The following is a 226,094-nucleotide window of genomic DNA, read 5'->3' as shown; positions in this document are numbered from 1 at the left end:
GGTCAGCTCCCTGCCCCACTCCCTCTCTCTCTCCGCTGGCCACCCCACCCCTCTTTGGCCTGCCCAGCCTCCTGGAGTTTCTTCTTTGGCTGCCCCAGCCCTGGATTCGGCAGCACCCCCCACCCCCCGCCACAGCACACACACATGTCTCCATGGAGTTCAGTGTGACCAAGATCCCGCCCAAGACATTTTTAATACGCCTGAGCCTCTGCAATGGGCAGTGCCAATTGTCCTACCCCTAAGAGCCAGTGACCCGCCCGTCTTCACCTCCTTAAGCTTTCTTCTATCTACGTCCACGTCTTAACCACCACAGCCTCCACTAGACTTCAGACAACTCCTCTCTCCTTCCTGGACTGTTGTGAGGGTGTCTTTTTCTTTTTGACTTTTTTGGCATGCGGGATCTTAGTTCCACACCCAGGGATTAAACCCGCACCCCTTGCACTGGAAAGCAGTCTCAACCACTGGACCACCAGGGAAGTCCTGTGAGGTTGCCTTTAGGGGGCCTCTCTGCTTCCTCTCTTGGCAGACAGAGGGATGCTTAAGTCATCCATCACAGTTGCTTCCATTCTCCTCACCTGCAAAGACCTTGAATGCTTCCCATCTTGCTTAGGGTCTTGGTATAGAGTAAAAACAGCCCCTTGCTACCCTTTCCTCTGTCTCTCCTACCTGTAGAGCTGATTATCTCCTTCATGCTGCTTCTTGCAAAGAGATCTTTGTAAATGCTGACCCCTCTGCCTGGAATCATATAACAAGGAAGAGAAATGTTACCTGATTAACTCCTCTTTATTCTTCTGTGATCATAACCACATTGTCACTGTCTCAAAGGAGACTTCCAGACCTTCCCAGCTAGGTAAGAGTCATTGAGTCATTTATTTCTTCATTCCACACCAGTGCTAGAAACCCAAGAGGCAGGGAAACCCCAGGTTTGTTTGAGGGGGCAGGGTGGGTGGATGAACACTAAAGGTGTCCAGAGAACCCTGAGTAAGATGATTCCTGGTAATAAGTGAGTGGCTGGTTCAAAGAGCAGCCAAGCAGCCTGTGTGGAAGAAAGGACTGAGCTAAGAGCTAATCAGACAAGAGGAGGAGCCAGACTGTAGAAGACCAGGCCTTGGGGTTTAGATTTTACTCCAAATTCTCTGGGAGGTGGTCAGGAGAAGATTAGAATAGAGGATGACCCGGTTCTGATCTGTGTTAATTAAACACTATTCAACACTAACTCAGTAAGAAGAAGACAATCCAATTTAAAGAATGGGCCAAAGATTTGAACAGACAATTCAACAAAGATATATGAACATCCAAGAAGCACATGAAAAGATGTTCAATATCATTAGACATCTTGGAATGTGAATTAAAGCCACAATGAGATCACATTTATTATACTCCTATCAAAATGGCTTTGTAAAAGGGGATGCTGCTATTTAAGTGCTGGTGAGGATGGGGACCAACTGGAACTGTCAGACACAGATAAGGGTGGAAATTGCTACCCCCACTTTGGAAGACAGCTTGACAGTTTCTTAAAAAGTTAAACAGAGGAATGGATACAGAAGATGTGGTACATATATAGAGTGGAATACTACTCAGCCATAAAAAGAATGAAATAATGCCATTTGTAGCAACATGAATGGACCCATAAATTATCATACTGAACAAAGTAAGAAAGACAAATATGATAATCACTTATATGTAGAGTCTAAAATATGGCAGAAATGAACTTATTTATGAAACACAAAAGACTCAGACATAGAGAACAAGCTGGTGGTTGCCAAGGGGATGGAGGAGAGATGGATTGGGAGGTTGGGATTAGCAGATGCAAACTATTATATATAGAATAAATAAACAAGAAGGTCCAACTGTATAGCACAGAGAATTATATTCAATAATAAAGTATAATGGAAACCAATATGGAAAAAAAATATGTGTGTGTATAACTGAATCACTTTCCTGTACAGCAGAAAAACATTGTAAATTAACTTTTTTCAATTAAATAAAAAACTTAAAAAAAAAAATTAAACAGAGAGCTACCATATGACCCAGCCATTTTATTCCTAGGTATTTACCCAAGAGAAATGAAAGCACACGTCGCTACAAAGGCTTGTAGACGGATGTTTATAGTAGGGCTATTTTTAGTAGCTCCCACTGGAAATCGCCCATGGTCCATCAGCAGGTAAAGGAATAAACTAACCATGGGATGTTTATGCAGTGGCATACTTCTCAGCAATAAAAAGAAATAAATGATTGACACACACAACATGGATGCATTTTGCAAATATTGTGTTGAATTAAGAAAATCAGACTTGAAGGGATGATACTTTTGAATCCATTTTGGTGAAATTTTAGTACAGGTGAAACGAACCTATGGTGACAAAAGTCAGATCTGTGGTTACCTGGGGGCATGAGGAAGCTTTCTGGGGTGCTGGAAATGTTCTTTATTTTGACGGGGGTGATGGTTTTACAGGAACTTACATTTGTCAAAACACACCAAACTGTACACTTAAAATGGGCACATAGGATTTCATGTAATTTATATCTCTTATACTGAAGGGGTTCTGAGGAAAAAGAAAATATAGGGACTGAGTAGCATGGCTGAGACGGCCCAGGAGAGGGCAAGCAGAGACAGTTGGGTGCCCCTGCGTGAGGTGACCTGTGACCGCTGTGCACCGCCCGGCAGGCTCTGAGCTCCCCGGGGGGCCTGTCCTCTCGGCCCGCCCCATCCCAGAACCCGTCACACAAGATGCACTAAGAAATGTCAGCTGTAGAATGAAGTGGGGTGGCCCTTTTCCATTTATATTCTTTATGTAAGGAACATTTTCTCGTTCCCTTATTTATCTTAACTTATTCTTCGGGTTATAATGAAATACTATCATGCTTAATTTTGTTGGTTACATAGTTCCATCCTTGGTCATCAGGACCTACCTCCTTCAGGTGGGAGCCTCTATATCTAACTATTTTCCCCCCTACTTCCTCTTTTTTTTTTTTTTGGCCATGTTGAGAAGCATGTGGATCTTAGTTGCCCCACCAGGGATCTAACCTGTGCCCCCTGCAGTGAAAGTGTGAAGTCCTAAGCACTGGACTGTCTGGGAAGTCCCATCCATGTTCTTATTTCCTGACACTATAAGATGCTTCAGTTTCATTTTATAGTCTCCCCATCCCAACCCTAGGGTCAACTGTTCTTCTAAGAAGCTAAAAGTGATTTTTAGTGGAGAATGGTGTTTAGCAACCGAGATCTCTCGGGACAGTCTTAATTTGCATTTCTCTAGTTATGAGTGGACCAAACTTGAGTTTTTTACATGTTGTAAGAGCCACTTGCATTTCCTTTTCTGAGAACCAACTTTTCACATCCTTTGCATATTTTTCTATTAATTACTGGTTTAAAAAACTGATATCTAAGAGTGTATATATTCAGGAAATTAATATTGAATATTAGTTATGAGTATCTTTCATGGTTTGTCAATTGTCTTTTACTTGGCTTTTTTGCCACACAGATTTTTTTCCTTTAGAACCTGTTTTTCTCCCTGAATCTATAAATGTAGTGAGTGACAGTAGCAGGCTCCCTGATGCTCACCATCTTTACATCTGTGCCTTTCTTAGTCATGGTGTTTTTGCCCTTTTGATAAGCTGCTGGATTCACTTTATTAGTACTTTACTTGGGATTTTGGCCTATTTTTCATAAATAGAATTGACCTCTAATTTTTGTTTCATTTTATTTTTTGTGTTATCCTTCATTTTGCTTGATGAAGAGATTTAAAGCCATAATTTTTTTTCTCTGAGAATAACTTCAGATACATCCCCAGTATATTGCTCTAGTTTTCAATCCATTTCCAGCTAGCTGGTTGTTTCAATTTCAAGTTCTTCTTCAATCCAAGAATAACTTTTAAAAGGTATTTTTAATTAGATAAATTTTGGACTGTACTTTGTGGTTAGTTTCTATTTTTATTTGTTTTATTCAGAGAATAGTTCTATATGTTCTGGTTTTTTGAATTTGTTAGTATTTGTGTCCTAATAGTCAATTTTTGTAAATGTTCCATGAGTATTTAAAAAGACTGAATATTGAATACAGACACAGATGCAGAGAATGGACTTGTGGACACGACCAGCGGCAGGGAGGGAGGAAAAGGTGGGACGATTTGAGAGAGTAGCACTGATGTGTATACACTACTATGTGTAAAACAGAGCTAGTGTGAAGCTGCTATACAACACAAGGAGCTCAGCTCGGTGCTCTGTGAGGAGCTGGATGAGCTAGGATGGTGAGACAAGATGGGATGGCGGTGAAGGTGGGAGGGAAGCCCAAGAGGGAGGGGATATATGTATACATACACACACATAGTTGAAGCTCACACGCCTTGAAAGTGACGGCTCAGTGGTTGTGGTGCACAGGCTTAGTTGCTCTGCAGCAGATGGAGTCTTCCCAGACCAAGGATGGAACCTGTGCCCCCTGCATTGGCAGGCAGATTCTTATCCACTGCACCAATGGGAAAGTCCAGTTTTACTCTTTTTGAGAATCTTTATTTTGCCTTCCTTGATGAAAGATAATTTCACTGGATATAGTATTCTGGATTGACAGTTAATTTCTTTCAGCACTTGAAAAATGTTCCACTTCCTTCTGGGTTCCATGGTCTTTGATGAGAAATCCTCAATCATTCAAATTCTTGTTTTCCTAAAAGTAATACATCATTTCCCTCTGGCTGCTTTCAAGATTTTTTTTTCTTTATTTTTAGTTTTAAAAAAGTTATGATGTATCTGGGCATGGATTTTAAAATTTTATTCTATTTGGAATGTATTGAACATGAAATTGTAAATTTATGTCTTTTGCCAATCTGGGGAAGTTGTCAGCCATCACTTTTTCAATTTTTTCCGCCACACTTTCTCTTCAGTTTAGTTAAGTTCAGTCACTCAGTCATGTCTGACTCTTTGTGACCCCGTGGACTGCAGCACACCAGGCCTCCCTATCTATCACCAATTACCGGAACTTGCTCAAACCCATGTCCATCAAGTCGGTGACACCATCCAACCAGCTCATCCTCTGTCATCCCCTTCTCCTGCTGGTCTTTTCCAATGAGTCAGTTCTTCACATCAGGTGGCCACAATATCAGAGCTTCAAGCTTCTGCATCAGTCCTTCCAATGAATATTCAGGACTGATTTCCTTTAGGATTGACTGGTTTGATCTCCTTGCTTTCCAAGGGACTCTCAAGAGTCTTCTCCAACACCATAGTTCAAAACCATCAATTCTTTGGTGCTCAGCTTTCTTTATGGTGCAACTTTCACATCCATACATGACTACTGGAAAAACCATAGCTGACTGCATAGACCTTTGTTGGCAAAGTAATGTCTCTGCTTTTTAATATGCTGTCTAGTTGGAAGGACTGATGCTGAAATTGAAACTCCAATACTTTGGCCACCTCATGCGAAGAGTTGACTCATTGGAAAAGACCCTGATGCTGGGAGGGATTGGGAGCAGGAGGAGAAGGGGATGACAGAGGATGAGATGGCTGGATGGTATCACCGACATGATGGACATGAGTTTGAGTGAACTCTGGGAGTTGGTGATGGACAGGGAGGCCTGGTGTACTGTGATTCATGGGGTTGCAAAGAGTCGGACACAACTGAGCGACTGAACTGAACTGAACTGAACTGAGTTGATCATAGCTTTTTTTCCAAGGAGTAAGCGTCTTTTAATTTCATGGCTGCAATCACCATCTGCAGTGATTTTGGAGCCCAAGAAAATAAAGTCTGTCACATGAATTCTGTTCATGTCTGTTTGTCATGAAATGATGGGACTGGATGCTATGATCTTGGTATTTTGAATGTTGGGTTTTAAGCCAGCCTTTTCACTCTCCTCTTTCACTTTCATCAAGAGGCTCTTCACTTTCTCTTCTCCTATTTATACAAATGTTAGACCTTTTGGAATTATCTCTAAAATCCCTGAGACACTCTTCTTTTTATTTTTTTACTCCCTTTTGTGAGACACAATTATTTCTACTGAACTTTTTTCAAGTTCACTGACTCTTCTGTCATCTCCTCCAATCTTCTATTAAGCCCATTCAGTGAGTTACATAGTTTGATTATTGTTATAAGTTTTAGAATTTCCTCTTGATTCTTTTTTAAAAAAATCTTCTATTTCTTCTCTAAGACTTTCCATTTATTTCATGTATTATTATAGCACGGTTACGTTCTCTCTAAAATCTCCGTCTAATCCTCCTAACATTTGTGTTATTCTTAGAATTATTATCTGTTGATTGCCTTTTCCTTCATGCAACATTGTCCGGTTCTTCATACATCAAGTATGTGAATGTAACAAATGCCACTGAATTGTTCACTTTAGAATGGTTAATTTTATATGATATAAACTTAACCTCAATAAAAATTTTAAAATATTCCTTTTTAAAAAGGAAACAGTACTGATACATACTATGCATTGACAAAAGTTGAAAACATGCTAAGTGAGAGAAGCCAGACACAAAAGGTCACATATTGTACGACTCCATTTACGTGAAATACCCAAAGTAGTCAAATCCATAAAAACAGAAAGGAAGTTACTGGTTGCCATGGGTTGGGAAGAGGAAAGAATGGGGAATGATGCCTTAATGGGTATAGGGCTTCTTTTTGGAGTGATGAAATCATTCTGCAACTAGATCTGTGTTGATGGTTGCAGAACACTGTGAATATACTAGATGTCACTAATGGTAAATTTTATGTGTATTTTACCATAGATTTTAAGTTGATATGTCTAAGACTGAGGTGCAGTTCTTTTTTCATTTTCTTCTTTTGCTTTTTTTAATAAGCAAATAAAGGATTAGACAAAAGACATTTCTCTTAGAATTAAAGAAAACTTTTTTGTTGCATTATCCTTTTTATTTTTTAAAAATTTATTTATTTTTGGCTGCTCATCGCTGTGCATGGGCTTTCTCTAGTTGCAGCGACCGGGGGCCACACTTCGGTTGTTGCGCAGGCCTCTCGTTAGGTGGCTTCTCTTGTTGCAGAGCATGGGCTTCAAGGCTCATGGGCTCCAAGGCTCATGGGCTCGGTAGTTGTGGTGCATGGGCTTAGCATGTGCACAGCATGTGGAATCCACAGCATGTGGACTCTTTCTGGACCAGGGATGGAATCTGTGTCCCCTGTATCAGTTGGATTCCCAACCACTGGACCACCAGGCAAGTCCTATGTTTTAATTAATCAATTAATTTTTTAGCAAATGTTTGTCAGTGGTAATCTTAGAGTCATTACCTGGGGTGAAGGGGATGGAGATTTTTATTTGCTTTCTCAATTGCTGCTGCTGCTGCTGCTAAGTCACTTCAGTCGTGTCCGACTGAAGTGTGCGACCCCACTGTGCAACCCCATAGACGGCAGCCCACCAGGCTCCCCCGTCCCTGGGGTTCTCCGGGCAAGAACACTGGAGTGGGTTGCCATTTCCTTCTCCAATGCATGAAAGTGGAAAGTGAAAGTGAAGTCGCTCAGTCGTATCCGACTCCCAGCGACCCCATGGACTGCAGCCTACCAGGTTCCTCCATCCATGGGGTTTTCCAGGCATGAGTACTAATTCCCTCCAATTTTGAAGCTACTGCTTCATTGTTTTCTAATATTCAGGGTGACCTTTGATATTTCCTATTTTCCTCTTGTCAGTAACAGGAGACTTACTGTTTCTCTCGCTCAAAACTCGAAGCATTTTCTTTATCTTTCAGTCAGTTCAGTTCAGTCGCTCAGTCATGTCCAACTCTTTGCAACCCCATGGACTGTAGCACACCAGGCTTCCCTGTCCAGCACCAACTCCCAGAGCTTGTTCAAACTCATGTCCATTGAATTGATGATGCCATCCAACCATCTCATCCTCTGTCATCCCCTTCTCCTCCTGCCTTCAATCTTTCCTAGCATCAGGGTTTTTTCCAATAGTTAATTCTTTGCATCAGGTGGCCAGCATCTTTATCTTTAGAGTTCCCATATTTCACCAAGAAATGTGATGTGAGGATCCTTCTCCAGTAAACTTGCTCACCACCAGGTGGCCCCTTTACATCAGAAGACTAGCTTTTTTATTGCTATAACAATGTTTCCTATTGTTTCTTTGTTTTCTCCTCCCCCACCTTTTTTTTTTCCTGTTCACGCCTTCTGGTATCTCTTTTAGATGACTGATGAACCTCTTGAATCTATCCTCCCTGTCTCTCTTAAAAATAATCTCTTTGGCTTTTTTGCTTTACTTTCTGGGGAATTTCCTGGACTTAATTTTTCCAGAGCACTGATCTTCCATTGTATCCAACCCTTGTGTTTAATTTAAAAATGTTTCTCCCACCCCCCAGAAAAACTACTGTTAGCTTGTTGCCCTTTTTACACTCTTTTTATTAAAAATTGAATTCCATCAAGTTATTGAATTTTATGTTACTACAATTATGCAGTATGTACTTTTTTGTATCTCGCAACTTTTGTCCAACATTTCGTGAGATTCATCATTACTGCTTGCAGCTATTGATGCTTTATGGCAATCATCGTGTGACTAGACCACAGATTACTCACTCTAATGTTACTAGTGTTTTGGCTAGTCTCTTGTTTGGGGCTATTATGAATTGTGTTATTAGGCTAGTCAATGCCTTTTTGGTAAATAAATATTTTCTGTTGAACATATGCTTAGGAGGGGAATTGCTGAAGTTTTTTGGGGGGAGTATGAAAAGTGAAGGGAGAAGGCAATGGCACCCCACTCCAGTACTGTTGCCCGGAAAATCCCATGGATGGAGGAGCCTGGTGGGCCACAGTCCATGGGGTCGCTAAGAGTCAGACACGACTGAGTGACTTCACTTTCACTTTCCACTTTCATGCATTGGAGAAGGAAATGGCAACCCACTCCAATGTTCTTGCCTGGAGAATCCCATGGACAGAGAAGCCTGGTAGAAGAAGCACAGAGTCGGACACGACTGAAGCGACTTAGCAGCAGCAGCAGCAGCATGAAAAGTGGAAGTGTTAGTCACTCAGTTGTGTCTGTTGCTTTTCATTCCCATGGACTGTAGCCCACCAGGCTCCTCTGTCCATGGAATTCTCCAGGCAGGAATACAGGAGCGGGTACCCATTCCCTTCTCTGTGTATATAAATACTCAATAAACATTAACATGCTTTGGAAAATGTACAAAAAATTAATACTCTATCAACTGAGATATTTGGTGGAAAAAACAGATTTTCATACCCATTACAATTTTTGTTTTATGGACACAGCATCCATCTTTCTTTTTTTTTTTTTAAATATTTGGCAGCGCTAGATCTTAGTTGAGGCATGCAAGATCTTTAGTTTCAGCATGCGAACTCTTAGTTGCAGAATATGGAATCTAGTTCCCTGACTAGGGATCGAATCCCAGCTCTCTGCATTGGGAGCTCCAAGTCTTAGCCACTGGCCCCCCAGGGAAGTCCCCATTTTTATTCTGAATGTACTCGTTAGGATTTTCCAGAATATACATTGCTACTAGTTCCATAGGTGATGTGCGCACTCCCAGGCTGTTCCTGGCAGACACCTGGTGTGGTTTTGCTCTGAAGGGGCATCTTCCTGCAATCTCTGGTGACCACATCCCTGACTTGGGGTCCTCTTTTCAGCATGACAAGTGGCTGCCAGTGTATTGCGCCTTCTCTGATTGGGTGTGGAAAAACTTGCTTCCTAGAGCCACTGCCAGGGGTTGAGAGGAGTGACTACACAGAGAAGTTTAGGAAGGTCCACCCTTTTCCATTGGATTATGAGCACATTCGTATTTATCTTATGCTTTTAAAATAATATTTACTTATTTAGCTGAGCTGGGTCTTGGTTGTGGCATGTGGGCTCTAGTTCCCTGACCAGGGATCAAACGCAGACGCCTTGCATTGGGAGTGTGGAATCTTAGCCTCAGGACCACCAGGGAAGTCCCTAGCTTATGCTTTTTGATAAAATTTACCCATGATGAAACACACAGATCTTGAGTATATAGTTGGATGTTTTGACAAATGTATACACCTGTGTAACCAGTTCCTCCAATTAAAAGATAAAGCTTTCTCATGCTCCGAAAAGCTCCTTCCAGCCCCTTCATAATCTATCTCCATTCTCCACCTCCTGAGGGAACTGTGGTTTCCATTTCTTTCACTATATTTTTCCTTATTCTTTTTTTTATTGAAGTCTATTTGACTTACAATATTATATTAGTTTCAGGTGTGTGTATTAAATGACTTTTTATAGATTATACTCCATTTAAAATTATTATAAAATATTGGCCGTATCCCTTTTGTTGTGAAATATATCCTTGTAGCTTATTTATTTTATAAGCTTAAATCCCCTACCTCTATCTTGCCCCTTGCCATGTCCCATACCCCAGTGGTAACCATTGTTTTCTCTATTGGGAGTCTGTTTTGTTACATTCATTCATTTTGAAATTTATTTTTTAATGTTTTAAATTAATTAATTGCTGTACTTTCAGCTGTGCTCAGTCTTCGTTGCTCTGCAGGCTTTCCCTAGTTGCAGACAGCGGGAGGTACGCTCTAGTTGAGGTGCACGAGCTTCTCGCAGTGGCTTTTCCTGTTTCGGAGCACAGGCTCCAAGGGCATGAACCTAGTAGCAGCCGCTTGCTGGCTCTAGCGAGGGCTGGCTAGTTGTGGCTTGAAGGCCTTGGAATGTGCAGGCTTCAGCAGTTGTGGTACACATGCTTAGTTGCTCCTCGGCATGGGGACTCTTCCTGGACTAGGGATCAAACCTGTGTCCCCTGAGTTGGCAGGTGGATTCTTATCCACTGTACCACCAGGGAAGTCCTGTTTACTTTTTCAATTACACTGATAAGTGATAACATGCAGTATTTGTCTTTCTCTGACTTATTTTACTAAGCACAATATCCACTGTGCTATGTGCTTATTCACTCAGTCCTGTCTGACGCTTTTGTTTTTTCTTTAACTTTTTTTATTGAAGGATAGCTGTCTCTTTGCAACCCCATGGACTGTAGCCTGCCAGGTTCTTCTGTCTGTGGGATTCTCCAGGCAAGAATACTGGAGTGGATTGCCATGCCCTCCTCCAGGGGATCTTCCCAACCCAGGGATCAAACACAGGTCTCCCACACTACAGCCAGATTCTTTACTGTCTGAGCCACCAAGGAAGCCCTGATATCCATTACGTTGTTGCAAATAGCAAAATTGCATTCTTTTTATAGCTGAGTAATATTCCATTGTGTATATATATATATGAGTGTGTGTGTCTGTGAGTGAGTGTGTATACATAAATGTCTATTTAGATCTTTTCAGTTGAGTCACACAGTTGTGTCCAACTCTTTGTGACCCCATTGACTGCAGCATGCCAGGCTTCCCTGTCTATCACCAACTCCTAGAGCTTACTCAAACTCATGTCCATTGAGTCGGTGGTACCGTCCAATCATCTCATCCTCTCTCGTCCCCTTCTCCTCCTGCTTTCAATCTTTCCCAGCATCAGGGTCTTTTCCAATGAGTCAATTCTTTCCATCAGGTGGCCAAAGTATTGGAACTTCAGCTTCAGCATCAGTCCTTCCAAAGAATATTCAGGACTGATTTCCTTTAGGATTGACTGGTTTGATCTCCTTGCTGTCCAAGAGACTCTCAAGAGTCTTCGCCAACACCATAGTTCAAAACCATCAGTTCTTTAGCACTCAGTTTTTTTTTTTATGGTCCAGCTTTCACATCCGTCCATGACTACTGGAAAAACCATAGCTTTGACTAGATGGACCTTTCTTGGCAAAGTAATGTCTCTGCTTTTTAATATGTTGTCTAGTTGGTCATAGCTTTTCTTCCAAGGAGCAAGCGTCTTTTAATTTCATGGCTGCAGTAATCATCTGCAGTGATTTTGGAGCACCCAAAAATAAAGTCTGCCACTGTTTACATTGTTTCTCCATCTATTTGCCATGGAGTGATGGGACAAGACGCCATGATTTTAGTTTTCTGAATGTTGAGTTTTAAGCCAGCTTTTTCACTCTCTTTCACTTTCATCAAGAGGCTCTTTAGTTCCTCTTCACTTTCTGCCATAAGGGTGGTGGTATCTGCATATTTGAAGTTATTGATATTTCTCCCGGCACTCTTGAGTCCAGCTTGTGCTTCATCCAGCCTGGCATTTCACATGAAGTACTCTGCATAGAAGTTAAATAAGCAGGGTGACAATATACAGCCTTGACGTGCTCCTTTCCCAATTTGGAACCAGTCCATTGTTACATGTCCGGTTCTAATTATTGCTTCCTGACCTGCATACAGATTTCTCAGGAGGCAGGTCAGGTGGCCTGATATTCCCATCTCTTGAAGAATTTTCCACAGTTTGTTGTGATCCACACAGTCAAAAGCTTTAGTGTAGTCAATGAAGCAGATGTTTTTCTGGAATTCTCTTGCTTTTTCTATGATCCAGCAGACGTTGGCAATTTGATCTCTGGTTCCTCTGCCTTTTCTAAGTCCAGCTTGAACGTCTGGAAGTTCCCTGTTCATGTACTGTTTGTTGAAACCTAGCTTGGAGAATTTCAAGCATTACTTTGCTAGCATGTGAGATGAGTGCAATTGTGCAGTAGTTTGAGCATTCTTTGGCATTGCCTTTCTTTGAGATTAAAATGAAAACTGACCTTTTCCAGTCCTGTAGCCACTGTTGAGTTTTCCATATTTACTGGCACATTGAGTGCAGCACTTTCACAGCACCATCTTTTAGGATTTGGAGTAGCTCAGCTGGAATTCCATCACCTCAGTTAGCTTTGTTAGTAGTGATGCTAACAAAGTAGTGATGCTTCCTAAGACCCACTTGATTTTGCACTTCAGGATGTCTAGTCTAGATGAGTGATCACACCATCGTGGTTATCTGGGTCATTAAGATCTTTTTTGTACAGTTCTTCTGTGTAGTCTTGCAACCTCTTCTTAATCTCTTCTGCTTCTGTTAGGTTCATAGCATTTCTGTCCTTTATTGTGCTCATCTTTGCATGAAATGTTTCCTTGGCATCTCTAGTTTTCTTAAAGAGATCTCTAGTCTTTCCCATTTTTAAATCAGGTTGTTTTTTTTGATAGTGAGTTGTATGAGCTGTTTCTATATCTTTAAATATTAACCCCTTATTGATCATATCATTTGCAAATATTTTCTCCCATTCAGTAAGTTGTTTTTTCATTTTGTTGATGGTTTCCTTTGTTGTGCAAAAGCTTTAGGTTCCAGTTACTTGGTTTTGCTTTTGTTTCCTTTGCCTTAGGCGACAGATCAAAAAAAAAAAAATTACGGCTATGATTTTTGTCAGAGTGTTCTGCACATGTTTTCTTCTAGTTTTATGGTTCCCAGTCTTACATTTAGGGCTGTAATCTATTTTGAGTTTATCTATTGTTTAAAATATTTATTTGCCTGTGTCTGGTCTTAGCTGTGGCAAGCAGCTCCTCATTGTATCATTCAGGATCTCTCCTTGCAGGCAGGCAGGCAGGCAGGCAGTTTGAGTGGTTGCAGTGCCTGGGCTTAGTTTCTTTGTGGCATGTGGGACCTTAGTTCTCCGACCAGGAACCAAACCCATGTCCTCTGCATTGCAAGGCAAATTCTTAACCACTGGGATACCAGATAAGTCCTCTTTGAGTTTACTTTTATATATGGTGCAAGAAGATGCTCTAATTTCAATTCTGAATGATATCTTGCTCAATAGAGAATCCTAAATTGTAGGTTTTTTTCCTTTTCAGCTCTTTAGATATGTCATGCCACTTCCCTTTTGAGCTGCAATATTTCTATAGAAAAATTAGCTGGTAGCCTTTTGAGTGGGTTTCTTTGTGTGTGCGTCTTTATTTTTCTCTTGCTGCCTTTAGAACTGTCTTTAACTTTTGCCATTTTAATTGTGACATATCTTGGTGTTGGTCTCTTTGGATTCATCTTGTTGGAACTCTGTGATTCCTGAACATGGATATCTGTTTCTTCAGGTTTGGAAAGTTTTTAGCCATAATTTCATCTTTTTTTTTTTTTTAACCCTTTTTTCTCTTCTCCTCCTGTGAATATTAGCATGCTTGATCTTATCCCAGAGGTCCCTTATTCTCATCTTTAAAAAAATTTTATTTTTGCTATTCTGGTTATTTCCATTTTTCTACCTTCCAGACCACGTATGTGTCCCTCTGTATCACCTACATGCTGTTAATTCCTTCTAGTGTGTTTTTCATTTCAGTTATTTTACTCTTCAGCTCTAACTGGTTCTTTATATTTTCTAGTTGCTTGTTAACAGTTCTGCATTCATATATTCTTTTCCCTGATTCAGATAGCACTCTTAATACAAATGCTTTGAAAAAACAAATGCATTGAACTCTTTAGGTGGTAAGTTATCCTTGTGTCATTAGTTTTTTTTTTTTTTTTAACTTTATGGGAGTATAGTTGATTGACAATGTGTTAGTTTCTGGTATACAGTAAAGTGAATCAGTTATACATATTCATATACCCACTTTTTTAAAGCTTCTTTTCCCATATAGATAGGCTATTACAGAGTATTGAGTAGACTTTCCTATGCTATTGTGCTATTACAGCAGAGTTTTTTTCCCCTTATTCACTTGAAACAAATCCCTCTGTCTCTCATTTGCTTAAGTTTCTCTGTCTCTATGAAATTAGGTGAAACAGTTACTCATTCTGATCTTGAAGGAGTGTCCTTGTGTAGGAGCATCCCTATGCAAACTCTGTGTGCCCAGTGGCTTTGACGGGAGAGCTGGGTTTGAAATGAGCACAGGGCCTGTCTTTCCCCAGGGTGTGCTGTCAGCTGTCATCCTGGTGGAAGATGAGGCTGGACATGCAGGGGCCAGAGCCAGAGCCCACTCTAAGCCAGTGCTTCTCTGCTCAGTGGCTGACACTGCCCTACTCGGGGGTCGGAGAGGGTCCCAAGGTACTAGAGCAGAAGCCCTGAAGTTCAGGTGCCCTCTAAGGGTACCGTCTCTCCCATCCCAGTATTGACACCTTCATCCCAGAGGGGAGGAGTGTTGAAGCAAGAGGGGCAGGAGTAGGGGCTCATCGTGGGTGGGGGCACACACAAGGATGGTTGTGGGGACCCAGCTAGAGCTCTGGGCAGTTTCAGTCTGCTTCCTTTGCCTTGCTCCTGGGAGTAAGCGAGCATGCGTGTGCTCTTCACCAGTGGGGTCTAGGTTCTCACGTGCGTGTGTGTGCTCAGTTACTTCAGTCGTGTGTGACTCTTTGTGGCCCCATGGACTGTAGCCCGCCAGGCTTCTCTGTCCATGGGATTCTCCAGGCAAGAGTATTGGAGTGGGTTGCCATGCCCTCCTCGAGGGGATCTTCCCAATTCAGGGATTTAGCCCAGGTATCCCGCATTGCAGGCAGATTCTTTACCACTGAGCCACCTGGGAAGCCCCTACTTAGTCTTTCTGTTAGTCTCAGTAGTTTTCAAACCTGCTATAGAGATTCCCAGTCAATCCTAAAGGAAATCAACCCTGAATACTCATTGGAAGGACTGATGCTGAAGCTGAAGTTCCCATACTTTGGCCACCTGATGTGAAGAGCCAATTCATTGGAAAAGACCCAATGCTGGGAAAGGTTGAGGGCAGGAGGAGAAGGGGGCAACAGAGGATGAGATGGTTGGATGGCATCACCAATTCAATGGACATACATTTGAGCAAACTCCAGGAGATGGTGAAAGATAGGGAAGCCTGGCATGCTGTGGTCCATGGAGTCACAAAGAGTCAAACACGACTGTGCAACTGAACAACAATAGAGACTCCTGGTATCAGACCCCAGGGTTGGGGTGCCCCCATATGTGGTTTGAACTGCTCATCCCTCAGAGAGAACCTCTGAGCCCATGTAACTCTCCTCCCTCTTCTGTGTCTCCTCCCAGGAGTATGGGTCCTGACCCCATTGCTTCTGTTCCCTTCTAGCCAACACTGTGTGGATCTATTCTACGGCTTTGGTTATAGAAGAATCTTTTTTGCCAGTCTCCAGCTTGTTTTCAGTGAGGACTGCTCCACCTATAGATGTGTGTTTGATATATTCTTAGTGGGAGATGAGCTCAGGGTCCTTCTCTGCCATTTTCATCTCCTTCCAGGCACTTGCGCTTTAGTTATAGTTTCAAGTCCTAAAAAATCAGGTTATTTTTATTTTGCCCTTGACAATCTTATTTTTCTTTTAGTCTGGATTTACTGATAATCTATTTTTAATTTGAGGATAGTTGCTTTACCATCTTGTGTTGCCTGATAATATTTTGACACAGGGAAAGCAAGAACCACCTCCAGAGGTTTTAACCACTTTCTGCCAATGCCTCTTGCTTTCTATTTCCTCTCTGGGCAGAGACCCTGCAGAGTTGATTCTGTTTTTCCCTGTTCCTGAAATGCATAGAAATGTGACATGAAAAGGTCACTGTGCACAAACTGCAGCCTTTTGTTTTCCAGTCTCTGCTTTTCTTTTGGCCACTCTGGCTGGCTGTGTGGACAGTGGGTGCCACCCACACTTCTGGTCCCCCAAATCCTTGGGCCCCCCTCCAGCCTTGCCCTCCATACCAAAACGTTTGGCTACTCCTGTTGAATGAATGTTGAACGGTTATGTAAATAACCATTACGTCAACTTTAAGGTTTTCAAAATCCATTTAAGAAGAGATTTCTTTTCCAATCAGAGATGGTGGTTGAAATGGATAAGAAGACCATTCTAGAGAGAAGACAGGCCAGACAATGGAAACATCTGTGGTGAGACGCCCAGCCACTTGTGACAACGTGTGCCTCCGCCTCACTTCTTGCCTCCCTTTGCCCCTGCTGCCCCCTTTGCCTTGGCTTCCTTTGGTTTTCCTGCCTCTTTTTTTTTCTCTGCATCCACTGGTTTTACTTCAGCCACTGGCTTTTCAGGCTCCTTTGGTGGTGGAGGAACCAGCACATTCCTTTTGATCTTCTTGCCTTTGAAGTGTTTCTTTTGAAGACAAACGTCGACTAAAGCAAAAAGGGCGGCCACACATAAAAAGACCTGGGAAACAAAAGAATCCTCGTTACTTGGGGGCTTTTCCTTCCAAATGTCAGAGTTCCTTCCTGGCTTCCATGATCAGTCGCTGAGGCTTAACCCTCCCCTCAACCCCTCACGCTGCCAGATCCCAGACAGACTTCCGGTTTGCCCCGCTATCCGTCACTCGCTGGCTTCAGCTTCCTCAGCTGAGCCCCATCCCTTCTGTCAGTCACCTCAGCGCATTTTCTTTTTCTCTGCAGACCCGGCCTGGGTGGGACCCTTTGCTCTGGGGTCCGCAGGCTGCTTTGAAGAGGAAACCATTAGCTAGGTGGGCTCCCTGGACATCATCTTTATTTAAATGGCTTTTCCACGAGAAACACCAACTTTACTTTCAGACTTTGCTTGGATGGCAAAATTTTGTGAAAACAGGGTCTTTTCCTTCGGGGAAAATAACTGTTCTCCCGAAGTGCTGATTTCTGAGCAAATAAACAGCCCAATGTGCAAGACTCACCACAGCGGCAAGGTAGTTCGTTGGCACTGTTTGCCGACTTCTGAGAGCAAAGACCGCGGCCCCCACGAGGAAACCACAGCAAAACAGGTCGTTGAGAAGATCCTGAAAGCATGGGAGAGATAAGTCAGCTCTCAACAGGGCTGAGGCCCCTTCAACACCTGCTGGTCTAGCTTCCGCCAAGGGGAATGGTTTTTAAAATGGCCGCGCTTCCGCCAAAGGGAATGGTTTCCAAACTTCTGCCACATCTAAAATGTGTGTGTGTTAGTCGCCCAGTGGTATCCGACTCTGAGACCCCATGGACTGTAGGCCACCAGGCTCCTCTGTCCATGGGATTTCCCAGGCAAGAGTACTACAGTGGATTGCCATGCCCTTCTCCAGGGGATCTTCCTGATTCAGGGATCGAACCCACATCATCCCCTGCATTGTAGATGGTCTCTTGCATTGCAGGCAGAGTCTTTACCACCTGAGCCACCAGGGTCAGATGATATAGGAAGGTATATAGGAAGATGAATGTATAGTGGGTTAGGGGGACATATCTGTAGTTCAACAGCTGGACTCTGAGTTGCTGGACTCTGAGTTGAGACACAAAGTCCAGGATGCTTAACTGCCATTATGAGCTGCCTTGGCTGCTATCCTGTGAAATCACACATTTGGTGGCTATGTTTTTAGCTATGCTTTTCCCCACTTCCAATGCTCACTTAAATAAATTTGCAACACACGACGTCTTTCTACTCTCCGGGCCAGTGCCTCTTTCTGAATAAAGGGTGGGCTGGGTTGCTCACAGGAGGTTCTGTTGGACTCTGATCCTGCGGCTGGAAGCCTGGCAGCGACGTCTTCACCCTCTGCCCACTCCTTCCCTGAGCCTTTGTAAGGCCAGATCACTTCCTCATCATCCACCCTCCTTCCCATCCCTTGTGGCTGCAGTCCTGCCCTTGCTCCATATCTGTTTCCATGACCCTATCCTGACAAGGTCCAGATGTTGCCAGATTGAGCAAAAGGGCTGCCTCCTATGCTGTCTTCCCCTCAAGTACCACCCACTGTGGCTCCCTGGCACAGCCAGATTTAACTCAGAGTTGGCCGAACCAGGGCCACAGCAAGTTGGCTTTCTCCCCCATCACTCCTGGGGCCCAGAGCTTGTGCGTCCTTTTAACCCTGTGGGCAGTGGCTGACCCTGCAGAGTTGGGCAGTGCCATCTTTCCCCTTGATTTCTCTGATGCCATTTTCTGTGGGTTGTCCTTCCCTGGCCACCTTGTCTCAGGCCTTTTTTTTTCCTCTTCAATGTTGTGGATTTTAATACATTGCAAACATACAGAAAATTATAGGACAGCCCAACCCTGCTCCCACCTCCACCGGCCATGATCCACTGAGATTAAACAGATGTTAATGTCTTGCAGTATTTGCCTCATGGCCCTCAAAACAAAAAGAAAAAAAACAAACCCTAAGCAAAAAAGCTTTGTGGGATGAGCCAGTCTCACCATTCCATACCTGTCCCTGCGTTTTGCATGACTTCCAAGTCTATGGGTAGTCTTCCCAGATGTATAGCAGTATTTTCCTCTCTATTCAGCTCAGTTCAGTTCAGTGACTGAGTCGTATAGCGACCCCATGGACTGCAGCATGCCAGGCCTCCCTGTCCATCACCAACTCATGGTGCTTACCCAGACTCATATCCATTGAGTCGGTGATGCCATCCAACCATCTCCTCCTCTGTTGCCCCCTTCTTCTGCCCCCAACCCTTCCCAGCATCAGGGTCTTTTCAAATGAGTCAGCTCTTTGCATCAGGTGGCCAAAGTTTTGGAGTTTCAGCTTCAACATCAGTCCTTCCAATGAACATTCAGGACTGATCTCCTTTAGGATGGACTGGTTGGATCTCCTTGCAGTCCAAGGGATTCTTAAGAGTCTTCTCCAACACCACTGTTCAAAAGCATCAACTCTTCAGCACTCAGCTTTCTTTATAGTCCAACTCTCACATCCATACATGACTACTGGAAAAACCATAGCCTTGACTAGATGGACCTTTGTTGACAAAGTAATGTCTCTGCTTTTTAAAATGCTGTCTAGGTTGGTCATAACTTTACTTCCAAGGAGTAAGCGTCTTTTAATTTCTTGGCTGCAGTCACCATCTGCAGTGATTTTGGAGCCCAGAAAAATAAAGTCTGACACTGTTTCCTCTGTTTCCCCATCTAGTTGCCATGAAGTAATGGGACCGATGCCATGATCTTAGTTTTCTGAATGTTGAGCTTTAAGCCAACTTTTTCACTCTCATCTTTGACTTTCATCAAGAGGCTCTTTGCTGCTGCCGCTAAGTCGCTTCAGTCGTGTCTGACTCTGTGCGACCCCATAGATGGCAGCCCACCACGCTCCCCCGTCCCTGGGATTCTCCAGACTCGAACACTGGAGTGGGTTGCCATTTCCTTCTCCAATACATGAAAGTGAAAAGTGAAAGTGAAAGTGAAGTCGTGTCCGACTCTTAGCGACCTCCATCCATGGGATTTTCCAGGCAAGAGTGCTGGAGTGGGGTGCCATTGCCTTCTCCGAAGAGGTTCTTTAGTTCTTCACTTTCTGCCATAAGGGTGGTGTCATCTGCATATCTGAGGTTATTGATATTTCTCCCGGCAATCTTGATTCCAGCTTGTGCTTCATCCAGCCCAGCGTTTCTCATGATGTACTCTGCATATAAGCTAAATAAGCAGGGTGACAATATACAGCCTTGACGTATTCATTTTCCTATTTGGAACCAGTCTGTTGTTCCATGTCCAGTTCTAACTGTTGCTTCCTGACCTGCATACAGATTTCTCAGGAAGCAGGTCAAGTGGTCTCGTATTCCCATCTCTTGAAGAATTTTCCACAGTTTGTTGTGATCCACACAGTCAAAGGCTTTGGCATAGTCAATAAAGCAGAAATAGATGTTTTTCTGGAACTCTCTTACTTTTTAGATGATCCAGCAGATGTTGGCAATTTGATCTCTGGTTCCTCTGCCTTTTCTAAATCCATCTTGAACATCTGGAAGTTCACAGTTCATGTATTGGTGAAACCTGGCTTGGAGAATTTTGAGCATTGCTTTACTAGCGTGTGAGATGAGTACAATTGTGCGGTAGTTTGAGCATTCTTTGGCATTGCCTTTCTTTGGGATTGGAATGAAAACTGACCTTTTCCAGTCCTGTGGCCACTGCTAAGGTTTCCAAATTTGCTGGCATATTGAGTGCAGCACTTTCATAGCATCATCTTTTAGGGTTTGAAATAGCTCAACTGGAACTCCATCATCTCCACTAGCTTTGTTCATAGTGATGCTTCCTAAGGCCCACTTGACTTCATATTCCAGGATGTCTGGCCCTAGGTGAGGGATCACACCATCGTGATTATCTGGGTCATGAAGATCTTTTTTGTACAGTTCTTCTGTGTATTCTCGCCACCTCTTCTTAATATCTTCTGCTTCTGTTAGATCCATACCATTTCTGTCCTTTATTGAGCCCATTTTGCATGAAATGTTCCCTTGGTATCTCTAATTTTCTTAAAGAGATCTCTAGTCTTTCCCATTCTATTGTTTTCCTCTATTTCTTTGCACTGATCACTGAGGAAGGCTTTCTTATCTCTCTTTGCTATTCTTTGGAACTCTACATTCAAATGGGTATATCTTTCCTTTTCTCCTTTGTTTTTCACTTCTCTTCTTTTCATAGCTATTTGTAAGGCCTCCTCAGACAGCCATTTTGCTTTTTTGCATTTCTTTTTCTTGGGGAGGGTCTTGATTCCTTGTCTCCTGTACAATGTCACCAACCTCTGTTCAGAGTTCATCACTCTGTCTATCAGATCTAGTCCCTTAAATCTATTTCCCACTTCCACTGTATAATCATAAGGGATTTGAATAGATCATACCTGAATGGTCTAGTGGTTTTCCCTTCTTTTTTCAATGTAAGTCTGCATTTGGCAATAAGGAGTTCATGATCTGAGCCACAGTCAGCTCCCAGCCTTGTTTTGCTGACTGTATAGAGCTTCTCCAACTTTGGCTGCAAAAAATATAGTCAATCTGATTTCAGTGTTGACCATCTGGCGCAGTCCATGTGTAGTCTTATCTTGTGTTTTTGGAAGAGGGTGTTTGCTATGACCAGCACGTTCTCTTGGCAAAACTCAATTACTTTGGCCCTGCTCATTCTGTACTCCAAGGCTAAATTTGCCTGTTACTCCAGGTGTTTCTTGACTTCCTACTTTTGCATTCCAGTCCCCTATAATGAAAAAGATATCTTTTTTGGGTGTTAGTTCTAAAAGGTCTTGTAGGTCTTCATATACCCATTCAACTTCAGCTTCTTCAGCATTACTGGTCGGGCATAGACTTGGATTACCATCATATTATATATTCATAAAAAATATATAGTATTTTGTGTTTCAAATGTCAATAAAAGATGTATCTTATAGCATGTCCTTTTTAAACTGAATTTTTGAGATTTACCCATCTTGAGAAATAGATGAGATTGAGATGAATGAGGCTGAATTCATTAATTTTAGCTAATGTATGAATAAACCAAACTAGAGACATTAGGGTACTTCTGCCTTTTGCTGCTGCTGCTTAGTTGCTTCAGTCGTGTCCAACTCTGTGCGACCCCATAGATGGAAGCCCACGAGGCTCCCCCATCCCTGGGATTCTCCAGGCAAGAACACTGGAGTGGGTTGCCATTTCCTTCTCCAATGCATGAAAGTGAAAAGTGAAAGTGAAGACGCTCAGTCGTATCCGACTCCCAGCGACCCCATGGATTGCAATCTACCAGGCTCCTCCATCCATGGGATTTTCCAGGCAAGAGTACTGGAGTGGGTTGCCATTGCCTTCATATGCCTGCAGTGAACACTTTTGTCTGTGCCTCTGATGAACATTTTTTCCTTGTTGAGGTGCTGTCAAGCTTTTCTCTAAAAGACCTGTGTCAGTGTTCACTTATGCCCACAAACATATAGGGGTTCCTGTTTCCCATGCCCTTGCCAAGGCCTAGGATTACCAGTCTTATTTTTCTTTGCCCATCTGATGAGTTGAAATGGTACCCTGTTGTTTTACCTTTCAGATCGCTGGTTACCAATGAAGTGTTTTTAAAAACTTGTTTTAGACATTGGAGTTTCCTGTCTATTCATATCCCTTGCCCCATTTTTCTATGGGCTTATTTTTAAATTTTTATGATGTCCTCTTTTGTAAAAGTTTTAATTTTAATGATATACATGTTTTTTCTCTTTTTCTCATGGTCCCAAGTGCGTGTGTGTTCAGTCGTGTTGTGTCCAACTCTTTGTGATCCCTTGGACTGCAGCCTGCCAGGCTCCTCTGTCCATGGGATTTCCCAGGCAAGAATGAACATTTATTAAATACTCCATTCAGCTGTGTTATGCCACCTGTGTCATATGCAAAGTTGCCATATGTATATAGGTATATTTCTGGGTTCTCTCTCTCTCTCTTTTTAATACCTGTATTAGTCTGCTTATGTTGCCATATAACAAAATGCCACAGACTGGGTGGCTTAAGCATCAGACATTTATTTTCCTACAGTTCCAGAGGCTAGAAGTCTATGATCAAAGTGCTAGCAAAGTCAGTTTCTGGTGAGGACTCTTCCTGGTTTGCAGATGGCTGCCTTTTCACCATTTTCTCAGGTGGCCTTTCTGTGGTGGGCAAGGTAGGGGTGGAGAGGAAGTGGGAAGAGGGCAGGGGAGAGGAAGGGAAAGAAACAAGGTCTTGGTTATCTTTTCTTATAGGGACACTAATCCTATCAGATCAGGATTCCATGCTTAGGATCTCATTTAACCTATTTTTTAAAAATAGTTTTATACTTTGCCAACAAAGGTCCGTCTAGTCAAGGCTATGGTTTTTCCAGTGGTCATGTATGGATGTGAGAGTTGGACTGTGAAGAAGGCTGAGCGCCGAAGAATTGATGCTTTTGAACTGTGGTGTTGGAGAATACTCTTGAGAGTCCCTTGGACTGCAAGGAGGTCCAACCAGTCCATCCTAAAGGAGATCAGTCCTGGGTGTTCATTGGAAGGACTGATGTTAAAGCTGAAACTCCAGTACTTTGGCCACCTCATGCGAAGAGTTGACTCATTTGAAAAGACCCTGATGCTGGGAAGGATTGGGGGCAGGAGGAGAAGGGGACGACAGAGGATGAGATGGCTGGATGGCATCACCGACTCGATGGATGTGAGTTTGAGTGAACTCCGGGAGTTGGTGATGGACAGGGAGGCCTGGCATGCTGTGATTCACGGGGTCACAAAGAGTCGGACATGACTGAGCGACTGAACTGACTGACATTTATTTTTGGCTCTGCTGAGTCTTCATTGCTGCGTGGGCTTTTCTCTAGTTGCAGTGAGTGGGGGCTACTCTCCCTAGTTGTGATGCGTGGGCTTTCATTGTGATGGCTTCTCTTGTTGTGGAGCTCTAGGGCACGTGGGCTTCAGTAGTTGCAGCACGTGGACTCAGTAATTGTGGCTCGTGGACTCTAGAGCACAGGATCAATAGTTCTTGTGCACAGGTTTATTTGCTCTGCAGCATATGGGATCTTCCCAGACCAGGGATCAAACCTGGGTCTCCTGTATTGGCAGGCAGATTCTTTACCACTGAACCACCAGGGAAGCCCCTCATTTAATCTTAATTACCACTCTGAAGGCCCCATCTGCAAGTATAGGCACATTGAGGATTAGGATTTTAGCATTAGAATTTTTGGGGTACACATACATTCAATCCATTACAATTTGGTTAGTCTTTTTGTCAACCCCTGAGCTAGTACCAAAGCTTTACTCCAATATCTCCTTGGGTGGGTCCATCCTTGTAATTCTCTTTATTCTTCCATAAGAATCATTTTGAAAAGTTCCACAAACAACCTCTGTTAGGTTGAAATTTCATTTAATGTGGACACTGCTTTGGAATGAAATTGACATCTTTATGAGAGTAACTCTTCACATCTGTGACTGTGGTATATTTCTTCTCTTACTTAGATTTTTTTTGTTATGTCCAGTAACAAAATGTTGTTATCTCCACATGAAGTTTTACAGTCTTTGAACGGGTTTATTATTCTCAGACACCCATAGTTTCTGTTACTGCTTTAAATGCTTTCTTTGAAAAACCACATTTTCTCATTATTTGTTGCTGGTATTCAGGAACACTATTTGTTTCTGATTACCTTGTGGAACTCAATCAGTTCTAGTAATTTGAGTCTCTTGGATTTTCAGTGTCTTCTTATTTAAGTCGCTTCAGTCCTGTCCGACTCTGTGTGACCCCATAGACGGCAGCCCACCAGGCTCCCCTGTCTCTGGGATTCTTCAGGCAAGAACACTGGAGTGGGTTGCCATTTCCTTCTCCAATGCATGAAAGTGAAAAGTGAAAGTCGCTTGGTCGTGCCAATTCTTAGCGACCCCATGGACTGCAGCCTTCCAGGCTCCTCCGTCCATGGGATTTTCCAAGCAAGAGTACTGGAATGGGGTGCCATTGCCTTCTCCTGGATTTTCAGTGTAGAGAATCATATTATCAGTGAGTAATGCTAGTTTTTTTCTCCTTCCCAATCCATATACCATTTGTTCTTCTTGTCATATTGTACTAAGATCTTCAGCACAATGTTGAATAGAAGTGGGGATAGTAGGCATCTCTAAGGAAATGCTTCTAAGGTTTCACCATGAAATACAACGTTCATTTTAGGCTTGGGTAGGTATTTATTATTAAGTTAAGGAAGTTCCCCTTTTTCCTGGTTTACTAAGTGGCTTTCAAAAAGTAGTGTTGAATATTACTCAATAATTTTTCTGCAGCTTATGAGATGATTAAATGGTTTTCTCCTTTAAATCAAAGATGGTGAATTATGTTAACAGAACTTTGAGATGAAACCACCTTTATATTCCTGGCAGACGCCCTGCTTGGTCATGATGTCATGGTGCACTACTTGCTTATGTATTGCTTGATTTAGTTTGCTAGTGTTTTATTGAGAATTTTTATTGCTATACTCAAATAATATATGCCTATAGTTTACTTTCTTTATCATGTCTGGTTTTAAGATCAAAGCCTTACCAGATGGTACAATATATTATAAACCCCCCCCCCCCCATTTTTTAAAGAGAAAAAAGGGACAGACCAGTGGAACTGAATATGAAGTCTAGAAATCAACTGCATATGGGATTAAAAAAATTTATTTTTGGCTACATGTGGCATACAGGATCTTAGTTCTCTGACAAGATCAAAACCATGCACCCTGCAGTGGAAGCATGGATTCTTAATCACTGGACCACCAAAGGAGTCCCTCATGTGGGATTTTAGCATTTAACAAAAATGCCATTTCAAATCAGCAGAGGGGCAAGTTGTACTGTTCAGTAAATGAATAAACTGAGTGACAGGGTGAAATAGTTGGCAAGCCATCAGGATACCAAGCTGGAGCCATGGTTCACACCATCTGCCAAACGATTCCACATAAATCAAAAGATTTAATAAGTGCCAGATGAAAACAGGGGTGAATTGCTTTATGACCTATTTTTCTATTTCTTCTTGAGTCAATTTTTGTACACTGTGGTGACCCAAGGACCAAAGAGCATCTGCTTGGTTTTATCTAAAACCAAGGAGGGTCTTGGAACGCAGGAACGGAAAAACCAGACTCTTATCGTCCTTCCCTCCCCCATGTTGTAACTATTAATGGATTTCAGGTCCTCCTGAGCAGTGTAACCTGTCTCCCCTCCTATCCCACACACGGAGAAGGTATTTACCTTACTCTTACTCCACCAGTATACGTGCCTCATCCAATCAGCAAATGACCCGCAAGACCCCTATCCCACTCCTGGTACCCTGGGTATAAAAGTGGACTAAGGATTCCTGTTCAATGTCGGTTCTCCCTTGAGCTGGTCCACTGTTCTAACAGCATCTCCCACTCTAATAAATTTTTTTTTAATCTTTTATTTTATTTATTTTTTAAATATAAATTTATTTACTTTAATTGGAGGCTAATTACTTTACAATATGGTATTGGTTTTGCCATACATCAACATGAATCCCCCACAGGTGTACACGTGATCTCCATCCTGAACCCCCCTCCCACCTCCCTCCCCATTCCCTCTCATTCTGTCTCATGTCTGGAAATTCTTTTCCAACCCGCACCTGGACCACGACATACATCATATATTTTCTGAGAAATTAACTCTATATTCCAATTTATTGGCATAAAGGTTCATATTTTCCCTATGATCTTTAAAACCTCTTCTTTATACTAATATTTTTCTTTGTCCTCTTTTTTTCTTGAGGTTTATGGTTTATCTCCTTTATTAGTCTTTTCAAAGAAATAGATTTTGGTTTTATTAGTCCTCACTAATAATAGGACCTTTGTTTCCTATTTCATTAATTTTAGCTCTTTGACACTGCCTTCATAATTCTTTTTTGGTTTGTCTTGTCACATATAGATATGTGAATTGTTAATTTTCATTGTTCTTTTCTCAGTATATAGACTTGAATTTGGATTGCTTAACTGCATTCTACAGATAGTATGTGCTAATACTACATGTAACTAAATCCCTATGTGTTTGGGGAAAACCATTAAATTTCCCCCAAATACATAAAGATTTAAATTTTACTGATTTATTTCTAATTATATTGCATTGAAGTTAGAGAATGTGGTCTATATCATATCAGTTCCTTGTTATTTGTTTATTTTTGCATTGTGGTGTCATTGAGGATAACTTTTGTGATTGTTCCAAGTACGCTTGAAAGAATGTATAGCCTGTTACTCTGGGGTGTAGGGTTCTATATGTCCTATTGATATATATAGCAGTGGATCAAGCTATCAATTACTGAAGGAGACATGTTAAAATCTCCCACTATGGTTATAATTAAGTTCATTTTTGTCTTTTATATTTAGGGAGCTATATTGTTAGGTATACGGGCTTTCCCAGTGGCTCAGTGCTAAAGACAGAAGACAACGTCTCAACGCAGAACACAGTGCAAAAGATGGTGTGGGTTTGATCCCTGGGTTGGAAAGATCCCTTGCAGGAGGAAATGGCAACCTCCTCCAGTATTCTTGCCAGAAAAATCCCATGGACAGAGGAGTCTGGTGGGCTTACAGTCCATAGGGTCACGGAGTCAGATATGACTGAGTGAGCACACAGGCATTGTTAGGTACATACAAGTTCAGAATTGCTATATGTAGTGATCCTCTTGACATACTTAGTTTTTAAAACATAAAATTTGTTTACTACAATGGTAAAGTTACATTAGCTTTTTTTTAGTTAGTATTTTCCTCTAATTTTTTTCTATCTCTTACAACCTTTCTCCACATGCCTTGTACATTGTTGGATGTAAAAAATCTATTCTTAGGGTCCTTTCTCTTTTAAATGAATGATATAGTCCATTTATATTTGCCATAATTTATGATATATTTGGATGCACGTCCACCATTTTATTTTTTTCTATTTAACATATAATACACATTCCAAATTCACTGCAGATGGTGACTGCAGCCATGAAATTAAAAGACGCTTACTCCTTGGAAGGAAAGTTATGACCAACCTAGATAGCATATTCAAAAGCAGAGACATTACTTTGCCAACAAAGGTCCGTCTAGCAAAGGCTATGGTTTTTCCAGTGGTCATGTATGGATGTGAGAGCTGGACTGTGAAGAAAGCTGAGCGCCGAAGAATTGATGCTTTTGAACTGTGGTGTTGGAGAACTCTTAAGAGTCCCTTGGACTGCAAGGAGATCCAACCAGTCCATTCTAAAGGAGATCAGCCCTGGGATTTCTTTGGAAGGAATAATGCTAAAGCTGAAACTCCAGTACTTTGGCCACCTCATGCAAAGTGCTGACTCACTGGAAAAGACCCTGATGCTAGGAGGGATCGGGGGCAGGAGGAGAAGGAGATGACAGAGGATGAAATGGCTAGATGGCATCACCGACTTGATGGACATGAGTTTGAGTGAACTCTGGGAGTTGATGATGGACAGGGAGGCCTGGCGTGCTGTGGTTAATGAGGTTGCAAAGAGTCAGACACGACTGAGCAACTGAACTGAACTGAACACATTCCTTTTTATTTTCCCCTTTTTACCTTCTATTGAGTCATGTCCCTCGATTCTCTTTTTACCCTTTCGTTTCAACAGGTTGGATGTTATATATCCCGGGATTCTGCAGCTTCCCTGGTGGCTCAAATGGTAAAGAATCTGACCTGCAATGTAGGAGACCCAGGTTCTCTCCCTGAGTCAGGGAAAATCCCCTGGAGAAGGGAATGGCTATCTACTCCAGTATTCTTGCCTGGGAAATCCCATAGACAGAGGAACCTGGAAGGCTACAGTCCATGGGGTTGCAAAGAGTTGGACACTACTGAAGCGACTTAACACACACATACACATATATCCTGGAATTCTATTCTTTAGCAAAATAATATTATGTTTTAATATGTTAATGGAGAAGGCAATGGCACCCCACTCCAGTACTCTGGCCTGGAAAATCCCATGGACAGAGGAGCCTGGTAGGCTGCAGTCCATGGGGTCGCTAGGAGTCGGACATGACTGAGCAACTTCACTTCACTTTCCACTTTCATGCACTGGAGAGGGAAATGGCAGCCTACTCCAGTGTTCTTGCCTGGAGAATCCCAGGGACGGGGAGCCTGGTGGGCTGCCGTCTATGGGGTCACACAGAGTCGGACACGACTGAAGTGACTTAGCATAGCAATATGTTAATATTAATATTATTACCAAGTCTACCGCTACTCCCAATAAAGGACTTTCGTTTATCATCTGCCACCACTATAGACTTACATGTTATTGTGTTGCTGCTACTTTAGATCCACCTTGGTTTAGTGTTCTCTCTGATAAAGCTATTAATAAGTTCTTAAAAACCAAGCAACCTTGGTCAAAATGTTTAAAGTCAATCCACAAGCTTACTAGGTTATTTGTTTACTGTTCCTTTTTTACACTGCAAACATTTCTTTTGGGTGTAATTTCATTCTTCCTGAAGTTTTTTACCAGATCCTTCAGTGAGGGTCAATGAAAGGGAAACATTTTTTCCTCATTCTAATTGTGTCTTTTACTCTTTTCACCTCAGTCTCTTAAAGAAATTATTCCATTGCTTTTTGGCCACTTTTGTTGCTGTTGAAAAATATGAAGTTAGTCTAATAGTTTGAGCTGTCTTTTTTTAAGGTAAATTGTCTTTTCTGTTGGTTTGATTTGTTTTTTTCTTTGCCTCTGATGATCAGCTGTGCCTCTATGACATGTCTAGGTATGGCTTTATTTTTATTTATTCTTCTTGGTCCCTCTTTGAGAATTCATGTCTCTCATTAAATCTAATATTAATATGCCACTCAGTTTTTTTTTTGGTTATTCTTTTCATAGAGTATCTTTTTCCATTTTCACTTTCAACCTATTTGTATATTTGGATTTAAAGGAATTCTCCTGTGATCCTCATATAGTAGAATTACATTGTTTTTAATATAATCTATTCTGATAATCTTTACTTTTCAACTGAAGAGTTTAATCTATGAACACTTAAAGTAATTCAGTTCAGTTCAGTTGCTCAGTCATGTTTGACTCTTTGTGACCCCATGAATCACAGCACGCCAGGCCTCCCTGTCCATCACCAACTCCCGGAGTTCACCCAGACTCACGTCCATCAAGTCAGTGATGCCATCCAGCCATCTCATCCTTTGTTGTCCCCTTCTCCTCCTGCCCCCAATCCTTCCCAGCATCAGGGTCTTTTCCAATGAGTCAACTCTTCGCATGAGGTGGCCAAAGTATTGGAGTTTCAGCCTCAGCATCAGTCCTTCCAATGAACACCCAGGACTGGTCTCCTTTAGGATGGACTGGTTGGATCTCCTTGCAGTCCAAGGGACTCTCAAGAGTTACTGATGACTTATTTCTGTAATTTTGCTATTTATTCTCTATATTTCATATTTCTTTGTTCCTCAGTGTCTCCATTATTGCTTTATTTTGTATTTACTTTTTTGAAATGTGCCAATTTTAATCTCTTATTTCCTTTATGTCTATATATTTTAGTTAATTCCTTAGTGGTCACCTTGGGATTATTATTGGTATCTTAAATTTATAACAGTCTCATTTGCATTGATACCAGCTGAGCTTCAGTAGTACACAGAAACTCATTATTATTGTCACAAATTGTACCTTTATACATTGTGGTCCATTAACATAGATTTAAATGGCTTTATGCATTTGTCTTTCAAATCATATCAGAAAAGAAAGAAGAGTTACAAACCCAAAATACAAGAATACTGGCTTTTATATTTCCTATGTAGTTACCTTTACTGGTGTTATTTTATGGCTTCAAATTATTGTCTGGTGTCCTTTCATTTTGGCCTGAAGCATTTCTTGTAGAGCAGGTATATCAGCAACAAATTCCATCAATTTTTGTTTACATGGGAATATCATCATTTCTCCTTCATTTTTATTTATTTTTAAAGGTTCTCCTTCATTTCTGAATGGTAATTTTTGAAGGGCAATTTCAAATTTGAAGGTTATTGTATTCATTTCTTGAGGTTGCAAAAACAGAGGTACTACTACCTACATGGGTTAGAACAACATAAATTTAATGTTTCAGCTGTGGAAGCCAGAAATCTGAAATAGACAGGTATGCAGGGCCCTGCTTCCTCTAAAGATGCTTGAGTAATTATCTGTTTTGGGCTTCTCCTCCAGCTTCTTGTAGCTTGAGGCATTCCTTATCTTGTCTTGTCTTCCTATCTTCTTCCTGTGTCTCTTCACATTGTCTTCTTTCTGTTTATATCTGTATCTGTGTCCAAGTTCCTCCCTTTTACAAAGACACTAGTCATATTGGATTAGGTCCACTCTGATAACCTCATCTTTATTTGACCATCGGCAAGGACCTTATTTGGAAATAATGTTTGGAAATAATGAAATCATGTTCACAGGAACCGGGAGTTAAGACATCACCATATTTGGGGGGTACGTAATTCAACCCATAACAGACAGCACATTTAAAAGATGGAATTTTTGGTGGATAGTTTTTTTTTTTTCTTCCCCCCTTTAAGGACTGTAAATACATCATTCCACTCCCTCAGGTCTCCATGGTGTCTGATGAGAAATTAGTTGTTAATCTTATTAAGGGTCCCTTGTACAAGATGAGTTACTTCTCTCATAACTTTCAAGACTTTCTCCTGTCTTCATCTTTAGACAGTTTGATTATAATGTGTCTCAGAGTGGATCACTTTGAGTTTATCCTACTTGGCTCCTTTTGGATGCATAGATTCCTATCTTTTACCAAATTTGGAAAGATTTTGGCATTATTTCTTTGAATATTCTTTCTGTCCCTTTCTCTCGTTTTTCCCCTTTTGGGACTCTGCCTATGTTAGTATGCTTGATGGTGTCCCATGGGTCTGTTAAACTCTGTTCATTTTTTCTTCATTCTTTTTTCTGTTTCTCAAACTGAATGGTCTCAATTGACCTGTCTTCAGGCTCACTGATTCATTCTTCTGCCTGTTCAAATCTGCTGTTTAAAAAGCTCTAGTGAATTTTTCACTTCAGTTATATTAGTTTTCAGCTCCAGAATTTCTATCTGGTTTCTTTTTAAACTTCTCTTTACTGACATTATATATTTGGTCCATGATTGTTCTCTTGGTTTCCTTTAGTTCCTTGAGCATTTTAAAGACATTTAAAGTCTTTGTCTAGTAAGACCAATATCTAGGTTTCTTCAACAGCAGTCTCTATTAATATATATATATATTTTCTGTGAATGGGCCAAACTTTTTTTGCATGCCTTATAATTCTTTGAAAACTGTGCATTTTGAATATAATAATATAGTTACTCTGGAAACCATATTGCCTCTAGAGTTTGTTGCTGCTGTTTGTTGTGAGTTAAAAGTCATTTGTATGTTTAATGTTTTTTCCTAAACTATGTTTTAAAAGATTGTATTCTTTCTCTTGTGTGGCCACCGATGTCTTTGTCTTTCATCAGCTTAATAATCAGGAGATTATTTGATGGGTATTTCCTTAAATATTGGAAACAAACAAGTCTTTGCAAATTGGCTTTATATTAGGGCACTCCTTTAATATCTCTCCAAGCTGTTTAGATCTCTTAGTTTTTACTTGCCGCTTGTGTAGAGCCTAAAGGTCAGGCAAAGACGAAAGCTTAGTTCTTTTTTTTTTTTTTTCTGGGCATGTGCTGTCCTAGATTACCTGGTAGAGGTGGAGGCTTTTCAAAGCTCTTATTTCTCCCATGCATCTCCTTCCCAAACTTCTGATCTGTCTACTTCTTGGAAAACCTTGCCCCAGGTTTATATTAGTACATATGCCTTTAAATGCTATTAACAAATGTTATCTAGGAGGCTGCTTCAGCCTTGAGAAAACTCTGAGGCAGGTGACACAAAGGCAAATCCCTGGCCAGTCCTTCAGAGAGCCACCAGATAGGTCAAGCACACAACTTAATTCTTTGGGAACAAGATTTGTATTGTTCCCTCTGCCACCAGCAAGGAATATGGTCAGGAATGTGGGCTATCTTCATGTCCACTGACAAGCTGGGGATTGAGGGATGGCAGGCAGGTTAAGTTATAAGGCTACAAAATTCTCTTACCCAAATTCAATAACTTCTTTCTCCATTAAGCATTTTGTTTTTAATTAGATTTCAGAGCTCTGAAAAAGTTGGTTCTGACAGTTTTTGAAAGCCTAATCATTGCTGTAGTGGAAGGACAGAGATTTGGAATTCCCTACTCTGTCCTTTTGTGTTTTTTTGGCTGCACAGCATGTGGGATCTCAGGGGATTGAACCTGCACCCCCTGCATTGGAAGTGCAAAGTCAATCACTGGACTTCCAGGGAAAGTCCTACTCTGCCAATTTTAGTGATGTCACTCATTAAATCTGGAGGGGTCTCAGTTACTATCATTTTGAATATTCTCTATTCTCTTGTGTGTCTCCTTCTGGAATTCCTATTAGGTTTATGATGGACTTTCTCATTCCATATTCTATGTTTCAACTTCTCTCTTCATATTTTCCTCTCTTTATCCATCAGTAATATATTCTGGGTAATTTTCCCACATTCTTAGGCTCATTGCTTCCCCAGCTTTTGTCTTATTTTTTAACCAATTTATTGACATTTTTATTTCTATAACCATATGTTCAGGTTCTAGACATTATATCTTGTAATTTTTAAAAAATCTGTCTATTCTGACCTCTTAATATCTTATTCTTTTCTTCAGGCTTTTATTTATGTATTTATAATTTACTGCTGCTAAGTCGCTTCAGTCGTGTCCGACTCTGTGCAACCCCATAGACGGCAGCCCACCAGGCCCCGCCGTCCCTGGGATTCTCTAGGCAAGAACACTGGAGTGGGTTGCCATTTCCTCCTCCAATGCATGAAAGTGAAAAGTGAAAGTGAAGTCGCTCAGTCAGGTTCCGACTCTTAGCGACCCCATGGACTGCAGCCTACCAGGCTCCTCTGTCCATGGGATTTTCCAGGCAAGAGTACCGGAGTGGGGTGCCATTGCCTTCTATTTATAATTTAAATGTATTATAAATTATTTTCAGACAGTTCTTTTATTATCTCATATTCTAAGGGTTCCAATCCTCCCATTTGTTATTTTTGCTGGTTCTTGATTCTTAGTCATGAGTTTTGTAGTTTTGAACTGTGAATTCATTTTTGATTGCCCCCCCACACACCCTTTTCATTATAGGGGACTGGAATGCAAAAGTAGGAAATAAAGAAACACCTGGAGTAATAGGCAAATTTGGCCTTGGAGTACAGAATGAAGCAGGGCAAAGGTAATAGAGTTTTGCCAAGAGAAGGCACTGGTCATAGCAAACACCTTCTTCCAACAACACAAGATAAGACTCTACACATAGACATCACCAGATGGCCAACACTGAAATCGGACTGATTATATTCTTTGCAGCCAAAGATGGAGAAGCTCTATACAGTCAGCAAAACAAGGCTGGGAGCTGACTGTGGCTCAGATCATGAACTCCTTATTGCCAAATGCAGACTGACATTGAAGAAAGTAGGGAAAACCACTAGACCATTCAGGTATGACCTAAATCAAATCCCTTATGGTTATACAGTAGAAGTGAGAAATCGATTTAAAGGACTAGACCTGATAGACAGAGTGCCTGATGAACTATGGACGGAGGTTCATGACATTGTACAGGAAACAGGGATCAAGACCATCCCCAAGAAAAGAAATGCAAAAAAGCAAAATGGCTGTCTGAGGAGGCCTTACAAATAGCTGTGAAAAGAAGAGAAGCGAAAAACAAAGGAGAAAAGGAAAGATATACCTATTTGAATGCAGAGTTCCAAAGAATAGCAAGGAGAGATAAGAAAGGCTTCCTCAGTGATCAGTACAAAGAAATAGAGGAAAACAATAGAATAGGAAAGACTAGAGATCTCTTTAAGAAAATTAGAGATACAATGGGAACATTTCATGCAAAATGGGCTCAATAAAGGACAGAAATGGTATGGACCTAACAGAAGATATTAAGAAGAGATGGCAAGAATACACAGAAGAACTGTACAAAAAAGATCTTCATGACCCAGATAATCACGATGGTGTGATCCCTTACCTAGAGCCAGACATCCTGGAATATGAAGTCAAGTGGGCCTTAGGAAGCATCACTATGAACAAAGCTAGTGGAGATGATGGAGTTCCAGTTGAGCTATTTCAAACCCTAAAAGATGATGCTGTGAAAGTGCTGCACTCAATATGCCAGCAAATTTGGAAACCTCAGCAGTGGCCACAGGACTGGAAAAGGTCAGTTTTCATTCCAATCCCAAAGAAAGGCAATGCCAAAGAATGCTCAAACTACCGCACAATTGTACTCATCTCACACGCTAGTGAAGTAATGCTCAAAATTCTCCAAGCCAGGTTTCACCAATACATGAACTGTGAACTTCCAGATGTTCAAGATGGATTTAGAAAAGGCAGAGGAACCTGAGATCAAATTGCCAACATCTGCTGGATCATCTAAAAAGTAAGAGAGTTCCAGAAAAACATCTATTTCTGTTTTATTGACTATGCCAAAGCCTTTGACTGTGTGGATCACAACAAACTGTGGAAAATTCTTCAAGAGATGGGAATACGAGACCACTTGACCTGCCTCCTGAGAAATCTGTATGCAGGTCAGGAAGCAACAGTTAGAACTGGACAGGGAACAACAGACTGGTTCCAAATAGGAAAAGGAGTACGTCAAAGCTGTATATTGTCACCCTGCTTACTTAGCTTATATGCAGAGTACATCATGAGAAATGCTGGGCTGGATGAAGCACAAGCTGGACTCAAGATTGCTGGGAGAAATATCAAGCTCAGATATGCAGATGACACCACCCTTATGGCAGAAAGTGAAGAAGAACTAAAGAGCCTCTTGATGAGAGTGAAAGAGGACAGAGAAAAAGTTGGCTTAAAGCTCAACATTCAGAAAACGAAGATCATGGCATCCGGTCCCATCACTTCATGGCAACTAAATGGGGAAACAGAGGAAACAGTGGCTGACTTTATTTTCTTGGGCTCCAAAATCACTGCAGATGGTGATTGCAGCCAAGAAATTAAAAGATGCTTACTCCTTGGAAGGAAAGTTATGACCAACCTAGAGAACATTTTAAAAAGCAGAGACATTACTTTGCCAACAAAGGTCCATCTAGTCAAGGCTATGGTTTTTCCAGTGGTCATGTATGGATGTGAGAGTTGGACTATAAAGAAAGCTGAGCACTGAAGAATTGATGCTTTTGAACTGTGGTGTTGAAGAATACTCTTGAGAGTCCCTTGGACTGCAAGGAGATCCAACCAGTTCATCCTAAAGGAGATCAGTCCTGAATGTTCATTGGAAGGACTGATGTTGAAGCTGAAACTCCAATACTTTGGCCACCTGATGCAAAGAGCTGACTCATTTGAAAAGTCCCTGATGCTAGGAAAGATTGAAGGTGGGAGGAGAAGGGGATGACAGAGGATGAGATGGTTGGATGGCTTCACTGACTCAATGGACATGAGTTTAGGTAAGCTCCAGGAGTTGGTGATGGACAGGGAGGCCTGGCGTGTTGCAGTCCATGGAGTTACAAAGAGTCAGACATGACTGGGCGACTGAACTGAATGTAACCTGTCTTGTGAGATCTGTTTATGCTTTGATTATGATTTTGCACTTGTTTGTCAGGAATCCCATGGATTTCTTTAGAATACTATCAAATTGGGATTGATTTTTATGCCAGTTCCCAGGCACTGTGTTTTCTAAACTTCATGAAGGTTTCCAGGCTGAAGGCAGGAAAAACTTAAACCAAATGTATACAAAGGGCTTCCCAGGTGGTGCTAGTGGTAAAGAACTCACCTGCCAATGCCGGTGACATAAGAGACGAGGGTTCAATCCCTGGATCAGGAAGATCCCCTGGAGGGGGACATGGCAACTCACTCCAGTATTCTTGCCTGGAGAATCGCATAAACAAAGGAGCCTGGCAGGCTACAGTCCATAGGGTCACACAGAATCAGACACGACTGAAGTGCCTTAGCAGGTACACACACATACAAAGTGTAGGCTCAAGGTTCATATTTCTCAAGGTCTTTTTTGGTTTCTCCTCACTGAAAACTTAGGTAGAGATGAGTATGCTTTCTTGTTCCTCTGTATAAGGAAACGGTGTCTCCTCTGTCTTTTCCCTCAGGGTACAATCTTTGCAGGATACTGGCCTTATGTGGGATTCTTGGTTCTAAATCTCCACTTTGCCTAGGACCAAGGCCGCATCTCTTAACTTGAGAATATGTGAGAATCCATGTTCAGAGCTCCTGGGCTAACACTTCATGGGCCATCTCCACCCACACTGAAGCAGCTGATTAGATCCCTGCTCCTGTTTCCCATTTCTGGCATCTGTGTGTTTCCCCCTTTTTTTCCTTTTGCCAACTCAGCCATTCAGTTAAATCAATAGTGTTTACATTTCCCCCCTAATAGTTTTATGTAAGTACAGCAGGAGGATTTTCAGGGTTCAGTGATTTTTCATCTTGTGGGAACTACCAGTATCTTCTCAAGGACTTTGGCTGGAAATGTGTCCTCTGCTTATCCCTTTCCCAAGAGCCTTATATGGCCCTCTTTTCCTTTCTCCAGACCTGTGGGTCCCTGGACTCTAAAAACTTTTAATAAGTAGGCAGGACAGATTGCAGTTAGGGACTCGGACTCCACTGATAAAGCTGGGTTTGAATCCTTTTTCTGCCACTTACTACCTGAATTACCTGGGGGCAAGTTGCTTGGCCATTCTGAACCCATTTCGTGTATAAAGTGAGTGAAAACAGTGAGCATAGGACTCTAGAGACATGCTGTGATCAAGCAATGAACAAGGGATCTTGGGTTAGTTGGAAGTTAGGTAGGTAAGTTTTGCGATTACCCAATGGGCAAAGGTTCAACTCCGTGAGTCTTCGCATCAGGCACTTTATTTTTCCTCTCTAGGAACAATCTAATACAAGATTATTACTGTCTTCATGTTACAGATGAAGAAACAGAGTCTGGGAGTGGTAACTTGCCCAGCTCAGTCCCATTCCAGTGAATGATTGCTTTGGGCTGAACATATTTCTGGGCTTAACATCCCTTTACAAGGATAGTCACTGGAGATCTGGTGGTACTTTAGAAGTGATTTTTCTTTTTAATTCTCATTTTATATGATTGATTTCTTTCTTGGATTTCAGGCGACAGGGTACCTTTGAAGTGATCTTTTCAGTCAAGTGTGCTGGCATAGGGGTTGGCAGGAAACACTGGTTGCTACACCCCCCTTGCTGCCAAGAAGAGCAAAACTTCAGGAAAGCAGACTTCTTCCTTTGACCACCAGGTAGGGAAGGGGCCCTCCACCCTTAAGCTGAGCTTTTTGGAAGCCTTTTCTACCTAACTTCAGCTGCCCCTGCTCTGGCCCTGCCTGAAGGTGCTAAGCCCATGCCTGGAACACAATAAGAGAGATGAGGTGTATCTCTTTGTTCAGTCACTTTTCAAGTGCCAAGATACATGCGTGGATGTCACACCAGGCTCAGCCACTCCCCACCACCCCTCACTTACAGAAATGGGCCACAGGATGAAGGGCAGGTATCTCTGGATGGCGAAGGTGTAGATAATGAAGAAGAAGATGAAGATGGATATCTCCATGGTGATGATGAGTGTCAGGAGGGGGTGTACAGTGCTCCCCGTGAACATTACCAGCGAACCTATTAGGCAGGCCTGCCGGGAGACATGCCCTTTGAGCCATGGCAAAGGGCTCAGGCCACAGGAGCCCCAGGGAGCCAACTCCTTCTCCTTCCTCCCATCTTTGGACATCCCGCTCCCACCCAGGGATACAGGCCCAACTTACCAAGCTAATGAGCTTGACCTCAGCGTGCCCCACACTCCAGAACTCTTTATTGCTGTCCTTGAATTCCCACTTGTAACGGCGACACCCCTTCCTCGTTCCCACTTCATCCTTGGGCTGCTCTGACTTTTTCTTGGGCTCCTCTGGGTCTTTCTCGCCCTTCTGCGGCGGTGGCGCTTCAGCTGCCGGTTCCCCGGGTTTGCCCTTTTTATCAGCCATCTGACCGTGAAGTTCTCAGGTTCTCACGGCCTGCCCAACTTCTCCTGCCGTCCCTGGCCAGGCTCGGCCTTTGCGCGAGCCAGATGCCCACCGACCTACTTAGAGGCCGCGCTCAGCCAACTGCCAGGGAGGAGGAGCGAAAAGCCAACGCCTGGCACCCTCCTGGCACGCGCCTGGTCTCGCCACGCGAGTCCCCTCCACCCGCCCCTGGCCCCCGGCCCCCGGCCCCCGCCCTCCGGCGGGCGGGACCCGCCAGGAGCACCGCGCGCATCTCCGGGCACCGCTAGCATCTCCATCTCCCGGCCGCCCACCCCTTGCGAGGAAGCCGCCGCCCCAACTCCGGCTCAGGTGGTGGTGGTGGTTCAGCTGCCGCGCTGAACTCCCCTCGCAACTTCGACCTCGCGAGGCCTCTGGAGGCGGCCCAGGGCTGTAAGTTTACGCCGGCAAACGTAACGCGACTTTTACGCAAGGCGGCATGAACAAGCAGAAATATTACAGGTTTAGCAGTCCCGATTTTATGATCACATGTGGGCCGAAATGGGTGACAGCGTGAGAGCTCAGCGGCGAGAGCCGCCGGAGGAAGGAGTTGGCCGGGTTTTTTTTCATAGGCGTCCACCAGGGTTCCTCTGCGAGGTTGCTTTCGAGGATGGCTGCCACTGGCTGCGTTGCTTCACAGTTGCCCTTGTAGGTGCGTTTGGGCCTCCCCTTGTGGGTGTCCTTGTGGGTGGGGTGGGTTCCGGGGCCAAGGGTCCACTGGTTATCATTTTGATTCCCAGGGCTTTTTTCAAGTTATTCCTCATCGTCTTGGTGACCAGAGTTGCATCGATGACACACACGGTTGCTGCTGTGAGACATAGGGCCTGGCAGACACAAGACCAGATGCAGGAAGGAAAGATGGGGTTATTTTGCAGCTCCGCAGCAACCTGTGTTCCTTATCCTGGCGTGTGGGAGAGTGTGGGGAGGGGCCTGTGGGTGGCCCCTTGTCCCCCACTGACCCTCCACTATCTCCTTGGTGTCTGCCCACTTGGCTGCTGCAAGCCCATTGGGGCATTCCCAGAAAAAGGGTTTTTGGACATGGGCTTTACCACCAGGGATGACCTTGTCTAAGGCCTGAGGCCCTAGGAGGAGAAAAGGGCACTGATCCTAAGGGGCTCCTGGTGGCGGTGGAGTCCTGAGAAGGCCCCTGGATGGAAAGGACTCTTGGGCTATATTTGAAAGGGCAGATAGTTGTTTCCAAAGAGACAAACTGGGAGGAAGAGAATTCCAGGTACCCAAATGGGGTCTCCATCTGGTGTGGCTGAGACCTGTGGAGCTGGTGAGGGAGGGGGCAGAGTTGAGGCTGGGGAGGTGCAGGATCTGGGACTTCATCAAGAGGGGAGGGGAGGTTCCAGATTCAGGAAGCCCATTTGTTCCAAGATGAATGGAGAGTGAACAGGGCTTGAGGCAGGGAGACCAGTGTCTGTGTTGAGGGGCTTGGGGTAGGGGTGGGGTTGTTCCGACCCTCCAGGTAAGTATTGATGGAGACCTGGGGGTGGGAACTCCTGAGAAGGCGTGATGGCTGAGTTAACAGATACGGATCATGGCCTATAACACCCAAGATTCCAAGTACTCCTCAGTTCCTGTCTGCCTTGTATGTTTCTCTTTCTGTGTGTGGGTTGCTAAGTCGATTCAGTCCTGTCCAATTCTGTGCAACCCCATGGACTGTAGCCCACCAGGCTCCTCAGTCCATGAGATTCTCCAGGGAAGAATATTGGAGTGGGTTGCCAGCGCTCCTTAAGGGGATCTTCCTGACCCAGGGGTGGAACCCTCATCTCTTACATCTCCTGCATTGGCAGGCAGGTTCTTTACCACATGCACCACTTGGGAAGCGCATGTTTCTCTTTGTTGAGCAGTGGATAAATCGTGTCTAATTCTGTGACCCCACGGACTGTAGCTTGCCAGTTTCTCTTTGTGGTCACTTAATCCCTGGCTACTTTCATGAACTTTTCCTAGGTAGGTCTTGTTGTAACTAATCTTGAGCTCCCTAAGTGGGAAAGGACTCAATCCCCAACACTGAGCTCAGGCCTGGCACAGTCCAATGGGATTGACAAATATTCACAGATCATAGGATGAATTTGAAGAACTTACAGTTTTTTTGGTTTTTGTTTTCTGGATTAAATTCTATTCCCATCACTTAACTTCTTGAGTCAAAGTCTCACCACCCTATTCCCCATCTATCTTCTAAGCATTTAATCTGCCATTTCTTGTGCTCTTCATACAATGAGGATTTGTCCCAGCCTTGAGACCCAGGGTAAGGTATTTAACCTCCATTCCCTTATCTGTAAAAATGAGAGTTGTAAATTTTAAGACAGAAGATGCCTAGCCTAGTGTGGGAATGTCTTCCTTGCTCACTTTGGCAATGCACTTTTTTTCCTCTACAATCATTTTTTTGGAATACGTTTTGGCAACATTTAAAAAAGTAGTGTGTATGATTTTCAGAAAAGTTTCCATAGACTTGTTTTTGTACTTATTTGGAGAATGAGTATTAGAATGAAGATTTTCATGAGCTTAGAGCTTGTGCAACTTCAAGTCTCTGAAGAAATCAGCACAAGAAAGAGCAGGGGTGGTTGGTGGGGGGTGTTCTATAAATGAAATAATGATGGTCTGCTAGTTTCCCTTTTCAAAGAATCTTGAAATACTGATCTTAAATGGAGTCGTGAAGGCTTCAACTTACCCCTCCAATATAGAACAAATGCCTTCTTTCCTTTTCTTGTATTGCCAAGATGGCAACTATTAAAAGGAACACCGCAGTAATGAAACTGTTGATAAGATCCTGCGACACAGAATTGAAAATTGTTAAGTTTACATGAAAATGTCATTTCATAAAGTCTTTAAATTAGTCAGTTACGTATCTAAGGATGAATGCCTTTTAAAAACTTTCCCTTTGGTTAATATTAACAGGAACGAACCCTCAGCAGCATAATTCTTATATCTTCCAGAGATGTGAGTTTATGTGATTATAAGGTCCTGGATAGGACTGTCAACAGAAAGGGGTTTAAATTCTTCATTAAAGAATACTCTTTTTATAACATTTTTTCCATCAGGCTTTTTAAAGTGCATAGGAAAATGGGCAAGAAAAAAACCCCAGGGGTCTGAGGGCCTGACCCAGACTGACCTGCCATAAATACAATCTTATTGAAGTTTTGTATTTTAACTTAATGTAAATTCTGCATTCTATTCCATAATACGTTTGTTTTAATATAAAAATAAAAATTTAAATTAACATTTGACTGATTTAATTCCACTCCCAAATCTGCAGATCACTAGAACTGAAATTTTGGAAGTTGGATTGTATTTATTCTGTAGGATCACACATCCCAAGACAGGAACCCATCTGAGGAGCTGACCTGGTATTCTGGAGTGAAATTGACTTTCTCTCTTTCCTAAAACGTGGCCAGAATTGATTTGTCCTGACATCTATAGGCTATTTTTGTCCTTCTTTTTGGATGTCAGTACTGGAGCCCTGCCGTCTAATCATATTGGGTCTAAGTGGAGCTCCATGGTGTGCTGAGCATCTTCCTGTCATTATCTCATTTAACCCTCACCCTCCACAAAGCCAGTACTGTTAGAATCCTCATTTTAAGAGGATGTAACAGAGGCTTAGAGAAGATCATTAAATTGCCGATGATTGACTATCTGCCAAGGAGTCGAATCAGAACTCAACTCACTATTGCCCTTCATCAGGGACACCCAAATGAGGAGGAAATGACCTGTCCCCCTAGGTTGGAAGTGCAGCACCTGTCTTTGGCATTTTCTGTGGAATGAGTAATGGAGGGTCAAAGTGCCATGGGGCAAGCAAGGTGAGGGTGTTTTTTTGTTGATCAACTCTTTTGGCCTACCAAGTACAGGATGTATGACCTGGGGCATGTTTTATTGCCCCTCTGTGCCAACAGGCTAATTTTTTTTTCAGCTATGCTGCATGTGGGATCTTAGTTCCCCGACTAGTGATCCAACCCATGCCCCCAGCAAAGGAAGTACGGAGTCTTAAACACTGAGCCGCCAGGGAAGTCTCCCAACAGGCTCATGGTGAATATGGGGATAATGATTGGGATTCATTGACTTCATCTGAGGATTAAATGGCATAATGAATCTGAAAGCATCAGATGAGGTACCTGGCATCTAGTTGATAGTGGGAGTGCATCAAAGTGCAGATTCCTGATAATCTGCCCTCAAAATGTGCACAGAGAGTAAACATTCCGTGAACTCCAGGTGTTCTTCCTGTTGAGATTGGTGAGCAAAGAGCCCTATTGTGGAATGGGACTTGCTTCTTAGAAAGGCACTAATGTTTGCTATTTGGGCACATGAGAGGTAACACTGGTGGGGGCACACTGGTGCAGGGCTGGTGAGGGCTGGACGTCAGTTCCACTTGAGTTCTGTAGGCTGAGTGAGAGGTCTGCCCACAGTTGGGCAGGTACAATGGTTTGCAACTTTGCAGGAAGCATACGTAGCACCTGAGGATTGTATAAACCAAGATATTCAAAGATGTGAACAGGGACATTGAAGCAGAGTGTGAACTTTTAAAAATAATAATTAACTGTTGTCTCCATCATTGAGAATTTGGATGAAGGCACATTAATAATAATAATAATAAATGCAGACTTGATCTCCCTAGTCAATCATTGACTGCCTCATCAGAATTCCATCTCCTCATTGGACTTTTGGACTCTTGCCAGGAAGTGCTGTCCCGAACTGTCTCTTGGTGGTAGTGCTTGCTTTGTGTGGAACATTTCTATCATAGCTCACATCTCGTGAGCACTTGCTATGTGTTGCATACTGTGCCAGGGTGTTCATATGTGATCTCATTTGATTCTCACAGTAGACTCTTATCATCCCCAGTTTACTGATGGGTAAGCGACTTGCCTGGGGTTGCTCAGCCAGTAAGTGGCTATGGTCCTCCTCACTCCAAGGGCCTTCTCCTGACTAACCCCACTCCCTTTTGCCTTAGACACAGACCCTCTAAGTTGGCCTCGTGTTTGACAGAGAGAAAAGTATGTCTTCTCAGATGGAGTAAAACTTCAGCTGAATCTTACCACGTGCAAAAGCACTTCTAGTTTCCCCATAAATACCATCCTTACTCATCATCTTTCTCTTTCTCTCTTTGACTAAATTACCTTATTGACTCAAAGAGTTGCCTCTGATGAAATGATAGGTTTGTGACTTGACTATTATTTTTCCATAAAGTGCCCAAACTGTTCCCAGAGATAACAAAATTGTGTCAAATTAAAATTGGGAAAAAAGATGCTTTGATGGTGAACGGTTATTTTTTTTTTTAATCACTGAATATTAGGAAGGAGTCAAACATCTTACAATTTGTTTCACGAAATGTGGTATTTGTTAACAAGAATGTATATGCAATAAACAGTACATGGTATTTGACTAACAACAACTTTCATTGGTTCCGTTTGTGCCTTGGAGCTCTCCAGACACATGGCAGAACCTAATCAGACATCACCACAATTGTTTTTCATTAATTTGAAGGGGACATTCTTTTACTTATAAAGATATTGCTGAGAGTTTTGGAATCATCCCTTTGATAGAGTTTTAAGTAAATATGTTTTATTATGTTTTTTTCTAAATTGTTTTCTATTGGAAAAAAAAAACCCAACTTGACCAGAATTCAGTTTCTCTGACTGTGTCAGGAAATATATATATTTTTTACAATGTAGAAGTGTTAGTTCGATTCAGTTCAGTTCATTCGCTCAGTCGTGTCCGACTCTTTTCGACCCCATGAACCGTAGCATGCCAGGCCTCCCTGTCCATCACCAACTCCCAGAGTTCACCCAAACCCATGTCCATCGAGTCGGTGATGCCATCCAGCCATCTCATCCTCTGTTGTCCCCTTCTCCTCCTGCCCTCAATCTTTCCCAGCATCAGGGTCTTTTCAAATGAGTCAGCTCTTCATATCAGGTAGCCAAAGTACTGGAGTTTCAGCTTCAACATCAGTCCTTCCAATGAACACACAGGGCTGATCTCCTTTACGATGGATTGGTTGGATCTCCTTGCAGTCCAAGGGACTCTCAAGAGTCTTCTCTAACACCACAGTTCAAAAGCATCAATTCTTCAGTGCTCAGCTTTCTTCACAGTCCAACTCTCACATCCATACATGACGACTGGAAAAACCATAGCCTTGACTAGATGGACCTTTGTTGACAATATAATGTCTCTGCTTTTTAATATGCTGTCTAGGTTGGTCATAACTTTCCTTCTAAGGAGTAAGCATCTTTTAATTTCATGGCTGCAATCACCATCTACAGTGATTTTGGAGCCCAGAAAAATAAAGTCAGCCACTGTTTCCCTATCTAGTTGCCATGAAGTGATGGGATTGGATGCCATGATCTTCGTTTTCTGAATGTTGAGCTTTAAGCCAACTTTTTCTCTGTCCTCTTTCACTCTCATTAAGAGGCTCTTTAGTTCTTCTTCACTTTCTGCCATAAGGGTGGTGTCATTTGCATATCTGAGCTTATTGATATTTTACCTGGCAATCTTGATTCCAGCTTGTGCTTCATCCAGCCCAGCATTTCTCATGATGTACTCTGCAAATAAGCTAAATAAGCAGGGTGACAATATACAGCCTTGACGTACTCATTTTCCTATTTGGAACCAGTCTGTAGTTCCATGTCCAGTTCTAACTGTTGTTTCAAGAGGCAGGTGAGGTGGTTTGGTATTCCCATCTTTTTCAGAATTTTCCACAGTTTATTGTGATCCACACAGTCAAAAGCTTTGGCATAGTCAATAAAGCAGAAATAGAAGTGTTAAAATATGGGCTATTTAGAAGACAGTGATTATAATTCATACTTTTCTTGGGTTTACTGATAGATGACACTGGACAAGGGTGGGTAAAGTTGATAATGAAATCTAACAGAGAAGATAGTGACTCCAACACAGGTAGGTTGAGGAAAGCTGGGCCTGGCCCACCCCCTGGGGGCTCTGCATCACACTCTGGGGTCCCATAGCTATCCAAAGAAAAGAGAAAGTTCTCCTCTAAGGAGTGAAGTAGCAAAAGGGGGCCGGCTTTACCAGGGTTGACTGAAGGCCTGCAACCCTACACAGGCTGGCCTGAGCTGCCCACAACTGTGGAAACAGCTCCTCTCATGAGACCTTCCTTTCCGTGCTGAGGAGACCCTGCTCCTGCCTCTCCCTGAGACTCTTCCTGGACACCCGCCTTGGACCCCCCAGGAAAGCACAGGGCCTTGGGGCTCTCTTCAGCATTATGGCTGTAGACCTTTTTCTAAGAGGCCTCTAGTCCTCCTTGACCACAGCTGCTGACCTCGGTGCTGTGGAGCCCTCATTTGCCGACCCCCCAAAATGTGTACCCTGCCCTCCACCCCAGAATAACCAGTTCATAGTTTGCTCCACATCTTAAGGAACCATGAGAGAACTGGGTTCTTTCTATCTTCAGAGAAGATAAAATTTAGAAAATGTGAGGAGGGCGAAGACATAGGAAAAAGGTTTGAGAGAAAACAGCACAAGGCAATAAGGGTATAAAGCCTGGAAAGAGTCTGGGCTTTAGAGTCAGACAGACCTGGGCTCAAATCTGAGTTTCCATGTGCCTACGTATGACCATGGGCAATGATCATATTAATGGTCTCTTTAATCTAATTTTCTCATCCGTTAAGCGGGCAGTGGAGGTGGTGGTGGGGGGCGGGGCGGTGATCACAACCTCACCGGATTGTTGTGAGGATGAAATAAGGCAATCTGTATGAAGAAGTACCTGGTACGTGGGATCTACTCAAAAACCATGACTTTACCTTCCGTTCTTGAAAATTCCATGGACAGAGATATTCGTTTCCCCTCAGAAACCTCTCCATGGTTATAGCTCTCCATAACTGAGAGGCTTTTCCACGTGTCCAATTAAAACTGCTTACAGTTTGCTTGTTCTGCTTCCTGCTGCTCAGCACTCTGTTGGACAGAGAGAGCTCAGCGGCCTTTTTAGAAAATCCCTCAGATACTCGAAGAAAGTACTTTGAGTTTCAATTCAATAGCAACCATCAGCTACAAATTGGCACTTGCCGTCTGCCTCTACAAGGATTAAATCATGCAGCTGCTGATTTTCAACACCTCCTGGAAGGAGTTCAGGGTGGAGAGCAGAAATGAGGCCCTCTGTACTCAGGGAAAAACTGGCAGGACAGGTCCTCAGATAGATATTTTCAGGAGCTGATTATATGAATCCAATTCTTGTTCCTCTTCATATCTGGAAAAGCACTGAAATCCTTCACAGTGACGACTCTTCCTCGTGACTAGCAAAAGCGTCATGAGACTAATAGAAACTGTCTGGAAAAATATGTGCTTGATGGCATGTACTTCCCCTTCACCAGAGTCACATGACCTTCCCCCCTGCCTCTTTGGAGTAGTTTCTCAGAGCTACCTGAGATGCTGTCTCCCAAGCTGCAGCCCTTATTTGGCCCCAAATAAAATTTAACTCACAACTCACACGTTGTGCAATTTTTTTAAGTCGACACAACCAATCCTACTTTATGGTTAGAAAAAGGCACCATAACGAAGTGGAATGTGGAAGAGGTGTGAGCTCGTTCTGAGTTAGGATGGTTCAAGGTGCAGAGGATAAAAGGGTAAAAGCCACCCAACTGCCTCCTGGGGTCCATGGACGCTTTGTAGTGAATGTTTGGTTTTGTGGCAAGCCTTTTGTGATCTTTGCTTTAACCACCTTTAAACTTACAGGAACCCTATTAGACAGTTTCTATCATCATCATTCTATCATCATCTTTCCCTTCCTTGAATTTCCTAGATGGGGAAACTTGAGGCTAAAGTTTTCACAGCTAGGAATGTGGCAGCGCCAGGAACTGGGTCTGTGTCTGTATTTGGACCAAAACCATGCTACGTCTCTAGTCTGTGAGGATGCACAGCCTCAGGCTCTGAAATAAATACTATTTTTCTGAGACCTCAGGAATTATCTTCGGGAATTTCTCAGCTGGTAAAAATGATGAGATTTGGGGGAAAAAACTACTGAAGAAGGCTATGCAATGTCTCTTCCTGAATTCCCCACTATATGGCACTCCTTTGGGAAGAGGGACCCTTAGCACACATGAAAAAGTTGACTCTTGCAATCTTTCAGAGCACACATGACAGTTTCCTAAACTTTGCCATGTTGTAGAAACACGCTTTTAAGAGGGATGTTTGTAATTTGTTAGAGAGGGCACTGTTTGAAAAGAAGGACAAGCATGTGCTATTTCATAAAGCAATATATTACTGAATATGGGCTTCCCAGGTGGCACAGTGGTCAAGAATGAGATTGCCAATGCAAGAGACACGCGGGTTCAATCCCTGGGTCGGGAAGATCCCCTGGAGGAGGAAATGGCTACTCACTCCAGTATTCTTGCTGGAGGAGCCTGGTGGGCTATAGTCATGGGGGTTGCAAAGAGTCTGACATGACTGAGCATGCACGGAGAGGAGAAAGGGATATTACTGAATATACTAAGTAAAATTTTCTTTAGGACCAGCTGAAAAGTACCACATATTCACGGCCATAATCAGATGGAAGCAGGTGTGTGTATTGGTTGTACTATAGACAGAGGGGTTCCAGGAATCTTTCTGGACTTAGGCTAGCTTCTTCTCTGGGATTAGGGCAACACTGTCACAGCTCAGTTTTGTCCTCGTCCAAGAGAGATCCCTCTATTGTGCTCAGTGGAGGACAGCCTTTACCCTGGGGCTGAGGGCAAAGTTTATATGCAAATTATGAAAAGGAACACTTACAAGTAAGGGCCAATGTAAATAAGTCATCAAGTGGTGAAGGGTTAGCATATATATTAGAATGAAAAAAACAACGATGCAGGTTTCCAGAATGGTGATTGCTATGTAGGACTCTGGGGCTTCGGCAATGATGAAAAAAATGAATGCCCCTATGAGAAGGCCCTGCGGTAAACAAACAAACAGGATTTGTTTTAATGCAAATGTGCTATTAAAAAAAAACAAACAAAAAACAGAGCAAAACCATAAATGGTCAGAACGCAAATCTGATTATATTGCAACGGCCTGTATTGTTTGGCACATACATGTTAGTTTTAAAATTCCTTATGTTTTTAAAGAAATGAAATAATACACACAAATAAAAAATGCACACAGTACAGAAGCTTCTTTCTCCTCCCTTGTCCCAACCCTAGTGTATCTCCTTAAAAGTAATCACTGTTAACTGTGTATATTTCATGCCAGAAAGAACTGTGTATATACAGGCCTGCTGCTGGTGCTGCTAAGTCGCATCAGTCGTGTCCGACTCTGTGTGACCCCATAGACGGCAGCCCACCAGGCTCCGCCGTCCCTGGGATTCTCCAGGCAAGAACACTGGAGTGGGTTGCCATTTCCTTCTCCAATGCATGAAAGTGAAAAGTGAAAGTGAAGTCACTCAGTCGTGTCCGACTCTTAGCGACCCCATGGACTGCAGCCTACCAGGCTCCTCTGTCCATGGGATTTTCCAGGCAAGAGTACTGGAGTGGGGTGCCATTGCCTTCTCCTATATACAGGCCAAGTGAAGTAAATACATATTGATTTTGATAGAAAGAGTGAGATTAAAGTCCCACTTTTCTTTTTTTCCGAACCCTTGCTGATTATCCCAACACCATTTGTTGGGAAACACCACTGATCTGAAATCCAACTTTATCATATACTAAATTCTCATATGTATTTGATTTTGAACCTCTTTTCCTCTATTGAGTTGCTGACTTCTTTTCTAGTACTTTTGAAATTACAAGCAACTTATTTCATGTATTTTTGTCTGACTTGGACCCCCTTTCAGTACTCATTCTCAGGTTGTTTATGTTTCTTATTTTTATCTTGATCAAGTTCCCCAAACTAAGCCTGTTGGTATTTTAATTGGAATTTCCTTTAACTTATAATATGGAAAGATTACAAAATTTAGTCTGACCCTTCAAGAACAAAGTATGTCTTTCCAGTTATTTTAGTGGCTTTTAAAATATCTCTCAATAGAGTTTTAGTTTTCTTTGTATAGGTCTTTCAAATTTATTTCATTTAATCTTAGATATTTTACCATCTTGATTGTTGTTGTAAAGAGAAATATTTTCTTCTAAGTGCTTGTTTGCTCATTTCTACTGAGTTAGTAGAAATTATTGTGTTCTAGAGTGTTTCCCAGTCGATTTTATTTTTAGATCTTTGATCAGATCAGCTGTAAGAAATGATGTATTTTGCCTTTTCAAATAGTCTTACTTATTCCTTTTTCCTGTCTGATTGTGACGACTAGTGTTTCCAGCAAAACACTGAATAACAGCATTGGTAGTGGGCATCCTCTTTGTTTTTAATGGGAATACTTCTTGCATTTTAATGGGAATACTTCTGAAGTTTAATATATATGATACTGATTTTGAGGTTTATTCTCTCTTCTTCCCTTGCTCACTTTTTTTGCAATCAGAGATGAATGTTGAATTTGGTCAAATGTGTTCTATACCCTCTTTGATAGAGTGTCTTAATTTTTTCTCCTTTTACTTATGGTGGATTTGTCTAACAGAGTCCTAATATTGAATTATCCATATGTTTCTTCTTCATGATGTGTTTTTTAGAAGTACTAATGAATGTTTTCTGTTAACATGCTAATATTGTTGCTTTGATACTAGTAAGATTTCTGCTGAATATTTACTTTTCTGTTTCTGATTGGTCAGGTTTGAGATCAATGTTACACTGACTTTATAAAAACAGTTTAGAAGTGTTTCTTTTTTCTCTATTCCTTGAAAACGTTTGAATAATATCAGAATTGCATCCTATGAAGGTTTGAAAGGGTTAACCTGCGAAAAAGTCTAGGCCTGATAGTTGTTGTTATTCAGTTGCTAAGTCCTGTCTGACTCTGCATCCCATGAAGTGCAGCACACCAGGCTTCTCTGTACTTCACTATCTCCCGGAGGAGTTTGCTCAAACTCATGTCCATTGAGTTGGTGATGCCATCCAACCAGCTCATCCTCTGTCACCCTCTTCTCTTGCCCTCAATCTTCTGGGCCTGATACATTTTTGAAAGATACACTCATTTTCCTCCCTGTGTTTATATTGGTCTGTTTTGATTTTTCTCTATTCTGGGATCAGTTTTGGTAACTTATATTTTCCTAGAAAATCAACTCTTTGACCCAATTATTCATATTTGTTTTGCAAAGTAACTCTTGTGAATCCTTTCAGTTTACAGCATCCTGTAAATCCTTCCCCTTTTACAGTATTTTCCCTTTCTGGTTTCTAACTTTAAATACATGTCCTCCCCCACCCCACCCCCCTTTTTCCTGTTATATGGACCAGTGGTTTATCCGTTTTATTGGTCAATTCTATTATTTTTGTTTGCTAACTTACACTTTCCTGCTGTTATCTTCATTGCTTCCCTAATTCCCTTTGTGAGGGAAAACCTGAGAAATATAAAAGTGAGGGATTGGGGGTGGGTGGGTAGCGTGCCAAATTTAGTAGCAAGGGTTGAGTGCGTGGGAGGAGTCAGGGGAGAGGGGGAAGAAAGGTAAAGACTGGCAGAGGGAATTAGGGCCGCTTCCCCCAGGTGGCGCACCCCTGGGAATCACTCACTCCCAGAGGCCAAAGTCGGCCTGCCTCCACCCTCGCATCCGCCCAGCCGGTCACCAGCGCTCTCTGCTCACCAGCCTAATGATCTTCAAGGCTCCTGTGGGCGAGAAGAAAAAACGCTTGATGCTGTCCCTGAATTTGGGCGGGACTTTGGCCCGGCCCTCAGCACGCTTTTGGATGGCCTCCTTCTCTTCTTGGCTGAGGGTCGCGGGGGTTGAAGGCTGCTTGAGTATGTATGCTGAGGGCGCCGCGCTGACGCGGTGCTCGGGGAGTGTGGATCCACTCGAGCGCTCGGGATGCGGCCCCTCTGCGATGCGTACAGAGCGCGCGGGAGGCCTCCCGGATTTCGAGGCCCTCGAAGGTGGGTTGTCCTTTTCAGCATCCATGGTGGACCCCTGGGCCTGGTGGTGTCCGACGGGCCCTGTGGCTCTGAACCTTGCACGGCGGCGGCCAGCCCTTCCCTGGGAACCAGCGCCTCGCCCCAACGGCTGCGCACCGCCTCTCCCTCGCGGGCGCACGCAGCTGTGGCTCCCCGCGGATAAACCCAGCCCCCCAGGCACCCTCGTAGCCACCAGGATGTGACGCCGGGGAACTCGAGATCCCCGCAATGCTGCCACCTCCGTCTTGCCAGCCAGCCGAGGGGAGTGGGCTCTGGGGACCATTTCGGGCCGTCCGGGCGCTTTCTCCTTCTGCCTCCCCACCCCCCAACCCCTTGGGCCCAGGAGTAGGAAAAGGGATCCGATCCGATTCAGGCCGGATTCCCAGCGCTTCCTTGGAAGTTACAGTGCCAGTGAGCGCTGGGCGCACAGTTCCTAAATCTCTTCTTCCAGCTCCCATATTGAGATGAAAATGAGAACTGCAGAAAGTGTGTGTTAGAAAAAGAGATATGTTTAATACTTTAGCATCGACTAAAAATATAAATTTATAAAACTCATAGTTTGTCATGAGCATCAGTTTTCTGATAAGGACCACCTGGATTAAACAGCAGCTTCCGGTAAATAAGTGCCCCATCGGCAATACAGAACACCGAGGCCGCGAGTCCAAACACCTGAAACAGAGACGCATTGTCACTGCTTGTGGCCACGGTCACACAGGTTTTAAGTGGTCTGCCTGCTAGCTTCCTCTCCTGTTAGGGTTCCCTATGCTGTCATCTAATACTAGAATGGGAAGAGATTTCAGAGATCATTTTATTTGCATTCTCAAGTTTCCCCAGTACCTTCCTAGAGAAAGGGAAAGATCATTTAAGTGAGCAGAAACCAATACTGAAGTGGTGTGGGCTCTGAAGCAAATACTTGTCTGGATCTCTTGCTCCCCGATATTACTGTTTAAAGCCCTACTGATAATATTTAGTTACTAATCAACATTTCTATACCCAGTGTTCAACTGTTCCATTTTTCTATTGCAAACTGTACCAGAGAAAAAGTCAGGGTTACCATCAGCTCAAGATTTAAGCTGTGATAAGAACTTTGGAGAACTGGAGTGATGAGATGATCCAAAGTGACCTCTCCAAGGCTGGGCCACATCCGTATAGGGGGTGAGATTCTAAATAAGCCTCAGGAAAAACTGAGTAAAGGGAATTAACTGGAACATGGTCTTTAGGTTCTCTGATGGCTATCTGAGAACTGGCACCCGGGCTGGAGAAAGGGCTGTCAGTGCTATCACCGGCTCCATCCAACTGCCCAGGAGGTCTGGCTTCAGACTCTGTCCCTTTCCCATCCTGAATCTCAAACACAGCTTCCTAGGTTCTGACCATGCTAAGTATTTGGTTGCCCAAAAAAGTCATTTGGGTTCTTCCATAAGATGTCACAGGAAAATCTGAACCAACCGATTGGCCAACCCAACACTTACTATAGATGCTTTCATGACTCTGCTACAGCATGCTGCTGGTTCCGCCACCAGTAAGCATCTGCCTCTCTTCCCCTTTATTCCTGGCAAACTGTGATTCCAGAGAGAGGCCCCACTGCTGTTGCTTAGTTGCTGTGTCATGTCTGACTTTTGTGACCCCATGGACTGTAACCCACTGGGCTCTTCTGTCTATGGAATTTTCCAGGGAAAAATAATGGAATGAGTTGCCATTTCCTTCTCCAGGGGATCTTCCTGACCCAAGGATGGAACTCGAGTCTCCTACATTGGCAGGTGTATTCTTTATCACTGAGCTACCTGGGAAGCCTGCCAGAGAGAGGTAGTTGCTTCCTTTTTCTTGTGTCCATAGTATTCCACCAACAACTTAAATACAGCTGTTTGCACTTTTGTCTCCTGTATTAGGCTTTAAGCAACTTGAGGTTAGGGGTCACATTTAAGTCCAGAGACATCCAAAAGAAATACGAGTTACCAATGTAAACCACATAATTGATCTAAAAATTTATAATTTCCACATTAAAAAGTAAAGAAAAAACAAGTGAAATTAATTTTAATAATATACTTTATTTAGCCTGATATAGGAGAAGGAAATGGCAACCTACTCCAGTATTCTTGCCTGGAGAATCCCAGGGACAGAGGAGCCTGGTGGGCTGTCGTCTATGGGGTCGCACAGAGTCAGACACAACTGATGTGACTTAGCAGCAGCAGCAGCAGCCTGATATATCCAAAATAATATAATTTCAACATATCCATATTATAATAAAATTATAAGTGAAATATTTGACATTCTCTGGGGGGAGTAGTAAGTCTTTGAAATCCAATGTGTATTTTACATGTGCAGCTCATCTCAGTTCAGATCAGCCACATTTCCAGTGCTCAGCCACTTGTGGCTTATGGCTCTATACTTTGTCAGCACCTACCAAAGTGCACTTAAAGAATGAATCAATGAATTAATGAGGAAATGAAAGTAAATTCTGTGCCTCCTCCTTCTTTCTCCCAAGTTGAGGGATAAAACAATCTTTAAAGATAGCTAGGAGAAATTGCTCAGAGAAGGCGATGGCACCCCACTCCAGTACTTTTGCCTGGAAAATCTCATGGGCAGAGGAGCCTGGTAGGCTGCAGTCCATGGGGTCGCTAAGAGTCGGACACGACTGAGCGACTTCACTTTCACTTTTCACTTTCATGCATTGGAGAAGGAAATGGCAACCCACTCCAGTGTTCTTGCCTGGAGAATCCCAGGGATGGTGGAGCCTGATGGGCTGCTGTCTCAGGTCGCACAGAGTCTGACACGACTGAAGCAACTTAGCAGCAGCAGCAGGAGAAATTGCTGTTACAGCACTATCTCATTTCTAGGGTAATTCTCATCCCTTATCAAATTGCTTTTGGCCTAGTGAAGTGGAAAAGCCTTTGTTGTTGTTCAGTCATTAAGTCGTGTCTGACTCTTTGGAATGCCATGGACTGCAACACGCCAGGCTTCCCTGTCCTTCACCATCTCCTGGAGTTTGCTCAAACTCATGTCCATTGAGTCGGTGATGCCATCCAACCATCTTATCCTTTGTCATCACCTTCTACTCCTGCCTTCAATCTTTCCCAAGATCAGGGTCTTTTCTAGTGAGACGGCTCTTCACATCAGGTGGCCAAAATATTGGAGATTCAGCTTCAGCATCAGTCCTTCCAATGAGTATTCAAGGTTGATTTCCTTTAGGATTGACTGGTTTGATCTCCTTGCAGTCTAAGGGATTTTCAAGAGTCTTCTCCAGCACCACAGTTTGAAAGCATCAGTTCTTTGGCACTCAGCCTTCTTAATGATCCAATTCTCACATCTATGCATGACTACTGAAAAAGCATAGCTTTGACTACATGGACTGGATTCTGACATATGTGGCCACTTCTCCCAAGTGGCCCATACTAAGAAAAGATAAGGAAGTTGGAGGGAGATTTATTTAAGAAGAACTTTCTAATTCACTTGTCTAAATTGGAACCTAGAAAAGTCATGATTTTGAACCCCCTCTAAGAAATCTCAGAAGAATATCAGATGAAACTGTAACTAAATTACTTGACTCTCCTTGCCTTCCAAATTAAACTGATTAGCTTTTCTTCAAGCAGTGTTCAAGATAATCCTTTTGTTACAAGTCTTCCTACCACCCATTCCCTTACATGACACATGTTTATTCCATCTGTAGCAGGATCTGGACAAGAAATAACTGAGCTCAGAACTGTGTGTCTTTCCTTAACAAGCAGGATGTATCATTTTCTTGAAAGGGGATAGCTATGAAATTCATCCACCATTTGTTATTTTTGCTTGATATCAGGTTTCTGAGAGCTTAGTATTGTAACTTATTCCTAAACTGTAGGTTCTCCATTTAGTCTAACCCTGTATATCTGTGAGAAATACAGAGTAACCTCTTTATTTGGTTAACTTCAAATTTAGTGTGAAATCATATTCCTTGACATTAATCAGGGCATGTGTTCATGCACAAAAATATTAAGCCACGAAGTACTGTGTACTGGGATAGGAGCCTCAAGGATGAAAATGATCTAGTTTTCTGTTCCTCTATCTATTTTTCAAGTAAATTTGAATTCTGATCGAACCTGAAGGGAGAAACTGGAAAGAACCTCCACTTACCCCTCCAAGGACTGTATATGTTGTGGTTTCTGGGATCAGTGCCAACACAGATACAACTATCATGAATACTGCTGCTACCACTGAGTTGATAATATCCTGAAAACACAGAATAGAAAGATCAGCATTGCATGAAGATCACCAACAGAATGAATCTGCTCCCTAAAGATTTTGAAAATTCCGTTTTTTAAAACAAATTTATTTAGTTTAAATAAATTAGTTTTAGGAAGTCAAACTGCTATTGTAAAATGACACGTATATTGTGTTTGGTCTACAATTATGTCTAATGGGTATCTTAATGTATGACACACTAATCATTAATTCCTTATTAGGGCTTACTTGTTTTTTGTTGAAAGGTAGTTGGAGAGAGAACTCATCTGGTTAGGACTGGGTATGTCTTATGTGGAAGGTTTAAAGTAGAAGTCAGAATGCTTAGTTTTAATAAGTGTGGAGTGGTCTACACCATAAAACAACTTTATAATGTTACTCCAAATGCAATTAATAACACTTGGAGCAGGATAAACTTAATTTTCAGGGAAAAAAAAAAAACTCCCACACATCTGTATGCAACAGCTGGCCAACTTATGCAATCATTTCTGATGATGTAGCTCATTCATGTAATAATTTCTTGAAATGAAGCATTTCTGAACTGTGGCTTTAAGAGGTGCAACTTACATTTGGAATGGATGTATACTGTGGAAAAGGTAAGTCATCTTTATTCTGGAATATTTAACACAGAAATCTTCCAAACCCTGGTAACTTAGAAAAGTAGTTATTACAAGGAAAACAGGAAGAGATTCAACGGGGACAGGGCAAGAGTAGATGATACACTTAGGCAGAAAAAGAGTCCTCGTCTGCAGGAGATATTGAGACTAGCTGTCCTAGGTTAATGCTCCTCTCTGCTGGGTATTTAGCTGTTTCAGGGCAACAGACCACACCTCTGCTCCAGACAGATAGCCGGCCTCCTGGTAGTAATTTGAGTAAGTGTATATAAATGGCTTCAGATAAAAAATGATGTTCTAGGAAGGGCAGAGAATAATGGCTGGGGATGGGGTAGTGGGGAGGGAAGGATGCTTCTGCCCCAGAATATCAGTGATCCTTAATAGTGGTTTCAAGCCTTGTTTTTCTATTAAAAACCGAACATCAGTATGCCATGGAGTAGACTATAAATTTAATTACAAAAATGGAGGTTTCATAGAAATTTTGAGCCTGTTCTTACATATCACCACAAAAACCTGGGTTGCCTCACTGTGTGTGTCCTGTCACTGGAGCACTTGAGGGGACCAGTCAGAGGACACCTGCTCTATGGACTGTGTTAGGTACTACACCTCTGGGACAGTGACATGCATCACAGACCTGTTGTGCAGGTGACCAAGCCCTTTCCTAATCAGTGAAGACAGTGGCCATTGATAGAAGTATTGACAGGTTGCCTTCCCCCTTCCTTCACCCCCCGTAGATTAACTGGAATCTTCTGCCGTCTTGGTGTCCTTCACTTATGTTACAGGCATTATTCCCAGCTGTGCTCCGGCCTCGCTCCTGTCGGCCACTCTGCAGGGACCTCGCTCTGTTCGTTACCCTCCTTGGTCCCTGGCCAGGTTTCTTCAACTCAGTGCTGACCCTCTGCCCACAGCCGTCTCCTTCCCTGCTCAGTCTAACTATTCCCACCACTTTACTGTCACTGGTCCACACTGGGGGCCTCTATTAATACAGTGAATATATATATATATAAATTTTTTCTGGGCTTTCTCACCTTACTTGTAACATTAGTCACCTCTCCTTTCTTCTCGAAATGCTCTCCTCTCTTGACTTCTGGGACACGGGTCTCGATTGGGTCCTCTCCTGTCCTTCTCTGCCTATTCGCTCCTTCCTTTCACACCAGACATTGATATTTCCCAGTCTTGCCTTCATCTTGCTCCACTCTCCCTAGGAGCCATTTTCCCATCACGAGGTGATAACTCCCCCAAAGTTGCAGCTCTAACTTCTCTCCTAAGCCTCAGACCTGAACATTTCCATCTGAATGTCCCATAAGGCACTAAAACCTTCTATTTCTCAAGCTAAACTCATTATCCACCTCTCCCCTCAAATAAACCTATTCTTCCTCCTAAACTTCCTGTCTTGTTACCCTCTTAAGATGGTTCTTTAAATGGCAGCTCTCCTTGATTTTTTTCTGTTACCCAATCCTATCAGTTTTCATCAACACTCTTTCTCTCCAGGTACAGTTTTAACCTTGATTTAGGCCTTTCTCATTTTCATGTCTGGATTATGATAACAGACTTTTAAGGGGTCTATGAGACTCACCTCTGGTTTTGTCCCTCTTCAGGCCATTATTGACATTGCTACCAGCGATCTCCTCAAATATAAGCTAATTGTGTCACTCTACTTAAAAATCTCCCAAAGCTTCCAATGGCTTTTGGGTTAAAACCCAGGGCACTCGAATTCTTGCATGCTCTGACCTCCTGCTGCTGCTGCTGCTAAGTTGCTTCAGTCATGTCCGACTCTGTGCGACCCCATAGACGGCAGCCCATTCTCAAGCCTCTACTCTTGCCCCCTCTCTGCTTTGTGGCCACTCAGAACTCCTGCAGGTCCTTGAGGGCCCAGCTTTTTCTCCACCTAGAACCTCACAGACACATTGTTCCCTGTACTGGGAGAACGCTCAGCCCTGTTATCAGTCAGCTGACTACTTTTCATCCTCCAGGCCTCAACTCAGGTGTAGTTTTCCTCAGGCAAGCCTATTATGATTTGGTTTCCTTCTCCTCCTGGGAACCTCCACACCATCCAGGGAGCACCTATTAATATTATACTGAATTGCTCATCGGTCTTTCTTCCTGGCTATATGGAAAGTCTGTTGGGTGCAAGATTTGTGTTTTGTTTTCTCAAAGAGCCTAGTATGGAACCTGGGATTAGCAGATACTTAATATTTGCTGAATAAATGATTTCATGGGCTCAAGAGCAGAGAGGAGTCTGGGTTTCATGATGGAGTGATAACTGAGTTGGCCAGATAGCATCGTTTCTCAGAGTACAGAATCAGCCCAGGCTGAGTCTCAGAGATTTGGAGACTACTTTTCAGTATGCTGCACATAGTCCACGCTCCCTCTCTGTGTATTCTGTGAAATTTATTTTCCAAGTTTATTACTGGGACATGTAAGAAGCTCCTGAGGATTATTACAGTTTGGGGAAAAAAATAAATGCTAAAATGTGCTAGTTTTATTAACCTTGGAAAAGCAGAGTGTGAAGAGCACTATATAACTTTTAGGGTGTAAGATGAACAGGATGTGACCATGTTCATCATCTCTTTGGGATAATTTAGCTGAGTCCTTTCTGCCACTAAATGATGTTACAGGACCACCTAAGGAAGGCTTTGTCATCTCCTGTCCAGACCTTACTGCAGTCAGGTCCAGCTCCACAGTGGAGAGATGCCTCAGAGATCCTATCCTTCCCCCAGCTCTCCACTTTGGGGACTTTCTCAGCTTGTGATTAGCCTGAAATGCTTATCATTGGCTTTCAAAAGTGGTTCCAGAAGGTGCCACCCTAAGGCATGTTTATGGTTTGAGAATAGCTCTAAAGTCCTCTCTTCCTTAATACGGGTTGAAGTGAAGTGTTAGTTGCTCAGTGTCCAGTTCCCGGCGACCCCATGGACTATAGCCCACCAGGCTCCTCTGTCCATGGGGTTTTCCAGGCAAGCATACTGGAGTGGGTTGCCATTTCCTACTCCAGGGGATCTTCCTCTGACCCAGGGATTGAAGCCGAGGCTCTTGGGTCACCTGCATTGCAGGAGGATTCTTTACCTGCTGAGCCACCAGGCAAGTCCCCTAATACAGGGTTATCAGCTTGGATACGAGTGCTCTGGAACTCAAAAGGATGAGACCAGTGCAGCTACCTGTCTGGCCAAAGGGTGGAAAGCCAGCACGGGTCTCAGAAAGGAGACCTAAGGACACAAGATTCTGGGGCTAAGACTTGAAAGAGGAGTGTGAAGTTGCTCCGGTTTTCCTAGAACCAGCTTATGGTCCAGGCTGACAGGCCAAGAATCTTAGCTAATATCTTCAATTGCCTATTTCAAGAGTTTCTGGACCATTTGGGCACTCCACTGGGCAGCTGTTCCTAAAGCTGTGAGTATGACAGGTAAAGTCCCTATGCTACTGAATAAGGTTCTACAAGATGAGTTAAAAATTATTTATCATCAATAATGACAGACATTTTAAAGTAAGATAACATTGTGCTTTATTCAGCCTCTAAATTATTTTGATTTTCCATTTAGTGATCAGGGATATGTAAGATGTAGATACTTGTGTATCTGGCTCCGTCTCTGTTCCCTAATTTTGAGGTCATATCAACATGAACTTCAAAGGGAGGTAAAGATTAAGAATGCGCTATGATTTTATTTGACCATGATCTTAAATTTAAATTTATTTTGATGATCTACCCCTAAGTGAATTTCCCTAACAGAAACATCAGCCGTTATCTACCGAAAGATGGAGCTCCGAAGAGAATCCATGCTCAGCGGTTGCTCTGGCTCGCTGAGGATCTCCCCAGAGCACATTAGCAGTGGATAGAGATCCTCCTTCCTAAGCCTGTTAGAGATTCCTTAAAGGTTTACGAAAAACAACAGAGTTTATTAAAATGTCTCTCTATGGCAGGAAAAAGTAGTTAACAACGAAACTGAACACTTACAAGTAAAGGCCAAAATAAACAGCTAATTAATCGATCAAGTCTGAGTATATATAAAAGTATGAAAAAGAAAGTAGAAGCGACTTCAAATCCAGTGACGACAATGTACGGCTCTGGTGCTTGTGCTAGGATGAAAAGGGTCATAGATGTCGCAGCTAGTGCCTAGAGGGGAAAAAAACACGACCTCTTCAGTGATGATTGAACAAGTTTAAGCTGTAAAAATGATCGATTCTAAAATGTCAAAATAAACGGGTTTCTTCTTTATACATACACATCTAAACGAGGCAGACTGAAATGTACGGGTGTCGACTTCTCTTCTCATTTTAAGAGAACTAGGTATCCCTTCCTGTTTTGTTTAATTAATTTCTCCACTTGTATGCCTAATGCCATCACTTCCCACAGCCATGCCCTTGATCTTTTCCCACTAAGTAGCTCGGTTTCCCTCTCACACCTTCACTCTCTCCTCCTGCCCTAGCTCCTTTCCTCATCATCTTATCAACATATCTAAGTTATCTTCTCTCTCTCTTTTTAAACAACATTTATTTATTTATTTGGCTGTGCTGAGTCTTACTCGCTGCATGTGGGATCTAGTTCCCTGCCCAGGGAATGAAACCGGGTCACCTGCATTAGGAGCATGGAGCCTTAGCCACTGGACTGCCAGGGAAGTCTCTAAGTTATCTTCTCTTAAAACATACACACCCCTTCCTTTCATCTGCTCCCCACAGAAATTCCCATTTTTCTACTTCTCCCTATAATGCTTCTCAAAAAAAGCCTGTGTACTGGCTGTTATAATTCCTTATCCTCTTCATCACTCCTTAACTTGTAACAAAAATCTGGACTCTACCGTCAAATTTAAACTTAGAATGTTGCTATGAAAAACACTGGGGGTGCTTCTCTGGTGGCTAAGTGGTGAAGAATCCATCTACCAATGCAGAAGATACAGGTTTGATCCTGGTCTGGGAGGATCCCACATACTACGGAGCAAGTAAGCCTGAGCACCACAACTATTGAGCCTGTGCTCTAGAGCCCGGGAGCCACAGCTGCTGAGCCCACGTGCTATAACTTCTGAAGCCCACGAGCTCTAGAGCCCGTGCCCTGCAACAGGAGAAGCCGCCACAGTGAGAAGCCTGTGCACTGCACCTAGAGAGTAGTCCCTGCTTGCCGAAACTAGAGAAAAGCTCATGTGGCGACGAACACCCAGCACAGTCAAAAATAAAAATGATTTTTTTTTAAAGAAAAATACTGGGAAGGAAAGTTTAAAACAAAGTGTCAGAGAAAAACAATTCTCTGAAGAATCCTTTGGAGAAGAAAAGGGGAAAAAAAATCTGATACATCACTTTTTAACATATTTTCTCTTATCTAAACATAATGCAATCAGAATGAACAAAAACGTAAGTGAAAAAAACCCAAGATAATTAATCTAATTTCCTCATTTCCAAATGAAGATATAGAAAAGAGAAATGATAAGTGACTTAAAGGAAAAAATAAGCTGGTCAGTCCCTGAGAGTCTGTTGATGTTGTGATGTTCTTACAGGACATACAGCTTTATCCGAAGTCTCGGTGTACTTGGAAAATGATTTTGGCAGGAGTCTTTGCTGACTAGACTTTTATGATCAATCTGTCAGCATCCACATTCTCTTTTTAACCTTGGATCTGTGTAGGCTACTTATTCATAATTCTATCAGTTACTTTGTTAGTGTAAAAGTAGCTTACTTTGAAACTTCTAAATTGGTCAGTTTTTTTTACAGTAAATGTAACTAGTTACTAAATAATGTGTTCTTTATAATTAATATAATTACTATCAGCAACATATCTCAAATCACTTCATTTACTCTACTGAACCAAATAAGGTCTTGAGTTCATGGGTTATGAAATCAAGGGTCACTTTTTCAGTCCCCATCATCTGTAACCTCAGAATTGGGCACATTTCCCATGATTTCAATCACCCTGGGTTCTCCCCCAATTCATACTTACAGCTCTTATAATTTTCCTGTCTCCTGGCCTTCGTTTTCAGTTAATTTTTCAACATTTCACTAATATCTCAAGCATTTCATCTCTCTATGTAGACTGCTTTTGCCAAGATCATCAATGATTTCAAAATTACTAAATTTAACAAACATTTTTCAATCCTTATGTTACTGGACCCCCATGACTTACTTGCTATTGGCTTTTTCCTACTTTTCTACTCCTTGACTCCCATGTCACCTCTTTGAGTTCTTATTCCTCTGAAACTATTCAGCCTTGGTGGGCTTTCCTTTTATGCATCACTTTAAAATCCTGACATTTGTTTAGATTCTATCCACAACCCACTCAACAAATCTGAGTCTCTATCCCAGGTGTATCTTCAACATCTCACACATAAACAGCCATTTAGAACATCTGAATAACCTACAGGAATCTTCAGTTCCCCGTGGGCAAAACTGATGTCACCTTGTCCCTTGCTCCTGTATTCACTATCTTAATTGGTGATGCGACCAGCTATCTTTTCACCTGCCCTGGAAACCTAAGATCACTGCTCCAACTCACTGCCCACAACAGACCAGTCATCAGGTCCTGCTGACTTAATGCCTAAACATTTTGGGAATCTACTTAGTCACTCCAATTACTGCTCTTCAGTATCTTTTCCTTGAACTAACCTGACAAAGGTACTACAGTGAAATTTCTAAAATGAAGATCTGTGCAACGCTCCACCTGTTTAAAACCCTTCCGTGGCTCCCCATGGTTTTCAGAATAGAGCCTCCCTTCACCATGGGGTCCAAATCTTCCATGACTCAGCTCCTGTCTACTTTAGCAAAGAGCTGTTAACAATTTATCTACAGGATAATTCCAGTGTTCAATTCTCAGTCCTCATCTTGTTTGAACTGTCATCAGTATTTGTCACAGTTGATCATTTTCTTGAGAATTTTCTTCATTTGGCTTCTAGGACACCGTACTCTTGGTTCCTCTCACTTCCCTAATTGCTCTCTCTCTCATTCTTCTTTGGTTTTCTCTGGTGGCTCAGATAGTAAAGAATCTGTCTGCAATGCAGGAGACCTGGGTTTGAGCCCCAGGTTGGGAAAATCCCCTGGGAAGGGAATGGCTTCCCACTCCAGTATTCTGGTCTGGAGAGTTCTATGGACAGAGGAGCCTGGCAGGCTACAGTCCATGGGGTCACAAAGAATCGGACATGATTCAGCAACTTTCACTTTCATTCTTCTTTGCTGGTTCTTCCTTCTCTCCCCAACCTCTTAATGTTAAAGTGTTCCAGGGCTCATCAATCCATGGTCCTCTTCTCCACTCTATGTACAATTACCTCCTGATGATCTCATCAATCTTGTGATTTTAAATACCTCTATTTCTGCAGTGGCTTCCTGGTGGCCCAGTGATAAAGAATATGCCTGCAATGCAGGAGTTGCAGGAGATTTGGGTTCAATCCCTGAGTCGGGAAGATCCCATGGAGGAAAACACGGCTACCCACTCTAATATTCGTGCCTGGAGAATCCCATGGACGGAGGAGCCTGGTGGGCTACAGTCCATAGGGTTGCACAGAGTCGGACATGACTGAAGGGACTTAGCACACATTTCTGCAGTGCCAATCTCTCCTACAATCCAAATGCCTATTCAGTATTTCCACTTGAATGTCTAATAGACATCTCTAACAGTGAAATCCAAAGTTGAGCTTCTGTTTTTCTGGCTACATCTGCTTTACAGACCACAGGCTTTCAGTGGATGGCAGTTCCATTCTTCCAGCTGCTTAGGCCAAAAACTTTGGCGGGATCTCGGACTCCTCTCTCTTTTTCATACCACACCTGGTTCATCAGCAAATCTTGTTGGGGCTACTTTCAACATATATCCCAAATGTGACCATTTCTTATAACCTAGTCTGCTAGAGGCCTGGTCTGAGCCACAGTCATCTCATGCCCAGATTACTGCAATAGCTCTAACTGATCATTTTTTTTTCTACCCTTGCCTCTGCAGGAATCCTCCCGTCCCCCAAACCCCCAGCCCCCAGTCTACTGTCACCATAGCAGCTGGTGCACTTTTTAAAATGTTAGTCAGATCATATAAAACTTTATTCAAAACCTTCATCTCCCACTGTCCCCATGTCACTCCACCCCCGCTCCACTGGTTTTCTCGCTTCTCCTTGAACACTTCAGGTACATTCCTGCCGTAGGGCCATTCTACTAGGCGTTCCTTTGCCTAAAACACGTCTTCTTTCATCTTGGGTTGGCCAAAAAGTTTGTTTGGGGTTTTCTGTAACATCTTATGGAAAAAAATAGCAATCTTTTTGGCTAACCCAATGTATTCATAGTTAACTCTCTCATCTCACTTAACGCTTCACTCAGAAGTCATCTCAACAGGGCCTAATCTGACCATTCTAGTCTTGCAACCTGCAACCGTCCTCTCCAACACTTCCTTCTCTTGCACTCTCTTACCTGGCTTTAGTTTTCCCTTGTTCCATAGCACCTACCCCCTTCTAGAATAGTACACCATTTATTTATTTTTTCTGTTTGTTGCTTTTTTCCCCTCCCTCCCACCCCAATACGTAAACTCCATGAGTACAAGGATCTTTGCTTTGTTCCCTGATACTTCCCAAGAGCCAGAAACAGTGCCTCGCACATGGCAGGCTTTCAATAAATATTGTTGAATGGAAAAAAATAAGGCAGCACTCAACTTGTTATGGATTCTTATAAATCATGCTTTTTTTTTTTTTTTTTGCCTCCAAGCCTTTACTCAGGTGACTGTCCCTTAAACCCTACCCATGTCCCCCTAGGAAGCTTCCTGATACCTCCTTGATTAAATGCCTCATTCTGTGCCCTAATTTCATCTTATCAAACCAAAACTATCTGCTTGTGTGTCTGACTCCGTCTAAACTGAAGGACCCCATGAGTCAGGGACTTTTGTCTTGGATGTCTGTTGTTTCAAGTCCTAACTCAGGGCTGAGAAGACAGGAAATATTCAAAATGTTTGTGGAGGAAATTCGTATGTCAAAAATCAAAACTTTCTCACAAAATTCTGTTTCTCCTCCAGTGTTCCAGAGCTTTCAGAACCCCAGACCTTCCAGTCACTTCTTTCCTGATTATTTACTCCCAACCCAAAGGAATTTCTCTGTTCTTTGAAGTGAAAGTGTGTTAGTCACCCAGTCATGTCTGACTCTTTTCAACCCTGTGGATTGTAGCCAGGTTCCTCTGTCTGTGGAATTCTCCAGGCAAGAATACTGGAGTAGGTTGCCATTTCCTTTACCAGGGGATCTTCCTTACCCAGGGATTGAACCCAGGTCTCCTGCACTGCAGGCGGATTCTTTTCGAGGGATTCTGAGCCACCAGGGAAGCCCTTTGAACTCGAGTAGTTTTCTAAACCTCCCTTGGGCCTTCTGACTTGCAGTATGTTATATTTTTCAGAATCACAGACTTTGGTGCAGAAGGGCTGTGCATGCAGTTTGTCCTGCCCACTCACCTGGAGTTTGAGCTGCCATTACAACAGGCTCACCAGGTACTTGCCTGCACCTGGTACCTCGTCTGTCTGGGAATGTACTGCCTTCCCAAGTGGCCACTTATTTTGGCAGTTTCCCAATAGAAAACTCTTTCTCTTATTAAGCGGGGCTGTTTCCTTGTAAGTTTTAACTTTCTATCCCCTCTTCTTATAGGTCACCTCTTTAAAATTTAAGAATTATTTTTTTTCCTTCCCCTTTTCTTAAAATTCTTCAACATACTCTCCTATGATAATTTCCACTTCTCTAACTAGCCAGGTCACCATCCTCCAAATAACAGTCCATTCTCTCCCAAACCTCTATCCATAACTGGCTGCAATCTCTTGGAAGGTCTGACACCCCGGAAATGCACAGTTCCACTGTCCTTGCTCTGGGCTCTATCAGCCTTGAGCTCACTCAGATCAAAACTTGTGAGTTATACTGTAAAAAACACAAGCACATGAAGATTAAACAACGTTTGTAAATAACCAACAGGTTACTGAAGAAATCAAAAGGGAAATAAAAAAACTGCTAGAAACAAATGATAATGAAAATACAACAACTCAAAGCCTATGGGATGCAGTAAAAGCAGTTCTAAGAGGTAAGTTTATACCAATACAATCCTACCTCAAGAAACAAGGAAAACATTGAATAGGCAACCTAACTTTACACCTAAATCAACTGGAAAAAGAACAACAAAAAACCCTCAAAATTATTAGAAGGGAAGAAATCATAAAGATCAGAGCAGAAGTAAATGAAAAAAATGAAAGAAACAATAATAAAGATTAATAAAGCTAAAAGCTGGTTCTTTGAGAAGATAAACAAAATTGACAAACCTTTGGCAGACCCATCAAGAAAAAAAGAGAGAAGAATCAAATCAACAGAATTAGAAATGAAAAAGGAGAGGTTACAATAGGCAATGCAGAAATACAAAGGATTATAAGAGACTATTATGAACAATTATATGGCAATAAAATGGATAACCTGGAAGAAATGGACAGATTCTTAGAAAAGTTCAATCTTCCAAGACTGAACCAGGAAGAGATAGAAGTTATGAACAATCCAATTACAAGCAATGAAATTGAAGCTGTGATCAAAAATCTCCCCCAAAACAAAAGCCCAGTCCAGATGGCTTCACAGGAGAATTCTATCAAACATTTAGAGAAGAGCTAATGCCTATCCTTCTAAAACTCTTTCAAAAAATTGCAGAGGAAGGAATACTTCCAAATTCATTCTATGAGGCCACTATCACTCTGATACCAAAACCAGACAAAGACAACACAAAAAAAGAAAACTATAGGCCAATATCACTGATGAACACAGATGCAAAAATCCTCAACAAAATTTTAGCAAACAGAATTCAGCAGCACATCAGAAGGCTCATACACCATGATCAAGTTGAGTTTATTCCAGGAATGTAAGGATTCTTCAATATACGCAAATCAATCAGTGTGATACACCATATTAACAAATTGAAAGAGAAAAACCACATGATAATCTCAATAGACGCAGAAAAAGCCTTTGACAAAATTCAGCACCCATTTATGATTAAAATTCTTCAAAAAATGGGCATAGAAGGAACCTGCCTCAACATAGTAAAGGCCATATATGATAAGCCTACAGCAAACATTATACTCAATGGTGAAAAACTTAAAGTATTCCCCCTAAGATCAGGAACAAGACAAGGGTGTCCACTTTCACCACTATTATTCAACATAGTTCTGGAAGTCCTAGCTACAGCAACCAGAGAAGAAAAAGAAATAAAAGGAATCCAGATCAGAAAAGAAGAAGTAAAGCTCTCACTATTTGCAGATGAACGATACTGTACATAGAAAACCCTAAAGATAGTATCAGAAAATTACTAGAGCTAATCAGTGAATTTAGCAAAGTTGCAGGATACAAAATCAATACATAGAAATCACTTGCATTTCTATATACTAACAATGAAAAATCTGAAAAAGAAATTAAAGAATCAATCCCATTCACCATTGCAACAAAAAGAATAAAATATCTAGGAATAAACTTACCTAAGGAGATTAAAGAACTCTGCACAGAAAATTATAAGACACTGATGAAAGAAATCAAAGATGACACAAACAGATGGAGAGATATTCCATGTTCCTGGGTAGGAGGAATCAGTATTGTGAAAATGACTATACTACCAAATGCAATCTACAGATTCAATGAGATCCCTATCAAATTACCAATGGCATTTTTCACAGATCTAGAACAAAAAATTTCACAATTCGTACGGAAACACAAAAGACCCCAAATAGCCAAAGCAGTCTTGAAAAAGAAGAATGGAGCTAGAGGAATCAACCTTCCTAACTTCAGATTATACTACAAAGCTACAGTCATCAAGACAGTATGGTACTGGCACAAAAACAGAAATATAGACCAATGGAACAAGATAGAAAGCCAAAAAATAAACCCATGCACCTATGAGTACCTTATTTTTGACAAAAGAGGCAAGAATATACAATGGGGCAAAGACAGCCTCTTCAATAAATGTTGCTGGGAAAACTGGACAACTACATGTAAAAGAATGAAATTAGAACACTTTCTCACACCATACACAAAGATAAACTCAAAATGGATTAAAGACCTAAATGTAAGACCAGAAACTATAAAACTCTTAGAGGAAAACATAGGCAGAACACTCGATGACATAAATCAAAGCAAGATCCTCTATGACCCACCTCCTAGGTTAATGGAAATAAAAACAAAAGCAAACAAGTGGGACCTGAATAAACTTAAAAGCTTTTATACAGCAAAGAAAACTATGAGAAAGGCGAAAAGACAATCCTCAGAATGGGAGAAAATAATAGCAAATGAAACAACTGACAAAGGATTAATTTCCAAAATATACAAGCAGCTCATACAACTCAATACCAGAAAAACAACCCAATCAAAAAGTGGGGAAAAGACCTAAACAGACATTTCTCCAAAGAAGACATACAGCTGTCTAACAAACACATGAAAAGATGCTCAATGTTGTGCATTATTAGAGAAATGCCAATCAAAACTACAATGAGATATCACCTCACACCAGTCAGAACTGCCATCATAAAAAAATCTACAAACAATAAATTCTGGAGAGGGTGTGGAGAAAAGGGAACACTTTTGCACTGTTGGTGGGAATTTAAATTGATACAGCCACTATGGAAGATGGTATGGAGATTCCTTAAAAAACTAGGAATAAAACCACCATATGGCCCAGCAATCCCAATCCTAGGCATATATCCTGAGGAAACCGAAATTGAAAAAGACACACGTATCCCATTGTTCATTGCAGCACTATTTACAATAGCTAGAACATGGAAGCAACCTAGATGTCTATCGACAGATGAATGGATAAAGAAGTTGTGGTACATATGCACAATGGAATATTACTCAACCATAAAAAGGAACACATTTGAGTCAGTTCTAATGAGGTGGATGAACCCAGAGCCTATTATACAGAGGTAAGTCAGAAAGAGAAAGGAAATATCGTATTCTGACACATATATACGGAATCTAGAAAAATGGTACTGAAGAATTTATTTACAGGGCAGCAGTGGAGAAACAGACATAGAGAATAGACTTACGGACATGGGGAGAGGGGAGGAGAGGGTGAGATGTATGGAAAGAGTAGCATGGAAACTTACATTATCATATGTAAAGTACATAGCCAATGGGAATTTGCTGTATGGCTCAGGAAACTCAAACAGGGGCTCTGTATCCGTTTTAGAGGGGTGAGATGGGGATGGAGATGAGAGGGAGGTTCAAAAGGGAGGAAGGATGTATGTATACAGGCAGAAAGTGAAGAGGAACTAAAAAGCCTCTTGATGAAAGTGAAAGAGTGAAAAAGTTGGCTTAAAGCTCAACATTCAGAAAACGAAGATCATGGCATCTAGTCCCATCACTTCATGGGAAATAGATGGGGAAACAGTAGAAACAGTGTCAGACTTTATTTTTTTGGGCTCCAAAATCACTGCAGATGGTGACTGCAGCCATGAAATTAAAAGATGCTTACTCCCTGGAAGGAAAGTTATGACCAACCTAGACAGCATATTCAAAAGCAGAGATATTACTTTGCCAACAAAGGTCCATCTAGTCAAGGCTATGGTTTTTCCAGTGGTCGTGTATGGATGTGAGAGTTGGACTGTGAAGAAAGCTGAGAGCGGAAGAATTGATGCTTTTGAACTGTGGTGTTGGAGAATACTCTTGAGAGTCCCTTGGACTGCAAGGAGATCTAACCAGTCCATTCTAAAGGAGATCAGTCCTGGGTGTTCATTGGAAGGACCGATGCTAAAGCTGAAACTCCAGTACTTTGGCCACCTCATGTGAAGAGTTGACTCATTGGAAAAGACCCTGATGCTGGGAGGGATTGGCGGCAGGAGGAGAAGGGGATGACGGAAGATGAGATGGCTGGAGGGCATCACCGACTCGATGAACATGAGTCATGAGTTTGAGTGAACTCTGGGAGTTGGTGATGGACAGGGAGGCCTGGCGTGCTGCAATTCATGGGGTCGCAGAGTCGGACACGACTGAGCGATTGAACTAAACTGATGACTGATTCATGTTGAGGTTTGACAGAAAACAACAAAATTCTGTAAAGCAATTATCCTTCAATTAAAAAATAAATTGATTAAAAAACACAGTGAGATATCACTACACACCTATGAGTGTACTAAAAACATTTAGTTGTACCCTTTAAATCAGTAAGTTTTATCATATATGAAATGTCTCAATAAAGCTTGGGAAAAACAAAAACAAAAAACTTGTGAGTTATAGTAAGTAAACACAGCGTTCTCCGAAACACCTCAGTGCATTTTTTTGTTTTTGGTTTTAATCTCATTGGCGTCTGAATGGTACAACTGCAGCAGCCTCACATGGTAACCTGGGTAACTGGTTTGGGGGTCCAAGTGTAGGCCATTCATGCAGGTGTGCAGAGCTTGCTTTATGAGTGGGTCTGTGAAGTGTCAGTCGCTTAGTTGTATTCAACTCTTTGAGACCCCATGGATTGTAGCCTGCCACAGTCCTCTGTCCATGGGATTCTCCAGGCAAGCATACTGGAGTGGGTAGTCCTGCCCTTCTCTAGGGGACCTTCCCGACCCAGGGATCGAGCCCGGGTCTTCTGCATTGCAGGCAGATCCTTTTCCGTCTGAGCTACCAGGAAAGATTCTCTGGAGAAGGGCATGGCAACCCACTTTCGGTATGCTTGCCTAGAGAATCCCATGGGCCGAGGAGCCTGGCGGGCTACAGTTCATGGGGTCTCAAAGAGTGGGACAGGACTGAGCGACTAACCCTTGCTACTACTACTGGGTACAGAAAGTCCCTGATGAAGACGACAGTTGTCCTATTTCTCTCCTCCTACCGTTCCCTTGTGGTTCAGCTGGTAAAGAATCCGCCTGCAATGTGGGAGACCTGGGTTCGATCCCTGGGTCGGAAAGATCCCCTGGAGAAGGGAAAGGCTACCCACTCCAGTATTCTGACCTGGAGAATTCCATGGACTATGCCGCCCATGGAGTCGCAAAGAGCAGGACACAACTGAGCGACTTTCACTTTCGCCCCCAGGGTGTAAGGCGAAATGCCTTCCCTTTAAGAAGGCCTTGATAGAAACAAAGTCGAGAGAGGAGAGAAGGGAGCAGAAGCTTCATACTCGGCAGCTTTATCTCCCAGCAGGGGAATGAGCTGGGACTCCGCCCCCCAGTCCTCCGGCCCAGCCCTCACCAATCGCAGCAGCTTCACGTGGCCTTTCACGCTTAAGCAGAAGGGGCGAGCCTTTGGTTTCGGTTTCAGGGTCTGCATTGCCCCTGCAGACCCAGCAGCAGCACTTTCCCGCGGGTCCCCCTATTCAGCGCACCTCTCTGCCAGGCCCTGCGCCAAGTCTGCAACGGCCACCCCGGCCACGTGCAGCGCTTCTAGGCTTCCCGCCCTGGCGCGTGCACGCACAAGTTACTGCAGCGACACTTGGGTGCACGCCAGGTCCCCCACTCCCTGCCACAGGCTCCCGTTCTGCGGAAAGCCGGAAAGCCGGGTTCAGTTCGCACTCTGCGTTTCCGCTAACCTACAGGGGAGCTACGAAGGCCAACTTCTCTCCACTCCCTACTTGTCTGTCCAGACGACCACATATTGATTGTACGTTTGATAAAAGATAAACAGCCAAATTAAAATTTTTAAGATTTTATTTGAACAACAACAAAAATGATTCAAATAGGGCGGCGATCCAGTCTAACAGAAAGGCGCTCTGAAGAGGTGTATAAAATCAAAGACTTAAAGGCAGAAGGGAGCGGCAACAAGGAAATTGGTTATTGCAAGATTACTTTCCTAGGGGATGGCAGGTGGTTTATTAGGTTACCTAACTCAGAGGTTCCCAGCCTCTGGGATCTAATGCCTGATGGTTTAATCTGAGGTGAGGCAGATGTCATAATAATACAAATAAAGTGCACAATATTACAATAATACAAATAAAGTAAAAAATAAGTGTAACGCACTTCAATTATCCCGAAACCGTCTCCTTCCCTTCCTCCCCCGGGGCGGGGTGGGGGGGAGGTCTTCAACAAAACCGGTCCCAGGTGCCAAAAAAGGATGGGGACCGCAGATTTAACTAGTGCTGATCAGATGATGCCTGATTGACTGGAGAGCCAAAACTATAATTAAGTCTTGGTTGGTGAGTGGGGCTTAGCATAAGCGAGTCCTTTGGGTCCTGTTGTCTAGTTTTTTAATAGCTTCCAGAAGGATCTAGCATATTACAGTCCGGATCCTGGAAATGTCAAAGTTCAGAGAAAACAGCGCTGGCTGTGAAGCAAGATAGATGGGCTTGAATTTCAGCTCCACCCCTTAATGAATGCTTCGGTTTACTTTTTAAAAGTTACCTGTTTCCAAGGATCAGCTCGGCTGGGAGAAAGGGAGTGACAGCACCCACCTATAGGCTTGTTGGGAAGAATAAATAACAGCGTGTGAGTTGTCACTGGTTCCTGGATACAACAGATGCTCAGTTAAGCAACCTCCAACAGTTAATTAGGGATTCCCTTGTGGCTCAGCTGTTAAGAATCCGCCTGCAATACGGGAGACCTGGGTTCGATTCCTGGGTTGGTAAGATCCCCTAAGAAGGGAAAAGCTACCCACTCATTATTCTGGCCTGGAGAATTTCATGTGTAGTCCATGGGTGGCAAAGAGTCGGACACGACTGAGCGACTTCTACTTTCAATAGTTAATTAACAAACCAGTCGCTGGTGTTATTGGCCACCCAAGCCCTGAATCTTGCCAAATCATGGGTTCATTCTGCCAGCCTCTGTTTGGCGGGGAGATTTCCAGGCTGCCAGGAGGGTGAAATGAGATGAGGTCTCTTTAAGAGTCGACGGGGCGGGGCGCGGCGGGGCAGGCTAGGGCTTCGGGCTGCGCGCGGAGCGGGCCCTGTCTCCCGGCTGCGCTCGCGCAGGCCCGCGCAGGAAGAATGGCTGGGCCTGTGGCATCCGGCAGCCGGGCTCTGCTGCTGCGGCCGCTGCGGAGCTGGGCTTTCCGGGTGCTGCGCCGCGATGGGCCCGGGAGCCCCGCTTCCTGCCCAGGGTCGCAAGGGGCGCAGCGTTGGGCGTGGCCTCGGGGTAACGCGTCGCTCAGTTTCCCTTGCAGGCATCCCGGATGCGGCTATCAGCCCCACTCCCCGCCCTTGGCTCGCGGAACCGGCGTGAACCCGAAACCCCTCCTTCCGGGCCCCGGGAGTTCCTTGGGCGGCCTGGGGAAGGGGCGGGGCGGTCGGTGGTAGGTGCCCCGGACCCTGGCCGGCAGTAGCGGGTGGGGCTTTGGGGCCCTGGGCCCTCCTGTTCGGAGCTGCGGAACCCTCTAAAGAGTGGAAAGAACCTCCTCCCCGAGGGTTTCCGGTGCCATTCCTGGGTCCATTCTTTTGGCCTTGGGGGAGGTGCCAGCAAGCGGGGGATGGGGGAGTCGGTTAGGTTCAATGCCCTCCCTTTTCCATTGGGACTGGAGACCCTGCCCTTCAGAAATGAGAGCCCCCGTTGTAGCCAAGTTCTGGAGTTCAGTGGCACCTCAGAACCCGCCGTGGGCTGGGTGGGTCGCGATGTCAGCCCCAGGGCCTGCAGGAGAAACTTGAGTCCTGTGCCGAAGTCCATACCACCGACCTCTCCTACCCGGGAGCTTCGAGTGGAGGCCACTCTGCGTTTTAACTGGCTGGACACCCATCAGTGAGGGTCATAAATATAAAATGTGTAGAAAATGGAAAGCATAATATACTCGGTGAACAAAGCTGAGCACATTGGTGGCCTAGACATGCCAACAGCATCCGGGCGGCAGTTTCGGTTTCAAGGCATAGACACCAGTCTGCCTCCCTCCACTGAGGGAGTGTCCCAGGTGTTACTGGAAAACATTTCTAGGCCAGGGAGCAAGCATAACAATGACCGAAGAGTGAGCTATTTAAAATCGCGTTTAAAAATTGGTTTCCTTTCTTTTCTAGATAAAGATAGAGAAAATGAAAAAGAGAAAAAATCAGTGGTAAGTCTCTCTCTAACGTGCGCTCTCTCCAGTGTAGGATTATATATGTGTAGTACACACACCGGAGAAGTCAATGGCACCCCACTCCAGTACTCTTGCCTGGAAAATCCCACAGACGGAGGAGCCTGGAAGGCTGCAGTCCATGGAGTCGCTGAGGGTCCGACACGACTGAGCGACTTCACTTTGAGTTTTCACTTTCCTGCATTGGAGAAGGAAATGGCAACCCACTCCAGTGTTCTTGCCTGGAGAATCCCAGGGACGGGGGAGCCTGGTGGGCTGCCGTCTATGGGGTCACACAGAGTCGGACACGACTTAAGTGACTTAGTAGTAGTAGTAGTAGTACACACACACACACACAAAATACATATTTTGAGGAGAAGCGTGAAGGAATATGTGCACATTAAAAAAAACCAAACAGCAAATACAAGGGCATCTCCAGGGATAAAGAGCTGTCCACTCCTGGGCCCCAGGCTCCCTCCCCAGAGACCACCTCTGTTAACAGTTTCTGGTGTGTCTTTGCTAAGAATCCGCACAGGTAGGAGAATACCTGTATTCATAGCCTCTGGGTGAATTTGGACTATTAACTTGAATAGATGAATGATTACAAAAGGATTTGTAAAGTGGAAGGTTAGTTTGACTGCTAGCAGCTGACAACCTGACCGTGAAGGCAGGTCTTCTGACTGCTGCCCCCAGACCACTGATGCTGAGAAGGGTAGGTGAGTGGGAGGAGATGAAGAATTCATGGGGGTCCACAGACATGGGTTCCGCCAGTGCAGTGACTTCGAGATGCCAGCTCTGGGGTGGGATTGTGCCTGGTATGAGGTTGAAGGTCAAAGGAGGGTCAAACTGGACATGCCCATGGTGTTTAAACCTTTAGCTGGTTGTGGTGGAGCAGTATTTTGGTCACCATTGGCCCAGAGGCTCAGGGAGCTGCAGATTGGTAGATAATGGATGGAGAGGGAGTTACTTGGTGGGTGTGGGCAGGAGTACCTTGGCTGGGGTCTGTAGAGGGTGGAAGGTGTGGGCAGGCCCCCTGGGGGTATTTGAGGTGATGGAGAGGGCCTGGGACGGAGAGCAGTCACATGGAGAGGGCTGGTGATGAAAATGCTTGAGATTTATGGAAGTTTGTTGAAACTAAACATGCGGTAGGGTATGGCGACAGGCACCACAGCTGGGGGAGGGGTTGGTAAGTCGAGCCAGGTGGGTATTGATGCTATTAATTATTGAGCTAGCATTTTTGTGAGCCAGGCCTATCCTTGGTGCTTTCTGGGTGTGGTCTGATATCCCCCAGACACACAGTAGGTGGTCCATAGGAAGTGGTGTGGAGCTTGCAGTCTGGTCCAGAGAGGCTCTTAATTATACAAATCCTCTGAGTTCCCGTGTGGACCTGGGACTCCAGCAGCCTGTGTTGTTGGTGAGCCTTTGGTCTGATGGGGGAGACAGTGTGAACAGGACAATGGTGGATCTAGAGCCGAAGGGAGTAGGGGCAGAGCTTCCCGAGGATGACTGAGGGTAGCCTTGGGGAGTTTCGAGGCCTCCTGGGAGAAGGAGGACAAGGCAAGGCTGGAGTGTTGGAGCAGCGAGAACTGCAGGGACGAGTCACAGAGGGATGAGAGCCTGAGGCTTGTGGTCGTCCCAGAGAGGTGGCTGGGGAGAGCCTTTGGTCCGGCACAGGGCCTGGAGGCAGATCCCAGCACCCGCAGCCACTGAAAGACTTTACTGGATGTGATCTGGTTTACCTCTCAGGAAGAGGTGGTGGACCATAGATAGGGAATAGGGGGCCTGGCTGGGCCGGACTGGAGGCAGAAAGGCCAGCAGGAAGGCTGCTCCCACAAGAAGGGTTGGAGAGGTGTTATGAGTTGATGGGTGAGGTAAGAAGGCCCTGAATGTCTGGGTAGATGGTGTAGCCTTTCCTGAAGACAGGAATGGAAACAGAAGCTGTAAATGGGTATTGGGGGAGTGATGAATTCAGGTGCCCATGGGACATCCCATGGGATTGAACTGCTGCTGCTGCTGCTGCTAAGTCATTTCAGTCATGTCCGACTCTGTGCAATCCCATAGACAGCAGCCCACTAGGCTCCTCTGTCCCTGGGATTCTCCAGGCAAGAACACTGGAGTGGGTTGCCATTTCCTTCTCCAACGCATGAAAGTGAAAAGTGAAAGTGAAGTCGCTCAGTTGTGTCCGACTCTTAGCGACCCCATGGACTACAGCCTACCAGGCTCCTCCACCCATGTTATTTTCCAGGCAAGAGTACTGGAGTGGGGTGCCATTGCCTTCTCCAATGGGATTGAACTAGACAGGGAACATCTGGGCTGAGCTACAGCTGGGGAGTGAGTCACTGCCCAGAATTGCAAAATAAATTCCAAAATTGAGTTAAAAAGAAGTGACTAACGTTTTCAAGTGAACAAAATATGAACGGACTTTTCCTGAGGGAATTTGTTAATAGCTAATAAACAGAAGAAAGTGCTCCACCTCCCTAACAGAAAAAAAATGCTTTTGGAAATGGAGTAAGGAAAGCGTGGATCAGACAATGTGGTTCAAACCCCAGTTATGCTCTTTAGTAGAGGTAGACAAGTCCTTAACCTCTCAGAGCCTGAGTTTCCCCATCTATGCAAATAATTCTTAGCTGTGACTGTTTCAGGGATCACTGTGACAGTGTTGGCAAAGTACAGAACCCACAGGGGCTAACACTGCCTGGTGACAGACATTATTATTCATAATGAATGAAGATTGAGGAGGGGATATGCCCAGTATTGGCACAGTATGGTAAAAGGCACATGCTCTTCCATCCATCTTTTTCATTTAGAAAAAAAGGGTGTGAATTGGGACAGCATTTTAGAGGGTAATTTGGCATCATCATCAACAGTCATAAAAACTCACGTATCCTTGGATGCATTGATTATACTCCTAAAAGTCTATTGAAGGGAAATAATTGGAGCCAGTGACAAGGATTTATGTACAAGAAGGATCACTACAGCACAGTTTATCGTATCAAAAATATCACAACACAATTTTATAATAAAAGCAACTGGAGAGAATGTAACATTCAACAGTAGGGATTTCAATAATTCATGGTATATCTTATGTGATGAAATATTATTCAGCCATCCAGAATCACATTTTTGAAAATACTTAACGACCTAGGAAAGTACTTACTTTGTAAGAGATAAAAAAGAAGAGGATAAAAATATATAAAGTATGATCCAAATGAAATAATATGTGAACTGTCTGGGGGTAAAGAAGGAAAGAAATTGTTAGTCTGGTTAAAGGAAAGTTGGGAAGTCGTAACAGTGGGTATGTATGAGGGAGAGGGAGAGAGAATTTGAGGGGTGAGAGTGAAAAGTCTTAATTTTTTGACTGTTAGATTAAAATTAAACTGTGTTCCTTTTTTTTTTTTTTTAAAGAATGGCTTTATTAAGTTATGTACATACCCCCAAATTGACTTGTTTTAAGTTTACAGCTTAATGATTTCTTAGTAAATTGATGGAGTTGTGCAACATCACAATCTAATTTTAGAACATTTCCATCACTCAGAAAAGAAACCTGTTGCCCATTTACAGTCACTCCCCCAGAGCCAGGCAACCACTACTCTGCTTCCTGTCTCTGAGGATTTGCTTTTTCAGGACATTTTCTATGAAATGGAATCGTACAGCATTTGGTCTCGTGACTAGCTGCTTTCATTTTTCGTATGTTTTGAGGTGCATCCACGTTATTGCGTTTGTCAGCACTTCATTTCTGTTTATTGCTGAATGGTGATATTGCTCCCTCAAGTGCATGGATCCCACTTGGTTGGACATTTGAGCAAGTTCCTTTCTTATGGCAGATTTCTCAGGGTCTTTAATAGGATAATATACATTTTGATTCTTCCGGTGGGGGCTTTGGGGCTCAAACTTGTTTGCCTCTGAAAAGTTTGATTCTGATTAAACATTTAAATAATGGTTATCTCTGGAATTAGGAGTGATTTTTTTTTTTTTTTGTCAGTGCCCTGTATTTCTTATTGTGAGAATGCTTAAAATCTGTTTTCAGAAAAGATGAAATGTTATTATTTAAAAATAAGGATAGGGAATCCCCTGGTGGTCCAGTGGTTAAAACTCTGTGCTTCCAACCCATGCAGGAGGCACAGGTTTAATCCCTGGTCAGGGAGGTAACATCCCACAAGCTGTGCAACATCCCCCCGCCCCCCCAATAAAAAATAAGGATAGATGGCACATCACAGCGTCAGTTACAATCATGGGAAGTTGGAATGAAGGCCTAACAGCAGAGGAAGCGGGAGGTAAACTTTGGCACATTCTCCAGAGCAGTGCTGGCTGGCCTTGTGCTCCCATGGCACTGTGAGCATCTTTTCTTGTAATTCCCTTTTACTTTCCTCCCCATCCTCACACCTATGAGCTCAGTGGGAGCTGGGACTGGCTCCTGAGTCCACAGTGCCTGGCCCATGGAAAGGCTTCAGGGAGCAGATGCAAGACCCCCAATCCCACCCCTCTAGGTCGTCACGGAGCATCAGGCTGAGCTCCCTGTGCTATGCAGCAGCTTCCTACTAGCTATCTGTTTTACAGACTGTAGGTTATATGTCAGTACCACTCTCTCAGTTCATCTCACCCATACCTGCCCCATCCTGTGTCCACACGTTTGTTCTGTACGTCTGCATTTCTGTTCCCGCCCTGCAAACAGACCCATCTGCGTCATCTTTCTAGATTCCATACATATGCATTAACATATGACATTTGTTTTTCTCTTTCTGACTTACTTAATGTGTATGTTAGACTCTAGGTCCATCCATAGCACTACAAATGACCCAGTTTCATTCTTTTTTTAATGGCTGAGTAATATCCCATTTGGCCTAAAATCTAAGAGTCTGAGGGATTGAGCTAGGGAAGGGCAGAGCTAGGGTGGCCGAGGACAAGTTGTGGGGTCTGTGGGTTGACGTAAGGGAGCATCTGTCCTGGAGGGTGGTGGCCTGGTGGGTCTGGAGCCTGCCAGTAGTGGGAAGAATTGAGTTGTTAATTGCTAATAACTGGACCTTGGGGTTTCCTGTGGAGGTTTTGTGTACACACTGGGGTCTTGGACTGAACAAGTTATGCTGTTCACCTGAGTGCTTCCCTAGAAACTCGTCCTGATACTCCCCCAGGCACTCACTTTCTGGTCCTAACATGCATTTGTCTTTTGCTAGGTCTGTGTGGAGGGCAACATTGCCAGTGGGAAGACAACATGCCTGGAGTTCTTCTCCAACTCAACAGACATCGAGGTACGGCTTCCATACTAGGTTTGAAGCGACCTGCAAAAGCCTGGTGGATTCATAAGGGGTGCAAACCAGCCCTACCCAGCAGAAATGCTGCTGGGGGAATTGAGAATATCCCGTGTGAGAGGAGGGAGGGGCCCCTTGGAAGCTTGGGCCTGGTTTCCTCAGACTTTGCTCCATACACCTTTTTCCTTGGCTGATTATACTTTGTAACCTCCCACTGTAGTTAGCTGTGAGTATGACTATATGCTGGATCCTATGAGTCCTCCTCATGAATCCTCAGACCCAGGGAGGTGGGGCTCTGGGGGGCTCCTGACACACCTGTCCTGAGCAATGTAACTCTCACTGGCACTCTATTTTTTTTTCAGCCCAGCCGAGTGGCATGTGGCAACTTAATTCCCTGACCAGGGATCGAACCCCTGCCTCTGTAGTGGAAGTGCAGAGTCTTAACCACTGGACCAGGGAAATTCCTGCCCCCTGCACCCTGGCTTTAGAAGCACTTTTATTCTCACTGAAGACCTTGGAGCCAATGAACACCACCACCATCAGCAGTGAGGGTTAACAGCTAATGAGGATGGTACTCTATGCCAGGCACTGTGTTGAGGCTTCATTATCATCTAATTGATTTCATCCTTCCAAGAGTAGTCCCTGTGATGCAGGTCCTACTATCGCTTCATTTGCAAAGAAGGAAACAGGCTCAGTGAGGTCACATGGCTCGGCCAGAGTCACCCGGCTAGTGCCTGTGGTGCTGTGTCCCAGCCCAGGCTGTCTGCTCCAGGGCCTGTGCCCTCGTTTGGCTCCACAGAATACAAAAATGTTTTGGCTTTAAGAAAACCACCCTTCAGATCTCAGCTCTGCTCTCTGACCTCCCCAGCTAGGTTACCCTCCCTGGTGTAGGTTCTTCTGGCCCCTCTGTATCCTTATGTTATACTACTTCTCAGGGTTTGAAAATATGTGCTAACTTTCTGTGATGATCTGATTAATGTTTGCTTCCCTAGCTGGTTTAAAGTTGTGTGAAGGCAGGGCTGGGGTGTTTTGCTCTTGCTGTATCCTTGGTACCTAGTGTGGTACTTGACACAGGAGATGCTCAGTGTGTGTTGAATGACTGTCCCACAGATGGGGTGCAAGTCAAGGCTGCCTCTGTCTCAGCCTCTGGTGAGCCTGAGTGGTACAGCATTTGCTCCTCACAGGATAGGAATGGAATGAAGACCCAGAAGAAGGAGAGGAAGGTTGGGAGGGGGCTGGGAATGATTCACAGAGGAAGGGATATAAGCTGGCTTTTGAAGGGTATGCATGAGCTTTCCACGTAATGAAAGTTGGGGTGAAATAAGTTGAGGCGGCATACTGGGCAGAACAGCAGCATGAGCGAAGGCACAAAGCGGGAAGGCGGGGGCTCCTCCTCAAGGGTCCCATGCGTTGCTTTCCTTTGCTCTCTTGTGACCTGTGGCACCTGCTCACATGCACTTGAAGATCCTCAAATATCCCCGTATATTCTAAAGTCTTGGCTCCAAGAACACCGTTTAAATCCTTTCCAGAACTCACCTGCACGGTTTAGGGAAGCTACTAAAAGAAACATGATCCTTTGCCCATCGGTGTGTCCAGTGCAGAGATCAGAGGGAGGAAATGGAGGCAGAGCTCACTGCCAGGGTCACGGCAGAGCCCCCGAACCAGAAGCTGGGCTCAAGCTGCATGAAGCAGCCTCCCTCCTGGCTTCTCTCACCTCCCTGCCTGCCCTCTGTGGTGGGCAGTAAAGAACAGGATGGAAAACAGGAGGGGTGATTGGGAGAACTCCCCTTGCCCCCAAGGAGCCCCCATGGCAGCAGAGGAGGGGATACGTGTGTATACTTGTATACAGGGTGGACAGGGTGGGTCTTAGATCCTTTCTGGAAGTCACACCAGGAGCCATGTCTAGATGGAGCTCTGACCTTGCAGGGAGGGTTGCTCCACTATTTTAGCCCAGCCTGGGTGCCCAGGTCTTGACTCTGTCCCCATCCCACCCCTAACACTCATCTGCCTTCATGGAGCTCAGAACTGAGGAGCAGCAGCTCTCTGACGTCTTCTCTCCTGGCAGGTGTTAACAGAGCCTGTGCCCAAGTGGAGAAATGTCCGAGGCCATAATCCGCTGGTGAGTGTGCGGTTTCCTGTGTGAACCACCAGCTTCTCAAGTGTACGGGAACGGCGGTGCTAGTGCACGAGGTGTGTCCCCGCCCTGCACCGGGCGAGGGGACAGAGGGAAAACGGTGGCAGGTTGGAGTTCTGAGGTCCAGGTTCTTTGAGGCCTGGCTGGGCGCGTAGGGAGCCTAGAGCCCTCCTGTCAGTGCTCCCAAACTCTCGCAAGTGCTTCGCCCAGCTCCGTGGGGTAGGGGTTGGGGAGTAGTCTCCAGCTGCTCATTCTACCCCGACCCCTCTCCTAGAAGAAACCCAGGTCTCCTTGCAGGTTCCCTGGTAAACCTCCAGTTGGGGTTTGCACTTGGCTATGCCCCAGGCTCCCTCTGAAGCTACCCCGTGCACTTTGCCAAGGATGGACCCAGCAAGCAGGGGCTATAATGTGCCTGTGCTCCTTCCACCTCCTTCCCGGCCAGAAGGCTCAGCTCTGGCTGCTAGAAAGGGATGGGTGGGGTCTGGGTCCACAGTCAGGGAGTCCTGCAGATACAGCACTGCATTCTCCCCCCAACCCCCACCACCCCGCAGGGTCTGATGTACCAGGATGCCTGTCGATGGGGCTTCACGCTGCAGACGTACGTGCAGCTCACCATGCTCGACCAGCACACTCGTCCGCAGGTACGTCTCAGATGCTTGGTTTCAATTTTCATCAGATGAGGGGCATTCGGTTGCCAGGAAGGGAAACCTTACAAGGAGCTGCTCAGCCTTCTCTGTCTCTGGAGTCCAGGTCTCTAGTCCCGCCGCTCTCTGAGGACCAGGCTCCAGGCCCCCCAGCCCCACCCTCAGCTAGCCAAGGACTTGCTACGATGCCACGTGAGCCCAAGTCTTCATGACCTGCTGGCTCCTGGGCTCAATGCCCTTTAACTCAGTTCTCAAAAGTGTGGTCCCCAGACTAGGAGCTGCAGCAGCACCTGGAGACTTGTTAGAAACGACATTTTCTGACCCCATCCTGGACCCGCTGAATCAGAAATTCTGGAGATGAGGTCCAGCAATCTGGGTTTTATCCTGCCCTCCAGGTGATTTTAACGCATGCCGTGTTTGTTTGCATGAGAACCGTGGACCTAACCTTCAGGAGGCCTGTTCACGTTCTTGGTTCAGATTCTTGAGAGAAAGAACCTGATTGGCTCAGCTTGGGTCAGGTGTCCAGCCCTGGGCCAATCAGGTATTGGGGAAGATCGCCTGGGCACAAAGATGGCTGCTTTGGCCCCTTTCATCAGCCGGAGGGTATGAACAGGGGCTCTGAGGAGATCCAGATTGGCACCTGGGGTTCAGAATGGCAGCCCAGCATGAGAGACTGGCTTTGGAGGCTCTCCTTACAGGAGACGGGACATCCACCGGCCAGTGTCTCTTGACATAGCCACTTGGTTTGATGCAGGGCTGGGCACTTGTAGCCATAGCTCTCATCCTTCTACAAATCTGTGTGTTTTTTAAAATGAAAAAAGATACAAGCAGAACTGTTTGAATTTCTATCTCCCCAAGTGAGTGAGTGAAAGTCGCTTAGTCATGTCCGTCTTTTTGCGACCCCATGAACTATACACAGTCCATGGAATTCTCCAGGCCAAGATACTGGAGTGGGTAGCCTTTCCCTTCTCCAGGGGATCTTCCCAACCCAGGGATCGAACCCAGGTCTCCCGCATTACAGGCGGATTCTTTACCAGCTGAGCTACAAGGGAAGCCCAAAGATCTGTCTAAAAGTTACATGTCAGAGGATCTGAGGCTGGCACTCACCTTACTTTTTCCTGAATGGGCACTCAGTTGCAAACAGAAATTGTGTCCAGTATATCTACATATAATGGGCCATATGTGTGTTCCTCTGTTTAATGAAATGTATCAGGAAGGAGGCAGAGAGAGAGAGAGATGGACAGACTAGGAAAGAGGATAAAAGAGGGATAAATGGGGAGCTACAAAAGATGGGTAGGAGAGAGTTGGAAGTAAGGAGAGGATGGAAGAATAGAAAGGAAGATGGATGGACAGATAGGAGAGAGAGGACATGGCTTTGACTCAGGTTGTGGCTTTGAATCGGCCTCTGATTTGTGGGTCCAGGTCCCAGTGGGTGCCATGGGCAGGCTGAGCGAGAGCAGTGTTTACCCATTCAAGTGTCTGGAGTCAGGGCACCTCGCCCTTCCCAATGGGGCACCGTGGACGAAGGGAAGGCCTCTGGAGGGTGTGAGCCTGCTGGCGGAGAGTGGCGCCGTCAGTGTTGTCCTCCCCCCGCTGTGGGGCGTGGTCTTTACAGTTAGGAAGGACTGCGTGATCCCCAGCAGCCCTGAGTGAAGGCAGGTGTTGGTGGGCCTGCTGCTGGGGTTGCAGAAAGCCACACCCTGTCCCCTCAAAGCTCTGCCTCTGCTTCAGTGGACGCACCTGCTGGGTCATTAATAGTTACAGCACTTCGCACTTGCCGCCACTTTCCCGGGCGTCACTTAGCAGTTTTTCTAGCACTCCCCAAACCCATAGTCCAGTGGAGCCGCACCCCTCCCGGGAAAGAGGCTGCAACCGACAGGCTCTCCGCCCTGCCTTGCTGCACTGACCACCGAGCCTCAGGGCGTAGGGAGGGTCCAGGGCCAAGGAGGCTGGACACATGGTTCTTTGTCTGCCCCCCCCCCACCCCTCCCCGGTGGCATCTCAGTTCTGTATTCAGCATAGACCAGAGGCAGGGGAGCAACAGTTATTGTTCCAGGCTTCCTGACCTTCCTGCCCGAGTTTAGTAAATAACATTTGTTTTCTTTTAGACGTTGCCTGTACGGTTGATGGAGCGGTCAATTTACAGTGCAAGATACGTTTTTGTAGAAAACTTGTACAGAAGGTATCGTAGTTTGCACAATCGATAATTTATTCAACCATTAAATTTTTAGAAATAAAATTGGAACTCATTTACTAGTTGACAGATACATGGTATAGCAACCAACCATATTGATGGCTCGACTGTCCAGGGTGGGCAGCCTGGCAGCTCTGCTGACCTTGGCTGGGCTTGATGACACATCCAGGTTTGGCAGGTCTGGGGTGGCCCGGGGAGGGTGACTGGGGTGACTCATCTCTCGTCTGCTTGCTGATCCTCTCCTGGGACTGGTGAGCTGGCCTGGGCGTTCACTTCCCGTGGCGGTGGCCAGAGGGCAGAAGTGCTAGTTTTTTCTCAGGTCTCGGCTTCATGTTGGCTGACCTCCATTGGCCAAAGCAGGTCACACCAGCTGACCCCAGTCTGAGAGGGGGCAGGGCCCTTGTGGGTTACGTGGCAGAGTGGGACAAGACGTGCAGCGAGGAGAGCCGTCAGTCCAGCACGGCGTGCATGGTGCTTGTTGCGATTTCACTCGAGGATGTCTTCTGTCCTCGTGGGAGCAGACTCCACCACACAGACATGGCTGGGCGCCCTCAGTGCTGCAGCCTCAGAGGTGTGGGGCCCTCCGCTCCTGTGCTCAGTTGTTTGCTGATGTTTGGGGGTCTTGGGGGAAATGGGCTGCAGGCTGGGGTCTGAAGTTTGAGCTTCTTCCCCGCCGTTCCCTTCCTGGTAGCTGTGTGCCTGCTCCCTTCTCCTTGCCATCTCCCCCACGTCACTGCCTCCTGCTGCCTTGAACTTCATCCCTCTCAGAGCTGGTCCCAGTATCTTGCTTCCACTCTGTACACCCCAGTTCCCTGGTTCTCCCATCTACAACTATGGTCCTACGTATCACCTCTCCCCAGCCGCCCCAACCCCCTTGTCTAGATGGGTTGAGTCTGTTACTCTTTTCTTTTTTTAAATTGATTAATTAATTGATGGCATGTAGAATCTTTGGTTGCAGCATATGGGATCTAGTTCCCTGACCAGGGATTGAACCCAGGCCCCCTGCATTGGGAGCATGGAGTCTTAGCCACTGGACCACCAGGGAAAATCACTTCTTTCTATTGGTTTCCTTCATAGTATTTAAGACAACTTCTGATTAGGTTGAACCATATGAAATTGTTAAAACTTGACCAATTGTGACCTCTGAAAATGGCAGTTTCATGCAGCTTAGCTTAAATACATGTACTTCTTGTCTGTCACATGCCCCACCAACTGGAGCGTAAGCTCCTTGAAGACAAGGAGCATGTCTGGTCTGCTGGCCTAGCTGGGACCCAGCACAGAGCTGGCACCTGGGTGACACTTGTTAACTCCTGCTGGGTGTCGGGGCCTGAGGCAGGTCTTTGCTCTCCAGCCAGACTTGTCCCCCAGCCGTTTCTCACCCCTTCCTCTGAGGGGTCCCTAAAGGCTTCTCCCTGGGTCCCGAGCTGCCAAGGATCCATCCCCTCCAGGCCTCCTCAGTGCTGTGGGGTCAGGGTGGGCAGCCAGGCCAAGTCCTGACTGGCTTTGTCCTTAGTCCTCCGAACTTTCTTGTGGGCTCTGCCCTCCCGGCAGGCGGCGTTTCTGATGCTGGAGCCCCGCGTGTGCCTTGGCTGCCTGGCTGTCCGTGGAGCAGGGGTGTCCACTGCTAGATTTACACAGCTCTCCGCTCTGTTCTGCGCCTGCTCATTAGTGCCTCTGCCACAGGGAGGATGGGCAGAGGAGAGGAGCGAGGAGGACGAGGGAGCCCCTCCAGTGGCCCCTTGTTGCGGTTTTACTCGTCTCCTGCCCTCACGAGAGCAGACTCCCTCACACAGATGTCGCTGGGGGCAGGGGAGCGTTTGGTGGTCCCTGGGAGTTTTGCCCCTGTGGCTTCCTCGGGGCCTCACCTGGACCTTTGGGGTGGTGAAAGCAAGAGCCCAGTCCTGTGAGCAGCTGTCTTTGGCGTGGGGGGAGGCGGCCTGCCAAGATCAAAGTTCTTCATGGGGCAGGGTTTCCTCATTTGCCTGCACCACCTGCGGTTTCTTCATTTCATGTTTGTGGCTTCAGATTTTGGTTGCTGGGGGTTTTGTTGTAGTCCCTTTGTGCTCAGGGTCTCTGGATGTCATCCGCGCTCAGGGTTTTCTTTCTGCAGGCTTGGTCAACAGTGTTCTGGCCAGAGCTAAAGAAGTGATGATAGGGAGGAAGGGTGGAAACCCAGTTACTCTCCGTGCATCGGGCCTTCCCAGTGAATTGGTACTGTGAGAGCAGACGTTTGGAGAGGTTTCGGCTCCTCGCAAATACAGACTGCTATCACCATGAGCCTAAATCAAGTGTCATCTAGGGCTGGGTTTGACTGGATCCTTTGCTTGTACCCAGAATAGGATGTTGCGGTTCCCCCCCGCCGGGGGAGTTCGACTGGGTGCTGGGAACCACAAGATGACTTGTGTGGGATGTTGGCTCCTACCTGGGAGCTTGTGTGGGGACGGCCCTTACTGCTGCCCCTTCAGCCTTGGGGTTGATCCCTTTCTTCAAAGCCCTGGCAGCCTTGGCTTGGAGTCTGGAGGGACTGGGATGGAAGGAAGTAGGACAGGCCTGGCCTTGCTGATTACAGTTGCAGGCCTGAGTGCCCAGAGAAGCCCACATACTGGAATTCTAACCCCTAAAGCAAAATGTCTGGAGGGCCTTTCTTAACTTTTGAGCCTGGGACAATTGAGGAGCTTCCCTGCGGAGAGACCCACCTCTTGGGCCCGCATCCCCATCCCAGCGGCTTTGGGGTGGGCAGAACGTGCAATTATGCCACCAGGGGTTAATTGGCAACGAGGAAGATTCTGGTTCCACAGTCTCCTTAAAAACTTAAAGGACCTAAAGAACTGAGGTGTGGGCAACTGTGCTGGAATGAACAGCTGAAGGTGGAGAGGAAGACTCGGAAGTTAAGGCGGCCACGCAGGCCGTTGTATGGCCCGGCCCCGTGGGCGGAATCATTGAGCACACAGGTTTTACAGGATTGCCTGGTTGGCGTTTTCTAAGAGTAGAAGGAGGGGGCCTGAGTGGGGCCCAGCTGGGGAGATGACACACTGGCTCACCTGGGGCTGGGGCCAGGGACATCCATTACGGCCCGGCGTTGGGAACAGCAGGCAGGTCGTCCCACCACCCCAGTGGGTCCTGGGCTTGGGCTCCTCCTTACTCAGTCCCGAGTGGGCACTCACTGCCTGAGTCACAGGCCTGAGAGCTGTGGCTTTCCTCAGGCCGGGGCCAGAGAGACTCTGGATATGCCCTGGGACATGGGAGATGGGGGCGAGTGATGCAACTGGGGACATATGGGTTTGGGGGCCATGGTGAGCCAGGCTTTCTCAGACAGAGTTAGGCCAGTCTTCTCTGGGCCTCAGTTATCCTCATCTATAAATTGGGGCGGACATTGACCGCACAAGGTCTTGTGAAGAAAGTAATGTGTACAGGAGGCTGGCATTTGAGTCTGTGATTTTTGATTTAACCTGTGCTGTGCAAACCAGGGGCTCTCTGGACCTCAGGGGGAAGGTGGCAACAAACTGTGCCAAACAGACCAGTCAGCAGGATTCCTGTGGACCCAGGACCTCAAATTTTACTCCTTGGGATCAGGGGAAGGCATGGTGAAACCCCTTCAGCTCACCAGTAGGTGGGTCTGCAGAGAGGTTTCCCCCTTCTGTGTGTTCTGTGGAAATAAAAGCAGTGCCTTGGGAGTGGTTCAGGGCACCCCATTCCTGAGGCAGACACAGGAGGAGCTGGGCAGAGTCCCAGGAGGAAAACTAGATACAGGTAAAACAATGCCTGCTGCCTGAAATCCCCCAGAATCATGGGAGCCAGCTCCCATTTCCTCACTCAGCTCAGCCAGCAGCCAGTGGTCCTGGAAGTGAAGTGAAGTGAAGTAGCTCAGTCATGTCCGACTCTTTGCGACCCCGTGGACTGTAGCCTACCAGGCTCTTCCCTCCATGGGATTCTCCAGGCAAGAGTACTGGAGTGGGTTGCCATTTCCTTCTCCAGGGGATCTTCCCAACGAGGGATCAAACCCAGGTCTCCCGCGTTGCAGGCAGACGCTTTAACCTCTGAGCCACCAGGCAAGCCACGAAGTCCTGGAGCCCTCAGCAAATGGCTCCTGGCAATCTTGGAAGAGTTTCCGGATCTTGCCCTCAGGGAGGCTGCCCTGGAACCACCTGCACGGAGGACCTCCAAGGAGAGTTTCCGGAAAGGAAGTCCTGCTTTCTCTGTCTGCCCTCAGCCCTGGGTTCTCCTGGGCAACCCAGGAAGTGTCCTGAGACCCCCTGGAGCAGCAGCTCTCAGGCCCCCTCAGGAATGAACCCCATCCCTGTATCTCCGTGTGCCTCGCTGCACACGTGACACTTCTGTGGTGTCGATCGGTTTGGTTTTAGTTAGCACTGTGCTACGTGTGTCCTGAATTGTGACTCAGTTTGGTGGTCACAGCTAAGGGGATCCTCCCAGCTGTGGGATTTGACAGAGCCTCGCAGACAGCGGTGACGTCCTCGGGCAGTCTGACACCACACTGTCCAGTGTCAGTAATGTGGAGACTGTGGGGCAGCCTTCCTCCATGCTGCCCACTGCCCCCACCCTTGAGTTGCCAGTCTGTGCTGTGTCCCCCAGGCCATGTGTTTGGTGGAGGGGGTGGAGCTGATCAGCAGCTTCCTTTTTGCAAATCCTCATGTGCTTGGAGTCAGCTTTGCTCCCAAGAAGGAAAACATGTCAAGAAGAGGGGTGTGGTGTTTTGAATATCAAATACTCTAAGCTGCAGCTAGCTGCAGCCCAGCTCGAGTAGCGTGAACATTGAGGTTGTTACCAGCTGTCTTAACATTAGACTTGGGGGTTGGTTTTATTCAGTGGCCCTCGTGCTGTTTCAGTTGGAAGCACAGATGCTAAAGCTGAATCTCCAATACTTTGGCCACCTGTTGCAAAGAGCTGACTCATTGGAAAAGACCCTGACGCTGGGAAAGACTGAAGGCAAAAGGAGAAGGGGGCAGCAGAGGATGAGATGGTTAGATAGTATCGCTGACTCAATGGACATGAATTTGAGCAAACTCCAGGAGATAGTAAAGGACAGAGGAGCCTGGCGTGCTGCAGTTCACGGGGTCACAAAGATTCAGGCACGACTTAGTGACTGAACAACAACAGCAAAGTGCTGTTCTCTGTTTCAGCACTCTCTATCTGGTTTGTGTCAATATGTGATTCCCTCTTGGTGACAAAATGGCTGTTGCGGAACCGGGCTTCTCATCTGCTGGCCACAGGGTGGGTATCTCGTCAGTGCTTTCCTCTAAGAGTGAGGAAGCCTGGTTATCATAAACCCCAGCAAACCCTCCTGTCTCACTGCTCAGGTTGGGCCCCTGTGACCTACATCCATCAGCTCACTTTGGCCAGGGGAGAGCATGTCTCTGAGACCAGTTGGTCTGCCCTGAAGGTAAACACTCAGGCCTGTGGGATGGACCCTGAATAGATCCTGGGCTACTTTTAAAGTGAAAAGTGAAGTCGCTCAGTCATGTCCGACTCTTTGTGACCCCATGGACTGTAGCCCACCCGGCTCCTCTGTCCATGGGATTCTCCAGGCAAGAATACTGGAGTGGGTTGCCATTTCCTTCTCTAGGGGATCTCTTCCTGACCCAGGGATCGAACCCAGATCTCCCGCATTGCAGGCAGACACTTAACCTCTGAGCCACCAGGGAAGCCCAAGGAGATAGGAAAAAAGAATTGGGGAATGGGCAACCATGCCAGCCTGGCAGTCTTGGAAGAGAGCCTGTGATCACAAAGTTGGTATCTTTACTACCTGACTTTTAGTCCCCTCTGCAGTGTCCCAGGACTTCCTCCTCCCCACTCCCCTTCGAAGCCTCCCCCACTCATTCAGAGTGGGGGTCCTCACATACTAGTCTGCTTGGTGCTGTGCTGTCCTCAGTCGCTCAGTTGTGTCCGAATTTGCCTCCCCATGGACTGTAGCCCGCCAGGCTCCTCTGTCCATGGGGATTCTCCAGGCAGGAATACTGGAGTGGGTTGCCATCTCTTCCTCAAGGGGATCTTCCCAGCCCAGGGATCAAACACAGGTCTCCCGCCTTGCAGGTGGATTCTTTGCCATCTGAGCCACCAGGGGAGCCCACTGGTACCCCACCCCCCACCCCCGGCAGTGCATATTTTTCTGCTGCTTGGCCAGGCACAGCTCTTTCACCCTGATGGCATCGGCTGGACTCGAGCACTAGAGGAGGAGTCCCTGCCCAGTCTCTGCTGTGCTCTGTCACTTGGGCCCCCGGGCAAGGCTGCTCAAGCCTGTCATCCCCAGAGTGCCTCTCTCCATGCCCACCCTGCCCCCCGCCCCAGGTGGGAGGCAGTTCCCAGCACCTGGCAGCAGGGCAGCGGGTGGGGAGTTGGGCAGGCTGCTGCAGACCACCCTCTCTCCCAGGCTCTTCTCCCACTTCCCCCAGCTACACACAGTGAGAAGCTCCCCCAGCTACACACAGCTCAGGCACCGCTACTCCCCCATAGCTGGCCTTGTCATCTCCAGTTTGGGTCCATTCAGGATGATATTCAAGACTGGTGGAGGATGTTGAAAGGCCGAATTCCTCTCTTGGTCTGTTTCCTCCAGCTGCTGCCCCTACCTCCACCTCTTCCATACTCATTTCCACCAGGGCAGAGGAGAGACGCTGGGTCTGTCTCTCTCTCAGGCATTCTTTCTTAGCATAGCATTTTATTTTTTTAATTATTACTATGACTTTTTAATTCTTTTGGTTGAATAGTGTGGCATGTGGGAACTTAGTTCCCTGACCAGGGATCAAACCCATGCCCCCTGCATTGAAAGCACAGAGCCTTAACCACTAGACCGCCTGGGAAGTCCCTTCCTTTCTTTCTTTTCCAGTTACCATATTAAATATGCAGTAATTCTTACCCCCATTCTGTTCCCTGATTTGAGAGCTGCCGCTGCTGCTGCTAAGTCGCTTCAGTCGTGTCCGACTCTGCACGACCCCACAGATGGCAGCCCGCCAGGCTCCCCCGTCCCTGGGATTCTCCAGGCAAGAACACTGGAGTGGGTTGCCATTTCCTTCTCCAATGCGTGAAAGTGAAAATGAAAGTGAAGTCGCGATTTGAGAGCTACTATGCTGTTAAGTTTTAGAAAACACAGAAAGGGATAAAGAAACGTTTCCAATAGTCCTACTGTTCAAAGAAAAGCTGTGTTAACGTTCTGGTGGTTTTCTTTCCCGCCTTCTTTCAGAATGTGTGGATGAATACCCTTGACAATATGGTTGGGTCAAGCCATATACAACAGTTTTATATCCTGCTGTTTTCACTGAATGATGAGCACTTGATTGTGAGCGTTTTCCGTGTCATAAAGTATTATTTTATAGCATCGTCTTTCAGTGACTGCATGGTTTTTCTGTTACATAGATGTACCATGATGTAGTTTTTCATTGTCTTTCAAAGAATGCTACAGTGGGCATCCACTATCATTTCCGTAAAATACATTTCTAAAGGTGAGACGGGTTTGCTACTCCACCTCCCAGCCTGGGCGCTGTCCCTGTGCTTTGGGGACAGGCTTTATAGCCCCTTCCTTGGCTTAGAGTTCAAAGCCTGAATTTCTCCCCTCAAGCAGTGCCATGACACTTGCTGCATTTTATTGAGTTGACCAGAAAGCTTGTTTGGGTTTTTCACGAGGTGTTATGGAAACAAACTTATTGGCCAGCCTGGTACCACAAACCGTCCCGGGGAGCGGGAGGTTGGAGGTGTTTAGGGTCCCTGTTGTCACTACCCGTCCAGTGTCCTGTGATCACACTCTGCTTTGGTGCCCCTGGCAGTGCCCTTTCAGCAGAAGCCATGCCCAGATGTTTTGGGGGGAGTGACGTAGTCCAGGAGCTATCTCGTAGGAGAATAAAACCCTCGCAACTCTCGTTACAGTGGGAAAATGCCCAAAGTGGACTATGTGGTCCTGTCGGAATGGTTTGACTGGATTGTGAGGAACATTGACGTGTCCATCGACTTGATAGGTGAGATGGCCCCTCCCCGGCCTCCCTCCCCTGGGCCCACTGAGGATATGCTTGGCTGGGCCCCCAACCAGCAGGGGTGGTGGGTGGGGCCCTCTCTATAGGTGATTCTTTCCTGTGTTAACTCAGCCTTCTCCCCAAGGGCACACAGAACCGGGCTTCTGGTTCCTCCTGGAGAAGCCTACGTTTCTCAAACTGCTTTCCCCTGGGTCCTCTGTGATGTGATGGGTTTTTCTTAGTTCACAAGAGAGGAGGGACGGAACCTGAACAGTTACTGAAACCAGCCAGGAGCCGGGCCCTGTGCTAAGCTCTTGTCTACACACAGGACTTGATTCAGCCTTACAGTGACCCTGTGGGGCTTGTGACACAGGAAGACAACGGAAGTCGCCTCGAGGGTCAGATGCCTGTCTGGCCGCACAGCTGCTCTGCATCCCCTGCTGAGCGCTGCGGGCAGATGCTTCTCTGCATGCACTGCCCCTGTGCCTTCCTTCCTCCCACCCTTCACTTTCACTTCCAAGCTTTGAATGGAGCAGTGAAAACCACATGTATATATATTTTTAAATCTCAGTTTATCTCCGGACCACTCCTGAGACCTGTTACCAGAGGCTGAAGATGAGATGCAGGGAGGAGGAGAAGGTCATCCCACTGGTGAGAGCCCCCTACCCTGGGAAAGGGGCTGCATCCCAGTCTGACCCCACCCTCTGCGAGGTCATCGTGCCCTCCTCTCAGGAAGAGAAACAGGAACTGAGCCTGTGGGAGGGTGAACTCTGACTTCCTCTGAGGCCGGAGACCCTGTGCATGTTCGAGTCCGCTTCACTTCTTGTGGCCCCGGACTCAGTGGTGGGCACCGCCACGCTCAGAGCTGTCCCTTCTCCAGTTCCTGCCTGGGTGTCCCCAGGGCTTTTCCAGTCCACTTCCTGAAGATGGCACGCCTTTGTGCCCTCTCACCCCCAGACCCGCCTGCTCACTTCTGCATCTCCAGGGCTTGTCACTGTGCCCGGCAAGGAGGTGGAACTCACTGGTATTTGTCCAGTGCCTTGCCCTTCCGGGTACTGGTTCAGGGCCACGTCAACTCTAGTCAGGCTGTCACAACCGGCTTGCACCGCTCTCCTGGCCTGGTCCCTCACTGTTCACATCTCCCAGAAATCCAGCCCCAGTACGGCTGCTCAGCGAGATGTCCAATACAGAACACCACGCATGCGGTTCCCTAACCCCACCCCCTCAGTGCCTCGCCACTCTCTAGGATACAGTCCTCACTTGTAGCGTGCCATCCCGATCCTGCGTGATTGGCTTCATCCCCTTCCACTCCCCGCCTTTTCATGCTCTGGCTGTAAAGAACTAGTTGTGGTTACACACACACACACACACACACACACACACACACACACTTTCCCTACTGCACACACACACACACACACACACACACACACTCTTTCCCTACTGCCTACCATGTGAAAGTGGCTCAGTTGTGTCTGACTCTTTACAACCCCATGGATTATACAGTCCGTGGAATTCTTCAGGCCAGAATACTAGAGTGGGTAGCTGTTCCCTTCTCCAGGGGATCTTCCCAACCCAGGGATCAAACTCAGGTCTCCTGCGTTGCAGGCAGAGTGTTTACCAGCTGAGCCACCAGGGAAGCCCCCTACTATGAGTTACACACACGTTTCTTTGCATAGCAGTTTCTTTTGCCTTCCAGGCTCAGCTCAGGTATCACCTCCTGCAGGAAGCCTTCCCTGACCTTCCCTTTGTTATGCTTCCCCAGCCTCTGTGCTTCATTATGGTCACAGCCCTTAGGACAGATACTCTCAAACTGTTTATGTGTTTGCTCCCCATCCCTTACAAAGCTGCCATGAACCTTTTCAGATTAGATCTTACCCCTTCTGTGTCCCTAGCATGTGTCCCAGAGCTTGGCACCTAGGGGTTGCTCAGTTAATATTGAACTGAATGTCCTGTGTGAATGCCACTGGAGGTGAACAGACAGGCTGGGCAAGCATTTCCTGGGATGATATGGGAGTCTGAGCTCAGGGTGAGCTAGACTGGGGTCTAGACAGCCAGTGCAGCTCCAGAGACCTGCCTGGGCACCAGGAGGGTAGATCCCAGCCATGAAGTCCCAAGCCTTGGTCTGAGCAGCTTCTCTGCAATCTGGAGACAGGAGTGCTAGAGGGAGGGTGTAACGTGGTGGGGCTGGACTGTGCCGGCCAGGGCATGGCAGCTCTGTGTGGTGACCCAGATGTTTGGAAGAAATGACAAGGCTGGAGTCCTTCCAAGTCATTATCCAGAACATTGTCTTAATGGTTTTGACAAGGCCTGTAGACATGTCTGTTGCTGCCAAGAGAGAACCCGTGAGTGGATAAAGAGGCAGCAGTGCATTTTACCTGAGAGCCTCGGGGCTGGGAGGAGGAGGTGTTTGCTGGCAACAAGCATGGGCTTCCAGAGAAGGCAATGGCAACCCATCCCAGGGACAGGGGAGCCTGGTGGGCTGCCGTCTGTGGGGTCGCACAGAGTCGGAAACGACTGAAGTGACTTAGCAGCAGCAGCAGCATGGGCTTCCCTGATAGCTCATTTGGTGAAGAATCCGCCTGCAGTGAAGGAGACCCCAATTCGGTTCCTGGGTCAGGAAGATCCACTGGAGAAGGGATAGGCTACCCACTCCAGTATTCTTGAGCTTCTCTTGTGGCTCAGCTGGTAAAGAATCCACCTGCAGGAGAGTGCGGGAGAACTGGTTTGATCCCTGGGTTGGGAAGATCCCCTGGAGAAGGGAAAGGCTCCCCACCCCAGTATGCTGGCCTGGAGAATTCCGTGGACATAGGCATGGTGACAGAGTCGGACACGACTGAGCGGTTTTCACTTTCGCTTTCAGTGTGCCACTCAGTCCTGCTGTGGTTGCCTTTGAGGCAGGGCTGGGCCTCTTTTCCCTTGGGTCTCACCTTGTCTGCCAGCTGAAGTTGGTCCTGATGGCTTCGAGGATCCATAGGTTACGAGTTGCCTGTTGGGATGGGAGCGGCCTAGCAGGGCTCCTGGGCCAGTGAGGGCCACTGCAGTCCTCTTGGTGGGATGGATGGAGGGAGGGTTCAGAGGCTTCCCAGGCCCCCATGAAGTCATGATGGCCCTGTTGACGGGGAAGTGGCAGAAAACAAGACCAGCTAGGTAGGAAGGTGTGTCTGAAGCGCCAGTGGAGCCGAGTATGCTGGAGGGTGGCATTTTTTTTCTTTTTAAATAGCTTCTTTTTTTTTAAATTAATTACTTATTTTTGGCTGTTCTGGGTCTCTGTGTTGCTGCGAGCAGGCTTTCTTTAGTGGCAGGGCGTGGGGGCTGCTCTCGAGTTGTGGTGTGTGGGCTTCTCCATACAGTGGCTGCTCTTGTTGGGAACATGGGTTCTAGGGCTCGTGGATTTCAGTAGTTGCAGCATGTGGGCTCCAGTAGTTGTAACATGTGAGCTCAGTAGCTGTGGCGCACGGGCTTAGTTGTCCTGCGGCATGTGGGATCTTCCCCCGACCAAGGATCAAACCGGTGTCCCCCGCATTGCAAGGCAGATTCTTAACCATTAGACCACCAGGGAAGCCCCTGGAGGGACACTGTGGACTTGTGCCGTCGGGGCTGGCCGGCGGGGAGCTTGGCTGCGATCATGCTGGCCCACCTGAGTCAGGCTGGCTGTCGCAGGCTCCTTTGTCCAGGCTGGTGCTCCGTGTTCACTGACCCTCCCTCACCTCCCTGAGCCCCAAAAGGGGAGAGGTTTGCCCCCTCCCTGCTCCTGACAGCTCTTGTGTTCCCCACCCCCCACAGGAGTACCTGGATGCTATTCACCACCTGTACGAGGAGTGGCTCATCAAAGGGAGCCTTTTCCCCGTGGCAGCCCCCGTTCTGGTAAGTTCCCCTGAGGGGGCAAAAAAATTCTCTAGAAGGAGAAATGACCCGTGGGCGTGCCGGCCAGTCTGCAGTCTGGGGAAGCAAGGACCAAGTCCCTCCGAGCTGGAGAATTTGAGAGAAGGAAGCAGGGAGGGTGGAAGGAACCCTGTCTCTCAGTTACCTTTCTGGATTGAGTCTCAGTGAGCTGAACACACCTGGGAGAAGGTGACGTGTCCCCGTGCCACCACACCCGTGACACAGTAGCGTCTCACTTATCCAGCATCGTCCCTGGAGGAATATTCCAGATGGCCGGAGCCCCTGGACCTGGGTTTTGGCCTTAACCGCTTGGGATGGTGGTCGTCCTGAAGCACCTGTCCGTCCCCCAGGGGGTGGCTGGCCCAGAACCTCATTGCACCTTTTCATGGTGACCCAGGGCATCCGAAGGAACGTCAGTTGCTGTTCTGGTCCGTCACACAGTGATGCCCTTAGGAGGTGCTGAGGTGTGTAGGACTGTGTGCCCCCGACTGCTAATGCCTTTGGGTCCCTGTGCTTTCCCCGTATGCACCTTCTCCTGCTGACACTCACCGTTTCTAACTGTTCGATGCTTCTGCCCAGTGTTTCCCTTCTTCCCTCTCCCTCATTTTCTGATTTGCTCCTGCTCAGAGTTTCTCCAGGCGGGCAGATGGGTCCCGTGAACTGTTAGGAGTGTGTGTGCAGCGTGGGAACTGAGGGGGGCCTGTGCACCAACTAGTGTGCCTGGCCTTGGGGATATCTGTCTGGGCTGCTCACACACTGCGCTCACGGCTCTTCCAGGCAGTGAGGTTGCTGGAAAGTGAGATCTTACTCTACTGGAGTTTTCTAGAGAGTTTATTTTTTCCCCTCTTTATAGAAAAGTAGGTGATAAAAAATGATGAGAAAAAAATGCATTCACAGACGACTGTCCTGGTTTCTTAAGTGAAAATACAGTTGAGAATGTGGATTGACCTAGAACTGGTTGTGGCTTGGCTCTGACCTCCCTGTCCTCCTGCCTGTGACCGTGGGCTTGCGCGCCCTTCCCTGCCTCGTCCTGCCTGCCTCTGTCTCTCTCCTGTGAAGGGAGGAGGACGCTGATGTCAGGTGCAGCCCTGTGACCCCTGTGTTTCATTTCCAGGTGATCGAGGCCGACCACAACATGCAGAAAATGTTAGAACTCTTTGAACAAAACCGGCACCGAATCCTAACTCTGGAGAATCGGAAGCTTGGTCCATAGGATAGGAAAGATCATTCCCGAGAAATGCCTGCTGCTGCCAAGCTAGCTTTTAGGAGCAGTTTGGAAAGCTCCACTCTCAGGAGGGCTTTGTGTCTGCCCACAGTTGTCTTCCTTCTGGCCTTCTCTCCTTTCCCAGTGTCTTCATCCTGGGATCCTGGGCCTCGTGGGTAAATGGGACCAGTGGGTTTGCCATGCCCTCTGGTGGCACAGCCTTGCATTCCCCTGATGCTTCTCCTGGTGGTTTCCCACCGCTGGGTCCTTCTAAGCTAGGGAAGTTCCACCTGACTTGTGCTGGGCTCATGGTCTCTAGCCCTTCAGGCCATCCAGGAGGGCGAGGTAATGGTCTTCCATCCCAGGGGAGGAAGTTGAAGCTCACACAGCCTAAGAGACTCCCTGGGGTCACACGGCCATGACAGTGGAGTCAGCACCATTCAGACTTCTGGGGACTCCCAGCCCATCTCTTGCCCCAGGCTGCCTCATCCCAGAGCCCGGCCTTGCCTTCTGGAGACCCTCAGACGTGCATGGGAAGGGCCAACTGTGTGTGCAGCTGGCATCATCACTTTCTCATGGTTTGAGCCGTCCTTGAGGGCAGTTGGCATTTGACTTTCACAAAATTGTGCCACGTTTGGCTTGAGCCCAGCGTTCATCCGTTCTCTAGCGTGAGGCTAATATGGTACTTAACACCTCATCAGGACTTCCCCGACTTAGGAGAGCTATGCACTGGCTCCTGAATGGTGCTCGGTCTCCTTGGTGACAGAGGTGATGCCTGAGCAGCTGCTGATGACCTGTCAGGGCAGTGGCTTGTGGCCCCCCAGGCTGGTGTGCCCAGTGCCATGCTAGGGCAAGGGGCTGCCAGCCTGGCTTCTGAGGCTCCCTCCCTCCTTAGTGGCTTGCATGATGAGCTTTATCCTTGGAGTTCCTCAGAGTTTGTGGCCCAGGGGAGAGACACCGGTGGCCTTAAGTCTTTTTGAAATGTTTTTCCATCCAAGGGGACACTGCGGGCCACAGAGCGTGAACCATCTTTATTAGCTCAGAGACTGTCTTAGCTGTGTTCAGCTGTAACAGTGCATCAAAGGCACAGCTGTCTCCTGAGTCAAGTAGCAGCAAGAGACAGGAAGAACATTCTCTCCGAGGACAATCTGGACAGGAAGGATGGGGCTTGCAAGCAAAGGCTCTTGGAGCACTGGAGCTCCTGAACTTCGGAGGTGGGTGGAGAGAGCTTCCAGAAGGCTGTGTGCGGACGTGGGGGTACGGATTGATTATGAACTTGGGGGAACAGGCCTCAGCCTCTCCCGAGTGGTGGTCGGTGTGCCTGAAGGTTGGAAGGCCTCGTCTCAGCCTCCGTTTGAGTGAGGCACCGGTGCACGCAACTTGCTGATGGAAATTGGTGACAGGTGGCCCCGGCCCAGAGGCAGCGCCCAGAGGGCAACCGGGCTCAGAGGCAGCGCCTGGAGGGCAACCGGGCCCAGAGGCAGCGCCTGGAGGGCAGCACTCTGGCTCCTGGCCCTTCCTGGAGGGACTGATCCTGGGCCAGTTGCACAGGCGGGGATGTGTCTCAGCCTAGACGCCAGTGATGGACCAGCAGGAAGCGCAACCGCTGCTACCAGGCACCTGGACATGCTGGGACCAGCTTTGGGACTTTGCAGACAAATGGTCCAGTTTTCCCCACAGCTCAATTTGAGAATCTGTACTGGGGGGAAATGTGATTAAAAAAACCCCAAAAAGATAGAAGTGTGTATCTCCTCACATAGAAGTGCAGCTGTGGGTGGTCCAGGGCTGGTGTGGTGGCTCAAGACCATCGGGTCCCAGCCTCTTTCTGCCTTTCTGTCCCCAGATTGACTTCCTGGTTTGAGGCTTTCTTCCTCCAAGGGCCTTACCGTCCAGATGGCTCTGGAGCTCCTGTTCTGTCTAGTGTTGGCATCAGGCACACTGCCCTGTCTCCCCCACCATTCACACCTAAATTCAGATGTGGATGGTGACTTTTGCACAACTAAGATAAGCTGGAATGTTCTAACTGGATTTTGCTAGAGACTTCGGAGGTGGGGGACAGGCAAGCGGGAAGGCTGGACACACAGCCTGGTTTCAGTTCCATGGTGCCTCTGGGCCCCTCCTCCCCTCCCTTCTGCTTTCACATCACCCAACCCTCACCACCTGGTGTTGTGATGTCCTCAGCACTGGCCAGTGGGCTCCCACAGTGGAGGTCTCAGGAGCCCCTTGCTAAATGTGGACTCTGGGAAATGATGTCACCCAGCCTGTTTTTCCCATTCCTGCCTCCTTTCCACCAGAACCTCTCACCTAGATGAGAAGTGCCCCCCTGCCTGGGGAGTGCATGGTCGAGACACTTCCTGGGATTCCTGCAGACTCCCAGCGTCCCACCTGGGGAAGGCAGGATTGAGGTATTTATTGCTCTGAGAGCAGGTAGAAGGTGTTTTCAAAACCTGTCTACCCTTGGGTGCTATCGAATCTGCATCACCCTTGTTTTCCTGGAGCCAGGTGGGGGAGCTCACGTCAAATGCTTATATTATCTGCGGAACGAGTAACACTTGTTCCCTTGGCCTCTGCACCCTGAAGAGTTAACAGTTATTAAAATAATGGACAAGCTCTTGGAAATGTCAGGCCTCCACCGTTAAGAATCTAACAACAATTATATTGCACCCAGTGGGCTTCGGCAGTGGACTACTCACTTACCAAAGGCCAGGGTCAATGAACACAATTTTTTTTCTTAATAACCCCAACCCCGTGGCCCCCCGGAGGCTGGGGTAAACTCTGTGTTCCTCTAGTTTCCATAAGATGGTGAACTTGGCCAAAGCTGTTGTTAAACAGAAGCTAGGAGAAAGCCAAGCTTGTGGGATCAGAATGGGTATTAGCACTTAATGCTGTCCTCTTGAATTTTTGCATCTTTTGGCTTTTTCTTCTCCAAGACAGGTTCACGGAACACATGTGTCTGGGGTCATAGTAATAGGTACTCTGGGAAAAGAGGGTTTTGTAGTCCAGCAAATTTGAGATTCACCATCTGGGTACTCTCTGAGCTGCCCAAAGTACGTTAGCCTAGGTAAAGTCAGGAAGTCTTGAAATAAAAATGCCTTCTGAAATTTGCTTTAGTCAGGGACTCTCAGACTCATTTGACAGTAGAACCCCTCGTTTAGGGGGTTATTAACTTCCAGGTGTGAGTGTCCCTTGGAACGCATGTCGGTAAGCGCTGTTTTAGGGTACCTGCAGCTGCTGATGACTCCCAGTTCTGGGCCCTTTGAGATGCTATAGCTCCTGGTTCTCTAGGCCGTCTGAATCCTCTGATGGGCATGTTAAGGCATGGTCTGCAGGGCCTGCCCCCAGAGTTTCTAATACAGCAGATGTGGGATGTGCCTGAGAATTTAATGGCTATCGAGGTGATGATGAGGCTGCTGGTCAGGAAGCACGCTTTGGGGACCACTTCTCGTAGCTTCAGGTTTTCTAGAAGTGGACCTCCAGGAATTCCCATGAAAACTTGACGTGTCACTGAATCTCTTGTGAGTGCTGGTTTATCTTATCTGTTAAATGGGAGCATTGCTCACTTCTAGTGTTGAGAGGATAACTGGCCTGATGTGTGGAAGGGGCCCAGAGCATGGGCAAGTGCTAAGTTTTAAATAAATCTTACCCTTGGGGATCTAGATGTTGAAACATACTATAAAACGTCTATAATTAAAACAGTGTGGTACTGGTGCATGAATAGACCTGTGGGATAGAATAGGAAGCCCAGAAGTAGATGTAAGTACGTGATACAGGTGGCATCTCAGTGATTATTGGGGGTAAAGATGGATTTTTAAATAAACGGTGCTGAGATGACTGAGTCATCATTTGTAAAAAGATGATTCATATGTTACACCATACCCAAGAATAAACTGCAAGTGGTTTAGGGCTCTACGTGTAAAAAAATGAAACCATGCACATACTATAAGAATGAATTCTTTGAAACCTCAAGGTAGGAGAACTTTGTAACTATGATTCCAAATCCAGCAATAATAAGATTGATAAATCTGGCTAAAAAATGTATATGACAAAAGCCATGAGAAAACAGTCAAAAGACATCTGACGACATGGGAGAAGATATTCAAAACATGTATCACAAAGGATTAATATTCTTGAAGAATTCTTAAAAATAGACAAAGAACCAAAACTCCAATAGAAAAATGAGAAAACTATCCAAACAGACAATTTACAAAAATATTAAAATGGCACTGAAAGGTAGGAAAAATACTCAAATTCACTCAGAGAAATATGGATGCTATGGTCTAAATATTCGTGTCTCCCCCAAATTCATATGTTGAAAACCTAATGTCTAAGGTGATGGTGTGAGGAAGAGGGACTTTAGGAGCAGGATGACTAGGTCATGAAGGTGGACCCCTCTCAGTTGGGATTAGTGCTCTGGTAAGAGACCCCCACAGAGGTCCCAAGCCCCTTCCACCATACGAGGGAACAGGGGGTCATAGGCAATCTGCAGTCCGGAAGAGGACCTTCACCAGAACCCAGCCATGCTGGCACCATGATCTTGGGCTTCCAGCCTCCCAGAACCCTGAGATTTAAATGTCTGTTGTTTCTAAGGCCCTCGGCCTTTGGTATTTTGTTATAGCAGCCTGAACAGACTAAGACAGCAATTAAAAGAATACCGAGATACTTACTAGACTGGCAGAAAAAAAAAAATACACATCTCAACACGTTCTGTTGTTGAGGCTGTGGGGAAACACTCATACATTACTGGTGAGTATGCAAGTTTGTACAACCCTTCTAGAGGGAAATTTTGACAACACCTGACAAACTACATATGTATCTACATCTTGATTGTGATCCAGCAACCCTACTTCTAGGACGTGAAAAAATATATGCTCAAGGTTATTTACTGCAACATTGTAAGTGCAGAATATTGAAGACAACCGAAAGACTCATATAGAAGAGAGTGGTTAAATAAAGCATGGTACATCCATACAGTGGAGCAGCATGCAGCTGTGAAGTAGAATGAGAAGGGTCTCTCTGAACAGATATGACACAGATTTCCAGGACATACTGTTCAGGGAAGAAAGTAGTGTCCAAATGAGTATCTAGAGTATGCTAGCCTAAGGAAAATACACAGATGTATAGGGCGGACAGGAAAGATAATCCAGAAAATAAGCAGATTAGTGGGAAAAGCCTGGAAGAAGGAAAATTGAATGGGTTCAGGGTTGCTTGGATGAGAGGGGAATGTACTCAGTGAATAAACCATTTTGGGTAACTCTGACTTGAGAACCATAGTAATGTCTCACATACCACCCCACCCCAAATAAACAGCTGACTAGGACATAGCGGGAATGGAAGGTGGAAAACACAGATCAAGCACAAGCGAGTGCTGACCACACTGAAGGTGCTGGGAAGAACTAGCTGAAGTAACTCTGGAAAACTGTATCTAGGTTGGACACAAAAGGAGTAAAGGTAAAAGTTACTTCACGTAAGTGCTGAAATACAGTTATTAGAAGTATTTCTCATAGGGATATATTTAGCAATTCTGAAACTATACTAGGATCAATTTAGTAGACTCGGTAGACTAAAACAAATAAGCTGTAGATTCTGAGAGCTGTGTTTCTCACTGTTAGAGAAAGATATGTCTATAAATAAGAGGAAGGGTAGAATAAACCCTGTGGTACTGGATTAGAATCAGAGGTCTCAGTGTGAACCCATGATTAAAATTATATATAGCTAGATATGGAAATATAGCTGTGTGTGCATATGCATGGGTTAGTATACATACGTGTGCTTCCTATCTCTGTCCCGTGAGTGGGCTTAGAGGCAGTGACACCCAGTAACAATGTGAAGACCGGGCACTTAGATCGTGGTCTGTGAACATCGTTCTCTAATATAAGGAACCAGAGATCCTAGTGGTTTATTCCAGGGATGAGCAGGTAAATATCTCCAGTAACAAGATCTACGGACATCATAGTCCTTTGATAAGATGCACGGAGGACACAGCATCCTTTTTTTTAATGGTGGTATTCCTGCCCAAATGTCTAACCTCACTCCAGCCACAAACACACCAGACAAACTGAGGGACATTCAACAAAATAACTGAATGGTATGCAGTTCTGATCAAAAGTGTAAGATCATCAAAGACAAGAAAAAGACTGAGCAACTATTACAGATTGGAGGGGATGAAAACTCACAAATGTCATGTGGGATCCTGGAGAGGATCCTGGAATAGAGAAGGATATTAATGGGAAAACTGGTGTAATTTAAATAGAGTTTGGCTCAGTGGTAAAGAATCCACCTGCCAGTGAAGGAGACACAAGCAGTACAGGCTGGATCTAAGTTGAGAAGATCCCCTGGAGAAGGAAATGGCAACTCACTCCAGTATTCTTGCCTAGAAAATTCCATGCACAGAGGAGCCTGGCTGTCTATAGTCCAGGGAGTCGCAAAAGAGTTGGACATGACTTAGTGACTAAACAACAACATAGTTTGATAATAATTGTATCAACATCAATTTCCTGTTCTTGAGGCTCATACTGTAGTTATGTACAATGACAGTTTCAGGGGGAGCCAGGTGAGGGAGAGAAGGAAATTCTTTGTGCTATTTTGCAACTTTTTTCTAAGTCTAAAATTACCTTAAAATGACTCCTTTCACGGGAAATGTAAACAGAACACTACTATAAACATTATAATCCCCCAGTTTTAATATACGCATGTGTAGAAAAACAGACTGAAAGGAAGTGCATCCACAGCGTGACATTGGGCATCTTCAAACGGTGGAGATTATGGTCATTTTTGCTTTTGTTTTCACATTCATCCGTCTTCTCTGTGTTTTCTACCCATTTGATGGTTTCATTTGTTGGAGACTTGGAAACACCGGTGAATGAGACAAGTGTCTCCCTCATGGAGTTTATATCCTACTGCATGAAAGGGAAAGTGAATAAATACACTAAAGATACCTTTGTGCAGAAAACTGAACTAAGCTGATGTGATTGGTGGCCAGGGAAGGCCTTCATGAGAAGGTGACGTATAAGGTGAGATGTGACCAACAAGAAAGAGAAGATGGGAAGCAGCGTGCAGTGGGGAGAGGGCAGAGGGAACAGTCTTCACAGAGGCTGTGAGGTAGGGGTGGGTTTAGCTTGTTCAAGAGCCCAGTAGAAGTCTGGGTAGCTCGGCTGCAGGGGGTTGTGAGGGGCATGAGAGGATGTCAGAAGGGTAGGACGTGCCCTGCCTATGGGGCTTGGTATGGCCTTGGGAGCCCCGGGAAGGAGTGGAACACCCGAGGGTCATGATGGAATCTAGGTTTTCGCAGAATCCTCAGCAGCTGGATGGAGCTGACTGCAGGGGATGAGGGTGGCAGCTGGGAGACCAGGGAGGGGACTGGTGTCCTCCAGGGATCTTAGTGGGAGGCCTTGGTAGCTCAGTCAGGGGATCAGCCTTCTGTGGAAGGAGGAGGGATGTGGTCAGATGTGGTTCTTGTTGTGACAGAACTATTGTTGGATGAAAGATGTGAGAAAGAGAGAAATCGAGAAGGATGTCTACCTTGGGCTTCAGCTTTCCAGTAAGTGGGGAATACTGGGGGCAGGAGCCTGTGGAGAGAGCAAAAGTTCTGCTGTGGTTTGGGACTGAGCCTATTTATTATGTTAATAATCAGAAAATAATGAAGAGAAAATGGACAGGGGCTGTGAATCAGACCCAGGACTGGGTGCCCTGGTGGCTGTGGTTCCCGGGTCCATCCCTGCTCCCGCCCCATCCCTTCTCCTGAGGTTCCTGATCCTCTTTGTGTCCAGCCCAGCCTGTTCCCAGCCTGGCCCTGATGTTCTTCTTCCCTAGGATGGAGGCTTATGGCTGGGGTCTGCTCCAAAACCACCAGTCTCACCTCCACTGGCTCCAGACACTGACAGCTCACCAGTTTGGGTGTTGACGGCTGGGTGCTATGCAGAGTAATTGGCATGAGTGGCGTGGAGGAAGGATGGATGGATGGATCCCTGACCAGTATGCCTCTTTTCCCCCAGTGCAGACTGCTTTCTGATTTGTCTCAAAGTCTGTGTAGGGCCTGACCAGCTATGGGGTTGGGAGGGAGCTGGGGCCAGTGTTCCTTAAATCCTTCCCTCCTGTGGTCCCCCTTGATTTGGGGACTGAAAATGGTAGAGTCATATGCTCGGCTCTGGGGACAACAAGGCAGGCACCAACATTTATTAAGCACCTGCTGTATACCCAGAAGGGGCCTTTGCATGTATGGTCAGTCACTTAGTTGTGTTCAACTCTACGTGATCCCCGTGGCCTGCAGCCCGCCAGGCTCCTCTGTCCATAAGATTCTCCAGGCAATAATACTGGAGTGGTTGGCATGCCCTCCTCCAGGGGATCTTCCTGACCCAGGGATTGAACTCACATTTCCTGCATTGGCAGGCAGATTCTTTACCACTGAGCCACTTGGGGAGCCCAGAAGGGGCCTTTAGCACCCCCTTTATTAGTAAACTTTCCTGTTCACCACCACTCTCAGGGGTAGGTGTCGTCCTCCCCGCTGGACAGAAGCAAAGCCAAGGGGCGGGTCCTGGGTGGGTGCCACCTGCCCCTCCATAGAGAGGCTCTCGGCTGGAGAGGGAGACCACTGTCTCTTGGGCCACCGTGAGGAATGCCCATGTGCATGTGTGGACACGTGCCTGGATGCACCCACTTGTGTGCATGTATGCATGCATATGTCAGGGCAGGAAAGGCTGGTGGAGGGGCACCCCCACTCCTCACAGCCTGGGTGATGGAGCCCCCAACCCTGGATGCACAGCAGGCCTGTGAGCTCATCCTGGGCTCCCAACTGTGGCCTTGCTCTCTGTCAACCAGAAGTTAGCTGAAGTTAGAGAAGAGGGTGGCTGACAGACGACACTGAACAGATGGAGGGTGGTTTACATGTCTGCTTGTCTACACAGCTGTCATATAATCTTCCCTGTGACAGGTGCCTGAAGGATGCCAAGGGAGGCTGCTGGTCAGAGATGAAGGGTGATGGTGCTCCCAAGGTCACATGCTGAGCTGGGATGTGAAGGGCACAGGAAGCGCCCCCACTTCTGAGGTCGGCAGTGTGCACACACCTCCTAACCCGTCTCAGCTCCCTGTGAGGCAGATCTGACCTCACCTCCACTTTGCAGACAAGGAAGCATGGCTCAGAGAGGTGGGGGGAGTGGCCCAGAGTCACATAGTCTGTAGGTGGCAGGGCTAGTACCTGAGGCCAGCTGGGATGAGCAGGCTGACATGTCCTCGTGGCTGACATGCTGGGGATTTAGCTGGTGTCCCCACTGTGGTTCCAGACCCATCATTTCTTCAAGTCGGAGTGACATGCTCAGCTATGGCTTGTGTAGGATCTCCGTGTGGGAACTGGCTCCTCCAGCCCCTTAAGGGGGACGTAGTAAGCACTGGGGGCTCTTGTCCATGAAGTGGAGGCCTGCGGAGACCTCCAGAGCAGAGCAACTTTACCGTCTGGGCTGCCGCCTTTGCTGGCTGGCTCTGGCCCCACGAGAGGCTCCGATTGTCCCTCCTCCTCAACCCTGGGACTAGGGATGTCCCTCAGATAGCCCGCTGGAGTTGAGGTTCTGAGGAGGTGGGTGAAGTGCTCACAGAGCTCTTCCATCTCCGAGGAAGTGCTTGGAGGCTCAGTGTCCATGCCAAGGGCAGCTGGATCTGGCAGAGCATCTGGCTTTGGGGCCAAGGAATTCTCTGACAGACAGGACCTGGGCCTCTGCCGGAGCTGGCTGGGGACGATGGCCCCTTTACACTCAGAAGCCCCGTCGGGGACCCAGGGCTGCTCACCACTGCTACCTGAGGCGGCGGCCACCTCCCCCGGCGCTGGGCTGGGCCCAGGGCCTGGGCCCTGGAGTTGCTTCCCTTCCAGGCTGCTCCAGGGCTGGTCCCAGGGGAGCAAGGGTGTCCGGTGCAGCGCGAGGTCGCTGTAGCAGGTCAGGAACTCCTCACTGTCGGAGCATGTGCTGGCATGGCGCAGGGAGCCCAAGGGGGCCAGGGGGCCAGTCAGGAGTCCATGGGGGGCTGTTGAGACCTCAGGCTGGTTCAAGGTCACAGGCAGAGAGCAGCGAGCATCAGGGTGTTCGGCCAGGGCGCTCTTGGCTCCCACCCCTGCTGAGGGATCCAGGCCAGGCTGGGCCTCCCACAGGGCCTCCTGCAGCCCCGTCTCTGAGCCAGGTCCATGGTGGGGCCCCGCCACTCTCTCTCTGCCTGGCCCGAGGAGCTGCCTGCCCGGGGTCCTGAGAACGGCCTCACATGCGACTCTTGTCAGGAAGATCTCAAACACCATCTGTTTGATGTCCTCCTCGCTGATAGCCTGGACCAGGGAAAACTCGACCTCGGAGGTGGCCATATAGCCTAGCCGGCCCAGGAGGGTGTGCAGGGTGTGTTCTGAAAGCACAGGCCGCACCCAGTAGGCAAAGCTCCCCGTGTATGTCTGGAACAAACAGGGGTGCTCGTTAGGGTGGCACACTCAAGAGCAGAGTGGCTGTGAGGGGAAGGACCAAAGACTGGCACGGAGGCTCCTGAGAAGCAGGAGGGCCAGGGCATGGGGCCATAAGGAAACCTGGCCCACAGGCATGCTACCCCGGTCCCATTTTACAGAAGGACACACCGAGGCCCAGAGGCAGGACTTTTGTCTCAAGCCACTCAGCAGAAGAAGGAGCCAGCCGGTGCCCTGGCCTGGAGCCAGAAGCGACCAAAGCTTTCCAGTGGCTTTCCACAGCACAGGTCTTTGCCTGGCTTCCTGTGGCCTCCTTGTTGCCTGTTCTTTAGAGAAGCAGGAGAGCCTGGTGGTTTGGAGTGGCACTGAGTCTGAGTCCCGTCTGGGCTGTGTATTAGCTGGTGACCACAGAGCAGTTTCCAGGTGGCGCTAGTGGTAAGGAACCTGCCTGCCAATGCAGGAGGCATCAGAGACTCAAGGTTCGATCCCTGGGTTGGGAAGATCCCCTGGAGAAGGAAATGGGCACCGACTCCAGTATCCTTGCCTGGAGAATCCCATGGACAGAGAAGGCTGGTGGGCTCAGGGCCGGAGGATGGAAAAGAGTTGGTCACAACTGAAGCAACTCAGACTACACATCAGTGGTATTAAACTCTTTAGCCCTCAGTTTCCCCAACTGTAAAATGGGACCAATGTCAGTGGGCATGACAGACACATTGTTTCCTCCCCAACCCCGAGGCAGGGCCCTGGCCCCTCCCCAAGACCCTCTCTCCCAGGGTAGTGGCGACACCTACCTTCAGGGACCTGATTTCCTTCCTCCAGGGAAACAGGAGCAGGTGGATAGAGACCAATTCCAGGAACTCCAGTGCCCGCACCAGTTTGTGGTCGATATGCTGGGCAAAGCAGGGAGCCCCCGAGTCAGGGGCCACCTCCTCAGGCAGGTAGAGTTGAAGAGGGGGCCCTGTGTCCAGCAGCTGCTGGGCCCTGCTGGTGAGAGTAGCTTGCCTGCAGACCCGGAGCCGGCCCTCTCCTGCCCCCTCCAGGTAGAAACTGATGAGGTCTTCTAGAAGGGTCTCAGGAGTGTCCTCTCTGGGGCCTGGGGCCCTGGGCCAGCTCATGGCGGCTGTGAGGAGTTGAATGCAGACCAGAGTCCCGTGGCCGCCTAGGCCGGCCTGCCTCTGTCCCGCCCCACGGCTCAATCAGGAAGCCCAGGAGGAAGTTGTGTTAGCAAAAGAGAAAGCAGGGCCTTGTGCCATCTGTCGGTACTCCTCATCCTGGAGCTGGCCAGGGCTGCAGCCAAGCAAGGAGGCTTTGTGGGTGCATCCCATGGGTGGGATGGTTCTGAGGTATGTTCTACCCTGTCTCTGAGAGGGTCCCCCGTGGGACCACCCCAGTTGTCTACAGCAACAACCTCCTCATAAGTTCGTCCCTGTTGATTCAGCTCCCTCCCTTGTCTTAGTTCCCGGTTCCTTCACTGTGCTTCCTGGGATCACCTCCCACAGAAACTACTTAGACCCAGAGGTTGAATCAGGCACAGGTTTTTGAGGGGGTTGAGATGGACCAGTCACCTATGCACTCTCATCTAGCGTTCATCCCTTCTCTCCTTCCCTCCCCTCCCTCCTTCCCTCCCCCTTTTTCCCTCCCTTCCTTCCTTTCTTCCATTCACCTACTTCTTAATTCAGTGATGATTCACTCATTCATTCAGTCGCTCGGTGACTCACTCCTTCCTTCCACATGGGTCTGCATTTCTCAAAGTGTGCTCCACGGAAGAGCACTTGTCTGGGTGCTCTTAATCTATCTCCCATGAGTGAAAATTTCCTGTGGCCAAATGCATTTGGGAACTGCTGGACTAAATAAGATCCCCTGGCTTCTTGGCATCAGGACCTTTCCTAAGGGGTGTGAGTTCCCAGGAGGGGCAACCTGTGTGCTGTTCCCTGACTTCTCAGGCCCTGGGTCCTTTCAAGGCTCTCTCCTGGTGCTTGGGGTAGTACTGCCAGAGGCCCATGTCCTTCCACACTGGCCTGGGGCAGGGACGGGGAGGGTTGTAGCTTCCGAGGCAGATGGGAGCCTGGCCTCAGTGGCTCGCTGTCTGGAGAGCCTGTTGGAAGGTGTGGTGGCTCTACATGAACTGGCTGTGACCTGGTAGTCACACAGCTGAGGAAAAGCTGGTTCTTGACCATTGTTGGCTTTCTGGGAGGCTCTGCTGGCCTCCTGCCCCTCCAGTAACCAGGAAGGGCATCTGATCTGCTGGGTGCTTGGCCTCAGAGCAGCCTCAGACCTGGGCTGCCCGCACCCAGGGTCTTGTTGCTCCCAGCCCCCAGCTCTCCTGCCACCTTTTCTGAGCTCAGTGGCCAGAGCATTCCTACCCCTCCCATTAGGAACTTACTTCCCAATGGGAGGGTACTTGGGAATGGGTCTCTCGGCTGGTCTGAATCCATCATCTGAGGTCCACTGGTGGGGATGCTAGTCTCCGACACACATTAGTTCACCGATCCTGAACCTCGGCGAGATTAGGTAACTGGCCCAGGTCACATCTGATCATCCTTCTGGGTAGGAGACGTAGGTCAGCATGGGTGGGAGAGTGCTAGTGGAGGTTTGACATTCTGCTCTGACTTAGGGTAGGCTGGTGGGGCGTGGGCCCTGAGACCGAAAGGACAGGGACTGGCTCAAAGGTCCCAGGAGGCAGGCTGGATGGATGCTTTGTTGTGGTCTGGCTGAGGCTGTGACCTCAGGGCCTGAGGCCTGCAGACCTGGGAGTCCTTGAAGAGATGCTGAACAGGCACAGGTGGGCTGCAACCCCTGTGCTCAGCCCCCCAGCCCAGAAACACCAGGCCTGCCCCAGGCAATTGGTCCCAATCGAGAGCTCACCTGGGCTTGGGGAGGAGCCCTGTGAGGTCAGCAGAGCCAAACCCTGGATGGGGCATTCGCTCTCTCGGGTGATGACGCTGTGGGTCCTTCCACCGCTTGTGTCCCCAGCCTGGTCAGTCTTTGGGGGACACTGATGGTGATACCTGAGCGTGAGTGTGGGTGGCCTGGGGGTGGGACCTCTGGGTGTGTGAGCTCTGAGTGTGAGGGGCACAGTGTGTGTGTGTGAGCTGTGTGTGCTGCAGGTAGTGTGAACTGAGTGATGCTGCACACAAATGTGTGCCTGAGAATCTCTAGGAAGTTGATATGAGAGACCCCTGTGTATGCATACATGGGTGGGCTTGGCTGGTGCAAGCTAGCGGGTGTCCCAAGGGGCCACTGTGGTCGACCGTGCTTGGTATCCGCCCTGTTCCTCCCTCTCTCAAGGGATTCCTGCTGCTCCCGTATGCCCATCTGGAGGACGTGGAGGGCACTGTGCCCATGCTTGATGGCCCGGTGGCAGCCCACGCAGACCAGGATGATGGCCCCAGCTGAAGGTCTCCAGTCTGAAGACCTGGGCCAGAGGAGCTGCTCAGCTGCGCAAGGTGGAGCAGCTTGGCTGAAGGGCAGCCTCAGACAATGATCCTTGAGAATCTGAGAGCCGTGTGTGATTAATCCACCTCCCTCCCCATTGGCTGACTAACCCTGAGGCAAGCTCCACTCTGGCTCTCGGAGTTGCCAGGGGGACGGAGCGCAGTTGCCCACAGCGGAGACCAGCTCGACAACACCCTGCCTGCACTTTCCACCCTTCCCAGTTTCACTTTCCACTCCCTGGTGCTGTTCCTGGGGTCACCTTCCTCATCAACCTCTTGCACCCCCATCCTGTCCCAGGGCTGGTCCTGCCCCTCCTCCCGTCCCACCGTCCTGGGAATTTAGCTTCACTTCCCATCTTCTTGGGGCCTGGATGAGCCCCACTGCCCAGTGCTCATGTGGGCCCAACCCCTCAGGGCCCCCTGGCAGAGAGAGGCATCCAGTCTCCTAGGAGTGTGAGGAACTTGGATGTGGCGTCATAGGTGAACACGCCATAGTGTGTCAGAGTGGACACAAGACATGTTGCGAATGGAGGAGGTGGAGAACACTGAGCTTGATAGCCCCTGGGGGGGCTGTGGGATCCTGAGTTTGTTTGCTTTTGGAACAGGGTATGGGTGTGGGGCGGAGAAGGCAATGGCACCCCACTCCAGTACTCTTGCCTGGAAAATCCCATGGACGGAGGAGCCTGGTAGGCTGCAGTCCATGGGGTCGCTAAGAGTCGGACACGACTGAGTGACTTCACTTTCACTTTTCACTTTCATGCATTGGAGAAGAAAATGGCAACCCACTCCAGTGTTTTTGCCTGGAGAATCCCAGAGATGGGGGAGCCTGGTGGGCTGCTGTCTATGGGGTCGCACAGAGTTGGACACGACTGAAGCGACTTAGCAGCAGCAGCAGCAGCAGCATGGGTGTGGGGTCGTTCCAGTTGGAATTGCCATGGGTACCAGGTGAGCTGGGCAGCACCACCATGAAGGCTGCCATATTCGTTCCCAGAAGGGGCCTCAGAGTACAGAGGTGGCACCTGAGCTGTGCACCGTGGTGTTTAGGACAGGGGAGTGGTTATTTTGTATACCATGAGAGGTGCTGAGCTATCTGGCTGTGCCTAGAGAGGTGCTGCGGGGTTGGGGTGGGGAGGGGGGCGGCAGGAATGATTCCTGTACATGGAATGCTTGAACGGTTTAAACCTCACGGAACATCCCGAGGGTGGAGGACAAGACCAGGACCAAAACAAGTTCCGTTACAACTATGAGTGTCTGCAGGCAGTGGGTTAGAAACTGGGAGAAGGGAATTTGCGTCTTTCAGGGGCTCACTGGCTTTGAACAGTGGTGGAAGGCAGCCAGCAGGTGGCAGTGTGGGCTTGCAGTGGGACCCAGAACAGGGCTGTACCGTCCTTCAGGATCACACCCCACTTTCAGGGCACTTAGGGGTTTAGGACTATGCTCATGGACTCTACCTGAATTCCAGTAGGAGGGAAGATTGACAGAGAAAGGGTACCTATCAGACAAGGGATCAACAACCAAAGCCAAAGTCTTATAGAAAGCAGAGACAAAAGAATTTCTGCAGAGGGGGAGAAAATGACTTACTTCAGTCATTTCAGCCTGATTTCCTCCCCCACACCTTCCCCACTGCTTCCTGATAGTCAAAGCTGTCCGAGTGTGGAGTGAAATGCCAGTCTTCTGGTGTTCCTGGAGTCAAGTCCTGCAAATTTATGGCTTGTCTTGGTGGCAGTTACACTGGCCAAGTCTTGGAGAATCGATGCCATGTTTTAGAGAGGTTTAAAAAAAAATTACGGCTTCCCAGGTGGCTAAAGAATCCACTAAGAATCTACTTGCTAAGCAGGAAATGTGGATTCAATCCTTGGTTCAGGGAAGATCCCCTGGAGGAGGACATGGCAACCCACTCCAGGATTCCTTTCTGGAAAATCCCATGGACAGAGGGGCTTGGCAGGCTGCTGGTCCTCCGGTGGCCAAGAGTCAGATACAACTTAACCAACTAAACAACAACAACAAAGTAACTGGTGTAAATCACTGACTACCCAAAATGTCCCTGTCCTAGAAGAATAACAAGGTTTCAGTGACTGCTGACTTTGAGAAAAGTAACATATTTTCAGTTTGCTGATTTAACCCTTTCCTTACAAGTGTCAGATGGTGCCAACCCCACCATGGGCTCCTTATTCAGGTTACTTCTTACAACATTTTTTATTGATATATTTATTTTGAACACAGAAAAGATACATTGTTGCTTATTTAGCGCTTAATCCAGGGACAAGAAAAGCTGCTTGGCTCCATCCCTTCAACACTGATGAGCATGTGGGGGTTTTTATCTCCCCCCCAACACCGGCACTCTCTAGGGTTGCAGAAGCAAGATGTGTTTCTTAAAAGAACCTCAGCCCTGGAGTGCATTTTAAAAGCTATACAGTACAACAGACAAGAGATTATTTTTTTGCCTAGAAAACAGTACACCACAAAGGTGGACAGAACTGCGTGTAAACAAGGTCCCTTCCCCGGGCAGAGTCAGGGGCGCCAGGATGCTACAGAACCTCTGGGTGGATTCCTTTCAGTTCTGCACCAGAAGAAATGCTATTTCTACAGAAAATAAGATTCACGATTGCCTTCCTCGCCACCTCTCTTCTTAAGAAAGGGATTACTAAATTGTCTTAGCCCTTTATTGGAGGAATGGAAATGTAGGGGAGAGGCTGGTTGGGGGTGCTGCAGTTTAAGGAGAGGGTGGGGAGGGAGGCGGGGTGGGTTGGAGGACTGCCGCTGGTGATGCTGGTGGGGATGCTCTTTATGGGCGCTGGGCTGCCACCCTCGTGCAGGCTGGGTCTGCAGGCATCAGCTCTGTTACCTGCGTGGTCTCTGATGGAAATTGCTGGGATTCAGGGGCCAAGGTCTAAGTCTGTTTACAACGAGGCCCATGTACTCCTTTCTGCGGTAGCCCCAGCAGCAAGGCTGAGATGCAACCACTGGTCCTCTCGAGGTGGCACAGTAGGGCCCACATCCCCTTGATTTCATTTGCGCCAGCACCATGGAGGGCAGACCAGAAGGTGCTGGCTCCCAACTCCCAACCCTGAGCCCCCACCTAGAGCGCCAGCACTGCTCCTGGGGTCCGTCTCCAGCCCACTCGAGCTTAGGCCATGAATGGCCGGCAGGGCATGCCCCTAGTGAGGGGCTGCTCCTCTGCCTCAGCGCCTGTCCCCAGCAAGGCCCCACCCCATCTTCTTTGAAGCCCCTCAGTCCCAGGCAGTGGTTGAATGGGCATGGGCACCGCCGTGACCCACTAACCACCACCCCACCACCACCACCGCACGCCCGCTGAGGGCCCTGTCCATCACTTGGGGCTTGGAGTGGGGGCTTTGGAGATAACTCCGCTACCACCACCAGACGGAGGGTGCTGGGCTAGGGATGGGGCAGGGTGTGGCAAGGGTTTCCAGGTTGTGCCTGGGCCCCCAGTCCCGTGTCCCTCACTCTATAAGTGGCAGGTGTTGTGGCTCTTCTGCCCTGGGGTGGGGACATAGAGACAGCGTGGAGCTGAGCCTCACTGAGGCCTGTCCCACCAACTGGGAGGACCAGCTGCCTCCTGGGGGTTGGGGGTGAGTTTGGGCAGGAAGCTGACCTGGGGTGGCTGAGCAGCTTCTGGGGGGCAGAGTCAGCGTTGGGGTCCAGGCTTTCCAGTGAGGGCAGGGCAGACAGCCTGGGGAGAGGGCAGAGTGAACCCCAGCCCCTTCTCTGCCTTCTTTCTCCTAGCACTGGCTCCAGGGGTATCACTGGCAGGCTGGGGAGGAGACTGGAGGTCAGGAGAGCTTCGTCTGCAATGAAACCTTCGCAGGTGGGATTGTGTATCTGGTGGCGGGGGGGGAGGCCTGTGTGTGGGTGTGCACGCCTGTACACGTGAGGGACATGTCTGGATGTATGTGTGCACATGGGTGTGTCAGTGTGTGTCTGTCCAAGTTGTGTGTATATGTGTGCATGTGGGGGTGCCATGTGAGCATCCGTGTGTGTGTGTGTGTGTGTGTACACGCCTCTGTGTGCCTGAAAGATGTGATTCAGCCCTGAGGGGCCAGCAGGACCTGACCACCAGGTCGCTCACATGATCTGCTCTGGGCCCAAGGCCGGGGCCTGGGTTGGGGTGGGCGGGCCCTGGGAACTCTGCGGGCCTGGTTGCGGTCCAGGCAGTGGCAGCCGGCCTGATGGAGGGCTGGCCCCACACACAGCCTCATAAGGGGGCAGGGTGTCCATGGAGACAGTGCGGAGGCCACTCTGGCCCTGCGGCCTCTGCGCCTGCTGGTGTCGGCCAGGGCTGTGGCCATTGCCCACATCCAGCTCGGGGCAGGAGTCGGTCAGTGAGTAGGGGGGCGGGGCATCCGTAGGGATGTACAGCTGAGTGGCGCCCGGTCCCACACACTCCTCGTAACTGCAAGAGAAGAAGCTCCCTCAGGCCCTGTGTGAGCTGGCCTCAGTGGCAGGTAGCGGGCCGCCCCCCCTCCTCCCCCGCCCCACCTGCCCAGGGCTAGAGGCCTAGCCACAGTGACAGGCTGCCCTGGAGTGGAGCAGGCCAGGCCTTAGTCCCACTGACTCCAGTGAGACCCCTCCACTCCCTGGGGAGGGGCACCAAGCACACTGAGACCTGGATTCTGGCCCTGACTCAGCCTGGGTGTCCCTGTGAACACAAGTGACCAAGTCACCGAATGCTGGGTCCCAGATCTCTTAGAACAGCAGCCGCTACTGCCTTAGCATCTCCAGGTGGGGGTCCCAGTGTGGGGAGCACTGGTGGGGGCAGCCAGACACTCCTTGGTCTCAGGTCACCCCAAAGTGCTCCTTCAAGGGTTAGGGAGGACTTCCTGGGGGCCCCTCTGAACCTGAAGCTACAGGGCAGAAAATCACCCATCCTCCGGGAAAGTCCATCCCTCCCAGTGACCCTGGGGAGGGGGTGGTGGTAAAGAGTAAAAAGGTGATGGGGAGGATGGGGCTGTGTGCAGGGTGCAAGGGGGTCCCCTGGATGGGAAGTGCTGGTGTCCTGACTTCTCTTTCCAGGTCCTAAGTGGTGGGTAAGGTGCCTGAGAGTGGCTGCCAGGACAGGACCCAGAAGAGAATCCCCCCAAGACAGGGCCACCTGGTGGGCATGAGTGCAACTGGAGACAGTGACACCTGTCCCAGTGGGTGTGATCTGGACTTCAGGGGCTCATACTAAGGGTGACAGAGGATGAGATGGCTGGATGGATCACCAGTGCAGTGCACATGAATTTCAGCCAACTCTGGGAGATAGTGAAGGTCAGGGAAGCTCGGTGTGCTGCAGGGTGTGATGTAGTCCATGGGGTCGCAAAGAATCGGACAGGACTGGGCAGCTGAACAACAACCAAGGGGCTCGGGCCTGGACCCTCCACCTCGCTCCTCACCCATCCTGAAGCAACTGAACTTTTCTTCTTTTCACCTTTTGGAGTGTGTCTCGGTGACATCTGCTGAGTCACGCCCCACCTCACTTGGTCAGGAGGGTGAGGAGATGGCCGCGCCCACTGAGCAGATGTGTTCTGCCTTTGTACCATCTGGGGTGTTGCCAGTCCCTGTGGGGGCGGGGCTTCCTGTCTGGAGCCCCGCCCTCTCAGGCCCTCCTGCCGCCCCTGCGTGGCCTCCTTACCCGGGTGGAGAGTCTGGGTACAGCTCTTGGAGCACCGTGGCATCCACGTCCCCATCAGAGCTAAGGTCCAAGGGCGGAGGCCAGTCCTCGGCGGGGCTGCAGGCGTAGCGCATCCTGTGGCTCGGGCGGCCGTATATGTGCCCGTCGGACACTGCAGGGAATGGACGGACATTCGGCCTGGGTCTCAGGCTGGCGCCAGGGAGTCTGCCTGCGGCCACAGTCCTGTCACTATCCTGCCCCTCCCTCACCATGCACAGCTGCCTTCATCCCCTCAGTGAGCCCCAGAACATGAGTGCCAGTGCTCTGCTGAGTGTGTGTTGGGGGTGGTCACAGAGAGGAAGCAGAGCTGGCTCGGGCCTGGTGGGGCTCCCAGGGTGCTGAGCAGCCTGTCCTGGGAACAGCCAGGTCGTGAGCAAGCACATCATGAGCTTTGACAGGTGTCGTACTAGGGCTGTGGGAGCAGAGAAGGGCCTGACCCAGCCTGGAGGTGAGGGAGGGCTTCCTGGAGGAAAGGCTCTCAGAACTGAATCTTGTCTAGAAATCAGCCACGATAAGAGGGGCAAGCCTGGCAGAGGGAACAGAACAGCTCAGGTCAAGGGCAGTGGGGGTGCGGGGAAATGAGAAAGAAGACTGTAGTGTGAACAGGATGCTTTGAGCTGTGGAGAAGGGCTGGGGCATGACAAACGGGGAGGAAGTGTCGGGGAATGAGGACTGCAGAGGTCTCTGAGGTTAGGTCTCCCGCCCTTTAGGTTTCCCGGGGAGAAAACGGGGCTTCTATGATGAATCCTGGTGACTTCACAGACGACACTGTCTTCTGTTGTTGTTTTTATCGCACAAGTACATCAAAGACTCTTGAAATGTCCTGAAGCTGAGAAACATATTTAACTGTGCTTGTGCAGCATCTACCAACAGAATCTTATTTTCTTAGACCTAGTAACACTGCTTAGGGAATGCCGACGGAGTAGTCTTCTCATTCTACAGCTGGGATTCAGAGAGGATCAGTGACTTGACAGAGGCCACACAGCAAATTACTGGTAGGGCCACAGGGTGACTGGATGTCCTGGCTCCTAACCCTAGAAGCTCTCCACCTCCCAGTTTCCAACAGGTCTGACAGAGGCTGGAGGACCGTGGGAGCTACAAAGATGGCTGAGACATGAGGTCTCCGGACTGCCCTGGCCTCCCAGGTGGCCCCTCCCCTCGGAGGGTGGGGCCTGAAGTGGGCGGGGCTTGTCTGCTTTGGGTGAGACTTGCGACCTTTCTTTGAGGTCAACACCACTGTTGGGTTGCCCTTCCCATTGTATAGCCAGGAGCTCAGGGTCCTGTAGCTGGTACAGTGTGCAGCTGGAATTCACGCATAGTCTGTACAACCCCAAAGACTGCTCCTTGCATTCCCCAAACTCTCTTTCCCATTCTTGACACATTGGTGAGTGGAAAAATCTGGATACAAAACTCCATCTGTGGGTACAATCCCAGGATTATCTACAGACATCACGAAAGCTCTTAGAAGAAAATATTCCAAACAGTGGCTCTGTTTGGAGGACAGGAACAGAACCCTTAATTTTTTATGTTTTCTGTATTTTAAAGGTTTTCCACAGTGATCACACATTATGCTTCTCCTAGGAAAAAGGACTCCAATAACATGCTGAGAAGATGCTGAAATGAGATTTGTTTCCTTTTAGGTCACCAGCTGAAGAATGAGAATTTGGGGAAGAAGTTGGGGAAGAAGCTGAGGAGAGAGGAAAACATGAAATGACTGGGTGAGAACAGAAGAGCTGCAGTGGCTGGCCCTGGGCTCCGGTGCTGGGTCCCATTCCCACCAGTGTTGGCGGGCAGGGCCCCGTCCACTGTGTGCTGGGGTAGGGGGCAGCCAGGGCTGTCTGGACCTCGGGAAAACTGAGGCTCTTTCCTGGTGGGCAGGCCTGAGAGCTGACGCTGCTCTTCACCTCTGTCTCCCTGTGGTTACTTTCCTTGGGCCCCCCACAGGCTGAGCATCTTAGGGAAACTGAGGCCACCCTGAGGCATTCACCTAGCCCAGACCACAGTCCTGTGATGACTCAGGTCAGCCCCAGACATCCAGGTGGGCAGAGCTCTCAAGGAATAGCTGGAAAGAAACTCCACTCCCCCAGTCTGAACTTCCCAAATTCCTTTCTCCTCTACCCTCATCAGCATGCACTCAGATAGTCCAGGGAGACCCAAATCTCTCTCTTCCCTTATTTACCCAAGTTAAGGTATACCTCTTTCATTATTCAGCCCCAGTCCAAGGTTAGCAACCTTACACAGGCTCCAGAGAGTGGGGAGGAGGAACTTGCATCCATAAGTGTCACTGTGCAGTAGCCTCAGGATCTTATTCACCCTCACAGGGATTTAAGAGAGGGACACAGTGGGTGCCTTCTTCTCGCAGATGAAGAAACAGAGATGTCAAGTCACTTGCTCTAAACCTCCAGCAAGTGAGAGAGGGCCAGATCCATCTCCTAAAGCTCAAACTCAAGACCTTTCCATCTTATGGAAAGAGAACAAATTTCTTTCTCTTTCTCTTCTTCCTTCTTTCCTTCCTTCTTTCTTCCCTAGTCTCTCTGACTCATTCCTTCATTCACTCACTCCTTCACTCATTCTCAAACATTCACTGGCGCCTCTCTCTGCACCTGACCAGCCTGCAGAAGGGCCCTGAGGGCAGGCAGGGGAGGACTGACTTTGCTCCGAGGGCACCGGGGAGCCATTGCGTGGCACTGAGCAGAGGCTACAGTTCAATCGTGGTGCTTGTTCCATGGAGAAGGCCTTGGGGGCACCAGGCCAGCGGCTGGCAGCTGTAGGGGCTGCAGCATTAGTTATCTCAAGGGGGAGAGATAATGAAAATAGTTAACATGAACTGGGCACTTACTCATAAACCAGGCACTGTGCTATTTTAGACCTGACAATAACTTTGGGGCAGGTCCCCATGTACCCATTGTATAGATGACTCACAGAGCTGAGTGACTTTCCTGAGGCTGCTTGGTAAGAAGTGGAGATGAAGGCTGCTGTGGACCCTGGGTCCGAGGTGCCTCTGAGATGTAAGAGCCTTGGGGCATCGGGTGAGGAGGATGGGTGGGGCCCGGAGCTGGAGGGTGCCTGAGATTGAGCAGGGGTGGGTCCTCCTGAGAGGACCCAGGGCTCAGGGTGGGGCTCTGAGGAACCTTGAGATTCCTCTTCTCAGGAATCTACCGGCAAGTCTGAGAAGAAGCCACCAGAGTGATGGGAGAGAGCCTGGAGAGGCTGAGTCACCGGAGCCAGGGAGGGTGTCTGAAGGACAGAGGGTCCCCCATGGCCAGGAGGCTGCTGCTCGTCGGAGCGTGGTGGCTCTTGTGTCCCCTCTCCCCTGGCTTCTTTTCAAGCCTCCTGGCAGTCCCTGGTGTACCCCCTGAAGGCTGGGGGATGGCATGGGGGCATCAGCACCTCCAGGCCTCCTGCTGAGGCCCCAACGAGATGCCAAAGCCAGAGCTGAGAACAGAGGCGAGGGCAGGGAGGCGGGAGCCCCGCAGCAGGGTCTCCAAGGCGACGGGGCCACGGGGCTGCAGTGAGTCAGCATCAGGCAGCAAAGGCCTGAGCCCAGATGCAGCCTGGCGGTGGCCTGCACTCACCCCACCTGCTCCGAAGTCAGAGCTGGGGGCTTGCTCATGTGACACTGGCCCCATGGCCCCACCACGCACTCAGGGCAGACTAGCCTGCCCGAGGCCTCTCTCTTTCCTCAAGGCCAAGGTCGACCTCTCCACTCAATCTTGGAAATTCCCTTGGCCCTCTCTCCTGAGCTCTAAGTCCCAGGCTCAGGCTCGGGTACATTCAAGCCACTCAACAAGTCCCTCTAGCTCCTGGTCTTTAAAATGGGCTACCACAGCTCTCGCTGGGAAAATGGGATGGGGTAGTGACTTCCTCTGCTGTGGAGCAGGTCCCTCTGGGCTAGGCCCATGCTGGGCTGTGAGCTTAGTGCGAGGAGAGCTACAGCTGCCCAGCGTCAGGCACTGCTGGGGGTGGGTGCAGTGCTCAGGAAGTCCTGGAGTGGGGATCACCCCTGCCTGGGAGGAGGGCATGAGGAGGGGCAGAGAGGCTCTAAAAGGAGGAGGCATTGGTGCCAGGTCTGGAAGGACAAGCAGGCTTCTGTCAGATGGGGACGTGGTGGGGAATGGCATTCTAGGCACAGGGAAGAGTGCATGCAGATGCGGAGGTGGGAGGGAGCAGGAAGGAGGCGCCTTGGGTGGGGGAGCAGGAGGGGTAGAGGGCAAGGGTCGGGCTCTGTGAGGTGGGCAGGCTGGCCATCCTGGGCCTGACTGGCTCCATCCTGGGGTGGGAGAGGTTGAGGGTGGTACTGGGCTCCTTGTTGGGGGGAGGTGGGCACGCTCTGGGCAGGAGCCTTGTGCTCCTCAAGGGTCAGGCTGGTGCTTCAAGGGCAGGAACAGGCAGGTTGGTCTCACGAAGGCTGGGGCTGGGGAGAAGCCCTACACCCACTCTTTGACCTTCAGCCTCATCCTTGGCAGACAGCTGGGCTTCCCACGCCACTGAGGCATTATGGTGAGTGCCTCTGGGCTCTTCCTGATCACTCAGGACCTCTATGAGGCAGCCTGACCACCCTGTCCCACCCACGGTAGAGCCACCACCTCCCTGCTGCCGCCTGGGTGACAATCGGACAGGGGGCCTGGGGGTGCCCAGGGATGGGCAGCAGCTCACCGTAGCCCTGCTCGTATTCTCGATGGCGCCGGCGGCGGCGGCGGTGGCGGCGGTGGTGGTGGCGGCGGTGGCGCTGGCGCTGGCGCTGGAGCCGGGCTTGCCTGTCCCTGCGGATGCTGCCCACGATGATGGTAATGCAGGAGAGGATGATGACCACGCCTATGACCGCGCTCGCCACCAGCACGGGGGACACGAGCAGGTGGCTGTGCTCTGAGCTCTCCGAGAACGTGGGATAGAAGTAACTGGTGCGGTTGTACCGAGCTACTGTGGACAGAGAGAGACACTGAACAGAGATCCTGCCCCACACCTTCCTCCTGCCACCCTGCTGCCCTGCGAGTTATCCCTCCCTCGGTGTGCGTGTTAAGTGACTCCAGTCGTGTCCAACTCTTTGCGACCCTACGGACCATAGCCCACCAGGCTCCTCTGTCTGTGGGATTTTCCAGGCTGGAAACTGGAGTGGGTGGCTGTGCCCTCCTCCAGGAGATTAGTGCCGCCTGGGAAGCCCTCATTCCTAAGTAAATGGAGGCTACTGTGGCCCATGGACTTTATCCTGACTGCTTCTGCTAGGGAGGAAGGGAGGAGTGCCTTGCCCACATCCTGCCCCCCACCCCCACATCTACAGGAGCCTCTACTAGTGAGGATTGACCTCTTCTCCTCTCCCCTGAAGCCTCTGCCCTGGGAGCTCAGCCAACTCAAAGATAGGGAAAAAGGAAGCTCAGAGAGGGCAACGGACTTGCTCAAGGTCACACAGCAAATTAGTGGCAGAGCTGAGGCTTGAACCCAAGATCCAGTGCTAGACCAGGACTCTCCTCCACCAAGGCACGAGGTTGGAAGGTCAGTGTGACTTTGCCAAGGTCTTAGGAATGGATGGAGGATACTCATGCATTGGAGTTTGAGGACAAACCATACTGGTCTCCTGCTTCGGGGGTGAATCCTACCCAGGGGACACCAGGGAAATCAGGCGGGCCTGGGCCTGCGGGCAGTAACTGACCCAGGCAAGTCAGGGGGCTGGATCTGATCAGGGAGGACTTCTCGGAGAAGGTGAAATTTGGAGGTATTCCAGGCAGGGGAAGAGCAAGGGCAAAGGTGCAGAGAGGTACGAAGGGGCTTCTAGGAAGGGGTGTGACATGGCAGGAGTATGGGAAGACGAAAGAACCTTGTCTAGGACCAACAGCTGGGTCCCTGAGAGCCCTACTAAAGGAAGCTTCTGGGAGCCATGATGGCTTTGTCCTCCCGATGGATAAGATGATGGAGCCCTGGGGGCTGGAGCACCAGGGAGGGTTTAGAATCAGCCAAGAGCATGCATGGGCCTCTGCCCAGGGAGAACCAGCACCTCATTAGTGAGTCTCTGTGACTGCTCCTTAATTCCCTCCCACTCAGCTGGGCTGGGGTGTGGATTTCCTCTTTTACAGATGTGTGAACTGATACTCAGGACTGGTAAGTGACAAGCCAACGGTCATTCTGTTACTCCGTGGTCAAGTCAAGCAAGAACTCAAGCCCAAACTTCCAAGTCCAGAGCTCACTGCACTCTGTGTCCCCATCCCTGGCATGCTGGTCCCACCTCCCCAGAGCGAGTGAGCCGCAGACACTCGGTGAGCCACAGGGGCAGGGCAAGCATTCCTGGGCCATGTTCTGAAAGGGGTCCTTCTGTCTGCCCTCCCAGAGCCGAGGTCCTAGGCCCTGTTCTGCATCTGTCATGTATGATTATGCATGGTTTCCAGGGCTTGTGTCTGAGTGCCCTCTGTGTCCTCAAGCTCAGCCCTGGGTCCAAGTTCACCAAAGGTGCCCAAGGCATATATTGAATGGGTGGCTCCAGCCTTGAGACCAGATGAAGAAGTGGCAGGGAGGCCCTGAACTCCCTCGCGGGAATGAGGTCTCTGTCTTGGGTGTCTGAGGATACTGTACTGAGAATGCTGTAGGAGGGCCCTGTTCCCAGGTGAAGGCCTGGACTTAGGCAAATCAGAAGCTGGAAGCTCAGCTGTGGCCACCTGTTCCTTCTTATCCCTTTCTAGCACCATGTCCAAAAGCCTCTCCCACATTCAGCCCATGGCAGGGACAGGGAGGTGAAGCAGGAACTTGGGGTTGCTGCCTGAGCTGTGAAGATGCCCGGCCAGCAGTTCTGCCCATGCTGGTAGCTCTTGAAACCTACTGACATTCATTAGGAGCGGCTGGCTTGAAATCCTTACTTTCTGGGCCAGTATATCATCCTACCTGAGAGCCAAGCCTTTGCCTGCTGAAGTTCATTGTAAGCTGCTCTCCTGCAGGTGCATTCACTGGGGAGAGGGAGAGACCCTTGGCTTTGGCTGGGCATGTGTGCTTCTTGACCCCGTGATATGAGAATGTCAGGGTATGTGAATTTCTGGGATTCTTTGGGGGCCAAACGCACACCACTGTTTTGAGAGCCCCTGCTATGTGTAGGCTCTGTTTAAAGAGCTCACTTCATCCCTGAAGCTATGTTCTCCCCATTTTAGAGGTGAGGATACTGAGGCTCAAAAATATTAAATGACCCACCGCAATCATATAGCCAGTATACAGCTAATTGATAACCATTCTCTTTCTGTTTGGCCCAGGATCCAGCCTCAGCATCCTTTCCTTTTTTAAAACATCCTTTCCAACATAGCACTTCACACAGTGATTACCCTGGTCATGAAGCGAAGCTTGTGGCCACCGCTCATCTAGTCCACAGTGCTGCCACTTCTGAGCCAATGACCAGGCTTTGGCTTTTACTAGGTCTGAACCAGGGGCCACTCTGTTACCATATTCTCTCTAATAAAGCACAAGCCAACTGGCCATCCAACCAATGTCACCGTCTTCCCATCTACCATGTGGCCTCTCCCCTTAGAAGCCAATGGTAGGACTTGGGACTGTCAGAGACAGTCAGTCCTCCTTGGGGAGCATAGGAGCGTATGGAGTCCACACTCAACTGGTTCAGTATGTCCCAGCTGCTGCGATGGCTTGGGACACTCTGGCCACCCCATGATCCAAGGCAGATGGGCTACTTAGAAAGCTGGCCAAGGCAAGGTTGTGGGTTCCCAGAATAAAAACCTAGGGCAGGATGTGTGTGAGTGCGTGCCTGCCCTGCTCGGCATGCAGTACCTTCTGCCAAGGTGCCAGTCCCATGGGGTCACCTTGAAGATGACTTGCTGCCACCTGCTTCAGCTGCTAAGGGGAGCCTCACCCTCCTGGCAATGCTGGGCTCATTACCAGCCAGGCGTGGAGATGGCAACACCGCACCTGCATATGAAGCCAGTTTGGGCAGGCATCCGCCTGTATGGCTGGTGAGAAATTAATCTTCCAGTCACTGTGACCGGCGGAGGTAGGCGCTGCTTTAAATTATGAGGGAAATTCTTCCAATTTCCAAATGCAGGGTCCACTTCATCAACGAGATAAAAATGACTGCAGAAAAACGACATGATGCTAACACCCCTTCCCACCCCTTTGCCTCCATGTCCCCCATACCAGCTGCAACAAGGACAGAAAATGAGGCAAGCTTTGCCTCTAGCCTGATTTTCTTCCCAAGTAGCCTCTACAAAGGTGCTGATGACCAAGAGGAAATTGTACCCTGAGATGTGGCCCTTCCTCCACACACCAGCATGATGAGCTAACTTCTGCTGAGCACCTACTATGTGTCCTGCACCATGCTTGGTACTTTTCATGTACTAGTTCATTTAATTCTTATGATGGCCCATGATGGGAACTCCAATTAACAGGTAGAGAAACTGGGCCTCAGAGAGGTTAAGTGATTTGTCCAATGTCACACAGCCCACAAAGAGGGACCCAAGTCAGTGGGCAGCCAAAGCCCTGTGCTCTTAGGCAAGATGCTAGTCTGTGGCTAACAGGCACTGTGAGATAGAACTCATGTTTTCAGGATCTTGCTAAAGTGAAAATTTCCTCTCCCTAAAATTGAGCTTTGCTTCCTCCTGACCACCTTATATGTAGCAACGTAGACCATGACCTAAGTCTTATTCAGGGTGAAAGTATATCAACAGCTAAACATTGCATGTCATGTTTAGCTAAACTAAGCCTTTAAACAGCTAAACATCCCTGGGTCAGGAAGATTCCCTGGAGAAGGAAATGGCAACCCACTCCAGTATTCTTGCCTGGAAAATCCCATGGACAGGGAAGCCTGGCAGGCTACAGTTCATGGTGTTGCAGAGTCAGACACGACTGAGCACATATATTGCTAAGTTTTGAGGGGCTGGCAGAGGTCCACTATTAAAATCTAGAAAAATCAAAAGACCGTTCTTGGGTTTCCCCTGGTGTCCAGTAGTTAAGACTCCATGCTCCCAATGCAGGGGCCCAGAATCCATCCCTGGTCAGGAACTAGATCCCAGATAGCACAACTGAAGATTTCATGTGTGGCAACTAAGACCAAGCACATCTAAATTAGGTGAAAAGGCTGTCCTTTAATTCAAGGGCAAAGAGGAGACTTCCAGGGGCCTGGTCCAAGTGTTCTAGGGGCGCCTTCTGGCTGAAGAAAGGGATAGTGTATGTGTATGTTAGTCGCTCAGTCGTGGCTCTTTGCCACCTCTGTCCATGGAATTCTCCAGGAAAGAGTACTGGAGTGGGTTGCCATTTCCTTCTCCAAGGAATCTTCCCAAGAAAGGGATATATCATAAACACACGAAGGCTGCTGCCAGGCTCCACGTGAGCGTGGAGCGAGGGTGGAGCGGTGCATAGACCAAAGGGCATGCGTGGAGCGTGGAACGTGAGTGGGCGAGCGTGGGGCGTGCGTGGCGTGTAGGTGGAGCATGGGGCGTGCGTGGAGCGTGGGTGGAGCGTGGAGGAGGCCGACGCCCCGGCTCCCGGGCTCTGAGTGGAGCCAGGCTCAACTGAAAGCTCTTGACGGTGAGCTGTTCCTGAGAGAGTTCCTCCGCCGCGCCAAGCTGAAGTCCTGTGAGCACGCCGCAGACACAGCCCTGGTGCTCTCCCGACGCTGCGCGTGGGGTCCTGAGGCTCCTGTCGGGGCGGGGATGGTGCCTGGGTCCGTGGGCCGCCGCCGGGCCAGGCAGAAGCCAGCGCTTGCGCCTTCGGACTTCTGCTTCAGACTGTGACTGGGAACCACTGGTGAGTCAGGCCCTCAGTGACCCCGGCTTGGGGTTGGGGCCGGGTCTGGCGCTTGCCTCCTCTGTGTGAAAACATGGCCACTCCCATTTACAGGACACTGAATCTTGGTGGGTTGAAGTTTGTCCACCTGGTTTTGTGGCAGAGCTGGGATTTGAACCCGGGTGTGTCTAATACTGCATGAACTTGTGGCCCAAGGCAGAGGCGGAGTTGGGAGAACTGGGCTACATTCCTGGTTCTGCCACTTACTCTCTGTGTGACCTTGGGCATGTTCTCTGCCTTCTCTGGACCTGCTCACTGTTTGTCTGAAAGATGTTTATTCTTGGATCCTGAATCGTTCTTCCTGAAGGGTGGGTAAAGGAGTAGGGAGGAGGTGGGAGCCCGGTGAATGCAATGGGGGAGGCAGTGAGATCAGAAGATTGCTCTTTGCAGCCTGAAGCCACCTAGGACCACTGGTAAAGGAAGGGCACCGAGGCACCGAAGGTGCTGAGCCACCGTCTTTAGTTCTCCAGTCCTGCCCTTATCTTCAGAGATGCTGGCTGGAGGAAGAAGGGGGCTGCGGACAGAGATCTGACTGATGGTCCCCATCACAGAAAATTCTGAACGCATTTGTCACGGGTTCGCTTCCCTAAGTCTGGCCTCAGCAGTGCACTTCTTCTCCACTGCTGGAGCCACCAGGGTGAGGCTGTGAAGTCATTGGATAAAATCTGGGGAAGAGGATTCAGGCTCAGTCTTTTCTTTGCTCACCAATGGCTGGTCCCAGCCTCCCAGCTGGGACTAGGGTAGGGGGACACGGCAGGGCAGGCTCACTACACGTGGGCACTTCTGAGTCCTGTCCCCTTCTTTTTTGGGGCAACTTCCCAGCCCACTTGTCACCTGTCGATACCTATCCTCTTGTCACCAGGAGACTGTGATGGAGAGAGATTAGGGCACTGGGGGCAGGTCAAAAACATCCACATAGGGGCTGGGTCTTGCAGGATGAACCAGCAGAACAAGAGCCAGGGAGGGAGGAAGGGGCCTGGGCAGGAGTACAGAAGGGTGAGGTCACAGAAGAGCTCAGGGAAGGAGGTGCTCCTGAGGTGAGGCTGTGGGCTGCCACGTGAACACTGGGATTATGAGGCTGGGGAAATGGCTGCTTGGTGTTCAGGATTCTTCTTACAATGGAAATGTACCTCTGCAAGATGTCAAGGCCCTGACAGGTTTTACTTCACTGTCTGAGGCATTACAAGTAGGGCAGGTTATAGTGGAAACTGAGGATTAGAATGTGAAGTCATCCACCCCTCCATTAATTCACTCAACCAACCGATTATCCACCCTCCCATGTATTTATGTACCTAGGCATCTACTCAGGATCCACTTGATCATCCATGCATCCATCCATATATCAATCATCCATCCACCCACCAGTCCTCACTAAGTGCTTCTCTGCCTGGATACATGCGAGGTGCTAGGAACATGTATGTGAGTCAGCTAAAATGAACCTCTCAAACTGTAGAAAGCACAAATACCCCAGTGCTCAGGGGGAAAGTCTTGGTAGATCATGGAGTTCTCTGCTCTCATGTTATGCAGAGTAGCCCTGCTTCTCTCTGTTTATACATCAGAGTTAATAGGAGAGTGCTCCACTGCCATGTTTAAGAACTTTAGCCACTGCATTAAAATATAACTGGGAAAATAAAAGTGACCACCCACAGGCCGTTCATGACTCTATAAATATAAGATGAAAATGATTTATTCCACTATTAAGATAGATTCTGCCACTTAAATAAACTCACCAAAATTAACTCACATGTACTTTTATGTATCCAAACTCCATAGCTTACCATCCTGTCATCATTCACTAAGGTTTTATCTCCAGTTTGATGAACAATTTATTTGTTGGCTGGAGAACTCACAGACCACTTTTCCCTGTTTCTGCAGAGGAAGTGGTGAACTGGCTGACATTACAAAATCCAACCACAGCGGAATGAGACTTTCAACTTGAACCCACACCACCAATCTCTCATTTTCTTGCTAGAGTCATCAGTGGCCTTGAACTCATTGTCTCTACTCTTCCACCATCACCTAGAGTTGGCTTTTCGGCTATTTTCCGCGGAGGACACAGGCTTTTATAACACCAGCAGTCACTGTGCCTGCTTGATGTGTAGGAAATAGGGGCACTGTGTGGGGAAGCAGCTGGATGGCAGCTGGGGGCTGGCTTGGCCCACCCATCAGCTGGGGCATTAGCTGTCACATCCCCATCTGCATTGTGCTGTGCTTAGTCGTGTCCGACTCTTTGCGACCCCATGGACTATAGCCCACCAGGCTCCTCTATCCATGGGATTCTCCAGGCAAGAATACTGGAGTGGGTTGCCATTTCTCTCTCCCTCATTTGCATTATGAGCCTCAAAATCATGGCTTCAGAAAATGACCATTTACTACAATTTGGTCTTTCCAGGAAGTTCATGAATAATTAATTGATACATAAAATGTTAAATTCATGAATGCTTCAAATTATCATCAACTGTCCCCCAAGCTGGGCCAGCCTAGAGATGTGTTCTTGGGCCACAATGGCTGAGCCCCCACCCCAAGTACTATCATCATTCTTAGTTTTGTTCTGGCCTTTTGCTTTTGTGGGTTCTAATTCTGGAACATATCACGGGACTTTGTCCCCTGCTCCACTGAAGTTCCCTCAACTAGAATTTATAAGGGCATGTGGGAAGCCACCAGGGCAGCAGTGTATTAAAAATAATACAGTATGAGGAGAAAAGACCTATTCCAGGAATGCAAGAATGGTTTAAGACCACGAAATCTATTAACGTAACATGTCACTTCAAGAGGTAGAATGAGAGAAACTACTAGACCAGGCAAAGATACGTACTTCTTGGCCACATTAGATACGAATGATCTCAAATGCTGACAGCATCACACTGAACCATGGAGCTTTGGAGTAGTTTCTCAGCGTGTAGCTCATGGAACATAGATTTCTAAAAACATGGAGTGTTTGTGGAGAAGTTCTGAATCCCCTCAGTCCCCAAGGTTGCTCTGCAGCCCTGAGCTGGGGCACCCCAGCCCTAGTCCTAATGCCTTTTATTCACCAGCATTCAGTGTCTGAGGTGAATGGCCCTAGTGTCCTCTGGGAGAAGGGTCACTCCTCAGCCATCTTCCTCAGGGCAGTGGTGGTGTGGGGGGAAACCCCAGAGCTCCTCCACCAAAGCTGACATGCATCTGGTCCTCGGACCTTGCCAAGTCAGAGAGTCCTGGGTTCAGATTTTGGCCCTGCCTCTTGCAGGTGGTCTCTGGGAAGTTTACCCCTCTGAGCTTCTAGCACTTCAATTGCAAAATGGGAACAGCAATTTCTTTGAGCTAATTAAAGCACACTGCTTAGCAGGATGCTTGGAACACAGTAGGTGCTCAATATTTGACAATTAAACCTTAAAATCTTAACAAAACATTCCCTAGACATAGTGCTAAATATGAAAGGCAAACGGTAAAGCTTCAATAGGAAGACACTGTAGAACATCTTTATGATCTTGAATTTCTTAAACAGGATACAAAGGTATTAATACTGACTGAAACAATGGGTAAGTTGTACTATATTAAAATAAAGATCTTTGGTGGGAGTTTGGGCTTCAAGGTGGGCAAGGGGCATGGGGACTGAGATGTGAACAGGATCAAGGACATGGCTAGAGCAAGGGGAAGATTTTGAAAGAGTTTCTAAATAATTTGTAACCTGCCCTGGGACACTGGTGAATGCTTCTCAGGGAGGAACCTGTCTGTACAGGTGCCTGGAACCAGATAATAGATCCCAAGACATAGAAGGCTCCTCTTCACATTCTTATGGGAGCCTCCATTTTTGCATAATTAGCTCTTTCACTCTAATACTCAAGAGAGTAGCCACACTGTCACTTACAGGAGTTCAATGTCAAACAGTAGTAACTGAGTATAATGCTTCTTGTGATGATAGAGGAAAACTCATTTGGAAACCTTGGTCTCATGTTCAATGAGGGGACCTAAAACAGCCTTTCTTCAAGTCAGTGATAAGTAAAAAGCCCCACAGGATTCCTTTTCAGTTCGAAAATGCAAGTCCTTGCAGCAGCTGACAGGGAATGTGCGATATGTACCCGGGCTGTCTTTTGATGGTGACTCATGTCGCCAGTGCCTTTGCCACCTCTGATTACCTATGTTTCAGTATTAGTGTCGCTTTAGTACTTTCAATCCTGTAAAGATTTTTGCAGTGGAAGTATAACTCTTGATTACCTACTAAACTTGGAAACACTTTAGTTTCTTACCTACTAAACATGATCTTCATTCAGTTTTTATGATATGTTTTTGCATTCTCCTCTTCTCTAAATCAAAGCCAGTGTTGAACAAAGGGATGATGCCGTGCATGTCTTTCTCCTCTTGTGTGTGTTCCATGGGCGCGCCCTCCCCATGGCTCTTGTAATAAGACTATGGTGTATAGCTGGGCCTTTCATTCTTGAGCACTTAAAAATAAATGGCACTGCAGGAGAAGTGCTGGCTGTGCTAGGATTGAGCAGAAATTGATTTTGAAACGATAGGTAAACATTTGTTAAATCAGACACTGAATTTCAGCCACTGTGGTGGTTGAGCTGTTTAGTTTATTGTTTTTAATGCTCAGTGTAATTCCTATTTTAAAAGAATTTAAAGAACACTCCATAGGTTTCTGAATATATGGACTCGGAAATTCCATACTGGCTGGGAATTTGATAGTTATGTTGTCCTAGATAATTGGATTTTACGCTTAGTAGATATGGCAGTGTGCTAGCATCGCTCAGGTGTAATTGATCATTGTGCTGTCTGGCAAGGATAATGTGAGAGCCGTGCCCCAGTGTGACTGTTCTTATTGTTTAGAGAGTGTTGGTGACTTACTGTGCAAGTATATAGCCACGTGTACTGAAATTGTCCTTAAACTGTTGGGATCACAGTCATTATTTTAGTTTTAGAGGTACTTTTGTATCTTGGAAAAAATAAGAAAGAAATTTAAAAGTTTAAGTTATTTCACAAGCAGTCTCTTTAAATTTCATTTAGCCTAACACCTAAAATTTCAATAATAGACAAAAACTCTTTAATAAGACTGCCATCCAACTTAAAAGGTGCCCACCTTGGCTTTTACATTTATAAAAATGTATTATTTGAAGTGCATCAGCAGGATCCTCTGCTCCTAAGAAGTCCAAGAGGGTATCCCCTAACTGTATGCTCCATATCATTTTATTTTCTGTAAATTTTAAAGTTAAATACGAATAAAGCAAACAGTTATATATAAGACTTGATAAATACTCTCTATATAAAAATTTGAGAATATCTTTGAATGCAAAGACATGGTTATAAGAGTCAAAAAATCTTCCAGGGACGTCCCTGGCGGTCCAGTGGACTTTACCTTCCAATGCTGGGGGGTTGCGGGTTTGACCCTGGTTGGGCAGCTAAGATCCCACATGCTTCTCAGCCAAAAACACTAAACATAAAACAGAAGTAATATAGGAACAGATTCAATAAAGACTTAAAAAATGGCCTGTGTTAAAAAAAATCTTAAAAAAATAAAGCACTCCACAAAGAGGAAGAAGATTTTTGCAATAATATATCCAACACGGGTCTGGTATTCAGAATATATAAAGACTGCCTAGAAATTAATACTAAAAAGACCCAATTAAAAAAAAAGTGGGCCAAAGGCTTAAATAATCACTTCACAAAAGAGGATATCCAGGGTGCTAGTACACTGTACTTAATAACTAGAGAAATTCAAAGGAAAACCACCAGGTGATATTTCTACTATTTTCCAGAATGGCTGAAGTGAAAAAATTCAGAGCAAGCACTGGTGAGGATGGAGGGCAATTAGAACTCATATATTGATGACAGGAGAGTGGACTGGTACTGCCTTTCTGGAAAACTGTTTAGCCCTATCTATTAAAGCCAAACATATGGATGTCCTATAACCCAGAAATTCCACTCCTGGGCAGAACGAATCCTCCAACAGAAATGCGTCAATATGTTCACATACTAGAACAGTGCTGTCCAATATGGTAGTCACTAGCCACACGTAGCTGCTTAAAGTAATGAAAATTAAATTAAAAATTCAATTCCTCAAAATTGGAGATGATTCAAAGAAACTGAAAGATGTCCCATGCTCCTAGATTGGAAGAAATAATACCATTAAAATGCCGTAGTATCCAGAGCAATCTATAGATTTAGTGTATTCCATACCAAAATAGCCATGATATTTTTTGTAGAACTAGAACAAATAAACCTAATATTTATATGGGACCACAAAAGACCCTAAATTGCCAAAACAGTCCTGAGGAGAAAGAACAAAGCCGGCAGTGCACACAGTACTATGTATAAGACAGATAACTGAAGGGACCTACTGTATAGCACAAGGAACTGCTGAGTGTTCTGGGATAATCTATATGAGAAAAGGCTCTGAAGAAGGATGAATGTATGTGTATAATTGAATCGCTTTACACCTGAGACTAACAGAACATTGTAAACCAACTATACTCCAGTAAATACAGAACAAAGCTGGAAGTATAACTCTGCCAAATTCAGACTATCCTACAAAGTTATAGTAAGCAAAGTAGTATGGTATTGGGACAAAAACAGATACATAGATCCATGAAACAGAATAGAGAACCTAGAAGTAAACCCCTGCACCTATGGTCAATTAATCTACAACAAAGGAGGCAAGAATATACAAAGGAGAAGAGACAGTCTCTTCAACAAGTGGTGCTGGGAAAACTAGATCGTTTCTTGTAAAACAATGAGATTAGAATATTCCTTCACACCATATACAAAAATAAACTTTAAAAGAGTTTAAAGATCTAAAGGTAAGACCTGAAACCATAAAACTCCCGGAAAAGAACATAGGCAGAACACTTTTTGACATAAATTGTAGCAATATTTCCTTGGCTCAGTCTCCTAAAGCAAAAGAAATAAAAGCAAAAATAAATAAATGGGACCTAATTAAACTTAAAAGCTTTTGTACAGCAAAAGAAACCATCAACAAAACGAAAAAACAGCCTACATAATGGGAGAAAACATTTTCAAATGATGAGCCCAACAAGAGATTACTGTTCAAAATATATAAACAGCTCACACTGCTCAAAAAAAAAAAAAAAAATCGAAAAATGGTCAGAAGACTTGAATAGACATTTATCCAAAGAAGACATACACATGGCTAATAGGCACATGAAAAGATGCTCCACATTGCTAATTATTAGAGAAATGCAAATCAAAACCACAATGAAGTATCACCTCACACTTGTCAGAATGGCTATCATCAAAAGGAAACTCAACTAATATTGGAGAGGATTTGGAGAAAAGGAACTCTAGTTCAGTGCTGGTGGGCATGTAAATTGGTGCAGGCACTGTGGAAGACAGTATGGAGAGTCCTTAAGAAACTACAAATAAAACTACCATATGATCCAGCAAAAAAACCACAAATAAAACTACCATATGATTCCACTTCTAGGTATATATCTGACGAAAATGAAAACACTAATTATAAGAGATACATGCACCCCAAAGACCCCATGGACTATATACTCCATGGATTTCTCTAGGCCAGAATAGCCTTTCCCTTGTCCAGGGGATCTTCCCAACCCAGGTATTGAACCCAGGTCTTCCACATTGCAGGCAGATTGTTTACCAGCTGAGCCACAAGGGAAGCCCAAGAATACTGGAGTGGGTAGCCTATCCTTTCTCCAGTGGATCTTCCCAACTCAGGAATCAAACTGGGGTCTCCTGCATTGCAAGCAGCTTCTTTACCAAATGAGCTATCAGGGAAGCTCCCCAATGTTCACAGCAGCACTACTCACTATTACCAAGATATGGAAGCAACCCAAACAACCCATCAACAAACAGTTGGATTAAAAGGTGTGACTCCATATATATTCCATATATATATATATTGAATGGAATACAAAAGGAATGAAATAATGCCACTTGTAGCAACATGGGTGGGACCTATAGAATATTATTCTTAGTGAAATAAGACAAGGAAGCCAAATACTATATGAAGTCACTTATATGTAGAATCTTAAAAATGATACAAAGGAATGTATATACAAAACAGAAATAGACTCACAGATACAGAGAACAAACTTGTGGTTACCAAAGGGGAGAAGGAAGGAACAAATTAGGGATGTGGGATTAATAGATACAAACCACCATACATAAGATAGATCAGCAACAAGGATATACTGTATAACACAGGGAATTGTACCCATTATCTTGTAATAACCTATAATAGAGTATAAACCGCAAAAATGCTGAATTAGTATGCTGTACACCTGAAACTACCTGTATTGTAAATCAGCTGTACTTCAGTTAAAAAATTTAGTCTTCAGTTGCACTAGCCACATTTCAAGGGCTCAGTGGCTGCAAGTGGCTAGTGGCTATCATACTGGGCAGTGAAGATGTAGAACATTTCATTATTGCGGAAAGCTCTGTTGGACAGCATTCTACTAGAACGTTCACTATTCATCGCCTCAACCTGAAGAGTACTCAGATGTCCACTAAAGTAGAATGGATAAGTTATTTGTGGTATATTGACACAACGGAATATTATACAGTCCATTGTGTCAGTGTACACAATGTGATGAGAATAAGTGATCTACATTTATACACAATACTGTCATTGAATCTCATGACAGAATATTGAGCACAAGAAGCCAGACCAAAAGAGAATATCCTGTATGATTCCAAACATATAAAGGTCAAAACCTAGAAAAGCTAATTTATAGTGACAGGTGTCAAGACAGTGGTTGAGCTGGGCATGGCGCAGGGGCTGGAAGGGCACATGGCCAGAGCTGTGGGCTGCAGCTCATGATGTATTTCTAGATCTGAGTGTACTGCGTTTGTGGATTCAGCTGTACACTAATGATCTGTGCGTATTTCTGTATGTGTGTTTTATACAGTGGTGTGCTGGCAAACCAGCTTTTCAGGAAAAAAAATTCCTGATTTGTAGTGTTGTTTGCCAATTTCTACGGTGTAAAACTCCCATCATGATGGATTTCAGGCTGGCTACCAATGATTAAATGGGTCATTAATCTCCTGAATATTTAGCTACTCACTCTTGTGAGCTGGTATTTCTCCACTACACAAACAGACAAACAAAAAAAACTAACCCTATAGAATCCCCATAAAAAGGACTCCTCAGTTCAGTTCATTTCTCACTTCAGATATTTAGAGGTCCTCCTGAAGACTTGAGGCCCAGAGAACAAGGACTGAGCAGGCAAAAGGGGAAGGTTTTGTTGGCCTGACTGTCCACTGCCTCCATTTTAGACTGAGGGGGCACCAGGTTCTAACAGCCTTTGTCCTTTTAAAGACTAGCTTGGTAAGCCAGTCCTGGTATTACCATTCCCTGATGGACAGGGAGGCCTGGCGTGCTGCAATTCATGGTGTCACAAAGAGTCGGACACGACTGAGTGACTGAACTGAACTATGATTGGCTTAGGGGTGGACATGCAACTAAATACTGGCCAGTAAGACATGAGGGTGGTCTTCTGGGAACTTCATGCTGGGGAACTTCTGGGAAAAGTTGTGTCACTGCCTGGGTTGATGTTGGCCATCTTACAATGGAGCCATCTTACAATGGCCACCTTACAGTGGAGCAAGAAGATGGAAAGAACATGGGTCCTCAGTGATGTTCATCTCTGACCACTGAAACTGAGGCCCTACAGCTGCTCCATCTCAGGATTTCCCTCCCCATGTGGAAATAAGGTCTTCATTTTTTTTTTTTTTAAAGACATGGCTTGGATCATAGTTATGCTCTTTTTCTTTGTCTTCCCTGAGGACAGAGGAGAGCAGGCTCCTTGTGGAAAGAGCGCTTCATGTGGAGTCATGCTGGGAGCATCAGTGTTTCAGCTGCAAACACGCTAGGCGACCTGGTCCGGTCCCCAGTATGCATCCCAGTTTCTGCATCTCTAGTGAGAGGCAGTTGGGGTAGAGTCTCCGGGTAAGTCCCGTAGGGTCAGCAGAGGATCTCTTACATCCAGTCTAGAAGGTAGGGAGAACCCATTTTCTTGCATTGTCTCATTATGTGCCTGTGATGGGGTCTGATGAAAGGCTGGCACCTGGCTAGCCCCTGATGAGAGCCTGTCAGATGAAGTATGGCCCAGTATGCCATGCTGTGTCTGCATGCCCAGTTGGTAACGGAGAGGGAAGACGTGATCTCCCCTTGGAACAGTCTTGGGAGGACCCTGCAGGGAAGACCCTGCAGGAAGACCTCCTCTCACTGTGGGATAGAGGAGCCAGAGGAGAAGGATAGAACAAACCCTTCTTGACTGACTGTGTGCTCACTACACTCTCAATCACCCTGGAAAGTGGGTCTCATGATCTCATTTCATAGCTGAATAACAGAGGCTTGGATGATTTAAATACATTTGCTTCAGTGGTTTTTGAACCTGTATCATTCAGCTCTTGCTGTTTTTACTGTAATTGGCTATATCTCTAGCCCTAGCCCCATTCCTAGGGGAGACAAGTATTATCTGGGGGCTGAAGGGCCTGGTGGATGGGCAGAGGAAAGCTCTGGAATGACTCTTTTTCAAACAAGGCCTGGAGGTCACCTACAGATATGGAGTCCAGGTGGGAAGAGGGAGCAGCCCTTAGAAGCTGATGAAACCAGGGCTAATAGAGGACATGGTACTTTAAATGCAGAGAGAAGCAGATAGAAGGAACTCTAGGAGGTGAAAATGTATCAGGCTATCAAAGGGACTGGTGTGGCCAGTGCCCTGAGCTTGGGCCTGGAAGTTTCTGCTTTCAGATGCTGCCACCTCCTCTAGCGGTCCCTGGGCCCACAGGGCATGTGACTTCTCTCTTGGGGCCTCTCTCTCCTGACTGGGAAGCACGTGCTCTGCACACTTCTGTGGTGATGTCACAGAGGGTGACCAGCCTTTCCTAATCATCCTAGACATGGCTCCAGATACAGGAGGGTGGCTAATGTAGTGTAGTCCTTGGCAGAGAAATGGCAGTGTCCTTACTCATTCCTGTTTGCAGGTAAATCCTCCCCAGTGTACTTGGCTTTGGGGCGCCGTGGGTGACAACTCCAGGGATCATGCTTGCTTGGCAAGATTTCTAGATACAGAAACCAACTTAAGGCTCAGTCTCTAGATCCTTCCGTTTCCCACACTCCCAGGGTTGTGGCAGAATAGGCTGGAGTGGGGCAAGAGGGTGGCAGAGAGGTCAGTTAGGAGGGCAGAACAGTGGTCCAGGTGATGACAATGGTGTCCTTGGTCCTGGGGCTTAGTGTGGGGATGGCAAGATGGAGTCAGATTTCAAAGTGAAACTGTTAGGATTTTCAGATTAATTGGTTTGGAGTAGATGAGAAAGGAGAGCAGTAGAAACTCAGAAAGTTTGGGGCTTGAGTACATGGAAGAAGTGAGCTGCCATTTACTGAGATGGGGAAGATGATGGGTAGCTTGGGTGGGGGACTAGAAGTCAAGATTTAAGGTTTTGACTTGTTCCATCTGAGATGCTCTGTAGACACCTGAGTGGACATCTGAGTGAAGATACGGGGTGGACAGTTGAATATATGAGTCTGGAGTTCAGGGAGAGTCTGGAGCTGGAGACGTAAATTTTGGGACTGACAGTGTATGGAAATGTCTCGGTACCATGAGGTGGATGAGGTCACCCTGAGAGCCCACTGCCAGGGGAGGGGGAGATACAAAAACTCTGCCAGCTGGGAGTGCTCTGCAAAGGCTGGGGTATTGCTGCTGTTACCAGTACTATATTAAGCGCTCAAGCTGAGGCTGATGCCCTCTTGTCAAGGACTCTAATATTAATATAAAATGATTGTGCACTTAAAACTGAGATTAGCTGTCAGATGCTGAGCACTTGCTACTGTCAGACTCTGGGATCGACCAGAGAACTCAGAGGAGGGGTAGCCAGGATATTCATGGGGCCACAGAGTGGACTTTCCATTTAAGGGCTGGGGGTTCAGGAGCTAGCTTTCAAGTTCTTCCTTCTGTTGACAGTGAAGTCTCTCAGAGATAATACACAGTAAGCAGAGCAGAAAACAATATCTGGTCCACACCTCGGGTTCATCTCCAGAGTCCCAATCTCTCTCCATTTTCACCAATCTGTTGCCAAAGACTTGGGTCATGTTAAGCATTGTAGAGAGAGGGTGGTCAAAAGGCTATGACTTTCAAGTTTCTCAAGCATCTTCTCAGTGTCTGGCACCAAGCTAGATTCTCCTTGTGGCATGTCAAATGTGGGCATCAAACCAAAAGGCTATTATGACTGTTTACATTTTACAGATGAGCAGATTGAGGTTTCTAGATGTGAAGAAGCTTGCTCTAGATCTCACAGCTGGCAAGTGTCAATGCTATGTTGTCCTTGAACCCAAGCATTGTTGACCACATCACACAACTCTGAGGGAGGCCCAAGCCCACCCAGAGGCTTTTCCAGGCTATGATTCCTTCTGGCCTGCTGGCAGCCTGTGAACTTAGCAGAGACAAGCCCCATCCAATTCCCCTGTGGACCAGTGGTTGCTACCCTCTACTCTTAGCCCTGCTTCGCTGCATGCTCAGTCTCCCCTGGGGCCCCAAAGCCCCTCCTCCCCAAGGTCTGTCCCTTGAGGCCACCCCCACTTCACAGCCTAGGAAGCTCTGTGGAGCTGCGATGTGATGTGCTCGTGGTGAAGTAGTTACAAAGCATCTGTTCTTGAAGCCTGGATCCTGGGGGAATCCTGGGCTGCCCTTCCCAGCTGGGGCCAGATGGAGGAGGCTCCCACGCGCCCAGCCTCTCCGAGGAGCCCTGCTGGTCCTTCTTACTCAGTGCCTAAGGCTGGAAATGGCTCACAGGCCTGCACTTGCAGGGAAGAGACCAGATTTCCCTCCTGCAGCCTTGTAGCCAAATCCCTCAGGGCTTCCCCTCTCCTGTTCTTGCCTCCTCTTCCTGCCTTAGTTTTTCCATCTGCCTAACTGAGAGGGAGGGACGTGGAGGTTTGTTGGGGCTGTCTCTGTGAGAGGCTGAGATGAGCTAAGATCCTTGCGATGTAACAGGGGTTGGGGGAGCCCAGGATGTGGGCAGGGCCTGGGAGAAGTCGGCCCCGCCTGGTCTGATCCAGGGCTGCCCAGCTCCTGAGAGACCAGTGGATGGTCCCACTTCACCTGGTGTCCAGAGCTGTGGATGCCAGCCAGACCTGTGCCCACTGCCCTGCCCCAGGTTCACATTCCCTGTTGACTCTCCCTGACTTCCCTGAACTCTTAACTCCTAGCAGCCAGGTCTTGCTAGGGAAACTTTGGTGCTTGTTTTTCCTTCTGGTGACTTTCCTCTTTGCCCCTCTAAATTGGCAGGATGTAAGGGTGTGGAAACCCAAACAGGAACAAGCTATGGTTCCTGTTCTAAGTTTTCCAGATTTCAGTGGGCTTTGGCATCTTCACATGTACCAAGCAAGATAATTTTGTGAGCCAAGACGGTTCAAGCGATTCCCTATTAGGCGTCTAAATTCACAGAGCAGGAGAGGAGGTGCTAAAAGAGAGTGTGTGTGTCTGTGGCCAGATGATGAAGCCTGACTTCCGGCCTTGCCCCTCAGTGTTCCCAGGCCAGGTGAATCAGGGCATCAGGGGCTCTTGTGGTTCTGCATCCCTCCTGAAAACCACCTGAGGGCCTCTGGTCCGTAAGCTCAGGAGGCCAACCATGAGGAGTCTGCTTCACTCTGTTTGTTCGCTTGTCTGGTTCCATGAATATCTACTGAGGCAGCAATTTCCAGGATGGGGTCTGAGGAGGGAGTTGGACGGGGGTGGGGAAGTCAGGAGAGAGATCTGTTGACCTACTTTGGAGACCCCAGGGTCTCCCTGGGCAGCTGGTAGTGATGCAGGTGTTGGAGGGAAACTGAGGGTCACTTGGAGGGCTGGTGGTGATGGTGGTACCCTAAACCAAGACAGCAAAATCAAGCAAGCTGGCATGGAGGGGAGGGCAAGGAGTTCAGAGTGGGACGGGCTATACTTGAGCAGTGGAGGTGGGGCTTCCCAGGGGAGCCAGACAGTGGAAGGCAGAAGGAATCAGCTCAGGCAGAAACCAGAGTGGAAGAGAGTCGTGGGAACTGCTGGCCTATAGGCTGCAGTTGAGAGAAGAGTGAGGATGAAATGGTCTGGGGTGTACAGGGCGAAAAGGCCAGGGGGGTTGGAGTCCTGGGGGACCCAGCATCCCCGGGCAGGTGTGAGAAGAATGCACCCTCCTCTTGCACCAAAGGAGACCATGAATGGATGATCAGAGCCCCGAGAGCCAGAGGGGCTGGAGGAAAACCCCAGGGTTCAGAGTCCAGAACCCGGTGGAGGAGCCACCAGCAGAGTTGATGTGACCAACAGGGTCAGATGCAGCTGAGAACTGAAAACTCTGGGATGGACTTAGTGACACAGCCGCTGATGTCATATTGGGGTGAGGGCGCAGGAGCCAGGTTGAAGCAGACGAGGGGTGCTGAAAGGGAGGATGGTGAGCATTTCTTAGCTCAGAAAAAAAGTAAAGAGTCTGACTGGACACTGTGAGGAGAAGAGAAGAATCCTGCAGAGAAGAGATGATAGAGGAAGAGGTGGGCCTGGATACCCTCATGGGACCTGGCCTGGGACCTCTTTCTTTAAGTGAAATCTGAACAGACCCCCAACCCAGAGATGTAAGCAGAACTGCTCTGGCTGAAGCAGAGGGTGGTGGGGCATCTGGGTTCTGCCCACCTGGTCTCCTCTCACCCTCCAAGGAGCCTCACAGCTGCTCTGAGCTCCTGGAACCCACTGGCTTCAGATAACTGCTTCATTTTAGAGATGAGGATGGGCTGGCTAGAGCCACGGAGAGAGTCTGGTGGCAGAGTCAGGAGCTTCAGCTTCTCCCCCTCCAGGGCCTCATCCACAGTGTTGGACTGCATTTATTCATTCAGCAAACATTTACTGAGTGCCTACTGCCTGCCAGGCACTGAGCCTATGTGGGGAGAGGGGAATTCAGAGAAGCTCAGTAACTGCTCCTGACCAGCCCAGGATACCCGTGACCACACCCTGGAGTCCTCAGGAGCTGCTCGCACAGAGCCTTGTCCTGGGGTGATGTCCCCTGTTAGTGCAGACGGCAGGGCTCCAAAGGGCCTGGCTCAACCCCGGAAGGTTCTGGAAAGTCCTCCACACTCAGCAGCCCCAGCCTTCTGCACTGCCAGCTGCTCCTGGGGGTGACAACACAACCACCCAGACCCTCTGTGGGGCAGGTGTCCCTGGGCTCTTACCTGCTCCCATGGCAGCCTTCTCACCTGGCCTGAGGCTTTGATAGCTGATCATTCCACAACAGCAGACATGGTGGTAACAGTAACAGTAATTTACTGAGCTTGTCCTATGTATCAGAAAGCTTATTGCTCTTGACCTATGCCCTCCTCGGTACCCATGGCAGCCAGCAGCCAGGCTGCGCTCTCCTGCCTCCTGAAAACCAATCCCTGCACAGTGAACGCACTGCCACCTTACCCCCCTGGCACGCCTGGCGTGGTCACTCCCGGACAGGATAGGCCAGCTCTCCCTACCTCCACTACAGCAGCCCCTTGATGCTTGCAGAGTTGACAGTTGGCGATTTGACTCTCTGCAGGAGAGGTTCCCCAACCCTAGGAGGTAGGACATGTAACCAGTGGTACAGATTTGAACAGACACTGGTGAGCAGGGTGAGGGAAGTTGACAGGTAGACAGGGAGCCTCAGCTGGGGGCCCCGATCTCACACAGACTCACAGTCCCAACCTCACCAGGGAGAAGGGATGGGGAGGTTATGCACGTCCTCCAAAAATGCAGCAAATGAAGGTGGCTTGGAGGGGGCTCAGGGGACATCATGGGAGGAAGCAGGTGGCTGCCAGGGAGAGAGGCAACTCTGGGGTCAGGGTGGCAGCATGAGTCATGAAGGCAGGGTTGACGATGAGTAGGGGAGTAAGCCACAGGGGCTGCAGCCTTGAGCCCCAGGGTATACCTGATTGAGTCCATCGTCTAGATGCATGGGCATCAGGGAGCCATGAGAAGAATGTTACAGGCAAAATCATCTAGTGGCTTCATTAGATGAAAAAATGAATTATTAATAGCAAACAAGGGACTGCCTGGTGAGGCTGCTCTAGGAAGGGTTTCCTCAGACACTGAACCCCAAGGAGTGTGTTCTGTGAAGCACCCATCTCATGAGACATTCCTTGTTGTCAGATAAGTTTGGGTAGACCCCTGGGCTTTCTCTTTCCTATGGAGCCTCACTACACAGCACCACCTTAAAGGCTCTGAAGAGTCCAGCAAAACTGACTTGACTTATGTCACTCAGCATTTCCCACACTCATTTGACTATGGAATTTAAAAAAAAGTAACCTCATTAATATCCCTTGGAAGAACCCTGACCCACACTCTGGGAAGTACTGATATGGAGGGACTGGCAAGGTGAGACATCTCTTGCAGATGGTCAGGGGTCTTCTGTGTTGCCCTCCCCCATCCGTCATATCACATCGAACCCCAATCAGACCCCTGGAGCTCTTTGGCCAAACATCCTAAAAACATTCTCTGCATCCTGACTCTGCCATGCTGGCCCCGGTCCATGGAAGGAGGTGGGGAGGAGACTTACAGGGGCAGGGGCGTTTGAAGGACATGTAATCCTTGGAGCAGAATAGTGGAGCCAGCCTGCCCACGTGTAGAGCTCTGACTTCTTGCAGAGAAGGACCCTCCGCTCACCTGCAGAGACACAAACAGGCAGGTGATGGGGGCGCCCACATGGCACCTGCTGACCCTGCAGGCTGGGGGCTTGTGTACCCTGGGCTGTCAACCTCTGGGGAGAGGATTGTGACTTTGATAGTCCTAGTCCGTGGGGGCGGGGGTGTGCTGGGGGGCTCTGGGCTGTGGAGTATGAGGGTTCCAGGGCAGAGGTGGCACAAATGTGTGCTGGCATCTCAGTGGTCAGTGGAAGGGGGCGAATATCTCTCCTGGGTTGACCTCTGAGAATCCTGTAACTGTTAGGGCTGAAAAGAGCCTTACAGATCAGCTCAATGTCCTCATTTCACAGAAGGGGAAAGTGAGACCTGGAGAAAGCGAGAAACTAGTTCAAAGTCCCACAGCTGGCTCTGGAAGGGTATTCATAGATGCCTAGCTCAAACATTATTATTATCATCATTATCATCACAACAGTTTTAAGAGAAAGATGCTTTTTTCATTCTCATTTTATAAATAAGGCAGTTGAGGCTCAGGGAGGTTATGAAGCTTTCCAGGGTCACACAACTTCTAATTACAGGATGGGACTGGAACCCAGGTTTGTGTGACTCCAAAGCCCACACTGTAAGCCAGCACACTTCCTTAGAAGGTGCCTACTAGATTAAATTACCAATTCAGAAATAAAGAGCTAGAGATTACAATTTTCTCTTTACCGACACCCACCCCCACACACACACCCCCACGTGAATATTCAGGTGTCAAGATGTCCGTGCAGTAAAAGACTGCCACATCACTCTAGTACCTGTTTGCAATGGAGGAAACATTTTCAGAAAGTAATTCATCCTCTCATGCTGCTGGAGATCTGAGCTGATTCAGTCTCTCCTGGTAGGTCCCCAAGTGATAGGAGGCCATGGGAATATTAGGGAGTTAGAGTTCTTATTTCCTAGGGAGTGTGGTCACTCGACTTGGGAGAAACCAAACCATGCCTTTGGATGGATGTGGAGCCCAGCAGGCACTTGCAAGGGAAGCTGCCGGTCGCAAGCCAATGGGCAGAGTGCCTGGCCCCTCTACATCCCAGGGGGAGCAGGCTTCCCTGATCCCGGGGATGATATCATTGTGGACAGAGCTTTTCCGTAAGAGGCAGTTCCAAAGGTTCCCACTTTTGTCTTCTCCAGGGATCCTTATTATTATATATATGTATATATCCTCTAAATGGGTCCCATGTTTTGATGGAGCCAGTTGGCCAAACTATACTAAGAATTCATTTTTTTTACTTAGTAAACAAACACCTATCTTTGGAGAGCCCAAGCTCAGAAATCCAGTTCCTGAGTGCTAATATTGACTCTCCCACTTCCTGGCAGTGTAGCTTTGGGCAAAGCACTTCACCTTTCTGAACTTCAGTGTCTTCCTGGGGAAAGCAGAGTAAGAACACTTTACCTGCCGTGAGGACTGGGTTTATGTACAGACAGTCCCTGGCATGAGGTATGTGGCTGCAAAATGTTCATTCTGCTGCCTGAGGCGGGTGGGAGGGAGTGGCCATCACTGCTGCTGACCTCGGAATCCCTCTCCAGGTGACTTCTTCCAGCTCAGCCTGTCCTGGTGTGAACCCCATGCTGGCCTGACACCCACTCCCAGTCCCCATAGAAACCAAGTCAAGAGTTCTGATGGGGGAAGTGAAGGTAGATGTGATCTCCCCAGGCCTCTAGAACTGGCATGGCAGGCTGCTTGGGGAACTGTGATTTCACACCAGAAAATTCACAGAGCATCTCAGGGCCTGGGATCTGTGCTTTCTAAAAATACATGTGTGTACGTGTGTCTGTGTTCGTTTCTGTGGGTGTGCACTGTGGCTGCGTGTGAGTTGGGAGGAGGATACAGTGCTCTGACAGGTCATCTCTTGTGCCACTTCCAGAGAGGCAAAATGGATCAGGTCATTTGCTGAAATGTCTTTGGTAGCTCCCAGTACCCTCGGGAAAATGCCCAAGCTTCTGCCCCAGCCTCCACAGGTGCAGCCTCCATTTCCCTTTCTAGTGAGCTGGCATAGAGTAGGCAGTTAGTAAATGCACAACGAATGTATACATCCTATATGGCTATCCTGTATGATGTCACAAAGGGTGCTGACTACCCCCAATGCTTCAAGAAATCGTCCCCAAGGTCACACTTCTATTAGAGGCCCCCTGTACCCCCCCTTTCCTCTCACTGGGCATTGTGATTCTGAGATTAAGATGGGTTTTCGCAGGGCACGGGGAGGTGGGAGATGAACTCCCAGGGCAGGGGCCACAAAGAATCCCTGCATTACATATGGTTTTCCATGGTCAGTTTGGGTGGGTGGTGGAGATTGTGTAAGTTCCCAGGTGGCTAGGAGATTGGCAGGGGGCTAGCAGGTTTGGCCACCGGTCAAGTAGACATTTCCCTAAATGGAGATAATCTGGGCACTCAAGCTTTCAGGGTGGCTCCTGTTCACTAGGCGCCTCCATGTGCCAGTTAATATCACCGAAATTACAGCAACAGGTCTCCTAAAGTAGGTAACATTTTCATATTGCAAATAAGAAAAACTCATAGGCTCGTGACATAACCCACCCAAAGTCACAGAGAAGAGATGGAGAGAGAGAAATGCAGAGAGGGACCTTGTTACCTCGCGGTTACTGCCAGGGACACCCCACACCACAGATCTGACACCCAGGTCACGTCTTCCCTCTCGCCCGTCTCACTCAGCGCCCAGCATCTGAGACGAGGCGCGTCCCTGCCTGTGACTCATCTCCGACTGGATTGCGGGCAGGCGGGCGGCCGGCAGACTGCAGTTTTCCAGGTTCTGAAGTGGCCGAATGGTGGGCGGCAAGTCCACGTCACTCCCACTTCGCTTCGCGTCTCTGCTCCCAGAATCCCTCCGCTCCGTGGCTCACCGTGACACTCCGATCTCGATCAGTGAGCCTGTGGTTAAGGGGACCGGCTCCGTATCCCGGGCAGAAGCAGCCGGGTAACTGCGCGAGACAGGATGGTTCGCGCATGCGCAGCAGAGGCAGCCATACTGGAGGGTTGCGTTTCACAAGGGTCCGTGGTGAAGTGGGCAGGGCCGCACAGTGGCTGGCGTGGGGGATGGGCCACGTCTTTGCGATGCGTGCTCAAACCACTGGATCGCAAAACAAATCCCCATTTTACACAGAAAGGAGTCTCAGAAATGAGGGAGGCTGGTCTTGAAGTGTGAGAACCAGCTGATGGTCCCTCTAACGGCGAAAAAAATCCCATGGCAAGTGCAGATAGATGTCATTACAGGTAATACCTCAGAGCTAACTGTGGTTTGGTGGTCCGCGAGATTCCAGACCACCACAGTAAAGCGAGTCATTCAGGTTTTTTTGGTGTCCCAGTGCATATCAAAATTAGGTTTACATTATCCTGCACTCTATGAAGGTTGCAGTAGCCGTTTGTGTAAAATACAGTGTACATACCTTACTTTAAAAATACGTTATTGCTAAACAATGGTAACCATCCTTTGAGCCGTCAGTGAGTGGTAATCTTACTGTGATGTATGCTCACTCAGTGGTGTCTGACTGTTTGCAACAGGGATTGTAGCTCGCCAGGCTCCTCTGTCTATGGAATCTTCCAGGCAAGAATACTGGAGTGGGTTGCCATTTCCTCCTCCAGGGCATCTTCCCCACCCAGAGATCGAATCCATGTCCTTTGTGTCTCCTGCGTTGGCTGACAGATTCTTTACCACTGCGCCATCTGGGAAGCCCCTTATTGCAATAGCAACATCAAAAACCACTGATCACAGGTCACTATAGCAAATATAACAACAAGAAAAAATTTTTGAAATGTGAGAATTACCAAAATGTGACACAAGAGACATGAAGTGAGCGAATGCAGTTGGGAAAATGGCGCTGACAGACTTGCTTGGTTCAAGACTGTCCCAAACCTTCAGTTGGTAAAAATAAGCAATATCTGTGAAGAGCCATAAAACAAGGTGTGCCTGTAAACATTTGTCATGTGATCAAATGAAGACAGAGATGAACTCAGGAGCGGAGGACAAAAAGAGTGAGAGGATGATAGCAGAGAGGCTGGCAGAGGACACACAGATTTGCAAGCAAGTCACTTGGTACTGATTTTAGGAAAGGGATCCAGGATGTTTGGCAGCCGCGGCAGCAAAGAGGCCTTCTGCCCCCATGCAGCATCTGGCCACATGTGCTATCCTGGGTTGGTCAGGAAATGCCTGGAGCTTACTGGGTCTCCGTGTTGCCTTAGTTTACCTGGAGCAGCGCTCTGTTGGATCAGTTGCTGTCCCCACTGCCACCAGCGCCCAACCTCTAAGAATGGATTTACTAACTACGTAAACCAGTCCATTTGCAAACCAGCAAGTAGGTCATGACCAAGGATGTAGAAGAAGACTCATTCAAGGCCTAGACAACACCAGTAAGGATAGAAAAACATCATTACAGCAGCGACCCCAGTGTCCAATAACAGAGGACAGGCTGAGAAAATTTTGGCATATGCTTATAATGGAATATTATATAGCCATAGAGTAATGTTTTAAAGAAATTTTAATAATGTAAAGACTTTCACTTTAATGTCAATGGTGGGGGGATGTCACCAAGTAAGCTGGTTATATAACTCTGCTGACAACATGATCCCTTATTTTCTAAGGAAAAAAATGAGAGAAAATATTCACACACAGAAAAAGATGAAAAGGAAATAGACTGAAGTATCCAGTCATGTGGGTATCCACACTCTGGGCAGTGGTGGGATTGAGGAGGCTTGTTATGTTCTTTTGTTTTTTACAAATGATTTTCCATAACAAAATAAAGAGTAAGTGAATAAATCAGTGATAGTTAACTCATTGGAAATTTTAAATGCTAATTTAATTGCCTTTGAGCCTGCCATTTGTTGTTGCAAAGATTAACAAAAATTAACTTGTCTTTCAACTTACTGATAAGGAGCTTTATTAACATGTTAGGAAAGTAATCTCCAACTGGTTTTAACCTTCATCACATTTTCCCTGGCACTTGAGCAGGTCCTATTTGCCAGAATTTTGAGGGAAGTTTCTGCCATGAACCTTAAGGTTTTATTTTCAGGCAAGCTATACACTTGGCAAAAATAATAACAATAATAGACCTTATGTTTGTAAAACACTTTATAATTTGCAAAGCATATGAAGTGCTGGTTGTTGCTTTTGTCTCTGGGGATATGAGAGTTAGCAAATGGTTAAAAGTCCCTGCTGTTGGGGAGTTTACATTATATGGATGAGGGCAGACAATAAACAGATGAATAAGATGTATAAATGTTGGGGGTGATAGGGCTATGGAGAAAAATGGAGAGGAAGGATAGGGAATAAGTGGGGGACGCTGCTCTTTTAAATCAGTTTGATACTGTTTGAATAGAAAAACATGAAGGTGTCTCAAAAAATTGCCCATGGGCAATTAACACAGATGTCCAATGATTGGAGATACCCATGGAGGAAACATTCCATCTAACATATCATCTAAAATACAGTGTGCTAATTATCAATTTTACCAACTCATAAAATTATGATGAGTCATAGTGATGTTTTAAGTTTCCTATACCTAGCAAAGTTAGTTCTTAACCTTTCTAAGCCTCAGTGTTCTCATCTGTAAAATAAGGACAATTATAGTACGTAGATCAGAGGGCTATTGTCAGAATCCAAAGAAAAAATACTTATGCTTGGGAAACAGCATGTGTTCAATGCATGTTCTTAATGCAGACATAGCAAGGCCATTGCAAGGGGTCTGTTCGACACTGCTGTGTGATTCCTATATATTTTTCTTCAGTCCTCACAAATATACTGGGAGGTGTGGAGTATTTGTTCCCATTTTCAAGAGAAGTGGAGGCGCTGAAGGGTGAATCTCCTGCCTAGAATCACGTGCCATAAAACCAGGTAGTCCAGCTACAAGAAGCTGTGCTCTCAGACACAATTCTTTGTGCCAATGGGCTTCAGAAGCCCGCATGGTTTCCAAGAAGCTTCAGCAGGGTGAAAGCCCTCTCCTTTTAGGAGGCTGAGAGCCGACTGCCACCTTCCCACACCTTGTGCTCTGAGCACTTCCAGGGCACAGGCTTCAGGTAATAGGTGTCTGAATGTGTCTAACTAATGATTCTCCAAGACTGAAGGAAGTGCCTGTATCCCCATCACGTTGATGCCTGGCTGTGTTCCAAATACTGTGTGAACTAGGAGACACAAACCTCCTAATTAGTTTCTGATTAACTCCTTTGGGAAGAAGAGGTGAGAGTTATGGAAAATGCAAGGGTGTGACACCCTGATGGGTGAATGGGGGAGGGGAGTAGGCTGCAGAGGAAGAAGAGGACAGAGGGGGTTTCTGTGTAGAAAGAACTTCGAGGAGGCAGCCCATTCTGTGTGTCCCACCAGGCAACATGTGGACAGACTGCCCCGCAACCCCCCACATTCCCTTCTGTTGTGGCAGCTGCGGCACAGGTGAGTAGGACTAATACAGGTGTCCACAAGTGGTGGAATTTGTTTTCTTCCCAACACCTGGGGCACCTTTAAGCTGCCATGCCACTCCAAGGATTCCAGCGTTCTCCCCTAGCTCCTGGGCCTCCCGGCTTCTGCTCTGGGTCTGAAGCCTCCACTGCACAGACTGGGCAGATCTCTTCCTGGGGACCTTCCAGCTCTGAACTTCTAACCGCTCAAAGTCATTCACGGGCCCCACTTCCTCCCCAAGGCTCATCATTTCTGGTGCCTCGTGGCTCAGTCGCCTGGATGAACATACAGTCCACACAGCTTCAGGGTTGGGACCCCCTCCGACTTCGCGCTGTCTCCTTGCCCTAGTAGCTGCTCCCTCTGTTGCTTTTCGCTGCCTGTCTGAACTGTCTCCACTGGAACATCCAAGCCACCTGTCTGATTGCTCCTTAGGGAAAGCAATCTTCCCTAGGCCCAAACCCAGGAGTGGAGGGAGGTGTGAATTCCCTCACACAGAGTGTGAGAAGGACATGGGGAGCCCTCTGCCTGGGCAACAGACATCAATCTAGGGCCAAAGAAAGAGTGGGTTAGATAGTCTTTCTCAATGGGGATGGAGATGATAGGTAGGGGGAGGCCAGCGCCTGGGAAGCAGAACGCCCAGGGAGGAGGGAACAGTGAGAAAGGGCTGGCCCTAAGGAGAGGGTTCTGCTATTGCAGTATATGTCAAGAAGGCCTTAGGGGATTCAGGACTTCCTCAGAACGGGGTTGAGAAGGGGTGGTGTCCCTCCCCCCTCAGAGGACCTTGCTCTGCCTTAGCATCCACTGGGGCTGGACATTTCACAGAATGTCACCTGTAGTTAGCCTGAACTGAGTGCTAGCTGTGTGCCAAGCATCAGGCTAGCCCTGCCCCCGTCCCCAGGCATCGCCTCATTTATTCCCTCCAACCCACCCACCTTCCCCGTTTCAGATAGGGAAACTGAGGCTCAGAGAGGTTAAGCATCTCGCCTAACGCCACACAGCTAGAAAGTCAGCCAAGCCCACCCTCTGGTTCGGAAGCCCTTTAACACGTTGCTCACAACAGAATCCTACCTACATGTCAGTAGAGCAACTGAGGCACAAAGACGTGAAGCCACTTGTTCCAGTGAGCAGTCAGGATGTTTGAGGAGAGTCAGGAAGGGCTTGCTCAAAGGCAGGCGCCTGTGGGACTGTGTGAAATCAAGACCAAGGACCAAGCTTCTGGAGCCTCCGCGGCTGACACCTGTCACTCGTGCCCTCCCCTTCCCAGCCTGGCCTGGCTATCTCCCCCCGCCCCGCCCTCCTCCCCCCCTCCCCCCGGCACGGCGCGCGGGATCAGGAGGGCAGCCCTGGATCCTCTTCGAGCCAGCCTCAGGACCACCTGGCCGATGGGGAGAGGGGAACGGCTGTGCGAGTCAGCCGTGGAGCGAATGGGCACTAACCAACTTCCGAGGGCGCGTGGGGAGGGGCGGCTATACCGCTCGGCGCTGCGCAGCCGGCCAGAGCAGCCGCCTCGGACTCAGCCTCACTTACCGCGCCAGGGAAAGTCTGACCCAGAGCTGGAGAAGATGCAGTGTGGACACCTCCTCCCCCACCGATGGTACTGAGATAGACCAGCGCGGCAGGCAGGCACTGAAGCGGGGGCATGGCTCTGGTGACCCGCCCGTTGGAGGGTCAAACTTCCCTGCTCGAGGGTCGAGGCTGGCTTCTAGCTTCAAACTCTTCAAGTCCGGGGCCCCTTTCCTCTTCCACCCCAGCCATAAGTGCGTCCTGGTTCCCCCTTCTTGGGTGAGTTGTTAGGTGTCTGGGAAACCAAGAGCGCGGGGTCGTGGACATGCCCCCTACATAGGGTGGATGTTCGTGTGGGACTCCAGTCAGGCAAGAATCGGGGAGTGCTCTCCATCCCGGGGCCCGATGGCATGTTTAGGGACAGCCACGGTCCGCGCGGGTCCCGGTGGCCCGCCCGGGGGCGCGGGGGTCGGGGCAGGGATCCGCGGGAGAGCGGGGATCCCGTTCGAAGCGCGCTGCGGTTCCGCCCCGGGACAGCGTTGAGCGCCCCCGGAATGTGTGCGTGCGCTGGGGCCGCCGCAGAGCGCGGGGGAGGGGGCCAGGACCCCCTCCCCGCCCCTCCCCAGCGCCGCCCCCGGCCCCACGCCCCTTACTCGGCTTGGCTGCCTCGCTCCGCTCGGTGCGCCGCACTGCCGGCTCCAGCTTCGGCTCCAGCTCGGGTTCCCGCTCTGGCTCCGCTCCCGCTAGCGTTCCAGTTCCCGCTCGGATGCCGCTGCGCTCTGGCTCGGGCTCGGGCGTCGCGGGGGGCGCGCCTTTCCGCCACGGCCTGCTCGGCGTGCAGGGGCGGGGCGGGGCGGGGCGGGGCCCGGCCGAGCCGACCAGGGGCCCGCGATCCCCGGCCGAGGCGGCGGCGGCGGCAGCAGTTTCCCGGTGCCGGCCCTGCCCTGCCGCAGCCCCGCCCGGCCCTCCTTCGGCCCCGCGCAGCCGCCCACGCCACGGCCGCCCGCTCCCGCCGCCCTGCGCCGCGACTCCGGAGCCTCAGCAGCGCCGGGCCGCCGCCCGGGTCATTCCCGAGCTGGGGGGAAGCGGAGGAGGGGGAGGGCCGAGCCGCGCCCCTCTGCGCACTGCCAGCCCGACACCCACACAGCGGCAGGCGGGGCGCACGGCCAGGAGGCCGAGAGAAGCTGGAGGCCAGCGCGCCAGCTAGACGTGTGAGGACAGACGGATAGGCATGTGTAGAGTGTGACATACAGACAGGCGGGAGCAGAGGCGCAGACATACAAACCTGCAAAAGAGAGTAGACAGCCAATATGAGCAGGGAGGAACATCCAGACAGGTTTTTCAGAGGCCAGCCTGGGCACCGGGCAAGGGGACCCCTGTCATGGCCACTGGGCGAAGCAGACAAGCCTGGCAGAGCCTCCTGCTCCCAATTGCCCGCCGGTGATTCTTGGGTGTTCCGGAATGTCGGTTAGGCCTGGCTGAAGCGTTCCTCTCCTGAGTGACCAGCTTGCCTATTTCCTATTCCCCTTGCCCAACCCTGTGCCCTCTCACCCCGCCATACCCAAACCTTAGGCATAGAGCTTGACGCCGACCCTGGTGCCTGACTCAGGGAGAGGCTCCTGGCTTTCCTGCTCTGTCCCAACTGTACTTAGGGGCCGTGGACCAGCCGCGTCCCCCAGACCTCCTCTCCTCATTAGTGCACCCCTGCTAGTCTTGGTGCTTCCCAGTTATTTGTGCAATCATTTAATCTCTACTTAGCTGGGAGGACTTCCCAGGTGGTTCAGTGGGCAAAGAACCTGCCTGCAGTGCAGGAGATGCAGGAGATACAGGTTCTATTCTTGGGTGGGGAAGATCCCCTGGAGGAGGGCATGGCAACCCAGTATTCTTGCCTGTAGAATTCTATGGACAAAAAAGCCTGGTGGGCTGCAGTCCATGGGGTCACAAAGTGTTGGACATGACTGAAGTGACAGCACTCACACAGTTAACTGGGAGCCTCAGAGGGAGACCCTTGGGGGCCTGCCCAGAGCATGCACTCTAAATTTGATGAATTAATTGATGAAATACTTTATTGACATTTCTCCTAACCCCCATTTCCTTGATGGTCATGTTACCAAAAATAAAACATGAGGATAAGGAGCTGCACATGCTGATGATAAAATGTGGGGAAGGAGAGGAGCCAGAGGGATGGGATGGAGGAGAGGCCAGGCAGCCATTGGCACTGAGTGGAGGATAGGGGCAGAGCAGGCTCTGGTTGAGAAAACAAACCTCCCTCCACCCCAGCTCTGCCAATCACCATATCTTGGGCTTCCCTGGGTGGAGGCGGACCTGCATGGTCTAGAGCCTTGCTTGGTGAGTGAGGCTCTTCCCAGCTCTCTTTGCTAGCTGTTTATTCTGGGCTCTGCCTCCTGCACTGTCTACCTTATCGCCCTAGACTGAAGGAGATGAAGGGACCCCGGCTGGAGGATTCCACCTCCATCCAGAACTGTTGGGGGTGGGGTGGGGCACATGAACTGTGTCGGGGATGGGGCCAGAATATAGGGAAACATCTCCCAGTCCTAAGAAATGGAACCTGAGAGGTCTTTTGTCCAACCTCACACATTTATTTTATGGATGAACAATTAAAGGACTAGATAAAGGAGGGGACAGACCAGCTAGGGTTGGTGGTTCTAGGGCTCCCAGGCCAGGGCTCTGCCCCCTGCACCACTCTGCTAAAGGTGACCTTGACCTTCTTGAGCAGACACCTGCTGATCTGTGCAGGATGGATATTCTGGTTGTTGAGTGGTTTTACCTTTAATCTGTCCCCTTTGGTGAGACTGTGCTGCTGCTGCTGCTAAGTCGCTTCAGTCGTGTCCGACTCTGTGCGACCCCACAGACGGCAGCCCACCAGGCTCCCCCATCCCTGGCATTCTCCAGGCAAGAACACTGGAGTGGGTTGCCATTTCCTTTTCCAATGCATGCATGCATGCTAAGTCACTTCAGTTGTTTCCGACTCTGTGTGACCCTATGGACAGCAGCCCACCAGGCTCCTCTGTCCACGGGATTCTCTAGGCAAGAAAACTGGAGTGGGTTGCCATTTCTTTCTCCCATTGGCAAGACTGTGTATATGTGTATTTTGTGGGGTCCTTGTGGAAGGCCCTAGCTGAAAAAGAGTTCACTCCCTTCCACCCTATTTGAACGTTGCTGAGCTGACAGATCTGACTTGTTCTTTGCACTGGATTGCAGAATGGTTTCCACTGGGCATGTGGTGTTGGGGTTTAGCTTCAGGCTTATGTTGATCTGCCTATGTATCTATCCACACACATATTAGTTGAAAAAGTGAAAAAAGAACACAAATACTGATCACTATTAATGTTGAGGTTTCTTTTTCTTCCTTTTTAATCTCACAACTCTACAAGTGTCCTTAATGGAGTGAGCTTGCTCACCCTCTTCTCCTACATCACGGTTTTCATGGCTGCCTAGCACTGTGTCAGATGGCTTTACTGTATTTTATTGGGTTGTCCAAAAGGTTCACTTGGGTTTTCCTATAAGATGTTACGGAAATACCAATCCAGTATTTAATCAGTTCTCTACTGCTGGGTGTTCAGTTTTGAGATTTTCACACTTTCACACAACACTGCAGTGAACATGCTCGTGGGTAAGTTTGTGCGGGTCTGTGATTATTCTGACTTCAGTGGGTATGTCCATATATTATTGAGGCTTTCTTCTGTATGGGGTCAGAGTCATAGGAGGGACATCTTCTGGACACCAGGGAAGCACACTAATGTTCAGTGTCTGTTACACCAAAGGGAAAGTAGCGAGGCTGGAGGAGGGAGCTGGGAGGGGTCATGTAGTTCCATCTCAGGACAGTGAGGTGCCCCGAGAGTCCAGTGCCAGGCTGTGGGGGCCTGCCTTAGAGTGTGCTCTCTTATCCCTGTCACTCCTAGGTTTGGTCAACCTACCAATTCTAATGTTGGGAGGAGTCTTCTGATATTTAATACTAAGGGTCAGTTCAGTTCAGCCCCTCAGTCATGTCCAACTCTTTGCAACCCCATGGACTTCAGCACACCAGGCCTCCCTGTCCATCACCAACTCCCGAAGTCACAGGCTCAGTAGTTGTGGCACACAGGCTTAGTTGCTTCGAGGCATGTGGGATCTTCCTGGATCATGGATGGAACCCGTGTCTCTTGCATTGGCAGGCAGATTCTTTACTACTGAGCCACTAGGGAAGCAGCCCCCTCCCCCGCCACCCCTGCCACCAGCTTTGCTAAGTGCTAAGTCACTTCAGTCGTGTCTGACTCTGTGCGACCCCATAGACAGCAGCCCACCAGGCTTCCCCATCTCTGGGATTCTCCAGGTAAGAACACTGGAGTGGGTTGCCATTTCCTTCTCCAATGCATGAAAGTGAAAAGTGAAAGGGAAGTTGCTCAGTCGTGTCCGACCCTCAGCGACCCCATGGCCTGCAGCCTTCCAGGCTCCTCCATCCATGGGATTTTCCAGGCAAGAGTACTGGAGTGGGGTGCCATTGCCTTCTCCACCACCAGCTTTAAAAAGACCTTTTTCTCTCCCTCTGATTTTGCTCATAGTCTCCTTGAACATGTTAAGGGAGATGAAGGAAAAGAAGAGGGCTTGGTTCTTGCTTGGTGGGGTGTGGGGCCCAGGAGTGCAGCGCCCCCAAGGCTGACTAGCTCAGAAGTGCTAATGCAGAGGGTGGAAGCTGTGGCGGGGCCGGGCACAGAAACACCTGTGGAGCCCTAGGCAGCGCTTCCTGGAGCTGCTCTCTGCTGAGAGCATGGAGGGTTTTGTGCTCACACTCCACTTTACGGGTGAGGAGACTGAGAACCACCAAATGTAAGTGATTTTCCAGAGATGCACACTTGGTTAAGCCGTGCCAGGTAAGATGATGAGACACTTTAAAACAGCAGAAAAGATCACCAGGTGTCCTTCTAATTGACTCTTAGGTGTTACCTGGAACATGATTGTCTGTTTCTCTAGGGCTTCCCTGGTGGCTCAGTGGTGAAGAATCCACCCGCCGAGGAGGAAATGTGGGTTTGATCCCTGGCTTGGGAAGGTCCCCTGGAGAAGGAAATAGCCACCTGCTCCTATATTCTTGTCCGGAAAATCCCATGGACAGAGGAGCCTGGTGGGCTAGTCCATGGGAACACAAAGACTTAGCGACTAAACAACAACAAACAGCAATAGGAATTTGTAGCTTTCATGGTCTCTGAGCTGTTTAATTACTTTGGAAGTTGTAGGAACCTGACTCTGATGGGAAACTGTTGCTGTCTCTTGAGATGCAAATACATTTTATCAGGTGAGGTCAATGGAGATCTTGTGAGAGGAGGCTAAGCGATGCTTGTGGCTGTGCTTCAGATTTTCCTTTAAATTGTGTAAAATGTCTTATTTTTCCCTCGTTAATTAATGAGTTAAAAATGAAATCTTTGATGGGTGCAGTTCATTTTATATTTGTGTAACAGTCATGATTTTATTTTTTAAGAAATGCAAACAGTAGTAAGCTTGCAACTGTATCCAGATGGGTCTGTTTTACATCAGAGCTTAGCCTTTCTTTGGAGATTTCAGACCCAAGGCCCTCAGAAGAGAAGGAAGTTAGTGTGGGCTGGGTGAGTGTTAGAGGGCTTTCTGGAAGATGGAGTATGAGGGGTGGGGAAGGATTTAGAGAGGAACACCTGAAGACTGAAGGCTTTCCAAAATGCGGGGTGGCAGGGCCTGCAGTTGGGAAGGGGTATGGAGGCCTTTCTGGATGAAGGGTGGGCTCTGGGGAGCCAGGTGCCAGATGGAGAATGGAGATGAGATTCCAGGTAAAGGAGGCTGCCTCTGATGCTCTAGGCAGCGGGGAGCCACTGTGACTCTTGAGGGAGGAGGGGACTTGACGAAATGGACCTATTAAGAGGGCTGGCCTCAGGGTTCCTAAACCCTTCCGGCCCCTACGCCTTTCTCCAGGTGGACGGCTGGGGCAGGCTGCCCCTCACTGTCCCCTGTTAGCAGGGAGGCCACCCTTTCAGGACCCTGGGAGAGGTCCCTAGAGGCCTATCTAGGGGAGCCTACTTCTAGGCCTGCTTGAAGATCTGTATTCGGGACAGGGTTTATTTCAGGGTCAGCTGGTTGAGAGGTGAGCAGGGTCTGTATGCAAACCTTTCTGCTGCTGTTTCCAACCAGTCATGATGTGTCCTCCCAGCGACCAGACCCTCTGTCAACCACTCTACGTGCATTGTTTATTTCCATCCTCATGGTATCCTGTAGAGGGGGTGATAACTTTCTCTATTTTTCTTTGTGCAGCAAGGAGTTTATGGAGGCTGAATAACTTGCTCATTGTCACATGGCTAATTAGAGGCAGAACCCAGATTTACACACGATCTGCTTGATCCCAAGACAAAGCCAGAATAGTCATGGTCTCTCCTTTGTGGGGCTCACTGTGTAGAGGAGGTGTCAGACATCAACCAAGGAGTGGCAGATAAATGTAAACTTGCCGCCATGAGACATGCCACAAGTTTGGGAAGCATGTGAGTGAGTGTTATAAGAGGTCTGACCTTGTCAGGAGACAGGAGAAGCGGGCTGGGGCCAGGACTGCTTTTGATCTTGAGAGCTGTGGAGGGCATAAGAGTGTTTTAAACAACATTGGACTTATTGTTGTGGTTGTTCAGTCACTAAATCGTGTCTGACTCTTTGCGACCCCATGGACTGTAGCATGCCAGGCTTCCCTTCCCTGTCCTTCCCTGCCTTCTGGAGTTTGCTCAAACTCATGTCCATTGAGTTGGTGATGCCATCCAACCGTCTCATCCTCTGTTGGGCCCTTCTGCTCCTGCCCTCAATCTTTTCCAGCATTCAGATCTTTTCCAGTGAGTTGGCTCTTTGCATCAGGTGGGCAAAGTATTGGAGCTTCAGCATCAGTCCTTTAATGAATATTCAGGGTTGATTTCCTTTAAGATTGACTGTTTTGATCTCCTTGCAGTCTGAGGGATTCTCAAGAGTCTTCTCTAGCGCCACAATTCAAAAACATCAATCTTTGGTGCTCAGGCTTTTTTATGGTCCAGCTCTCTCACATATGTACATGACTACTGGAAAAACCATAGCTTTGATTAGGCAGACCTTTGTCGGCAAAGTGATGTCTCTGCTTGGATGAGTGGTGGTAGCATAATCAGACCTGCGTTTTGAGAAGAGTTTTACTGGTAGTGCTGAGACGGTTGGGGGCACGGCAGAATGGAGGCAAGGAGGCTGAGAAGTGGTGATCACACTAGCCCAGGAGAGGAGTTATGGTGCCCCTGGAGGTGGAGAGAGATAGATGGGTTGGAGATAGATATGGAAGGTAAAATCAGTAAGACTTGGTGATGTCTTGGGTGTGGGGGTTGAGGGAGCAGGTGGAGTCAGGATGATGCCTAGATTTCTGTTTGGTGCAGCAGGGTCGATAGATTCACTGAGGAGTGGAACACTGGAAGGGAATCAAGTTTGGGGAAGAATAATATGAGTTTGATTTTATACATGTTGAATTTCAGTAGTTGCTGGCATGCAGCAGAACTCTGAGAGGAGTCCAGATGGAAGGATACCCTAAAGACTTAGATGTGCAGGCATTAGAATTGATTGGTTCATCCATCTATCCATCCACTCATCTATCCTCCCATGAATTCATGTGTTCTTTCTCCCATCCTGCGGTCATCTGTTGATGCCCTCGTTTGCCCATCTGCCCTCTCACTGTTCCACCTCTCCCGACTCCTGTCTTCCAGTCCATCTACCCATCCATCCCCTGAACATGTCTTGGTAGTGTTAAGGAGAGATGAAGTAAGAGGCCTTGGTTCATGCTTGTTGAGGTGTGGGGACAGTGGCAGGGCCCTCCTAAGGCCAATAGGCTCAGAGGCAGTGCTGAAGTAGATAGAGGGAGGAAGCTCAGAAGGTGGAGAAATACCTATTAAACCTAGAGCAAGACCTTCTGAAGCTGTTCTCTGCTAAAAGCATGGAGGGGTTTGTGCTCTCATCCCACTTTGCTGATGAGGAGACTGAGGCCCTCTGAAATGAAGTGGTTTTCCAGAGATGCACACCTGGTTAAGCCATGCCAGGTAAGATGATGAGACACTTTGAAATAGGCAGAAAAGATTACCAGATGTCCTTCTCATTGACTTTTGGGTGTTAACCTGTCACATGGTTATGTTTCTGTAGGAATTTGTAGTTTTCATGGTCTCTGAGCTGTTTTGTTATTTTGAAAATAGTAGAAAACTGATTGTGATGAAAACTATTGTGGCCCATGTGATGCAAGTGAGTTTCTTTAGGTGAGGCCAGTTGGTATCTTGTTGGGAGTGGGTGGGCTAAAAGCTGTAGCTGTGGCTGCACTTTAGATTTGACTTTAAATTGTGTATCATGTCTTACTGGTTCCCTCATTAGTTAATGAGTTAAATAAAATCATTGACGTGTATTCATGAGTTAAATGAAATCTTTGACATCTATCCATCCATCTAACCTTCCTGTCATCGATCCACCTCCCACACATGCACTTATTTTTCCTCATGTCCATTTACCCATCCATTTATTCTCACAGACTCTATTTATTCATCTATCTATTCATCTGTTTACCTCATTTGCACCCATCCATCCATACTTACTGTTGCCTCCTCCAGGCCCAACATGTTGAAACAAATAATATAGAAAACCAGTTCCCTGCTCTTAAGGAGCCTACAATCCATCAGGAGAGGCAGGGCAGTGGTCACAGAACAATATATTTTCTGTGCCACATGTGCCCAGAGAAAGGGCATTTAACCCAATGTGAGGAAGTTAGAAACGCCTGCACTGTGCTCTTTGAATTGAGCTTAAAGTTTAATTAAGATTTTGCAAGATGGACAGGGTTGGGTGATGTTCCAGGAAAGAGAGTAGCTTGCGTGTGCAATGGTGGTATAGCTGTCAAGAGACCAAGGTAATTCAAGAAACACAGGTAATTTGGAATATTGGGAGCACAGTTGAGTGTGAATGACTCATGTACTATTTGAGAAGATTGGAATGCAGGTCTGGAGTGTTTCCCACACCGAAAATTGATTCTCCGACTCTCCAGACATCAAGTGGATATCCAACAACTTGGTTCAATTCTTCAACTCCCCAGAGTTAGCACAGATCCCATAGCTTAAAGGCACAGCACAGTAAGACTGCTCCCCACTTTAGTTATCAGTTGCAAAACTACCCTTTGATTATAAAGATAAAGTTCCCATGATCCTTTCCTTGGGTTCAGTAGTTTGCGAGAATGGCTTGAAGAACTCAGGGAAACACTTTACTTAGGTTTATCAGTTTCTTACAGAATATACAACTCAGGAACAGCCAAAGGGAGAGATGTATAGGGCAAGGTGTGAAGGTGTGGAGTGGTGTGTGAAACCCCTGTAAGCTCTCTGGGGTACCACCTCCCTGCACCTTTGTGTGTTTGCCCACCAGGAAGTTCATCAAGTCTCATTGTTATTCAGCTGAATCTCCAGCCCCCATCCACTCCATCCCCTTCCTATAGGACAGTGAGTAGGGCTGGAAGTTCCATCCCTGTAATCACTTGATATTTCTGGTGCCCTAGCCATCCTGAGCTGTGTTAGGGCCCTACTCGAAGTCACCCTACTAGCAAAATCTCAGGTGTGATCTAAAGGCTTAGTATGATTAATAAAAGACACTCCTATCATTTAGGAAATTTCAAGAGTCTTAGGGGTTCTATATAAAAACCAAGTATTATAACAAAACATGCTCATATCACCCTTCACATTCAAGAAATTATGTGGTTTTCACTTGCTCTGTGCCAGGAAGCCAGGATAGAGACCAAATATATTTCTCGTTATACTGCAGCAGGTAATAAAGGCCTTGGATGACAGACTAACGCCTTGAATAACAGGCTGAGGTCCTTGGGGGGTATGTAAGAGCTTTATGGAGGGAGTGAAATTGTCAGGTATGTGTTTTAAAAAGATCTCTCTGGCTACCTTGTAGAAGATGGGGTTGGGTATGTGTAATTTTTTTGCTGTAATTTGTGCTCAGGACATCAGATGGTCCAGTCTGTGTAGAATGAGGACTTTGCCCATGATGGGCTCTTGATCCAGCCCTCGAGGTTGGCCTAACCACCATGTTTGGCCTGGCCCCAAACCTGATTCTCATTCCACTTACTCTGCCAAGGCTGAAGTCAAGGTAGCCAGGCTGAGGCTTGTGGCATGAGGAAGATTTAGATGTTCTGCATTTTCGAGGGTGGCATGCATAACTCCCCACCAGTCTTAATGTAGTCCATCTCCAGCTTAGAGCTGCCATGGACTTTTGTGAATTGCTCACTGGCTGATCTGTCAAGGTTACTAGGATCTCAGTTCCATGCCTCTCTTTTTTGCCTCTACAATTTACATCCACAAAATCTATTAACTTCCCATCAGTCACACCATGATGTTTCCTCTGGTCCCATGAAATCTCCATCCCACCAGGCTTGCTAGTGACACCTGACAGTGTTTAGCCCAAGTAGAGCTACTACTTGGAGAAAGCGATGGCACCCCACTCCAGTACTCTTGCCTGGAAAATCCCATGGACGGAGGAGCCTGGTAGGCTGCAGTCCATGGGGTCTCGAAGAGTCAGACACGACTGGGCGACTTCACTTTGACTTTTTGCTTTCATGCATTGGAGAAGGAAATGGCAACCCACCCCAGTGTTCTTGCCTGGAGAATCCCAGGGACGGGGGAGCCTGGTGGGTTGCCGTCTATGGGGTCGCATAGAGTTGGGCACGACAGAAGTGACTTAGCAGCAGCAGCAGCAGCAGCAGCAGAGCTACTAATCGGAGAAGGCAATGGCACCCCACTCCAGTACTCTTGCCTGGAAAATCCCAGGGATGGGGGAGCCTGGTAGGCTGCAGTCCATGGGGTCACTAAGAGTCGGACACGACTGAGTGACTTCCCTTTCACTTTTCACTTTCATGCATTGGAGAAGGAAATGGCAACCCACTCCAGTGTTCTTGCCTGGAGAATCCCAGGGATGGGGGAGCCTGGTGGGCTGCCGTCTATGGGGTCGCACAGAGTCGGACACGACTGAAGTGATTTAGCAGCAGCAGCAGCAGCAGAGCTACTACTGGGAGTCAGACATGGCCTTAGCCCTCAAAAAACTTGCCAGTGGGATGAAAGACTGTTCTGGGGGTCCCGTTGATTTGGGCCAAGAAACACCAGCATATGGAATGAGAAACAGCTCAGGTTGCAGAATTGGGTGGACTTGCGTTTGTGTCTTTACCATTCACTGGATTGTGTCCTTAGGGAAGTCACTTCATTTCCTCTGAGCTTCAATTTCTTCATATGTAGTAAGGGAAAAATAATATTTATCTTATCTTAGTCTGGATTTTTTTAGGTAGCAACTAATACAACTGATGAGAACCAACTTGAGTCATTTGAAGCCGGAAAGGAAATTTACTAGAACCCAACTCTGGGCTTTTTGAGTGGAGTGGAGTGGAGACCAGAGAAGTAGATGGGAACCTTGATGAGTCTTTGCCTCTTTGTCTCTGCATCTGTCTGCTCACTGTCCTAATTTTTCTCACCTTGCAGACCCTCTTTCTCCATTATTCCGTATAAAAAATCCACACTGCAGCTTAGGAGTGAGTTCAGAGCAGCTCATTTTAACTGCAAGCAGATCTGACTGACCCTGTTTCAGACGAAAGTCCAAATACCCAAGAGATAATCTGGTTGGCTGAGTTGTATTAGGTGTTCACATCTGATCTAGTCAGCTGTGATGGGGTTGGGGAGGGAGCATGTAGCACAGATGTGGCAGCTGGTGGACATATGCATAAGCAGGGGGTAGTTTTTTGTTTATTGAGGTACAGTTGATTTACAGTGTTGTTAATATATTAGTTTCAGGTGTACAGCATAGTGATTCAACATTTTTATAGTTTATACTCCTTTTGAAGTTATTACAAAAATTGACTGTATTGCATTTGCTGTACAAGATATCCTCGTAGTTTACTTACTTTAAACATAGTAGTTTGTTCCTCTTAATCTTCTACCTGTGTATTGTTCCTTCTCCCTTCTCCTGTCCTCACTAGTCACCACTAGTTTGTCCTCAATTACCTGTGAGTCTGTTTATGTTTTGTTACATTCTTCCATTTGTTTTTATTTTTAAGATTCCACAAATGAATGATAACATACAGTATTTTTCTTTCTCTGACTTACTTTACTAAACACAGTATCATCCAGGTTGATCCATGCTGTTGCAAATGGCAGAATTTTCTTCTTTTTATGGTTGAGTAATATTCCATTGTGTCTATGAAGCACGTCTTCTCCATCTATTCAGCTGTTGATGGACACTTAGGTTGCTTCCGTATCTTGACTATAGTAAACAGTGCCTCCGTGAACATTGGGGTGTATGTACCTTTTGGAATTAATGTTTTTGTTTTCTTCGGATATATATCCAGGAGTGGAATTGCTGGATCATATAGTAGTTTTATTTTTAGTTTTTAAAGAACCCTCCATACTGTTTTCAGTAGTGGCTTCAGTTTACATTCCCACCAACAGTGAACTCAGATTCCCTTTTGTCCACATCCTTACCAACATTTGTTATTCGTGTCTTTTTGGTGATGGCCATTCTGACAGGTGTGAGGGAATATCTCATTGTGGCTTTGATTTGCGTTTCTCTGATAACTAATAACATTGAGCATCTTTTTTGGTGACTGCTAGCACATCTGTCCCACTCCAGTGTTCTTGCCTGGAGAATCCCAGGGACAGAGGAGACTGGTGGGCTGCCGTCTATGGGATCGCACAGAGTCGGACACGACTGAAGCGACTTAGCAGCAGCAGCAGCAGCACATCTGTATGTCTTCTTTGGAAAAATGTCTATTCAAGTCTTCTGTGCATTTTTAATTGTTTTTTATATTGAATTGTATGAGCTGCATATATATTCTGAATATTAAGCCCGTATTGGTCATTATCGTTTGACCAGTGTTTTCTCCCATCAAATATGTTTTTCCTTTCCATTGGTTATCTTTGTATTTTGTTGAGGTTTCCTGTGTTATGCAAAAGCTTTTAAGTTTAATTAGATCCCATTTGTTTATTTTTTCCTTTTATTTCTTTTGCCTTATGACTCAGGTCCAAAGTTTTTTTTGCTGTAATTTGTATCAAAGAGTGTTCTGCAGATGATTTCTTCTATGAGTCTTATGGTTCCCAGCCTTACATTTAGGTCTTTAATATATTTTGGGTTTATTTTTGTATATAGTATGAGACGATATTTTTGTTCTTTCACGTGTAGCTCTCCAGTGTCCCCAGCACCAGTACTGAAGACACTGTATTTTCCCCATTGTATATTTTTGCCTCCTTTGTTGTAGATTAATTGACCATAAGTGTGGGGGTTATTTCTGGGGCCTCTATTTTGATCCATTCCTCTGTGTGTCTGTTTCTTGTGTCCGTACCATACTGTTTTGATTATCATACAGTCTGAAGTCAGGAAATGTGACACCTCCAGCTCTATTCTTCTTTCTCAAGATGATTTTGGCTATTCTGTATCTTTTGTGTTTCTATATAAATTTTAAGATTATTTGTTGCACTTCTGTGAAAAATGCCTTTGGTATTTTGATAGAGATTGCACTGAATCTGTAAGTTGCCTTGGGTAATATGGTCATTTTAACAACATTCTTCCAGTCCATGAAGATGGATTCCCATCTTTCTGTCTGTGTAGTCTTCAGTTTCTATCCACAGTGTCTTTTAGTTTCTGAGTATATATCCTTTGGGACTTCCCAGGTGGCTCAGTGGTAGAGAATCCACCTACCAAGCAGGAGACACAGGTTCAGTCCCTGGGTCGGGAAGATCCCCTGGAGGAGAAAATGGCAACTCACTCCAGTATTCTTGCCTGGGAAATTCCACAGACAGAGGAGTCTGGCAGACTACAGTCTATGGGGTCTCAAGAGTTGGACATGACTGAGCACGCATGAGAGACATGTCTTTTACCTTTTTAGTTATATTTGCTGCTAAGTCGCTTCAGTCGTGTCCGACTCTGTGTGATCCCACAGATGGCAGCCCACCAGGCTTCCCCGTCCCTGGGATTCTCCAGGCAAGAACACTGGAGTGGGTTGCCATTTCCTTCTCCAATGCATGAAAGTGGAAAGTGAAAGCGAAGTCGCTCAGTCGTGTCCGACCATCAGCGACTCCATGGACTGCAGCCTTCCAGGCTCCACTGTCCATGGGATTTTCCAGGCAAGAGTACTGGAGTGGGGGTGCCATTGCCTTCTCCATTTAGTTATATTTATTCCTAGGTATTTTATTCTTTTCTATGGGAATGGTCTTGATCCCTGTCTCCTGTACAATGTCACAAACCTCATTCCATAGCTCATCAGGCACTCTATCTATCAGATCTAGGCCCTTAAATCTATTTCTCACTTCCACTGTATAATCATAAGGGATTTGATTTAGGTCATATCTGAATGGTCTAGTGGTTTTCCCTACTTTCTTCAATTTAAGTCTGAATTTGGCAATAAGGAGTTCATGGTCTGAGCCACAGTCAGCTCCTGGTCTTGTTTTTTGCTGACTGTATAGAGCTTCTCCATCTTTGGCTGCAAAGAATATAATCAATCTGATTTCGGTGTTGACCATCTGGTGATGTCCATGTGTAGAGTCTTCTCTTGTATTGTTGGAAGAGGGTGTTTGTTATGACCAGTGCATTTTCTTGGCAAAACTCTATTAGTCTTTGCCCTGCTTCATTCCGTATTCCAAGGCCAAATTTGCCTGTTACTCCAGGTGTTTCTTGACTTCCTACTTTTGCATTTCAGTCCCCTATAATGAAAAGGACATGTTTTTTTGGAGAGTCCCTTGGACTGCAAGGAGATCCAACCAGTCCATTCTGAAGGAGATCAGCCCTGGGATTTCTTTGGAAGGAATGATGCTAAAGCTGAAACTCCAGTACTTTGGCCACCTCATGCGAAGAGTTGACTCATTAGAAAAGACTCTGATGCTGGGAGGGATTGGGGGCAGGAGGAGAAGGGGATGACAGAGGATGAGATGGCTGGATGGCATCACTGACTCGATGGACGTGAGTCTGGGTGAACTCCAGGAGTTGGTGATGGACAGGGAGGCCTGGCATGCTGCGATTCATGGGGTCGCAAAGAGTCGGACATGACTGAGTGATTAATCTGATCTGATCTGATTTTATTCTTTCTGATGTGCTCCTGTGTTGGATGCATATATATTTACAATTGTTATATCTTTTTCTCAGATTGATCCTTGGATCATTTTGTAATGTCCTTCTTTATCTCTTGTTACAGTCTTTGTTTTAAAGTCTATTTTGTCTGATACAAGTATTGCTACCCTGGCTTTCTTTTGACTTCCGTTTGCATAGAATACCTTTTTCCATTCCCTCACTTTTAGTCTGTATGTGTCTTAAGATCTGAAGTGATTCTCTTATAACCACCATATATATGGGTTTCGTTTTTGTATTCATTCAGCCAATCTGTGTCTTTTGATTACAGCATTTAGCCCATTTACATTTAAAGAAGTCATTGATAGGTAATATTCTTATTGCCATTTTGTTCACTGTTTTGGGCTTGTTTCTGTAGGTTCTTTTTTGTTGAGTTTTTCTTCTTTTGTTCTCTTTCCTTGTGAATTGATGACTATCTTTAGTGTTATGTTTGGATTCCTTTGGCTTCCTTAGTGGCTCAGTTGATAAAGAATCTGCCTGCAATTCAGGAGACCCGGGGTAGGGAAGATCCCCTGGAGAAGGAAATGACAACCCCCTCCAGTACTCTTGCCTGGAGAATTCCATGGACAGAGTAGTGGGGCAAGCTACAATCTATGGGATCCCAACAAATCGGATACAACTGAGCGAGACTTTCTTTTCTTTCTTTGGATTCCTTTCTCTCTATCTCTCTTTTTTTGGTATGTGTATTTCTGATAGATTTTTAGTCTGTGGTTACCATGAGTTCTATCTATCTATCTACCTATGATTGTTTTAAGATGCTGATCTCCGAATTTCAAATGCATTTTAATATCCCTGAATTTTTAAACTCTCCTCCCCTCATGATTACTGTTTTTGACATCGTATTTTACATCTTTTTGTTTTGTGTATCCCTTAGCTGGTTATTGTAGCTATAGATGATTTTGCTATTTTTGCCTTTTAGCCTTCTCACTAGCTTTGTACAGATCAGTAGCTCAGTCGTGTCCAACTCTTTGTGACCCCACGAACTGCAGCACACCAGGCCTCCCTGTCCATCACCAACTCCCGGAGTTCACTCAGACTCATGTCCATCGAGTCAGTGATGCCAACGGGTGCGCTACAGGGCAGGCGGCTGCGATGGGTGCGCTAAGCGCAGCCCGAGAGGAGCTACCCCACGTCCGAGGTCAGGGGCAGAAGCTGCGAGGACCCCATGCCCTAAGGGTGGTGGCCAAGAGGAGTTACCCCACGTCCGAGGTCAGGGGGGGCGGCTGAGAGGAGATACCCCACGCCCTTAAGCCCGAGGCCAGGGGCGGCGGTGGGGAGGAGCTACCCCACGCCCCCATGCCTGAGGCCAGGGGCGGCGGCTGGGAGGAGCAACCCCACGCCCGAGGCCAGGGGGAGAGGCCAAGAGGAGATCCCCAGCGTCCGAGGTCAGGGGCAGCGACGAGAGGAGTTACCCCGTGTCCAAGGTCAGGGGCAGCGGCCGAGAGTGTCAGACTGCGACGGCGCAGGAACGGCCGAGAGGAGCTACCCCATGTCCGAGGTCGGGGGCGCGGCTGAGAGGAGATACCCCACGCCCTTAAGCCCGAGGCCAGGGGCGGCGGCCGGGAGGAGTTACCCCACCCCACTAAGCCCGAGGCCAGGGGCGGCGGGCGGGAGGAGCTACCCCATGCCATGGCTGAGCGGGCACAGGAGGGCCTAGAGGAGCTATCCCACGTTGAAGGTCAGGAAGGGCGGTGGTGAGGAGATACCCCTCGTCCAAGGTAAGGAGCATTGGCTGTGCTTTGCTGGAGCAGCTGTGAAGAGATACCCATGCCCAAGGTAAGAGAAACCCAAGTAAGACGGTAGGTGTTGCAAGAGGGCATCACAGGGCAGACACACTGAAACCATACTCACAGAAAACTAGTTAATCTAATTACACTAGGACCACAGGTTTGTACATGATTGATTTACTGCCTTTGCTGTATATTTGCCTTTACTGATGAGCTTTTTCCTTTTATAATTTTCATGTTTCTGGTTGTGGCCTTTTCTTTTTCAGTTAGAAATCCCTTTAACGTTTCTTGTAAAGCTGGTTTGGTGGTGGTAAACTTCAGCTTTTGCCTGTATGTAAAACTTTATCTCTCCATCAAACCTGAATGAAAGCCATGCTGGGTCCAGTTTTCTAGGTGGTATGTTTCCCCCTTTTATCACTCTAAGTATATCATGCCCTTGTGACCTTTTAGTATTTTCTCTTTTTAAAACATTTTTACCACTTTAATTACAGTGTGTCTTGGTGCTGTCTTCTTTGGGCTGATCCTATTTGGGACACCGTGCTTCCTAAATCTGGATGTCTGTTTCCTTTCCTTGGTTAGGGAAATTTTCAGGTATTATGTCTTCAGATATGTTCTCTGCCCGGTTCTTTCTGTCTTCTCTTTCAGGCTCTTACGATATGAGTGTTAGTGTGCCTGATGTTGTCCCAGAGGTCTCTTAAACTGTCCTCATTGATTTTTGTCCTTTTTTTTTTTTCCTGTTCAGCTTCAGTGATTTCCATTTTTGTCCAGCTCATGGATTCATTCCTCAGTATAATTTAATGTACTGTTGATACCATCTAGTGTATTTTTTGTTTCAATTATTATATTCTTCATCTCTCTTTAGTTCTTCTTTATATATTTTCTAACTCTGTTAAAAACCTCTTGCTTCTCACTCTGTTTATTGTCCACTCTTTTCCTGAGTTCTTTGATCATCTTAATAATCATTACCTTGAACTCTTTATTGGACAGGTTGCCTGTCTCTACCTCACTTGGTTCTTCTCCTGAGGTTTTATTGTTCCTTCCTGTGGGACATGTTCCTCTGTCAGCTCATGTTGCCTAAGCTGCTGTTTTTACTTCTGTGTGTCTGTAGTTGGCTATGCTTCCTGACGTTGGTGAAGTGGCCTTTTGTACAAGACGTCCTGTGTGTCCCATTAGCACACTGCCCTCTGGGCACAGAGCTGATTACTCTAGGTGCAGGGCCTTCTGCTGTGGCAGGCTGATAGCCGTGGGTGGTCTGCTTGGCGTGGTTGGTCCCTAGTCTGGTTGTCGACCAAGACCCTGCCTGAAGCAGGGGGTGATTTTCAGAGAGAGTGGAGACTTGTGAGGTGGGCAGCACCTCCAAAGTTGTCTCCTAGGTTATCTCAGGTGTGCTGAGAAGACTAAATATGATAATGAATGTAGGCAGTTGGCACAGTTCCTGGCATATACTTTGAGCCCTATGAATGGTATCTGCTATTATTCATTCATTGCCTTATTTAATAAGCACTTTTTTAGGGTGTGGTTTCTTAGATCCTATGCTAGGTGCTTAGGACAAAGCTGTAAGGTCCTGTTGAGGTGTTTGTCAGGACTGAAAGAAATAATACAGGCAAAATATTTAGTGCAGTTTGTAACTCACAATAATGTTTCAGTAAATGTTGTCTATAAGTATTGAGTCTAATTGAAAAAGAGTGAGCCAAATTCTTACATTTTTTTCCTATATGTCTTTTGGTCGCTTGGCTACAGGACTGAGCCATGTTTGGTTACAAAAAATAGATTTTATTGATCCAAGTAATGTCAGCTGCCAGACTGATAGTTTTCAGATGTCAGAATTAAAAGTTTAGGAATAACTGGCAAATAAAATAACACTGGCATCTTCTGAATGCAGGCACTTAAATCATTAAGAGTTAGCTAAGTTAAAAATACCCATGTGCAACGTGTGATTGTCTTTATTTTCCTGACCAAGAATGGACAGATCTGCCCATCTGCAGGAGACTTAAGTTGTGGTATAGCCACACGACAGAATTCTGCAATGAAGATGAACACACTTCAACCGCAAGCTATGTATGGGCAACTCACACACACAGGGTTGAGTGAAGGAAGCCAGACACTGAATGATTCTATTTATATGAGTTCCAAAACAGGAAAAGCACATCTATGGTATTATAAGTCTGGGCAGTGTTTGCCTTCGGAAAGGCATTGGCTGGGAGGGGGCTCCAGGCATGTTGGTAATGCTGTTTCTTGAGCTGAGTGCTGGGTACACAGGTACATTTTGTAAAATTTTACTGGACAGCACACTTGTGTGCATTTTAATGTATGCTTGATATAGTTTGATAAAAAAAGTTTTAAAAACTGATAGAGTGCCCCTTCTTTCTGTACCTGCACAGCCCAGGCAGGAGAGGCAGGCTCCCTACTTGGTGACTGAGAAGGAACTAGATTTCCAGGCAGGGGGATAAAGGGAAGGGAAGTCGTATTTATTCTGTCCGTGGAGAACTTTGTTTTGAGGCTCAGTAACAAAAAGAGTTTCACGTCTTCTGAACAATAATTTTCTCTTTTTGTTTATTTTAAAATATCTCTTGAATATCGTAAATGTTGCTACAGGGGGTGCTTTCCTCTGCAGTGGCTGCTACTGAAAGTTTTGGGGTCAGCCTCTGGCAAGGAATTGCAGGAATTGTATCTTTAGATGTCATCCTGAGTTTTTTATTTCCTGTCTTTGTTTTTCCCTTCCCAATTCACTTATTTGTTTTAAAAAATTGTAATGCATGTGTTTCCTTTGTCCAGATTCACTCACTTATTTTTTAGAAGTTGAGGTTTGTGTTTCCTTTACCCCTAGTCACTCATTTGTTAGAGAAAACGTGATTGTATGTGTGTGTCTTTTTTTTTTTTTCTTTTTTAAAATTCAGTCATGCTGTGTATCATGTGGGTTCTTCGTTCCACAACCAGGGATTGAACCTGAGGTCCCTGCATTTAAAGTGTAGAGTCTTAACCGCTGGATCACCAGGGAAGTGATCCTTTTAGTGGCTTTTAGTGGCTTTTAGAGCCTTTTAGTGGCTTTGATTCTTTTTGGAGAAAAATGGTGTAGAAATAAACAAACCAGTGCAGAAAACATGGATAGCAACCTTACGTGTGTTGAGCATTTCCACCGCTTATTTCAGAGGATGTTACAGGGGAAGAGTGTGGTTTGGAGGGGCTGACTTGGCACATAGGAGGTACGCAATACACTGGTGAGGCATTGGCCAGCGGGGCAAGGATGGAACACAGAGGATCACATGGGGCCTCTGCTTTCTCCAACTGCCAGAAAGCAGAGAGAAGTTCACTCCGGCCTGGTTCAGGAGCTCTGGACTTGGAGCCAGAAAATCTGGGTTCCATTCACTCTCTTTTTCATGGGCTGTGAGTCCTGGGACAAATCCCTGTCCTTTAAGAAACTTTGTCCAGCAGAAGGTCTCCATCAGGCACTGCCTGGGGCCTGAGTCTCCTGTCCAGACTGTGGTCCCTCCCCTGGAGCAGCAACCAAATATGAAGGGAACTCTTTTTTTTTTAGTTGAAATACAGTTGACTTTATGGGCTTCCCTAGTTGGTGTGTGGTAGAGAACCCATTTGCCAATGCAAGAGACCTGGGTTCAACCCCTGGGTCAGGAAGATCCCCTGGAGAAGGAAATGGCAATGCACTCCAGTATTCTTACCTGGGAAATCCTATGGACAGGGGGCATGGCGGGCTACAGTCTATGGGGTTGTAAAGAGTTGGACACAACTTAGTGACTGAAAAAACAACATTGTTGATTGACAATGTTGTGTTAATTACTGCTGTGCAGAAGAATGATTCAATTATACCTATACACATTCTTTTTTTTTTTTTTTTTGCCTGGGTGGTCATCTTGAAGATGTGTGATCTAAAAAGGCTTGATGGATCTCTGTGATCTAATATTCTTTTCCATTATGGTTTATCCTAGGCTAGTGAGTATAGTTCTCAGTGCCATACAGTAGGACCCTGTCGTTTATCCATTCTGTATATAAAAGCTTACATCAGCTAACCCCACCCCCACTTCATCCCTTCCGCAGCCCACTTCCCCTTGGCAACCAGAAGTCTGTTCTCTGTGTCTCATAAATAGGTTCGTTTGTGTCATATTTTGGAGTCCACAGGCAAGTGATCATATGGCATTTGTCTTTCTTGACTTACTTCACTTAGTATGATAATCTCTGCATCCATGTTGCTGCTAAGGGCATTGTTTCATTCTTTTATATCAGTTCAGTCATTCAGTTGTGTCTGACTCTTTGTGACCCCATGGACTGCAGCACACCAGGCTTCCCTGTCCATCACCAACCCCTGGAGCTTTCTCAAATTCATGTTCATCGAGTTGGTGATGCCATCCAACCGTCTCATCCTCTGTTGTCCCCTTTACCTCTTGCCTTCAATCCTTCCCAGCGTCAGAGTCTTTTCCAGTGAGTCAGTTCTTCGCATCAGGTGGCTAAAGTATTGGAGCTTCAGCTTCAGCGTCAGTCCTTTCAATGAATATTCAGGACTGATTTCCTTTAGGATTGACTGGTTGGATCTCCTTGTAGTCCAAGGGACTGAGTAGTATTCCATTGTATGTATATGCACCACATCTTCTTTATTCATCTATTGATGAATAAATTGAATAAATTATGTTGTTCCCATGTCTTGACTGTTGGGAATAGTGCTGTTGTGAACGTAGGGGTGCATGTGTTTTTTTGAATTAGAGTTTTGTCCGGATATTTGCCCAGGAGTGGGATTGCTGGCTCATATGGTAATTCTATATTTAGTTTTCCGAGGAGCCTCCATACTGTTTTCCACAGTGGTTGCACCAGCTTACATTCCCACCAACAGTGTATGAGGGTTCTGAAGGGGACTCTTAACCCTGCCTCCTCTTTCTATCTTGGCTTTCTCCACCAGAGTTCCTGGGGACTCTTGGTAACTTGGGAACGCTCAGTGCCACCTATTCACATTCATAGGACTCAGAAGAACAGGCAGTTGTGGAACCCAGCAAGATGGCTGGGGGTGCTTCAGTGCACCTGTGCCTGCTCCCCTTAAGCAAGCTCAGTAGCTCAGGAGCCTAGGGGAGCAGGCAGGCAGACACAGCCCGGACCCCTCTCTTGCCCTCTCATTTGAGGAGTCTGTCTGCTCTTTGCTTTGAGCTGACCAGAGTGGACTTGAAATGCTGCTAGGAGAACTCATCTCCCAGAAGTATGTTAAGCATGTTCCCCAAATGCAGTACAGAAAGATGTATACCCCCAGCCTGGATTAGCTGAGCCTTTGCCCTTGGGGGACGTAGGGCAGAAATCCTGCAGAGTCTTGTGAATTTGACCCTCTGGGGAATAAGCTGTTTCTTAGCCTCTCTGTTTGGACTGTATTGCCTTGTTCCTTTTAACAACATCATGAGAAACGCTGGGCTGGATGAAGCACAAACTGGAATCAAGATTGCCAGAAGAAATATCAGTAACCTCAGACATGCAGATATTACCACCCTTATGGCTAAAAGTGAAGAACTAAAGAGCCTCTTGATGAGAGTGAAAGAGGAGAGTGAAAAAGTTGGCTTAAAGTTCAGCATTCAGAAAACTAAGATCATGGCATCTGGTCCCATCACTTCATGGCAAATAGATGTGGAAACAGTGGCAGACTTTAATTTTTTGGGCTCCAGAATCCCTGCAGATGGTGACTGCAGCATGAAATTAAAAGATGCTTGCTCCTTGGCAGGAAGGTTATGACCAACCTAGATAACATATTAAAAAGCAGAGACATTACTTTGCCAACAAATGTTCGTCTAGTCAAGGCTATGCTTTTTCCAGTGGTCATGTATGGATGTGAGAGTTGGACTATAAAGAAAGCTGAGCACCGAAGAATTGATGTTTTTGAACTGTGGTGTTGGAGAAGACTCTTGAGAGTCCCTTGGACTGCAAGGAGATCCAACCAGTCCATCCTAAAGGAGATCAGTCCTGGGTGTTCATTGGAAGGACTGATGCTGAAGCTGAAACTCCAATGCTTTGGCCACCTGATATGAAGAGCTGACTCATTTGAAAAGACCCTGATGCTGGGAAAGATTGAAGGCAGGAGAAGAAGGGGACAACAGAGGATGAGGTGGTTGGATGGCATCACTGACTCAATGGACATGAGTTTGGGTGAACTCCGGGAGTTGGTGATGGACAGGGAGGCCTGGCATGCTTCAGTCCATGGGGTCGCAAAGAGTCGGACACGACTGAGGGACTGAACTGAACTGAACAATGTGCTACAAGCATCGCATAAGTAGGGCACATGCTGCCCTCAATATAAGCTTTTTTCAGCTCGGTCTGGAAGAAAGGACACCCCTCCACTGCAGCGCTGGCACTTCCTTAGATCAAACCACACCCTAGCTTAAGCCCTTCAGTAGTTTCCCATTGCTATAGGGCCAGGTCCACATTAGAAAAGACAGTCAAGATCCTTTCTGATCTGGTCCCTGCCTGCCTCTCTAGGTTCTACTTCAGTCACTTTCCCCCTCACCCACTGGGCTCCACCCATCTCCAGCATCTGAAAGCCCCCTTTGTAGCGGCTTCTCTGGCTTTATTTTCCCTCAGGTTGAATTAATATTTCCTTCATCTGGGGCCCCACAACACACTTCACATTTCAAAGTGATTGAAATTGTGTAAGGTTTTCTTTTGTGTTTGTACATACATTCCACCCTATTTATGAGCCTTTGGAGGGGAAGAGCAGGAGTTACTCAGTCCTGTGTCCCCAGCTCAGGATCTGGCCAAGGGCTCCATAAGCCTTTGTTGCACCAGTGGAGTTGGAGCATAAAGATACCCGCAGCTGTGCTGAAACAGGGGACTGCCTTGAGCATCCTGTCTGCTCTCGTGTTGTTCTAGTCCTTTTCCCTCCCTGTCGCTTCTCAGGATATCTCTTCTAGCTTTCCTCCTCCTTCCATTTGATAGTTATAAGCTTCACAGAAGAGCTGTAGCTTTCTTGAGAGAACAGGACTATGCTGTATTCACAAACCAGGTTTGGTAAGAAGGACTGCATTCTTACCAGGACATTGCTAACTGCATAGCAGTCCTTTGGAAGTCAAACAAAGTGTACTCTTTTTTATTTAAAAAATAATTTTAGACTTACAGAAGAATTGCAAACATAAGAGTTCATGTATATCCTTCACTCAGATTCCCCTAGTGATAACGAGTTATACAGCCATAGTACAATGATCAAAACCAGGAAAGTAACATGGGTAGAATATTTTTATTGTATATTATGTGAAATTCTCTAATTTTTACCTAATGTTCCTTTTCTGTTTCAATATCTGCTTCAGGATCCCAACTTGCTTGCAGTTGTGTCTCCTCAGACTCTTCTGGTCTATAACAGTTCCTGATTTCTTTCCTTGCTTTTATGAACTTGGCATCTCTGAGGAGTACCGATCAGTTACATAGAAGCATTTCCTTTGCTTCTGGTTGGTTTCCAGGTGATTGAAGGTCCTGGAGGTGTGTGGTCAGGATGAGTTCTAGATAAGTGCTTCTTTTTCCTTTCCCTTATCATTCTGCTTGATTCTCTTGGGCTTCTCTGGAGCAGGAGTCAGGGGAAGAAGCCATTCTGTGGAGGTGACCAGTGTTTCTTGACCTTGGGTGGTTACCATCATAGTCAGAGTTCCCAATCACATCTGCAGTCAATTATATAGTTAACCATGCACATTGACCTTGGGATGGCACAGACTCCTTGCTCCTCCTCCTTCTCTGCACATCTCCCCTCGCCCAGTTGTCCTTGTTGATAAGAGATGAGAGGAGGAGGCTTTAGGACTGGCACACCTGTGCACACACTTTCCTGGAGTCATGCTCTCTGGGACACCTTTGCCAAGTCTGCTCAGGGACTGGCTGGTGTATAGGGTAGGGGGACCATGTGCTGAGCCTTATAGCCCCCCTGCTACTCACCAGTGATGGGCTGTGTGGCCCATGAAGTTAGGGACAAGGGCAGAGGCCTGGGAGAGGAGGCAGCTGTGGTACCAAAGTGCCAGTCAGCTCAGCCGTAGCACATTCAATCACAGCACTTTCAGTCAATACTGGGCTTTTTGAGGAATGATGGAGGAACATCCTAGAATCCAGTCACCTAGTTTATTCACTCAAATTTTCATCTGCCCATTTATTTGAACAGAGTAAGGCCTGGTTCGTTTTTGTTGTTATTTTGGTTATTGCTGTCATTAAGTATGAGGACCTAGGGATGAATACAACTTAAGCCCTGCCCTAGAGTGCTGGAGGGGGTGAGGAATAAGGGAGGCAAGCCATAGAAGACCTCAGCACCATGTGACGAGGGCTCTGTTGAAGGGATATATTAAGTTTGTGGGAACAAGGGAGAGGGAGTGACTTAATTGTGACAAGGATGTGCGTTGGATGGGGCAGGTGATGCTAAAGGATTTAGAAGAGTTAGGCCGACAAACAGGGAAGGAACTCATGTTCCATCCAGGGGAACAGCCCGTGCAAGGGCCTGGAGTGCAGAAAGCCTGTGGCTAGCGAAGAGATAGAAGACTCCCCACACCTCACTCCTTCATTCATTCATCTACCTGTTTGTTCTGGGCCGGCTTTCCTGGGAACGGGGCCACCGAGGTGAGGCGGATCTGGCCTTGCCTAAGGGCCTCACAGCCAGGGTGGGGAGCTGCACAGTTATTATGAGAGCACAAATACACATAGTGCCTTAGGGAGGAGGGAGGGATGGTAGGGAAGCCTTCTTGGAGGAGGATATCTTTGAGGTTTGATTGGAGGAGGAGTTGAGCAATAAAGAAGCAGAGATGGTCACTCTTTGTAGAGAGAGTATCATGTGCCAAGACTCAGGGGCCATCTGTTTATTCATTCACTTATTATATGTATTCATTCAACAAATATGTATTGAATACCAGCTATGTGTCTGTACTATGCATAGAGATTTCAAAGTGAACAATTATGGACCTGACATGGAGAGTTTTAGTTACTTTAGGCTAAATTATGCTTTGGTGACAACCCCCAAATCTTAGTGGTTTACTACAGTCAAGGTTTATTTATTAATTTTTATTTGCTTGTTTATTTTTGGCTGCATTGGGTTTTCTTTCCTGCTCTGGGGCTTTCTCTAGTCGTGGTAAGTGAGGGCTGCTCTTTGTTGTGGTGAGCAGGCTTCTCACTGAAGTGGCTTCTCTTATTGTGTAGCGCTGGCTCTAGGCACGGGCTTCAATAGTTGTGCACAGGCTGAGTTGCTCCATGGCATGTGGGATCTTCCCAGACTAGGGATCGAACCCCTGTCCCCTGCATTGGCAGGTGGAGTCTTAAGCATTGGACCACCAGGGAAGTCCCTTAAGGTGTATTTTTCACTCAAGTTATGTGTTCATTGCTGGTGGCAAAGAGGAGAGATGGTAGAACCATGAACTGCTCCAAAGAGGCAAATGTCTCTTCCACTCTCATTTGGGAGAGTGCATCACCTGGCCAAATTTGACATCAGTGGGTTAGGGATGGGTAGACCTCCCACAGAGAAGGGCAGTGCATATTTTGACTGAAAAGGCAACCTACCGTATGGTCTGAGGAAAAGTAGCTTAATATGACTGGAATGTCCAATATGAGTGTAACTAAGAAAATAAATTTTAAGGAGAAGCCAGATTATGCATGGCCTTGAGTACCAGGCTGAAGGCTTTGGACTCTTATGTCTGGCAGTGGAGAGCCATGGCAGGTTTGAAAAATTCTATTGAGGACTGTTCAGCAAAGAAGTGTAAGATCGTATCTGCACTTCAGAAAAATCATTTCAGTATTAGCAGGAGAATGGCTGGCAGGGGTTTAGGCTAGAGGTAGGAAGAACAATTCGGAAATGTTGGGGGTACCATAGTACAGAGAACAAAGTGGGTTCCAACTAAGGTTGGAACAGTAGAGAAGGGGAGGAGAGGGCTTCAAGAGGTGTCAAGACTAGAATCGAGGGAGTTATTGTTCGACAGATAGTTCAGAGAGAAAGAAGGAATGAGTATGTGTTCCAGAGGCACCTTGTGCACCAGTGAAGTAACCAATAAATTAACTGCTTATAGAGTGAGACCCTGATAAAATATTTCTCCATTAAAATTTTTTTTGATAATTAAAAAAATTAATGCTTACTTTTTTGGAGTATATGTTCTATGATTTTGACAAATGCGTAGAATTGTATAACCACTACCACAGTTAAGATAATGAAAAGTCCTTCTTGTGGAGCTTCTCTTTGTTAAGCCATTCCTCCCCTGCAACTCCTAGAAACCCTGATCTGTTTTCTGCTGGTATCAGTCAGTCAGTTCAGTCGCTCAGTCATGTCCGACTCTTTGCGACCTCATGAATCGCAGCACGCCTCCCTGTCCATCACCAACTCCCGGCGTTTACTCAAACTCTTGTCCTTCGAGTCGGTGATGCCATCCAGCCATCTCATCCTCTGTCATCCCCTTCTCCTCCTGCCCACAATCCCTCCCAGCATCAGAGTCTTTTCCAATGAGTCAACTCTTCGCATGAGGTGGCCAAAGTACTGGAGTTTCAGCTTTAGCATCATTCCTTCCAAAGAACACCCAGGACTGATCTCCTTTAGGATGGACCGGTTGGACCTCCTTGCAGTCCAAGGGACTCTCAAGAGTCTTCTCCAACACCACAGTTCAAAAGCATCAATTCTTCGGCGCTCAGCCTTCTTCACAGTCCAACTCTCACATCCATACATGACCACAGGAAAAACCATAGCCTTGACTAGACAGACCATTTGCCTTTTTCAGAATGTTGTATAAATGGAATCATGTGGTATGTAGCTGGAGAAGGGCATGGCAAGAATCCTGGAGTGGGCTGCCATGGACAGAGGAGCCTCGTGGGCTCCAGCCCATGCAGTTGCAAGGAGTCCCATAGGACTGGGTGACTAACACACACAGACGCATACACACGTAGCAGCCTTTTAAGTCTGCCTTCTTTTGCCTAGCATAGTGCACTTGAGATTCATTCACGTTTTTGCATGTATCAGTGTTTCCTTTTTATTGCTAGGTAGTATTTAATTGTATGGCTGTACCACATGTATGTTTTTTAAAAAAATGCCCCAGATCACTTTTCATTATTCTCTACACTCTGCAAAGTGTTGACTTTTTATGCGATACCCCAGGCAGGGCATTTCTGTTTCTTGCTGAACACCTTGTGTCTATAGGTCTCCCTGTGCTCAGTCAGGAATAGCCTTTTCTGGTTGGTTTCCTAGGCTCAAAGATAGAGTTTTGCTTGCTTTCTTTGATGTGAGGACTCATTTCCTGCTTAGAGTCCCATATGAAAACAACCCCCGCCCCCCTGCCCCTCCTTGCACAGCTTCCTGTGTAACATCATCAAACATCCCACCAGCAACTGTTACTCAGGAGCATCAGAGGTTAACTGCACTTCCTACACCTTATGCTACAAAAGCATATTGCAAAGTCCTGTGAAGTCCCTGAGAGTTGGTAGACACTCAACTTTCCCAGACACATCCAGATCGTCTTTGGATGGACTGTGGAAATTGGTCTCAGCCTTTTCTCTTATATCTTTGAGTAATGTAGTATAAGAGTAATGTAAGATTTTCTATGCATTGCAGAATCCTGTGGGGTCACTTGGTTAGAAAACCATGTTTACTTCATCCCACAGATTATAATAGTTCAGATCCAGAAAGTTGCTGGAAATTTGGGGTTAAACAGCTCCAAAGATGCAGGTCCCACAGGACAAAGTTCAAAGGAATGATTGAAAAGTGGTCACTCAGTTGTGTCTGACTCTTTGTGATCCCATGGACTGTAGCCTACCAGGATCCTCCGTCCATGGGATTTTCCAGGCAAGAATTCTGGAGTGGGTTGCCAAAAGGAATGATTAAAAACAGCAACAACCATTTTACTGAGTTCAGAAGCAATTACTTTAAAAAGCTATCCATTGCATTAGTAGATAGTAAACTAAAAAACTTTTTTTTAAGATTAAACTTTAAATGATATTGGGGACAAACTTTGCTTATCAAATTTACTATTTTTCAATGAGAAGAAAGTGTTTACAAGTTACCATTCTTTTCTACTTATAAATATAATGCATGCTAATTAAAGAAAGTTAGAAAACACAGAATTAAGAAAAATTATTTATAATTTCCAAACCTGGAGATGGATATCTGCAAGTAAAAATGTTGAGATCTGACTGTTAATAATGCACTGGGTTCAGCTTTTTGGTTTGACCTTGAATTCAGCTCAAGATGACCATGTCACATGATATAATGGCTGCCTAGTATTGTTTTCTGGATCTGCCATAATTTACCTTACTAGTCTTTTATTGTTGGGCATTTCTGTTGTTTTCTATTTTTTACTTTATATATATGTGAAATTAACACTGTGTGTGGTCTGTGGTTTTGGTTGTAGAGATTAGAGATTCGGCCTGCCATTTTGAGGACAGTAGAATTTATGGTAAGGATTCTTAACCTGGAAGATACCTGGAACCAGGGTGCTCAAGGATGGCTGTTCTTTCTGGCCTAAGAATCAGTGCTCTAGGATTGACTTGCCAAAAGTGGGGTGCCACAGAGCTGGAGGGCTGAGTGTGGAGGGAGAGGGTCCTGGTGCATGAAGGGATAATGGGGTGCACATCCAGGGCCAGCTGCTCCCGCTAGTTGAGATTCTCCATGTCATCAGAGCTACTGGAGGTCACAGGTAACCCATCTACTTGAGAAGGTGGGGAACCAAGTACTTGCCTTTCTTTTCCCATTAGAGACTGGCATGAGGGGAGATGCAGAGCAAGTTGTGGGGCTGGACCCTGTAGCCCCCTGTCTGATCTAGGTTCCTTCAAGGTCCAGGCCCCTCAGAACCAGAGGTGTACGTTAGGATACCCAGGTGTTCCATCTCAGGGATGCTGGAGAGTCCTGAGCATGTGTTGAGGCCCTGTGCCCCCTAGTGGTCACTTTCTCCATTACTAGCACAATGGGCATGGATGAAGTTTCCGGCAGCCTCTAAGCCCCCAGATCTAGGGAAATCTCTTGCAGAGCCATACTTTCCTGGGAGCCAAAGGCATGTGCTACTCCCAACTCTCTCTTAACTTGCTGTGTGACTCTGGCCACTTTTTATTTCACAGAACCTTCAGGTCAGCCAGAGTGGAGAGCTTAGGGCCTTCCAAGAAAGATAGAGTTCCGGAAAGATACCTTTCTGGGTCTCATTTTACATGCGTGTGTGTTCAGTCATGTCCGACTCTTTGTGACCCCATGGACTGTAGCCCGCCAGGCTCCTCTGTCCATGGAATTCTCCAAGCAAGAATACGGGAGTGGGTTGCCATTCCCTGCTCCAGGGCCTCGCTTTAGTCAACTGTGAAATGAGGAAAGTGATGCTGGCCTCGTTTGGCTTGAGGAAGGGCTCAGAACCTCTTTAGCTTCTGCCCACTTTGCCCTGGTGGGGGTCCCAGAGTTGGCTGGAGCAGGTGCGTGCAGTGTGGCAAGCAGATTCCAGGGAGCATGGATTTTTGCCCTTTCATGGCATCCACTAAAGGCTGCTAATTGAGAGATGAGCTCTCTGGTTTCATGAGGATCACTCCTGCCACCTTAGGGTAAACAGGAGTCAGAGAGAATGTGGCCAGGGTGGCATCGTGCTCAGAGCCAGGCCCCTCTGGAAGGCTGGAGGGATAGGGACTCTGTGATTTGGGAGTGCCTGGGAGACTTCTTGGAGCTGAAGGTAGTACACAGATCTCATGGGCTTCAGGGGTTGGACAACCGTGAATTCAGAGGGCAGACACTTCAAACAGGAAAATAGAGTTCAAAAACCAATCTGAGGGGATGACATCAGCAGGAATGGCAGAATAAGGAAATCCTCTCTTCCATAAAAGCAATGAGAACACTGGAAAAATGATCAAAATCAACCTTTTCAGAACTTTGGAAATTACCCAAAGGCTTGAAACAATCCAAGGAGTATTCATTGAAAACAAATAGCTAAGGGAATTCCCTGGCAGTCCAGTGGTTAGGAGTGGTTAGGACTCAGCGCTTTCACTGCCAAGGGCCAGGAACTGCCCAGTGAGCCAAGATCCCACAAGCTGCTTGGCATGGCAAACAAGAACAAACATCAACAACGAAACAAAAAAGGAAGCGGCAAAAACCAAATGGCTAAGTTGTGGTAAGAATAGTTAACTTTGCAGTTAAAGCTTTGTTTTAACTTGCCTTAGTCCCATCCACTTCTCTCTAGCCCAGTAGTCACCTTGAAACCCAATAGCTCCACAGTTGTAGTGAAAATCAGCAGCCTGGCAACCACTGGAAGGAGCAGAACAGAATATAAACTCCTCCAAAGCTCAGTTCCTAGATACCTGGTGTCTTTTGACCTATCTGGTGCTTCCTAAGGTGAGCTCCCTTGAAAGGCTGTGTTTATTTGACCCAACTTAAAGCTTGCTTAATGCAAACAAGCGTTTCTTCCCCCACCCCCCTGCAGAGCATTTGTTGAAAATGATTGGTGAGAGTCTTTTAACGTCACAATTGCCTTAGGCAGTGATAACAGGCAAGGCAAATAAGAAGCCGACCAAAAATTTTAAAGGAAAACTTAAGGAATAAACTGTCTACAGAGGGCTTTGAAAAACTTTGGCATATCCTAGGAATCTAAAAGGCCACTCATATGTGTAGAGCTGTGCACATTCTCAGGGAAGACCTGGGAAGGCCCTAAGCTCTCACCTCTGGCTCATCTTGAAACTCTGTGCAACAGAAAGTAAAGGCTAAGACAGACTTGTAAACTGTCTGCCTGAGCAGAAGTTCCCCAACACACGCAAAGAACCCTTGGCAAATGCTGAGAGACTTCTTCCTTCCAGGCATTTAAGGGACTCTGTCTAGTCACTAACTGACTACTACCAAAGAGAGTAGCATGTGGACGGTGACTGCAGCCAAGAAATTAAAAGACACTTGCTCCTTGGAAGGAAAGCGATGGCAAACCTAGATAACATGTTAAAAAGCAGAGACATCACTTTGCTGACAAGGTCCATCTAGTCAAAGCTGTGGGTTTTCCAGTAGTCATGTACGGATGTGAGAGTTGGACCATAAAGAAGGCTGAGTGCCAAAGAATTGATGCTTTTGAATTTTGGTGCTGGAGAAGACTCTTGAGAGTCCCTTAGACTTCAAGAAGATCAAACCAGTCATACCTAAAGGAAATCAATCCTGGGCTATTTTTTTCAAGGGCTATTGCTGAAGCTGAAGCTCCAATACTTTGGCCACTTGATGTGAAGAGCCAACTCATTGGAAAAGACCCTGATGCTTGGAGAGATTGAAGGCATAAGAAGTGGGCAGTAGAGGATGAGATGGTTAGATGGCATCACCAACTGAATGGACGTGAATTTCAGCAGACTGGGTAATAGTGGATGACAGGGAAGCCTGGTGTGCTGCAGTCCATGGGGTCACAAAGAGTCAGACATGACTTACCAACTGAACAACAACAGTCAAAGAGAGACTTCAGTAGCTACACACAACAAACGAAAGTCAATACAAGCTGTAGCACCAAGAAAACCTAGCAACAACAAACTCTGGTTTCCACAGTTGCCATATTGTATTATTTAAATACTAATTTTCTACAAAAATTATGACGCATGCCAAGAAATAAGAAAAATGGCCCATTGACAGGAAAACAAGCAATCAACAGAAACTATCCCTAAAGAAACCCAAATGTTGGTCTTATTAGACAAATACTTTAAGCCAGTTATTTAAAATATGTCCAAAGAACTAAATGAAACCATGTCTAAAGAATGAAAGAGAAGTATGAGACCGATGTGTCATCAAATAGGGGATGTCAATAAAGAGGCTTTAAAAAGAACCAAATAGAAATTCTGGAGTTGAAAGTACAGTAAGTGAAATAAAAATTCACTTGACGAGCTCAAGAGCAAATGTGAGTTGGCTGAAGAAAGGGTCAGCCAACTTGAAGATAGGTAAAATGAGATAATCTAGTCTGAGGAACAGAAAGAAGAAAGAAATGAATAGAAATCTAGATGTCCATAGGAAATTAGCAGTATATTAACAAATGCATAATGGGAGTCCCAGAGGAGGGGAGGGCTTCTCTAATAGCTCAGATGGTAAAGAATCCACCTGCAATGCAGGAGACCTGGGTTCGATACCTGGGTCGGGAAATCCGCTAGAGAAGGAATTGGCAACCCACTCCAGTATTCTTGCCTGGAGAATTCCATGGACAGAGGAGTCTGGTGGGCTCCAATCCACGGGGTCTCAAAGAGTCGGATACAACTGAGCGACTAACACACACAGAGGACAGGAGAGAGTGCGATAGAATATTTGAAAAAATCATGGCCCCAAACTTCTCAAATTTTATAAAAATATTAATATATACATTCAAGAAGTTCAGTGGATTCCAAGTAAGATCAACTCTAGAACCTATCCTAGGCACATCATAATGAGACTGTTGAAAATCACAGAGTCAGGGACTATTGATAGCAGCAAGAGAGAAATAATTTATCACATAAAATTTTCCTCAATAAGATTAACAGTCAACTTCTCATCAGAAGCCAGGGCGGTCAGAAGGCTGTGGGATGAAATTCAAAGGGCTGAAAGAAAAGGTATATCAACTATTAATTCTGTAGCTAGCAAAACTACCCTACAAAAAAATAAACGTGAAATCAAGTCTTCCCAGATGAAATGGAGAGATTCCACACTAGAAGACTCTCCCTACAGAAAATACTAAAGGGATCATTCAGGCTGAAGTGATAGATGGTAGACAGTAACTTGAATTCACATGAAGAAATAAAGATCAGTGATAAAAGTAACTATATAGGTAGATACAAAAGACAGTATATATGTAGCTTGAAATTCTCTTTTCCCCTCCTATACGATTTGAGAGACAACTGCATAAAGCAATAAACACACATCTGTGTGGTTGGGCATACAAGCTATAGCACTGTGATACACGCAAACAGTGACACCACAGAGGAGGCGGGAGGAAGTGGAGGTATTAGGGGCAAGGCTTTGTACACAACTTCAATTGAGTTGGGACAAATTTTACCTGGATTGTTCTAAGAGTTAAGATTTTAAGTATAATCATTAGGAGAACCACTAAGAAAATAACAATACAGTAAAAGAAATTGCAGGAGAATTAAAATAGTACACTAAAAGATATCTGATTAACTTAAACAGAGGAACAAAAAAGACAAGACATAGAAAACAAACAGGAAAATGACAGACGTAAATCCTGCCTTACTAGTAATCACATTACATGTAAAAGGATTAAATACTTCAATAGCAGAGACTGGTAGGGATGGATAAACTGCCATGATCCAACTATGTTTTGTTCACGGAAGACACGCTTTATAGTAAAAGACAACATTTCAGAGACTGGTAGGATGGATAATCTGCCACGATCCAACTATATTTTATTTACAGAAGATACTTTATATTAAAAGACACAAGTAGGTTGAAAAGGAAAGGGTAGGAAAGATATACCATGTAAACAGTAACCAAAAGACAGCTGGAGTGACTCTACTAATATCAGACAAATCAGACTTAAAAATCATGACTACATACAAAGAGGTACATTTTATAATGCTAAAAGGGTCAGTCCATCAAGAAGAAGACATAACAATTGTAAGCCTATATGCCTCTAACAACAGAGACCCAAAATGCATGCAGCAAAAACTGACAGAATCGAAGGGAGATGTATACAATTCAGCAGTGCTAGTTGGAGATTTTAGCACTAAACTTTCAATAAAATTTATATACTAGCGAGAAAGAAGATCAGTGTGGAAACAAAAGACTTGAACAACCCTAACATACCACTATGGAACACTCCATCACAACAGTAGAATACATACTCCTCTCCAGTGCACGTGGAACATTCTCCAGGATAAACTATATGTTAGGGTATAAAACTACTATAAATTTACTAGTTTAAATCATAAACTTTACAAGGATTTAAATCATAAAAATTCTCTGACCACAGTGGAATGAAATTAGAAATCAATAACGGAAGGAAATTGGGAAATTCCCTAATATTTGGAAATTAAACAATACATTTCAAATAACCGATGGATCAAGAAATCACAAGGGAAATTAGAGCAAAATTGGAATTAGGACATATTGACCCCTGAGAGCTCCAAGAAGTAGTGTTTATTCAGAGCACAGTTTGCAAAATGCCATCCCTGAGAGAGACACTGCCCAGGAAACCCTGCTGGCAGGGGTAAAGGAGCCAGGGGCCTTGCTGAAGTGAGTTTCATCTCTCACCTCCCCAATTCAAGTCCTAAGTCTGTCAGGGAGGCCTCCTACTCTCATTTTTGATTGCTTCCTATTCTCATTTTTGATTTCCAGGCAGGACCTCCATGTTGGGGTTCACACACCCGAGTGAAGTGCCAGCTGCTCAGTCACTGTTGTCAGCCAGCTAATTAGAGATTGATTTCCTCCCTCACTGCTGATTTATCTCACCTACCTGGTCCATTTGCCACTTGCAAAAGGTGTGGCAGCTCAGCTGCTAGAGGCCCTGCCTGTTGTGTAGAGTCAGGGGGGGTTGGGGGGCATGTGCAGGCTGAGGGAAGGCATGGACCTCTGGGAGGAGACCAGGATGGATGAGGTGTCCCTTGTCATTCTCTGCTGCAATCACTTTCCTACAGTATGTGTCTGAAATCCTGCCTGCAAGTGTCATCTTGCACTCTGGGTTCCTCTGATGGTGGTGGCGGTGCTGGTGGTGGCATGTATGTGCTTCTATTTCTCATGAGCTCACTTAGCTCTAGAAAGAGACGTATTTCAAGATTTTTCTTTATTTAATTCTTAAAAAAATACAGTATGTTCCATGCACCAGTGTAGCCTATATATATATATATATATAGTCATTATTAGTAGAGCAGTTACTACAATGATAGGAAACAGATGGTTACAGGAATTTCTTGATCCAACTAAAAAACCTGAAATAAAATTGTTAACCTAAATAGAAACCTGCTAATTATGCAAATACCCTTATTCTATATGTCTATGAGAGCTAGAAATGTGTTAAGTATTATTAGTATAAAAAATATAAAAAACCTAGATATTAGTTAAAGATTAAAAGTCAGTATTATCTACAGTCCCCTGAATTGAGGGGCCTTGCCCACAGCAGGAGCCTTGGTCCATGACAGAGGGTGAATTGGAGAATTTGCCTCCTTTCTCCTCTCCCCTCTCCTGTTGAGTGATGCCCCTTCCCCAAGATGTGGTGCAGTGGAAAGTTCCATATGTGGCTGAAAGTGGAAGAGACACAGGCGACCACAGGACTTGAGCAGGGGCCTTGCCTTGTGCAGGGAGGGGGCCCTGCTGGGGTTCCCTGAGATGTGGCAGCAATGAGGTGTGAAGACAAATGACACGGCTCTGTTGTGTAGTCATGGGTCACATCCTAAGTGCCACTATGCCAAGAGATCAAGAGTAGATGGAAAGAAAGAAAAAAAGAGCATGAACGAGTCACCAGGAGATATGGGGAGAGGTCTTTCATTCTGGGAACACCTACCCTGCTTCCCAGGCAAAACTGGAGGGGTGTCATGAGTCTCCAATTGGGGTCACAGTGACCCCCAGCCCCTTCCGGAGGGAGTGGGTGTGAAGGTGGCCCTCACCCTATGATCTGGTGTCACACGTGGTCTCCACTGCTCCTCCAGGGAGAATTCACAGTTGCTTCAGAGTTCAACAAGCCACTTCCCTGACCTTGGCTGGATTTTCAATACACAGTACAGCATAGTTACAGGCACAGCGGGCCAGTGAGGTCACCTTGGGACCCAAGGCTGGGAAATGTCAAGGGGCCCTTCCTCTCTCTCTTGACAGGCCTGGGGAGAGGCTGAGGAATGCGGGGGTACTTGGGAGCGTGTGAGGAAGCTGAGGTGGGACAAGCATGATGGGTGGTCCCAGTTTCTGGTAGGACAGGGCTACAGAGAGTCTTGGCCCATGGTCATGCTGTCCAGCCTTTTGCCTCCAGGCTGACAGGCACCAGGGCTCCCCAGCCTCCCCAGGGGGTTCAGGGACCTCAAGGGAAGACCCCCACCCCAACCCCTGCGGCAACTGAGCATAAGCCACTTTGAAGAGCCAGAGAGAATCTTTGAGTTGGACCCGTGATTCCAGATGACAGGGTTATATGGATGTCTTAACCCAGACAGCATACCAGCCTTGATTTTCCAGCATTTGGGGAGTACCCATAGCTGAAATATGTTCTGGGACGTTTCAGGAACTTGGATTTTGCCAACCAAGGTGGTGAAGTCTCTGTGACCTGCAAGGAAGGGCTGTTAGGCTGGGACAGGAGTGTTACAACTGGAGGCCTCAATGCCTCGTGTCCGACTAGCCTGAGCTGCAAGTGGTCTGGGTCCCAGGCCCAGAGGCCTGTGACCCCTAATACACCAGCTCCTCCTGGGGGTCTGAGCCATACAGCTCGGCCAGCATCTTGAACCTCGGTCCCCAGTCATTGAGAAAGTCGTAATCAATGTCCGAGTCCGATGAATCCGTGCCCAGGGAGCTGAGGGACTCGGCAATGGACTCGGCGCCCTCGTAGCCGTAGATGTGCAGCGTGTCATAGGGTGGGCCGCCGCCGTCGTGGTCCGCCTCGTCCTTCTTCACCCCGATCATGGCGGCCATCTCCCCGGGCGCATGCGCCCCGGGCGCTTGCCGGGGTGGCTTCTGCACCTGAGCGTAAAGAGACGGCCGCGCGTCCAGCGCTGGGCGTGGGGGCTTGGCCCCGCCGTGGCGCGCAGAGTTGAGCACTGACACGTCGTAGCTGGTGGTGTCCATCTCGCCACCGCCCTCCTCATCGTAGGTGACCAGCTGCTCGTGGATCTCCGGCACGCTCTTGCCATGGGCGCGGGCCTGCTTCCGGAGCCGCCTCCGCAGAATGATGAGGAGGGTGATCACTGCGGTCAGTGAGCCAGAGTTGGTCAGGCTGGGCGGAGGCTTCCCCCCGCTCCCTTCTACCTCCCAGGTCCACTTGCTCCCTCCTCTCCTCCCTGGGCATCCCTGGGCCAGCCCAGCTCCCGGTGGCACGTGGGCCAACATAGAAGCTTTGGTTCCCTCTGGTCTCATGGTGGGTCCACCCTCAGCACCCTCACTCCCAGCCCAGAGTCATGTCCATCCCACCCCCACCCCAGGGTATGATCTTTGTTGGTGTTACTGGCCACAGTAGGGGTGGGAGGAGAGGAACACAGTGGACGTTCTCTCAAGTTCATTTTCTCCTGCCACTCTCCTTCCCATCTAACTGCATCCTCAATTCCTCCTACCTCTTAGCACTGTGACAGATTCTCTGTCATCTGCAAAGGCCAGGAGGCCAGAGGTTGGGGCAGAAGAGGGGAAAAGATGGAGTTGGAATTTGGGGTGCAAAGATTCTGAGCCATGATGATGATGGTGGGTCATGACGGTGCTGGTGGACATGGCTCCTGTTGCAGCAGCAGCAGCCACTCTTGAGCACACCTACTGTGTGCTACATGCTGGCATGGTGGTGGCACGTTTTCATGTTCTTTTACTCAGTTCGGTTCAGTCGCTCAGTCGTGTCCGACTTTTTGCGACCCCGTGAACTGCAGCACACCAGGCCTCCCTGTCCATCACCAACTCCTGGAGTCCACCCAGACCCATGTCCATCGAGTCGATGATGCCATCCAACCATCTCATCCGGTACTATTATCCCATTTTACGTAAGTGGACTGATCTCAGAGAAGCTGAGTTCCTTGCCCAGAGTCCCGTGATCAGACAGTGGTGTGATGTTGGCCCTGCTCAGAGCTCTGAGGGGTATGACTGCATAAGGGTTGCCAGCCCTAGGAGGGGTGGACTGTGTGGGGCAGAGAGCTCCTGGAAGTAGGCCCAGAACATCCCTAGATTCTGTCCTTCTAGCCTGGAGTCACTTAAACTGTTAATAGGAAGCCAGGATGGGCCTCTGAGTCTGTTTCCTTGTCTGTAAAATGCCAGTGATGACGCCTCTGCTGTTTACATCGGATACAGTGGCTGCGAGGTTAGGTGCAATTCTGTGTGTGGTGGGGATGCCAGTGTCATCATTATTACAGATTTTTATTGAGAGGGGAATCTCAGTCTGGACTCTTGGCCACAGACGGGGGGCTCTGCCAGGGGGCCTCTCAGGGGAGCCACTGGCAGGAAAGGCCTGGAGCCTCACTGTGTCCCCGGCCCTGTCACTGGAGTGCGCAGGGTGACCTCTGACCACCCAAGGGCCTCCTCTGCATGGCTGGCTCCTGCCCCACGTAAAAAGCAGGAGCAGATGACCACCCTGGCCATCTGCTGGTGGGCGTTGGTGGGTGAACATGACTGAGTGCTGCCGCCCAGTCCCCAGGGAGAAGAAGCTCCAGTGGCCTGAGGTGGCAACTTGTGTGACAACTTGCCCTTCACCAGCTGCCTCCTTTCCCTGTCAAAGCTCCCACTCTTCCTTCTGGGCCTTCCTGGGACCACTTCTCAAATAAATCACGTGTACCCCAATCCTTTTCCCAGGGTCTACTTCCTGGAGAACCTGCACTGAGGTTAGGTCTAAAATGCCTCTAAAATTTCTGAGGCCCAAACAAGAGGGGGGTGGCAGGGAGAGAGAGATCAAGGCTGGAGAAATCTTAAAAAAGGAAAGAACCACCCCCCCCCCCGACCCCGGTGATAATTTAAACTAGAAATTTTATACTTTCCATTTCTCTCCAAAAGAGGGACTGGATCCTCTTTTTTCCAAAAGAGATTTTATATAAATAAGTGCCTGGAACAGCGCCTGGCACACAGTTAGTGCTCAAAATATGTCAGTTGAATGAATGAATGTTATGTCAAGTATTTTAAACTGGGGAAGGGCCTTGAGCCGCGCCCCCTCCTCCGCTGTCATCCACGCCCACCCTTCAGCACCCGGGGAGGTGGACCTGACACGGGCACAGGGTCCGCGCTTTGGGCTGCAAGCCTCGGGGTTGGGCCCGGGTCCCCAGCCTCCCCTCGCCGTCCCCTGCCACCCTTCTAGGCACTGACCTGTGAAGGTGAGGATGCAGAGGAAAATGGCAACGAGCGCCTGGATGCTGATGCCCACCTGGGCGGCCGCCTCCTCGCACAGGGTGAACTCGCCGTGCTCGTTGCACTTGCACACGGTCACGTGCAGCGTGCTGGTGCCCGTGAGGCTTGGCCTCCCGTTGTCCGAGATGAGCACGGGCAGGTGGTGGACCTTGGCGCGCTCCCGGTCAAAATACCCGTACTTGACTATGATGTTGGCCGTGTTATCTAGAAACGCCAAGGCCTCGGAGTCAGGCTCTGCTGTTGGAGTGTGCATTCTCTCATCACCACCGACAGTGTGGCCGCCTCCTCCAGAAGCCCTCGTAACTGTGCCAGCTCATATGCTGCCTGGGCCATGTGTCTGCCTTTCATACCCCTGCCTCGTGTTTTAGCCATCTGAGGACAGGTCTGTTCCTCCAGAGAGGAGATATTGTGGGCAGCTGCTTCGATTTGGCCTCTAAGAAGGATTTGGCCAGTACTTAAAATCCTTGCTTTTTTGTTTCTGTGGGTAACTGAAATACCTGACCCCTAACCCTATTTCAGTAAGAGGGAACTCGCAGTTAATTGATGCATTGTTTCAAGCTTTTATGAACAATCAGGGGAAAACAAAATTAAAAAGTCTCTTGCTGCTGCTGCTAAGTCGCTTCAGTTGTGTCCGACTCTGTGTGACCCCATAGATGGCAGCCCACTAGGCTCCTCTGTCCCTGGGATTCTCCAGGCAAGAACACTGGAGTGGGTTGCCATTTCCTTCTCCAACGCGTGAAAGTGAAGTCACTCAGTCGTGCCTGACTCTTAGCGACCCCATGGACTGGCGCCTACTACGCTCCTCCGTCCATGGGATTTTCCAGGCAAGAGTACTGGAGTGGGGTGCCATTGCCTTCTCCAAAAAAATCTCTTAGCATCAGGCTAACTTCTAAGGCTATTTTTGCCATGCCTGAGAATGCATTAGAAAGTAAGAACAATGCACAGGTCCCCTGGGGCACTGGGGGAATGATTACAGTTGTAATTGAGGATTCCCTGGGCAGGCTGGAATTGGGACTGTGCTTTGGCCCAAATATTGGCTCTCCCTCTCAGACCCAATCAGTCCATGTAAGAATTCCCCAGGGAGATTTTTGAACATGTTAATTTTCAGACCCCACTCCTACCCACCTCCCCTCTACTCCTCTTTCCTTCTTTCACCCCCTCTCCTTTCCTGAATTTCTGATTCAGTGGCTCTGGGCAAAGGCTGGAAAATGTGTCTTTTACTGGCTCCTGGGAGGTTATGATGGTCAAAGGTACAGGGACTCCCTACTCTAGGCTTTATGTAGCTACATGGGCGGGGTTGGCACACTCAGGAAGCCAAAAGCAAAGGAGGCCATCTTATAGATTTCAAATTGAAGCCAATTACATTTCATTATTAAGTAGCCATATCTACTGTGATAGAAAATAATAGCAATATGGCCACTGAGGCTGTATGAGAGAAATGAGATTTCTCGCTATACTCATTTAATATTGTAGCAGGACATTCATGTTATAAGTGAGTCTGAGACCAACAGGCTTATCTCCTGATCACATACTGGGGGGTATTTGGGGTGACACTTAAGCTTTTTACTCCATTGCTGACCTCCTGTGAGGTGGGTTTGAAGCGGGCACTGGGGATGGTTGTGACAGGTGCTTTTCCCACATTATTTACTATTAAAGACAGCGGAGTATTGAATGGTTGGCACTGACTGTCAGCGTGCCCTGGCCACCATCCCCATCCCTCAGGAGGAGTCTGTGGCTGGTCCCCTGGGTCTCCCCCTCACTCTCAGGGATCCCAGTCCCTGACCTTCCTCAGAGGTGGCAGTGGCTGTGTCTATGGTGGGAGCCTCACCAACCACCACGTTGCTGGTTAGGGGTGGGCAGGGATTCCTCCCCATTCTGGAGGAAGGATTGCTCTCTTTAGACTCAAGGTGGATATTCTAGGTTTTTTTCTGAGAAAGGTGCAGAGAGCATGGAAGCCTGTTTTTGGCTGGAATCCAGCCCACTCAGCCTCATCACTCCGGGAAGCACATGCTCATCAGAAGCTCTGATTGGCCACTGCTGACATCGCAGGACTCTGGGGCGGGACTGGTGGACCAGATCCCGTCCTGAGGACACCGAGTGTTAAGTAGTCATTGTGGCCAAATCAAAACACTATATTCTTGGTATTTTGGTTTCAAATGTCCCATTTTGGCTCTTTGGGAGCAACCTCAAAGTTCCATGTCATAGAGTAATTTGCAGTTGTACTGACCACAGAGGTCCCATGAGAAGGAGTCCCTTAGTTAGTTTGTGAACCAGGCTGTCTACACCCCATATCTATTCTGTGCCTATTCAGTGACCTGGGCATCTTAAGAAAAAAGGCAAGGCCATGTGGACTTGGCAGTGTGGCCAGGGTGGCTGTGACCATTGCACAGACCAATAAGATATGTGGTGGGAATTGTATACAATATCTTGGAACTTGATAGCCCCAGGGAGGGCACCTGATTCATTGGCTTAGTCCTTGACCCTGGCATCTCAAGACTCAAATAACTCCATCTCTGACTGCCACCTCCCCCCAACCCCGCCCACTCCAAGAGCCAGGCTGACTGCTTCAAGGCGCACCGTGATTATCAATGAGGGTGAAGTTGCTGTCCTCAGTGCTCAGGGAGAACTTGAACTTCACGTCTCGTGGTGTTATATCCTTGTCTGTTGCCGAGATTTGCACGACCAGCTGGAGGGTGGAAGATGGGGGATGGTCAGTGGTGGTGTTGAACTGGCTGGGGTTTCAGTGATGGTGAAGGACTTTGCGTTTAGACCTGACTGTGGCTGCCTCTCACCTGTAACACTAATCTTAATGGTCTCCAAAAAGTCCCTCTTTCTACCACCTGCCTCCTCACCAATCTGCTCACTACACATTGTCTCTGAGCCTCAGTTTCACCATCTGTAGGGGGAATGTCATCTTTCCTCAAGGCTGTTGTACAGGTTACATTAAGCTCATGAAGTGTCAGCTGACTGTGACCGGGAGGTGCTGCCCCTTTGGTCTGACCCCGGCAGGCGCTGCCTCACCCCCCACCTGAGCCAGACTCACCTTGCCCTGGGGGGCGTTCTCACACACTTTGGGCTCATAAGGCTTGGCGAACTCTGGGGCATTGTCATTCTCATCCATAACTTCAATGTGGACCTGCACAATGGATTCTTTGCCCGTGGGAGTCCCTGCAGGAGAAAGGACTCGTCACTACAGTGGACTTAGCAGATGTCAGCCCTGAGATTAGAAGGTGTGTTGGTGGGAGTCTTGGAGGGGTGCTCTTTTTTCTGGAAGAGGGGGCTGTGGACATTTAGAAGGAAGGCCAAGGATGGCGTTCTGAATGAAAGGAGCAGAAGAGGAAGCGGGGGTAAAGCCTCATGCATAAGGATATTTGCTGGAGAATTACTTGTAAGAATCAAAAAGAGAAACAGCATAAGTGTATTTTTAAAGGTTTTCATTAAATCAATTAAGTAATTATTAAGTCAATGCAGTAATTTAAGTAATCAAACCAATTTAAATAAATTCACTACAGAACAGTTGAAAAGATAAACAGTCTGTGTGAAATTGCTTTAATAAACACGGCCAGTTTAAAAGAATGGATCATGTGGCTGTTGGCAATGCCCATGTAAATTACATTTTAAAGTTGTAATCTCTTTAATAAAGACATTTTAGTACCATGAGAAAATAATTCTGGAATAAGGTTAAGTAAAAATTCAGGAAATTATGATTTCACTTGTATGAAATGGCAGAAAAAAGACCAGAGGAAACACACTAGAGTGCTAACGGTAATTATTGCTGTTTGGTGGGGTTATGGCGGGGGAGATACTTTTCTTCTTCTTTTTTTTATTTTCTGTATTTTAAAATGCACAGTAAGCTATTGCTGTAAGATTTAAAAATTGTATGAGTGAGATTAGATGGGTAAGAAAGGGGCAAAGATTGATCTGGAAGGCACTCAGAAGTCTATTGAAGTTGGCCTGGCTGCCATGTAGGGGACATGCTGCCTGCAGGAGGCAGGGACCCTCCTGGGTAGGACCAGTGGGACTTTGGCCAAGTCACCCTTTGTTCTGGGCCCCGTTGGTTTCTGGGAAGGGCGGGGAATGTTGATCCTTCTCCTGGAGAGCAGTTGGGTTTTTCTCATATAGGCTAAGAATGCAAAGCTCCAACACCTGCCTTTCCTTCTGGCAATAGTTACCCTACTTTCTGGAGACTCTAACAATCTTGGAGTTGGCAAGTGCTTCAGATTTTGAATTCAACCCACTAACTGGCACATAAAGTCTCCAAAGCAGCCTTTCCCAAATGTCCATGATAATAAAAATCACACGGCACTTGTTCAGTGCACATTCCCTGCTGTTTCTGACTCTCTGGACTAGGACCTCCAGAAAGGCATCTGAGAAGCTCTGTGTTTAAGAGGTGACTCATGTGATTCCCATCACAGGGACATATGGCAGCCTGTTTTGGAACAGTGCTTCTTAAACTGTAGTGTGCATGAGATTCTGACTCAGTCTGGGGTTGGGGCCTGCTGTTTTGCCTTCTAACAAAGTCTCTGGTGACGTGGATACAGCTGGTCCATCTACACTTGGGGATGGAGGCACTGTAGCATCCCAGCCAAGTGGTGCATCAGCAGCGCTTATAGTACCTCTGGAGGCCTCAAATGACAGCTTATGCCAATTTTAAAAGAATGGGGAAAAGAGAAGAGCCCAGGTCCTCTGGCAAAAGGGCCACTCACCACTCAGATCCACCTCTTTGGCCTCCACTGTCAGGTTGTACCAAGGGTACACTTCTCTGTCCAGTTCTTTGTCGTTGTAAATGCCCCCTTTCTTGGTTATTCCGAAGAACTGGCCCTTGTCACTGGTCCTGCGGATGGAGTACCTGTCCAGGGGAAAGAGTTCAAGGGATTCCATGGCTTTCCATTGTTCTTTGCAGAGTCCAGACTGCCCAGAAGGACAGACGAGGCCCTTTAGGATCTGTCCCCCTGCATCATCCCCCACCCTTCGCTCACTGCTCATTGCACCCGACCGCCCAGAGAGAGTCAGGGTAGTGAGATAATCTCTTTGATCTGGGCACTGTTGCAATCACTGAGATGAGGGTGGACCCTGAGACTCCATCAGTGGTATCTTCTGAGTCGAGGCAGGTGGCACTGTAGCCAGCTTTACTTCAGCTTGAATTGGATTTTGTGATTAATGAAAAGATAGTTGAGTAAGAGCCAGGAAGAAATAAAAAAAGGAACCAGAAGAGGTAAGAAGTGATTGAAAGGAAATTAAATTTGTGAAGTAAAAATGTGAAAAGTTCTTAAGAAAAAGGCATGAAGAGAAGAGAGATGAAAAAAATCCATAATGTTCCAGATATATTTTTTCTAATACTAAGGAAAATTCCAGAACAAAGAGAACAGAAGAAATAACAAACAATGTAATAAAAGAAAACTTCTTGCTCTGAAGAAAGAGCCAAGTTTATATATTAAAAGAGGTCATTGATATCAGGCATAGTGGAAAAAAGATCAATATTTAGCTATATTCTGATGATACTTGGGAATTTCAGGGGTATGAAAAGAAATTGAAGAGAGTCCACACAGAAAAAATACATCCTTATAAAGAAAGAGAAATCAGACTTAATCTTAGACATTTGCACAATGTTAAGTGCTAGAACACATTGATAATATTTTTGATTTGTAAATATGAAAGAACTCAGGAAGTATATCACCCACAAGATGGGTCCTGAAAAACTTTTTGTGAAAACTCACTTCATCTAAGAAATGTCTCAAAATAAAGTAAAAAATCTGGCTTGGGAGGAATTAAATGGAAATTGTTGATTTCTTTATCATATATAGGAAAGCAGTGGAGGTGGTGGTGGTGTGTGTGTATGAGAGAGAGAGAGATTTATAAGTAGAAAATATTGGTCTGGGAAACCAGTTTAAGTTTTACAGATAGAAATAAATGTCACTGGCAGAAGTAAAAATGCATATATTCCATCCAAATACCTAGGAGAATAAATATGAAAAAAATAGACTACAACAAAGATGGGGAAGAGAAAAAAGTCATGAGTTTTGAGAATAGCCAATGTAAAACAGGCTAAAAGAAATAAGATCAAACTCATCATTTATGAGGAAAAATGTAAATAGGTTAAACATGACACCTCTCAGTTTTGATTGAAAAGCAAAGCCATCTGCATTCCAGTTTCAGGAGACAACTTAAATGCCAAATGACCTAGAAATATTAAAAGTAAAGATTGGGGCTTGATGGCTCAGTGGTAAAGAATCTGCCTGCCAATGTAAGAGACATGGGTTTGATCCTTGGTCTGGGAAGATCCCACATGCTGCAAAACAACTAAGCCCATGTGCGCAACTCTGAGCCTGTGCTCTAGAGCCTGGGAACTGACTGCTGAAGCCCTCAAGCTCCAGAGCTTGTGCTCTGCACGCAACGAGGGAAACCACTGCACTGAGAGGCCCGCGCACAGCAGCTAGAGAGTGGCCCCTGCTGGCCACAACTAGAGAAAAGCCTGTGCAGCAGTGAACACACAGCACAGCCAAATGAATAAATAAAATTGTCTATGAAAAGAGCAAAGGTCGGAAATTCAGGCGAATCTCAGTAACATGAAAGCAGGATTGACCAACCTGACGTCAGGCAACGTGGAGTGGAGGACAGAATACTTAAGCAGGACAGACTGGGTAATGTCGTGAGGATGAAAGAGACACGTCATAATGAAGGTAAAATAATTATAAACCTTTGTTAACTGAATAGAAAAATTTTAAATACATAAAGCAAAAGTTTAGATATTACAGAGGAAAATGGACAAAAGCAGAGTTGCGTTACACCACAGAACATGTTAAAACCAAAAAACGCCCTACCACTTGTAAATGAAAAAAAATCTCTTAAATAAACCATTGGATCAGTGAAGAAATAAAAATGATCATTATAGACTATTTAAAATAGAATGGCTATGAAAACAGTCATCCCCAAACTTACAAGATGTGGTTGGAAAGGAGGTACACATTTGTCCTTAATAGAGCGTTAACTCTCCCCAAACTGACATGCAAATACAATTCTCATTAGAATTCTAATGCTTTTTATAAAACTCGAGTTTTATGGTTCACAAGAAAGAATGGATGTTTGAGAATGCATTAAAGTTATATAAAGTGAAAAAATACTTGGGGGAGGGACTTGCCTTATACACACCAAGTTTTAGTATAAAACTGCGACCATAAAACAGCGACAATAAAACAGAATGACTTTGCTACAGAACAAAGGATTCAAAAATAGATTCAGGGATATACAGGAACTCAGTATGTAACAAAGGTGGAAAATGATGACTTATTTGATTAATGGTGCCGGCACAGTTGGCTACCAGCTCTGGAATAAAATGAGACTGCGTGAACTCCATGCTCTCAAATGTTATGTGGCCCTAGAAAGTATGGGCTGGAACTGCATCTTTTGTCACAGAGGGTAGAGGTGCCTAGTTGAGATGGAGGAACAAGTAGTGATGAAATGGTCATAATTGTTGTTTAGTTGCTAATTCACATCCAACTCTTGGCACTATGGACTGTAGCCCACCAAACTCCACTCTCCATGGGATCCCCAGGCAAGAATACTGGAGTGGGCTGCTATTTCCTTCTCCAGGGGATCTTCCCAACCCAGGGATTGAACTTCCATCTTCTGCATTAGGAGGCGGATTCTTTACCCCTGAGAAACTAGGGAAGCTGAAATGGGCATACTATGATCCAGAAAAAATTTAAAACGATCAGAGCCCTGAAACAAAGGACAAATCCACCATAAATGTCTGTGGGTGTTTGTGTGGTCGTGAAGAGAGGCGTGATAGGATCGTAGCACACCATGGACATGAGTTGTCCGGAAGTCAGGGTTACTGATGCTTTCTTTGTAGATCTTTGTGTTGTTTCATTGTGTGAAATAAACTTTTCCCTTTTGTGGTTTTGGGAAGACACAGGTAATGAAACATATTTAGTGAAGGGATTTCACATATGTCAAGTTGGTTGTCCTGTTGACTATCAGCTCTCCCTAGATGGGACCTGTGGAAATCTGTGCCTCCCCTTCAAGGTAGAGCAGACAATGGGCGGCTGTAATGGCCAGGACCAGGCTAGGTGGGTACCTGGGCAGGACGAGATTATACCTGGCCACGTGGGTATAGTGGAAGAGCTCGGGCTTTTTGTCCTGCCCCTGCCCACGCCCAGTGTCCATGCTGGGAGCAGCCAGTTTCCCCCTTGGCGTCCTGGCTCAGCCCAGCTGATGTAAGAACCTCGGTGCCAGGGTGTGGCCCTGATCATCCGCGTCCTCACAACCTCCACCCCCTTACCTGATGTCCCGCTGAGCAGCATCAGGGTCCTTGGCCAGCACTGAGCCAATCAGAGGCTTCTTCTGGTTCTCCTGCAGCTGGAAGTGGTAAAAAGGTTGCTGGAAGATGGGGGGCTCATCCACGTCTGTGACGTTGATAATGACACGGGCGATGTTCTTGGGGGAGGTGCTGCCCAGGTAGCGGAGGTCAATGGTGGGGTCTGTGGCCTCGATGGTGAAGCTGTATTGCCGGATGCGTTCATAGTCCAGGGGCTGTGGGAGGAAAGTGTGGTGAGCTCCTGCTCTGAACCAGGCCCTGCACGGTAGTGCTGGGATGACACCTGTTGAACAGATGAGGGGCCCGTGGCCTGGCTGTCTTCAGCTTCGTCCTGACCTCGGCTCTATTCTGAGTACTGGGGACACCAAGCAGATCAGCCATACTCTTGCTATAAGGGGAGCACAGACTAGTGGTTCTTCCCACAGCTCCTCAAAGCCATGCCTTTTCTGTGTGCCTTAGCTCAGGTCTCTTGCCTGCTTGCCACACTCCTCCTCACCCCATCAAGGAGTCTGTCCAAACGTAACCGGATGTGCTCATAGAGCCTGTTCCTGCCCCTCCTGACACAGTAGTTCTGCTCCCTGCCTGGGTCCCTTTGGTGGGGATGTGTGTGTCCTCCCTACTGGCCGAGAGCCTTGCTACCATGGGAGCTGTCTGACTCCCCTGGGCATATCCAGTTCCCAGCACAGGGCTGGATCAGAGAAGGACTCCAGAGAGGTCTGCTGGAGGAGTGGTCTGGCTCAGGTACACAGGTTTGAGTGTCCCCTCCGAGGAGGAGATCCCTGGCCTGGCCCCCTTAGTCCTCGGTATGGCCATTCTGGAGGCAGTTTGTGCCCCTGGCAGACCTTCTCTCCTCTTCTAGATTCAGCTGGTTTGACTGCTGTCTCTGCAGCAGCCACTGCCAATGCACACCCCGTCCTCATGGTGTTCACTGTGTCCTTACACACTGACGGCTTTTGGCTGAAAGCACTTGTAATTTACCAGGGCTCTCCTGGCCAGCGCCCAGGGCAGATCAGAAAGTGCCAGGAAGTGAGCCCCCAGGAGCCCTCAGGCAGCCCACAACTGCTGCGACTCAGAAGCATATCGCACACAGTTGCCCAGATGTTCCCAGTGGGACCATATCCCACTCATCCACAGCGATCACCTGCTCACTAAGGAGCCTGACTTAACTCTCCTCCCTTTTACATATCACTGCTCCTGGGGGCTTCCTGAGATCACCCCCCAAATAAGCTGTATACACCTAAGTCCTTGCCTCAAGGTCTGGTTCTGGGGTAGCCCAGCCCAAGGGACTGACCCTTCTCTCGTGGCTCCACATCCCAGCTCCAGGGGTCACAGGATCCACGAGCACATGGCCTGCTCCACCTGGCCCAAACGTGGACCTTTGGTGGCCTCTGACCTGGGAGCAGCCCCTGGATGAGTCCTGAGCATGCCAGGAGCCCCCAACCCCCCATCTGATGCCACTGCTGCAGGCCTGCCAACCTTTATGGGCTTGATGATGCCCTCGTTGTGGCTGGGGTCCGTATCGATGGTGAAGGTGTCCCTGTACTCTCCCTGCACGAAGCTGTACTTGGTCTTCCGGTTTTGGGGCTCGTCTGGGTCCTCAACAAACAGAGAGCCCAGGGGGCTGCCCACACGGATGTCTTCTGGCACAGAAAATGTATACCTGTCTGATGCAGAAGGGGCGCCCCAAAGGGCATTGGGTTAATGAGATAGACAAGGTAATTGTTGCATATACTATCCCAGTATATTTTGATACAAGCAACAGGCACAGTAAAGTAGCAGCAGCAGTAGTAGTAATTCCTCTGAAATTTTGGGTCTCAAGGCACAGAGGTTCCACTCTGTGTGTCCTTTCATCCCTTCATCCATCTGACAAGTAGTTATTAAGCACCCCCTGTGTGTCAGGCACTTTGCTAGGGGATCTGTCAAGTGCCAAGAGAGAAGCCCTGCCTTTGCGGGGCTTTCACCATGTACAGTGAGGTCACTTCAGGGTACACTGGCCTGTCCTTGCAGTGGCTGAGCCTCTGAGGGACATCAGCCTTGGAGGTGCAGGTGGTGAGCCATCTATCTGACCTTCCTCCCCAGCCCGCCCAGCGTGTGTGAAGAGCTCTTGTTGGATATTTTCCTGTGGGGAGAATCAGTCCATGGGTGGGTCAGGGCCCAGCCCTGGCTCTGGTGCTCTGCTGAACCCCGGCTCCCCAGCTCATGGGTTTTCCTGACCTCATGGGAACTGGGTGAAACTGGTCCTGTCTGGTAGTGGGACTCTGAGCACATGGGACACAACCGGGAGCGTGAGCTGCTGCTGGCCCAAGAGGGCACCCTGGCAGGCCAAGTGTGCAGCCCTGGAGTGTGTGCAGAGACGGGGAGCACCGGGAAGCCATCTCTGATGCAGGCTCACTCTGGGGTGGAGGGAGAGGTAGATGGACGCCAGGCTCCTCCCTGAGAGCTGCCCCCGCCCTCCACCAGGGCCCAGGGAGATGGGCTCACTCTGGGTGAAGATGGGGAAGTTGTCGTTGACGTCCTGCAGCGTGATGAACACGGTGGCTGTGCCTGACTCCCCCCTGCGGCCCTGGGCATCTTCTGCTTCCACCACAACCTCGTACTTGTCCTGCGTCTCTCGGTCCAGGTGTTTGTTCATGGTGACAATGAGTCCTGCAAAATGTGTCCTGTCAGGAACCATGTTACCTGAGGAACTTTTAAAAAAATATGGGTGCCCAGACGCTACCCAGAGAGCCATGACTTTAGAGCTCCTGGCTGACTTCCCTGTGTAGCCAGGGCCAAGAGCAAGGGGAGATCCACCACCCATCTCCACGCCCTGCACTGTTAGGCCAAAGCCACACAAACACTTTTGTCCACTATGGGCCGAGAAAGAGCCTGAGGACGCATCTAGGCTCAGAGTGAGCAAAGTGCTGTGATGGTTATGCCTCAGTGCAGCACAGCTTGTGTATTTGCCATTGTTCTGATTGGTGGCATGCCCCAGGCCTGACCACTTGTTCTTCTGTCTTTCTCCAAAGACTCAGTCCTTACAGTTTTTTAGGTCACATGTGATGGCTAATGACAACGAGCCACATGCTCTTTATACGTCATCTAATTCAGATTTCACAGCCCCTGTATGGGGTGCATGCATATAACCTTCCCTATTTTCACCATGAGGACTCGCCAGTGCTCAGAGGTTGGTTGATTTGCCCAAGGTCTTTAGAAGCGGTGAGCAGCAGAGATGGGGTTGGAAACCAGATCTGTGTGGTTCCACAGCCAGAGCTGCTAACCAGCCTTCTCGTCCGCCTCTCATGTCACTGCTTGGGTGGATTTTTGTCCCCTGGACTTGAGTTCACGTCCTGGGCACCTGTCTGCCTCCTCCTGCCCTCACCAGCCCCCTTGTCTTGATGCGTGGTACCAACCGCCTCCTCGGGAAAGTGCAAGTCAGTGGTTGGTAACACCTGTCAGACTTCCCTCTGTGCCTGCACCTCCACCCGCTCCAAGCCAGTGCTGCCCAGGGGGGTTAGTCAAACAGACCAGAACCACGGATGTCGAAATTTTCTTTTCCCTTTGTGAGCTGGTACACGACAGAAGCATGGTCTGCCACCGTGGGGTCATCTGCATCCATCGCTGTCACCTGGATAACTGAGGTCCCTGCGGGAGAGAATCCAGGGTGGCTGCCTGCTGACTACCAGCCCCTCACCCCATTCCCAGATGAGGGCAGATGGGGCTCAGGCTGTCCCCTGAACCCCCTCCCCTGGGTCCCGTTTTCTGAGGAGCCTGCCTGGCACTGACGTGCTGGCAGTGGCAGAGGCCCAGCCAGTCAAACATGAAGGGTGAAGAGAGTGGTGGTTTTCATTTATGGGGGAAATGAGGGAAGGGGCGAGTGTCTGCAGTCATGGGGAGAAACAGAGGAAAAGCTGCTTTATTTTTGCTCCTGGAAGCATGAGGACAAGAGAATAGGAAGGGTCCCAAAAGACTAGGTGTCACATCTCTTTCCCCTTGAACTCCAGGCTCCCCAGGCTTAACAAGAAGGTCTGGTCTTGAGCCCTGACCAGAGAGCCTGGATGAAGGGGTGGGGATGGGAGCTCTTTTCTTGCATCCCCTGGAGGCTGGGAGTAGAATTGAGGAAGAAATAGTCTCCTCTGGGGGCCTAGGGTCTAGGCTGGTGACATACCTGGGGATGAGGTATGTCCCTTTCTACCCACCTCCCCCCGACTCCTGCATGGACCCTAAAGGTGACCCCTTATCTTGGTGGCAGAGTTGGCCTCCTTCATATGTGAAGTCTATGCTCTCGGCATGCCAGCCCCGAGAGAGCAGTGGGTGGGGTTGGCTTCAAAGAGTAACAAGGTGTGTGTGTGGTGTGTGTGGTGTGTGTGGGTGTGTGTGTGGTGTGTGTGTGTGTGTGTGAGATGTGTGTATGTGTGTGGTATGTGTGTGGGGTGTGGTGTGTGTCAGGTGTGGGGTATGTGTGTGTGTGGTGTGTGTGTGGGGTGGGGTGTGTGGTGTGTGTGTGTGTGTGGGGGGGGTGTATGTGGGGTGTGGTGTGTGTGTGGGGTGTAGTGTGTGTGTGTGTGGGGTGTATGTGTGTGTGTGGGGTGTGGTGTGTGTGTGGGTGTGTGGGTGGGGTGGGGTGTGTGTGGTGTGTGTGGGGTGTGGTGTGTGTGTGTGTGGTGTGTGTGTGTGGTGTGTGTGAGTGGTGTGTGTGTGGGGGTGGTGTGTGTGATGTGTGTGTGGTGTGATGTGTGTGGTATGTGTGTGTGTGGTGTGTGTGGGGTGGGGTGTGTGGTGTAGGATGTGTGGTGTGGGGTGTGTGTGTATGTGTGTGGTGTGTGTGTGTGTGTGGTGTGTGTGTGGGATGGGGTGTGTGTGGTGTGTGTGTGGGGTGGGGGGGTGTGTGTGTGGTGTGTGTGTGAGGTGGGGTATGTGGTGTGGGGTGTGTGGATGTGTGTGTGTGGTGTGTGTGGTGTGTGTGCGGGGTGGGGTGTGTGTGTGTGGTGTGTGTGCGGGGTGGGGTGTGTGTGTGTGGTGTGTGTGTGGGGTGTGGTGTGTGTGCGGGGTGGGGTGTGTGTGTGGTGTGTGTGTGGGTGGGGTGGAGTGTGGTGTGTGTGTGTGGTGTGTGGTGTGTGTGTGTGGTGTGGTGTGTGTGGTGTGTGTGTATGTGGTGTGTGTGGTGTGTGCGGGGTGGGGTGTGTACGGAGGGGTGTGTGTGTGTGGTGTGTGTGTGTGTGTGTGTGTGGTGTGTGTGGGGTGGGGTGTGTGGTGTGGGGTGTGTGTGTGTGTGACGATCAGGGCTCTGTCTGGGACCAGGTCAGAGTTTAGTCTTTAGGGACCAGAGTTCCTTTCAAGTCACAGCAAGTGGCACTACACGCATCCTCATCGCTGCTTGGAACTCACTGAATCCTGCTCCAGGCAGCGAAGCTGCTGATGGGAGAGGTGCCTCTGGATCAGGGATGTGTGAGGGGAGAGGGAGAGGGACAGACCAGGCACATACCTATCCCTGACATCTCGGGCACAGAGGCATTGAACACCCGGTGGGTAAACACAGGCCAGTTATCGTTGACATCGTGAACTTTGATGGTGAAGCTAGAAGGAGACTCCAGGTTCTTCTTGGAGTCCTTGTCCACCACAAGGGCAGTGAGGTGGTACTCGGAGATCTTCTCCCTGTCCAGCCTCTCTAAGGCATACACATCGCCTGTGTTCTTGTCGACCCGGAACACCTTGCCGGCAGACTCTCCTCTGAGCTGGTACTCGGTCTTCTTGGGGTCCACACTCGATTTAATCTGTAGGAGGAGAGGCACCGTGAGCTGGAGACGGCAGTGCTGCTGTGTGTGCCTGTGTGGGTGTATGGGATTGTTGAAAAATCACTTATATAAGCGTACAGTTAAATGAATTGTATTAAAAGTGAAGGTAATTACCTCAAAATGTATTGCTTCCTAATAGTTTTACTACATTTCACCATGTTCTTGAGTTTTTATGCTGGTCCTGTCTAATCACGGAAATCCTAGCTAATGGTGTGTTCATGCACATCTCTTTCCCACTCTGCCTTCGAGCTGGTAGCTTGAAACAGATACAGGGAAAGTATTTACACCAAGGAAATTGGCAAAGGCTATAAACAGGGTCTTTTCCCTTCAAAAGCCAGTTGTCAACTGTTTATCAGCACATCACTGGGCCCCGGCCATTTAGTTTTGGAACGATACGTAAAATGTTCTCTTCTTGAAAAAAAAAATGTTCTCTTGGATATTTTCAGTATTTAGTCCTGCAGAAAAGAACTCCAGCAAGCTTTGTTTAACTCAGAATTTCCCATACTCGTTAGACCACTGAATCCTTTTCTTTTGTAACGCGTGGTGTTAGTGTCCTTAGGAGTAAGGTTTGGCAAATAATGTATGTAAAGGAATTTGCTCAGGCTGTCAATAAATGCTAGTTGTTACTCATGCTAGAGCCATGTGTTCAAGGATATTAGAAGATTAGAATTGCTGAACATTTCATTTATAGAATCTTAGAAACAGAAATTCCTAGGAGCATAAACAAATGATATTTCATACATGTCGAATGCTTCTCTAATGGATGGTTAGGATGTTCAAAAAACAAAGTTCAATTCAATAAAAGAAAACAAAATAATCCAATCCCTACGAAGTGCCAGCTTGGGAGCATAGAGATAGCGCAGACTGTGCTCTTGCTTTCAGAGCCTGATTTGAAGCTGCAGAGGAGATTTTGAGGATGGGCAGCATTTAAGGGTCAGTTGGAATGAGAACCGTAAGTGAAGGTGTCACATCAGAAAGGCTGGCGGAGGACCGGAGAGAGAGAGGGGTCTCAGGACAGAAGAGGTGGCATGAAGATGGGCATGGTCAAGTCCCATGAGGTCTGGAAAGCATCCTTAGGCTTAGCAATGATGCAGTCATCAGAGCCCTTGGGGAGAGCAGCATTAGGGTGGTGGACTGAGAAGCTGGCTGACAAGGCTTTTAGAAAAGAGTCTCAGAGGTGAGGAAGGGGGAACTGGGAGTGAGGCTCCTCCCCTTTGGGGGCTGGAGAGATGGAGAAGTGGGGCTGTAGCTAGATGTGGTGAAGCATCTTAGAGCACGGTGTTCAGGGGGCAGGCGGTTCATGGGGAGGCCCCTAAACCCAGCAGCCAGGACATGTAATGAATGGATGGACTGGAGGCAGGAAGTGGTGTGCCTACTCTGGAGCCTGTGGCCTGGGCACGGGGCAGTGGGGATCAAGGAGGAGGGACAGTGTGGGCCCTGTGAGTTACTCAAGGTTCGGATAGGATGGTCGTTCCAAACCTGGCTGCGTGGGTGCATTAGGACCCAGGTGTAACCAGGGGGGCGTGAGTCTGCTTGGATGCGTCATTGGAATTCTAAGATTGTGCCAGTGGAAAAAATTTTGGCTGCCATATTAGTAAACAAGAGATGTTACAGCCATCAAGCCATCATATTACAGCTCCCCCCGCCCCGCCTCCCAGCAGATGGTGCACCCGAGGAGACTCAGGATGAGAAAGCACAGGATACTGACCCCAGAGAGCTGAGCTGTGCATCAAAGGAATGATTTCAGTGAACCCTGACCTTGGCATCTTCTCATACACAGAAAAAGGGCTAAGTTCTTTGAGATGTCTGTTTTTCTTTAATTAAGAGTAATCTTTTGAAGTTCCGACTACCTAATCTTTGTTGCAAAAGCTCCTGTAGATCCTGGCTCCCCACCTTGCCTCTTTGCAGACGTCCCTTAGAGGGACTTGAGAGTCCTGTCTCCCAGGCTTGAAGTCCTCAGAATGTCTACCAAAAAAACAGGACTCTCAACTTTTAGATTGTGCCTTTTTTTTTTTTTTCCAGTTGACAGTTGTATCTGACTCATACTTCAACAACTTTGGTAAAAATTTTTCAATATTATCAAATCAGTAGCGTTAAAAAAGATATCCTGTGGAGGTAAGTTTCTGTTTTCCTTCCCTCCAACTTTTCTTAGGTAGACTTTATATATTAGAACAGTTCTAGATTTATAGAAAAACTGAGATGATAGTACAGAGGGTTCCCATACATCCTGCTTCCAGTTTCCCTGTTGTTAACATCTTACATTAGTATGGTACATTTGTTGTAATTAATGGACCAATATTTATATATTATTATTAACTAAAGCCTGTAGTTTGTGCAGATTTCCTTAGCTTTTACCTAATGTGCTTTTTCTGTTCTACGATCCCACCTAGGATACCACGTTACATCTATTAATGGTTGTTATGTTTCTTTAAATTCCTCTAGGCTGGGATAGTTTCTCAGACTGTCCTTTTTTTTTTTTTTTTTCAATTGAAGCATAGTTAATTTACAATGTCGTGTTAGTTTCAAGTGTACAGCCAAGTGATTCAGTTATACATACATACATATTCTTTTTCAGATTATTTCAGATTATTTTCAAACCATTGTAGGTTTTTTACAAGAGGTTGAGTATGGTTCCCTGTTGCTATACAGTAAGGCTTTGTTGTTCGCCTGTTTTATATATCTTGGTGTGTAGATATTAATTCCAAACTCCTAAGTAATCTCCCCCACACCTACCCCACTTTCCTCTTTGGTAACAAAAGCTTATTTTCTCTATGATACTCTTCTTGGTTTTGATGACCTTGAGAGTTCTGAGGACTGCTGCTTGGGTGTTTTGTCAGATGCCTCCCTATTGGAGTCTGTTTTGCTCATGATTAAACAGACTGAGGTTATAGGTTTTGGGGGGTCCTCCCCTTTTTAATATTATCCCTATATTTGGATGTAACATCTCAATGCCGAAAGCTATGCTGACCCATATTTGTGGATTCAGAAGGCTGTTCAGGTCTCATTCCCATTGTCCAGCAAACAGCTCTGTAAACAAAGGCTCCATGGCTCTGATCTTGATAAACAGGGACTTCCTTCCCTCAGATGACGTCTTTGGAGTGAGGAGGTGAGCCATGGAGCCCTGTCCTTGCCTTTTCCAGGCAGCCTTGCTGCTTCTCAGAGTGGGGATTGCACGGGGCTCCCTCCCTGCCCTGTGCCCCATGCCATGTGCCAAGTGCGTGCTGATGGCAGGTGACTAGCAGGCCTGACGCTCTTCCTGCTGGGCCAAGAATCTCGGGTGAGCTGTTTAGAGTCTGTCAGGGCTGCTCGTAGCCCCGCTTTCTGCTGACTGTCCCTGACTCAGCTCAACATTATTTCTTGGGGGCAGCCATCCTCTTTGGAAGCTGATTCATGGCCCAGTCATCCCACTGCGGAGGAGTAGGTGGTCTGATGACATTTTCCTCTAGTGTGGGGAGTCAGGAGCCCTACGCTTTCCTGGAGCTCTTTTGGTTTCCCTGTGTGACCCTGGGGCAAGCTTCTTCCCCTCTGAAGGCAGACTGAAAGATCTAAATTTCCCAGCCATTCTTTGTGGCCAGAGGAGGCCTGGGCCCAGGGAGCTGGCCTTGGGCAGGGCTGCGAGTGGAGATGCCCCAGCTGGCCCCCACTGCCTCCTTCGGTGGCATTTCTGATACCAGGGCCAACTGAACCCTCCCCCATTTAAGGATCCTTTCTGGCCCATTTCTCTATAATCTCAGGGAGCCCCCATCTGCCATGTGTGGGGCTCTTTATCTAATACATGCTGCCCTTATAGACCAGGGTGGGCAAACTGTTCCTGTGAAGGGCCAGATAGTAAAAATTTTTGACTTTGTGGATCATATGGTCTTTGGACAGTTACTCAAATCTGCCATTGTAGCATGAAGGCAACCACACCTTCCCTTTCAAAACCGCGTGGTGGGGCAGTTCTCTCAGCCCCTATTTATGCACGTATTTGTTTAATTGGAATAGAGCTGAGTTACAATGCTGTGTGAGTTTCCAGTGTACAGCAGAGTGATACATACATACATATATACACACACACACACTTTTTCAAATTCTTTTCCATTATAGGTTATTACACACTACTGAATATAGTTCCTTGTGCTATACAGTAGGACTTTTTTGTTTGTCTGTTTTATATATGATAGCTTTATCTGCTCACCCCAGACTCCTAGTTTATTCCTCCCCTCTTTCCCCTTTGGTAGTCATAAGTTTGTTTTCTATATAAGTCTGTTTCTGTTTTGTAATTAAGTTCATTTATATCATGTTTTTAGACTTAACATATAAGTGATGTCACATGATGTTTGTCTTACTCTGTCTGACTTCACAGAGCATGCTAACCTCTAGGTTCATCCATGTTGCTGCAAACGGCAGTGCTTCATTCTTTGTATGGTGTATACACACCCCCCCATATACATGCATATCTCCACATCTTCTTTATCCATCTGTTGATGGACAGTTAAGTTGCTTCCAGGTCTTGGCTATTGTAAACAGTGCTGCTGTGAACTTTGGGTTGGATGTATCTTTTTGAAATAGAGTTGTCATATTTTCTGGATATATGCCCAGAAGTGGGACTGTTGGCTCATATAGTAACTCTGTTCTGAGCCTTTCAGGGAACCTTCATGCTGTTCTCCATACTGGTTGCACCATTTTACGCTCCCTTTCACCACAGGGAAAGGGAGGCTCCCTTTCACCACACTATCTCCAGCATTTATTGTTTGTAGACTTTTTGCTGATGACCTCTCTGACTGCTATGAGGTGGTACCTCATTGTAGTTTTGATTTGTATTTCTCTAATAATTAGCGATGTTGAGTATCTTTTCATGTGCCTGTCGGCTATCTGTATGTCTTCTTTGGAGAAGTGTCTATTTAGGTCATCTGCCTGTTTTTTGATTAGCTTTTTTTTTTTTTTTTATATTGTGCTATATGAGCTGTTTATGTATTTGGGAAATTAAGCCCCTGTCTGTCACATCTTTTGCAGATATTTTCTCCCAGTCTATATGTTGTCTTTTTGTTTACTTATGGTTTCCTTTGCTGCGCAAAAGCTTGTAAGTTTGATTAGGTCCCTTTTGTTTATTTTTGCTTTTATTTCTTTTGCCTTGGGAGACTGACCTAAGAAAACATTGCTGTGATTTATGTCAGAGAATGTTTTGCCTATGTTCTCTTCTCAGAGTTTTATGGTGTCATGTCTTATATTTAAGTCTGTAATAAATCATTTTGAGTGTGGTGTGAGGGAGTGTCCTAACTTTACTGGTTGACACGTGGCCAACCCTGTTTTAGATCACAAGCTCTGTGATAGTGAGGACCATGTCTGTCTTTGCCCCCCGTTATCTTCTAGAGCCCAGTCTGTGCTTGGGACCACCCCTCCTCTCTCCAGGGCACTGATCTTTCTTTAGCTGACCCTGCTTAGCTTCCAGGAAATTGACATGGTGAGATTTTAAAGCACTTGAATGGAATTTTTCTCCTCAGTGAAAACTGTTGGAATGCCTAACCCATCTGCCTGTTGTCATGTGTGAAATTCTACCACTAGAGCCTCTCCTTTCAATAGAGGTTTTTTAGTTTTTGAACCTTTTTTAGAGGTTCAGTAGTGGTTTTGACATCAGCAGTCCTTTGACACAGAAAGATCGTTCATTAGTCACTCAGTGTAGCTCCAAACCCTAGGAAGGTGACTGAGGATGGATGTGTTTGCAAAGGGGTGAAGTGAGGGTTAGAGTCATAGACACTGCCCTGGAGGGCAGGCTTGGGTCAGGCACCTTGTTATGGCTGTCTTAGAATCTGGTTGAGTGGGTGGTCTGAGAGAAAGGGGTTTTTGAGGAAGTCCAAAGGTCTTGACTAGAGATGGCAAACTGTGGCCTGGATGATGAGCTTTGTCACCAGCACAATTTTGTAGACATCTGCTCAGGTCCTGAAGACCTCTCAGATGGGCAGATTTAAAGCAGCCTTCACTTCATGGGAAATAGATGGGGAAACAGTGTTAGACTTTATCTTTTTGGGCTCCAAAATCACTGCAGATGGTGACTGCAGCCATGAAATTAAAAGACGCTTACTCCTTGGAAGGAAAGTTATGACCAACCTAGACAGCATATTCAAAAGCATAGACATTATTTTGCCAACAAAGGTCCATGTAGTCAAGGCTATGGTTTTTCCAGTGGTCATGTATGGATGTGAGAGTTGGACTGTGAAGAAAGCTGAACACCGAAGAATTGATGCTTTTGAACTGTGGTGTTGGAGAAGACTCTTGAGAGTCCCTGGACTGCAAGGAGATCCAACCAGTCCATTCTAAAGGAGATCAGTCCTGGGTGTTCTTTGGAAGGACTGATGCTAAAGCGGAAACTCCAGTACTTTGGCCACCTCATGCGAAGAGTTGAGTCATTGGAAAAGACTCTGATGCTGGGAGGGGTTGGGGGCAGGAGGAGAAGGGGACGACAGAGGATGAGATGGCTGGATGGCATCACCGCCTCGATGAGTTTGAGTAAATTCCAGGAGTTGGTGATGGACAGGGAGGCCTGGCGTGCTGCAGTTCATAGGGTCGCGAAGAGTCGGACATGACTGAGTGACTGAACTGAACTGAACTTACTGGTCCCACCCTAAGCCCTGAACCCTCAGACTATACTGGCCTCCTTAACTGTGCATGGGGTGGTCCTTCTGCCAGTGATATTCAGGCCACGGACCAAAGTCTGGGAGAAAAACGAACCCTTGTGCACAGCATTACTTCCACCACCGCCGTCATCACCACTGCCACCACCACCTCCACGATCGGCATCATCGCCCCCGCCACCTCCCCTTCCCGACCACCACCACCACCACCACTTTCTCCTTGTCTCCTTTCTCCTAGTCACCGCCACCGCCACCTCCACCATCTCTCCCACTATGACCATCACCCTCGCAGCCATCATCTCTAACCCTACAGCCACCCCCCCCACCATCAGAGTCTTTCCCATCACCACCAACGCTGTGGGCCGCCTGCCGCCGAGGCTTCTCTTGCTCCGGGGTCTGAGGCTTACCTTGCCCACGTAATGGGGCAGCGAGTCATTTCTCTCTTCGTCGATGTGCATCTGATTCCAGATCCAGTCTCTCTTCTGGCGCCGGTGAGCGGGCAGCGAGCCGGGGGTGTTGGGTCGGCCAGGGTTGACGGCTGCTGCAGCTGCTGCCAGCAGGCCCAGGTAGTAGGTGGCCCCCGTGGCCAGCAGCATCACGAGTGCCTGCATCTTCCCAGGAGGGAGGCTCGGGTCTGAGGGAGGAGGGGATACACCGTCAGGTCATGTGAGGTGCGAGCATCTCCCAGGGAGCACTGACCTATTTAACCCTTTGTCCTCCACTCTCTGCTCAGCCCAGCAGAACCAGGGCCTGTTCCTGCCCCCACAGAGCTCCCAGTCCAAGAGGGGAGGAAGGACATGGAAACAACTCCTTCTTAAGGGTCGCATGTGCTGGTGGGGAAGCAAGTGTGGGTGACGGGGAGCCCAAAGGAGAGCTGTAGGAGAGATTTGCTGGAGGAGAGGGTGATGCTGCCATGAGCGAGAGCTCCCCCCTTGTGCAGGGGACGCCCAGCTTATCCTCGCTTTACATGTGGGAAACCCAAGGCACAGACATATGACCTTCACACTGGAGTAAATGGTGGGACTGGGACTAGAGCACAGTTGTCTGACCTCAGCCGACACTTATCAATAAATGTTGTAAAAAAATAAAAATGTCACCAGAATGATAAATATCAACTTTATATATTGTATCTCACTTAATCCTCCCAATAACCCTGGAGGTGGGTGTGTGTAGCCCTCACTTTATAGATGAGCTGAGGAAAAGAGAGGTTTAGTAACATTTCCCAGCTCACCCAGACTCTAAGCTGCAGAGTCAAACTCAAACTGAATTGGCCTGACCCCAAAGTTCCTGCTTTTTCTTTCTGCCCTCTCTTGTCCTAGCACCTGCTGTGGGGTGGGATTTAAAGGCTTGTCTGAGCAAATATGCCCCCTGACCGGCCCAAGAACCCCTGTAGCAGCGCTGCTTTGATGCTGTCTTCAGAAGGCTCTTAAGAAAGTGGGATGTCTTAACCCAGCGGGTCAGGCCCTCACCAGACCCCGAGCTCACAGTTGGTGATCAGCTTAGGAGCTGTCACGAGAGCAGGGGTGGGGTGGGGTGGGAGTGTTGAGAGGCTGGGCTCACAGGACCAGCTTCATAGTGTGTGGGGTCCAGTACATAGTGGAAACATGGGGTCCTTTTTACAAAAGTTATTAAGAATTTAAGGACGGAGACAGAAGAACATGAAACCCAGCACGAGGCAACCCTTGGGGTGTGGGGTTACCCTGGATGGGGAACCTGGGGTCACGCAGAGAGAGGGCCTGGCTTCACCCTGAGTTCTAGAAGGAAGGGGGATTTTCTCATTGACCCACGGCGGGTGTCACTGTGCCCTCTCAGCCCTGACCCCTCAGCCTATACCCATGCTGGGACCCATGTCACTGACCTGTGGCTCCTGGGAGGGTTCAGAGGAAGAGGGGTGCTGTGTGGGAGAACCAGGCCTCCCATCTGGAGAGGAGGGACCCACTGGGTGCTGGGTGGGAGGCTGCCACCCTGGCCGTCCCCTGCTCTGGCTGGAGGGAGGGGCTGGATTCTGCACAGCACAGGAAGTTTCTAAACTCTAGTAACATTTTCTCTGAGACGGTGGCGCCAGGCTGTCCTCAGTGAGGGCCAAGGGTGTCTGTAGACTGGCTCCTGGGCCTGCTGATCTTAGCACCCAGCATCCCTGTGGCCCCTGCTGCCGGCCAGGGAGGAAGAGGGCTTGCAGGGCTGAGGTGGGACAGTGCCTGGAGAGCAAGTGCTGTGTGCCTGGGAAGGCTTTTGTGTCCGTTTCCTCAGTCCTAAATGGGGCAGTTGGACCGAAAGAGACCCGATGCCCTTCGAGGTGGGCTGTGAAAAGGGCAGCTGTTCCAGGCAGGAGGAAGGCAGTGAACAAAGGCACGGGGAGCTGAGAGTCCTGCCGGGAAGCCGTCCTAACTCAGAGGCAGCGCAGCTGTGACCCCTGGCCAGCCTCATGGGGTTCAGGCCCGGTAGGTCATTTCCTTCTTTGCCTGGAAATGACCTGCATGTCTTGCTGCTTTCTGTATCCCTCAAGTGAGAAGTGACTCAAGAATGAAAGAGTAGGAAAGGGTGGGGGGAAGGGATAGTTAGGGAGTTTGGGATTGACGTATACACATTGCTATGTTTAAAATGGATTACCGGGCTTTCCCGTGGCTCAGTGGTAAAGAATCAGCCTGCCAAGGCAGGGGACACTGGTTCAGTCCCTGATCTGGGAGGATCCCACATGCCGCGGAGCAACTAAGCCCATGTGCCACAACTATTGAGCCTGCGCCCTAGAGCCCAGGAACCAGAGCCGCTGAAGCCCTGCGCTCTAGAGCCCAGGAACCAGAACCACTGAAGCCCTGCGCTCTAGAGCCTGTGTTCAGCAACAAGAGAAGCCACTGCAGTGAGAATCCTGTGCACTGCAACTGGAGAAAAGCCTGGGCAGCAACAAAGACCCAGCACAGCCTAAATAAATAAATAAAATCAAAAATAAATAGATGGATTACCAACAAGGACCTACTGTATAGCACAGGGAACTCTGTTCAATGCTATGTGGCAGCCTGGATGGGAGGGGAGTTTGGGGGAAAATGAATACATGTATACATATGGCTGAGTCGCTCTGCTGTCCACTTGAAACGATCACAACATTGTTAACCAGCCATACTCCAATAAAAATGAAAAGTTTTTTTAAAAAATAAAAAAGTGAAACAAACAGAAGTGAAACTGAGAAAGGGGAAGAGAGAATTCTCAGGCCCCTGGGCAGGACTAAGTCCTGAGGCCAAGCCCTGAGCGAGTGTGAATGGAGCCTCTGCTGTGTGCTTGGTGAGCGGTGAGCAGAGCAGACAGGACATGTCTTTGGGGAGTGCACATTGTCGTGGGAACCCCAGGAAAGTAAGGACATGAGGAAAAGCATCAGCTGCTGATCAGAGGCCCTCAGGGAATTACGCTGGGGGGCATAGCGGGCGAGGGGGCAGCTGGCTGAGACTCCCAAAGCCAGGGAAGGCCTCTCAAAAGAGATGACTGCTGGGCCAACGTCGGAGTGTCAGCCCTTGGAATACCAGGGGAAGGGAGAGAATCCCTGGCAGAAGGACCAGCAAGTGCAAAGGCCCCGAGGTAGAAGAAAATGGTTCATTTGTCTGAAGAAACAAAAGAGAAGGCCCTTGGGTCAGAGAGAAATGAGTTATCTGTGGGGCTTCAGAGAGGTGACGGGTCAGGGTGGCAGGGTGCACGGTGGCGCCTCAGGGATGTCCATGCCCCCCACCCCAGCTGCCTTCCATGGCAGAGGACTTGTAGCAGATAGGGTCAAGTTAAGGATCTTGAGATAGGGAGGTTATCCTGGATTATGTGGATGGACCCAGTACAATCACAGTGTCCTTAAGAAGTTGAAGGCAGGAAGATCAGAACGAGAAAAAAGCAGATGTGATGATGGAAACAGAGCTTGAAGAGATACGGGGCCCCAGGCCAAGGAGTGTGGAATCGAGGCCGGCTCCCCAGTCTTTGGCCTGAGCAGTTGCAGGTCAGGGCTTTTGCTGAGATTTGGAAGATGGGTGGGTGATGGCGCCACAAGGGCTGTGTGGGCTGTGTCAGGTTGGAGTTGCTATGAGAAATCTCTGTGGCCGTGGCCGGGAGCTGCCAGAGACCTGATCTGGAGTGGGAGAGAAATCGGGGCTGGAGCAGCTGCAGACAGTCGTATCGTGTGGCTGGTGCTCAGACTGGAACGTGAAGGAGACCAGGGAGCAGAAGTGGCCCAGGACAGCCCCATAGGTCTTTCCTCTTTTCTCTGTCTGGTGAGCTCCTCATCTGGAATTTTGAGCCCAAACAGACTCCTCTGGGGAGCCATCTCTGGTCTCCACCCTGCACCTCCTGCATCCGTGGGCATCTTCCAGTACATCATCACCTGGGGTTGGTCCCAGGGCTGGGGACCAGTTCCCACTGCTGGGCTCAAATCACAGCTTCCTTCCCTTCCTGGAGAAGAGCTTTCCACCTGCCCTGTACCCATCCTAACTGCTCCCCAAGGCCCAGTCACACATGGCGCAAGGCTCTCCCCTCTGTGGGGTGACGTGGAGCAGGGTGATGGTTGTGACTGCAGGCTCTATGCTTCAGAGAACGTCAGTTGCGCTGCTTTGTCATTGTGTGACCGTACACATGACACTTCACCTCTCTGAGCCTCAGTCTCATTATCTGTACAATGGGAACACTAGTGTCTGCCTCTCAGAGTTGTTTTCAGGCCTGAATTAAAAAAAAAAAAAAATCGTAACATGGCCAAAAGAGTAGGTAAGAAACTAAGTGTATATGAATCCTTGCTGATGCTCTGTTCTGCTCCACTGAGTACTCAGCTTACCACTTTTGCTCCTTATAACTCAGCCACTTGGCTGGGGGCTTTGTTCCCACCCTGCTGGATCCACTCCCCTTGCCCCTCCCCTGACTTCTGCTCTGTGTCAAGGGGACTGACCCTGGGCCTTCTTGCTTGAGCTTCAGATATTTGGCCAGTAGGGTCTGCAGCGGGCGTCTTGAGGATAGGAGGAGAGAAGTCAGGAACTTCTTCCCCACTGCTCTCTGCTCTGGTTCCTATTTCCTCCTGTGGCTGCATCTCTCCATCCTGCGGGCCTCTTTACTCTCATCAGTCCCTCACTGGGTTCTGGAAACACCCTCCCCTCTTCTTAGTCCCCTTGGTCCTGGGATAGCCTGCTTCCTGTCTCTACAGGCCTCAACATCCCATTTGTTCCTATGATTAAGCTCACAGCTCTGTTTCCTTTATAAAGTCTCTTCTTTGGAATGCCAGGAGTAGCTGATGTTTCCAGCTGGGACTCCACCTGATACAGTGAAGCGGATGCGGCTTTCTCTCTGTGGCAGCCTCTTGGATAGGGCAGTGGTCCTGGGGCTGCCAGTAGGCGATAGCCAAACAAACAAATAACCACCCTGGCCTGCAGTACAGCAGAGGCTGCTCGTCACAGGCTACGGCCGCATGGCTCACGGGAGACATCATCCTCTCGGTGGCTTTGGCTGGCCCCCAGCCCTGAAAGGTCCTCTGAATGTGCAGAAAAGCCCCTTGGATCCTATTATGTGTCTAGAAGAGGAATCACTCTCTGCTGTGAGCCCTGGAGAGAAATCCCTTGGCGCCCAGGACTGGTGCTTGCTCCTGTAGAGGCACCTCATGTCGCTGCAGTGTCCCTTGCTGGGCTCTGCATGCTCAGCTCTCTGAGCAGTGAGTGAGGGACCAGGACTCTGGAGGTGGGGCCTTCGGGAGAGGAGGACCACATGCCCCATCTCACTCCTCTGCTGGACCCTGGCGTGCTTGCCCAGATCTGCCCTTTTTGCCGGGGGCATCATTCCTGAACACCCCCTCAGTGGCATACTGAAACTTCATCTCACTTAAACCTTGCAAATTGTGAGATAGTTGTCAGTAATCCTGTTTTGCAGATAAGCTCAGAGAGGTAGAGGGAGTCCTCCTGGGTCACACAGCAGCAAGCGGTGGAGCCAAGATATGAAGTAGGCTACCTTTCACCCCAAGTAGTGTTTTTCCCTCATGACACTCTGTCTCTATCCTGTAATCATCATCATCATCATCATAATAGTAGTAATAATAATAGTAATAAGAAGAAGCTGTTCTCCATGCTGGCTTTCATAGATTCTATCTCGTGTAGTCTTCACACTATCCCCAGCATGCAGGAGTTATCACCCCCACTTCACAGAGGAAGAAAGTGAGGCTCAGATAACACCTTGTAAGTCATACATCTGGAACCCTCATGCAGATCTGTCTTTTTTTCTAAGGCCTGGGCTTCACACCCAATCTCAGAGGGCCCTGAGGGACTTTTCCTTTTGAAAAACCCCATGTGTTTCTGTCTTTTGTCTTTTCGGTTAGAAATTTACCTAAATGGGTTTCTGAGGGGGAGGGTTTGTCAAGAGATTTTTCCTCCTCGCCCTCCAGTTGGAGGGGAAGTCAGCCGGCAGGATTTGTTGGACCCACAGCTGGAAACAGAACTGCCCTGGCCTGTACCTCTGGAGGTGCGGTCAGCGCACAGCTGGGGTCAGGCTTATTTTAGCCCTTCCTTTCCTGTAAGCAGAAGTCATGTCTCCTGGTGGTTCTCACAAGTTTTTGGAGAGATCAGGCTGCTGCTGGCTGGGTTTGGGTACCATAGATATGCAGAGAGACTGAGGAGTTTGGAAGTGATGTCTGTGCTGAGAAATGCCCACCAAGCAGCCTGGGAGCTTGCCTGATGACAGCCTTGGGGATGGGGGATTTGCTTGGCTACTCAGAGGTGCCTGCTGGGCACCCAGGAGCCAGGGGCCGGCCTCTGTCCCTGTTAATCCAGGATCTGTGATGATGCTCCATCCCTGGAGCTGTGACAGAGGCTTTAGGGGCAGCTTCCAATGGACTGATGGGCAAAGGCAGGCCCTCTGTGCCCTCGGTCAGTCTGGGAAGGCCCAGGGGGCCCCCTCGTAGCAGGTATATGGAGCCCAGGAGAAGGGGTAGGGGGACCCGGGAGCATGTGGGGGCCAGCTGGGCTCAGGCATGCTCTGATGGGAGGTCACGGCCTTGGAGAATCCCCAGGTCTGGGTGTGTCCACAGTGTGTGGGGCCACTGAGCTCAGAACCTGGATGCCTAGGCCTGAGGACAGAGGTGTGGCTCTGAGGGCTGAGCCGTGTTGGTGGAGGTTGGGCTCGGGGGTGGTGGGGTGGCGGGGTGCCTCTGCCCCTCTCCAGTTCCCTGTGTGGGCCTCGAGGGTGCTTGGTGAGTACTCAAGAGTACTCCAAGAGTACTCACCAAGTACTCCAAGAGTAGCCGCAGCCTGGAGAACAGTGACGGCCCTCAGGCTTAGTCACAGTCCCCTTTGTCCTTGATGTTCTCTCGCCTCTGCCTGGATTTGGGTCACATGTCACCACCTCTCTGAAGCCCTCTGTAGAGCCCAGGGGTTATATAGTCATTGAGCAAACGTTTATCAAGCATCTGCTACATGCCAGGCACTGACCTACACGTGGACAGCAAACACAGCCTGCACCCTCGTGTAGACACACTGACCATTTGATGAGAAACACGGTTTCAGGTTGTGGTGTGTGGTGTGATGGAGGAGGAGAGGAAACTGTGAAAGGGCAGAGGTGGGGGCCCCTGATTCCTCGGAGGGTCTCAGCCCAGGAGTGACCCCGCCTCTCTCTGACCCGCTGTGGGACAGCAGGCACAACTCCTTTTGGTCTCTTTCTCTTTGTGACAGGCCTCCATCTGTCACTAGGGTTTGGCTTTGGAGGGGCTGTGAGGTCTGCTCAGCTCTGTGCTCTTTACAAGGTGGGGATATAGGAAGAGATGGGGCAGGCAGAGGCTGTGCTTTATGTAGCTGAACTGACCCTAGGAAGCCTGGACCAGCTGGGAGCTGCTCGGCAGACAGCCTGGCAAAGGCCCAGGCTAGTTCTGCCCTGACCTGTTCAAGCCTTAGGTTTCAGGGGTTGGGTCTGGGTTTAGGGGGTTATTGAGCAGACCGCAGGGCCCTTGGGTGTGGGCTAGAGAAAGACTCCAGGTCAGGGATAACACACACGACATCCTCAGGCCACATGGACACAGACATGTGCTGCCTATGCAAGCACACACTTGTGTCCCCCAAAGAGTCTTCTCTCTGCGGGGCTGGCCCCTCTCCTGTCCTCACACCTCTGTGAACTGGGACAAGACCTGGCGGCAGAGCCCAGCCCCAGGCACAGCCTCGGAGGGTACACTGGACACTCCACCCCAGCCCAGCCTCCTGCAGGCTCTGGGCTCCTGCCCGGGGACCCTGGGGCAAGGGTGAGGGGCTGGGAGGTGGGAGGAGAGGCCCAGAGCCTGCAGGAGGTGTGCCTGCGGGGTGGGGCGCTGGAGCCCCTGCTCCCTGTGTGGCCCTGGACCACCCTCCCCACCACCCTCTCACCACCTCAAGCCTCAGTCTAGGGCAGAGTTTGGAGCCAGTGATCCCCAAACTCATTCAGGGATTCCCAAATTGTCTCCTTGAGCCCCAGCATTTACAGCTGGGCCTTGGCAGTCACCACACTGGGAGGATGAAGGGTGAGGCCCCGGGAGCCACAGGGATGGGAAGTGTTGGGTGTGGGGCTGGGCAGCTGTGAGCTGGCCCCTTGAGGCCTCATCCTGAACTGGAGCTCTGTTCGGCCCCATGACCTGCTCCAGAGGGTCCCAGACCTGATCCCCTCCCCTCGGGATTCTGCCAACAGCCCGCCTGTCTCGGCTCCCCTCAGAGATGCCCACGCCGCTCCCCTGCTGACTGCTCCTCCCTGGCTCCCCACTGCCAGCAGGACGAGGCCCTGCCCCTGAGCATCCCTGCCCACCCTCTGGCTCTCCTCTCCTTCCCCTCCCTGCCCCTCCCTGCCCCTCCCAGCCAAGAGGAGAACTGGATGTTTCTGCAGTACACAGTGCTCTTCCTCTCTTTAACAGGCTTTTTGCCCAGGCTGTTCCCTCTGCCTGGAATGCCTTTCCTTGCTGTGGCCCCAGGGTGAATGCTCTGCTTCTTTTCAAGCCCCAGTCCGTATCCTCCACGACATCTTCTGACGGACTCCCAAGTGTCTCTGACCAGGCAGGTCCTGGGCCAGTGTCCCCTTCATCTCAGCATCTAGCTGTGTGAAGTAGAGGCCCGGAGGACCTTGAGGAGCCAGTGTCCCCACCACTGCCTGTGAGCCCGCCTTGGTCTCCTTCCCTCCTTACTCACAGAATTTCAAACAAATCTGCGCATCTGCAGACAACACCTTGGGTGCTCAGAGCAGGTACAATAGTTGAAACAACTCAGAGAAGCTCCTCCCCGTCCCCAAATAGCATCTCTGATAGCCCACCGCTTTGTCAGACACACAACCCTTTGAGGACAATCAGATTATCCTTCTTATGGGTCCCTGATGACCATATACCCATGTGCAGGGCACCTCTGAAGGCAGGACTGACAAAACAGAAGTCCTGGGTTGCCACTCAGCCTTTTTCATACTCATGGCAGACATCGGTGATAAATCACAGTGTTCATTCCTGCTGAACTCGAACTCAGCTCCTGAATCCTCAGTACAGTCTTTGAGCTAGAGACTACCAATTCATCAGAACTAGTTTGTGATTTGAAACAAATGTATGCTAGGGTCTCTGGGTCACCCCGATATATCCTAAAGGGGCAGCTCCAAGCTTCAAGGAGAGAAAACCCACCCGTGGGAGAGCCTTTTCCTCCTCTGGGATTTCTGACTTTGCCTGGGGCTCTGAGGCAGTCAGTGGGGGCAACAAGTATTACACACTTGCCTCTTTGCTCATGGGCTCTGTAGCCTTAGGCCCATTCCTTGCCTTCTCTGAACTCTAGCTTCCTCATCTCTAATGGAGAGTTGATGAGATCATGGGTGCCGAGCTCGGCACACAGTAGGTGCTTAGTAAGTGTGTGGGTGTCCCAACTCTCACCTTACCCACTCAGCCTGGCCTGGCAGCTGTGGGTGTGACCTCATTTCCTGGTTCTGCCCTGGGCACTCACGTCTGACCTCATTTCCTCGTTCGGCCCTGGGCTCATCTGCTGCTCCTTTCTGTTTGCCTGGGCGAGGAAATCTCATTCACCGCCTTCCTGCCCCAGCTCCACGGGCCCTACTGTGCCCTCCTCTCAGTGTCGGCACCTGCCAGAATCCGACCTTTATGCCGTGGCGCACGGTCTAGTGGTCCTCATGTGAGTTTAGGGACCATGCAGTCCATTCCTTGCCCTAGAGAAACGAGAAGACTGAAGCTCAGAGAGCACACCCAAGACCTTCCAGCACCTTCTGGGGCTCCTGCTCTTCCTCCAGGAACTCTTCTGTGCTTTCTCTACCCAACATCAGCTTGGAGCTGGATTAGGACGGGCTTGCCAGTATCTCTCCAGCAAGAAGCCGGTTACTCAGGGCAGCAGTTGTCTCCTAGAACATTCCTTCTCCAGGATTTCTGGGCTCCTGGCTCAGTCTGGTGCCTGATTCTGTGGTTTGAACTGTCCAGTTCAATCCTCACCCCGGCTTCTCCCCCTCCAGGCTTCCCTATGGAGTGTGGCAGGGCAATGGGGTCAGAAGGGGCTGGCCTCATTCATATCCTGCTTTTACTTCATAGTAATCGTGTGACCTTGGACTGGCTGCTCCGTTTCTCTCAGCCTCTGTGGTTCTGTCTCTCAACTGGGAATTCTTTTAGTAGCTTCACAGATACCACGGAGGTGCAGAGAGGTGGTGGAAGTAGCAGGGATGGGTTCCATCGGCAAGGGGGCTCAAAGATTTTTCCCTGAGCTAGTGGCCATTGTGTCCGTTGCGTCCTCGGGGTAGCAGCAGAGCTGTGAGTCATCCAGCTTTGGGAGAAGAAAGCATGGCCCCTCCGGCTTCCTGCCCCCGTGTCCGGCCCTTGTTCAGCAGCACAATCGCTCAGGTCCAGACTGTGGGGCGGGCAGCTTAACCCCTGCCAGGCCGGTGGGCGCCTCGCCTACCCCCTCACCACGGTAAGCCAGAATTAGCGGGGCTGCCTGGGGGCACAAGCAGCTCCTAGTCCCCTTGATGTCCTGCTGCCCTCCAGGCTGGGAGCCACACGTGGCTGGACTCAGGTCAGTCGGGAGGGTCCTACTGCTCCCCAATGCCTGAAGATGAACCAGGGCTCTCAGTCCTGGTACTCACCCCTGGTCCTCAGCGTCATTTGCCCTCCCACCACTCCCTGCTCTTAAAACCTTCTGGCCACATTGGCTTCTCCAGATCCGTCAAGCTGCCCAGGCTCCCTGCCTCCCCTGGAATGCCCTTTATCTCCTGTTAGGATCCTATCTACCCCCCACCCATGGTAGAAACATCCACGGGGTGGGGGGTGGGGAACAGACACAGTGCTTGGCACGGAGTCGCTGCCCAGAGTGCCCGCTGGAAGACGAGCTGATGCATCCCTCACCTGCTGGGGACTGACCAACCCCAGGGGTCATAACCTTAAAGACATTCTAGCCATGGTCAGTTCAGGTGGAAGGTAAATTCATCTGTGATTTCTCAAAGCATCTCTCCTATGATCCATTCCTAGTGCCAGTGTATACATCACCCCCCTTGACTCATGAGAAGACCCTTTCTTCCAGTTTACAGATGAGGAGGCTGGCACGTGAGAAGCTGTGTGGTTCTGAGAAGAACCTGGGCTTTGGGGTACAAGATCTCGCTTCGTATCTCAGTTGCCTTGACTGAGAAATGGAGAAGGGCTGTGTCTAACTCATTAGCTTGCTGGTGTGATATACAGTAACGGGCTCCAGTGCCTCAGAGCCTTCTGTGGCCCTCATCTCCAGCCCTCACAATGAATTCTCACGAAAGAACCACCATCTCCATTGTTCTGACACGCAAACTGAGTTTGGGAAACGCTGAGTAACTTAACCAAAATCACAGAAGCGGATGGTCGAGCTGGGGCTTGTACCCAGGAAGACGGTCTCCAAGCCAGGCTCTCACCCTAGACCGCCTGCCTTCAAGTCTTTTGGGAGAACTTCTCTAAAATACGAGGCTTCCAGGTCTCTTGGCAACCGATCTACGGGTACCTGGGTGTTGGGGGGAGAACCACAGCTCCCGCGGTCTGGGGAGGGAGGAGACAGGATTCCACAGGCAGGGCCTTGAGCACCCAGAGCCAAGCCTCAGCGTGCCTGTTCTGAAAATGGGGGCAGGGGCTGGCCGGGAGGGGGCCGAGGCTCTGAGCTCCCCTTTCAGGGCTCCTCACCCACTCCCAGCGCAGAGCCTTCCGGAGAGGGGATGTCAGCCTGGATAAGCCCTCTCTCACGGGAGTAGGGGCGTCGCCTGGGTGCCAGCCTGCTGCCCCTGGTGTGCCGGGAGACTCAGGTGGAATCCTGTCCTCTGAGCATCGGAGCTCGGCACCCACAGATGCCCGTGGGCCCTCAAGTCTGGGAGTCTACCCGTGGGAGAGCCGAGCTTCCCCCTCCCCGAGAACATCCGTCTGCGCCCACCACACCACCACCAGGCGTCCCTTCCCTGCCCCGCTCTACCAGGAGACGCAGGCCACCTCAGGAGCTGCTCTTCCTGGGGGAGTCGCTGATGACCATTCTGCAGAAGGGGAGGCCGAGGCCCCTCACTCACCGTGTCCGTGGGCTCACAGTGTGTCTGTTCCGTCTCTCTGGCTGGCTGGGGCTGAGCGTGCCGTGGAGCGCTGCAGAGCTCGGCCGATAGCCTCTGGAGGGGAGCCCCACCCAGCGGCAAGGGAGGCCTGGCCGCCGCCCCTGCAGGTTTTCCAACTGGCCCCAGCCCATGTCCCCCCCGCCACCCCCCGCCCCCACCAGGATGGTTTCCTGTTATTGTTCATTTGTGAGGGCCGAGCTGGCTGCAGGGAGGCAGTCCCCGCAATGGGCCTGCCCAGGCGGGCTGCCCCCATGGAGGCCTAGTCTGAGATTTGGCCTTGGATATGTAACTCGGACCCCAACCCCAGGCCTCAGCCCTGGAGCTTTGAGCCCAGCACCTGCCGAGGGCCTTCATATGAGCTCCTTGTAACCCCGAGGGCAGGTGGCATCACCTGCCTTTTATAGCTCAGGACACAGACCAGATTTTCCCAGGTGACCCCATGACATGCTGGGGGAGGGCCGACTGCAAAGGTGCTGGGGAGGCCTGGGGGGAGCCTCAGAGGCGGGGGCCGGGGGTGGTGGGAGAAAGGAAACAGACCGCAACCCTTGGCTGTGTGCCCTGAATCGGCTTCTTCCGGTGAAGGTGGACCTGGGCTCCAGCTGTGAGGTGCCAGCCTGTTTGGGTTTAGGAATACCTAGTGGAGTCAAGTTCCTTGACTCCACTTTTGAGCTGACCATGGGCCGGTCATGCACCTCCACCCCAACCTCAGTTTTCTCTGCTGTAAAATGGGGATAATCAGAAATTCAGCCTCACACGGCTATTGAGTCCAACATGATGTGGAAGACAAGGGAAACTGAAGGCAGGACCAGGGACTTTTAGAACCAGGAAGCCGGGGGCAGGAGGTGCTCAGAGTCTGTCAGTCGTGAGAGTCATAGGGGGAGATTTTACCAAGTGCAGAGACCGGGGCCCCACACCAGTGCAGCTGACTTTGGAATCTCCCAGGGCAGGTAGTGGGAATCTGTGAATAGTTGCCCCTATTTTTCCATGGATGGATGAATGGCTGGGAAGTCCCGCACGGGATCCCTTATACAGCTGGACAAACATGAGACCTCAGAGGGAGAGAGCCTTGCCCAGGGGCACTAAGTCAGCGGCCACTGGTGTGGAGATAGGGGAGGGGGAGATAAAGATTTCTCTGTTCAGGCCTGTTTGAGATGGCTTTTAGACCCGCAAGTGGCCAGGTCAGATTGGCAGTTGGAGAGAGAGGTGGGTAGCTGGATACAGGTAGATGCAGTCCGCCCTGAAGTGAGGTCTGGAAGCCCTGAGCTTATTATGGCTGGCACCGGAGGCAGTGGTGGTGGATGAGCTTACAGCGGGGGAGGCCCCGGCCTCTGAGATCTGTAGGTTCGTTAGGAGAGAGTCCAGGGAAGGAAGAGGGAAGCCAGGAGGTGTGTCTGAAGCCAGGAGGGAAGAAGGATGGTGTCGGCTGTGTCAGCCCGGGAAAGGTGAGGCCTGAAACTTGACCACTGGACATTTGAGGTCATTGATGGATGTGACCAGAGCAGGCCCAGGGAAAGGAGAAGGCATGATGGACCGAGGGGACTGGCGTGGGGGACCAGGAAGCGGGGGCGTGCGGTCACCGCTCCTTCCTCCAGACTTGCAGTGA

At 47.8% G+C, this 226,094-nt stretch overlaps 6 protein-coding genes across 23 annotated transcripts; 1 reads left to right on the top strand and 5 right to left on the bottom strand.

The window, feature by feature from the left end:
• Nucleotides 1-16,485: 16,485 nt before the first annotated feature.
• Nucleotides 16,486-38,981, bottom strand: CMTM2 (CKLF like MARVEL transmembrane domain containing 2). 2 transcript variants are annotated; one of them, XM_061387434.1, is made up of 5 exons: nt 38,589-38,970; nt 38,300-38,458; nt 36,599-36,655; nt 17,362-17,463; nt 16,486-16,874 (listed from the first exon to the last, which is right to left on the bottom strand). In XM_061387434.1, the coding sequence occupies exons 1-5, from the start codon at nt 38,802-38,804 to the stop codon at nt 16,644-16,646; spliced, it is 765 nt and encodes a 254-aa protein (XP_061243418.1). In that variant the 5' UTR covers nt 38,805-38,970; the 3' UTR covers nt 16,486-16,643. The 2 variants fall into 2 exon arrangements, with proteins under 2 accessions (XP_061243418.1, XP_061243419.1); XM_061387435.1 differs by lacking the exon at nt 36,599-36,655 and having other exon boundaries at nt 38,589-38,981.
• A 322-nt stretch (nt 38,982-39,303) lies between these two features.
• LOC133230263 (chemokine-like factor) lies at nt 39,304-73,409 on the bottom strand. Of its 6 annotated transcripts, XM_061387426.1 has the most exons (6): nt 71,666-71,842; nt 60,505-60,663; nt 55,840-55,935; nt 48,552-48,710; nt 41,518-41,616; nt 39,304-39,664 (listed from the first exon to the last, which is right to left on the bottom strand). In XM_061387426.1, the coding sequence occupies exons 1-6, from the start codon at nt 71,741-71,743 to the stop codon at nt 39,407-39,409; spliced, it is 849 nt and encodes a 282-aa protein (XP_061243410.1). In that variant the 5' UTR covers nt 71,744-71,842; the 3' UTR covers nt 39,304-39,406. The 6 variants fall into 6 exon arrangements, with proteins under 6 accessions (XP_061243410.1, XP_061243412.1, XP_061243413.1 ...); XM_061387428.1 differs by lacking the exon at nt 41,518-41,616 and having other exon boundaries at nt 71,666-71,853; XM_061387429.1 differs by lacking the exon at nt 60,505-60,663 and having other exon boundaries at nt 71,666-71,836.
• Nucleotides 73,340-148,388, top strand: TK2 (thymidine kinase 2). 10 transcript variants are annotated; one of them, XM_061387420.1, is made up of 10 exons: nt 73,340-73,539; nt 74,406-74,443; nt 79,615-79,689; nt 81,755-81,808; nt 82,375-82,464; nt 84,576-84,649; nt 92,534-92,622; nt 93,188-93,267; nt 96,403-96,483; nt 97,616-99,445. In XM_061387420.1, the coding sequence occupies exons 1-10, from the start codon at nt 73,392-73,394 to the stop codon at nt 97,712-97,714; spliced, it is 828 nt and encodes a 275-aa protein (XP_061243404.1). In that variant the 5' UTR covers nt 73,340-73,391; the 3' UTR covers nt 97,715-99,445. The 10 variants fall into 10 exon arrangements, with proteins under 10 accessions (XP_061243404.1, XP_061243399.1, XP_061243402.1 ...); XM_061387416.1 differs by lacking the exon at nt 73,340-73,539 and adding an exon at nt 96,899-96,965 and having other exon boundaries at nt 73,760-74,443; nt 97,616-97,702; XM_061387415.1 differs by having other exon boundaries at nt 73,360-74,443.
• On the bottom strand, nt 101,908-109,321 carry LOC133230261 (uncharacterized). 2 transcript variants are annotated; one of them, XR_009730804.1, is made up of 3 exons: nt 108,923-109,321; nt 105,224-108,125; nt 101,908-104,601 (listed from the first exon to the last, which is right to left on the bottom strand). XR_009730804.1 is itself a non-coding variant. In XM_061387414.1 (2 exons), exons 1-2 carry the CDS (start codon nt 109,244-109,246, stop codon nt 107,013-107,015), a joined length of 1,437 nt encoding a protein of 478 aa, XP_061243398.1. In that variant the 5' UTR covers nt 109,247-109,321; the 3' UTR covers nt 101,915-107,012. The 2 variants fall into 2 exon arrangements, 1 of the variants encoding a protein (XP_061243398.1); XM_061387414.1 differs by having other exon boundaries at nt 101,915-108,125.
• Nucleotides 113,735-143,574, bottom strand: BEAN1 (brain expressed associated with NEDD4 1). 2 transcript variants are annotated; one of them, XM_061387433.1, is made up of 4 exons: nt 143,499-143,574; nt 121,893-122,153; nt 117,198-117,348; nt 113,735-115,976 (listed from the first exon to the last, which is right to left on the bottom strand). In XM_061387433.1, exons 1-4 carry the CDS (start codon nt 143,521-143,523, stop codon nt 115,649-115,651), a joined length of 765 nt encoding a protein of 254 aa, XP_061243417.1. In that variant the 5' UTR covers nt 143,524-143,574; the 3' UTR covers nt 113,735-115,648. The 2 variants fall into 2 exon arrangements, with proteins under 2 accessions (XP_061243417.1, XP_061243416.1); XM_061387432.1 differs by having other exon boundaries at nt 121,893-122,156; nt 143,499-143,573.
• A 38,634-nt stretch (nt 148,389-187,022) lies between the features above and the next one.
• On the bottom strand, nt 187,023-224,587 carry CDH5 (cadherin 5). The gene is made up of 12 exons (XM_061387413.1): nt 224,453-224,587; nt 212,371-212,597; nt 205,043-205,331; nt 203,086-203,202; nt 202,060-202,224; nt 201,055-201,242; nt 199,543-199,793; nt 195,968-196,110; nt 194,305-194,429; nt 193,839-193,947; nt 191,220-191,465; nt 187,023-189,139 (listed from the first exon to the last, which is right to left on the bottom strand). Exons 2-12 carry the CDS (start codon nt 212,572-212,574, stop codon nt 188,625-188,627), a joined length of 2,352 nt encoding a protein of 783 aa, XP_061243397.1. The 5' UTR covers nt 212,575-212,597; nt 224,453-224,587; the 3' UTR covers nt 187,023-188,624.
• Between the last annotated feature and the right edge of the window lie 1,507 nt (nt 224,588-226,094).

Source organism: Bos javanicus, chromosome 18 (assembly GCF_032452875.1).
Source record: "Bos javanicus breed banteng chromosome 18, ARS-OSU_banteng_1.0, whole genome shotgun sequence".
Taxonomy (NCBI): domain Eukaryota; kingdom Metazoa; phylum Chordata; class Mammalia; order Artiodactyla; family Bovidae; genus Bos; species Bos javanicus.
The sequence above is the reverse complement of the archived record's forward strand: the minus strand, read 5'-3'. Positions and strand labels throughout refer to the sequence as shown.

Excerpts from the sequence above, each read along its gene's own strand:
- LOC133230263 (XM_061387426.1), bottom strand. The coding sequence starts at position 71,743 with ATGCAGACCCTGAAACCGAAACCAAAGGCTCGCCCCTTCTGCTTAAGC. Across the intron at positions 60,664-71,665 it reads ACGTGAAGCTGCTGCGATTG|GCACTAGCTGCGACATCTAT; the intron begins GTGAGGGCTGGG and ends TTTCCCCTCTAG. Across the intron at positions 41,617-48,551 it reads ATTTACATTGGCCCTTACTT|GATCTTATCAACAGTTTCAT; the intron begins GTAAGTGTTCCT and ends TCTGTGTCGCAG.
- BEAN1 (XM_061387432.1), bottom strand. The coding sequence starts at position 143,523 with ATGTCCTTCAAACGCCCCTGCCCCT. Across the intron at positions 122,157-143,498 it reads CTTCAAACGCCCCTGCCCCT|TAGCTCGGTACAACCGCACC; the intron begins GTAAGTCTCCTC and ends CTCTGTCCACAG. Across the intron at positions 115,977-117,197 it reads TACCCAGACTCTCCACCCGG|TTACGAGGAGTGTGTGGGAC; the intron begins GTAAGGAGGCCA and ends CTTCTCTTGCAG.
- CDH5 (XM_061387413.1), bottom strand. The coding sequence starts at position 212,574 with ATGCAGGCACTCGTGATGCTGCTGGCCACGGGGGCCACCTACTACCTG. Across the intron at positions 196,111-199,542 it reads GCTGCTCAGCGGGACATCAG|GTACTCCATCCGCAGGACCA; the intron begins GTAAGGGGGTGG and ends TCCCCTGGACAG. Across the intron at positions 193,948-194,304 it reads AGAACGCCCCCCAGGGCAAG|CTGGTCGTGCAAATCTCGGC; the intron begins GTGAGTCTGGCT and ends TCCACCCTCCAG.
- LOC133230261 (XM_061387414.1), bottom strand. The coding sequence starts at position 109,246 with ATGAGCTGGCCCAGGGCCCCAGGCCCCAGAGAGGACACTCCTGAGACC. Across the intron at positions 108,126-108,922 it reads AGGAAATCAGGTCCCTGAAG|ACATACACGGGGAGCTTTGC; the intron begins GTAGGTGTCGCC and ends TGTTTGTTCCAG.
- CMTM2 (XM_061387434.1), bottom strand. The coding sequence starts at position 38,804 with ATGGCTGATAAAAAGGGCAAACCCGGGGAACCGGCAGCTGAAGCGCCA. Across the intron at positions 36,656-38,299 it reads TCATCCTGTGGCCCATTTCT|GGGATCTTCCTGATCCAGGG; the intron begins GTAAGTGAGGGG and ends GTCCCCCTCCAG. Across the intron at positions 17,464-36,598 it reads TATGTCACCGGCATTGGCAG|GATCTTCTCAACGACCTGTT; the intron begins GTGAGTTCTTTA and ends CCATGCTTTCAG.
- TK2 (XM_061387415.1), top strand. The coding sequence starts at position 74,168 with ATGGAAAGCATAATATACTCGGTGAACAAAGCTGAGCACATTGGTGGC. Across the intron at positions 74,444-79,614 it reads AAAAAGAGAAAAAATCAGTG|GTCTGTGTGGAGGGCAACAT; the intron begins GTAAGTCTCTCT and ends GTCTTTTGCTAG. Across the intron at positions 92,623-93,187 it reads CGTGTCCATCGACTTGATAG|TTTATCTCCGGACCACTCCT; the intron begins GTGAGATGGCCC and ends TTTAAATCTCAG.